This window comes from Hylobates moloch, unplaced genomic scaffold (assembly GCF_009828535.3).
Source record: "Hylobates moloch isolate HMO894 unplaced genomic scaffold, HMol_V3 SCAFFOLD_24, whole genome shotgun sequence".
NCBI classification, from domain to species: Eukaryota; Metazoa; Chordata; class Mammalia; order Primates; family Hylobatidae; genus Hylobates; species Hylobates moloch.
Window position 1 is genome coordinate 6,700,185 of NW_026652299.1, and position 261,052 is coordinate 6,961,236.

Sequence of the window (261,052 nt, forward strand, 5' to 3'; positions counted from 1 at the left end):
CCGGGGACTGTTGTGGGGTGGGGGGAGGGGGAAGGGACAGCATTAGGAGATATACCTAATGCTAAATGACGAGTTAATGGGTGCAGGAAATCAACATGGCACATGGATACATATGTAACAAACCTGCACATTGTGCATATGTACCCTAAAACCTAAAGTATAATAATAAAAAATAAATAAACAAATAAATAAATAAATCATGGTTTTTTGACTTTCTAGTCCCATAGCACATATCACCTGTATTTGCTATATTATTGAGGGGAGAGAGAAACAGTGAGAAATATATCCTGATAGCAGATAAATATCACAATATTTCCAGAACATTTGCAACTTACCAGCATTTCTTCCATTACAACTTTATGTATGGTTTATGGACACTTTGAGAGGAAAGCAACATTTGAAAGCCAAGACAAGCTGATTTTTGTTAGATTCTCCATGTTTATTCGGGACCTTTAATGAAGTTTTGCGAATTCTCTCAGTTTCATTGCAGCAGTTTTAAGTTGTGTGCTCTTTAACTGGTAGGATTTGGCAAGATAAAAATGAAGAGAAGTAGTAAGTAGTTTTAATAATCATAACTTTTGAAATTCACTCCAACATGATCATATTTTAAGAGCTCAGTAAATTTGGTCTTCATAAGCTTGTCTTCATCTCTTCCCAAACATTTCCTTTCAGTCTGGGCAGTTGTCTCATTATTAAATAGGTTCTCTAGTCCAAAACAAACTCAAGTCACTCATACCCATTATACTTTAATTTCCTTCAGTCTCATATATTATAAGATTAATTATTGGTTTCGTTTTGTCCCCTCCCTGTCCCCTCTAAAACGGCAGCAATCCACCTCATTTTCCTACTGATAATTTCTTTAAAGAGGCCATTTTTTCTTATTAATATTCTCTCCAATTTGGTACCTCTGAACGTTCCACACATCTTCCTAAATCTTAACTAAATCCTCTCAACTCTCCTACAATAGTAATCTCTGGTTCTAGTTCAAAAGACAATTTAAAACAGTTGCTACTTTATAGTAATTTTAATGACCCAGCCATGCTTTTATTATTAAAGCTTAGACAGTTTCTCTTACCAAATTGCCCCCCTTGCCCTAAATTCTAATCCTGGGTAACATGGTAAGTTGGCTGGATCTGTCTTCAGAGGTTGCAGATATTCCTTTGGGATACTCTGGCTCACTAAACTTCCAAGGACCTATGAGCTTCAGGAAAAGTTTGAAATACGAATAGTTTATACCTCAATGTATATTTAAATCAGCTAGTGTTTGTCCTTTCCAGAGAGCTGACCAGGTGGCCAACCATGGGCCTGGGGGTGGGGGAGCTGGATGGGGAATGATCCAGTGGAGTGGAGAAGAGAAATCCTGATTGTTTTCTCTGCAGTGACAAGAGCATTCTATTGCCAAAGTTCAGTTGGAATATATTTATTCCATTTGATACCATTCATTCCAAAATAATTTCATAGGGGATCATGAAAAAATATTATGGCAGGAGAGACAGATAATGTATATCCAGTTATTTCTTTGAAGATATACATTTGGGTTTTACTCTTTCCCTCATCCTTCTTCCCAAAGCTGCTAGCATTTTTGTTGCATCAAGTATTATTTTATATAACAGCTTTATTGTGCTGTAACTCATGTACCATTCATCATTCATCCATTTTAAGTGTACTATTCAATTATTTTTAGTAGAATCACTGAGTGTACATCTAAACCCAATAATCAATTTTAGAATATTTTCATCACCTCCAAGCACCCCTGCCCTAGGCAACCATTAATTTACTTTCTGTCTTTATAGATATATCTATACTGGTATTCTATGATATGTGACCTTTTGTGAATAGCTTCTTTTACTTAGCGTAATGTTTTCAAGCTTTATACATGTTGTAGTGTGTGTCAAATATGTAGTTCCTTTTTATGGTTGAATAATATTCCATTATATTGCTACATCACATTTTATTTATCCATTCATTAGTTAATGTACATTTGACTTCACACTTTCTAGCTATTATTATTAGTGCTGCTATAAACATCATGTGCAAGGATTTTTTTGTGTGTGAGAACAGATGTTTTTAGTTTTCTTGGGTATATACCTAGGAGTGGAATTGCTGGTCATATCAAAAGTCTATGTTTAGCCTCTGAGAAATTGCCACCTGTTTTTCAAAATGTCTGCACCATTTTACATTCCCACCAGTACTGTAGGAGGGTTTCAATTTTCCCACTTTCTTGCCCACACTTGTTAAATATCTGTCTTTCTTATTACCATTGTCCTGTGGATGTGAAGTGGCATCTCATTTTTGATATTCACCTCCTTCATGGCTAATGACGTGGAGCACCTTTTCATGAGCTTATCGGTCCTTTGTATGTCTTCTTTGAAGGAGCTTCTGTTCACAACCTTTGCCAAATTTCAATTGGAATTATTTGCATTTATATCATTAAGTTGTAAGAAATATTTACATAGTCTAGATACAAGTTCCTTTTCAGATATGTGATTTGTAAATATTTGCTTCCATGTTCTAGGCTGCCTTTCACTTTCTTGACTGCATCCTTTGAAGTTCAAAAGTTTTCAGTTTTGATGAAGCCCAAACCATTTTTCTTTTGTCATGTGTGTTGTTAGTCTCATCTCTAAGAAGCATTTGCCTAATTCAAGACAATTAAGATGTGTTTCTATATTTTTTCCAAAGATTTCTATAATTTTAGTTCTTACATTTACAACTGTGATCCATTTTGAGTTAATTTTTGTATGTGATGGGAGGCAGAGTGCAACTTCTTTCTTTTGCATGTGGATCTTCAGTGGTCGCAGTTGAAAGACTATGTTTCCTTATTGAATTGTCTTAGCATCCTTATTGAAAATCAATTAATTATAAACATAAAGATTTATTTCTAGAATTTCCATTGTATCCCATTTATCTAGATCATATAGTTTGGATGTTTGTCCCCTCCAAATCTCATATTGAAATGTAATCCTCAGTATTGGAAGCGAGGCCTGGTGAGAGGTGTTTGGGTCATGGGAGTGGGTCCCTCATGAATGATTTGGTACCATCCCCCTTGTAATGAGTGAGTTCTCATTCTGAATTAATGCAAGAGCTGGTTGTTTAAAAGAGTGAGGCACCTCCTCCCTCTCTCTCTCTCGTTCCTTCTCTCACCATGTGATGCTCCTGTTCCTGCTTCAACTTTCGTCATAATTAAAATCTCCCTGAGGCCCCACCAGAAGCCAAGCAGTTACCAGTGCCATGCTTGTACAGCCTGCAGAACTATGAGCCAGTTAAACAACTTTTCTTCATATTTCTTTGTATTTCTTCAAGGAATGCAAATGGACTAACACATTATGAATCTGTTTTTATGTGAGTACCAAAATGTCTTGATTCATATAGCTCTGTGGTAAGTTTTTAAATTGAGAAGTATGAATCCCTCAACTTTGTTCCTTTTCAAGATTATTTTGACTGCTCTTGGTTCCTTGGATTTTCTGATGAGTTTTAGGACCAGCTTGTGAAATTCTACACAAAACCCAAGTGAGATATTGATAAGGATTGTATTGACTCTGTAGATACTTTGGAGAGCATTGCCCCCTTAACAATATTAAATCTTCTGAGCCACGAGTATCAGATGTCTTTCCAATTATTTAAATTGTCTTGTTAGCTTTTTTCAACAATATTTTGTAATTTTAAGGTATATATTTTATACTTCTTTTGTTCACTTTATCCCTACACATTTTACTCTTTTTCATGACATGTTTTAAAAATTTCATTTTCAGGTTATTCATTGCTAGTATATGGAAATATAATCGACCTTTGTATGATGTTACTGTGTCCTGCATCCTTGCTGAACTCATTTATTTTCTCTAAGGTTTTCATAGATTCTTTAAGATTTTCTGGGTACAAAACCATGACTTCGACAAATACAAACAGTTTAATTTTATTTTTCCAATCAGGATGTCTTTTATTTCTTTTTCTTGCCTAATTACTCTTGCTAGAACCACCAGTAAAATGTTGACTGTAAGTGGCAAGAGTGATGTCCTTGTCTTCTTCCTGATCTTGGGGGTAAAGCTTTCAGTCTTTCACCATTAAATATGAGGTTAGCTGTGGGTTTTTTGTGGATGACCTTTAGCAGGTTGATAAAGTTCCCTTCAATCCTCAATTTATTGAGTGCTTTTGCTATGAAAGGGTATTGGATTTTGACAAGTGCTTTTTCTGCATCTATTCCATTAATTAATTTTCAGATGCTAAACCAACCTGGTACTCCTGGGATAAATCCCGCTTGGTTGTGGTGTATGATCCTTGGTGTAAGTTGGTGGATATGCTTAGCTAGTATTATATTCAGGATTTTTTGGTCTATAGGAGATATCGTTCACTTTCTTGACTTGTGATGTCTTTGTCTGGTTTTGGTATCAGAGTAATACTATGCCTCTTAAAATTAGTTAGAAAATGTTCTCTCCTATTCTGATTTTTGGAAGAATGCATAAAGAGTTGGTACTGATTCTTCTTTATATGTTAGGTAGAATTCATCAGAAATGCCATCTGGGGTGGGGATTATATTTGTGGGACGTCTTTAAATTCCTAACTCAATCTCTTTACTTGTTACATGTTGTCCCAAACTGTATTTTTGTAGTTCTAAAAGCGGATGCATTTCCCTCTTATTTGAAAAAGCCAAAACTCATGGAAATATTATCTTTGATGTCTCGGTGATGCGGAGGATAAAAAGAAGAATATCTCCAAATGCATCAACAAGAAAGGAGAAGGAAAGACTTTTCTGCACTGGAGAGATATAAGGTGTATCAGTCACTGGCATAGTTCTGTGGAAGGGACAAGGATGTTATAGAAGGGACGTGATGCAAAAAAAGGTCAATGGAAATAATGTTTGGATTCCCATGATCTCCAACTTTTCCCTGCCAGTAGGGACCCCGGGAACTGCAGAGAAACCAGGCCTGAACATGTCTATGTAGGCTAATACAAATGGAGCCTCAGCAGTATGTAATGTGGATTTATGACTAATGACTATAGAAGTTCCCCAACAGTCTTAGGTCTTGCTCTGCCTAAGACCAGTGATTTTACCACAGCTCTGTCAAGAGTAGCACTAACATCTGAAAGTCTCTTTCCATCTTAATAGAATGGAGTCTTGGTTGGATTTGAATTCATTTCAATAAAATAAAGATACAGAGTAATTCTTAAAATTTTCGTTTGTTAATTATAATTTATATCTGTTTCATTGTAAAGTCAATAACATGGTACAACTTACATAGTTCTCCATAGTAGGCCAGGGAGGCCTGACCACTCCTTCAGAAAAGCTGAGTATTCTAGAACTTATTCTAGGCTTTCAGTCCTTTTCAGTGTAACATAGAGATTAAGGAGAGATTAAGCTTCCTGATTCTGAAATCAGAGTGCCTGCAATTAACGCCTGATTCAGACAGTTATTTGAGCATGAGCAATTTATTTAGCCTATCTGCACCTCAGTTGCTTAATTTTTTAAAGTAGGGCCAATATATAATACCTAATGTAGTGCCTACCATGAAGATTTATATGAGAATTAAGTGCTATTTACTCTTTAGCTACTATTATAATTGATATTATTTCCAGAAATAACTAGCCAAGAAACCAAATTCTGACATGTATGATTCTTACTAAAATTACCAAATATTTTCCTTATCTGCTGTTTCTATCTCTGATAATTACATCTTCCTGTCACCAATTATCAACACATCAGTCACCATCTATTTTTTCCTTTTCACTGTTTTCAAGATCTAGAGATTCTTCCTTTACATTATCTTTCACAATCCTTCCTTTTTCCTCAGTCCCTCACAGCTTTTACTCATACTATTGAGAAACATTCTTAAATCTTTCTGCCTCCAATATTGCCTTTTCCCAGTGAACACTTACTGAGTGCTTATACCTGCCAGGCTCAGCTCTGGTTTTTGAAACCCATTCTTTCCACTCCATGGCAAAGCGTTGCTGGGTACGTATTGCCAGCCCCATTGTGGTGACCTCTCCTGGTTCATTCAGCTAGTACATGGCAGTTCTAGCATACAGATCTAGTTTTCTAAGTCTGAAGTCCATGCTGCCCCTTATCTTTCAAGCTGCTGCTGAAATAACCCTGCTGTAGTGCAGCTAAGATTATAATACTCTCTTCAGTGAGTCCTTATTGCTTATAATGTCTAAACTCTCAGGCTTAGAATTCAAAGCCTGCAATTGTCTGTCTCAGATCTACATTTCTAGCCTTTCTACTCACTGATCCTTCTCACACCCACTACATTCCAATGCAAACTTACCCTTTTCTGTTTGAGAGCATGTCGTGGACTTCCTTGCAAGGATGCCTTTCCCCACGCTTGTCCCTTGTACTAGAGAGTCCTTCTGCCCAGTGCCACCTCCTCCATAGGTACGCTAAATCCCAGATGGACATGAAATCCCCTCCTCCCTACTCCCATTGTAGCTTGTATATAACCAGCTAACAACTTCCATCATTCTACTTAATATAGAAAAAATACCAGAGAGAGGTGAGATTAAAAGGATATCAGGGAAAATAGTTAGAGAGACAAGCTGAGAACTAACTGGGAAGACAAGCGTCTCTGATTTCAGCTACGTAGAAAAGCAAAGGAAAAACCAAGAGCAGAGAGGAAGCTCATGGTAATGAAGAGTAAAAATATATTTCACTAAAAAGGAACCAAATTGTTTCATTTTCTCATTCATTAGAACATATAAATTATTAGGTGAAGTGAAGGATATCACCAGATAAGAATTTTGGCAGCACAAGGAATTTGGCTTCCTTATGAAATTACTGGCTTGGTGTATTTTATACATCATTTTTGGATGTTAATTTAGTTTTATTCAGATTTTTTTTGTTAGAGTGCCTATCCAGAATTGAAGACTGGGACTTAGGAGGGTGGGAAGAGGCCAGGAGTAGCCATATTCCATGAAATTAATTACTTGGACAGATTCATGTCAGAGTGCACTGATATGGATATTAAGAAGTCATATGTGAACATATTTTATTTTCCATGTTAGCCTAAAAGTACCAGAGCACGAAGGATCTGGTATCTTATTCACAGTGCCTTGCTTAGTGCCATTCATATAGTGATACAAAGTTCAAGATTCTTTGGTGAGGCCTCGCCATTCATTTTTAATAAAGAGGATCCAAGGTGTGGTAGTACATCTATCCACTATTATTGAGTTAGGCAGGTAGAGGAAGGAGTGTTGAATGTGTCCCTGAGAATCATAGAGAAAGGGGAGGTACAGTGTGCCTTGAGCCAGAGGTAAGTGTGGCATTGTATGCTCATGGGCTATGGTGTGTACAGCTTAAGGCAGGATTTCTGCATTTGGAGAAATTATTCTATTTCCTCTCCCTCACCAAGATACCAAAGAAAATATTTCAATGAGTTTTGGCTTTTTCAAATAAGAGGGAAATGCATCCACTCTTAGAACTACAAAAATACAGTTTGGGACAACATATAACAAGTAAAGAGATTGAGTTTGGAATTTAAAGACTTCTCACAAATATAATCCCCACCCCAGATGGCATCGCTAATGAATTCTACCTAACATATAAAGAAGAATCAGTACCAACTTTTATGCACTCTTCCAAAAATTAAAATAGGAGAGAACACTTACCAACTACTTCCCAACTCATTCTAAGAGGCCAGTATTACCCTGATGCCAAAACCAGACAAAGACACCACAAGTGAAGAAAGATACAGAACAACATCTCTTATAAATATAAATGAAAAAACTCAACATAATCTAGCTAACCATATCCACCAACATTTTGGGCCACTTAATTCATTGTATGGACTAGTTCTGTGCCTTGTATAATGTTTAGCAGCATCATTGGCCTCTACTCCCCAGATTCCAGCAGCGTTCCTCTAGTTGTGACAACCAAAAATGTCTCCAGACATTGCCAAATGTCCCCAGTGGGGAAAAATTCCCGTAGTTTAAGTCAATGAGCCAAGAGGAAGCCTCTGGGGAGATGTTAACCTAGAAGTCATAAAAGGCATCCAGATGATATGTCACTTTGATAGAACTACCCAAAGAGGGAGAATCTGGGTATCAACGAACCTGGTGCAATTCCTTCAACCAACTAGCTTACAGCTACTGAAGCCACAGTAAGGTTGTTTATGTAGGAATTAGGAGCTGATGATGGTGGAAGGCATGACTGAGGTTAATACCTAGAAAAAACGAGTGTATCCATGTAATACAGCTACACACAATCATGACACTGGCATAACACCAGGGTCCAGGGCACAGTGGAACGTGCTAAGAGATTGTCAGAATGTAGCATCAGGGAGGCGAGGAAGAATAAGGGGACATCTAAGAAAGTGATACTCAGATGTCAAGCCAGAACAGCATCTCTCTTTGCAAGAATGCCAAGAATGGATGCATAGACAAGAGATGTGGAGACGTACCACACATGGACAGAGCAAAGCCTGGTCCTCACGACTGTCTAAAAACAGGGGCCTGAATGATGACTGAGGAAAAAGCCAAGTTCTAGGAACTATGGCACCTAGAGCAAAGTTGGACCTGAGATTCTGTGACTAGAGGCACTGCAGGGTGTGGGGAGTGAGCTAGATCCTGAGCTGACCCTTGGAGCTCAGAGGTGAGCAAGAGAAGTCATGTCATGGATGAGATAAGCAGCACTGGTGATTCAGAATGGGTGGGCTCACCCTCAGTGTTGCAGTGGCACACCCCAAGCAGTCCACATAACCCAGTTGAGTCAGTCAGAAGGTGCTAACACATTCCTGGTCATCCTGAAGAATCATGCATTTGAAGATTTTGCAATAACCTGGTTGAAACACTCAAAATATAATCTTATGTGGGGAAAAAAAGGGCAATCCACCTCATACACAGCATGATCTTATTTTTGTATTAAATGGGTAAAAGATGTAATTACAGCTAACTACTTATGAATATCAACTCCTAGGAAACAGGAGAAGGAAAGAGTGAAGTTACTCTTTGAGATGTAGAGATCTTAAAGTTAAGAAGGGATTGCGTGTTACATCTCTTTCCTTATACGTTATCTTCTATGTTTTGAGTAATGAGTACTTCAATAATCACTTCTAGGTATCTTACAAAAATGAACTTCCTGTCTCCATGCACGATTGGTCTGGGAATTAGGAATGACTGATTCTCTGAGAAGGACAAATATTAGACCTTATAAAAAAAAATCTTGAGGAAGACCCAGCCTAAGGAAAGTATGGGAAATGTCGAAAATGTGGTTTGCTTAATGGAAATGAATAAACTCCTACATAAACTTAACAGGAATTCAGCATGTGTCATCAGAGTACTTGCTTCTTAACAGACAACTATTTTGCAGTTTTGTAAAAGGAAGCAACTTGTTCTCTTTCTCCTCCCACCCCACCACCAACTGCTCTCTGGGGGAAAAAAAAAGAAGAAGAAAGAAAGAAAGAGAAAGAAAAATCCTAAACCCTTTGGCCACATGTAACTGTATATTGGACTATGGAGTACAGAGTTTGTGTGGGATGATGGATGGTTTGACAATGTAGCACAATCAGACAAGACCAGCCATCAATCACTTTAAATCAGTGATAAACCTTGGGTGTGTTTTGTGCCACTTTCATTCATTCTGGTGCCCAGAGAGTTGCAAAGAGCAACCTCATGACCTCATATGAGCAAAGAAAATGGCTTTTAAAGTTGTTTCCAGGCTCTGTTCATCACTCATTCCTGGGTGAGATGCCAGGAAATAACTTTCATGGTTTTTTCCTCAACCTATCTTTCTCACCTCAAACAAAGTTTAGATGGAGGATATGCATGAAGACAAAAAAAAGGAAAATAGAATTGATCTGAGTGGGCAAGGCTTTTGGTTAGTTGAATGAAATTGAGTTCCCAAGTTCTTTTTAAATTTCTTAATTATGAATCTGCTCAGAGTTCCCTCCTATATTTCTGGAAGGAAGTTTTGTTTAGGCTCGAGTTCTTCTTGCGTCACTCCAGAACATTTGGTGCAGGGCACTCTGGTCATTGGTGCACACAGGACTTTGCTGTTACTATTTCTCAGGTGGGACCCTCAGGAGTCTTCTTTGCCGGGATGGATATCGTTCACTGTGACCCTTATGGCCATAGTTACTAATGTTAAGTCCCCACCTCTAGAATCCCTAGACTACCTCCTGAAGGATATTGGCATCTCTTAGGGTCAAGAATATCTCCCACTGGAGAGACTGATGGTCCCTTCTAGCCTCAGAAAGACCTACAACACTTTCAGAACACCTCTCTTCTCTAAACGCCCTTATAATACAGGCCTCCTCAACTCAAAGCATTAGCTCAGCTTTGGCACCTTAATTGATACCCCTCGTGTTCCTGAAACACAAAAGTATTTTTTTGTCCTCATTGATCTGCCTTTCCTAGGCCCAGAGGGAAGAGGAGAAGTAACAGCAACTTAGCCCTTCAGAAACACAGAGGTTAACTGCACCAATTTAGAATAAAGCCAAGGGAAAGGATGGACAAACCTAGTTTTTATCCCCTCTTGTTACATGTGTTAATACAAAGGTTTGCTGGAATTAGTTACATTTTATTTCTTCCCATGACATATCAACCCACCAAAAGATTCTTTAGATTTTCCATCTACTAGGAACTAGGAAAATACTTTAATCTGTCTCGTGATGCTGTCTTACGAATGCATATTCCCCCATCAAATTGTATCATGATGCTGATACAATTCTGTTTAACAATAGAAAGAATTTTGCAATTTTTTAGGGTGCTGAGATTTTGTTATGATGTACACACTACTCAATAAAAAGTTTAGTGGGACTGAATGCTAAGGAAGTAAAGAACCAGTAACACTTGTGATCTAAACACTTCAGGTTACAAAGCAACCTGGAGAAAGAAAATTCACTGGTCTGAAAGTCAAATCCCTGGTTAGGCTCCAGATTGCTTTCTAGATAAAGGACTATTGGCAAGGCTTCAAGTTTCTTTGAGCCTCAGATTCCTAACATTTTCATAGAATGATTTTTGCTTTGGGGATTCCTTGGATTAAAAGCTATTTCTCTTGCATCTGTGTCAAATTCCCATTATCTATTTTAAAATGTCTTCAGTGAGAGTTATACAATAATAACAATGTTTTCATCATTTTTGTTGCTATTATTTTAAGAACCAAGGCAAATATGAATTTTCCCGATTAAACTGTATAGGCATATATGATGTTTAATACTGAATGTCAACTTGATTGGATTGAAGGATGCAAAGTATTGCTCCTGGGTGTGCCTGTGAAGGTGCTGCCAAAAGAGATTAATATTTGAGTCAGTGGGCTGGGATCATGGGAGTTAATACTCCCTGATAACTCATATATATATATATATATATATATATACACACACACACACACACACACACACACACACACACACATATATGTGTGTGTTATATTAGTTCTGTCCTTTCAGAGAACCCTAATTAATACAGATTTTGGTACCAGGAGTGGTTCTAGAGGAATAGAATATTAAGGATGGAGTTCTTTCGTTGGTTTTCAGGTTTCTGGAGTTGGCTGCTTAATATTATTAAACCCCAGAGTGCTAAGGACTCTACTTCTAATAGTATGGAGAACACTGATAGTCCTTGGCATGAACTGTTTAGAGAGTTATACACAATAAATCCATTTGACACTCCTGATTCACCACTCATGAGAGGCAAGGAGTTTAGTGACTCTATACATAATACCTTGACCATATGTGGAGAACCAAAGAACATAATGAAGTTGGTTGATTGCTCCTAAAATCACTGGACAAAGTGATGAAAGAAAATGATGAACTCAGAGATTCTAACTCCCAGCTTCAGAAGCAGATATTGAGCCTCAAATCTGCTAAGATTGCCCTGGGTGAGAGTCTTATCACCCACAGAGAAAGAGCTGATATGGTGGAAAATCAGACATGAGTTCTTATAATGCCAGTAGCTGACCTCCAATGAAAGCTGCATGCACAGTCTTGCCAGGTGTCCACTGTTAAAGTGAGGGTATTGACTAGAAAAGAATGGGACCCTGCAACTTGGAATGGGGATGTGTGGGAGGACCCTGATGAAGCTGAGGACACTGAGTTTGTAAATCTAATGAACCTTTTTTTGCCAGGAGAAATAGCTTCCCCATCCCCAGTAGAGGCATAGGTATAGGTATGTATGTACATGCATGTGTTTAAAACTATAGATCTAAATACGTAGGTCAACATATGACCCACCCTTAATCTGGATGGGCACCATCTAATCAGCTGCCAGCACGGCCAGAATATAAAGCTGGCAGAAAAACGTGAAAAGACTAGACTGGCTTAGCCTCCCAGCCTACATCTTTCTTTTGTGCTGGATGCTTCCTGCCCTCGAGCATTGGACTCCAAGTTCTACAGCTTTGGGACCTTGCTCTTCAGCTTGCAGATGGTCTATTGTGGGACCTTGTGATCATGTGAGTTGATACTCCTTAATAAACTCCCCTTTATATATATGTATGTCCTATTAGTTCTGTCTCTCTAGAGAACCCTCACTAATACAGTATATATGTATATATTCATATTCATGTGTGTATATACACAAGTATATATTTGTGTGTGTGTGTATATATATATATAGAGAGAGAGGTATAGGTATATATGTACATGCATGTGTTTAAAAATTATAGATCTAAATATGTAGGTCAACATATGTCAAAAAGGTCAATATATGTCATTGGTATTGATAAAACAAGGCCCATTATCAATCTTTTTGTATCGCCTTATAGACTGAAGCAGGAAGAACCATTCTGCCAAGGGCAAGTTACAGTCAATCATAGATAGAAGGAATTCTGATCACTCCGATAGTGAGACAACAGTGTTCCTTGCTTAAGGAGAAGAAAATGCAGCCTAAAACAGTTCAACTCTAAAATGCATTTAGGAGAAAAGTATGTGTGTCAGTAGAGGAAGGCCTTATATGTGGCAGAGGAAATAAAAAGCATACATTCCTGAATCTCAGTCCTTGGAATGGAAACAAACACAGAACTCCCCATGTGCGGGATCTTCTTTAGTTGGATCTAGTGGCAGACAAGAACATTGTTCTGAAAGTGAGAAAATCAAGCAGTTTCACTCCTCCAGGGCAGGCCATCCAAGAATACCAAAGTAGAACTATATTTTTATTTTTCCTGTTACAGCACAGATCTGTTGTTTGGCTACCAAATTACAGGTTGTGCCTGGTTCTCACATACTTTGCTTTTCATGTACTGAACAGCAAGAGTAATAACAGACTGCTTCTTTTACTTGTGGGATTTAGGTATTCTTCATCATGGAATGGGTCATTTTTCTAAGAAAACCTGCCAGCGTAAAGACTGGAGGTGTATGCCATTTATGTGGGGGTGGGAAAGCCATGAAAATGAGAGGTTTTTGGCTACAGAGAGTGGGTTATAGTTACTTGTTCCCAGATTGAAATGACATGTTTATGAGTCATACCCTTATTATCTAATCCTAACAAAATCATCCAAAGATCACTATCATTTAAATGACTACTTTTCAGAGAAGGTCTCTGGGAAATTTTACCAAAGAAAAAATTATACACACCCATTTGGTTATGGTGAAGCACTCTGCACGCACTTATTCATGTTTTTTAAATGCTCTATTGATAATCTATGAGAGATAATTAAATGAAGTATAACAAATAATGTCCAAATACATAATGTCTGATATCCTGGACATGAGACTAGTTATGAATATTATAACATATATTGAAGGAAACTACTGCACACATATATTGCCAATTAGTATTTGAATCAATCAACATTTGTATAAATACTGTTCCCTTTATTGTTTAACGTGCAGCTCAGCTCAGGGATCAGTGAGAAATGAAAAATGATCTGATGGGATAAGATTTTGGAGAAATCCTGAATTCAAAAAACCAGCTGACAACTGAGAGGACTGTAGGAACATTTTAGTGAGAGATCCCTTATCAGTCTGACCTAACCCAAAGCAATATTAGGGAACCACACAAGCCAACGTGGGAAAGAACCTTGGAATTTTGACTCATCAGAGAATTTCTAAAGAACTCTTTTGGCAGTCACAGCTTATTTTAAGGACATCTGGGGTTCTTCAAATGAAATTAATTTATTCTTCTTTCCTAAAAAAAAAAAAATGAAGAAGAAGAACAAATAGGCATTTCCTTACCCTTGAGTAATTTATCTTGTCCAGGGATTAAAAAAAGAAAGCATTATCATTTCTAACACTCTTCATATTTGTGGAATAATCTATTATAAATTTTTATTGGGAGAGAAACTGGAAGAACAAAAAGTTCAAATAATTTGTAGGGGAAGTAGAGAAATTTGGCAGTGCTGAGTATTCTCAGACCCTAGAGCTACGCCACAAGTAGTAGAGGACAACACTGAAGAGATGTCCAACTTTCCAATCTTTAAAACAATAGGTCCTACCTCACATTGAGACGGCTGCTTCATTCTGATCTGCTTTAGCCACACCCGTTTTCTCTCCTGAACAGGTTTTGTTTTTTTTTTTCATTTTGACGATGCAGACAGGCTGAGAATTTTTCAAGTGTTTAAGTTCTGCTGCCTCTTTGATTAACACTTCTGTCTTTATGTTATTTCTCGCTCTTGCATTTTACAATAGGCAGTCAAGAGAAGCAAAGCCTCACCTTCAACACTTTGCTTGAAAATAGCTTCAGCTAAACAGCCACATTGTTCACAAGCTCTACCTTCTGCAAAATACTAGGACAAAATCCCAATTCAGTCAAGTTCTTTGCCTCTTATAACAAGGATCTTTTTTCCTCCAGTTTCCAAAAACATGCTCTTCATTTCCATCTGAGACCTTATCAGAATGACCATTACTTCCCATATTTCCATCACCATTCTGAACAACAACCACTTAGGTATTCTCTAAGAGGACTAAGGCTTTTTCTGCAGCTCCTCACTAGAACCACTAGGTTCCAGTCCTCACTAGAACCACCCTTAAAAGTGCACTCATAGCAATAAAGGTTTGTATTGGCATGCTCCTCCAAATTCTCCCAGCCTCTACCCATTACCCAGTTTCAAGGTCGCTTCCACAATTTATTTATTTGTTACCACAGCACATCAATTTCTAAATACCAGTTTGGTTTTTTTTCTTGGTCTTAGTCTGTTTGGGCTGCTATTATAAAATACCATGAACTGGGTAGTTTATAAACAACAGAAATATATTTCTTATCGTTCTGGAGGCTGAGAAGTCCAATATCAAGGCATTGGCAGATATAGTGTCTGGTAAGAGCCTGATCTCTGGCTTATAGATGAAATCTTTTTACTGTGTCCTCACACAGTTAAATGGGCCAATTAGCTCTCTGGGGTCTCTTGTATAAGAGCACTAATCCAAATCATGAGGTTTCAGTTCTCATGATCTAATCATCCCCCAAACACCCCACCTCCTCATACTATTACTTTGGTAGGTAGGAGTTCAACATGTGAATTTGGGGATGGATATCAATATTCAGATGATAGCCCTAAGAGAGTGCTTATTTTATAGTCCCCATTTATAACTTTTTCCCATATCAGTATGTTTGCTCCCCTAGCCTGAAATACTAAGCTCTTTCTTGGACCTGTCACTTCCATTGACAAAATACTCTTGGACTATTGATTAAAAGAGGAAGTGTAAGTTCATCTGGACCAAGAGAAAAACAATCCAAATTGCCTACCTTAGTAGGTACACAAATTACTCCACCTTGAACATTGAATGGTTAATAAGAAATCAGGATTTCTTTGTAAAGGTGAAGATCCAATCATGATAAAAAATTTAGTGATGGGTTAATAACCTTTATTAATAAAATATTATTACAAATAGAGACTTCATATTATAATCTGGATGTGATTATTTGGGTCAACATAACTAAAATCTGAAAAAAAAAATCAATGCCCAAAGTGGGATGGTTACTGCCATTACCCTGAAAAATTATCAGACTTTTACTCCTTATGAAAACTATTATAACAGTATACTTTTCATCAACCTTAAAGTTTCACTCATCACTTAAATGACCAAAAAGAGAAATTAAAAGAAAAAGAAAGGAAATGTTTACATCTGAGTCATGTCTAGAGCTTTGTTTGGCTATGATTTTGGATTACTATAGTAAGTAATTTAAATCCCAATATTCCCAGCATTTTCCTTGACTACTTGTCCACTTAATAAAGCCATTTCCCCCCCCTCTTTTAAATATCTTAAGTGTACAGTCTTGCTTACAGTGAAAGTCTGTATTTCTTGGTTTATCTGGAAAACAGTGCAAGGTTTTATATTTACTTGATCCCTTCCAAATACTTCTACCTGTTCTTACATTTTCTGAGTCTTTATTTTCACAGAAAACTTTAGAGGTGATTGCTTCGAGCTCACTATAAAGCAAGCAGATCATGTTAAATATCAGGTGGGGTTTAGTGATCTCCTATAAGACGATGTCATTTCTTAATGCTCTGTGCTTTGCAATGAAGTGATTATAGAATCTTCTTGACCCAGAGTTCCTCCACTTAATCAAGAAGAGAGGATTTTGGAAGCAGAGGCTTTCCTTAAGCAGCTGATGTCAAAGCTGCAGCAGAAGCAGCAAACAGCAGCAAGAACTGCAGGTGTGGCCTCTAAATCAATATGTCTTTACTTTCTCAGGACAGCCTCCAGAGAGGATTCTGACTCACCACACATCTGGTTTATATTAATTGTTTGCTGAAAAGAACATACGAAGATGCTGCATGTATAATTACATATTTACCAAAATATCACAGGTTCGATGGAAGGCTTTCCCTGTGGTCAATTCTATGACTGGAGAAAGTGTGAAGAATGGAGTCATGTTCAGAGCTTCCAGTGACTTCTCAATGCTTAACGATAATTTTCTCTGTGAGGGTAATGAACTAATGTTCTCCACTGTGGTAACTGGAGAAACATTAAAGATAGAATGAAATTCACTTTCTGTGCCTGGACTATTGCACTAGCTTCAGAAATCATCCCGCAGCCTATAGCTTTGTCTTCCTCCATCCGTTCTCTCTTCAGTAGAGTACTCTTGTTAGATCCTAAATGAGATCCTGGCATTCCCTCACTCAGCACCCTCCTTCCCCTCTCCTGAACCATGAAACCTAAAATCCTTCTGAGGGTCTCTGAGGCTGCATAAGATTCATTCCACCTTATCACTCTCACCTAATCTCCTGTGTATCTTCCTTGTTGCTCTCTCATGCTACAGCAACCTTGCTCTTCCATGAACATACCAGGCACTCCCACCCCTGGGCTTCTGCACGTGCAGTTGTCTTTATCTGCACTGTTCTCCCACAGATCCCTGAGCTCACTTCCTTCAAATTTGTGTTTAAATATCACCTTCTAAATGAATCCATCTCTGGCCTCCCTGTTGACATTGCAATTCTCCTACTCTCACCAGCACCTCTCCCTTCCCTATGTCATTTTTTCCTCATAACACCTATTGCCTTTCTCATGTTCCACTTCATTTACCTATTCATTTTATTTATCATGTTTTCTCCCACTAGATTCTAAGCTCCCTGTGGACAGGGGTTTTCATCTGTTTTGTTCAGTGTCATGAACAGTGCCTGCCATGTAGTAGGTGATCAGAAAATGTGCAACCTGAGAGTACTCCATGAAAATTTGAACATTATTAATCTGAGGTGTTTAACTCACCTGGCTGCTTCCTAGAGAGGTAACAAACAACATTACCTGTTAATTGAGGAACCAATTAGCTCTGCAGAAATAAAATCTCTCTTCTACAGTCAACAACAACACTCTGATGCTATCCCTTCACCTAAACCTTGTACACAGTAAGTCACAGCAATAAGAAAATGTGGATGACACAGTATGATTCAGAATAGGAGCTGGATAAGAAAACCCCCTATAGCATATACCTCCCAACAGAGGGTATCAGTAAAATGACTTTTATATTCAGCATATTTATTTGGCTGTTACAGTGCATTTGTCCAGAAAATTATGCTAGTTATAAGGAAATGGAGATATAAAATATATTTTAACTCCAAATAGGACCATGAATGTTTGTTTATGTTTTGTTAAATATGTTAGCAGTGATCCTCTTGCCAAAAACAAGATGTTTTATTTTACTAATATTATTAGTAAATATGTATTTTTCTGGTTTTAAAAACATGTACATTATTGTAAAAGAAACCCAAAAGACATATAGTTCTGTACAACTTGGTAAGTTGGAGAATTTTCTGTAAAAAATATGTAACCATAGCACCCTTGTCATTAGCAATCAAGCAATCTTGATTTTTTAAAAAAAGTAATTAGCCTTTAAGAAAAGCATAAAGCTAATTAAAAATGACAACTTAGTCATCTAAAAAAACAACAGCTCAGAATCAGTCCCCACCACCTACTACAAACTGATATGCTATAAACTATGGTTGAAAATGACCTCTTTTCAATTACTTTTTTAAAAAGTCCTTGCAGCTGCAGAGTCCTCGCATGCTCTTTCCTGCCATGCTCGGTTGATTTATTCTCTGAAGTTGGCTAAATTTTTAAGTACATAAGGCTGCTCCCATGCAAACCTTTATTTAGAAACTCATTAGTGCCTAAGTTAATGAATCTTCAGTTATCCATGTTTTGAAACCTCAGAGATTCAAAAACCTCGAAAACAAAACAAAAGCATTCATAGGAAGAATGTAAGATTGGGTTGTCAGTGAGTATTCTGTCCTATGAAGCATTAATTTAGCAACCAGGTGGATGTAAAATCTTATAGTGAACTAGCATAATGAACATAAATAAGTAACAAAAAAATACTCAGGCGGGGCGCAGTGGCTCATGTCTGTAATCCCAGCGCTTTGGGAGGCTGAGGCAGGCAGATCATGTGAAGTTAGGGGTTCGAGACCAGCCTGGCCAACATGGCAAAACTCAGTCTCCACTAAAAATAAAAAATTTTAAGAATTTAAAATTTTAAATTCTTTTTAAAGGAAGGTGGTGGTGGCACCTGTAATTCCAGCTACTCAGGAGGCTGAGGCACGAGAATTGCTCGAACCTAGGAGACGGAGGTTGCAGTGAGCCGAGATCGTGCCATTGCACTCCAGCCTGGGCAACAAGAGCCACACTCCATCTCAAAAACAAAGAAAGAAAGAAACAAACAAACAAACAAACAAAAAACAAACTTATTCCACTAAGTACCCTCACGTAGAATTGAAGAAATTCTGCAAAACACTCAAATGCTCTTTAGAAGTTAGGAAGGAGCAAAAATATTGTAATTGAGCATACATCTTTTTCTAACTCCGCCCTATTGATTTCTTCTTACAGTCTCATATGTTTCTCTTGCCTACATTCTCTGTTCTTTATTATTTTGTATCTTGCAAAAAACCCTGTGTGTTTTCTTTGTCTGTTCTTTTCTTCACTGTCTTCACTCTTCTCACCCCTCATTTTGCACACACAAAAAATTGTTGCAGATGCAGTTAGACTGGCAGAGGCAGGATGCAGTCTAAAAACTTGATTGACTCCATTCAGATAAGGCTGCTGAGAGTTACCAAACAAACCTAGATTCCTAGGAAAAGTAAAGAGAGAGGAGTGGAAACAGACCGGACTACATTTTTTCTTAGACTCAAAGCCCATAAGCTCTTGCCCCCTATCATGTCTGTGTTAAGTGGCAGGGCTAGCTACCGGGGAGTTAAGGCCAGGAACAGAACTACTGATATGTCAGGCAGTTCTGGATGACTGTATTTGCTGAATTATGAAGTAGCAACTGCTGGAAATAATAATAGGCCTTAAAATAGCAAAAATTCCTGAAAGACTATATCAGGGAATGACCAATTTCTATCATATGTTGATGTCAATTTAGAACATGGATGTTCCCTAGAGAAAAAAGGAAATGAGATTCCAGACCTGCTTTTTTTGTAAGTGATTTAAACTACGTACAAAATCCCTGCCAGGCTCAGTTATAGAACATACGGGAAATGTCAAGAGGCCAAATGACAGGAAAAGCATTCTGTATAATCGGGCTCCTCTCTACATTTAATGTGGGAATATGAAAATCCTCAATAGCATGGCAGTCCTGGATGTACTGGAAACCATAAAATCCCTCAGCTACAGGGTTAAGAAACAGTTTCTATAAATTAAAGCCCAAGAATAAGCTGCAGAAATCTCCTAAATAGAAAGTACAGGCAGTTAATACCCTGTAAGGTAGAATTGAAATGGCATTTTATTAGAAATCTAAGATCATGAATACCTGAATATTGTCCTACCACCAGCCACTTCTTCTCAGTCCTATCTCCAACTTCACTTCACCTGAGATCTCTCCAGGAGATATATATGTGCAGTGGATGTGGCTAAGCGAATACATGTTCTTCATTCCTCAGAAGTAGTCGACAAAAGCCCTGAACACCTAGGCTGGCCAGAAGGAGATTCCTTTTCCCTAAGCTACAGACAGACTTAAGCAGCCCAAATCCACTGACAACCCCGTTTTCCCCTTTGCCTATACATCTTAGATTACAAATTGATGACCATTCACTGCAGCAGGCTCATATAGGTTTTGGCTGTCAGTGTATTGCTTGCAAACATTAAAAAGTAGCTGGTCTCTTATTTTAAAAGCCTGACTGCTTCTTTTTCTGGGGATGGAAAACAAAGAAGATCTGCACCGCTAGAATCATCTGCCTATCGGGGAACATCTGGGCAGAGCTAAATCATGGCTGCTCTGATCACAAGGCAAACATTCCAGCCTCAGTCGCTCGTTTTTTCTCTTACTCCAGGTCTGCTTTCTGCATTCTCATCACACTCCTGGCTTTGGGTTTGAGACATTTGACCTAAACTCTATACCTGTGTCTTAGTCTTCTATATCTAAAAACCCCAATGACAAGGAATAATGAGTTCGAAGAAAAGTACCTCAAGGGAGAAAGGGGAAAGTAAAAGTTTCTTATTCAATAAAAACCATAGTTGTCCCACCCCAGGTCTTCTCAAGATCTATCCCAACCTAAAACTGCGGGAAAAGGAAGGTATGATTTTTAAAAATCTGCAAAAAGACAACTGAGTTTGAGGGAGAGCGAGTGAGTGAGAAATGATGAGAGAGGGAGTGAGAGATAGACAGATAGACTAGTACATAGCACATTAGCATTATAAATGTCTGTGACCATCAACGTTAATTCTTCCCCTTGGGAATAAAGTGCAGGAGGAAAAAAGGAGATGAGAAAAGAATCTGAAGCTTCACGGAAAGGCCTTAATCTATAAGCTTCAGCATCTGGGCCCCTCACTAGCAAAGATAGCATCCAAGATCCTGTAACTATTTTTATATTTATAATTTTGCATTCTTCTTCTCAGGGGAGGGGGAGGTCCTAAAACTTTACACTTTTCAGGCCTCAAAAGGTTATATCCATCTCTTCCCATATCCCACATTTTAAATGCCTTGACCAACATAAATTTTTTTAAAAAGATACCAACTTTATGTGTGTGTGTGTGTGTGTGTGTGTGTGTGTGTGTGTGTGACTAAACTAAGACATCCCAGACAAGGAGATAATTCATTAGTTACTAAAACCATAACTCATAGAAGGAGAATGTCTCAAAATTTACTTATTTCATGGAAGACCTTCTGGGTCATAATACCAGAGAATAAGCTATTTTTAAAGATTTACAAATAACTAAAATTGCATTAAAACCTGTTTTTATGAATAAAGCCAGAAGCACTTATATATATATATAATTTTTATAACTTAATATCTGTGTCATCTAAGATTTGTGGAGTGTAATGTTGCCCAAGGTTTCCCCTGATCCTTAGTATATGAAAACGTACAAACTGGAGTTTTACCATAACTGGGTTTCATAGGATTGTCCCCATAAATAATTGTTGAGAAGAAAATCCTGTAAGTATCAGCTAAAGTCACAGGTATTATAAGTGTTGAGTCTGTTCTATAATCTCTAATATACTCACATTCTTTTCATCTTTAGAAGCAACACATGTTCTCACTCATATGCAGAAGCTAAAAATGTAGATTCCATAGAAGTAGACAGTGGAATAGTTGTTATCAGAGGCAGGCAAATGTAGAGGAAAGAGAGGGATAGCCAGAGATTGGTTAACAGACGAGAAACTCCAGCTGGATAGGAGGAATAAGTACTAATGTTTTATGGTACAATCGGGTCACTATAATCAACAATTTATTGTATATTTTCAAATACCTAGAAGAGTAGGTTTCTAGTGCTTCCAAGAAAACAAAGAAATAATAATGTTTGAGGTGATGGCTATGCTAATTACTCTGATTTGAGCTTACATATTGCATACATGTATTGAAATATCACACTGTACCCCATAAATACATAGAATCATTATATGTCCACTAAAAATAATAATAAAAGCAAAAAAATTGCTACTGAATATATATATATATATACTATTATATGCATAACAGGCAGTCTAATAAGCAAAATCTTTCAGGTATGAAAAGTAATCATGGTGGCTCACTCTTGTAGTCCCAGCACTTTAGAAAGTCGAGGAGGGTAGATTGCTTGAGACCAGGAATTCAAGACCAGCCTGGACAACACGGTGAAACTGTCTCTATAAAAATTAACCAGTCATGGTGGTACACACCTCTTGTTTCAGCTACTTGCTGGGCGAAGGCCGGAGGAACACTTGAGCCCAGGAGGTCGAGGCTGCAGTGAGCTGTGATCACACCACTGCACTCCAGCCTCAGCAACAGAGCGAGATCCTGTCTCAAACAAACAAAACATCTTGAACTAAAAACCTGGTCCTATACTTAGGCTTACATTTTTCTCCTAAGTCTAATAATGTGTATTTATGCCGAAAGAAATCTTCTATTCCTTAATTTGTTTTCAAAGACAATGAAAAAACAGTATTCCTTTTATATTTTAAAAATAGAGACATGTTATATAAAAAGTATAAGTGTAAGCTATTGAAAGGTTTTTCTTTTAAATAAAAATGTCTAAAAAACAATGTCAAAAATATGATTTTCCATCCACTAAAATTAGACCTTTATTTTATTTTATTTTATTTTATTTTATTTTATTTTATTTTATTTTATTTTATTTTATTTTATTTTATTTTATTTTATTTTATTTTATTTTTTGAGACGAAGTCTAGCTCTGTCGCCCAGGCTGGAGTGCAGTGGCGTGATCTCAGCTCACTGCAACCACTGCCTCCTGGGTTCAAGCAATTCTCTGCCTCAGCCTCTCAAGTAGCTGCGATCACAGGCACCCACCACCATGCTTGGCTGATTTTTGTATTTTTAGTAGAGACAGGCTTTCACCATCTTGGCCAGGCTGGTCTTGAACTCCTGACCTCAGGTAATCCTCCTGCCTCGGCCTCCCAAAGTGCTGGGATTACAGGCATGAGCCACCACACCTGGCCTAAAATTAGAGCTTTATATTTGACATAGCTCTGATGTGTAAGTTACTGATATTCAAATTATATCCAATGGCATATACAGAATTTTGTGCAGAAGTGTTTTGAATATTTCCAGCTTCTCAGGCTCAATCCCTCTTGTTCAGAAAACTATTGTTCTAGATTGAAATAGAAGAATTCACTTTATTTTAACATAGGAATTTAAGCTCAGGCATACAGCAATAGGCTGGCATATAAAGGGATTCCATCTGTCATTAGGAAATTAAAATATAATTAAATAATAATATACTGGAAATTGACAATATGCTTCCTTTACATACACGTTAAGGATTTGTCAGATGGCTGACATGGATTAAAAGCAAGGACATTCTGGAACTATCAATAATTAGTCCCTGGAATTCGATCCAAAAGAAGCAATCTTAAATGCCTCACCATTATAGGCAATATTCTAATAAGATTCCATTTGCAAAATGTATTCTTTCTTTTACTCTTTTTTTAAGTTATGTTTCGGCAAGCCTGTAGGTAAAGATATAGACGCCACAATTGTAAAGTGGTACATGAAATAAATACAAACTATAAATGTTTTTTTATTAAAAATGATTTTTTTTTTTTTTTTTGAGATGGCGTCTTGCCCTGTTGCCCAGGCTAGAGTGCAGTGGCTCATTCTTGGCTCACTGCAACCTCGGTCTCCTGGGTTCAAGCAATTCTCCTACCTCAGCCTCCTGAGTAGTAGGGATTACAGGTGCCTGCCACCACGCCCAGCTAATTTTTGCATTTTTAGTATAGACGGGGTTTCACCATGTTGGCCAGGATGGTCTCAAACTCCCGACCTCAGGCAATCTGCCCAACTCGGCCTCCCAAAGTGCTGGGATTACTGGACTGAGCCACCGCAACTGGCTGAAATGTTTCTTGCCAGATACATCAGATAATATATTGTTAACAGTAAAACTAGACCTATTTAGATATACTTAGATTTTCACTATCTTTAGCAGTCAAAATCTTCACGTTTATAAGCTCATCACCAAATACAAAGTTGTATTTTGTAGCAATTAAGCAAAAAGTTTTACCACATAAAAATAGTTAATTTCCACATGGGATCTTTGGTTTTGTGCAGTCTGCTTTCTCTCTCTCTTGCTTGCTCTCTCTTTCTCTCTCTCTCACACACACACAATCCCAGTTCTTATCACTATTGGTCTTGTGAGTCTTTCCAATTAGACATATATGTATAATAAGATATGTGTAATAAGAAAGAGGAGCTATTGAAGATCAATGAAAAATTGTGCGTGTGTGTGTGTGTGTGAGTGTGTGGTGTTTTCTTCCTCTTAACAATAATCTATTAAGGTTAATACTTTATTATTATATTTTTCTTGGTGGTTGCTATTCCATTTTGTTTTGCTTTTGCTTACATAGGAAGAATTCTTTCTTTGACACGAAGATTCGTTTCTTAGAAAACTATCTTCAATTGTCATAACTGGATTTAATAGTATGAATACTTCCAAAACTTTTAAAAGGGACTTTTTAAAAAGTCTAGTGTTCTAAAGAAAGGGCAAGAACTCGGGCTTCAGATAGATCAGGAATTTGTCTTTGTCCAATTGTCTTAAAGAAGCTATTTTTTTCCATCTTCTTTTTTATTTTGTGAGGTAATGAAATATTTAAATAACTGATACTTGGCAGAAACACTTATTCCCACAGTATTTCTTGCCAAAATGAAAGAAGAAGGATCCAAATATCAAACAAGGGACGCTGTATCTGTGAGATTATAAGCCTGATTTTGTACATGACCTCCTCCTTAAAATAAAATAAAATAAAGCAAGGCAAAGCAAAACAAAATGATTAAAGCAGTGGAAATCTAGAAAGCTGTTTATGAAGTGATATAACCATCCTCAGTTGATGACAAAAATTAAAAATCCAAAAATACATAGCAAGAAACAATCTTGCTCTGACAGTAAATGGATCAGATAACCAAATCCTTTTTCCAGTTTCAATATCTGTTCAATTTTTTAAAGGAACAGAAAAGTTAGGACAACATGACCCATAACTTGTGATTATCTAAATAAAATTAAATGCCTTTGAAAAGTTTTCTACTAGAGTGGAGTGGGGGGAACTAGGTCAAAAATAACGTGTATTCACTGGGCTTCATTTTATGAAAGGAAATACTCTTCTGAGAAAATAAGTAATTCCATTCCATGCAGGTTTCTTTTTTGTAAACATCAAATTGGCAAATATGCATTTGCTTTCTTCCCTAAGATTTGCCTTACAAAATGTTAAGGAAGAACTGACTTTACTAAGACTCCTCCATTTAATTATTGCATCCAAAATTTATTAAAGACAGAAAACAAAAACATTTGTAAGCCATGGGGACTGGTGGTAATTCAGGTACAGTGAAACCAGGAGGATCTGCTGATTCCAGATGGAGTGGATATATTCCCATGGCACCTATTACTTGCCAAATGTTTCGTAAAGCAAACACATGACCTAAAAGATTTTGCAAGTGTGGGGTCTTCAACAAAAAAAAAAAAAAAAGAATAAAGAAAAAAAGTATACACTTGCAAAAAAAAAATTCTGTTCTTATTTAAAAGTCATTTCTTAATTCCGAACCATAAGTTGTTTTTAAAAACACACACACTTTTAATATTTTTCAGCTGTCATGCCCACTTTAGTGAGTCTACATGTGTGGGTACTCCGTAAAATCTCAGTGGTGGTGGCAGATGTCCCCTTTGAAATATTTCATCTGCTGCTGGGGGTGGGAAGGGGGTGTCACTTTGGTGCCATGAACGCCATTCCTTCTGAAGGCTCCAATTTAGGACAGTCTCTCTAGAGCAAAAGCAGTATTTCTTGATGTCACTCAAACCAGTGGTACAAAAAGCAAAGAAACATATGACTATGTCAAAATGAAAAAGGAATTTTAAATAATAACATATTTATGAAGCCCTTTACAACCACAAAAGAACTGCTGTAAAAAAAATCAATAATTGTTATAATTAAGGCTTGGCTATGGGAGAGTAAAAAATTATATTTGTTGTTTGAAGTGACCAAATTCTATGTGCATGGAAGCCCCACCTATTCAGGGAAGACTCGCCTAGTGGTTGGAACCTCAGATGATCTCTTCCTTCCTAGCATTCCTCTAGCAGTTTCACTCTGCACCACACATTTTAGCACTTAATTGTCTACTGTCATCTTTTATCCTCTAATTGTTTAGAGGTCTGGTAGTTTATAAGTTTCAACTTATTTTGAGTGAATCTGTTTTTCCTTCCTTCAAGACAATTAGTACGCTAAACAGAAGATACCTAATAAATATTTAATTGACGCATTCGTTTATTCAGTAAATTTTCAGAAACACCTAGTCCAGGCCAGGTTGAAAAAAAATATCACTGTCCCTTGCCCTCAAGTAGCATGATTTCCAAAATGTTTTCTTAATGTCCCAAGAGAAAGGGACATTAAGACAATGATCTCAGAAATATGAGTATAACTACAACCAGTGTTGAGTGCTGTGAAGGAAAAGCACAAGACACTGTAAGACAGTCTGTCAGGGGATTTGATGTAGATGAGGGAATGAGGTGAGGCAAAGTTTTCTGGGAAACTGACACTTCCTTTTAGGCCCAAAGAGTGAGTTAGAACTATCTAAAGAAGAGTGAAAAAAAACATCTTGGGAAGATGAAAATGCAGGCTAGTTTGAAGAACTGAAATAAGACCAGTGTGATAGGAGAGTAATAAATATGCTAGAGATGGAAGGAGACGGTGGAAAGTGTAGCAGCAGCCTCATCATGTAGATCCCTATGGTTCACAAAGAGGATTTTGAACTTCTATGCTGCATGAACTGGCAGGCCATTTAGGGTTTTGAACCAAGAAGTGACATGATCAGATTTACCCTTTAGAAGAACCATTCTAGCTGCAGGGTGAATAATGGATTAGAAAGAACAAATGAAGAGGTAGGGAGACCAGGGAGAAACATATTTTATTAATCCAGGCCAAAAATGACACAATCATGAACTAGGGCAGATGACAACAGAGGACATGGAAAGAGGTGGGCAAGCCTGAGGTACATTTGCAAAATTAAATCTTTAGGACCATATGGTGGATTTGATATGGAGCTTGAGACAGAAAAAAACCAAAAGTAATATGGCAGCTTCTGGCTTGAACTAGGTAGGCTGGGTGCAGTGGCTCATTTCTGTAATCCCAGCACTTTGGGAGACTGAGGTGGGTGGATCACTTGAGGTCAGGAGCTTGAGACCAGACTGGCCAACATGGCAAAAGCTCATCTCTATTAAAAATATATCCGGCCTGGTGGTACACACCTGTAGTCCCAGCTACTCAGGAGGCTGGGGCCAGAAAATGGCTTGAACCCAGGAGGTGGAGGTTGCAGTGAGTTGAGATCATGCCACTGCACTCTAGCCTGGGCAACAGAGTGAGACTCTGTCTCTAAATAAATAAATAAATAAATAGAATAAACAACTAGGTGGATGATGGTATCACTTACCAAAACATAAAAATAAAAGAGAAAGCAGGACTTGATTGAGGAAGAGTAGGAATCAACAGATCTTAAGTTTCAACTGCTCCTGAGGTGTGAAAGTGGAGGTGTCAGATCAGCAGCTGGTAGAAGGTCTGGAGCTCAGGAGAGATTTGTTGGAAGAAGGTGATTCGGGAGTCATCCCCCAAAAAGAGTGTTTGTAAAACAGGACTGAAAGAGTTCGCTTAGAGAAGGAGAAGGTAGGAAGAAGAGAAGCAGCCCAGGACAGCACAGAGGAACAAGGGAGAATTACAGATATGACAAGAAGGAGACAGAAAAACAAACCAAAAAAAAAAAAAAAAAGACGAGGTAGGAGGAAAGCAGCGGACTGCGAAGAAACTCAAGGACTGAAGAGAAGAGTCAGGCATTGTGAGGAGCAGCCTTCCATTGTAAGTGTCCACCTTGGGTCATTCCAATTGGAGGTTGTGCTGAAAACACAGTTTGTTCTTTCTGTCAGTAGCACCTGCCTTTATACGCCTTTTTTTCTCCCAATTAGCCTTACATGAGCTGCTCTGGATAATAATTACATACGTCTTTGCAAAACTGCGTGACTTACAAGAGGAATTCTTTGTATGCTAGGTAAACTAGGCTTTTAGGTCAAGCCATCTTAAATGTAGACTCCAAGTTTTGTAAAAATGTACCCAGCCATTTTTATATGATATGGTTAACAAACAGGCAAAATTTAATTTAGTATTCTATTATTAGATATTATTTGTAGACACATGACAATGAGTTGCGATTGTATCTAACTAGTCCTCATTCTCTCTTCTTAGCTCAAAAAAGAATTATTTTTAAAAATTGCCAAAATGGTAAGGGACACATAAAAATTAAAAAGAGATGTATTTTGTTGGTAAAATTACGGATATGTTTGTATTTTCTTTTAGAATTTCCTTTAAAGGCCTACGTTAAATACATTGCTGATGGTAATATAAATTTGTACAATCTCTTTGGAAAACTATTACTCCACTTTTTTAAACTTTGTATTTAATGATAATGTAACGCGAAAATTGCACATAATTGTATAGCTCTCTGAATTTTCACAAACTTAACTTACTTCTATAATCAGCACACAGATAAGAAACAGACAATACCAATACCTCAGAAGATTCCTCGGCATTATATGTTTAATGTTGAACATTCCTTTAGGACTATTCTACTCATACACACACACACACACACACACACACACACACATGCACACACACAAACATGCTGTATATATGCACACATATACAGCTATTCTACATATGAATAATATATCCTGACAAAATAGTTGGAGTTGCTTTAAGAGTGTCCCTCAATAGCTATGAGAGTTTTGAAGTTTAGTTAGATTTTCAGGTTTACTTGGGGTGATATTCAAAATATTTAACCACTGATATAGCACATGTGACAACCAATCCAAACAGATGCCACCCTTGGGCCTGGGGCACAGTCCTGCAGTCTCCCTGCTGTGCCGATATAATCTTTCCATTGCTGGATCATAAAGATATCTAGATGATTTCTAAGGAGAAGCCCTTGGAGCTAGAGTGTAGGGATAACGCCTGAGGGCTATCTAACAAGTTACATAAGTAGGTCAATATTTTTAAAATTAATACAACTAGACATGGATAAATCATTTGTGCAGACTAACATTTATACAATTTGGAATATGTCCATGAAGAAAATAAATACAAATTGTCTTACTTTCACAAATAAAGAAAAGAAAAAACAGGAAAAAAGATTATTACTAGGGCCTCTCCCAGGATCCTAAGTATAAATAAGTTTCATATGATCAGTTTCATGAAAATCTACCTCTGGCTATGGGTGTACTGGAACATACCAGCTGAGTATTTGCTTTGAGTCCAGATGAATATTCCATATTGCAGATTCTCAGACTAAACTAGACTACATGAGGACCTTCTCACTGTTAATGACCATGCCAGTGTAGACACGATCAGTGTATTTCTGTTTGCTGCTGTTTAGTTTGTGCATGATTCAGTTGCAAATTAAATTTGATTTTACTACATTAGAATTCTAATATTTGAGAAATACCAAGGACGTACCTAAAATATTTCAGCAACAGTACTGCAGAGTATGAAGCAACTTTGCAATCACTTCTACCACTATAGCACTTCTATAACTTAGGACAACTTTTCTTATACAATAAGGCATATGATACATGTTTGCTGTTTGAATAAATGAAGGCAAAGCTGGATTTGAATCTCAGTTTTACTAATTAGCATTACACTTTTTTACACATTCTTAAAAGGGACAAGGTAATAAAATAAAAGGTGACTGTGAGGATTACTAAGAAAAAAAAAAATTCATATGGTAGATACGCAAAAACTGCAAATGCCTTCCCTTCTCTCCAGAATACAGTTAAAGAACACAAGCCTTGAATTCATAACAAAAAAAAAATGGGCCTTTTCTGCTGAAACAGATCTCAGAACTCAAGACATTGGAACCAGGTTTTTCAATCATGCAGAAAGGTTTAATTAAGCGAGTGTCAATGTGATAACTAAGTCTATGTCACTGTGACCCAAGACCAAAATTAAATGTTATCAAAGACTTTGAATTCCACAGGGATATTTTACTGAGCACACAGGGATTGTGTTCTATATTTGATGGCTTTGAGGAAGGGAAAGAAAGAAATCAGGAATTTTTCCCAATGAGTGGAGGGAAAAATGGATGACAATACTGCTAGAAAAATACACAAATTATTAAATAATTCTTGACAACAAATAGAAACACGTTGGCCATAAATACATTTTAGAACAAGACAGATTATATTTAAATGAATGACTAAAATTAAATAAATATTGATGCCTTTCTTTCTTAGCACACACAGAAAAGAATGAATTCTTCAGAAATTAGGGAAAGTCAAGTGAACTCAGAGAAAACAGAAAAATAAACTTGCCTTGTGGTTTTTAACAGCATATACATCATTAATGATCACTGAATTATTATTAATATCACCATTGAATGATGTGTAAGTTCTCATGCCTTAAATGTAATGAACACATTAATATTTGTTAAGTGTGTGAACACATTAACAATATATGATAACCTTCTTTCTAGGAACTAGCTTATGGGTGCCAGAAGTTTTCTATTTCACAGTTTCATCATTGTTATTGAATTTTAAGTATTGTCTTAAGTTACCTTACTTCACCCATCTGGTAAAGATATTTTATATGTAAAATCAAGGCTTTTCTTTTCAATTACATTTCACTCACATTCTCAACTCTATTTTTTATATCCTTAATTATGAACAAAGAGATCCTGAGAAATAAATCCATTTCCACTTCTAGCTACATTTCAAAATCTGGAATATTGAGTCTCCACGGAATGCTCAGCCTCAGAAAGATTTTCCCCTGGGTCTCACAGGATATATTTTACAGCAGTTTAGGAGAGGAACCAATAGTTTTTATGGTCCTCAGGAGGACTGGATTGGTAGAAGACCACCAAGCAATGGAATAAGATTTCAGTTCTGTGGGTGTTACTCAAAGGGATTTGCTAAACCTACAAATTTCCCCTTCAGGTTACTATAAGTCAAGGTGACATATATGTAATATATATATGAATTGGCAATGTAATTGCAACAAATGATTTCTGTCAAGAAGAATTTAAAATACATTTTTTAATCCTAAATATTTTTAAGAATATCAGTGGAAATAATGTTTTCCAGTTTATGAGAAATCACTTGGTTACTTCCTAGAAAGACATTAAGGATAATATGAAATCTAGTACTCACAGAAAAAAAGTTGTTTTTATATCTATAATTGTTTCACCTTAACAATACCATTTTCATTTGGAACCTCAGTGTCCTTAAAGGGTAAAATTTGTTATGTACATATTGTGACTATAAGGAGTCTTTGAAAAACAATAAAATAACACTGAAACAATAAAAGTTGACTAATGAGGAAATGAATGGAAAAAAACAGATTAATAATAACAATAATAACAGTTAACTGTTGGGTCAGGTGGAGTTGGCTCACACCTCTAATCTCAACACTCTGGGAGGTAGAAGTGGAAGGACTGCTTGAGGCCAGGAGCTTAAGACCAGCCTGGACAACAAAAGGGACCCAGCCTCAACAAAAATGTCTTTTTAAAAAAACAGCTGGGTATGGTGGCACGTGCCTGTAGTCCTAGCTACTCAGGAGGCTGAGGCAAAAGGATCACTTTAGCCCAGCAGGATGAGGCTGTAGTGAGCCGTGATCACACCACTGCACTCCAGCCTGGGCAACAGAGCAAGAACCTGTCTCTTAAAAACAAACCAGAAAAGCAGTTAACCTTTGAAAAGTTTTTAGTTTGTGCAATGTGTGTAGTAAGCAGCAATTTTATGCATCTAATTTAATCCTCCTAACAATTACATAAAAAGAGAGGTAGGCTGGAATTAGAATTTGAATCCAAATAAGTGAAACTCTGCAGAATGACAGAGTAGGACTAAGAGAATAAAAAACATTTAGCCTATTCTGTTTCACATTACAAATTATTTCTTAAAAAAGAACCCTGGGCATGTACTGTATCCTTCAGGATAACTCTCAGGATTGCAATTTGTCAATATTCAACAGAAGAATTAAAAATCACCATGTATTTTGAACCAGTAGTTCAACTTCTAAAATTGTATAAAATATAAATGCAAGGATGTTCATTAAAGCATTACATAAGATAATAAAAATTTAGAAATGGCACAAATGATTTGGGATTTGTTAGGTAAACTGTGGTAGGTCTATGAGAGAGTTTACTATACATCACTATAAATTATATTATAGAAAAATGTTTCTGAGCATGGAAAGAAAATGTTCACAATCTATTGCTAACCTTCAAAAATGTATCCCATTTTGAATAGAAATAAAAACATGTATGTATATTTTGAAAAGGTCTTGAAAGAAAACATATTAAAATGGTAATAAGCAACACTTCTCCCAGCTGTGCCCAGAATCTGGCATCCAAAGCTTCAGTGGTGGGGTGGCAGGAGGGGTGGCAGCAACATGGCGACCTCAAGGATGGAACTATGGTGTGAGTTTGGGTCTCATTCTAAGTGGTACAGCCCCCCAGCCTGGTTCTCTGGCTCACAGTAAACTCCACAATAGTTTTCAATAACTCTATTTTCTGCTTCAAGTATCCAAAACTTGTTTCTATGGCTTGCCCTAAGGATGCCAGCAGATACAGGTCCTCCTTAGAGTCTTCAGTAAAGTCCTGTGTGAAACACAGAGCAAACGACCAAGAGGTTCAGGTAATCTGTAGAAAAATGTCCAGCATCAGTTATTCTCATGATTTCTGGAATTATCAAATACAAATTCTCTTCCCCAAGATAAATTTTGGAGCAATAGCAGAGACACTGGAAGTTTACTGTGATAAAAGTGGAAATAAGGAAGAAATGAGGAAACTGCTGGAGGCTGGATTTCCCAGGTCCTACCTCCAGACGTGTGCCTATGTGTGCTTTGACCAGTGAGGGTAACAATTATCCCCATGGAAAAGAACTCTACAGAGAAATTCTATTTCAAGGTGAAGATCCAGATTCAAAAATTAGGACTCCACAAGTTACAAGTCTTGCAGTCAAAAACAAACAAAAAAAATGCAGGCCTACTGAGGAGTTCAAAGTGGAAACCTGGTAAAGCAATTCCCAGCCCCTGAAAATAGCACCCACGTGAAGGGCTAAAGATATTCCAAATGGAGGATTTCCTAACATCCCCTAAGAGGTGATGACTGAGAAGAGTGACAAGTAGATAATTCCAGGGACTAGAAGAGAGAGGCAGCCTTTTGAAAAGGTACAATATAATTGATTTCATTTTCAGGTGAAATAGCTGGCACTATCACTGCCTCTCTCAGTTCACCCATGTGACCTACAAGGGAGTTCCTATGACCATTTGGCTGAGAAAGAAAAACTGACCTGGGTCACATCATATGCTGGTACTGGCCAGCCATGGATTGCTATTCTACTGCAGCCTCACCCAAAGGTGTCCCTAAAGAAAAGTGATGAAGAGATAGCCTCTCTCGTGGGCAAAACTTGGAGCAGGAAGTCTTGTTATTTAGTATGCCTGGGAAGAGAAATGGCCTGAGGTTCAGACTGATTTAGAGGCAGTCACTGTTGGGTGGCTAGTTGGCCAGGAAATGGAAGAGTGTGAGAAGATTAGTGAGCACTGTCTGGGAAAAATGTTATGTGAATGTACCGAAACTAGGCACAAGGCATGAAGATGTTTGTATCCTGTGCAAAATGCTCTATGATTGTTGAGAACATCCATTCTTGAGGAAGTTCTCTACAATCATATTGTCAAAATAATTCATACAAAGGCTATCAGGCAGCATCCCTCCCCAGTGCTTATCCAACGGGCCCCTGTGCAAAGACGCCGTCATGACAGACAGAGGCAATGCAAGGCCTCAACCTCACAGTCTTCATCTCCACTTTATCACGATAACATGCTTTCTAAGTACAACCTCAGTGACCAATATTTAATACCTGACAGAGCATCATTATCAAAGGGATTAGCAGCTTTCAGGTGGCAGGTTGATTACAGTGGTCCTCTGTAATCAACAGTGAACCATTTTGGAAGGGGCAGAAATTTGGCTTCATTAGATGGATATCTATTCTATACATGGATTTGCTATGCTTCTGCCAGCACTATCATTTCATGAACTTATGGAAATATACTGTTAATCTTCATAGAATCCCACGACATGTTGGAGCTCATTTCACAGCAAAATGTGCAGCAAGGAATTTATACCCATGAAATTTACTTGTCTTGTAATGTACCCTATTGTCTGAAGAAAACTTACCTAATAGAACAATGAAATTAATTACTGATGATTCAGTTATGAAGTTAGCTGGGAGACCACATCCTAGGAATACTGAGTGCTTTGAACAAGGAACCATTATAAGGTGCTGCTTCTCTCATGGCCTGAATATAAAGGTTTGGAACAAATGGGTAAATGGAATTACCATTTTTGTTAATACACTAAATAACTATACTTGTATCATTTTTGCTGTCTTTATAACTTCATACTCAGCAGATTTAGAGGTCTTAGTTCCCAAAAAAGAAATACTTACATTAATAACACAAGAATTGTCCCTTTGAAATACAACTGAAACCCCCACCTTGATATACTTTGGGCTTCTCCTGCCATTGAGCCATCAGCCAAAGAAAGGGGTTGTGGGGATTGATCCTAACAACTGAAAATTGTGTTTGCTGAAACATGATGGGATTTACTCTCACCTTCCCTTAATACTTTCAAGCTTAGTAGTAAAAATCAAAATGCAACTATCCAGTAAAGCCAAAATCACTAAGGGTTCCAACCCTTCAGGGAGGAAGTCTTGGTTCACCAGCCAGATAAATAACCCTGACCAATTGAGGTTCTGGTTGAGGGCAAGAGGAACATAAAAGAATGAAGGAAGGCAGCACACTCAAGATTAGAGACAGATATGAGGGTGATGCTAGCTCTGCCTGCTTTTGTTATGTATATATTAACAAATTATTTCTATTTTGCCCTTTCCTCTTTCTCTATTCATATGGTCTATGAGGGAGTGTTCATGATGCACAGATTTTCATTTTAATTCACAAATCGCTGCAGTATGAGAAACTGCATCTAGACCTGATGAAGAGGACATTGTATTACTTGACTACCTTCAACTTTGAGAATGAAAAGTGAAGATGAGACTCTTTGTGTCCCTTTTGTGGAGAGGTGTGACAGCATCTTCATTTGTGTTATGGGTTGCATTTTATTAGGTAGAAGAATGAAGTCATTGTTTCATGGGAATAAATGACATATGGTTAGCAAAAATGCACGCTGCACAGGAAAAGGGGTGGACTATGCTACTTCCTTACTTCCTACTTCCTTACTGCTCACAGATTCATTTCCCACGCTTATTCTGCTTGCCAGAAATTAGCTTTTACAAACATGTTCAAGGTTTTTTGTCAACTGCCTTCTAGCTAGGTGGGGTAAATGGGAAGCCCTAATTATGAGTTTAGGCTGAAGGAAGGGATAAATTAAGCCCCCCATTCCAACCCTCCCACTGCTTCTGGTAGAAGCTCTAGTAATGGCCTCATCTCCTCATGGTTCAGGGATCTAAACAGCCCCTCTCACTGTGGTTTCACCTCCAGCTGACTGGCCCTGGTTCCTAGGCTCTGGTAATATCATCTTCTCCCTCTGCCCTCCAGGTGTAGGAATGGCAACACTTGTGTGGGTTGGCACACCATCCTTGGTTGGCTTTTCAGCCTTCTAATTCCTTTGTCATATATTTTAGGCTTCTTACATACTCCCAAGCACTGACCCTGTTTTCTCATTTGACCCTAACTGATCACAGTTATTTCAGTAGTTTAGGTGAAACATAATGGTGATTTAAATTGAGGTGCTAGGGTGTTAGCAGTAGGTACCAAGAGATTTAAACAGAGTAGAGGACGTGCTATATATACTGTAGGTGTTGAAGAAAGGGAGGAATCAAGGAGAATACTTGTTTTTTTTATTTTAAGCAACTGCATAGATAATGGCATAATTTATTGAAATGCACTAGATAAAGGAAGAAACAGTTTGGAGAATAAGAATTTTAAAATTCCTCTTTGTATGTGTTCATTATGAGATCCCTGTAGGATAGCAAAATGGGATTTCCCTATTTGACAGATGCTTAGTAGAAACTAGAGATTTGGGAAAAGACCCAGCCTCCTTCTTGATACTTCAGTTCCAAGTCCTCTTTTGCATTTGCAATTAACTTATGAGTGGTTAGATACCAGCTCCTTTTTCTGTTCTTGTCAAATGGAGAAAAAATGAGGAAAAATGAAATTTCTAGGGATATTTTCATTTAAATGATACTCTAATAGAATAAAAGAATTTGGTGGACTGTTTAAGTTTTACCAGAAAAGATTTTACCTGATTCTGAAATGGCAAAACTAAGTGATGTTCTAAACAAGGAAACCTTAAGGCAACTCTCATTTGCTTGTTCTGATGCTCTGAGAACAGGAAGCCTAATTACTCAACAGCCAAGTGCACTTAGCAATGTCTTGAGAAACTGCCCTCTGTCAACATTCTCTTTTAGGACATAATCAATTCGTTGCCTTAGCATCGGCTAAATTTCATTGGAATAAAAATAGGAGGAAAATACTAACCTCATAATGAGATTCTTGAGTCCAAAATAAAAATTTATAAGCACTGCAGTGCCTGAAAGAAGGATATGAAAGAAGCACTAGTTTGTTTCTGGCTTTGCGAATTTAGCCATATTCTCATGTTTCTATTCCCACATAGTTATCAGCCATTCACATATAAAAATATAATCAGGAATCAGGAACTACAATATTAATAAACAATAATGGGTAAGAACACATGAAAATATCACCAATATATTTCTGAAAAGGAAATTGGGTGTCAGATTATCTTTCCTAAATTTTATACATTTAGTGTTAGCTAATATATTTCTTGAAATACTTGTGCAGTTTATCTTTTTGTGATAATGTCTTTCAAAAAGTGTTGTGGAGTGTGATATAACATGAGAAAGCAATCCTACAGCAAATTTTGCTTTCTACCTTTGCTATAGACACTACATGCCAGTTGATGTGAAAGTGTGCGTAGAATGTATATGTCTGTGTGTATATTTACTGAATACATCCTCGTTGATGGCTGGCCATTTCACGGGGGAAATGTGAAGAGAAGTACAGTGGCATGGGGATGGGGAATTCTCCTCCTTAATCAGTCTTATAAAATCAAAAATTCCCATGCTTAAAAGGTCAAAGAGAGAGTATAATGCACTTATGAAAAAGACATAGCCTCATTAATCCAGTTGTTCTTGGCCCAGACAGCAGAAGAAATATAAATGCTGTCATCACTTACGTGTGAGATAAAGGATGAAATGTGGGAATTTGTCGGTTTACTGCAAAGACCATTCTTTTGGTTTGAGAACATTGGTGGAAATAACCTGAGCTGAGAAAAGCTCCCTATGAGGAATACACGTTATGGGAAACTATTAAAGACAACGTTTGGTCAATGACCTTCTTGACGTAGTTTAATCAAGCTGCACGCCCCGCACCAAAAAGACAACTACTTGAAGAAGGGAGCCCTCAACAAGCCAAGACATTTTACCTTTCCTCTATTACATGAGTCTGGTAAAAGACACGAGTGTGCAATAAATCTCTAGTTCATGCATTCAGAGGCTGCACTATAATAATGATAGACTATAAATCACAGAAAATATGTTACCTTTATTTTAGGATAGTCAATAGCTAGAAATAGTGCTAACCAATAGCACAGATGTCTAGTAGATACAAAAACGAAGGTTTGGCAGTTGTTTAAAAATGGGAAGTACAAGGATTTGACCTGAAATATATTAGAAAATAGCAGCAGTTTCATAGTTTTGTCAGGTTTCCAGTTGCATTTCACTATTTCTTTTTTAAATCCCATGTTCTGTTTTGGAAGGTAGACTGCAATTTTGGAAAACTGAAAAAATTTCTGTCATGCATTTCTAAAATAACCTTGTAAATATTTGTAGATCATATACACATACATGAGCTTTTATGTAAATCTGTTTTTCTTTGAAAGTTTAAGGATAATTGAATGCTGAGAATGGAAGTAAAATGAGGCTGTAAACAAATGGGAGGCTCCCGCAAGGACCCATGGGGATTGGAACTAGGCCTTCCATGTGCCAACTATTAGCTAATTGTGAGATGACACTGACTGACCGGACTCATGATCCACATCCCAGTGTCTGCCTCAAAAGAGCTGTTAGAAGAAGAAAATGCTCATTTGTTGCAACTGTGACCAAGTTCTCTGAAATCCAATAATGGGCAGCTGGAGATCCCTCACATAACTGACAACACTAAGGGTCAAAGAGGCTTCTGATACCCCTGAGGGAGAGGTAAGAAAAAGCAGACTAAGTATTTTAAGTACAACAGGGTTAACAAGCTATAATTTACTACCTTGTTGATTGTCTTGCTTGATGCAAGTCTGTAGAAACTGGGAACTTATGGAAAAGTAAATTACACTTTTTAAAAATCCTCTTTTTTGTCTTTCTCTTTTTTTTCTTGTGCCACACCTTTTTTATGGTGGTGGGAGGGGGGATGGCCAGGAAGTTAGGCAAGTTGATTTACTTAAACAGTTGAAACTCTAGAGAAATCTGATCTTAACTTCCCAGAGGTTGGAAAGTAATGCTGTTTCCTGCGATTCTCCATTTCCTGGGTTTAGCAGGGACACAGATCCCAAGAATTAAAATATGATGAGAAACTCTGTCCTCCTAAGATGTTCTCACCCCGGCAGGAAAGTACCATACCAGAAATTTCACAAGAAAGTCGGCTCTCATGAGACTCACAGCCAGACTTTTAACCATTTTGATAAGTTCAGAAGAGCTTCCATCAAAAAGCTTTCAAATGCCTGTCCCCAGTGACCCCACAGATCCCTTTGAGAGCCACCCAACACCACTTCATAGTTCCCATAAACACTTGGACCTTTCCCTGTGAAAGCTGACAAGTTTTCCCGAAAGTCCTTACATACCACACTCAGCCTCATCTTGCCAAATGTGCTATCTCAGTGGAAATTGCTGGAACTTTCCAGACAGATTTTATGCTACAGGCAAAAAGCACCTCAGTCACCAATGTGCCCACACTGTTTTCTGAGACTGTCGGTACCTACATATTTCATACACGATGTAAAAAGTCCCATGCTTTTTTTCCTCCCTATGTAACTAAGTATTGCTCTCATAATACTTTGTGAAAAATGTTTCATAACTATAGTAATTACCGATGTCAACGCCCCTGTTAATATTCTGGGTCTGCAAACATTTCACATCAGATCTGCACATGGAAAGGGGACTGCTCACCTCTGCTTTGTAAATTAGCTATATGATTTATCTGTGGGAAACATTTCAAAAATATAGATTCAGAAAGACATCTACCACATGATGGCTTTTCCATATGGCATCTCATAATTATTTTGCTGTGTGTGAACATGATGAAAACAGTTTCATAATCCTCCAAGGGTCAGAGTAAATTATTTCAATTAGACATATTTCAGAGCAAACATTACCTTAGGGTTTATTAATAATATTACCTGAGAAGGAACAGCTGCCTTTTATGCATAAAAAGCTGCCAGCTTCTTACCGCTCCATACTATAGAAACCCTTTTGTGACTTTAAAAAAAAATGGCAGATTTTCTCATGCTTTACCTAAACACAGAACTTGGCAGCAGGGACCTGGTTGTAATCCTCAGCATGGGAGCTGGTGGGTGGATTTTTTTTCTCTATAAACTCTTCTATAAACCACACCAGTCTCCTGGTATTTATTCTGGGTAATGCTAGAAATTGTACACAGATCCAACAGGCCATGTAAAGGAGTTTTGTAACTTCCTGAAGCCCTTTCATGCAAAATCCTTACTCTGAATGCAATTCCAGAAAGACGGGACATTACAGCAGCTTAAAAGGAAAGGTTTGCTCTGTTGTCTTTTTCTCCTCTACATTGGAGCCTTGCATATATGAAATAGGTCAATTGGGGCAACATAATAACAGCAATTAATATGAAATTAATTGACCTATATTGAAAATGCAATGCCCATTGAAATGGCTTCAGAGCTAAATCACGTAGATAGCTATATTAATAATAATTAAGGATTAGAATTTTTCTCTGTAGATGGGTTGTCACTTTATAAGGGTTAGTTGGAGCTACATATTACTGCAGCACATCAATTAAGTTTCGCTTTATTATAACCACTAGTCTCTGAACATGCGTATTAAAAGATCTCAAGGCACAGAGTCTATGAGATGTGTGGAAAACAGATTAGAAATACTCTGTGTGTCTAAGAAATGTATCATCTTATCACAAGCTTTTCTTGCCTCCCACCCCAAGATAATGACATGATGACAATGATAATGTGATGATGATAATGATTATAATAATGGGATGATGATTTTGATAAGGGCTTCTCACCAACATGTCCTGCTTTTGGCAAAACTTTCCTAAGGCAAATGCACATTCATCTTGGCAGAACTGGCAAAGAATGTATTTTTTAGGAATTTGTTGCCGGTTGGATGAAAGATGGTATGGTACGTAGTAGAATTAGTCAACATCAACTATTCAAATATTACTCTCTTGGCATTGAGACCCAGTGAGGCTTCAAATTCTCAGAGGATCTTAGCTGAGGCAGTATCTGTGACCTTATGGGTATTTTTTGAGATAAACTAATTTAAGTAGTGTGACTGAAATTTCGAAGGAAACTTAAATGTAAACACACATCTTTCAAATACTTGCAACCAACATTCCTTTTCACAAACATACATGAAGCCATAGATAAAGCAGTCCTTTACCAAAGACAGCAGGGAAATGCTGTGAGGAGAAGAGGGTAATCAGAAAATTGTCTTATATTTGTTTATTTTGCCAATGAATATTATACAGCTGTGGGTGAAGCACTGTATTTTGAGGAATAGAAATGAAAATTGCAATCAGAAAGGTTATTTGCATTATTCATTTCTATTTCATTTTAGGAAAATATCAATAAAAATGGGGAACATTATAGAATTTGAAAGAACCCTTGTATTATGTTTTCTACATTCCTTACAGAAGGGCAGAACATCTCATATGCTTTGTTGCAACTATTCCAGAAAAAAAAAAAAGACAAACACCATAATCATTGCTTCTCCATCCTACAATCTTATGCTTTCCAGGTCTCCTTTTTTTTCTCTCTCTTTTGGCACTCTAGCATGTCAGATTCTTGTTTTGTACTTGTTTTGACCCCAACTAAATGGTGGAGCACTAATAACCAAAAACAGAGCCATAACTGGATCAGGAGAGATCTGAAAACCTAATCATGCCACAGATGAACCATTGGCAATAGTTCAATGCTTACTTATGGCACCAATTTATTTCTTCCCATAGTGGCCACCATCTAAGTAAATGAACCATCATCTACTCAGTAGCTCAGAAAAACAAAAACAAAACAAAAAAAAAAACCTGAGAGTCATCGTTGACTGCTCTCCTTCTCTCACACCCCAAATCCAAATCAACAGCAAAATGGTCAGTTCCTAATCAAAACATATTTAAAATTCAACAACTTATCATTTCCATGGCTATCACCATAAGCAAAGCCAGTACCATCATTTTTCTGTACTACTGCAATAGTCTCTCAGTACTCCTCATACTACTTGCTTCTATGATACTTTTACTCTCTATAATTTGGCCTCCACACAGTTGTCTGTGATCTTTCTAAAAAATATATTATATCATGTTCCTACCCTCAACCTTCCAATGCCTTCCCATTATACTTAGAATAAAATTCGAAATCCTTATCATGGCTTCTAAGTCATGAGATTCTGACAACCACTCTGACTTAATTTCCTATCATACTTCAACTCACTCCCTGCACTCCAACAACCCTTGCCTTCATATTCCTCTACACCCCAAAACCCTTCCTATATCAGGGCTTTTACTTTCTGTTTGGAATACTTGTATTCCAGATATTTGCATGGCTCACTTTCTTTCCTCAACCACCTTTCTACCCAAATTTAACCTTCCAGAGTATAACTTTTACAATCCCACCTAGAATATTCTGCCATGTCAATGTCTGTAATGGTTAAGTATTTTTTTGGAGGTGGAGACAGAGTCTTGCTCTGTCACTCAGGCTGGAGTGCCTTGGCACGATCCTGGTTCATTGTAGCCTCAACCTCCTGGGTTTCAGCAATCTTCCTGCCTTGGCCTCCCAAAGAGCTGGGATTACAGGTGTGAGCCACCACACCTGGCTGTAATGGTAAATTGCATGTGTCAACTTGAGTGATCTAAGGGATGCCAAGAAGCTCATAAAACATTAATTCTGGGTGTGTCTTTGAGGGTGTTTCCCAAAGAGAGTGGCCTTTGATTTGGTAAACTGAGTAAGGAAGATCACCCTCACCAATGGGTATGGGCATCATCCATTCTGTGGAGGGCCCCAGTAGAACAAAAAAGTGGAGAGAGGACAAATTTTTTCTCTTTGCTCAAACTGGGACATCCATTTCCTTCTGCCCTTGGGTATTAGCAACCCTGGTTCTTAGGCCTTCAGAACCTGACTGGGACTTACATCATTGGCCCCCAATTCTCAGGCCTTTGAATTTAGATTAGAACCTATATCTCTTGGCTCTCTTGGTTCCCAGGCCTCTAGGCTTGAACTGGAACTGCACCACTGGCTCTCCGGGGCCTCCAGCTTGCAGACAGTAGATCATAGGATTTCTCAGCCTCTATAGGCTTCTGAGCTAATCCTTCATTGATAATAAATCTCTTTCTATATATCTGTGTGTGTACATCCATCCATCTATCATCTGTCTATCCACCCATCCACCCATCCTTCCATCCATCTATCCATCTATGTATCCATTTATCCATCTATCTACATCTCCCATTGGTTCTGCTTCTCTAGAGAACCTTCACTAATACACTATCCTTTTACCTTACTTCATTTTTATTGTTAAAACATACTTGACAGTTTAATATATATGAGCTACATTTATTTACTTACTTGCTTACTTAATTATCCTATATCTTCTATCAGAATACAAGCTCCATGAGGTCAGAGACTTTGGGAGTTTACTTATCACTGTATTCCTAGCACCTAGAACATTTCCTAGCACATACTGGATACTAAATAAACATCCATGATCTAAATGATTATATTTGACTCAATTTAAAGGTTTGAAGTACATGAAACTAAGATAACAACAGGACATGTCATGTAGTTTCATCTGCCCTTTTTCCATGTTAAGGGAAGTAAATGTATATTCAATCGTTATCTAAAAAACTGATGAACCCACCTGAAGGTAATAACATGTATTGTCCTTAACTCCATACCTATTCCCCAAATACCAGGTAATGCACTGACTGTCTTTGGGTTTATCTACTTCTTCTCAAAGTATCTTGTCTACTTTTCATGTTTAACTCTGAGATCATAAAGTTTCAGGTTCTGCTTGTGTACCATTGAAAGACTTGAACTACATGTTCTCCAAGATCCCTTCTAGCTACATAATTCTACTGAAAATGTAGAGAAAGGTAGAGCCAGTGGTGACTCAAGTTATTTAATATGCCTCTATGTTCTAGTTTATTAGTTACCCTGTCTATAATTTTAATATGCAACTATAGTTACTTGATAGCCTAGATTTTCACTTCCTAATGGAATACAACTTACAACGCTATGCATTCTCACCGAATGTCCCTGATAAGTCTCACAATCAAAAGAATGAGTGGTAATCAAAAGACTAGAAAATAGCCCTGATACCTAATGTGTCATGCGCTATTCAATTTAAGCAGGTTGTCTTCCTTTTGTAATTTCATTGCCCAACTTATAAAATAAGTTTGATGCACAAAACACCTACCGAAATCCTTTTAATATGGTCTTATTTCCAGGACCATATTCCAGGTTTCTTGGAAGAAGGCATTAAGAGTGATTTTGATAAGTCAAGTATGTCAGAATAAGAGGTAGCATTGGTCAGAGGGAGAAATTGAACACCCATGGAGGTCTAATAAAACCTTGGCCAAAAGCTCAGGTGCATATAGAGCCGTTCAGAGTTCTCCTGCCTTAGGCGGAATATGATGGATATTTACATCCGCCTCAATCAATCATTCTATCAGGGCAAGGAGTGGGGTGGGGCAAGAACATGTCTTGGAACATGCAGCTCACATAAAACTTTGGAAACCCTGGAGGAGCTGACGAATGGAGGCTGTCTTCCAGCAATTGAGTCAACAAGTCCTATCTTGTAGGGGGATCGGGGTGACACATTTCCATCCCTTCTGGTCACAGAACCATGTAGCAATTCCTCTTATATGTTTTACGTTAATGCAAAAGAATAAGATATGTCCTTTATGGGCACTTTTCAAAGACCACTAATATGATACTCTATGTGTATTACTGTGCATTCTATTTTCAATCTATAATGGGCAATGGTAATAAACATTTATGATCTACGCTGAGGTGTGCATGTATCTGCAAGTGCCCACGGGCTTGTGTGCATAAGAGAGCTTGAAGTATGTCAAAGGTCATTTATAGACTAATATCCAAAATAGAACAGAGCAATTACCAATTCATAAATTGTGCTTTGGCTAGACTTCTCCTTTCTAGACTTTTCCAGAGCATTGCCTTTAGCTATGGGCCTACTAAATTGGCGGTGTTTGAATTTTACAAACCTCAGATCTCACACTACTGTAAAGGGTTCATCAACATATTCATACATGTAGCTATCATAAAAACAGATGTTTACTTAAAAATAACATAATTCCTAAATTTTTTTAAGTGTTCTTTGCTGTCATTATTATTTGGCCTGGAACTACTAATCATAGAATACACCGTAATTATTCTTCCCTTTTTGCCCTTTCCACTTAAATAGTTTAAAAATCATGTTGGTCTTTTTTTCTCTCATTTTTTGAAATACTCCACCAATTGGCTTAGCCCTTTTTTTTTCTGTGTCACCTTTTAATACAGGTTTTCATCACCTCTGCAAAAGGGATTTTTTTTCTCCCCAGTGAAAAAGATGGATTGGTAAGCGGCCCTACAGCCTATAAACTGTTTCCTTTTAATTCAGGCCTGAGCAGTTTGGCCTGGCTCACATTCAGGTAGTATATAACTTGTCTGAACTCCTTCTAAAGGGCCTCCTGCTTGTGTATTTATGCCTGAACACTTGGGTGAGCCTTGAAACAGCCTCTCTACAGAGTGATGGGATGTTTGCTCACCTCCAGCCCACATTGTAATGAAGCATGCCCCTTGCTTTTAAAATTCTGAGGTTCTGACCTCTCCAGGTGAGGCTTTCCCTGGAAATGGCCCCCTGAGGCTACTCCCAACTGCATAGTTTATGTGTGGGACACCAGTAACTATGTTCACTCTTAAGGGTTTTCTTTCTCTTTACGTTGTCAGCTGCTTTCATGTTCCAACATAAAGGCCCACACAGGAAGTATTAGGAGAGATTTCTAGACCTCCTAAAGCTAAACCTGGTAAAGCTGTCCTTTAACATTCAAATACTCAAAATCACTTAGTGTAAATTACAAATTTTGCAATAGTGTATTGATTTGAAGAAGAGTGGTATAATATGCAAAATAACAAAAGAAATTTTTTCATCAGAAATGTCATTGCCAAGAACAGGAACTGATGTTACTTGGCTTTGATCTTTGTTTTCTTCCCTTTCCTCCACTGCTTAATTTAATATGTATCCCTCCTTTACATAATGAAAGAACCACTCCTCCAACCGCTTCTTAATTATAGACTATTCAGGGATCCTGGATGTCCTGAGATAGAGCCAGTATATTTTGGCATTGTTTTATTCAAACCTCTACCAGGTACTGCATGTTCAAGACAATTTTTCTTTTAAGCGCGCCCCCCACCACCCCCACCAAAATCAGACTACATAGATAATAGCTCATTCAGTAATCAGTAGATTATGAAGTGGTTGAAATGTATTTGAAAATTAATGGATAGATTGAGACAAAGAGGCTACTCAGATTCCTTTGATGAGATGATACAGCAACTTACATCTAACCTAACTGTCTGCTACTCCCTCTCACCCAATTAACTATGCAATTGCAAATTTTATGGAAATATTTCAAACTATATTTATATTACGGCCTTGTCGAATACAGTTTTTAAATAATTTTGGCCCAGGATTGAAGATTTAAAGGAAAAGTGAAAACTTCTCTGTCCTTTATACACTACCTTTTTACCTAACACTTGGACTACCATCAATTATTCTGCTCATTTTGGGGGGAAAAGTGAGAAGAGTTATGGAAGGATAATATTTGTAAAAGGAGACAGCAACACATCATGACAGACTTTACAGCATGTTTCTGTGCTAAGCCTACTACACAGCAAACTAAACTCAAGAGGGTCCTGTCCTCTACCATCTGTGACTGGAAAAAGAAGATAAGAACAAATAAAAAAGCATTAAGCAAGGATTCGTCAATGTGGTTAGATATCTAAAAATGATAGTTGTGAAAAGGTATCTGTGGGATGAACTGCACTCTCTCTTTTAAAGTGTTATGTAAAAAGAATTTAAATTGTGATCATGAAGTATGACTTTAGGGAGCCAAACAAAGTCTTGTCTGAGAGAAAGACCAGAGGATGAGCTGGTCAAGATCCCTCTTCCCTCCAGCACAGTGAGTCAACTTCATATTAACCATTCTCTGATTAGCAATCTTTTTTATTTTTCTTTTCTTGGTTCAAAACATTTCCATAAATTGCAATTATTTCCCACAGTGTCAAATATATTTTCCTTGACAAAGGTGATTATTAGGTATTAAAGTCTAATCTCATAAGAAATTTGTGAATTGTTAAGCCTATTTCTTAACTAGTCAAGAGCAAATCCTTCCTTCTCACAACTTTTCATGCTAATGTTGCATGTTATCACCTGCATGTCAGCAGAAAATTCTTCAGGCAAAGATGTTCCCTTCAGAAGAGAACAAGGGCAGTTACTCTGCTCTAAATGTATCATGATGGACTTTGATCTTTCCAGTCACTTGAGATATCTTTTATTTTTACCCAGAAAAAGTAGTCCATATGTTCAATTGTAGAGATGAAAATATTAATTTAAACCAAAAGCATATTGCAGGAAAAGCAATCTAATTACAAAAAACCATTTATACAGAAAAAGTATACTTTCAAATAAAGTAGTGAAAAGGTCACCACAAATCTTTTTAGGCTAAGAAAATGGAATCAAATACATAATGCTAAAAATGTACAGAAACAGTTTTTATAGAGGACTAACACTGTTCTCTGTTATTGATGTCTCTAGTAGATTAAGAGAAAAATAGAGATCATTTGAAAATTAACTAATATAGTTAAATTAACAAATATACTTTCAACTGGGCACAGTGGCTCACGCCTGTAATCTCAGCACTTTGGGAGGCCAAGGTAAATGGATCGCTTGCACCCAGGAGTTTGAGAGCAGCTGAACAACATGGCAATATCCTATTTCTACAAAAAATGCAAAAAATTAGCCGTGCATGGTAATGCACATCTGTAGTCCCAGCTACTTGGGAGGCCAAAGTAAGAGGATTACCTAATCCTGAGAGGTTGAAGCTGCAGTGAGCCATGGTCATGCCGCTGCACCCTCCAGCTTGGGTGGCAGAGGAAGACCCTGTCTCAAGAAAAAAAAAAAAAAATAGAAAAAATAAAATTAAATTTAAAATATACTTTGACTATAAACTCTACAAAGAATATAGAATATATCACATTTATAAAACATGCAGAAAAAATAGGCATGTAGAGTTTCAGAAAATATTTTAGTATATTCCACAATGCAGAAATTATTTAGGGTACATTTTCTGACTAACATAAAATAATATAAGAAATAATAATAAAACGCTAAAGAAACAAAACAAGCAAAAACTCTAACCATTAGAAAAGTTGCTATAATTTTTCTAAATAACTTTGTTCAGACCAAAAAGAAATAAAAGTTAACAGATAAAGATAATTTAGAAAATAATAAAAATTAGTATATTACATTTTAACTTTTATGAGATGCAGCCAAGGTGGTATGAAGAGACAAAATCACAGCCTTGTAATATTTTTGCAATTAAATAAGAAAAAAATGAAAATAAACCAAGAGTTTAATTCAAGAAGTTAGAAAAAGAAAACCCACTTAAGGGAAATAGAAGAAAGATAACAATGAAGATAAAAGCAGAAAATGATTTATTATAAAAGAAAAAGATAATAGAAATATTAAATAAATTCAGGAAGTATAAGAGAAAAATTTCCTGCAAATAAAACCCAGAGAGAAACAATGATTGAAATTATAATGATAAATACCTGTGATGTATTGTGTACTTTTTATGTAGCAGACACTACACTTAAGATTTGCCTCTTATTTCAGTTAATCCTTAAAACAAAACTCTAAAGTGTTTATTTCTGGGTTTTTTTTTTTTTTTATAAATATGGTCACTGAAGTTGGGGGTTTCACTTGCTATTATAGCAAAGCTTCTTATGTATCAATGATGGAATTTCAAAGAAGAATTCTCTCACCCTTACTCCAAAACCTGTGCTCCTAACAACTACACTATTTTTAACAAAATCATATGATAAAGATGGTCATGGAAGATTAAAATGTCTAATTCTAATTAGTTTGATAATTTGAATGAATTGGGCAATTTTCTGATAAAATATACATTTATCAATTGTACCATGTTTAATTAGACAATCCATATATACAAGTAAACATTGAATTAATTGGATATGTTACAAAAAAATTATCTCCAAACATGGCTCTAGGCCAAAATGGTATTTTATTTTAACTAATGAGCTTTTGCTTTTAAATGTTCAAAGAACAAAATTGCTGGCCTTATATTACTTATTCTAGGATCTAAAAATAATAAACAGTAGTTTTTAAATTAAATTTTTACTTATTCATTATTTGAGACAGGGTGGTTCTTTGTTGCCCAGGCTGGAATGTAGTGGTGCAATCGTGGCTCACTGCAGCCTCAACCTCCTGAGCTCAATCGATGGTCTCACCTTAGCCTCACAAGTAGCTGGGGCTGCAGGCATGTACCCCCAAGCCCAGCTAATTTTTATATTTTTTGTAAAGATGGAGTTTTGCCATGTTGCCCAGGTTGGTCTCAAACTCTTGGACTCAACCCATCTGCCCACCTTAGCCTCGAAGCGCGGGGATTACGGGCTTCAACAACCCGCCTGGCTAGTTTTTTAATTTTAAACATTACATATATGGTATCAAAATTTGATAAGGATAACAAGAAAGTAAGGAAATTATGCATTTATCTCAGTTACATAGATGTGAAATCACCAAATACCAGCACTATTATGAAAACATCTGATTGGATAAAATGAAATCCCATTACTCGTTAACCATGATATAGAAGAGCTCTTAAATCATTCATCAGCCTCACCTTATTGTGAAATTACTAGAGATATTCTCATTAAATTCAGGAACAAGGGAAGAATTCTCATCATCATCATCATTGCATAATAAAGTTAGGAAGGCCCTGGCTAATTAAACAGCCAGTGAAACCATTTATAAGAAACAAACAACATTTGGAAAGTAGGAGATAAAACTATCTCTATGACTAGACCACACCGGAAACAAAATACATACCTTACAAACTCAAAATTAATGAGTGCTGATGAGATGATCCAACGCAACAGAAAAATGATACAGTCTTTAGCTTCTTATATATTATAAATAAACAATTTGTTGGAACAAAGTCCCACCTGCATCTAAGTATGCCTAAGAGCAGAAAAGAAGGACTAGATCCCTGCAAGTGGAAATCCCCGTGGCATGCTGCTGACAGGCTGAAATTTCCATGCCGTCTCTATTATTCACAAACAAAATGTTATTGTGGTCCTACTAGGCACCAGGGTCTGTCCAGATATAGAGAAAATAGCATTGAAAAGATCCGGAAGATATAATTGTAATGGAGCTGATAATTGATTGGGATGAGTGGAACAAAGGATCATAAAAATGAAAAGTAAATAAACTGAAAATGGAGTGAAATATGCTATTATGAATAAAACGGGCTAATGAGGTGGAGACTCAGGGAGTACTTTGGGTTGGGAATTCAGTCTTTCCTCAACAGGTGACATTTAACCTGAGAATTGAATGATGAGAACTAGCTATGTGATCAGGTGGAAGAGAATTCCAGATAGAATCTTTTATGTCGACTTAAAACTTTATTTAACTTTCATGTTGTATTTTATAATACTATAATACATGCATGCTTCTTTCAATGTAAATACACTGTGGACTTTTCCTCCGAGATTAATGTCATATTCATTGAGAAGTCCATTCAGACAGGCTTCTCCATTTAGTCGCTTTGACTTCAGTTCATTTTGTCACTTCTTATAAACTAGCTGTTAGACATTGTTCTCCTCCTCTTAGCCAATCTCCTTTTCCTCCTTCCCACTTTACTCATTAATATATGCAATATACTTTCTCATCTTATCTCTAACTCTCACCCCCATCTGAACTCATTACTGAAATGAACGATGGGGTGTCTCATTTGACATATTACTTGTTAATAAAAATTGTGATACCCAAGTGGCCTCAATAAATTGTGTTCATACAAATTAAGGAAATATCAAATCGGCTGTTTCAAAATGTTCTTTTTTACCCCTTATCATTCTGACACACACCCCTAAGAGGGATCATTTTAAAAAATATATAAGAATATTAAAGTAATTTCATTTTAATTCTGATAGTAAGATGGTAGCAGGTTAGATCTTATTCTTCTCTCCTCTCTTGGACTCTATGAGGTAAGGAAAATAGCAACAACAAAATTCGTGAACTCCATTTCCAGGGAAATAGCAAGATAAATTTCAAATTGTGTAAGTGTCGATTAAAGCAGCTGAGGCTGACAAAGCCTTTCAGAAATCCCTGTGGAAAGAGGCAACAGAAGCAGCAGTAGACTATGAAAAATGGGGTGGCGTGTTGGGGGGTATGGCTGGTGGTAGGAAAACCTAGCAAGTGCCAGAAAAAAAAGTACACCTTCTATATAGGAACTATGTATTCTTTGGTGATAGTGGCCATGAAGACACTACCGAGCATGGGAATGAATGTAAAAGCACTAACGTGGTGGATTAGGTTCTGAGGGAAGCATCGGCTACAGAAGGGGTTCATACTAAGAAAACGTTCATCAGTAAACAGTGAAGTTTCTAAGAGTTTTTAGGGTGTTTTCACTCAGCAATTTCATAGGAAGCCTAAGATAAAGGGTTAATCTCAAAGAGATTTGTAGACATGGCTTTTCTCTAATGGAGTATATTATTAATTGATAACTAAGAAACCAAAAACTGAGCCAGGAACAGGAGCTCATGCCTGTAATCCCGGCTACTTACGAAGCTGAGGTGGGAGAAGTGCTTGAGGCCACAAGTTCAAGACCAGGCTGGGCAATATGGCAACACCCTGTTTCAAAAAAATTAAAAAAGAAAAAAGAAATCAAAAACTTTTTAAAGTAATTACATTGGGTTAGACTAAAATGGACAGAAATTGTACAAAATAAGAGGGCTTTGAACCTCAAAACTTCTACAGCTACAGAGCTGGTTGAGAAAGCTATTAATATGTAGATGTAAATATTGGCAATTTCTATTGGAAAAGAAAGGATAACTCAAAGGGAAGAATCAGGAACCCAGAGGGTATAGCCAAGACTCATGGAGAATCATTTTTAGGGAGTCAACAAGCCCCTAAACCATGCTGGATTTCAGAAATTGCTGTGAACCTTATACAACTGGATTATTTGTTGTAATGACTCTATCTCTATCCCACCCCTGCATATTGTGGCAGGGGGAAGCAAGAGAGCAGAGAGTACATGGACCTCATTTAGTTGACAAAATTCTGGACTGCCAGCTGATGCCATAAGAGAATGAAACTTTTGCAGACCTTAGGAGGAGACGAAAGTATTTTATATGCTAGAGAAAGTAAACAATTCATGGCCAGAAGATGGAAGGTGTAGATTAAAGACAGCTACAAATTATTTTCTAGCCTTCTCTTTCAAGTATAATTCCTCTCCACTTAAATCAGGGTTGACCCTAGTGCTTGCTTACTGAATCGAATGCAGGTAAATTCAACTACTTCTGAGGCTGAGGCTAGGTCATAAGAAGCCCCTCAGAGCTCACCCAGTCTCCTTGTAATACCCCTATTTGAGCCATGAGCTGCCATATGGTAAGATTGAATACCCTGTTGAAGATACCACCTGGAAAGGCCCTGAGACCACATGGGAAGGAAGAGGGTCCCAGCTGAGCTTAACTTCTTGGCCCATCTCCACCAGGCCACCAACATACAAGTTAAACTATTTTGATACCTTCGGACCAGCCAAGCTAGCAGCTGAATACAAACAAGTGACAACAGTTAACAAAATATGGAGCAGAACTGCCCAGCTGAGCCCTACCTGAATTCTTACTCCCTAAATTGTGAGATATAACAAAATATTGTTGTTCTACGACACTAAGTTTTAGGATCACTTTTTAGGCATCAAGGGACAACAGAGCATCCATAGTAATGTATATAATAAATATGTACACACTATGTAATCTAAAAGAACAGGGGACTAAGGGTCTTACAGTGAGGTATAATTTTAAAGCTAACCACTGGAAGACAAATACAAACCTTATAAAACATCAAAGTCTCATCAAGAAAAAAACAAAGAAAACAGACTAGAAAAAAGGCTTAAAATGCACACACACGAATACTTGCTATAAAATCTTGCAATGAATAAATGTTCCTGGACAGCAATTTGTCAATATGTAGCACAAATCTTAAAATTGACTATATATTTTGATCTGAGAATTACATCGGAAAAAAAACTTCTAAAATAAATTTTAAGAAATGTATGTAAAAGTTTATGTATACTGTTGTTTGCTGAATAATCATGTATAATAGTAGAAACTTGGAGTCATCATTACTACCCGAAATATAAAATGATTTAATAAATTATGGCTTATCATATAACAGAATAATGTGCAACCTCTGAAAAACATGTTTTTAAGAATATTTAATAGCATGATATCCATGCAAAGTATAACGTGAAGTGCAAAAGAGCAGAAAGCAAAACTATATGTAGAGGATTATGCAATTTTATAGGAAAATGAAGCGCTAATTAATATACAGGTACAGTTTTTTAAAAAGAAAAAACAAAAAACATCAGTAATGTCACCTATAGTTAATGGGAATAAATTTTTATTTTATTCTATATATTTTAGGGATACTCACTAATATTTCCATATATTTTGTTAAAATTATAAAAATCTATTTTAAACAAGCAAATAGCTAAATTGTCAAACTAAGGATCTGCCATCTTTCACAGTGAAGCTTTCTACTCTCCCTTTTGTAATTATGAGTTGGATTCCACAAAGAGTGATGGTTAAATCAGCTCAACCAACATTAACACCCTAAGAAGACATATCTGGAGCAAAATCCTGAAGCATAATTTATTCTCTATATTTCTGGAATACTTATTATTCTTGAGGTGTCCACAGATGTCTGGTTAAAGAGGAATTGTCTAGTTATGTATCATTTTAGATACCTTTTAGATTCTTCAAAATCGAAAGGCAAAACCTTGTTCCTGGGGCCGTCATCTAGCCAAGTGACATTTCCTACTAGATACTGAACTCTGAATACATATCACTCCACACAACATGGAGATATCTTATCTCTGACAAACTGTGTTGTCTTTATTTAATTAACGGTCTCCAATAAATCCCTGATAATTTGAATATAATTTTCAGTACCCCAAAACATTAAAAAAAGAAATCTTTCTAAGCCACTACTCTTTCTTGGTTTTCTGTTATTGTTAACTCAGTTCCTTTTTGCACGTAGAGTAGTTTGCAAGCTGAATTAATTTCAGGATGTTAGGTAACTGTCCAGTCTTTTCCATGCCATCGCCTCCTAGGATCATGAAAGAGTTAAATCTCCTCCAAAGTCACCATCTAAGAGTACATACATGGGAGGAGCATCTGGCTCATTATTAGATTATGTGGGCACCAGTCAGCATAGAGCTCTGAGCAGACTAAGTAATAGCAGTGGAGGCATAGTTGTGGAAAAGCAACCCACAACTTGAATGGCCAGGACACAAAATTACTCTTTGGTCTTGGCACAGAGATAGGCACCACTTTCTTTTCTATGCAGCTCTTTTTACTTCAAAAGAAAAACATTCAAACTCATTAGCTTACATTACTTTCAATCAAGGATCTAAAAATATGAAAAATTTTAAATGCTGAGATATATTTTCTTCTCAGATCCTACCTTAGGTATTTCATTTTCTCATACCCTTTCATACTCTCCCACCCAGAAAGGAAAAAGAAAGTGCCTGGTATTTCACCGGACCTGAAGTCAGAAGATCCTAAGTACCACAAGAAAGACTACTCTTTTGATATTTTTGGCAAGCACCAGGATTGGATGTTCTAGAATTCTGGCCAAATTTTCCATCTAATTTTGCCGACTAACTTGTGAGGTTCTGGGCATTTGGAAAGAAACAGATAAGCAACTCAGCATCAGACTTTTTAAAAAAAATAAAATAAAATCCAGACACTAAAGGTCTTCAGGCTCAACACAGGTGGTATTTTTACAGTTCGCAAAGTCCTGTTGCCTGGACTCCATTGAGAACTTCTCTATTGAGTAGTTTCTCTGAGTAGTCACTCAGAGGTCATTGCAAGCATCAGTGGGTTCCTCTCGCTAAAGAACAGACACTCTGCAGAATCAGAAGGGGATTTTCGGGTTACTTGATGGGTCTAATAATCAACTCTCTAGTCACATCTAGACTCCACACTAGCTGTTTGACAGTCGGACTTTATGCATGCTTTGTTTGGGAACACAACTGTGAATACAACTTAAAATGTAATTGTAACTTGCAAGGCTTCAGGGTCTTTTCACTTGCATGCTTTTCCCTCTACTGAATATTCTTCCCCCAAATATTTGCATGGCTCACTCCCTTACTTATTTTAGGTATCTTCTTTCGATCATATCATCAGAAGACCTCATTGACTACTCAATACAAAGATAAAAATCCTTCTCCCTCTTCTAACCCAAATAAGATTGACAGATGTAGGGGCCAGTTATATTTGAATTTCAGATGAACAACAAATATGCCATTTTTTATATAAGAATGCTCCAAATAATGCTTTGGACATACTTACACTAAAAAAATTACTTGGATTTATTTGGAATTCAAATTTAACTGGGTGTCCTGTATTTTATCTGTCAAGTCTAAACTACCCCAATGTTCCCTTTTCTCCCTCTATTTTAGCTTTTTCCACAGGATACATTGCTACCTGACTTGTCACATATTTATTAGTTATTTTATCTGTCTTCTGAGCTAGACTGAGGGCAGGGCACCATTGTATTCTAGCACCCAGAACAATGCCTAGCATGCGAAGATTTGTTGCATAAGTGGAATGAATGAGTGAATGTTGATACACTACTATGTAGAGCTTGGGGATGTGGTCTGCTTGCTCTAGGATTATCCTCTTCCTCTGCTACTCCATCCTGGCCAGAAAAGGGCAGGTTCTGAAGGCCTGGTTTGGCAGCTATAGGCTTCTCGGAAAATTCTGCTTAAGCCTCCCCATTGTTCAGGCTTCCTTACCAAGCCCTAGCCAGTCAGTTTATTTTTTTCAAGTTTGCCTGGTGCTTTATACAGAAACCAAGGAGGCGGAGTAGTCTGGAGATTCTTAGCGGGCTGTGTTTTCAGAAGGAAAAACCTTGTTGGATAGCAAATGTCATTCTGAATTTGTTCAATGTCAGAGCAGAGCTCACAGAAAGTCATTGTTTATGTCTGACACAAATCTTTATTATGCAATTGAAAATGTTCTCAGTTACTCTAACGTACTTTTAATAAAAAGTTTAATGTGTTTTTATTTCTTCCAGGCAGTAGGTAAAAAGATGTCATGCAATATTGATTTAAAATCCTACCAAGTTTGCCCTTTTTTCTAAGTCATTTTTTTCTTTGAAGATAAATACACACCTTCATGGACTTTGTGTATGAGTATATATTAAGATTACTTTATGTCGGGAAGTAAATTGCTATTCTTTTTATTTTTAGGAAAAAATATTATCTTTCCATTACACATTAACAATGAGAAGCAATATAATATACTATCTAATTGAAATTAGTGTTAACATGTATACATCACATAAAAGTGTTCATGAACTCATCTTTAGGTATAACCTGAAAAAAAATCTGCCAAGCAAGAATCATAACATATGAAATTCTGTAGTTTAAAATATTAACTAGAAATAAGATTAAAATGATGAGAATATAAATGATTTCATAGTACTCAAGTTCATTTTATATTTAGGGAAACATAGGACATAGAATAAACATAAAAATCTGCTATAGATGGTGTAATTTTTAAATTACAAAGTTTCAAGTTTCTCAAGTCCCAAACACTCAAGTCGCTAGCACTTTGAAGTTAACAGTTACAATTTAAGATGCAAACAACAACTATTTGCCATAAATAATCCACTAATAATAAAGTTTCAGCTTAACCACTAAAGTAAAAACTTGACTTTTTTTTTTTTTTTTTTAGAGAGAGTCTTGCTCTGTCACCTAGGCAGGAGTTAAGTGGCGCAATCTCGGCTCGCTGCAACCTCCACCTCCTAGGTTCAAGCAATTCTCCTGCCTCAGCCTCCTGAGTAGCTAAGACTACAGGTGTGTGCCACCATGCTTGGCTAATGTTTTGTACCTTTAGTAGAGATGGGGTTTTGCCATGTTGGCCAGGCTGATCCTGAACTCCTGGCCTCAAGTGATCCACCTCCCTCAGCCTCCCAAAGCGCTGGGATTACAGGCATGAGCCACCACACCTGGCCCAAACTCAACTATCTTTCTATGGCTTTATAAAGAGTTGGTTTTCCTGCCATGTATATTTCCCAGGTAGTTCCACCTTGTCTCTATTATCTAATATGTTTTATCTTGAAATTTCAAACATAGTTCTTGCTCTTCAGCATGTCTTGCTTCTATTCATCACCAAGGGCTCTTCCCAAACTCACTGTATCTTTGAGTCCATAAATAACCTGATCCCCATCTCAACTCTGGAAATCTGATTTCACTTCTTCCTTTAAAGATAATATAAAATCACCCTTTAACTTTTAGTTCAACCATATATAGGCTTCCATATTCTCCAAGCATGTTTTTCTCTCTCTGAACATTCCTCATTTTATTATATTTATAATAAAAATATTGCAAAATTTATTAATTATTGTATGCCAGGTATTTTATACGCAGTTGATAAATTGTAACTTATTCCTAACACAACCATTGAATGTAGGTCCTATTATTATTTCTTTCTTGCAGAAAAGTAGCATGAGGCCCACAGAAACAGAATAACTTAGAATTCAGCCTGAGAGTATAGTTCCAGGGCCCTAGCTCTCACTCACTGAGCTCTAATGACTTCCATTGACTTAACATGTATGCTTCCCCACCTGACTCTGAAAGCCTAAAGTTCAGTGGCTCTTTATTCATAAGCCTTGTATCTCCAGTGCCAGGCATAGTTCCTGTATCACAGTAGGAATTATATAGTCTTGATAAATTGGAGGGAAGAAAGGACGGACGGACGGAAGGAAGGAAGGAAGGAAGGAAGGAAGGAAGGAAGGAAGGAGGGAAGGAGGGAAGGAGGGAAGGAGGGAAGGAAGGAGGGAAGGAAGGAAGGAGGGAGGGAGGGAGGGAGGGAGGGAGGGAGGGAGGGAGGGAAGGAAGGAAGGAAGGAAGGAAGGAAGGAAGGAAGGAAGGAAGGAAGGAATAAAGCAAAATATCATGCTTATTTAGACAACTCAGTTGGTATTTTACTCTTTCAGCATCTTCTGAGACTGCTCATCTATTCTACCAAAGACAAACAAATCAAAACAAAACTTTCACCTACCCAAAGCAAATAAATGAACTTAAGTCCTTATTTAAGTATAACTCATTTCTTCTAGGACACTGAACACAAGACACCTAGAGGTTAACACACTATGCTTTCAGTCAATCTGTTACTTTTAAAATGTTTACTAAATACATATTGAGTCAGCCAGTTCACAGGGTGTTTGCCCTGTTCTGTTTTCTTTAATGAAAAAAAAATCTTCTATCATACATAATTTATTAATTATATTACCTGTTAATTGTCTGTCTTACCCTTTTGACACATAAACTCCACAAAGGTACACTCCCTTGCCTTATTCCCTAAGGTATCGTGGGCACCTACAACCATGCCTGACATAAATTACACATTCAATAAACATTTATTAAATGAATGAATCAGTGTGAAAAGTTATAGAAGCTGAACAGATCATGGTGCATTTAGTAGGGAATGGAATTAGCAGAATTTGGGGTCCCACTGGAGACATATAGTGAAGAAAAATGTAGAATCAAGAGTCACTGAAAACATGGATGATATTACCAATAACCCAATGGGGAATACAATAAAAGAGAAAAAGAGTTTGGAAAAAAAAGTTGGGAGTTAATTTTGACCAGGTTTAATTTCAGTTCCATGCAGAATATCCGGGAGAATTCCAGTAGGCAACCAAAATGCCTCACTACCTCATTACTAGCAGGCAAAGGCCATAAGTATCAAAGTATTCAAACCCTAATTAAGAACATCAGTATTTGTGACTGAGTTTGCAGTAGGTGATTCCTTGCTCCTCAGCCTTCTGCTGTGAAACTATAAATAGGTTGCACTATACAATTGAAAAAATAAGCTATATTCCTTAGAATTCAGTGTGTATGTGCATTTATGTGTATTTGTGTGTGTGTGTGTGTATGTGTGTGACTAATGTAAGATATTTTGAGTATAAAGTGCTACTTAGTTTATTAATAGGAAGATTGAAGGGAGCCAGTTGATGGCAGTTTTTTTGTGTGTGTCCTATCCATTAAGATCACGCTCACTAATTTAGAGATAAAATAGAGAAAATGGAAAGACTTTCAAGACACAAAATATTGCTAAGACAGGATGCAAGAAATGAAGAGAATTTATAGAATCAAAACTACAATTGAAAATTGAAATTTTGGCAAGGAGTAAGGACAGCAGAAAGGGGCAAGAGCAGATGTACAGAGATCCTTTAAGGAACATAACAATGTCAGTGGTATACAAATTGTATTATATTGATATTCTCAGAAAACGTAAGGCAAGTGCATCAGTCAGAGTTCTCCAGGGAAACAGAACCAATAGGATATATATACCCTATGTTATATCAGGAGCTGTATTTTAAGGAATTGGCTCACAGGATTATAGAGGCTGGCAGGCCGGCAAGTCTGAAAGCCATAGGGCAGGCTGACAGGCTGGAAATTCAGGCACGAGTTGCTGTTACCGTCTTGTGGCAGAATGTCTTCTTCTTTGGAAAACTTCAGTTTTTGCTCTTTTTTTTTATTATTATTATACTTTAAGTTTTAGGGTACATGTGCACAACGTGCAGGCTTGTTACATATGTATACATGTGCCATGTTGGTGTGCTGCACCCATTAACTTGTCATTTAGCATTAGGTATATCTCCTAATGCTGTCCCTCCCCCCTCCCCCCACCCCACAACAGGCCCTGGTGTGTGATGTCCCCCTTCCTGTGTCCATGTGTTCTCATTGTTCAACTCCCACCTATGAGTGAGAACATGCAGTGTTTGGTTTTTTGGGGCCTTCAGATGATGGGATGAGACCCAACCCTGTTATGGATGGTAGTCTCCTTTACTTAAAGTCAACTGATTATAGATGTTCCCCATGACCTGGCAACACCTCACTCCATGTTTGATTAAATAATTGGGTCCTATAGCCTCACCAAGCTGACACATAAAATTAACCATCACAGCGAGATCATATCCAAAATTCAGGTGGAGTAAAAGTAAAAAGATTCAGCTGTTCTAGTTCCCAGTGTGTATCTTACTATTTATTGAAAAAGGTGGAGGAGGGAAGAATGGGTGAGAGAGAGTGAGTTTGTGTATGGAAGGCACTAGTTGAGGAGACAATGAGTAGTGAGAACATAAAGCACAGAACAGTGGAAATCTAGAATATCACTGGGCCAGGAACCAGAGCACCTGGTTTCTGCATTCCCCATTTGTTAGTTATTGTAATTTGGTCACCAGTAACACAATTTATCTGACCCTAAATGGAAATATCTATAACTGTTCCATACACATCAAAAGATAATTTTTCAAGTCAAATTAGATGAGATGTGAGTTATTTTACATAACAAACATCTTTATATTTACACATATATTATTACCACTATCAAGACTATATAAACTGAAGTCTAGGTTACTTCAGTAGAGATGGAGTTGAGTGAACATGTGAACTCAAGAGATATGTTACATTCAACATTTAGAACAGATTGTCACCAAAGGCCACTGTCACCAATGCTGCCCACTGTTCCCTCAGCTTTATTTATTGAAGCTGCATGATTAGAGATCACTGTTCTCATCACAAAGCACCAATATCCACTTTAAATTAAAACTATGAGCTGAGCGAATATGCATTGCATCTACCAGGCTATGGTGATCAATATGAAATTAACATCTATAACTTCAAATGAGACTTAGAGTTAGTCTCTGAGTGAAGATTTAGCAACAAAGATTGCTGAGTGTTTAATCAAAAGGTGATTCATAGTTTTAATCCTATGTTATTAGTCTTTCTTCTAGCTTTAGGAATGTTTTAGTAATCAAAATGTCAACATGGAAGACAAATAATTTGAAAGTCTTGAGTTATTGGAGGTTCACAAATTATACAAGCAAACTACATTTAAGCATAATTAATAGCATATACAGCATTGTGATTAATGAGTTGCAGGAACAGCAAGAAAAATACTTTCTTTTTTCCCAATAAAAAGAGAAATATCTATGTGTACATACTATTCACTTTAATGTATTTATGGATCATTACTACGAAAATGGGGAAAAAGTTTCCAAGCCCAAGTGAAGTGCACCAGCAATAGGGATTAAAATCCATACAAACCTGAAATAACACAAATAAAATCTAAGTTAAAATATATGAAAATACATATACTAGCCAGTAAGTAAGTTTGCTTTTACCAGAAAAAGGATTATGTCTTCATAATAGTCCTTTAATAACTGAATTTCTAGTACATTTAAATATTTATTTACAGATTATCATCTGTTCGGTATAAAAGCTAGAAGATATCCGAGGTGGTATCTAAGAGTTGGAAGTCTTAATTAAAGTTTTATAACAGAATAAAGATAAAGCATTTCTAAAACTGAAATGCAAAATAATGAAGAAAATATTGCTTTAGAAAAATTTAAATTGTACTCAAAATTGCTGAAGCATTTTCACTGGGAATGAAGAGTAAAGTGAACTTCATGTACATATATTGATCCAATAGAAATCTTCCTTAACTTGAATTCTCCAAAAAAGCAGCCTCAGGAGAAGGATTTGTGGATAGGCACTTTTATTTTGGGAAATTCCTCTTAGGAAGCAACTAGCGATGGGCACTGGAGAAAGCAAAACAGGAAAGGAAGAAAAATATTATTGAACTGAATATGACTGTGGAAATGGGGGCTCAGTGCTATTGGGGACCCTCTGGGAAACCATATAGAATCCACCCCAGAATTGTCTTCCGGAGCTCAGTCTAGAGGGCAGTATTTCATCATGGTTCCAACTTCCCACTCGTCAAAGGTCTATTGAAGCCATGGATTCTCGACACTTCCAGTGGGGCACATGCTCAGCCTTTTATTCTGCAGCTGCACAGAAGTCTGGGGCAAAAAGCAAAGGAAACAAGACAGCTGATGTCGGACATTATCAGGCTCACCTGCTCCTGGCTGCAAGGCAGGGCAATGGCCAATAGGTGAGCTGCTACAGGATGAGATCACGCAGTGTCCCTAAGGGGTTAGCCTTCTTCAAATATCGCTGGCACAGCATAAAGCCAACCTGGATGGCAACATGTTTTTAGAAGCTTTTTTCAGAGACATCTGCCCCAACATTTTAGCAGAGTTAGGTAAATAGATTCATGGAACTTTGGATCCAGAAGTTATCTTGGAATACTTCCGGTCAAGACATTTGCTTTTATGTAGTAGGAAAGAGAGGCCCTAGATATTTTAAAACCAAATGATCCAGAGCAGGATGAAACCTAAGGTTTTTGTTTTGTTTTGTTTTGTTTTTCCCTAATCCAGAGCTTCTCTCTTTTTATTGCATATTTGAGATTCATTTGTGTGTTTCTCCACAAATATTCAATGCCTTCTGGATACTTTTGCAGGCACTATGCTAGATGCTGGGGACACAGTGGTAGAAACCAGACAAGGTCCCTGCAATGAAAGAAAACATGGGAGGGGAAGGGGGGAAAAGAGAGAAAGAAGAAAGGAAGGCGAATTTATAGTTACAACTGATGTTAAATGCTTTGAAGGAAAAATCCATGGTGCTAATTTGTGACACAATTACCTAATAATCACTGAAGAAGCCTTACTGATTTGATTCCACTACCAATTTCTGTTTATCTGTCTCGTTAGAATAATGTCATTAGTTTTATTTTAGTTTTTTTGTTTTTTGTTTTTTTGTTTTTTTAGCATATGCAAGTCCTTCTAACAAAGCCCACAAAGAAACAAAAAAGGTAAATCGGTTTTGCCTCAGGATAGCAGAGCCTGTAATACATTTTATTTTCATTTTCCTCCATCATGTAACTTCTCTTTCCTCCATTTTTATACTATTATACTTTCTTCTTTTCCTCCTGCCTCCCTGACCATTGGTTTTGTTTTTCAACATTTGCTTCTTCTTTGTCATTTCGATGTTGCATTTTCCTAGGCAGGTTGTGTCGCTTTTTTCTTCTCCTTCTATCTTCTTCTTAGGCAGCCTTATTCATTCCCCATGACCGACCACACACAAAGTTTCACCGTTGTGTATCTGTGGTCTCGATGTCTCCTCTGAGCTCGAGACCTTGTATCCCACTTCTCTCTGGATACTTTCACTTGGATATTTCAAAAGCAATAGGTCAAAATGAAATACACAGTTTTCCTTCTATCCTGGCCTTCTTCCTCAGCAACTCTCTCCTTCCCCATTGAAGGGCATCTCAGGACACCAATGCACAAGTCAGTTGCCAGGGGCATTCTGCACATGCCTTCTCTTAAACTCCTCCATATCCATTCCATAATAGAAAAACATTTATTGACACCTTTCTTTTCTTTTCTTTCCTCTACCGACATCCCAGTCCAAGCTCTCAGCCTCTCTGTCTTGGACTACTGCAGCAACCTCCTATCAAAGGTAGCCATTCACATTCAATGTGGTTTTCCACACCATAGCCAGATTGCTCTTTCCAAAATGAAAATTCTAGCTATATTCACCACTTGTGTCTTTTCCCCCTTGTCCTGAGTAAAATGTCAGTGACTTTCGCTGCATTCAGATGAAGGCCAAATTCCTTCAAGTGGCCACAAGATACTACCTAGTCTGGCACAGGGAAGCTAGGAATATACTCAACTTTGTTTAATAGTGTTTGGTTATAATGCAGTCAAAACAAACATTCTCTGCTTTCCTCACATAAAAGACATAATGCATGGATTCCTAGAGGTCTTGTCACAATTGTAAATATGAGTAAGCAAATTTTATATCTTTTTCAAAAGATCAAATCTCTCCAACAGCTTCTGGTTTCAATATTTGTTTCTCTCTTAAGAGCAAAAAGAAACCCATTAGTAGCCACATGCTCAGAATATTCAATGGTATTAATTATATCCTATTTAAATGTAAAGTAAAATAATCACAAGAATCCTGGAGCCATAATTATTGAAGACTAAGGTTCTGGTTGTTGCAGACCTGTAGAATCGGAGAGGAAAGTGTGGTGGGGAGAGATGAGGAAAGACAGAAGAAGGAAAAGTTGTAGAAGGAAAAAAACAAGGTAATAAGATTTCAATCCACTAGCAGCACTGGACATACCAGATCTTGATGGCAACATTGGACAAGGTTCCCCTCCAGAGATAAGGCCCATGGCCTGAAAAAGGGAAAGACTAGGAGCCCAGTTCATTCACTATCTTCTTAATTTTTCACAAAGCCAGTCCACAGTGTGACAATTTTCAGGTCATGATAAAAGTTGCCATTGGGCTTGGCATGGTGGCTCGTGCCTGTAACCCCAGCACTTTGGGAGGCCAAAGTGGAGAGATGACTTGAGGTCAGGAGTTCAAGACCAGCCTAGCCAACATGGTGAAAACCCGTTTTTATTAAAAAAATTAATAAATAAAAATTAGCCCAGTGTGGTGGTATGCACCTGCAGTCCTAGCTACTCGGAGGCTGAGGCAGAAGAGTCTCTTGAACCCAGGAGGCGGAGGTTGTAGTGAGCCAAGATCATACCACTGCACTCCAGCCTGGGTGACAGAGCGAGGCTCTGTCTCAAAGATAAAAATTTTTAAAAAATTAATTAAAAATAGAAAATAAAAGTTGCTGTTGTGCTCCTGAAATAATAAGACTCTTATAGACATTAAAATGAAAGAAAGAAATATAAGAAGGAAAGGAACATGCCTTATTTAAAAAAAAAAAATCTGCATACACCTAAAATATATGCCTCAAAAAAGATTGCTTTCTTCCTAGTTTTTCTCTTTCAAAACTTCAAAGGCAGGACAAGTTCCCATAACAATAAGAAATAGTTTTTTAAAAAACTACAATATAAATATGTATTTTGTGGTCTATGCTAAAATCTGCTTTTTGAGTCATGCTTCATGGTGACTGCTTTAGAAATGTCAGTCCACAACAGACTCAAACTTTATCACTCAAACTTTCCTCTATTGCACAAGACTGAAGTGGTATTCGTAGATCCATTTTTATTTCTTTTACTAAACTACTGCTGATTGCTTCTACAATTTAAAAAATTCCAAATATGAATGAATATTTAGTATCTTTTTCCTTTTTGAGTGATCAATGTGAAAAAAATACAAAAAACAAACAAAATGGACTTTTCTCAACACCAAGAAGAAGTCTTCGGAATTATCTTTAACATATAAACATCAATAGAAAGATCTAGAAAGGTAATTCTGTTGATCTCCTTAGGCTGAAGTGAAGACATTAATTATTTTACAAATGACAAATCATCTTGATTGATTTCCTCAACCAATTAAATTTATTAGCTAACTTTCCCATATTCCACCTGATTCTCTCTCTAGAACAAAAACTTTTAACTAAATAAAAGAACTATCAAAAAGAAAAGTGAGAATATGCTGCGTTCATAAGTACTTAATACATGTTGACTAGCTATATTTTTATCTATTGTGTGTTCTATATGTATTGTGTGTTTTCAAAGTTGCATTTTACATTATTGAATGAAGGTTGGCTTGAATGACTAGGGAAAAATGTATGAATTAGACCCAGAGTAAAGCAGAGCAAACAGTCATCCATCAATAGATGAGCTATGGGAAATGGACCTCTCCATTTTGCTACTATCTGTAATATTTTGATTCATTCTAATCATGCACATTGCCCACAGATTAGTGCGTGCACATACACACACACAAACACATACAAACACATACACACCAATGTTTAAGAAACTTCCAGGTCTATCTCTATGGCATCATTGAGTAGAATAGGAATATTTTCCTCTATTAATCTGTATGTTCTATACAGTTGGAAGTATACATTAAGTCTAGTTTTTTTTTTTTTTGAGATGGAGTCCCGCTTTGTCGCCCAGGCTGGAGTGCAGTGGCGCAATCTCGGCTCACTGCAAGCTCCGCCTCCCGGGTTCACGCCATTCTCCTGCCTCAGCCTCTCTGAGTAGCTGGGACTACAGGCGCCCGCCACCACGCCCGGCTAATTTTTTTTGTATTTTTAGTAGAGACGGGGTTTCACCGTGGTCTCGATCTCCTGACCTCGTGATCCGCCCGCCTCGGCCTCCCAAAGTGCTGGGATTACAAGCGTGAGCCACCGCGCCCGGCCAAGTCTAGTTTTTAATTCCCAGAATTGAATTCTTTTTTCTTGCATGGCTGAAAACATGTAGGTTAGTGACTCTTGAGCCCATATGCGCACAAATACACACCCGCACTTCTGTGACACACAGAAGAGAGACTCTCCGGAGTACCTCCCTTCCGCAGCACACTTTTCCTCTACATTTAGGTCAATGAGAACTACATTCAGGTACAACAGCCTAGGGAGTGGGAATTTTTAGCAGGTAATTGTTATTGAAATAGAGTTTTAGAGAGCACCTCAAAAAAGAATCAAAGATGAATCCACCTGAAATCTTTGCTCTGAGCCAAGAATAAAATAAAAACTTTACAGCATTCTTTGTAAAAAAGAAAATTACTGTATAATGAATACTCAGAACTAAGAACAAAGTTTCATGAGTCTTGTGTTCCTCATTATAACCTTGTGTACCTTGCAGAGTTATACTTAAAAAGAATTTTTTAACTACTCTGAGTTAATCAATTTGCTAGAAATTCTACATTAATCTAAATGATGATTTTTCTCTCAACAGATTATTCAAATCTCACTCAGATCAACAACGGTTAAAAAACAAAAAGGCTCACTGTATCTTACCTAATTCTAATTTTGCATTATGGATGGATGAAGTAACACCTAGTAGTAACAAGAATTGCTTTAGGCATTTTATTACTATGTTATTATTCATTTATTCAATAAATATTTATTGAGCACTTACTGTGTTTCAGGCAATGGTACAAGTTGCTGAGCACAGAGTGATGAACACAAAAATGATACTGCCTTCAAAAGAGCTTATATTTTAGCAGGAGAGATGTGTATTAAATGAATAACTGCACAAATAATTGTGGTAGGGTGACATTTTGAAATGTGAATTCATATATTTTCTATATATTTTCTTAGACTTTCTTTAGCCAATTAATATCTTCTATGCTTTTGCCTCAGGAAAGGAATATGCCACAACTTAAATTAAAAAAAAAATAATTCAAACAAACAAGTCTATTCTTAGCTTAGCCCTCAAAAGGAAGCAAAGAAATAACCCTCAGGTTGTAAAAAATGTATTAATTAATGAGTTAGAACCAAGATATCATATTTCAAGATAAAGTATACAATTTCTTAGAGGATGATAGGGTACATGTTGATTGAGTCCTGAAGAAAGATTTCTGGCTATCTGCTTCCTCTTCTACCTAGTCAGGTTTAAGCAAGGGAAAAACAGAAATCTTAGATTGGCTGGAAATCTGAGTATGAGGAGACTGGTGCTCCTTTCCCACGTGGAGACTTGGGGGTGGGGGCAGCAGGCTGCAGGCTGTCAGGCCTGGTGGATCTGAGTTGGCTCAGAGAGTGTTTGCATCTCATGACAGTAGCATAATGCCCATGTGCTTAAGCGTAGCCAAAAATATGACAAAAGGCCTCTCAGAGATTCCTGTGACCCCGGCAGACCATGAGACTGGCAGAATTTTGCTCAGAGATGCAAGAGGGGGCCTGGAAAGGAAGAGAAAAAGAGAAAACCACCAGTCCTGAACCGGTTTGCCTGGCAGGATCCAGAAGCAGCCCGTGTGGACTAGTGGGTAAAGACCAGGACACCAGACATCTCAGAAGTTCCCATTCAGGCTGTGACCTTGACACTTGATGTCCTTGCCTGAAGCCTTGGCTCTGTGTGAGCCCCGTGGTGCTTTGACATATCCTGTTTTGAGTGACTGTTGCCCCACTTTCCCTCCCCCTTACACATCCTTCTTCCCACCCACCTAGGACTAACTGAAGAAAAGGATAGGGTCTTGTTCTTTTCTCAGGGACCCACCCATTCTAAATTTTCAATGTTTATTTTCCAACTTTCTGTACACCTCAGGCTGAGAAGGTTTTATCTAATGGCAATAAGGCAGCTTGGCTCTGAATTTGTTGGGTAGTTTTTCAAATGTTTTGTCTATGCCCTGAGTTCTTTCTACTTCCCCAGAAAAATAGGCTTTCGAAACTCAAAAGCTAAGATTTTACCAATTTTTACTTAGGATTTCACCATGTTATTACTTTCCTGAATTTTAGGGGAAGAACTAAGGGTACAAGGATATAAAAGGTACTGTATCAGCTAACATTTCAAAACCTTAATCCACTACATAATTATTTATGTGCAGTTGTAATAAGCCTTGAAAGAAAATACAGAATTCACGAAGAGTAGAAATTAGGATGAAGCAAATTTAGTATATGAATGAATTATAAGGAATGAAAGAGGGAATAAGAGAAAAAATAGGGAAGAAGGTATGTATTTGTGTTCAAATATGTGTGTGGGAGGGGGCTTAAAAAATCTAACATTCAGTAAATAATAGAATTCACAATATCCTGAAGTTATCTGAGACAGATCTTAGTACTTAAAGAAAGACATGAAAAATGCCATAAAAGTGCTCTGTTGTAACATCAGAATTGATTTGTATTTATTTTTAAGCACTGAAATTTTAAGACGCATATTAGCTATTCATATCACCATAAAAAGACAACATTTTAATTACAATTAGCAAAATTGCTAAATCTTAGAAAAGACACCATCGCTTCTAAAATCCTCTGAACACTCTCACAAAGAAAATACCCTTCTCTGTCCCAGTTCCAACCCTCTCCCACAGTCCTTACTCCAAAGCTCAGTTAGTGTCTTGGTCACAGAATAGAAGAAGAGGTTTTATGTAGATAAATGAAATCAATAATATTTCACTCATTTTACAAGTTCATAAGTTATACAGGCAACAGAAACAGAATGCCCAAGAAGGAAACACCAAATAGTCCTGCTCAATTTGTGTAAATAGATGACATTTTAGAAGGCAAAATCTTGACTATTTTCAGCTGACAAATTCTTTGGAAGCTTCTTGAAAAAATAAGCTGGCGACGGTCACATATTTCAACTTTAAAATGAAAGGAATCTCTGAACTTTCCTTCTTTAGCAATAAACTCCCTTAACCCCTTCCCCTCCACACCATAACAGCAACAACAAAAGAGTATCAGTTAAGATCCTTTCTATGTATGCACACACCCCTCTTTGCCTACAGCCAAGTTGAAATTGAAACCCGGACTCTGAATATACCCTTCAGATCTCATCAATCAAGTTTAATACTTGCATTTTTCTCTTTAGATCACATTTTCTCATGATAAAAATGGGTAGTTGTGGCTTAGAAAATGGGAAAACTGGACCAACTATGAACTAGAGCAAAGTTGAAGACAACTCTAAATATTCTGAGTATGTTCCGTGATTCCATGAGCTTTCCTGACAACTGGTCATTCTAGCCTCACCGCATCCTGTGGTATAATGTCACATACCCAAAGACCATGATGCAACATGGCACGACTTCAGGAATAGGAGTTTCCATTTAAAAACAATAAATAAATTGTTTTTCCAAGCAAGTCCAATTATTTTACTGGGTATTGGCTCTGAAAAAGAGTTGTGAGTTTATTAAAGATATTTAGGGTGCTGGTTCCATGAAACTTAGCTGCATGTGGCTATTGGATCACTTACCCATTTTCTCTGCCATGTAAGAAGAAAACATCACAAAATATAACTATTAGTTGGCTTTGTGGTGTTGGGTTAGTGTGCCAGTCTGAGGTTAGAGCAGAGATGGGATCCCAAGCCCTGGGCTTTGTATTATATAGTATTGTATTTTTGATGTTGTACTTAAGGGTCAATTACTGTTTCCATTATAAACCCTGTTTTTCAAGGGTTTATAGCTCACCAATTTTCATTTTGGTATGCAAGCTGCATGAATATACAGGTTTTAAAAATAGCTTAAATTGGGCAGTGCCATTTTTAGATATAAGTCAGTAAAATACACTTTTCATTGGTTTCAGTTTGTTTTCAACGTTTCCAATCTAAAAATTTATTCTTTCTTAAAATGCAAAAATGCACATTTTTTCATGCTTTTTCATAACAGCTTTGCATAGGGGAACTGATAAAGGGAGTAAAAAATATATCAACTGGAACTTCAAAAAAGAAAACAAAAATAACTTTTGTGAAAATTTGTAGGTAAATGTAACTTTAGTCAATGTTCTCAAAAATCAATAAACTAATCAATCAGTATTCCCTAAGCATGGGCACTATTTCATGCTCAATACTGTGGTCAGCACTGTGAGGAATAGCTCCTGTCCTCAATGTGCTTGAAATCCTAGTTCTTGGGATCCTTATGAGAAACAAAATTATATAGCTGGAGCTCTGGACTTCTTTAATCCTTCTTAAGTAGCCAACGCTAGTAGGTTCTAACTATGAAGACATCAATATTAAGCAAAACAGCACTGTACATTAAGGCAGTAAAGTGGTAAATCATTAGCCAAGACCTTAAGAGGCAAAGGCAAAGGCACTTAAAGAGTTCTGCAACTTATTGGTGTCCTACAAAAGGAGCAAAGGGTTCCAGTGTATAGACAAATGCCCAGATACAGAAATGTATCCATCTATGGTCTTGCAAGTTTTAAAACTCCTACCCTGACCATCAGAATTAGAAAATCCCTACCTGAGAGTGAATTGTTTTCCATAGCATTCTGAATTTTCCAAAACATAAAACAAATTAAATTTTGTTTTATTGCAAAGTAAAATTCTTAGAAGAGTTGTCTACCTTATTTCTACTCTCTCACTCAACTCTCATTCCTCAACTTATTCTTTTCTGGTTTCTAGCACTGCTGGCTTCCAGCACTCTACTCATCGTACTGCACTTACCTAAGTTACCGATAACCCTCTTGTTGCTACTGCCAATGAATAAGTATTTGCTTTTATCTTTTATCCAAATTTATCTGTATTTAGCAGATTGCCACTGTTTTCTGTCTTTTGTCTCATAATGACCTTTGTCATTTTGTTGTTGTTGTTCAACTCAACCTCTACCCTCCCCCTCCTATTGTCATTTCTACTTACCTTTGGGGGAATGCTCCATTGGTATAGAGTTTTGGTGGGTGATAGTTATTTCTCATTTATGGAAATTGAAGGGACAAAACCTTCTCTTTTCCCTAGAACAAGGTGCAGTGCTGTAAGCAAGGCTCAGTTAATCAGATACTTTCTCCTAGGGCTTGAGGCTTGATCAAGTCCAGATCTAGGGATAGTTAGAGACCATTTTCTTTTACTGGCAGTGACAACCCATCTCCCAATTCCTTCTGCATTGCATTTGTTGTCTTTTATGCTATCTAGTTCTCCAGAGCTTGGTTTGTTCGTACCCATTTTCCAAACCTAGTTCTCCATATCCTCATCATTTCTGTTATCTCCGGATATTCTTCAATAAAGTTATATTTGTATAAGATAGTCAGCCACTGTTGCTTATAAAAACATTGATTGATATAATTTATTTCTGGCTCTTCTTTTCTGTAGTGTTTATAGGTTCATTTTCCTCTGTTTCTTAAGTTACTTTTAAGTTTCCTCTGTCTATTCTTTATCTACTAATAAGTTGCAACTCCTCCAGATACTTTTTAATGTCCTTTCTCATTTCACTCTACATTATCTATCTGTGCTTATTGCAGCTACTCCCTTTACCTCAATCTCATCCATATGCTAATGACTTCCAAATCTATAAAACCATTCTAAATCTCTTCTGTGATCTTCAGATTTTTTATTCATGCTATTTTTAATTAATTTATTATATAAATATTTATTGAATTTTAACTATTCATCAGATATATAGTAGGAGATATGGTCTGGCTGTGTCCCCACTGAAATATCATCTTGAATTGTACACAGAATTCCCATGTGTTGTGGGAGGGACCTGGTGGGAGATAATTTGAATCATGGGGCCAGTGCCCCCCATACTGTTCTCGTGGTAGTGAATAAGCCTCATGAGATCTGATGGTTTTATCGGGGTTTCCGCTTTTGTATCTTTCTCATTTTCTCTTGCTGCCACCATGTAAGAAGTGCCTTTTGCTTCCTGCCATGATTCTGAGGCCTCCCCAGCCATATGGAACTGTAAGTCCAATTAAACCTCTTTTCCTTCCCAGTCTTGTGTATGTCTTTATAGCAGCATGAATGGACTAATACAGTAGGATACACACACACATACACATACACACACACACACACACACACACGGATAAGAATAAGAAGCAAAGTGATAAGGTTTTCCATTTTATGGAAGTTAGTCAAGTGGATTCCATAATTTTGTGAACTCCATCATATCATGAATCATCAATCTGACGGATTTCATATTCTAGTGGACTCCACAGGTGCCATGCAATACTCAACATGAGATATCAACTTGGATATCTCAAAAGTACTGAATTCATTTCCTATCTCCCACATCTGCACCAGTATATTCCTCCTACTGGACTCCCTATTTCAATGAAAGTATTCAATTGCTACGTCAGCAACCTACTGAAAACACTAAGTACTGCTCTTCACCCTGTCCTCACATCTGTACCAATCATTAAAGCCTGTTTATTAATCTTTCTCAATATATTTAGAATTTTTCCACTTTCCATGATCACTTCAACTGCTTCCCTATGTAGGCCTCCAACCCCTTTCTCTAGGGTCAGCACAACAGTCTGTTAACTAGTCTTGGCTTCTATGTCTAAATTGAAGCCAAAGTGAATTTGATAAAACACAAGCTTATTTGTGATTGTCTTTTCATTAAAACCCTTCGAGGACTCCATAATAATCTCAAAAAGAAGTCCAAACTTTTTTCAAGTCACTTCCCTTCTCTTTGTTCACATTTCTAATCCCTCTTTTATTGACCCACATGCTCCTTACTCTAGCCATCAGAAATTCTCTCACATCAGCAAACAAATTGCGTGCTCTCTCGACTTGCCTGCTACTCTGCATATCTTCCCTGTTCCATATGAATTCCAACCAGACCAATTCCATTCATTCTTAACATACCTTTACTTTTCCTAGGAAGCCTCACTCTTCCTACAAGCCTGGGCCATATCCTCTTTTATCCATTCTGAAGTCATCTTGGTCTCCCTAACATTTATTACTCTGTATTATTAACTGTTGTGTTTTACTGGTAGATTTCACTAGACTATAAGGTATTTGAAGGCAGAAGATATATCTCCTCGTATGTTTTTTCCACACTACATAGTAGGTGATCAACAAGCATTAGCTAAACAAATAGATGAGAAATGTCTATCTTAAACTCGCATTATCAAAAACCCAGTTTCAAACTGTGAAAATACTTCTGTTGCTTTTTCAAGGCTTACAATACTTTGAATAGATTAATTTGACTATTCACAGATAGTTATACCTATCTGAAAATTATGGCACTTACGTTAATAAGATGTGCTATATTGCATCCATGATCAGATGATAAAACAGCAGCAGGATCTAGATGTGTTGTTTAGCCATGCCCCATCCATGCCACACAACACACTTTCAATATCCTATTTTCTTTGAAACTAACATGTTTCTGAAACCATTTTAGAACCTACTAAGGTTGACTACTTCAGAAAGATTGCAGAAATCCAGAGTCCCAGGAATATAATTTTGTTCCTCATAAGGATCCCACGAGTCTATTTTTTTCATTTTTATTATCTTTTTTCTTCCTTAAACTTCTTTGAAGGTAAAGAGAAGTGGTCCTGAGAAGAGATCCAGGGTGAGAGAATGTTCTCCATAATCACACAGGTGTACATGAAAGTACCTATTAAGCGTCAGGTTATGCTGAACCCATCATACAGGGCAGTGTAGATAGTCATGTGCATTCAATGTTTTATAAAATTAGCATTGTGGAGATTCTGCAGGATCAAAACTATTTGCATAGTAATATTAAGATGATTTTGTTTTTTTCATCCTCACTTTCTCATGGGTATACAAAGGAGGTTTTTCCAGAGGCAAGATACTATTCAATATGACAATAAATTGAATCAAAAAGCAGATATAAGAACCCAGACAATTAATGAGATTTACTAAAATCTCATTATAAAATAGTACTATATAAATACAGTGCTACTCTTCTCATTAAATACTTTTGGCTTGGAAAAAATGTGGTTTTTTTTAATCAAATAAAACCACATTTATGTTAACATGGAATAGATATTTTGAGAACATATTAATAAGTAAACGTTTAAAATTTCAGTTTTAATTTCTGGTAAGGTAATATTGATAGCTATAACACGTAATTATTGCATGTTCTCAGTAACTTTTTAGTGTAACAGGATCTTGAAAGCAAAAAGTTTGAGTAGTGCTGACATAAACAGTGAAGTAATTATAAAAAGAGGCACCTAACCACGAATGATACTGCAGTGGACCCCACTGGGGACTGAAACATGTCCAGGTGTGAGTGATGACCAGGTTTGATTTGGCACCCCTCCCTGCCATATGCGTGTCAGTCTTCCAGGATTGCAGCGCCAGGATACACAGCCTGTACACTCATGCAAATGTAAGCACTAGGCTTTCGATGATTAATTGAGGACACTCCTTGCACTTTCAAAGCCCTTTTCTTTCTTACATAATCTATTCTAATCTATTCAAAGGGTATAATTATTTGATTCTTATGGAAGGCCACATTTTCAGACATACCACTATGGTGCAGTAAATTTTGGCCAAGTGTGAGTTAAATAAGGAGAGTCTTGGAGCACGCATCGTTCTCTACTCTGTTTGCAGCTGTCTTGCTTCAGCTAACTCTCAATAGTTGTTTGGATGCCATGCCAAGAAGGTGTGCAATGTCTGTTAAGTAATTGACTGATTGATCAATGATGGCCTGGAGTCCAGGAGAGAGCATTGCTTCATTCTAGGTAGACTAGCCTATTAACAATGTAACAAACTACATCTGTGAATAGAAGTATTCAACTATTCTCTTATTCAATGTAAATGTCTCATTCTGAAAGAGTGAATACAAGGTCAGTGCAAGTGTCTTCAGTGCCTTGGGAGAGGATGTTAAGGTTTCTTTTTTTGATAGACTTTTGCTAAGAGTAGCAAAGGCATCATAAAAAGAACAGTTAACGAAACTATTTTTTTCATTATCAAACAATATAAATATGTCAACACAAATGTTCTTCTTTTTAAAAAATTATTCATGAAGTCTATCTTTGCTGGAACTAGAGGGTAAAGATAAGAATTATAGAAGACTCACTGAGAACTGATTGCAATTTCAGAGGACTAATATAAAAATATTTTAACCCCAATATTATTTAATCCCTTAACATAAGGGATAATTCTTCACCCCGAAAATACAGTATAATAAAATAAAGAATGCAGGTTAATCCTTAATTTGACCTACATGAAATAGTCACCATGTAGAGGTAAAATTACAGAAAATTTCAAGGTCTCTAGAAGGTCTCTGCTTAAGTAAATGAGATCTCAGATTTTATATTCTGACATTCCTTACTTTTATTTTTCCTCAGGTACAAAGTTATATTAGGACCCCTCTCCTATGAAATCAACAAGGTAACTGTCTTACCTAGCTGGTATTGCCCCTCTTTATTTTGGGGTCTGCATGCATTTGTCACTCATACTCAGATCATGTTTTTGTGAGAGGCCACAGAGTAATTTTCTTTAAGGCTATCAAAGCCTTCCTCATTATCCTTTATGGGCTGTGCAGAAAACATCTCAACTATTAGATATTTAACTGGAGTGCAGAAGAATGGGTTTGCTGGCCCCCTCCAGTTCCTTGGTTAAAAGCTCTGTTCATAATCAGTTTCTGGTTCTTTAAATGACCCTCAAGAGGTTCCTTCCGGTCCACTTCAGCTCCCTTTTTAGTGTTCCATTGATTTTCCAGACTTTAGGAACGTGTCCTTAACGGCCTGCTTTTCCATTGGCTCTCTCTACTGAATGCTAAAGCAATACTTTGTTGCTTCATACATTGAGACAGGAATATCTTGAGAACTAACACACCATTTATAACAGTACAGTTTACAATAGCACTTCCTGCAGAAAGAAGGTGCCTCTCTCAGAAAGAGAAGGACAATTTCTGCACCCAATTTACTTTCATAACTACAAGCAACACCCTTGTTTCTTGTCAATAAAAAGGAAGATAAAATAGAGTAGCAATCACAATACATAAATGATATTATTTGTCCCCAGAGTGCATACCAAAGAGTAATTCACTCAAAGAGCTCACATGAATTATGAATGGCAGGAAGGCAAAGAGAGGGAATGTTAGTACAGACCCATCTGCACTGCTGTTCTACGAATATTTTAAAGTCAGAGCAGCCAAAGGAACTATGTGATAAAATTGTAAAGGTATATCATTTACTTTTGGCTCCTTCTCTACTCTCAATCTCATTTTAACATTGAGACACGATAGAAGCTGTGAATCTGAAAATATAATTTGTATTAAATTGTAATATCAAATAGATGATCAATATAAAAATCTGAAAAACGTCACGGGAATGGTGAGATTTTCAGAGACGTTTCCTTGACCTTCCCCAAAACAGGAATGAAAAAGCAAAGGAAAAAGAACAGAAAACGATGAGTTCAAAATTACCCATAAAAGTAGAAGGCAAAAATATTTGCTCACAGAAACTGGAGCATTTATGTGGCATTTGGTAATGTAATAGCGTGCATGATGGGCTCTGTCCTGACTGAAACTCAGTGGCAAAGCCGTTATTGTTTCTGTGGCCAAGAAAAGGAGTATTCATGTTGTAATATAACATATTGTTATATTGTCCAGTTCTTTTTTGGACTCCATAATAAAAAATTATAGTCATTTTCTAAGGAAAAGTCATAGAATGATCAGATCATAAGCTCCATAAATAAAAATGTGCTGGAGACCTTGAGTCTTGTCTCAGAATACAGTATTCATGTGCCCTATTTTCTTTTATTTTCCTCCAACATTTTCTTTAAGGTCCTTTTGAACTAAAAAGCCAGGGGGAATTTGGAGGGGATGGGGGCAAGAAATCTTTTCTTTCTGCAGGAAGAAAAGAAAAAGTTCCAATTTATAGAAGAGTTTCTCTCTCTCTCACACACACACACCCAAAAGGGAACAGCTGAATTGAAACAGAATCATTACGAGGAAGGAGTGTGTTAGGAGAAAAAAAATATATATAAAGGCAAAGACTCATCTAAATGAACCTAGTTTAGGACCTTACCAAGGAGACAGCTTAAGTTATCTTTGAAAACGGGTGAGTCGCCCTGCTTGGCTGAGTTTGAATTGAATGTTCCTAAAGTAACATTTCACAAATAGGGATACCCTTCCATTTCACACTGCTCTTTCTCGAAATAGCAACACCATTTAGCAATATTTCATATCAAGACAATTACATTGTAGAATTATTGTAGTCTTAGTGCTTCATTAAAATTTAAAAAAAGTTAAATCCCTGTTTTGTTGAACACAAGAAATGAATAGTAAATATTGATTTAGAATGAATGCAAACATTTCCCTAGGAGTGGATAATTACTGCCTTTCTATGCAAAACACTTATATTTGAAGAAGCACTTCACTTACTTTGCCATGCGGCATACATTCCTTAGTACATTTTAAATTATACGTTGTCCTGGACAGTGTCTGCTCTATAATTTCTTGTGTCTCTACACCAGAGTCAGTATGTAATTTTAAACTACAAAGTTTCTGCCAACTAGGAGAATAGGCTTAACTCTTTCTCTTTGCTGGGTTCACAAATCCTTACACGAGGAGATCTGCAAAACCATAGGACAGATGATCTCAGACCTTGAGCAGTTCGGTCTCTTTTCTCAGGCTAACAGAAATGCCACTAGTAACTGGCCACAGATTTATAAACCACAGACTAAATGGAATATAAAATTTATGTACCTAAGCTTACATAGTGTACATTTAAAAAACAAATTAAATAATTACATCAGAAATGTTGAATGAATGACAAGTGTTATGAATACTTGCCATACAAAGGTTTCGTTTAAAAAGGGACCATCATACTTTAGAATAAATCTTTTGTCAACACCTTTGATTATCCTAACTTTATCCCTCTGCCAAGATATTTGCAACTCAGCACTGTCTAAATTGTGTAAAGAAATACATTTTAATCATTTCAATATCACCTGGATAGGTGGTAATTTAATTTAAAAATTGATGTTGGAACACTTTTAATTGAGTTCCTAAATACAGAAATATTAAATAGTACAAAGTTATTAAAGATTATGATTTTCATCATTTTACCTATAAAAGTACCCTTCCCTAAAGTAATAAAAACACTTGTGGAATAACTTCATATTAGAAAGACCAAAGTAAATGAAGAAAGCAAAGAAATGCTAAATTTGGAGTCAAGTTACTATGCAGGAGAAAAACAAGGTCAATGGATTGTTTATGTATCTGGATGTAGCAGCGTATCTGGATTCCATAGAATCTCTGTGTTTGTAGCTTGTGGGATTTAGTCTTATTTATTCTCCCTGGTTTCAAACAGCATGCAACCTTCTACCTCTTGGATATATTAGTTTTACGATATAGGAAAGATAAATTCTAAGAGAAGCAATACAATTTCAGTGATTATACCAACTATATATGTGCTTGAAAAACATAGATCAAAGTTTTACCCTTTTGCATGCCATGTCGTATCTTGTGGCATCCACTGTGTTCTCTTATGTTGACATCCTCTCCTGTTATTGGCTTATTTTATAAGAATTTGCCTGGTCACAAGAACTGCCTGGGGAGCTCATTAAAAACACCATTCTGAAGACCTTATTCCTGAGAGGCTGACCCGATGAGTCTGGAACTGGGCCCAGGGAACTACATTTTTTAAATGCTCAAGATAATTTTTATGATTAAGCTTGCTAAGCACTGATCTAGATCTTCACCTAACCCATCTTCTAAGCTCAACTTTATTTTTAATCGGTGTAAGTGGTATTTTCACTAGACATACTTCCGGGGAAAAGGGCGAAGTCTACTCCTTCAATCTGCTCAGTGAGAAATAGTTTTCCTAAATGTCTTAGTGTAAAATGAAAGCACAACTAGACTTGACATTAATTCATTCCGAAGTGACAGTATTGAGTGCCAGGCCTACTTCTTGATGAGGGTTTTGATAGAGGTGTCCTTTAAGGAATGGAAAGGTACTGAGTTACTCAAGTGCAGACTGGAAAGGAAGTGGGCACAGTAAATAGGTACAGAACTGAGAGGGCTGGATGAAAAGAAGACTGATGTGGTGTTGCCTTTGTCAGAAATGAGTCTAAACTCTGCGCTTTGGAGATAAACTAAACCCAACAGTCATCTGAGAATAGACTGAATCTGCAAAAGATTACCTGGATTTTGCTGATGTTAACTAAAAGAAAACAAAAACAAATGCACACACAATAAAAAAACACAGAAATGACAATACTTCCATAGAGATTATAAATAAAGAGAGACCGCACTGGTGAATTTACTAGCACGTGGAAATTTTTCAAATGTCAGGTTCCATCATAACCACGTGAATCGAATACAAGCTTCATTGTATTTCTGCGAGCGGTATCAGGAGACGTTCTGAAAGAGAATGTAGCAAATATCCTACATGACGTCAATACTAATGTAAATGATATTGATGAATATCAGAAATACTTACAACAAGAAATAGTTAAATGTGAAATATCATGAAGGTAATTCATAGGTACGTTAATGTGTTTCACTTTGCCTATCATGTCCCACCCACTTCTTAGCCACTCTAACCAGTGAATTTTATACAAGTGGCTTTTGCCCTTTTCAGTGCATTCAGTGCCAGCACGGGTGGTAGGGAAGGTGTGAGCAAAATGCCAAGGCTCTTACTGAAAGAAGATACACCTAGACCAGGGTCTAGAATCTAGCCCTTGACACCAGCATTCACTGGATCTAGGAACTAATTTATTTTTTCTTATCTAAGCCACTACTGATGGTAACACACTTTCCAAGTTCAGCAATGTTAAAAGGTGAAAGGAAAATGTACATCTTATACAATGGACTTTGGGGACTCGTGACAAAGGATGGGAGGTGGGTGAGAAATAAAACACTACTTGGGTACAGTGTACACTGCTTGGCTGATGGGTGCACCAAAATTTCAGAAATCACCACTAGAGAACTTACGCATATAACCAAACACCACCTTCTCCCTAAAATCCTATTGGAATAAAAAATAAATTTTTAAAAAAGAAAATGTGCATCTTAGAATCAGTAATATGCAGAAGCCCTTAAAGTTAAAAAAAATAGGAAGACTCTGTAGGTTTTTAAAGGTATTTATCAAAGAAACGCAAAATTGGCAAATAAAGAGCTAGGAATTGCCAGCCCCTGAGTCAGTCTCCTAGTTACTGGCCCCTATGAGGATGACATGAGCTGCTAAAGCCACTTTGTCATGGCACAAGGACCTTTGTCCCTCTCAGATGAGGCTATGACACAATGGACAAGAGACATCTTTCAGAGAGCAGATCTTAGAGCAGCCAGACTGTGGGACCATGGGAAGCTCTCTACTACCAGAGGGGAGCAGTCCTCTTACTCCAGTCCAAAAGAATATGATACATGCCAAAAACTCCAGACCATTGTAAGTTGTTTCCCTTTCTCTCTTTTTCTAAATGGTAGTTTTAATAAATTTATCCTCTCCTTCCTGCTCTATCATCTATGGAGGGGATACTAGAAAATACCATTAAGCATTCAGTGAGTGAACCATGGAATTTCCACATCAGAATCAAACTCAAGGCAAATATATACCCCTCAAAGATCCTGAAGATACACCTGAGAAGCAGTAACAGGGCAAGATTTAGCTTTAGTTCTCCTTTGGAAGGGGTAAATATGTTTATAGGAGACAGGAGGGTCACATTATTTTAGTCAAGTGCAGTACAAAATTATTCCCATATAAAATGTAAATTACTTCAACCACTGTGGAAGACAGTATGGTGATTCCTCAAGGATGTAGAACCTGAAATACCATTTGACCCAGCAATCTCATTATTGGGTATATACCCAAAGGATTATAAATCATTCTACTATAAAGACACATGCACACATGTATTTATTGCAGCACTATTTACAATAGCAAAGACATGGAACCAACCCAAATGCCCATCAATGATAGACTGAATGAAGAAAATGTGGTACATATACTCCATGGAATACTACGCAGTGATAAAAACGAATGAGATCACGTCCTTTGCAGGGACATGGATGAAGCTGCAAGCCATCATCCTCAGTAATCTAACACAGAAATAGAAAACCGAACACTGCATGTTCTCGCTCATAAGTGGGAGTTGAACATTGAGAACACATGGACACAGGGAAGGTAACATCACACACCAGGGGGATGGGGGATGAGGGGAGGGAACTTAGAGGTCGGGTCAATAAGTGCAGCAAACCACCATGGCACACGTATACCTATGTAACAAACCTGCATGTTCTGCACATGTATCCCATTTTTTACAAGAAATAAAGAAAAACAGTAATAAAGATATTCACTGAAAAAAAATTATTCCCATATAAAGAATAGTACATGTAAAGAAAAATAGGGCACAGTAGTAACCTGTTAATGTATAGCCATTACAGATATTCAGTGTCATATTTGCCATCATGTGGAGACAGCTTGTTTAAAACGAATCCATCATACAGGAAAGTAAGTCCTGGAAAAGGGAGGGAGAGAGATTAAAACTGTGTGTGTGTGTGTGTGTGTGTGTGTGTGTGTGAGAGAGAGAGAGAGAGGAAAATGAGCAAGGGGAAGGGAGATGTGCTAAGGGAAGAAAAGAGTCCACAGGACAGAATTCCTGGAAACGTAAGAAAAATAAACGAGAGATTGGGTTGATTTTTTATCTCCGTCAATTGAAAGAGACCTCATTAATACAGGATTAATTGGCTTTTAATTCAAATTTTTCAATAGCTTTGCAAAGGTAGGGTCGAATAAGAAAGCTGTTGTTGATCTACTGTCATTAAATCAGTGAGAGTAGAAAGAGAAAGCTGATTTCATATTTCACCTCCACAGAGAATAAGAATCCAAATCTACCAGAACGGATAACCAGGAAATATGCTGCTAATGAGGTCAATAACAAACAGCAATAATAGCGAATAATTATTGAATTTGTACTACGTGCCAACCATTAATAATATATTTACATCCCCTCAACAACTAAATGAAATACTTACTCCATCTTGTAGAAGACTTAACTCCATCTTACAGATGAGAAAACTGAGGCTTAGGGAAGATCAATCATTTGCCCAAGGTTTCACCACCAGCTGGGACTGGAACCTAGGCTCTTTGCCATCAATCATCCATGCCTGATCACCATGCTCAAATCAGGACAAGTATAGCACTTCTGAAGTACCAGTAAAACTTTTGAATTTATCTTTATCTCCTGCTCAAGTCCAGAACGAGAGTAAAAAGCATTTTCCCTCTGCCAGCAATACCACTAACATTGCTATATTGACATTATTCAGTAAACTGCTTTCACTTAGGAAGCGTGGTGAAAATTCACTGTCCAAATACTCGAGACAGTTTTCCAACAAACCAAAGTTCAACTAGAAATAGACCCAAAAAATTCAAAAGTAGTAGAAAAGGTGGAATTTATTATTTTTAAGTCTACTTTAAGATTTATTTCAAGATCTGACTGACCATACTTCCATGTTAGACAAATTAGGACAGAACCTAATTTGCCTGGCTGTTACTCCAGCGTTGAGCTCAAACTCACCCTTCTCCAGTCCTTGCGGTGGGACACCATTTCAGAAGGCTGAGTGTTCAAAGGAATGTTACTTCTGCAAACAGCATTCTTAATGTCAAAGGATAAAGCATCACAGTTGTGGGGAAAGTTATGCATTTACCAGGAAAATATTCATCAGCCTACCCAGTTGGTCATTCACTTCCCCTCTGGCTGTTTGGACATATTTGAGTACGTATTAAAATACCCACGAGATCTCCAATCTTAATTATAAAGCTTGAGAAAAAACATCCAGTGAAAGCTATTTTCAGGTATAAAATTAGAAACTCCTTTTAACTCCTTTGCCTCACGATTTACATAACTGTGAGGGCAAAGGAATCACATGATAAAAATACCAGATACTGCAGATTAGAAACAAAAAGCAAACCAGCCACATGCCAGTTTCTTGTTATGAGTTCCAGAGGAGACCAAAATCATCGTGAATGAGAGAAGATGTGGTGTGGACAGAAAATCACCCAGGATAATCAAGGGATATATTTCCAACTCTATTTCCCCCCACAGCACTGATTTGTAAACATCAGTGAGCTAGAATCAAATGTGGATCCCATGATCAAGCTGGCAGAAGTCAAACTCCCTACCTGGATGCTTGCAAATTGTAAATCACAACTTTACAAGGATTTAACTTTTCCCTTTCCAAAATAATCAAATGTTGTGGTGAGGGGGCCACTAATCATGACAAAAACTATACTTCAAATTCTTTCTTTTGGTGCCAAGTCCAATAAGTTCTCTGAGTGAAATTAAATGCACCATCTTATTCCAAACCACAGCTTCCCTTGGGGATGTGCAAATCTCAAGTGGGGGCCGAAAGGCCAGTTGTATCAAAGCCCAGGGTTACACCCATTTTTTCAAGGTTTTTTTTTCCCCTTCTTTTTAACTACTGCCTGTAGTATAAATGGCTCAGGCCCCTTTGCTTTCCAGCCTTTGCAGTCAAATTAGCATCTTCATATTTTCCACATTCTGCCTCTAAAAAGCAGGCCAGTCTCTGACTTCTCTTAGTTTCTCACAGTTTTTGTTTGTTTAAAGAGATTCTCAGCTGAACTCCAGGGAAGGCGGGGGGAAGGAGAGAAAGAGGAAAGAATATATGTATATATCTCTACATATCTGTTATGTTGTAAGCAATTACCAGCTCCATCTCTTAGATCTGCAGTATCACAGGAATTAGAGATGGAAAAGGCCCATTAGGTCACTGTGCACACCCTGTGCCCACACAGAGCTTTTCCCTACAGCACATTACCTCTTCTGAGAGTTTTTCGTATGTTTAAAGGATAGCCAATGATAACATAGTTTCATCTTATTTCTTTTTGCTGCTTTGTTCTGTCCAGACTACAACATGCCATTTCTAAGGATGCTCTAGGGTGACTTCTCAAAGGACATTTTTGAGTGCCCATGAAAAGTTAGAACATTTGTGCTATACAACAACTATATTCCGTAAGTTCGGCATGGAAGCATACATAAAAACAAATTTTAAAGAGCCAACATTTAGTCCCAGGATGGACATGTTGCAAATAAAACCATTTTACATAGACATATTCTGTATATCTGGTGCATTATGCCGTAAATATAACCGTGTTAGTGTGCATACATGTTCACATAAAGTGTGTGCAAATACTCATCATTACCCGAGAGTGTTTGTTTCCTAAAACTTGTGCCAAATGCTGCATAATTCACAGAAATGTGATCCAAAACATTTAAGGTTATGTTTCACACAATTTCTTCTTATCTCTCTTAAGTCATACATCTTAAATGTCAACTTGCATAGGGAAATATTTAATTTCAAGGATAGTCCTCCGTCAGAAAACTCTTTATCTCTTCCTTAAGTAGTTTTGTTTGTTATTCTTTGATCTTGTTATAAGATAATGGAGTATTTTGGCTTACTTTTTATGTGCCAAATCTAGGTATGTCTACCTGATGGACCACCAGTTTCATCCCTTAGGAAAAGAAATACAACGTTAGGGGAACCTAGCATGCAGAATGGACACACTGTTTTGTTTTTAAATGGCAACCATCTTTAATCGCTGTCCTTGAAGACTAATAGGTCAAATCAATATTACTATTTGAAAGCATATTATCTTATTCTGAGACCATAATCAACTGTGATAAAATTTATATTTTTATTATGCCATATTCTAAGTTATATAGTATTTGTCTAGGTGTAATGCATGATATATTTTTATTTTTGATAATTTTAATAAGTTGGTCCATCTGTGATATGTGTGATAGAAAAAAAATTCTCACTACTCTACTAAAAGTCAGGATAGTTCAGTAATCAAGAGCCTGAGACATGAATCACCAAGGTTTAAACTCTTAGTGTACCCTTCACAAGTCTTGTGATTGTAGGCATTACCAGTTATTGTCTATGTTTATTTGGTCAAGTTGTTCATCATATTTCATCAGATTTAAGATGTCATCGATCCTAACATTGAGGCTTATTTGATGTACTTGTAAGGAAGTAAAAGCAATGCTAATTAAATGATAACATGATGCTTGCTTATCACTTAGCTTTCTTTAACACAATATCATTCCGTGTGCCAACAAGAACACTGATGCCATTTCATTTCTTTGAGTACTATGCCATTGGCTCTTGGTTGGTTTTTTTAACCAAATTATTAGAAATTTATTCTGTAAGTTTTGATTTTACATTTTTTGATCACAACAAGTCAACAAAATTTTGAAACAACAATTAGAAAAATATTTTAAAAGGTAATTACACTCAACATACATAGTTCTAACAATGCATGTACAACACCATTGAAGTAAAATGTTGCAATCACCTACAACCAAGTGCATGCATCTATAGGCATTGACAACTATGCTATGACTGAGATTATAAGATGCCATTAATTGTAGGAAATATCCTGATATCAGAGATGGATGGATGGATAGATAGATAGATAGATAGATAGATAGATAGATAGATAGATAGATGATAGATAGATAGATAGATAGATAGATAGATAGATAGATAGATAGATAGAGATATACAGATAGATAGAGATATATAGACATAGATATGGGGAGAAAAAGCAGGAATCATAAAATTCAACCAACTCCTATGTGCTTTATTGTTTATTCGTAAATTAAGGAATATAATAACATCTGGTATAGAGTTTCTGGGATAACTGAATAAAACCAACACACCAGATACACAGGAGGTCCTCAATAAATATTAGCAGCTATATAATTTTTGCTGTTACTGTTATAAATGCTTAAACACTGAGTATCATAAGGAAATGTGGTAGCATTCAGTGATTAGCAACTGGAAAAAGAGAGACAGGGATTGTGAAAAGTGGGGTACCTTTTCAAGCTTATATTCTCTGTTTTTTCGTATGGATTGTCCTTGAGGAAGAATTGTGTCTCTTCCTCATGCCCTCAACTCCACTGAGAATCCTGCCCTGTCTTAGGAAACCACTGCCATAGGTAAGATTATAGATCGTCTCAGGTGAGTTATAGATAGAAAAGAATTGAGCAATTTTTGCAATCAAGCAAACAAATTTTTCTTTTTCTTTTTTAAAGACGGAGTTTCACTCCGTAGCCAGGCTGGAATGCAATGGCGCAATCTCGGCTCACTGCAACCTCCACCTCTCGGGTTCAAGCAATTCTCCTGCCTCAGTGTCTTGAATAGCTAGGACTACAGGCACACGCCACCACACCCAGCTAAGTTTTGTATTTTTAGTAGATACGGGGTTTCACCATGTTGCCCAGAAGGGTCTCGATGTCTTAACCTCGTGATCTGCCTGCCTCGGCCTCCCAAAGTGCTGGGATTACAGTTGTGAGCCACTGCACCCAATCCCTGTTTTTCAAATCTTGGGTTAGCTACTAACCAGTTGAGTGGCCTCAGGCAAATTTAAGCTCCCTGGGCCTCAGGGCCTCCATGTGTAAAATGATTTAGTGATACAACTTACTTAAGTGTGAGAATTAAATGAGATAAAGTATTAGAATGTTCCCCATGATGCTTGACACATTAAGTAGACACTAAATATATTTTCATTCTCTCCTTTAATTTGCCAAGAATCAGTGGTGATATTTTTAGCAAACATGATTATTTGAAAGAGGAAGGCATCAGTTGAGGTGATAGAAAATAAAATAAAAGAAGCCGAGATGAAGGACAAAACTCACAGTCTTTACAAAAGGCTTTATTAACAGGCAAAGGTTTGCTTATAAAATTAGTGATCAATGGTTTAAATAATACTCTTAAAAAGTCTAACTTATCCACAAAATAAATGTAAATAACAGGGGAACTCAATTTACTCTATGTAGGGAAAGATTAAATTGGTGAACGTTAGAGGAAGAAAGTTTGAGCTCCAAAACCCATCAGGTTCTTCCCTACCCTCACTCAGGAAGCTTTGCCACTTGTTATTTCCTCTGTAAAGGGTTCTTCTCATGGCTGGTTCCTTGGGATCTTCCCCTCCTTCAAAGTATCCTTTTTGAGCACTGTGCAAGCCTTTTACAGAATCCTGTTTATTTACCTCATCACTGTTGTTTATTTACTTGGTTAGCTGGTGAGTCAGAGAGCAGCATGATGTTGGGGCTAAGTGCATGGGCTGCAGCGCCATCGTGCCTGCTTTAAACCCTCGCTCTGCCACTTATTAGCCACTTATTTTTGGCAAGTTACTTGTGCTGTCTTCCTCGCCTGTAACGGGAAAAATAATAGTTTCCACTTCATAGACTTGTTGTAGGAGTAAATGAATTAATATATGTAAAGCACCTACTAACTGACGTGTATGCGATGTCAATAACTGCGAGGTGCTATTGTTTTACTTTTATCCTCCTTTGCGTTTCAACACCTTGCTTAATTCCTGGCAAATAATTGGCACTCAATAAATGTATATTAAAGCAATGAAAGAATAAATATTCTGAAGAATGTTCCTAAGGGGAGACCTCCAACAATAAGACAAGTTGCTCTTTGAGGGCGTAAATCTCTCTTAGTCAACAGAATTGCTGAAAGAACTCTTAGATTTTAGAATTCATTCTCCAATTGCACAGGAGATGTAACTAGTGACTCACTAAGTTCTTTTTTTTTTTTTTGAGACAGAGTCTTGCTCTGTCGCACAGCCTGGAGTGCAGTGGCATGATCTCGGCTCACTGCAACCTCCGCCTCCCGGGTTCAAGCGATTCTCCTGCTTCCGCTTCCCAAGTAGCTGGGACAACAGGTGCGTGCCAACATGGCCAGCTAACTTTTTGTAGAAGATTCTGATACTGATCCAAGGTAGCTCTCACTTCCCTCAGAGCATTCTAGTTTACTTAAAGACAAAATGAAGGTTTTTGACTGAATAATCTCTAAGCTCCATCCTCTCTAACATTCTAGGGTCCTATGCGTGAACTAGTCTAATCTGTTATTACAGGCATTACATTTTTTCCTGCAAAAATTTCCATAAGAGAAATTGGCTCGAATAGCACCTGGCCCAGAGTTGTTCTACCCCAGGGGCAAGGAGCCCAAACCACTGTTGACTATGGTGTTGTCACTGCCATTTGGTGACTGGAACATCAACAGTCCTTATTCCATGCCTCCTCTTTCCACTATTATATTCTCCTTCACTTTTCATCTTCCACAGGAATACAGCCTAGCCTTGTGCAGCCCCAAAGCAGAGGCATTCTACCCACACATCCGTGCAGAAATCAGAGCCAGGAAAGCCCCATTAGGTCATGCAGACCACACCCCTTTTAGAGCAGGAACGTCCTCTCCAATTGACATTTCAGCCCCTCTTCTGGCTCCAAAGTGTGGTTGTGCTTCAGTGGTTCCTGTACATGGTTTGAATAATGGTTTATAAGCATGCTGGGATCCCTTGAAAATAAAGGTTCCATATAAAGTTATATTGCTATTTTGTTTATTATAAAAGGTTTTTTTTCCTTTTTAATCTTCCTGGGAATAGTCACAAGGAAATTTCTCAGAGGAAATTGTACGAGCAAGCCTTTTGACCTGATTTTTATCAAAACTGATAGCCATCCAGAACCTGGTTCATTAATGCCCTGGTTGCCCGACTGTAAATGTCCAATAGAAAAAATAGCTTTTAAAGCAATCAAAATATTATTTAAAGTACTATGTGTTAATTACTGCTAACCTATTTACTCACATTTCCCATGAGTAAAAGTATATATTTATTTATTGTCAATGTAAATTGTTTATTTTTAATCATATAACAATGCTTCATTGCCTTTGAATATGAAGACCTGTAACTGTTAGTTTGCTAAATGTTCATTTTAAAAATGTTTACTTGTTTCATTGTGCTGAACAATACAAATCCAAGTTAACATTACTCTATTTGACAAGAAACCCAACTGATTAACACAAATGTCAAACATCACTGGGGATTCAACCCAAATCCCTGGCCACCATCTAGCCATTCCTCTGGCTCAAGGACAATTTCATTATTTCTTTGTTAGTCAGGGAACGTGGGAGTGAGAAACAAACATCCTAGATGATCATCACCAGTAGCTTCTTGCATGCTACTTATGGCTTTCTTCTTGTAAAAAGCTTAAGGCAAATAGCCTGAGATAATACTGATTTTTACCACACGCAGAAACAAAATTAGCAACATCACACCTGTTTTATAGAGTTGAAACCTTGATTGTAGCCACTGGTCATTGTTACTCAAGTCATAGAGATAGAATCAAGGAAGAGCCAAAATCTGTCTACTAAGTTCTAACTCACAATCATATTCACAAGACCACATTTTCTTAATGCTGGCAACTGGAACAGAAAAGCACCCCACAAAATGTAAAGTGTTATTCGAAGGTATACCAGAAGTTGGGGGGGGGGCAGGCGCAGTGGCTCACGCCTGTAATCCCAGCTACTTGGGAGGCTGACACATGAGAATCGCTTGAATCCGGGAGGCAGAGGTTGCAATGAGCCAGGATGATGCCACTGCACTCCAGCCTGGGTGACAGAGCAGGACTCTGTCTGGAAAAAAAAAAAAAGACTAAGAAGAAGTGGATTTGTTGGTTTTCCCCATCTGCTCCTCTGTTTAAAAGGGATGATTGCAAGGAGTGGTGCTAAACTCAATATATGCTTAAGAAATTGCTATCATTTTAGATAATTCAATAGGTTACACATTTATCAGTGACATTTCATAAGCTAAATATAATTTTATGATTTTAAAAAGGCTGCTGTTCCCGTTAGAAAGCTTTGGGTAAATCTTGCCTATACTGACACAGGACTAACAATGCACAGGAACCCAACTGTGGCCCATAGTCGGGAACAAACTGCAACTTCTAAAACTTTCCAATGAAACAGGGCCCGGAAAGGAATAGAGACAGATATGCACTACTTAGAAATGTGTAATTTCAAGTTTTTAACAAAACTAGAACAAGTGATTTCCAGAAAGGGGCTCAAGGGATAAATAGCTATTGAAGAGAACATTGAAAACACAATTTTTGGATCAAACTAGAAGAACACAGACTGGGTACAAACTAGCAGAAAGTATTTTAAGGTTATTTTGGATAAGAGGCCAAGTGACTAACACAAAGAAAACAATAGGCTCAGCATTTCTAAAAACGTAATAGTAAATACATCAACACATGCGGAAAAATGTCAAAATTTTCCTACTAGGAAGCATTCCTCCTAGGAATGCAGTCACTGAAGGCAATATAAAGACACCAACATTTATGCCACATTTACCAGAATATGAATTATCTATTTATCTATTTCTCCATTTAACACATCTGCCCAATTAAACCTAGCTATCACCTCAAAGTGGGACTATTTAGAACATTTGAATTTTAGAGACTAGGGGCTAGCCAACATGTCTCATTTCAAGTTCAGTTTGAGTGATGAGGACCACAGGAAGGCTGCTTGGGTCACTGCAGTGGGAATTCGGAGGCCTCACACTGGCTCAGCAGGGAGAGTCTGTGATCCGTGATTGCTACCTGTCATGACCAGGGTAGAGGGAGGGAGAAGGGTATAAGCCCACCTGCCAGTCATTTGATTTTCTGATTCAGTCCATCCTTCTCAGTCTACAGTTGAGGACTTGGGACATAGGGAGCTTACTCTTAGAAATAAAGAGAGAGAGGACTTGGCTGAAGAGTAGACAGACGCAAAGTTGCTTTTTTTGTAGAATGAGGGTATCTTGATACTCAGTTCCCTGCATTTTCTTTCCCCCATTACTCTCCAAATACTAACTCTTTTAAATTTTACAAAATAAAACTAACTATGTAACTAATGAATGTAATGAAAACACAGTTCACTTCGACAATAATATAGTCCTAGATGGAATGAAACAATTCATTCTACCAAAAACCTCTTACTGTTTAAACATACTCATAAATTGATGCAAGCTTCTAATATCTACTTTTCTGAAAAAAAACATTTCTTAAAACTTAATTTCTCTCTGTAGGACATTTACTTCTGCAAGTATACTGGTTTTCCTAGGCCCCCTTCCTTAGGCTTCTTTCTCTCTGTTTAGAGAGTTTATAAATCTAACTGACTTAATCCCATTCAGTGTGATACTAAAACTAGTAATGAAGTGTAGAGGAACAATTAATGTACCGACTTCCCCTAAAACTGCACACCAAAATGCCCTTGAGTAATCTCAGATTACTAGCCACATTCCCTTGAAGCTTACAAGAAGAAGTATGGAATATCCATTGGCCCAGCATTTACCTTCTATAACCACACCCAATATAGAATTACTTTTTAGAAATCCAAATGAAATATTTCGGGTAAACAAGTAGTTGTTGCAATTGTAATCACTGGATATCTAGTATCTATACTAGATATCCAATATAAAATATCCCAGTCCTAATAGATGTTATTCTTTACCTATTATTTCCCCTTGTCACTTAACCCTTTTTTTGCCTTGTATTCAGATATATTTATTCTGAAAGTTATTTGCAAGTTAAGAAAGCAACTGTCTCTACAAAAAGGTTTCTGGTGAGGAAACACACGAGAACCATGACAACCATTACAATGGAAGTACCTCATGCATACTTGGATTCTTCCATCATATTTCCCAGAACTATCTATACTCTTCACTGGGGAATCAATGGCACGCCTCTATTATGTGAGTCTTTGTTGAAAATGTTTTAACACAGACTACCTTTTAAAAAATAGCATGGGGAAGGGCAGTCATGAGACATATTTTATGACTTTTACGGCTTTGCCTCTCCAGCTGCCCATTGAAGAGATATTTTGGCTCAGGTTTACCTATCATGGCAGCATGGGCCCATGGGGACCCATGGAAGGCTGTAATGAGGGGTTCCATTAACCAGTTTCATTATTTCACAAGGCCTAAGGGAATAGCACATTCACCAATAATAAGGCTACTAAAGCTAGAATGTCAAATTACTTTGCTTTGGGGCAAAATCTTATCAATTTCCTATGAAAACTCTTATTACCTCATGCTGATCAGAGTCTCTGATTGGCAACTATGTATGTGTCTGATTAATAAAGTGTGAAATAAAAACAAATGAATTGTTTTGTTTGTACATTAATTTTTTTTAAAACATACAGTCCCAGACATAGAAGATAATTTCAGAGAAGACTAATTTACACCAAGTGTTTAATGTCAATCTAATATCTTGAATAATAATGGTGATGATGACACAATAGCTAAAACTTACATGGCACATTCTGAGTACCAGGCATTGTTCTAAGCATTATACAAACACTAATTTATCCAATCATCACAACAGCCATATTAGACAGGGCCAATTCTAGGCCAAAGTAAGGTTATACAGTAATAACTGAGGACCCTGAGAGAGAGGGCAGTCCAATATTATGCTATTGTGTCACAGTCATACGGAGTAACTGCTGAAGCAAGAATTTGAAAACCGGCACTAAAGCCTCTGAATCCAGTCTCTCAAGTCCCCCTTTCAGGAAATACTCTGATTAGGGTCTCACTTTTTATTATAACAAAGATAACAGCACATAGTGGCTTACTCACCTGTAAAACTAGGATTATCACTAGTTTCTTCAAGAGTTATTGATAAAATTAAATAAGTGAACTTTTGTAAGCCTGTAGAACAATACCTGGTACAAGGTAAGTTCTATTTGAATAATCATACCCTTCAAATGACAAAGCATTTTTTCCTCCCCTTGAGTGCAAATCAAAGTCCTGGAGCCAACCCTCTCACCTGTGTTCAGTATGGGTAAAAAATTAATTTGGAAAATGACTTTGCTTTTGTCTAATTACCAATATGCAAGGAAATCCATTGGCTGCCTAAAAATAAACCATTAACTCATCATACTGGTAAAAGCTCAGCAAGAACATTCCCTTTGCAAGCAGGAAGAGGGAGGTGAGGAGGATGACACCATGACATGTTGAGTTCACAGGCATGAAACCAGGCACCTGAGCCCTGCTGGGGACCCTTGCTGAGTTTTCCTTTCTTTTCTGCCTCTTCAGAAACACCCCTGTGAGACTGGTAATTTACCACTAAATCTATGAGCATAGGAAGAAACTTTTAAACTGTAACACGCACATAAGCTATGCATTCCTAGGACAAGCATATCATTGCATAATATAGCTCAGTTTTAATAAATCTCCATCCTTTGAAGCTCCATTGTGGAGGAGAGTAATTCCACGGCAGCTTTGAAGTATACTCCCTTAAAGAAAGTAAGAGAAACGCCATTGTTTATTTTACTACCATTTAAGAGTTAATGAGAGATTTGCACCTGTACAGCTGTTGTGGACTGAAACTAGCTCATGCAGTGAATGTGCTTTCTGCTTGAGACAGTTGTAAATGCCTTGAGTAAAAACACTGAGGACTGCTAATGGATAGGTTGATTTTAAAGCATGCCATCTGCTATCAATCACAGAGAAGTATAGGAAGCAAGTTTGGCTGGGCTCCCTCCTTGTGAGCCTGATAAAGACAGGGCTCCAGGACTCGGGAACATTGAGTCCTCAAGAGAATAAAACATCAAACCTACTCAGCAGCTCCACTAACAATAATAAAAATGCCTCTGCCTAAAGGTGACATTCTGAATTTACGATTATTTGTGTCTATAAAGTGTATTCTTTGGCTCCTGACTCATTCTGACTGTCTCACTCCGAGAACAATACATTAAGCCTGCCTGGAGTAAACGGAAATCCTATCCTTTTATTAAACCAGCAGCCAGTACCTGAGACGATCTAATGCCCTGTTGGATCACAGGAAGATTTTCGGTTCTGTTTTGTTTCTTTGTAAATATTTTTCATATGAAACTTACAAACAAAATCTATGTTAATGCACTAAAATACATAAGTGACATAGGCAAGTATGTTTCTTAAAAGACAAAATAAAATAAAATAAAAAATTAAAATGGAACTAATTCTTACTAGTCTATCATGCTCCCATTACAATGCGGTTGGAAAATTGCCTGTGAGAGATATGTTATGGTAAAATTTAGAACCCATTGCTCAGAATTGTTTGTGTTCTTTATGCTGTATGAACCAAGCATACTTTCAAGAGGACAAACGTTATTTTCTTGGAAATCTCCCAGCTGTGGAATCATAACCAATATTGCTTTCAAAAATGGATCCCAAAGTATTCCTTGAAAAATGCCGAGCCTGGCTTATTAAAAGTGCTGCCTGCTGAAATCCTCAGTGGACAAAATGAGTTGTGGTGGCACTGGCACCTTCTACAGCTTATAATGTTAGATTCTGCCTCAAATCTGCAGCTTAATGTAAGTCTATTGCTAGCCTGGAATACGGAGTTGTGAGTGTTTGGGGAAAACCCACCTGGCCAGCAAACTCATGAGCCTAATTAAAGTTAATAGAGAAATTAAAAGAGGACAACACTGCCTCAGTAGTGGTAAGAAGAAATGTATAAGGCAATAGAAATTCAGGGCAAGAACTTAGATTTTTACGTTATGCATTTGTTAGAAATATTTCTTTTTTAAAGACATGAAAAAGAAATTGGTATTATCTGACTTGCCATATACATGATTTTTCTGCTAAAGAAAATTAATGTTTTAGGTTAAATCGTATGAAATTGGAAAATACTTAACCAATAAGCACACTTCAGATCTGCTGTGTATCAGAATTTTGCTAAGCTCTATGACAGTAGGAAAGCAAAGGCATTATCTCTGCTCTTCATGGAGAAAAAGGTTTAACACATTCTGTAGAATTTGAGAACAACATCATAGAGCCAATCTTAAGAGCCACATTCTTAGGTAGAGAATATAAATGCTACAAGAGTTCAGAAAATAGGGAGAGCAACGAAGACTGCAGTAGCGAGAAAGGCTGGTTAGGAAGACTTTCATCGTTTCCTTAAAAGCAGAAAAAAATATATAAAATAAATGCAGAAAATTTATAATAATTCAGACTTAAAATGATATAAAAGAAATGTACCTATTGAAATTTCAGTGTACTTTCTATTGCAATATGGAATTAAATGTTGAGTCAAGTTATGAAACACACCTAGAGCAGAAGGAAGCCCCAACAATGCTTTCATCCTTTGACAGAGGTTAAAAAACAATGTCCAGGCCGGGCGCGGTGGCTCACGCTTATTGTAATCCCAGCACTTTGGGAGGCCGAGGGGGGCGGATCACGAGGTCAGGAGATCGAGACCACAGTGAAACCTCGTCTCTACTAAAAATACAAAAATTTAGCCGGGCGTGGTGGCGGGCGCCTGCAGTCCCAGCTACTCGGAGAGGCTGAGGCAGGAGAATGGCGTGAACCTGGGAGGCGGAGCTTGCAGTGAGCCGAGACTGTGCCACTGCACTCCAGCCTGGGCGACAGAGCGAGACTCCGTCTCAAAAAAAAAAAAAAAAAAAAAAATGTCCATACTGACAGAGCAGGAAATGTATTAATAAATGCATGAAGCAGGCAACGGCAGAGGCAGACTGTGGCAAATTAAAGGGCACCTGCCTCATCTAGAGGCAGCCTCTACCCAGCACGAGCAGGTTAGTGCCAAGAAAGGAAGAGAACTCAGTTTTGGCAGATCTCCAACTATCAAAGAAAGCTGGAAACCTGGCTTTTAAGTTATACTTACCAATTTTGTAAGAAAAAAAATAAGGTTGAACTAAACACCTTACCACTGTGGGACAGACCCAGCCATCCTCCTCCAGGCTTCTCAATAGTTCATGTCATAGGGAAACCTGGCTCTTTATTTCTAGGAACCTTAAAAACAAGTCTATAAATGCCACCGTTTGTTCCTGTATTACATTTGGAGTCTTTCTGAATGGTGGCACCACCTAACTTTGCAGAAGGCCAATTCTGTGGGTTATTTTAGAAGAGCCAGTGGGTTTCTGAAAGCTTTGTATGAATGCTAAAGGTTAGTATGTTTCTTAAACCAGATTTGAAATCCCTGACAAATAAGTCAGTGGAGCACTAATGAAAAAACGACTGTGATAGGGCCTGTGCTGCTCCGATTAGACATTAGTGGCTGTATCTAGAAGAGAGATACCTGAAGATTAGCACAGTAATTTGTTTCTCTAAACCTGAATCATTTAATCTCTTTTCTTAAGAAAGCAGTGGTCTATGAATATGGTAAAGAATTAAAATTGCATTTATAAAGTGAATTCCAAAAGACTTAAGTTTTTAATAAACAGATGGATCATCTAAATATAGTTAATAAATATTATTCAGAACTCATTACCTTAAATATTCTCTACTTAGAAATTGCAAATATTCACTGTCTCAATTGTAAGAAGGTTGGAATACCAGGTAATATTATGTGACGTTTTCATACTTAATATTTGTAACATAAGACCTACATATTGTGAAATAGAAGAGTGCAAACCAAAATAATCTATTCTTGTAATTCAGGACATCTCAATTCCATCAATTTAAAGAATTATTTAAATATTGCAGCCAATTCTATTATAATTCTATACCATCAGGGAAGTGTTTCCAAACATCATGCATTTATTAATTCAGTCAACAAGTATTTATTGAATTCTTACAAGGTTCTGTACTTCGTGTAGGAAAAAAAATACCTTACTAAAAGAACTTGTCTTACTGGATCGAAAATCATTTATTTTGGTTTATTTTCCTTGCATTTTTGATTAAGCAATCTGTAATTCAACATCATCCATGTTAAAACTCAAATGCATAAATAGCTACAGGTTCAAACAGAGAAACTCCTGCTACATATCAAGGCTGGTCAGTCATTGTCCGCATAAAGTGTAAGGCTGCTGTCACTGTTGTGTTAATCTTTCTGAATTCAGAAGATTAAATGACCCACAATACAAGAGACAGTTGAGCATTTGGTGGGTAAATATGCCAACCAAATTATCCAAACTCAAATCAAAATCAATGATTTAATGTAAACAAAGAACAACATTAGGAATTACATGCATTCAGTTTCTTGGAATGGGCTTGTGCTAGGACATGTTGACTTTATCATAAACCAACTACAACCACAATAGAAGAAATATCACCTCTTTGTGCTTCTTGTTTCTTTACTGTGAAAGTAGTGAGCGTGATTAGTTGGTCTGTAAACCTCTGCCCTGCCTAGGATTTCTTTTTTTTTTTCTTGAGACAGAGTCTCGCTCTGTCGCCCAGGCTGGAGTGCAGTGGCGCGATCTCGGCTCGCTGCAAGCTCCGTCTCCCAGGTTCACGCCATTCTCCTCTCTCAGCCTCCCAAGTAGCTGGGACTACAGGCACCCGCCACCGCGCCCGGCTAATTTTTTGTATTTTTAGTAGAGATGAGGTTTCACCGTGTTAGCCAGGATGACCTCGATCTCCTGACCTCATGATCTATCCACCTCGGCCTCCCAAAGTGCTGGGATTACAAGTGTGAGCCACTGCGCCCGGCCTGCCCTGTCTAGGATTTCTTATTGGGGTTTAAACAATTTCTCTTCTGTGGTGGTTAGACCTATGAAAGAAAAATGTTTTCTTAAATATATTTTAACCTTAAATATGTTCATACTTTGAAATATTTATAGATTGGGTAAACATTTTTCTTTTTTTTTTTTTTTTGAGACGGAGTCTCGCTCTGTCGCCCAGGCTGGAGTGCAGTGGCGCAATCTCTGCTCACTGCAAGCTCCGCCTCCCAGGTTCACGCCATTCTCTTGCCTCAGCCTCTCCGAGTAGCTGGGACTACAGGCACCCGCCACCACGCCCAGCTAATTTTTTGTATTTTTAGGAGAGACGGGGTTTCACCGTGGTCTCGATCTCCTGACCTCGTGATCCGCCCGCCTCAGCCTCCCAAAGTGCTGGGATTACAAGGGTGAGCCACCGCGCCCAGCCACATTTTTCTTTTATATGTCTAATAAATTGTGTTTTCCTCATTACAAAAAAAAGTTTTCTCTATAAAATATCTATATATCTAGCCTATCTGTCATCTATCTATCCATCCATCCTACATGGAATGCCAATCTATAGAGAAAACCACTGCTACAATTTTAGTAAATTTGCTGTTAGTCATTTACTCTGTAGAAGAATACATATATATTTAAAGGAAGTTGTCACAAAACTGTGTTCGTTTCTTTTTCTTTTTTTTCCCCTTCAGTCTACATTAGTTAAAACCTTATCCCCATATCACTGGATGTTCTTTAAAAACACAACTGCAAAATCTTTAATTAGATGAACATGCTGTAGTTGATTAACCATTCTCCTGCTGTTGGACATTTAAGTCATTTTCACTTTTTCTCTGGCAACAAAAATCTTACCTAATAAATCTCAGTGTACACCTATGAATGTGACCTTAAAATCAATTCCTAATATGACAATTTTAAAGCTCTTGACTTGTAGTACTACAATGCCATCCAGAAAGATTGTGTAAATTCACTCCGCCACCAGTGTAAAAGACTGCCTATTCCATATTAACACAGTGATGTGTATGACATCAATACAATAGTTGGCCCATCACAAGAGATTACATGCTGCTCCCCAGGAAGCAACAGGGGAAGTGGTGCCACTGTAATGACTAGTTTTCTCTATTGCATTATTTGAGAATGATTTAAAGCTTAAAACTAGGCACTCTACACACACCTTATGCACACACACACACGCACACACATACAGCCCCATAGTCATACACATACAATGAACCTTCTGATGATGGCAAACAGACTCCCATCAACACACACACTCAAGGAAGGGAGGACTTTTCTGAGACCATATGGCTATAAGCCAGCTGTCAAGATGCCATGGACAGCCAGAGTGAGTCTTCAGGGGATGCCTGGTTGAGAAAATAGTTTATAAGATGATAGAAGTGTTAATGTGGTGTAGATAGAAGAGATCTTTCCCTTTATCTCCTAGAGAAAGAAAACTGCTACCAGGAAATGAGGCATTTTCAAAAACCCAGTAACAACAACTAAAAGAAAAATTTGCTAATTTTGCCAGCTAGCACAAGGAACTCGGCCGCCAGTCGAAAGGCTGTGTGTCCAACTCAGAGCTGGATTCACTTTAACAAAAATTTCCCTCTTCAGCCACCTAAGTGTGTGTTGCATTAGGCAAGAAGCCAAGGTGGGGTAGACACAGTCACTCATATGAAATGTCCGTTTCCAGTTGGATCCCTGTGGCCCTTTGCCATGTCATGGTGAAAAAATGCTTCCTCTGCTTGGGTGTTTTCAGGATAACTTGGTTTGAGGAGGAAGTCGGATCTGCTGCTCACAAGGCGCCCATAGGAGGCAAAGCCACAGCTTTGCACGGTCAGAACCAGGCTGTCCCTGCCTTAAAAAAAAAAAAGAAAAAAAATTCCTCGCCCACTCGTACCCATGGTTTTGATGTTGAAAGAAACCTGTTGTGGTTTAAATGACTCGGTCAGTTCTTCTGGGATTTTCCGAAGTTTCCTATAAAAAGAAATCTGTGGGAAATAAATGATTGCATAATCACTAACATATGCCCATTTTGCTAAACCTGTTATCTTTTTGGTATTTTGAATTGCGTTGTCCTATCTAGTGAATTACTATATTTTAATAGTTTTACCTTTTAAGTAATGACGCTGATTATAGTCACCTTTTTTTAAACCTTTGATCAGTATGTAGTTAAAGAAAAAAACAATACTACAAAAGGTAAGGCCATGATGTTTATGCAGCAAAATTAAAAGGAAAGTGTGATAAATGGTAGGGAAATAAGGCGATCACCCAGATACATAGCAGATGGAGGAAAAATTTGATTCTTCAATTACTTGTGTACCTTAAACAATATTATTTTTGGCCTGACTTGGAATCAATGCCTCCAATTTTTTTCTTTGGTAGCATGGATCTGGTTAATTAGCAAGACTATTCATCTTTTTCTATCTATCATACACACAGAATTTATTTTTTACTCAAAAAAATTAAAACGCTTGGACCCAGAAAACCATCTTTAAAATTAGAGAAAAGCTGGAGACAAAGCTTAACGGCCAACATATCACATTGAAAGGGGCTAGTAAAAGAAATAAAATGGATGTTATTCATTACCTGAGGATGAAGATTACAGATGCCTGACCTTCAGTTTATTAGATGACTTATAAATAAAGAATTCCAAAGGCTGCTATTCCTGGCAGCTATGAAGCAGAGCATCCACAGGTTTATTCCTTACTGGTAGTACCAAAGATCCTACCAAAAAAATGAGGATAAAAGCAAGCCATCTTAAAAAAAAAAAAAGGTGTTGACTATTACCATTTTTGCTGAAAGGTGGAAAAGCCCAATAAGCCCAAGAAGGTACTGATGGTTGGCCAGAGGGGCACATGTGAGCATCCAGTAAACTAAGCCTCTGCAGCAGGCTTCAGCAGAAGTGAGGCCCAGTAGCTCTCAACTCTAGCTGTACATTACAATTACCTAGGGCACCTTCATCATACTCATGTCTCAGGTCTGTTCTACACCAAGTAAATAAGAATACGGACATTAGACCAAGGCACTGGTGTGTTTTAAAAGGTTTTAGGGTGATTCCAACGTAGAATCAAAGAAAACAATATGTATGCTCTTATGGAATCTAGGCCTTCTCTATATTAAACCACACTTTACTTGATTGTGGATACATTTTAAATGTACTACCATTACAATTAGACTAGACTGTAAGAGAGTTTATTTTGCTACTGTTCTATCACAGTACCTAACATGCTTGGATTATGGTAAATGTTCACTGCATATTTACTGAATAAATACGGGAACAATTACAAAACAACATTCGTTTTAATAGTGAATGATTATTTTACACGTGATGAGTACATTATGAGAGGAAATTCTTACCATAGGGCATTACTATTCAGAGAAAACGTTATGAAAATGCTGAATCTTTGTCTGGGCCTTGAAGGCACTATGAAATTTGGTTTATGAAGAAGAGAAGCTGCAGGAGCAGAAATTGAAAAGACTAGTGCTAAGCACTTTTCAGGATGAGAACTCAAACTACACTTAAGGAGTATCTATTATTGCCCCCTGAATTCAAGCCAGAATATCTGAACATGGGAAAATCTACACAATGCTAAGGGAATTCTAGAATATATTAAAAGATAGATGGGTTACAAAATAAAATTTGTGATCACATAGAAAAAGAAAAGGATAGGTTATTTGTTACTACAGATAACAAGTAACATTTCACTAACTTCACTTTAAAGAAACGTTTCTAGTTTGGGAGATTAAGAAAAAGCAAAATAATATTTCTTGATTCCCATCAGAAATTACACATCCTATCTTTATTGATAAAATAGAGATTGTAGGTTAAATTATGGGACAGTTAAGATGAGTCATATCTTAAAGGTTTCATATCTTATTTGTAGCATAGAAGTAATGTGCAGTCAAAATTGCCCTTGAAATTGTTTTTAATGTGTCCTAGTAAGAACAATACAGGCAGATTTTCCTCCAGCTATGAAACTAATCATTTTTTTCTATGATTGAGCATTATATGAAGAAGTTTGGCTCATGTTTATAAGCTATATTGCATATCAAAAAAATTTTAACTAAAATCACGCTCAGCTTGACAAAATGACCAAACTAAGAATGATATAAAAATAGTAGTTCATGAGAACCAAATCGCAAGGTAAGCATCAATTGAATAGAATGTAGGGAAGAATAGCCTCTACTATTTACAGTGTCCTCTCCTATTCTCTACCTCTCTCAATTCTCCTAGCTCCTATTTGCAGAGAATACATGATGTGATTCATGTAAGATAAATGTGTCTCCAATGAAATGCACCTAGAGCCATTTGATCAATGTGTACTAGAGAAGAAGCACACTTGATGTGGTATGATGTGGGCTTCCATTCTCTCATTTCTGCACAGATATTTTGTAAATGGCTTGGATTAAGAGATGCAGAAGGAAGCATATTTATTTTACATAACATAAAGCTTAAAAGAGAGCTATTGCTTCAGAATATAGAGTCAATATACAAACATCTCGACAACCTAGAATTGTGGCTGCAAATGAAGATGACATTTAATAAAGCCAAGTAAAAAGTTGCAGAATTCGGTCTGAAATATTAGTTCATTCAGAGTGGCAAATAACTAAATAATTTTTTTAAAAAAGACTACCTGTTGGGTATGAATTAAAAAGCAAGAGCTACAGTAGTGAGAACTCTATGTTAGAATAATAATAATAATCTATATGCTAATCAAAAACAACTTCACAGTAGGAAAATATTTTTGCATTTTATTTTTAATGATACATTTAGAAAGATAGTGATCAGGGAGAAACAAAAGGCAGGGATTAAAACATTTGAATCCCCTTGTTTATTCACACACAAACACACACTATATATATTTAAAACTCTTAATATTTTTAACAAAAGTAAAATCTTAACAAAATAAAATTTATCAGTGACTGTCTCAGTGGCATTTAGTAAAGTAAATGAATGAGTCTGAGGGCAATTTGGAGCCCTTTGAAAGGAGCTGAAGGCTAGTAGGCTTTAGAGTTGTTTCGTATGATTTAGATGAAACAAAATAAAGAACTTTTTATTGTGAAAAAATGAAATAGTTCAGTGGGAAAGATCATGGACTCATCTTATAATGGTAGACTATAAATTTGTCAACAACTGGGGTCACCAACTGGTCTGAATTCTCTCGCAGTGAAATACTTATTTGATCGTTTTTAGAATCTTAAAATGAAAGAAATTGTACAAGTTTGCTAATACGAGTAATAGTAATGTTTTAAAACGTGTCTTCCAAATAGTTATTTAACTCGTCACCTAGTCACTGTTTATCTAAACACAAATTTGAGAGGCTGACTCTTAACTGTTCAAAAATCCTGGGGATTCAAATTGACATTTTTAACCTTGACCTCTCTCTTGAACTCCAGAATTCAATATTCCGCAATCAAGGAATCCTCTCCACTTAATATATTCCAAACTGAACACTCGTTTTCATTCATTCATACCTGTTCCTACTTCACAGTTTCCTTTTCAGTTTATGTTTTGAAGTCATTCTGTCAGCTTAGATTTTTAAAATGGAGTATTTTGTCCATTTAAAGGAATTGCATGTATTTGGATTTAAATCTGTACCATATTATTTTCTATTATATTTAATCCACCTGTTTAAGACTTTTTCTCATTTTTTGCTTTTTCTTTTTGATTAATCAAATATTTTTCATCATTCTGTATTCTCCTTTATTGTTAGCTATTCATTCTTTAGCTATCCTTTTAGCAAATATCCTATGATTTACAATATGTATCTTTGGTTTATTACTATTACATATTTCTCTGTCTTCATAAATGGCGATTCCATTTTTATAGCTATTGAGGCCCAAATTTTGGGGGTTATTCTTGATTATTTTCATTCCCTCGTCTATAAATGCAACCCATCGAGAAAAGCCTTTGGCTCAAATTCACGAAATACAGATGCTCCTTGACTTACAGTGGGGTTATGTCTTGATATCCATCTTAAGTTGAAAATATTGTAAGTCAACAATGTACCTAGTATACCTAAACTAACATAGCTTAGCCTAACCTACCTTAAAAGTGCTCAGAACACTAACATTAGCCTATAGTTGGGAAAAATCATCTGGCAGTAGAGATGGTCCATGACTTATAATGGTTTTTCAACTTTATGATGGTACAAAAGCAATAGGCATTCAACAGAAACTGAACTTTAAATTTTGAATTTTGATCTTTTTCAAGACTAGCAAAATTTAGTACAATAATGATGCTGGGCAGCAACAGGGAGCCACAGCTCCTAGCCATGTGGCCACTAGGGTAAATAACAGATACTCTAGAGTGCACCGTGTTCCCTGATGGTTTTGTCCAACTATAGGCTAATGTAAGTGTTCTGAGCACATTTAAGGTAGGCTAGGCTAAGCTATGATGCTCAGTAGGTTAGGTTTATCAAATGCATTTTCAACTTGTGATATTTTCAACTTAGGTTGGGTTTATTGGGCTGTAACCCCATTGTAAGTTGAGGAGCATCTCTACATTATAGAGCATCAGTTGTTTCCCCTGGTGATCACATGGCTTACTGGGAACTGTGGGTTTGCAAGAGAGTGTAGTACTGCATTCTGTAGCCTGGGAAAAGATCAAAATTCAAAAATACTGTTTCTACTGAATATGTATCACTTTTACACCATCGTAAAGTTTGCAAATTGTAAGTCAAACAATGGTAAGTCGGGAACCGCCTTTATTTTAAATTTAACCACTTCTAACCACCTCCACTCCTAGCCCTCTAAACTATGACCAGCTTTCACCGAGCCTATTCAAACAGCTTCCTCACCAGTCCTTCTTCCCTAGAATCTGTGTTTCCACTTAAATGTCAGAGGGATGCTTTCAAACACAGCCAGATAATATCAGTACTATGCTCAAAGCCCTACAGAGGCTGGCCATCACTTATCCTTGGAGACCCGATCTCTCCAAGCATAAGCTAGAGATTCCCAGTTCTCTCTGCAGCCTCACCTCCTGGCACTCTCTCAGTCACTCACTGCTCTATAGCATCACTGGTCCCTTGTTATTCCTCAAACACACTCAGGGCAGTTTCCTGCCTCAGGGGCTTTGAGTGGCTGCTCTCCTGCCAGGAATATCTTCCACAGTTATCTGCTTGATTTGTTCTATCACTTCCATCAGGTCTGTGCTTAACGGTCACTGTCTCAAAAAGGGGTTCCTAAATACCTTTTCCAAATCAACATACCCTCACTCTTTATCTTTTTCTTCTATTTTCTTTACAAAAAAAAAAAAAAAAATCCCTGACACAATTTGTCTGCTTGTTACCATCTTTCTATTTTCTTTAAATGCAAACGTCATGGATATAGAGAGAAGTTTTTATTTTCCCTCTTGTTCCCTCCCCACTGACTAGAAAAAGGCTTAAATAGACCTCAAAAGAGGTTCAATGGACATTTATGAAATTTAAACATTAACAAATGATTTCTAATTGTTAGAAAGTTTCACCCATCCCCTGTATTCGTTTCTCCTTTTTGCAGTTTCTCAAAAGAACTCCATACACTGGATTATCCACATCTAAGTCTTAACTAGAATGCACCTTCCTTGGGGGGGGGGTGCAGCTTGCTCTATCCATAGGTAACTAGTCCCTTCACACAGTGCTGATGCCCGGCAGGGGCTTCCCCTCACAGCATCCCTGCTGAAATGCCATCTCTCCTCTCCATCACGATTAGCCCAACCAACTGAAAGATGCTTGCTCTGGGATCTTGCCCATTATTTCTTCCAAGAATTGCGAACTGCCTAACTTGTTTTTAAATGGTTTCCACACATATTAGAAACTGTTGCCACCAATGGTGGAGTATGGCTCAGAGTAAAGTGATGCATTATATCATTTTCACCTAGAAGTCACATATTTCTCTCACTATCTTTTTCTTTACCAGATACAGCAGAGGTGTTCGATAGAAATATAATACAAGCCACAAATGTAAGCCAAATAATTCATTTTAAATTTACTAGTAGTCACATTTTAAAAATGTAAAAGAAACATGAAATTATGAGAGAACATTTTAATTAACAAAATTTTATCTAAAACATTAGGAGTTCAACATGTAACCAAAATGAAGATACAAAATCTTGTATAAATTATGGGAGTTGTAGCAGTCTGGCCATACCATGAATAGCTTAGAGTGATCAACTGAAGAAGTAGTCAGTCCCACCTTGAATGTTAAAAAGGTGGGATTCTCAAGGAGGGGGTGGCAGAATGAGAGAACCAGGGGTGAGAGTCAGGATCATCACAGAGAACTTTTTAAATGAGCATGTAGAGATAAAAAGCAAGTGTGATTTGAAAAAAAAATCCAAAATAATTTATAAGTCACCCTCATTTCTTTCCTAATTTGAGAACCAGAGTGGAAAAGAGAATTCTTCCAATGGGAATGGATAATTAACAAAAATTCTTCCACTTCCAACACTGAAAGACTACATAATATAGAAGCTTGGCATCCTCTCAGCTCTCTCCTAAATCATCCCACATTATGCAACACTTATTTTTCCAAATAGAGGTAAAAGATTACATCCTTAAGGTCCATTTTATCTAAATACATCCCTTTTAGCCCAGTGTGTAAAACATATCTAGATTAATGATTGAGGGCATCTAACTATGAAATGAATCACTATTACCTTTCCTTTTTCCACCCCTTCTCTCTGTTGGCTTTTCTCTAGTATAGGATTTTTCACAGGACAACAGCTTTTGACTTGGACTTTTAACCTCTTTGGATTAAAGTAGAGAGAGGGCATATTAGAACAAAATTTATGGAGAAACTCAAAATTAAATATCAAAGTGTAGGCATGAATTTGTGGGACAATTTTGATTTGTATTTGCTTTCCCACACCATTTTGTATCCCATGGTAGAGGCTGTCATGAGTAGGGAAGTATTCCAGTTAGTTGACCAGCAGCCTGTGAATTCATATATTGGCATCATCTTAATTCTGTTCTGTGACTTAATCTCTCTAAGATTTACATTATAAAAACAGTAATCTAGACATTTCAGGGTTGCTTGCTATCTAAAGATGTAAAAAACAAAAGTACACGAATGGTTTCAAAATGCTTTTGAAAAAATAATGTAAACATCACCAAAAGGTTTTGTTTTTAATTGTCAGATGCTTTCTTTCTCATTTTCAGATGACAAACACAATGGCAGACACTCAATATTTCTGAGAGTTTTTTAATATGCAAACTTTCTGATTTGAAGATTAAGAGTTTGATGGCACACAATAGTCTCTGTGGCTTTAAAATGCCTTAATTACTTTAAATACAAAAGTAAAATTCAGACACCTAGTGTTACTTAAATGCACCCAGGTTTTTGTGGTTTAATAATAACATCTGTTTTGGTTTTTCAACCACAAAAGTGCGTTTAATCTGTTCTTCCTTTAGTTGAACTTTTCACATCTGCTTCGGCTCGGTTCCCATAAGCTAAAGACCAGATCTTTTCCAAAAGTAGGAAGTCTACCTGTACGACTGTTGTTCTAGCTCAAAAGATCTGTTTTTAATACCAGCTGAAGATTTCAAAAGAATAACAAAAATAAACTCCTTACCCATAATGCACTTCTTATGCTTTTTGGCTTACATATCAGTGCGGTCATTTTATGAATGCAATACTGCCTGGACATTTTAAATTAAAACAGTGAATCGTCAGATCACACACACCCAGGTAGTCCCTGATCTCTTAAGTTTTTTAATCATGGAAAAAGAGTGTATTCTATTAAGTTAATGTTTCATGAAAAAGTTACACCAAAGATGAACAGTGGCTTAAAAACCTCAGTGGTTTTTTTTGGATACATACTTAGTGCTTATCTGAATCCCATGGGTCCTGAAAAGTAGGCCGGAAAATGTTGCAAGGACAACATTACTTCACAGATTTTCCACAATTGTTTGCTGCCTCCGAGGCTTCAGCTCTTATAACCAATCCTAAGAGACCTATCTAAAATCAGAGACTCTGAAACCAAATCCTAATAAGCGTCTTTGAAAACCAACCAAGGTGCTGAGATGAAACACATTTTTCTGTACGTATGAATTTTGGTAGAGAAAATTATTGAACAAATGAGTGCCTGGGTTAGATATGTGATAATTGTTTTCCTCAAGTGGAAAGATTGACTCTCTTTATCAGCATTTACAAGAGATTGAACAAAGCTGAATATTCAGTCTTTATTTGGACAAGATTTAATTGATATCAAGTTAGTCTAATTATTTTATTTTAGAAAGTTATTTTGAATATGTGAGATGCACATAATTATATATTTTTCCTGATGTATGATTATGTAATTATACATGGTCCTGTTTATAGGACAGAGTAACACAGCATGCTGCAATTAGTAGGTGTTCAACTCATGTTTGGTGAATGAGGCCTAATGAGGCAATATAATGGAGAGAGCCTGGTACACTACCTTTGTCGATGCAAACAAGATGATTCTGTGATTTGAATAATTTCCCAATGTCTTACGTAAATAGGAGTTGTCAGCGGGGGTGATTCAACTTAATTCAAAAAATATTTACTGATTGCATGACATGTGCAAATCACTACAATAAGCAGAGTAACAAATACAAGGATAAGCATGAGTTTTACAAGGTTAAAGTAAGCAAATTATGAAAAGTGCCTTAAGAAAAATAGCAAAACACTGTTATGGTGGAAATAGCAGTTGAGATAGGCCTTGAAAGAAAAGTCATCAAAATCTGAAGAGTGTTGAATACGAGAGTTTTGGACGAAAGGTGAGAAAGAAACGGATCTGGTAAGAGAGCAAAAGATTTCAGGTCTAGAGAACATAATTAGGAAAAGTAGAGAATGACAAGCAGTTTCATTTGTCTCATAGACAAGGATAAAGACAGAAGAGTAGCCTGGTGGTATGCTATGGAACACTTTAAATGCTATGCCAAGGAGCAGGCACATCATATAGTAGACAATGAGAGCCTGAATCTTCAAATTAGGTTTTCTTAATGATATTCAAATATTTACCACAAATTTCAATCATTTTGCCAGCAAACACAGATCTAAAGAAGTACATTTTTTTTCCAAACTTGGTCAAAATCATTTGGTATTGCTCTTAAATTTATTTTTCATTTAAAAGAGAAGTCGTGGAGGGGGATATCTGTCAAGTTTCTGAACCTTACATTCATTGCTGGGCTTGAAGATAAAGCATAATAGGTCCTTTTACAGTTCACGCAGAAGAAACAGTTTCTGGAAGAGAGAAGGAAACCCTTAAAAATATGAGTAGAAAAGCCATTTGTGGAACTTCTTGCAACCAAATACTCAAAATTAAGTGCTATCAAGATCTATTTGACTATTGGCAATTCTAAGAAGAAGGCTCCCTATATAAACCATTAGTTAAATGACAGTTAATGAGATTTTTATTTAATGACAAGAAGGAAGGATAATATGACACAAAATAAGACAAAGACTTTTCCTGTGTGATTTTGGGTCTAAGCACTTATTTATAACTATTGTAAATATAACTAATATTTTGATCACTTTGTTGAGAGAGTCATAAAATCAACTCTATAAATATTAATTGAGAAGTTTCATGATGAAATTTTTCAATGCTTTAACATAACAGTGATGGGATGTTGAGAAATAGGGAATTTTGTTTTGTTTTGTTTTCATCATGATGCTATATAGACAGATTAGGAATGTACATAGCTAGGTGTGTCTATCTGTGTGTTATAGACACATACACACATAAAGGAAATATAATTTTAATATTTCTGCCAGTCTGAGATTAAATAAAGTGATATGGGTCACACCTTCAGTAGTTCTTTATTTACCTTGTATGGGGACATGACAGTGTGGATGGAATATGGAACAGAAAGGAGAAAAAGATTTAGTATGCTCCAAATGTCCCAAACCAACTTGCTATTATTATCCCTATATCTTCTTCACTCCAACCTGACCTGCTTCCAATATTATCTCCCATCTACTGAAGAATATAAAGCAATGCTCATGACTTCCTGCCCTACATCCAACCCAACATAATGCCTTACACCTTTACTCATGAAGTATTTTTCAATCTCAATTCTATCACCCTAATCTAAGCCACCACTGTGCCACATGTAGAGGCCCATGATAGTACATTATCTGTTCTAGTTGCACCCCCCCACCCCAACCCTTCTCCAATTCATTTTCCATGCAGCAGGCAGATGGCTATGATCTTGTCACCACCCACTACCTATCTCTATCCCTTGCTATTGCTCTTAGGATGTTTCTCACTGTTGTACCTATTCCATTTAGCTATGAATGGAATTAAATTTATTTTAATTGCTGTGCTCAGATGGGACGAAAGACTGATAAACAAATAATAAGATAAATGAGGGAACTGGAAACATTCAGAGATTGGTCATTTTGCTCTTATGCCCTGAAGCAATGAAGTTTCACATTAAATAAATTTTTTTAAAAAGGCAGTTTCTTCTCCAGGGCAACATTATCTTTGCTTTTTTATAGAGTTCCCATGATTACTCATTGGTTTGGTATTCTGGAGTTTGCGGACTTTATTCAGAATATGAGAAATCTAATTCTTTAGAAGTCAAAAGCAAGTATTGAAAATTTAATTCATAAAGAAAAGAGTTTTCTGCATATTTTCATAGGCTTCCTTAAAAATCTTCCCCATTTTGCTTGTCACAGTACTTCCAGAAGGGATCGTGTTATTACACAAGATTTCACGTAGGGCTGCTATTGAGGAGGCTACCTGGACTCAATTTTTAACTTTATATTTCAGAATTCCACCATGTGTTTTTCCTTCTCATAAAGGATCAAAACCACATCATGATAGAACAATCTGTGAGAATCGTAGGCTTTTAACAAGGAAGAAATGGATTAAAAAACACTTTATGCCTTATTAAAGAAATCCCTATGTTCCTCAAAAGCACTTTTTAGCATCTTATTAGTGGCATTTGATCTGACTGACACATTGACCAGTAATTTGAGCAGACGATGGATCCATTCCACTTAGATCACAAAGGGAATATAAATTTGTGGCTGTAAATTCAAGAGGGACAACTTCCAAATAATTTCTTTAGAATAACTCCCTCTTACTCTAAAACAGCCTTCTAAGTTGTTCTAGATACACCCTCAGATTCTTTAATAATTCACTGGCCAATAGGTGAACCTTATTGCTTTTATTTGGATTTGGAAATAAACCAAAATAGAACTGATCTGAAAGTGAAAGTGACTTTAAATGCCCACCCTCTACTCATATCAATAGAAAAATCTATATTGGTAGCCAAAACATTATTGGATAATATTTTGTTGTTGTTTAGCTTGTGTTTTTTCTTTCCTTTTTTTGTTATCTCACCACTCACACATCAACTTTCATTGGTTTCAGTATCATATTCTCATTGAGTAACTGCTTCTCAAGTTGGAATGAGATAGTTATTTCATCATTTTCTAAAATTTCTTAAATAGCCGAATAGCTCTAACTTTAACACAATGATGTTTCACTATTTCACAATTATGTGAAACAACAAGCTATAAACCAACCAAGCATCTACAGAGCATACTCAAATATTTTGTTTCTAACTATACTAATAAAGTCTCATTATCTAGATCACAACCAATATTAATTACTGACTTGCATTTTGTGGTTTTGTTTTTATTGTTTAAAGAATAAGGGGAAAAGGCTGGGCGCGGTGGCTCATGCCTGTAATCCCATCACTTTGGAAGGCTGAGGCAGGCAGATGACAAGGTCAGGAGATCGAGACCATCCTGGCTAACATGATGAAACCCTATCTCTACTAAAAATACAAAAAATTAGCCAGGCGTGGCAGCATGCACCTATAGTCCCAGCTACTTGGGAGGCCGAGGCAGGAGGATGGCATGAACCTGGGAGGCAGAGGTTGCGGTGAGCAGAGATCGCGCCACTGCACTCCAGCCTGGGTGACAGAGCGAGACTCTGTCTCAAAAAAAAAAAAAAAAAGAAAAGAATTAGTTGCAGGTATGTAAGAGAAAATATGCATGTCTACATGCCTTTTGAAAATCTTTATTCCTAAGGCTTATTCCATCCAAGAAGATTTATAGTTTAAACCATGGATGTTGTATGAATACTTTGAAGGATGCAACTTAATTTTCTGAAAATGTAGCCACACAAAAGTAACTTCTTTATGGCACTTAGGGATTTATCACCTAAACATATAAGCTCATACATTTCCAGCGTATTGATCTTTATTTTGCAAATGTTTCAGCAGCATTTACTATCATTGAAATAGTGGCAACATGTTCTACTTAAGATCAAACAATCTCCCGAAATCTGGCAAGATTTAACAGAAATTTAAAACAATACTTTTCCAAGGAAAACTCTAACCATCTGCAACTGTTATTATTAATACTATCTTTTCTCTTTTTTCTTCCTATATTATTTACACTTCCTGTTGCTCTCAAAGCTTTCAACCTATCATTAGCAATTAATTATAAACAAATGGTTGAAGAGCATGTTTGTATGTATGGTTTTTTTCCCTGAGCCAAACAAATACAGTATCTTGTTTTAATCACATGAATTTCCTGTCCACATGCAGGTCTACCTGAGCTTTGCTAAGAAAAATCTGTGGCAGAAGACAAAAATGATTGCTTTCAGAAAGGGGGGAATATCACCTAGATAATGCTCTTGGTGTCCTTGTATTAGTCAAACAGATCTTTCTGAAAAAGTAAAGAGTGAAACATGTTAATCATGGAGGGCTATTTTACACTAATAGTTTGTTAGTGTTTTTTAAGCTAGGAAACTCAAACTTCAATACGTTTGCACATAAAGAAAAATTGAAACTCAGAAAATAACCTGTTGTTTTGTGTTACCTTTTCCTAACCACATAAGCCCTGCTACACTGAAGGAAGCTGTCTTATATCAAATTATGACCTCTTTGTTTAGTCCTTGTCATAACCATCAGAATAGATCATCCAATGCCACCTACTTGTATCTCTGCCAGAGCAAGTACACAGTTATTTGCTCAGTTTTGCAGTAGGGATGCCTCTTTGATGTTGTTCAGCCACCATTTCCTTTCCATTCACTTTTATCTCTGTCCTGGCACTCATTCCTGCAGCATCCTCCTCTCCAGATGGTCTCCATCTCCCCTTTAGAAGTACCCAAAATACTCCAGCTTCCTCCTCTTGATCTTTTCCCATCAACAGCCACGTTATCCCTCAGGATTTTTTTTTTTTTTTTTTTGAGACAGAGTCTCGCTCCTTCGCCCAGGCTGGAGTGCAGTAACATGATCTCGGCTCAATGCAACCTCCGCCTCCCAGGTTCAAATAATTCTCCTGCTTCAGCCTCCTGAGTAGCTGGGATTACAGGCGCATGCCACCATGCCCAGCAATTTTTTTGTATTTTTAGTAGAGACAAGGTTTCACCATGTTGGTCAGGCTGGTCTCGCACTCCTGACCTCGTGATCTGCCCGCCTCAGCCTCCCAAAGTGCGGGGATTACAAGCGTGAGCCACCACGCCCGGCCATCTCTCAGGATTTTAATACCAATCTATTTCTTTTTTATTTTCTTCACAGATTGTTTTTATAGGAAGAAAGGGCCACAAAGTAAGATCACAAAATCCTCAGCAAACATTGTTGCATTAATAATCATATGTCTCAACTATTTGCTGGAATGCTTCTGTGGTACATTGATTACCCAACATGTATTAAATAGCTACTGTTTATCAGGAACAGTATTTGGCACTGAGGATTCAGGCAGAAATAAAGATGTTTGATAACAGAAGATAAACGAGTTCTAAACAAGGTAGCGTGGAACAGGCACTGGAAATGCAAAGAAAAAAACAACCATTTGTGCTTATGGGAGTATTATTAAAAGGTTCATGTAGTTGGGGCTTGCAGGATGAATAGGAGATAATTGGGCTAATCATGGATGAAGAATACTAAAGGTAAAGGAAACAGTGTAGGGATAGAGATCTAAAACAGGATGCCTACTGACTAGAGAATTATAAATATTGTGTAGGCTTGCAGTGATGCTTCTATGGGCAGGTGGGGGAAGTTCAATAGACAAATTTAGAAAAGTAGGTAGGGAGAGAAAAAGATCTTTCATGACCTGTTTTTTGGACTTATCTGGAAGGTAACAGGAAACATTGAAAGGTTTTAGGTAAGTAGAGAAAATACATGATCAGATCTGTAGTTTTTAATAATTTCTCCCACTGCATTGTGATAAATAGATAAAAGGAGAAAAATTGTATAGAGAAACCTGATTAAACACCCATATAATAGTTCCAGTGAGGAGCGATCAGTCTACACTAAAGCAATATCAGTAAGTTAAGAGAGGGAAAAGGGTAAATTCTAAGATTTGAAATAGATTAGCAGCTAGTGACTTGGTTAGGCATGTAATATGGAGATAAAAGTTTGAGAACCTTATAGATATCTAACTTGTAAAGTTGGGGAAGAGACACTATGGGTTCTGTTTTAAACATGTTAAGACTGAAGTGCCAGTGTGGGGTCTGAGTAGAGTTGACCAGAAGACAGGTATGACTTAGGAGCAATGATTTGATTACAGGTAATGATTTGAGCCATATAAGTTACCTGATAGTTACGGAACTCAAGTGTATGAATGAAAAGCCTGGGAGAAAGCATATAGGATCAGCCTCAACTCCTTAAAACACTGAAGTCTTATGTTTAGTGGAAGATGAGGAGCCAACAAAGAATATTGAGAATGAAATGACTGAGAACAAATTTCAAGAAGGTAGGAGGGTATAACTGACAAGGTCAAATGCCATTAAGAAGTATTTTTGGAAAATGAATAGTGACTATTGATTAATAATTAGAAAAATATGAAATGTAAGTAAAGCAGCACTATGAAATATTACTCTTGGATTTGAAAGGAAATAGTGAAAGAAGATGATGATTATTGTGTGTCCATTATAAAGATTGAAGAAACTTTAACATATTATTAATAGAAGCAATCAGTAGAATTTAGTGAAGGACAACAGCATATAAAATGATCAGCAGATAACATGAGTGTTATGATAGAAAAACACAGAACTATGGGAGCATTGTTAAAACTACTTTCATTCATCCTTCCATGAATACAAAAGTCAGTAATGTTTTCACTCAAATTTACTGAATAATAACTTTCAGGTTATAGTGTATTTGCACAAAAATAAAACATGAGAAACAAAATTTCATTACATATTATCTGAAACAAAGTGACTATGGAGGTGTTAGAACATACAGGAAATATTGCAATTGACATCATTCTATTAGATGAAGAAAGTAAAGGCTTGAAGAGGTTCCCTGGAATACCAAAGTCAATCAGACCACGGGGGGCAGAGATAGAGCACATTTGCACTACAATTGGTTTGTCATCATACTCTTTCAACATCTAAGTTTTAAGTATCAAATTCAGCTGTGAGAAAGAAATCTATTATGATTCGCATTTTTTGCAGGAACCCTGGTAACAGACACGGTTTTCATTAACATGTATCTGATACGGTTTACCTCTGTGTCCTCACCCAAATCTCAGCTCTAATTGTAATCTCCATAATACCTGCATGCTGAGGGAGGAACCTAGTGGGAGGTAATTGGATCATGGTTGGAAGTGGGGGTTCCCTCATGCTGTTCTCGTGATAGTGAGTTCTCACAAGATCTGATGGTTTCATAAGTGTTTTTTTCACATTTCCTCCTTCACGCGCTCTCTCTCACCTGCCACCCTGTAAGACATGCCTGCTTCCCCTTCCACCATGATTGTAAGTTTCCTGAGACCTCCTCAGCCATGCAGATCTGTGAGTCAATTAAACCTCTTTCCTTTATAAATTACCTAGTCTTGCGTATTTCTTTATAGCAGTGTGAAAACAGACGAATACAGTATCATTTTATCCTAAGCAGACACTTTTCAGAAGGCCAAATTATAACTAAAGTCGTATTACTTAATGAGTATTAAATATGTATTGCCTGTCATAAGAAGAAATTGTAACTACTGTATTTCCCCCAAGAAATATAGAAATATATTTGGAATGACATTCTCTCACTAATAATAGTGCAAGGATATCACAGGTTTGGTTTGGCTATTGTTGTTCTTATTATTGTTCTTGCTGTTTTTGCTGTTGTTGTTTTTCCAGTGATGGGAGCAGGAGTTGGAAAAAAAATCTTAAATTTAACTTTCCTTCTTAACTAAACAAAAACAAAGCTTTAGTTTTCAGCCTCAATTCACTTCAAATCTTTTAGCCTAGTCCCACTGGCACTGTCACTTCAAAATCACAGCATAATGCAGTATGCTGTTTTCCAATGTCAGTAAAACAAAAGCTTTATTGAATAAATATGTGTGAAAATGCTGCAAACAAAAACATCTCCACAGGCAGCACCTGACTGGCTCACAGCAACGCTCTCCATTGTCATACCAGAGCTCAGCAAGTAACTTCCTAGCATATCAGGCCAATGTTCCTTTTAAAGTTTTTTGTCCTTTTTAAAATAAGGAAATAAAGAAAATTAGGGTAAAATGTTTTCCTAGCCAAACCTGGGAGTAAACTGTACTCGTCAATTATAAGAAGATGGTAAAAGAGATTACAAAGAAATATATTTGCATGATACATCTGCGTTTACTCTGCACACTATTTTAATATAATTTTGAAGGTGATTTCACCCTTTATAAAAGCTCCAGATGTCAGTGCTATAGTTTTACTTTTAACTAAGGAACAAACACAGTTGCATCTGTTTAACTGCATTTTTATGAACACTCAGTCTCTACCTACTAGAGAATTACATACTTATCTCCTTTGTTCCTCACCCTTGCATCTCAGCACTTCGCCACATCCTATAGCTAAAAATTACCGCAGTAATACAAAACTCAGCACCGCTGGGGTAGCAAAGTCAGAGTTAACACAACTGTGCTAAGGTCTCTGTAATTCCCTATTTTCTCTATTTTTTTCTCTGCTTATAGGGAAGCTACCCTCATAAGTGTTTAGGCCATTAAAATTTGAAATCTCACTAATTATAATTAGTTTTGCTTTCCTCAACCTAAGCAGCTGTGCCAGCAGCCAAGCTACTGGTTTGCACATTTAGCCAAAGCTGCCTCAAACTGCCTCCTGCTGATGTTGCCAGCAAAACTGTCCATGGAGTTCCATACGAGCCCAGTTTGGATTTCTGTCTTCCAGGGCCTGTGTCTCATCACTTTGCTACAACCTCATATTTTAAATTACTTGTAAAGTAGCCTCAAAATCATCTGAGACAGAAACAATCTAATAGAAATGAATACACTTTCCTCCAGCAAGTTATCTCACAAGAATTCTAAATTGCAAAAGCTAACTTTGTAAAGGTTACACTAAGAGTGCTTCAAACATGGTTATTTCCAACTCATTAAACATCTTTAGAAAAATATACAAATGCCTTCAAAGCAATGGCTTAAAAGGATCCATTCAAGCTTTTGAGGTAAGAGCAAAAGACTGGGCCACTATAAAAAGTGAGACAAGCTAAGTGCTATTAACTGTGATCAGGTGTTTAATCTACAACAGATAACACATTCCCAGATACAGACTTGGCTACAAATTTATTTAGAATTCATGGAATGTATACTTGTGTTTATTCATTTATTCAGTCAGTCATTTATTATTTAGATAAGTATTTGTTGATAATCTATAATGTGCTAGTCACTGAACAGATAGCTGGAAATATAATAGGCAAAGCCCCTGCCTTCCTGGAGTTTATATTCTAGTGGGGCATGGTGGGTACTCATAATTAAAACTGCATATAAAAAACAAAGATAGGTAGCATTAAGTATGGTGAAAAAAATAAAGTGGAGTTGTGGGACTAGGAGATACAGAGAATACTATTTTAAATAGATAATCAAGGAAGACCTCTGAGAAGAAGTGGCCTTTTAGTAGAAACCCGGATAAAGAGCGAGTAGGAGTCACGCAATTATTAGGATTGAGAGCCCTATAGGAAAAGAAACAAATATATAGTTCCTGAGCAGGATATGGGCTTGGAGTGTTTGTGAGAAAGCAAAGATGTAGGAATAGAAAGGTGTGAAAGGAAATAAGTTTGAAGCAAGGAAAAGCGTCTTGAAAGCCATAGGAAGAACATCAGATGTTATGCTAAATTTTATGTTAAGCCCCTGGGGGATTGTGAGCAGGGAAAGGACATGATCTAATCTCACACACACACACATACACACACACACACAAACACACACACACATTTGCACATATGCTCCACAAACATGCCTGTGTTCCTGTTTCCAAAACACAAAGATGTTTGGCAGCCCATTCTCTCCTCAAGCATTTGTTACTGCCAATTTCTACCCTCCAGTCCTTGAAGTGCCATTTCCTCCAACAAAGAGAGTGCTACAATAGAAAGGGTCAAAGGAAAGAACATTAATACAGTTCACATTTTCTAGCAGCTTCTCACATGCCCCATATGGACCTCCCCACCCCCACCAAGGAAATCCTGTTGGTTATGTAAGGCCACTATGGTGATCCTCATTTTATAGAGAAGGAAATAAAGGTTAAATTTCTTTAAACAATGGCTCATTAGTAAAAGGTGAAAGAGTGAAGCCTAGAACTCACACCTGCTGCCAAGTTCAAGGTGTATTCCCATATACAACCCTATTTCTCAAAAGAAATTAAATTAAGTTATTGTTTCATCTCCTTCCACAGCTCACTCAGAAAGAGCTGAAATAAACTCGGGCAGAAGATTGAAGAAAATAGAAAGCCCTGAACAGAAGAAGTGAACTCAATGCCAAATGAGAGTGGAAAGAGGAGAGCAGTTGTATTGTATTGCTCTTCTAAAACCAGAAACTATGACATCTTAAAATATGTCTTATAGCACCTTGCAAAATCCTCAGCAAACAACACATCATGAATACAACCAGTTGATTGGTTGAGAAAAAGAGAAAGAAAATAGAAGAAGAATTAGAAAATTTTATATCAAGGAAAAAATTTTATTCATTATCTGCATAAACTCCTTCAAGACTTCACAGAGCTAAAAGTAACATATATGATTAAATATTTTTATATGCTTCAACTTTAAATAGTTGTCATTTTTTGTACGAACACCTCATGTGAAACTATTTGGGAATAAAAAACTCTGGTTTTTTTTTTAAGATCTACATTCAGAATCATTCTTTTAAGACCAGCTAATTGTTGCATCAGTACAAAACGTATTCAGCACCAATTACGTGCTTGATTACACTGTTGGATGCTTGGACTACAAATATAAATTAGATACTAGCCATCTAGTATTGGAAATGTTCAGTCATACTAATATTTATAGTCATGTTCAGTACTAGTCATAGAAATGTCATGATAATGTCCAGTAATTTTGGTAGAACAGATTATTTTATCTATTAATATGAGATGAGAACAGGGGAAATAACATTACTTTGCTCATCAACAGGGGAAATCAATGACTTTGCTCATCTTTTCTTTTTCCCTACTCTTCCCAATTCCCCATCCCTAAAACTTTCAACTAAAGACCACTTGGACACTTTTCCTATTCTGTTCCTGCAATTCCTCCCCTCACCTTGTCACCCACCCAACTCCTCCCACTTGACCCCCACTCCAAAAGAAAAGAGGCAAACAGGAGGGCAGAATTATCTGAAGCAAGTGGATTTCTGCTTGAACAGGTTCATCATTCTCCATTTTGCATAAAGATAAATAAAAATGCCTCAAGACAGACTCTGGTCAGAGTAGAGGCGGTTCCAAGATTTAATTGTCCTGAAATTTTCTCTTAGAGGAGTCAAGCATGGAAGCAAGTTATTGAATCCTCATTCAGTCAGGATCAAAATCCACAGCAAGGAAGTCAGCCACAGAGTGGTCTAAAAGATATTCTAGATCAAGGAAGCAGCTATACCAGTAGAGGCCAGAAAAACCACACCAGTGGTATGCCAAGGAAGTCTCTATTAAGTTATTTTATTTCATTCTGAAAGCAAAAACATCAGCAGGATGGCAGACTAGGAAGTTCTGGGCCTTCATTCTCCCATGGAAACACTAAATAAATAACTAGAACCTGACTGAAATAACCCTGTAGGAGCTCTGAAAATCAATGAAAGATCTACAACAATCAAGCAAACAACCAAGACAAAACCACATTTGAAATGGTGGGAAATTTCATGCATTTTTAGCTACCCTTGCCTCACTCAGTTTAGGGGAAGCAGGAGTCTGGTCAGTCTCCAGGTCCCTTTCATGAACTAAGGAGAACAGAGTGGGTCAAATTTTCCATTTTCTTATCTGTCTGTGGACTACCTGTGGGTCTAGTCTATGTATCACACAACCCAGAGCTCAGATAGACAAAAGTGGCTCAGATCTCAAACTAGAAAAAACTGTGGAAAGTAGTGGGCATGGCTTGTGAAAACTACAAGGGCACTACAGACCCAGAGATGCCTGGGTGCAAGAGATTAAGCACAGAGAATACAATAGAACAATTAAAGCTCTAAGAAGAAGCAGAGATGAGACTCTTTGTGAAATTAAGACATTTGAAAGCTGACATGTATACTGGGAAATTGGGAAGAAAGCACTCAGACAAGCCCAAAGAAAATGTATATTAAGAAAATGCCTAAGAAGATTTTCAGTCTTCACCCTGAGCTTATTAGTGAGGTCTTTCCTTCAACATGGAGCCAGTCTGCAAACATTGGGAGAAGTGGATGTTTTTTCAAATGCTCAAATTTCTACAAAAGACCACAAGCCATACAAAGAAACACTAAATATTGTCCACTTGAAGGATCAAACTAAACCTTCAGAAGCTGCCCCTGAAGAAACACAGGCTTCAGACCTACTAGACAAACACCTTTTAAAAATTTCTTAAATATGTTGAAACATGTAAAAGAAAACACCAGAAAAAAACTAAAGGGAATCAGGGAAATGATATTTGAACAAAATGAGAATAAAAATAATGAGACAGAAATTATATCTTTTTTAAAAACACCAAACAGAATTCCTGGATCTAAAAAATAGAATAACTTAATTGAAAAATTCATGATAGGGGTTCAACAGCAGACTCAAATAGGCAGAAGAAAGAATCACTGCATGCAAAGACATGCCATTTGAGATAAGCCTGAGAGTGAAAAGAAAAAAAAAAAAAAGATGAAGAAAAGTAAACAGAGACAAAGGACTTATGGGACATCCTCAAGCTAACCAATATACAAGTTGTACAATTCTAGAAGGAGAAGAAAGGAAAAGAAAGTTTGTTTAAAGAAATAATGGACAAAAAACTTCCCAAATTTGTAGAAAAATATTGATATACAAATACAAGAACTTCAATGAACTCCAAGTAGGATAATTTAAGGAGACTACACAAAAATGTATTCTATTTCAAAAGACAATGACAAAGAGAGAACCTTGAAAGCAGCAAGACAAAAACAACTCATCACATAAAAGTGATCCTCAATAAGACTGTTAGCAGATTTCCCAACAGAAACCTCACATCCCAGAAGACAATGAGATGACATATTTAAAGTGTTGGAAAAAAAATGTGAACCAAGAATTCTGTATGTGGCAAAGCTGTCTTTCCAAAGCGGAGGAGAAATTAAGATATTTCCAGATGCGCAAAAGCTGAGAGAGTTCATTATCACTAGACCAATCCTACGATAAATACTAAAGGGAGTCCTTCAAGTTGAGATGAAAGGATGCTAGACAGTAATTCAAAGCCATACAAAAATATAAAGTTCTCTAGTAGTTAAGTGTACAAATAAAAAACCCTCTTGAGCCTCTTGAGATCAAATCAATGACAACTTGTAAGTGTGCAATGAAACCACTTGCTGAATGAATATTATCACTACCCAGAGGTTATATACAGCATATAATTTAAAGTTACAAATCATATAAAGGTGCTCTCACTTAAAGTTATTCTTCTAAACTCTCATAAACTCCATAGGAGGCAGAAAATGAGAGTTGGCAAAGCAAAGTTGCTAATGCAAAATAATTCTTATTCTAACACAAAAAATTTCTTTAATGAATGAAACTTGGGCATGCCAGTATAGACACTGATAAAGAAACCCTACATTGAATTCTCCATTTATATGTGATGAAAACACTGAAAATAAAGATGAACTATAAATGCTTTCTTTGAAACAAAAATACACATAGCCAACAATGAAAGAATTGGATGAAGTTCCAGGAAAAAAAAATGTTCATAGTGTTCTCCTAAAGTTATCAAACAAAAAATGATATTATTTGGAAATGAAATAATCAGAGGAATATATTGGTTTTCGTTTATTTCAACTTCTTCCATATTTTTCCAACTGGCATAGATTCAGAAGAAATTTTTTCAGCCACTGAAAAAATTTTTACAAAAACACACTTGCAACTCAAGGAATGACACATCTTATTCTGTAAGAGTGATTATTTTCAAAAGATCATATAACCACAGTGTCATTAAATTTTCTTTATTTGTATATTTTATGTTATTTTAAAATAATACTTTATCAATCTAGTCTGCTATACTAGAGTAAGGATGTATATAATGCTTGCAGTTTTATGAATAAGTTCTACTTAATGCTTTATGTTTATAAATGTAGTTGAAATGTATTACATACTTTTTTTGTTGAGGTTTATTTTTTAAATAAAATACGTAATACATATTTGGATAGGGATCTTATGATGTAAAGTATGTAATAAATATGTGACACATATTTAGGGAAGGATTTTTACAGAAGATATTTTGCATGGCTTTTGAAAGATTAGTCACTACACAACAAGTCAAGAAGAGCATGAGTTATTCCATGCAAAAGGAACAGAATGAGCAAAGGCATAAAGTGATGCAAAAGCAAGATGTCCACAGCTATACTACAAGCTACTTTGTGTTATAAAAATGGAATGTATGAGGCAAAAAATAGAGCGAAATGAAGAAGAAAAGGCAGCTAGAGGAAAGGATGTGAAAAGCTTTGTATGGGAGGGCTGCAACTTTATCCTGAGAGGGGCCACTCTTGCATCATTTTATTCATGGGAGTAGCAGAATCAAGTACACATTTTATATAAATCACCTTGGCAGCTAAGTGCAGATGAATTTAAGAAAACAAATTAAAAGGAAAGGAACTGAGTTAAAATATTATTGCCATATCTGAGGCAATAGTATTATATTTTATTGCCTCAGAGGGTGCATAGGATATATTTCTCCCAAGGAGAATAGAAGGAATTCACTTGTTCACTTGGAGAGAAAAGGAATTGAAATTCTCTTTCTAGTTAGTTTAATATCATCTTTCAAAAATTCTCAACTTTTGCCATGCCTTTTATAGTATACATAATCAATTAATACAGCAGGCCAGGCATGGCAGCTCATGCCTGTAATCCCAGCACTTTGGGAGGCCAAGGCAGGTGGATCATCTGAGCTCAGGAGTTCGAGACCACCCTGGGCAACATGGTAAACCCCATCTCTACCAAAAATACAAAAAAATCAGCTGGCTGTGGTGGAGCATGCCAGTGGTCCCAGATACTCTGGAGGCTGAGGTGGGAGGATCGTTTGAGGCTGGGAAGCAAAGGTTGCAGTGAGCAGAGATCACACCACTGCACTCCAGCCTGGGTGACAGAGTGAGACCTAATCTCAAAAAAATAAATAAATAAATAAATAAAAAGCAAATTAATACAGCAGTTCATTTATAAATGTTTATCAATGGAGATACCAACAAAATCTAAAAAAATCCCACTGTTCTGGGTAAGAGTGACAAAACTATGTTCTAGGGCAATGATTTTGCTGATGGAGAAATACAGACAGAATTTTAAAATACCTAGGAGTTTATATCATCAATGTTTGATGGTTGTTTGGACAGAATGGTTAGAGTTATCAAGCATATGCATATCAACATTTCTGTATCAGAAAGCAAAGCTACAAGTTACTCTAGGGTTATGAGGTGAGGCAGAGGAAAGCAGCTCTGTGAGAGTGGAATTCGACCAGCGGAAGGCAGAGAGAGTCTAGTAGCAAATTAAAAGCAGCTGGTAAAAGATCATGAAATGCTTTCTGCTGTAAATCAAAAGTACTTTAAAATGTATTGAAACAGGAAAAATGGTCTTGAACTGTACCATCAAGTAGTTAGGTTAGCTAATAGAAAGAACTTTGTTAATAGTTGCTGTTAAAAACTATGTGTTAACAGAGGTCATCATTTCTGTTTGCTGTAGTTTAAAGGTTCATCCTGTGTCCAAGCAGGGAACATACGGGAACAACTTCTCTTGGTTTGGTGTTTTTCTCAGCTGTCAAAATGTTTACATGGTGGGTTTAATACCCCCTAAATCAGAATCTTCCTTACTATGGCTTATCACTCACGGACATCTTAATTAACTCTTTGATAATTCAGGCTTATATACCAGAAGAAGTTAGAGATTATAGATACTTAGGAAGAACATATTTTCACTATTGCAGAATAGAGGACTGGATATTTGGTAGAAATCACACATACCTTTTGATCCAGTTATCAAAAGCCCCAGTTTCTGTAGGAGTTTGGATATGTTTCCTAGCAATATTAAATGCTTTGATATCATCAGGGTAGAAACTACAGGCTCACTCTGTTCTGACTAGTAGAGGTAGCTGCCTCTGCTATGATTCAGGGCTAACAAAAGCAGTCGCACGCCCCAAATACATTCCCCAAAGGTTTTCTCTTACATGAGCGAAAATTCTCGCTACCTAGGATATTTTGGTTAGAAAACAAAAGCAAGGTCCTCGTCTTCTGGAGGTCATTGCTAAACTGTATGTTACCCTGTAAGTCAACAAAGACCTTGGGAACTGCCTTCAATCTTACCCTTTAACGTATCAGCATGGATAACATATTCCAATCAGCCAGTTGTAGCCTTGGAAGGCAGAGAGGCACAGCCTTGAGAAGATAAGATACGGGGATAGGTAAGCCAAAGAAAAGCTTTGCCTCCTGATTCATAAGAGTCACAAGAACAGACCTTGGGAAAATCACTGTGAACTCTTCACTCAGGTTAACCCAAGTCTATAAAGACTACTAAGATAAGCAAGCATTTATAAAGATGTATGTTGATATTACAGAAACTTAATTGAGAACACAGCTTTCTTATACCTTGTTTGTATTTTGAAATAATCCAAGACCATGCTAATTCCTTTTGATATTATTTTAGTAGGATAACAATGTAAATTAAGCACCTAGGGGGCAGAGTCCAGTACAGGGGTTAATTTAATTTTCATAAAAGTTGTAATTCTGAGAAGTTATTTAAATAAATTTGTATTTGATAAATTTGAATTGTTCACTACACTTACGGGAGAACTTGCAATGTATAGAAATAGCACTGACTTTCTATGAGGTGTATTAACTCTTGACACCATGTATAGGTGGTTAATTATGCATAAAAAAACTAAATTCACAATCCTTTCTTACTTTATCTACACAAAAGTCATTGTGCAGATGAGAAAATTGAGACTCAAAAAGGTTAAAAGTAACATGGCCAAGGTGTCACTTGAGATGCAGCACACCAGGGATTTAAACCTAAGTCTGAGTGTTGAAAGATCATTATTGGATCCATTATGGAATTATTAATTTTGTACATATTACTTGACATGTATTGAAGACCTTTATTATTTATATTTTATTTTATTTTACTTTATTTTATTTTGAGATGGAGTCTCACTCTGTTGCCCAGGCTGGAGTGCAGTGGCATGATCTTGGCTCACTGGAAGCTCCGCCTCTCAGGTTCAAGTGATTCTCCTGCCTCAGCCTCCCTAGTAGCTGGGATTACAGGTGCCCATCACTATGCCTGGCTAATTTTTGTATTTTTAGTAGAGACGGGGTTTCACCATGTTGGCCAGGCTGGTCTCGAACTCCTGACTTTAGGTGATCCACCCGCCTTGGCCTCCCAAAGTGCTGGGGATTATAGGCATCAGCCACAGCACCTAGCCAGAGACATTTAATGTCAGAGATGAAAGTATAAAAATTGATACAAATTGGAGACAGCTACTACCTTCAGAGAGGTAATAGGCTAATTAGAGAATTAGTATATACAAACATGTAGACATATTAAATAAATAGATGTATGCAAATATACAAATTATAAGTCTGAATTGAGCATATAAAATGGTACATGATTATATTAAGAAATGGGAGAAGTTTATCTTCCTTCCTCTGTAAATGTATAGGTTCTTCCACCAAAGACACTACAGGCATATTCTGTTCCATACAAGGGCATGGAATCCTGGACCTAAGGGCATGGCGTAGAACAGCACCATATTGGGCATCTTTTCTGAATGGAGCTGTACTTCCAATATGGTAACCTAATACCAAGTGTGTCAGCATAGACTTTTTTGAGAAGCAGATGCCAAACCAGGGTTTGATATGTGAGATCTGGGGAGTTAAACTTTTCTATGTGTAAAAGGGAAGGGAACAGGAGTAGGCAGAAACAGCTTTCAGATCATAAGTCTGGTCTGATACCTGTAAGAAGATAGAGAAAAAGAAGATTTGGGAAGGAAGGACTTCAGACCATGGTGCAGTTCTGAGAAATCCTCAGTCAGGCTAAAGGGAGCAGTCATGAGTCTTACAGAAGCAGGCTGACTCTAGTTCCCTCACCATCTCAGGCATTCAGGGAGCAGCCAGGGGAAGTGTGGCCTGGAAGTTCACAGAGGAACCAGCTGGGCTGCTAGACCTCTGCTCCAGGTTCCCCTGAAAGAGAGCTGAACTATGCTTCTCCATGGCTGTCACATCTAAAATCAACATGGCCAGGCATGGTGGTGTATACCTGTAGTCTCAGCTACTATGGAGGATGAGGGGAGAAGATAGCTTTAGCCTAGGAGTACAAGGCTGCAATGAGCCATGATTTTGCCTCTGCACTCCAGCCAAGGCAATAGAGAGAGACATAATCTCTTAAATAAATAAATAATAAAATAAAATCAACATGCGACAAGGGTCTGTGGAATGATATCTTTACAGTGTGTTAGCATACTTTATAGTTCCCCTAATTGGAAGTGAGTAGGCCTACACCATGATCCTCCCGTCCATCTAAGGCTAGGTATCTTGATCTGCTTTAACGTCTGATGTATGTTTTAATCATAAAATGGATATTGTATTTGTTTGTCCTTTCGAAAAAAATCAAACTCTTTGTTGGAAATCAAAAGATCTTGGGTGGCAAAATTGGATGTTATTGGCATAACAAGAGGCCATGAAGAAATAAACAAAGGAAAGCAAACGCTATGGGAGGCTAGTGCTCATTGGCCAAGAGGTTAATTGAGTACTTTATTGGCTGACTATACCTTAAGAAATTACCTTGTTCAGTGCTAAATGAGGTTTGCCTGGTGTCTTATCAACACGTTATCATATGCAACAGCAAACCTTCATTGATCACCTATTGATTACACAGCTTTTTTCCTAGACCTGTGAATTAGAAAAAATGACCATCCTAAATACTATTAAAAATAACTACTCACACTTGTAAAGAGATTTGAAATTTATGGTGCATATTTATATATGTTATTTTCAATATGTGGAAACTGATAAAACTGGATATATACATAAGATACTTGTATTCTAGCTAAAGTTTGATGAACACTCCATGCCAGACAATGTGCTCAGTGTGTTCCACGGATTATATCTAGCCAATACAGCAGCCCCATGAAGTACCATTATTTCCCCATTTTACAGTTGAGGAAACTGATAATTAATCAAATTAAGTCACTCACCCAATCTCACATAGCTAGCAAGGGAAGGAGCAGGAAACTGAATCAAGATTTTATAGCTACAAAGTGATTGTATAGCTACAAAGTGACTGCTTATAGCCAATCTTCCTCCACATTAAGTGGTATCTAAGAGTAAAGGCTAGTAGATGGCACATACTGAGTGATTGCTTCAAGTAATTAAATCCACCAGGAATTCAGAGAAAATGATAATACTGGGTCCCTTCATTCTTGTAGAAACCCAATAATATTTGTTGAATTAATGACCAAACAAAGGGAAAGGTTAAATGCATTCATAACAATGGTAAGTTAGTAAAATCACAGATATGATGACAGAGACTTTCCTCAGTCTATGGGTCAGCTTAACCAAAAGGCAGGAGAAGGAATGCCATGAATTCCATGAGAATATAAATTATAAATGGAGGAAATTATTTGATATTATTAACTAGATAGCCTAGTACTCAGCTACCATTTACTTAATAATTTCTAATTGTCATACACTGTAGTAAACTATATATATAATTTTAAATATTTCTCAAAACCCATAATCTGAGGTTTATTGTTCCATTAAACACAAATGAAATACTCAGAGAGATTAAGTAACTTGCCCCAGGTCAAAGAGCAAATAAGTTGCTCAGCCAAAATTTAATTTCAAACCAAAACAATCTCTCTTTTTACTGTATGGCAGTACCAAATTTCCAAAGAATTTGTGAGTTCTCAATGACTATATAGAGTAGCCAGCCAACGTCCACACTAGACCATTTAGTAAAGAACACAGAACTGCTAAAGAGAAATGGATTCTGGAAGTTACTCAGCTGTCTGTTGTGTTTCAGTCTAAGACACCGTCACAATTATGATATGCCAGTAGTTGCTACCATATGACAAAATTCAAGATTAATCAAATTTTAACCTTGGGAAATATTACTTAAATCAATAGGAAGGTCATCAAAGTCACGTTTTTCCTTCAATTCACTTCCTCCCCAAATAAGAAATAATGTTAGATATCATGAAATATTGGGTAAGATGTCCCTCAAAATATCACCAGTTTGTACCCAGTAATTCTTGACAAAACTGAAGAACTGTACAATCTTTAGACACGATTGGCCTATTGTTCTCATTTACCAACCTTGGTTTTATTGAAGTATGATTAAATATACTCAGTGAATTTATTCAACAAATATATATTGAGTACCTACTATATAAAACCTATCATCAGGACAGGCATGGTAACTCATGCCCTGTAATCCCAGCACTTTGGGAGGCCATGGTCAAGAGATCGAGACCATCTTTGCCAACATGGTGAAACCCTGTCTCTACTAAAAATACAAAAATTAGCTGGGCGTGGTGGCAGGTGCCTGTAATCCCAGCTACTCAGGAGGCTGAGGCAGGAGAATGGCTTGAACCAGGGAGGCAGAGGTTGCAGTAAGCTGAGATTGTGCCACTGCACTCCAGCCTGGCAATAGAGTGAGACACCATCAAAAAAAAAAAAAAATTATATCATCAACTACCCTGGAGGCAGGGAAAGGGTTCAAAGTCTAATATGGTATAGCATCTGACCTCAGGGAACTTTGCAATTTTATAGGAGAGAAAAGCTGTCTACAAATGGATATAAAAGAATGCAGAATTTGAAAAGTGCCAAAACAGTAGTACATAGAATGCATTATAGGAACAAATAAGCACTCTCAACTCATGTAAGAGATATTACTTCTTAATGTAGAAAATATAGAAAGTTTCAGGGGTTTCAAACCCAACTCCTGGCACCAGAGCTGTATAAGTTATCTATTATTGCACAACAAATAACTCTAAAATTTTAGTGGCTTTAACAACATTTGTCATATTATCAACTTCTGTCACATGCATATCCAGGTGCAGCTTAGCTGGATGCCTCTGCCTAAGATTTCCCACAAGGTTGCAGTGTCTTCTGAAGGCGCTACCAGGAAGGATCCACTTCTAAGTCTCTCATATGGTGGCTGGCAGGATTCAATTACCCTCAAGCTGTTGGCATGAGGGCCTTAGTTTCTCATTGGCCACTGGCTTGAAGCTTCCTTCAGTTGCTGGCCAAGTAGGCCTTTCTGAAGGATGGCTCCCAACATGGCAGCTGGCTTCCCTCAGAGAGAAAGAAGAAGAAAGTACGCATGAACAAGATCTAAGTCACAGTCTTTATGGCATCTAATCTCAGGAGTGACATCCATCCCTTTTGCCATACTATGTACGGCATATATTAGGAATGGGCACTCTGTACAGCCCATAGACAAAGTGCAGGGATTACACAAGGTATGAATACCAAGAGGTAAGATCACTGGGGCCATCTCAGAGGCCACGCCCCACAGTTTGTCTTCAAGGGTAGGTAGAATTTCAGCTGACAGAAATACAAAGAGTTGGAGGGTGCGGGTTTCAGGAAAACAATAAGCCTATATGCAGAAGTGAGGAAAGAAACATAGAGGTTTGCTTGAGAAGAGCAAGAAGTTACTCCAGCCTGGTGGAAACATGAATGCATAACAAATATCAGAAAACAAGTCTTTGAAGTAGGTCAGGTTTCAACAATGTTATGCTAACAAGTTAGAGCTTTATTATTTTAGATTTGGTGAATTGTTGATTTTTCTAACATAACAGTAACAGGAACAGAAATGTACTTCAAGCTAATTGACCTGAAAGTCCTATGAAAGGTGGACTTGAAGTGTGAGAGTTTGTGGAGGCAGAATCATTTAAAGGAGCGACCCTAAAACACAGCTACTATTAGGACTCAAAGCAGAGCAGGACTCAAAGCAGAGCAGCAGCAGCAGTGGGAAGGGGAAGGAAGGGGCCAATTGAAATAGCGTATTTTATGCCTTACCGTGCGTTCCTATAAATGAAATTTTTTCAACTTCTGATTCTCAAAATACCTAATATTATATGGATTTTCAAAGGTTTTTCAGTTTCTATTATTCTTTCCCCTAACTCTTTCATGCCCTGCTTCAGGGCAACTGTTACCTATTGAATGTCATGCTAGCAAAAACATTTGATCTGAACCTTGCCCATTTGCCCCTGCTGCCTCAAAGCAGGAAACACATGACCTGTCTTTGATCACACTTTTTTCCTAAAATGAAAACATCCTCCAATATGTGATTCTTATAAAAGGTGAGTATTAAAATTCGGGGATAAACCACATTTAAGCCCAGGGACTCAGTTAAAGTTAATGAAAACATATCAGGATAAGAGAAGCTGTTGCAAGGTTTGGGGGCTATTCAATTCTTTTTCAAACACCAGAAAACCTGCTCAGCCTCAAAATAGACAAAAGCTGGGATGAGTGCTCAATTAGTAGCAGTTTCTCAGCATTTTGTCCAATTACCTAATAAAGAAAACGAGAACCTAGGTACATAAATTTGTTCCATTATGGAAGCAACGTTCGGTGAGTAAGCTAGTCAGCTTTATTATTCAAATCATCAATGTGATGCTTGTAAGATGAAACAAAGGCAGCTCTTTAATGATAAATATTACAATACAGCTACTTTTCACATGTCTCCACACACACACATTGTGAACCATTCATTGCAGTATAAACAAGAGACAACCAGTGACAATTCACATAGAAGAAAAATAGAGACAGCTCAAAACAGAACAGATTATCCAGTTAGCACTCTGACATTATTGCTGCTTTTAGAGAACAGCTGACTTTAGTCATCAGTTTCCATCATCTGTTCTATTTCTTTTGCAGACTCTTGCTATAGAACTTTTCACAAAAGATGCTGGGTAAAAATCAGAAATAGATAAAAGTCTGGGAAACAATCCTTCAAATTAGCTCCTTCTCTCCCTTTAATTGCAAGAAGGAATATAGTTCTTAGGAGGGTCTTGTCCTTTGACAGATTATTCAGCAGCAGAGAGGTGGGACTCTGAGGTATCAACAAGGTCACTGCCAGATTCACCACAGCCTGAGTATCCTGGAGTGCTGCAGGCTCACAGCGTAAGAATGAAGACCCCGAAACAGCTTAAGAGATAAGCTGCTAGGACTGAAGTCAGGGTCAGGGCTTCTGGAAACGTAAAAGCCGACACATATCACCAGAAGTATTACAGCTAGCACTACTCACATATGTTTTTGTATTGGTCTCCTTACATTTGGACACTTTTTTTTTCACTCTTGAACACAAAAAATGAGTTGTACACATTCCAACAGCATCCTGCAGCCAGATTTGCCTGAACTGAACAAATACCTTCTACAGAATCCCTATCACCTTTGTAGACCTCAACTTCTACACTGCTACTCATCTTGCCCTAATTCTCCTTAATTCATGCCCAGTAACCCATCATATTCTAGACATTACAATAAACATCATGGACAGAAGACATCTACTTCTTATGTCTTATGCCTGGTAGACCTTCTTCTTAATTACAAATAGCATATGACTTTTCCTAAGATCCTTGAAATCTACTGTATGCCTGGCCTTAGCTCTCCTTTTACCAACATTTTTAGATATCTCACTTCTTTTACTTACAAAGCCTCCCTAAGCACATTCCAAGCAACACTATCCTGAGCAACTCAACACACAACACAAAAATGACACGGTCTCTGAAACTGTAATATCTATTCTTAATCTCACAATTCATCAAGGAGCAATCCAGTGACAGTAAAACAGTCATCCAGCTTAAATAATGCTACTTTATCTTCAACTGCTCAAGTAGCATTATTTAAGCAATCATATCCACAAATTACCTGACATCATAGAGTCTTATTTTCTCCCAAACTATCCAAATGAACATGGAAAACTATCTGTAAATGTTTTCAAGATGTGGCATGATTTCCCTAGATTTCAGAGAAAGCTCACACCCTCACACAATAGATGTCCATGAAAGACACAAGTGATTTAATCTCAGCTATTTTCAAGTGAAGGAAAATACCCTTGTGGACTCCTTATCTGCATTCTATAAAGTGGATACTGGATATATTATTTTTATGTAGTCTACGAATGTGGTCATCTTAAGAGATAAAATGCAGAAGGGTGACATGGATTAACCACCATGCTTGTCTCTGACCTCTCATCATGCAGACTTTCTTAGAAAGCAGATGACACATTGTTTGTGAGCCACACTTCTTCATGGCTGGTATCCTCCTTTGAAATGTTGTCATGGGATATGGTTTGGCTGTGTCCCCACTCAAATCTCATCTTGAATTATAGTTTCCATAATCCCCACATGTCGAGGGAGGGACCCAGTGGAAAGTAATTAATCATGGGGGTGGTTACCCCCATCCTGCTGTTCTCATGATAGGGAGTGAATTCTCATGAGATCTGATGATTTTATAAGGGCTTTTCCCCCTTTGCTCAGCACTTTCCTCTCCTGCCGCTTTGTGAAGAAGGATGTGTTTGCTTCCCTTTCCACCATGATTGTAAGTTGCCTGAGGCCTTCCCAGCCATGTGGAACTGTGAGCCAATCAAAACTCTTTTGTATATAAATTACCCAGTCTCAGGTATCTCATCATAACAGCATGAGAACAGAATAATACATCAGGTAATTCTATTCTCCAGCAAAGTAAATGAAATAGTAAGAATAGTTACTCACACATGAAGGATTTTCCTCAAGGGCAATCATCTTAACAAGCATTTTTTTTCAAAATTAGCTAATCTGCAGTTCTATTAAAACACCATGACGCTCGCCCTGCTCTCTTCACCCCAAAAGAAAGAAAGTAAAGATAGATTCCCATTAGAGAAAAAGCTTAAAAGGCTAGAAAAGTCCAGGCAAAATTCTCCAATATTCTAAAGTGACATAAAGGTGCCAACATACATTTGGTCCTCACTACATACCAATGTAACATTGTGATTTCACTAATTATCCTGACACTTCTAATATGGGCAATTATTTCAAAATATTTTTCACAAAGTAGGCATTTAATGAAGCTTCCTTGCATAGCTCCCCAATTAGAAGAGGACCTGCTAGAGATGGGTTATTTTTAATCAAATGACAATTGATAGTTGGGAACTGGTCACAGGTAGGTGTCCTCTTTTTTTATAAGAAATACTCTATAGGCATTAATGAATTTCAATCACCTTTTCATTATAGTTTAATTTTTAAGTTAGTTTGGCATGTAATAATGCCTAAATTGTTGTGCTAGTACATACTGTGAACATCATCCATGAAGACCAGCACAGAGGGCCACTTACACTGTTCCATAGAAGAGTGACCATTTTTGAGATTTTTCTCATTTACTAAAATAGCATATTATTTATTTCTAATAATATTAGCTGATATATATGGAGGATCTATAATGTACCAGGATCTTTAGATGTATTCTAATTATCAAAAGGTGGTATTATTGTCCCTAATTTTACAGATGAGAAACTTGAGGCTAAAGAGCACTGCTTTCCAGACCCAGATCTGTGAAATCACAAAGCTCACACTCCTCCTATTTCCCTCTGCTCACATGAAGAACACTTTAAAAGTTCCATTAGACCTTTAAAGAAAGGAAAGTAGGATGGTGCCAAAGATTACATTTCCCCAGGCTTATCTACAGAGACCTCAAGAGTTCACCATAGTTGTTTTTTTTTTTATATCTTTTGCCAACTTGAGCCCAGTTGAATTCTGTGCAGCAAACAGGTGAGACCATTAACATAGACATAAATATACACATTCCAACACATATGTCTAGAAATAAATTTGCAGAAGTACTAAATAACTGAATAGCCAATGTGATAGCATTGAAAATCAAAATCTGAGTTTCGAGTGCATAATAAGTATTCAGGACTGTGCTAGGCATTATGGCAATTAAAAACAGATGTAGACATCACAATGTGAAACTGGTAACAGACATGGGCACAAAAGTAAAAGGACATACAGACACATATGCAACTTTATCTTGAGCAAATACTACATTTTTGAAGGTACAAAGACTCACAGGACACAGGATTTTGTATATTACTGATGGATGCAGTGTGAATTGTGGATGCTGCATACTTAAACTTGGTTGAGCCAATTTAAAACAACAACAACAACACCTTCTTTCCAGGTATGTGGGAATGATTTGGTGGGGGTGGGGGTGGTGGTGATTTTCCAGGTTCTTCAAATGATGGGAGAGGTACACGGTGGAATACTGGAAAGGAAGACAGGTAGAAAGCGCAGTCTGAAGAAAGATGCAGGCGGGAGTTAGAGAGTATTGAACAAAGTGGGTGCTGAGGAAGTCTGCCTGTTAAGAAGTGGAGGAGGCATTTATTATAAGCAAAGGATATGTCAAAATTACCCTTTTTAAATAGCTGAATTAATGTTTAAACTCATAAAGAATCCAATTTACTGAAAATTATTGAGTCCCTTATGGAAAAGCAATAGTGATTACAACTTAGAGAGTTGTTGTTCTATAGCCTGGGACTTATATGCCATATGTGTTTATCTTTTTCACTAGCCTACTTCCATGCGATACTACTACAGCAGCTTTCAAGAAGAACATTTGACAAGCCAGCTCACCGCCGACTGACACCTCCATCTCAGCTGGCCTGACATATATAGAAAGAAACTGAATGTTTATTCGTGTGCTTTCCGGATTTGACATATGTGCTACATAAGAGTCACAGAAGGAAACTTCAGAAAAGAAATTAAGGAGTGTACTTGTCAGTTTATTAATCAAAGTTTACCTGCTTCACATTACACAGAGACAAATTAAGCTGGCTACTATGGTGCTTCAAAAACATCTGCTAACAAAGTCAGAAGTAATGATAAACAAACGAGTTCCCTTTGTGGTTGATTTTCATCCAGCTGCATTTAATTATAATAGCACTATCAAAGAAAGCTCCCCATTAGCTGCTAATTCAGAATGACTTCAGAAGAAACTCCCAAAGCCTCCAGTGATATTCCTCCAACTCCAACAACTTCCTAATCTCTGCCAGTGTTTATGGAGAGCCATATTAAAGAGCTTTGGTTATCAGTCCTAGCTCATGGACTGCCAAAGAGGTATTTGTTGTTTTTTCTAACGACCACCTTTGTAATAATGTGACCAATTAAATTTTTTAAATGACAAAATTTATAACTTTAGAATTAGATAATAAAATGCCTCAAAAAGGTAAGGAGAAGTCTTATTTTAATGCATAGTACAAGTAAAATGCAAGCCCAGTCATGTAATTCATCAGTTTACATTCACCATAGCTAGACATACAGTGGCACTCGATTTTTCAAATTCAGGCTGATTAGTTTTCAAATAAACAAATAACCGAAGCCTCTTGGAAGAACACTCTTTCCACCCAACTCAATAATGAATCACTATAAATCATCCTTTTGATTGATCGGCATGGTTCTTAAAAATTCCCAGGTATACATTCTTCCATTGACAGTCTCAACACCGCCATAAAATTGTGTAGCACCTCCTTTTTCTCACGCTTTCTCAAATGGAAGTATGAATGATTCCTCTCTCAAATTTGGCTTCTACCTGGCCAGGAAGCAAACATGAAATCAAAAGCTCACATGTGCAAATCATACTTAGCTGTATGTGTGCCTTTGCTGAACCAACCTGGGAGCACAGGATACCGCTTTTATTTGTCTTTGGGTGAGCTGATGAGGTGCAAGTTAAAGGGGAGATGGATAACCTGGAAAAGTATGTATGTTAATTTGGTACTAAACTCTGTATTAAAGAACAACAAACCAACAAGCCAAAAGTAGAGAAGTTTCACTAAGACAATAATGAATGCACAGTCACCCAGATTGAGAACGGTAAGCATTTGCCAGCATTGGATCTGACCAACCTCTGAGGACCCATCTCATAAGATATTTTCCCAGCATCTGCATGAAATAAGTTCATGTAGATGTTGGGAGAGACACATGAGATTGGAGTGATATGTTTGGCTCTGTGTCCCCACCCAAATCTCATCTTGAATTATACTCCCATAATTTCCATGCATGGTGGGAGATAATTGAATAACGGGAGCAGTTTCTCCCATACTGTTTTCATGGTAGTGAATAAGTCTCACGAGATCTAATGGTTTTATTAGAGGACACCCCTTTCACTTGGCACTCATTCTCTCTCTTTGCCTGCTGCCATCCATGTAAGACATGACTTGCTCCTCCTTGCCTTCCACCATGATCATGATGCCTCCCCAGCCATGTGAAACTTTAAGTCCATTAAACCTATTTTTATCCCCAATCTTAAATATGTCCTTATCAGCAGCATGAAAATGGATGAATACAGCAAATTGGCACCAGTAGATTGGGGCACTGCTGAAAAGATACTCGAAAATGTGGAAGCAACTTTGGAACTAGGTAACAGGCAGGGGTCGGAATAGTTTGGAGGGGTCAGAAGAAGACAGGAAAATATGGGAAAGTTTGGAACTTCCTAGAGACTTGTTGAATGGCTTTGCCTAAAATGCTGACAGCAATATGGACAATGAGGTCCAGGCTGAGGTGGCCTCAGATGGAGATGAGGAACTTGTTGGGAACTGGAGCAAAGGTGACTCTTGTTATGTTTTAGCAAAGAAACTGGTGACATTTTGCCCCTGCCCTAGAGATTTGTGGAACTTTGAACCTAAGAGAGATGATTTAGGGTATCTGGCAGAAGAAATTTCTAAGCAGCAAAGTATTCAAGATGTGACTTGGGTGTTGTTAAAGGCATTCAGTTTTATAAGAGAAGAAGAGCATAAAAGTTTGGAAAATTTGCAGCCTGACAATGTGATAGAAAAGAAAATCCAATTTTCTGAGGAGAAATTCAACTGGCTGCAGAAATTTGCATAAGTAACAAGGAGCCAAATGTTAATCCCCAAGACAATGGGGAAAATGTCTCCAGGGCATGTCAGAGGTCATCATTGCAGCCCCTCTCATCACAGGCCCGGAGGCCTAGGAAGAAAAAATGGTTTCATGGGCTAGGCCCAGGGTCCCTGTGCTGTTTGCAGCCTAGGGACTTGGTGTCCCATGTCCCGGCTGCTCCAGCTGTGGTTGAAGGGGGTCAACATAGAGCTCAGACTGTGGCTTCAGAGGGTACAAGCCCCAAGCCTTAGCAGCTTCCATGTGGTGTTGAGCCTGTGAGTGCACAGAAGTCAAAAACTGGGGTTTGGGAACCTCCACCTAGATTTCAGAAGTTGTATGGAAACACCTGGATGCCCAAGCAGATGTTTGCTACAGGGGTGGGACCCTCATGGAGAACCTCTGATAGAGGAGTGCAGAAGGGAAATGTGGGCTTAGAGCCCCCACACAGAGTCTCTACTGGGGCACCACCTAGTGGAGCTGTGAGAAGAGGACCACCATCTTCCTGACCCCAGAATGGTAGATCCACTAACTGCTTGCACTGTATGCCTGAAAAAGCCATGAACACTCAATGCCAGCCTGTGAAAGCAGCTGGGAAGAAGCTGTACCCTGCAAAGCCACAGGAGCGGAACTGCCCAAGACCATGGGAACCTATCTCTTGCATCAGCATGTCCCAGATGTGAGACATGGAGTAAAAGGAGATCATTTTGGAGCTTTAAGATTTGACTGCCCTGCTGGATTTTGGACTTGCATGGGGCCCTGTAGCCCCTTTGTTTTGGGTAATTTCTCCCATTTGGAATGGCTGTATTTATCCAAAGTCCATACCCCCATTATATCTAGGAAGTAACTAACTTGCTTTTGTTTTTACAGGCTCATAGGCAAAAGGGACTTGCCTTGTCTCATATGAGACTGAACTGTGGACTTTTGAGTTAATGCTAAAATGAGTTAAGACTTTGGGGGACTATTGAGAAGGCATGACTGTGTTTTGAAATGTGAGGAAATGAGATTTGGAAGGGGCCAGGGGCAGAATGAAATGGTTTGGCTCTATGTCCCCACCCAAATCTCAAATTGTACTCCCATAATTCCCATGCGTTGTGGGAGGGATCCAACGAGAGACAATTGAATCACAGGGGCAGTTTCTCCCATAATGTTCGAGTGGTAGGTAGTGAATAACTCTCAGGATATCTGATGGTTTTATAGTAGGAAACCCCTTTCAGTTGGCACTCATCCTGTCTCTTTCCCTGCTGCTCCATGTAAGATGTGACTTGCTCCTGCTTGCCTTCCACCACGATTGTGAAGCCTCCTCAGCTATGAGGAACTGTAAGTCTATTAAAACTCTTTCTTTTGTAAATTGTGCAGTCTCAGGTATGTCTTTATCAGCAGCACGAAAACAGACTAATACAGGGAGAATGAGAGAAGCTTTTGCCTACTGAAAATATTGGTATCTCTGAAAGATTGTGTTTATGTTTGTTCCTCTCTTTGGTTTTCAAGGAAGAACAAAATATCTCTAGATGAAACTAATTTTTTAGCTTCCTAACTTCTACTCTCAATCCTCAAGGAGACAGGCATGTTTATGAGGGCTGCTCAACTTGTCATAAAGGAAAATATAAGTAGGAGAAGACACCATTGCTTTTAGGCATGTTTCGTGCAAACTTACTTTCAGTGATCCATCAGGGTGAGCATATGACATCAATTTCACCCTTGGCACAAAGATCAAATGATGTTGCAAATGGTGTTATTTTTCTGTTTATGATAATACTTGTGATGACTTGAACACTCTCCTCCAATTGGCTTGAGAACAAGTATCATTCTTCTGTGTTTGGTTTCATAAAGCTGGGATCTGTCTTGTTTGAAAAATAACATGAAGGAAGAAGCATGGTCGTTGGTGGTAGTCAATCAAAACTGAGGATTTTCCAAATGGTTGCTTTGGGAGAAGTGCATTAATGTCCATGTTCATTCTTCTGCTCTAAAGATTCTAAAATTCTTCTCCCTGAGAGCCTGAGCAAATGGAAGCATGGGCCCATTTTTTCAAATCAGACTTTTTCTCACATTATTTGCCTTTTCTTTTGAATAACTAGGTGTTTTACAGTGGAATAAACATTTTGGAGCATGGAGGGCCTTGTGTAAAAATCTTATTACATTCCAGTATAAAAGTTCTTGAGAGTAAGCTAGGAGGTCACTTCAGTTTCTCTAATGAACAACCCCAGTGTCTTAACTTTAAATAGTATTTGCTCATTTTCACCTCTATATTGTAGATCTATGCACAGTTGTTGGCTGTTCTTATAGCTTATATGAATCCCTGAGAATGCATATATACCCATAAGGCATATATGTCTCCATTTTTAAACACTAAGTCTCTAAGGTTTCAGCATTATATAAACGTATAGCTAAAAGGAAAAGAAAAGTTTATAAAATGCTCAGAAAGTTTCAGCAGGCAAAATGAACCCTGGAATGTAAGGTAGTATAGTTATTTACAAATCCAGGATGGTGAGTGGGCCAATTTATATCCTGAACCTTTCCATGCCTTGGGTTCTATATCTTTAGACCAGGAATTACATTGGCCTTAATCTTCTTCTTTTTTTAAAAAAAAAAAAAACATTAACTGAGAAAATTCATTGAGAAGTATATTTTCCTCTCTGCAGGTAAGAAAATTTCCATTGCAAAATACAGAATCCAAATACTTTTTAAATTGCAATTCTCTACAACCATTTGGGAAAAATGTTTACTGATTTTAAAAATAATTGAAGCCCACTCAACTAGTTCAATACTTTCATTTTCCAGGAAAAAAAGAAAACTCAAAGAAGTTAAGGACTTGCCTAAATTCAACACTCATAAGATTAGAACATGAAAAAGACTAGTATGTCTTCTGCCTGTAAGTTCAATACTATCTGTTTTGTGGTAGTTCCAAAAGAAAAAATAATGATAATTTTTTATGTATAATCCCATCAATTATTTTATTACTACCCATCATCTTATCTTCCCCTAACTGTTGGACACATCAAATATTCTGCTCCTCTTGTAAGCAATTTTTTTGGCTTTACAGAATTCCACGTCTTTCTAGTCAAGACTTTTGTAGATTTCACGAAATCATAACGTTGTAAGTTGCTCTCAGAAAGTAGAGATCAATTTATTTAATTTATTTGGCATGCTGCTTATCACATCAATATGTAAATGTGGTTGCTTAAAAAATACCACTTATTGATGTCGACTTCATCGGCAACTTCCTTTGCAACTTAAAAATCAGGCTTGTATTAGTCCTTTCTTCGGCTGCTAATAAAGACATACCTGAGACTGAGTAATTTATAAAGGAAAGGGATTTAATTGACTCACAGTCCGGCATGGCTGGGGAGGCCTCAGAAAACTTACAATTATGGCAGAAGGGGAAGCAAACATGTCTTTCTTCACATGGCAGCAGGAAGGAGAAGAATGAGCAAAAGGGGGAAAAGCCCCTTATAAAACCATCAGATTGCCTAAGAACTCACTCACTATCATCAGAACGGCATGGAGGTAACCACCCACATGATTCAATTATCTCCCACTAGGTCTCACCCATGACACATGGGGATTATGGGAACTACAATTCAAGTTGAGATTTGGGTGGGGACACAAAGGCTAACCATATCATTCCACCCCTGGCCCCTCCCAAATCTCATGTCCTCACATTTCAAAACACAATCATGCCTTTCCAACGTCCTCCAAAGTCTTAATTCATTCCAGCATTAACCCAAAGTCCAAGTCCAAAGTCTCATCTAAGACAAGGTAAGTCTCTTTTGCCTATGAGCCTGTAAAATCAAAAACAAGTTGGTTACTTCCTAGATACAATGGGAGTACAGGCATGGGGTAAATACACCTGTTTTAAATGGGAGAAATTGGCCAAAAAAGTGAGGCTACAGGCCCCATGCAAGAAATCCAACAAGGCAGTAATCTTAAAGCTGCAAAATAATATTCCTTGACTCCATGTCTCATATCCAGGTTATGTTGCTGTAAGAAGTGGTCACCCACAGCATTGGGCAGCTCAGCCCCTGTGGCTGTGGCTTTTCAGGGTACAGACCCCCTCCCAGCTGCTTTTGTGGGCTGGCATTGAGTGTGTATGGCTTTCCTAGGTGCATGGAGCAAACTATCGGTGCATCTACCATTCTGGGGTCTGGAAGACAGTGGCCATCTTCTCACAGCTCCACTAAGCAGTGTCCCAGGGGGGCTCTGTGTGGAGGTCTGTCCCCACATTTCCCTTCTGCACTGCCCTAGCAGAGGTTATACATGAAGGGTCTGCCCCTAAAGTAGACTTCTGTCTGGACATCCAGACATTTCCATATATCCTCTAAAATCTAGGTGAAGGTTTCCAAACATCAATTCTTAACTTCTGTGCCCCTGTAGGCCCAATACCACATGAAAGCTGCCAAGGCATGGGGCTTGTTCTCTCTGAAGCAATGGCCTGAGCTGTATATTGGCCCCTTTTAGCCACGGCTGGAGCTGAAGCAGCTGGGATGCAGGGCACCTTGTCCAAAGGCTATGTAGAGCAGGGGGGCCCTCAGCCCAGCTCAGAAAACCATTTTTGCTTCCTAGGCCTCCAGGCCTATGATGGGAGGGGCTGCCGTGAAAGCCTCTGACATGCCCTGGAGACACTCCTCTCATTGTCTTTGTGATTAACATTTGGCTCCTTGTTACTTATGCAAGTATATGCAGCAAGCTTGAATTTCTCCCAGAAAATGGGAATTTCTTTTCTATCACATGATCATGCTGCAAATTTTCCAAACTTTTATGCTCTGCTTCCTCTTGAATGCTTTTCCACTTAGAAATTTCTTCTACCAGGTAGCCTAAATCACCTCTCTCTCTCTCAAGTACAAAGTTCCACATATCTCTAGGGCAGGGGCCAAATGCCACCAGTCTCTGTATAGCAAGAGTGACCTTCATTCCACTTCCCAAAAAGTTCCTTATCTCCATCTGAGGGCACCTCAGCCTGGACTTTATTGTCCATATCACTATTAGCATTTTGGTCAAAGCCATTTAACAAGTCTTTGGGAAGTTCCAAATTTTCTTACATTTTCATGTCTCTGAACCCTCCAAGTCTCTAGGAAGTTTCAAACTTTCCCACATTTCCTATCTTCTTCTGAGCCCTCCAAGCTGTTTCAACCTCTGCCTGTTTCCCAGTTCCAAAGTTGCTTCCACATTCTAGGGTATCTTTACAGCAGCACCCCACTATCTGGTACCAATTTACTGAATTTGTCTGTTCTCACGCTGCTAATAAAGACATATCTGAGACTGGGTAATTTGTAAAGGAAAGAGATTTAATTGAGTCACAGTTCAGCCTGGCTGGGGCAGGTTCAGGAAACTGAAAAACATACCAGAAGGGGAAGCAAACACGTCTTTCTTCACGTGGCGGCAGGAAGGAGAAGAATGAGCAAAAGGGGAAAAGCCCTTTATAAATCCATCAGATCCCCTGAGAACTCACTCACTATCATGAGAACAGCATGGAGATAACCACCACAATGATTCAATTATCTCCACCTAGTCCTGCCCTTGACACATGGGGATTATGGGAACTACAATTCAAGATGAAATTTTAGTGGGGACACAGTCAAACCTTATTAAGGCTCAAATTTATTTCAAGTTGTGAATTTATTTTCACAGCAACATTCATCTAACAAATACTTCCTAAATATGTCCTGTGTATAAATAACTGATATCTTGCCTGATTTTCACATCCAGTATTGGTAGACACAGGGACACAATTATATGTACGAGAAAATATCACCATTATATTGGAATCTAGGGGCAGGGAGATGATTTCCAGCTAGGTAGTACAGAAAGGGCAGGTAAGCATATCTTGTGAAGATGGTGGCTTTATAGGTATCCTAGCAGAATGGGTAGAATTTCAATGCCAGAAATAGAAAGAAGGTTTTCTAGGTGGTATCTAACATGGTTCAGAACAGTAAAGCCAGTTGGACTCAGTGTAAAATGTGCCTGAAACAGTGCTGCAATAACCAGAAATATCTCTATGACCTATCTCACTTCTTCTCTTTGAACCTCTGTTCCCATTTCTTATCCTGTGCCCTCCAGTTAGACTCTGTCTCTGTCTCCTTTGGATTGACGCTTCCATTAGACTGCTTGCCAGGCTTTCAATTTTGGTTCCATCCATGAAAATAGTCTATTAGATCACCTGGAGTCTGGGCTCCTTGCCTGAAGGTCAGCTCAGTGCCATTCATGTCAGGCCCATGTTGCTCAGCCCCTCTGCCCAGATCCATGTTCTTCAAACATCGTAGGAGAAAGAAGGACATGAGAATAGACAAATGTATTTAGGAATGGTCCCAATGTGAACATCCTTTATTTTGTTGCATTAACTGGCTCATCTAATGTACTCTGCAGTTCTTCCTTTCTCTGTTCTTTGAAGACAAATTCCACAGATTTTTTTATCCTCAGCATTTAAAATCTAGTCTAGAACAAAACATTAATTTCACATCAAAATTAAAGTATCTCCTCTTTTTCTATCTGAACCTTGGCTTGTGGCTTGGGTCCTGCAATGCGGAAGTGAGGCATGCTTTGCTTTATTTATTCCTTTTTCTTTCTTTTGCCCTGTCACTCCCTCTCTGCCTTTCTTTCTGCTATTCTGGGTTTCCCTTGGGTCTCAGCATTTTTGGGCTCTCAAAGGGGCCGGGGTGAGGTGAAAGTCTGTGGCAGTCATCCAAATGCTGATTCTGCACTTTTTATGGGCTCCTCAGAGGCCCCCATCTCCCGGAGGCTTTCTGAGATGGATGGTGCATTCTATGGCTAACCTCTCCTCTCTCTCATCTCCCACCCCTGGCTGACTACTCAACAGTTTCTTAGGGGTGCAGTTCCCATGACACGGGAGGCTTCCAAGGCCTCCATTTGATCCACAAAACACTCACACATCTTTGTCATACAAAATGTGGATGTTGCAGGCTGCACCACTACTACTGTGTCATCTTGCTCTGTGTTGCAGATGCTCCAGCTATTTCTCAATCAGAGAGAACAGGGACCAGTCCCCATGTTTGCATAACTCCAAACAAACTCCTTGAGATATATGTGAAACTCTCGTCCTATCTTCTACTCTGCTGTCTAGACCAGCATGGGGCTAATGAACTCCTATGGCTCAGTAAGATTTCCTCAGTAGAGGAAGATGCCAGTCTTCCTTTTCAATAGATACTCCAATGTATATGAATAATTTTCTGATAGTCCTCCTTGGTAGGCTTGAAAGGAGAGGGAAGAAAGAATGCAAAACACTCTCCCTCTATGCCTGCAGCTCACTCATTCAATGCATTCAAATATGTTCTAGTTTTCTGCTTACATCAGCTGGATGAGGTGGGGGAGCATGTCTTTTTATGGAATATGAGCCACCTGTTGCCTGTTCCCCTCGGCTTTGGCTCTTCAGTCAAAATGCTGAAGCGTTGAGAGAAGTTCCATTCAGCACCGTTTTACGATAATATTTTTATAGGAGGGTGGTGACAAAAATGCTGTAGGGAGGTGCCAGTTTCTATGGAAATAGAACCTTATTTAAGAAGCTATGGGATAGAAACAAAGGTTTTTTGATTTGGCATTTTCAGCAATGCTAACATTTACATTCCAAAATTGTCTTCCATGCTTTACTTGTAAGTCGATTCTTAAAGTTGAAAAGTAATTTTAAAAAAGTTTTGAAAATTATTTTGCTTTTTTATGAACTTGTTACATTGTTGTTTTTCACCAAATACTTGCAGTGTCTTTCTAGGCAGAAAGTAAAGTTGCATTTCTCTCCCACCTTGGAATTGACATGGCCACGTCCATTTCTTTGAACTACAAAATGAGAATGGAAGTAACATGTGGAAGCTTTAAGAGCCAGTGCAAGATAGGTAATGCGCTCTCCATATTTCTCCCTAACAAGACTGTTCCAGAGAATGGCTGTTCTCTCTTATCTGGGCCACCAGAGTGAGGACCACACAGAGCTGAGGCTCCACCAACTTTGGAAATCATATTCAGTGGGGTGTATTTGTTACTATAGCATCACCTACCTCCTTACTAATATGAGTATATAAATATTTTATACTGTAGGGCCAAGTAGTGCACTACAGTTAGTATTTTCTGTATTTCTTAAACTTCTCTCAACTATTTACTGTCCTGTGCTGCTTATATGAATTAGATTTCCTCTTTTATATTCTACTGACTACTTAAAAACATGCTGTAATTTGCCTGAATTTTCAGTTATACATCTTATACAATTAACGTCTTAACTGGATTTACCATCATGTCTTAATATCAATTACTGTCTGAGAGAAATGTTGGTTTTCTTTAAGGAAGGTGATTTTTCTTTAAGAGACTGGTGGAGAGGCAGAGCAGAAGTTGGACTCTTAAGTTCACAGATCTCACTTGATATAGACGCGAACATATCGAATAGAGGAATTTGCATTGGAATAAGTAATGGGCACCTACTTCCTTGAGAAGAGATTAAAGGAAAACAAACAAAAAGGATTCTGAAAAAAAAATTGTTAATATCCAGGGAAAACCTCTGTTCAGTTAGAAGCAACCTCATCTCTTGTGAATCCTATAGATGAGAACATAGTATAATAAAGGGTCCCCTTAATTCCCTGGATATTTACTGAGCTATCTTACTATGCTGGGGCCTATTGATAATTAAATTGTGTCTAAGTCTGTCCTTCTCCAATAGAAGACAACATCTTCTAAAAGACAATAAGTTGATAACACTTTAAGAGAAGTACATGTGCCTCCTAGGATTCAGTTTAAGTATGGGAGATGGTCAACTTTTGCAGATTCGTATGATTAAAATAAAATGTTTTTATAAAGAGAACACCATGGGGACCATGTAGCTTAGTGCTCCAACCAGAAGTGTCTATTTTTAAACTGTCAGTGAAATTCAAAGCAACACACATTTCTTGAAATACTACTATGTGTAACTTGCTGCACTAGGCCTTGTTTCAAAATGTTTGTCATTTTCTCAAATACCACATGCTTCCCTACTCAGGCATTTAAGATAACTTCTTAATGCTTAAAAAACTTAAGCTTAGCCCTAAATACTGTGTATTAAATGACTGCTTCTTGCCTCTGTGTATTTAACTATTATTATTTCACTCACGTGCTCCTACACACTAACCAAAGCAAATTATAGTCCTTCCAAATTGTTTGATAAACTCTACCTCTGTGCTTCAACTGCTGCAGTACTCTACTTACCCTCACCCAAATAAGGCCTCTTATTATTTTCTTTTTTCTCCACTAATCTTCTCCTCTAATATACTTCGAAACTATGTTGCAAATATATGTCTACTATTATCCCAGTAGACATATATTGCTATCCTAGTAGACATATATTTGCAACATAGTTTAGAAGTATTAATTAAGCAAGACATAATTAACTCCAAGCCAATTCTGATTACCCTTTTATTCTGGATTTCATGTTTACTTATAGAATTATTTAATTTCATTGCTATAAAAGTCCCACAGATGTATAGATACTTGCCCATGATTATCATTACTTGGGGAAAAATCAGGGTCAAAACCTAGTTTCCCTGGCTCTGCATTTGTTTCCGTGCTACCTGTACCTATATCATATTTTGCACTTTTGATTAACCATAGGCTTTACAGTTCTCTCAAGCTGACTTACAGTGTACTTACTTCCTCACATATAAAATAGTAATTTTATATGCATTTTTAAATAATATTAATAAGAACTATCATTTATTAGGAAATGTATATTAATACACTTGCATCTCAATCTGATGAAATAGGTACTATTACAACCATCATTATCATTTTACATATTAAGTTTCTGAGACAGAAAAGACTTAAATAACCTTTTCAAGGTAGCACAGTGACTACCTGAGATTCAAGCCCAGGTAGTCAAGCTCCAAAGCTTATGATCATAATTACCTTCCTGTAGAGGGATATTTTATGCACAAATAAACCAGAATTTATATGCCCAAATGAGTGTACACTCTTTCAAATCAGTCATCTTGGGATATTACACATTTATGCCAATGATCTGATATTTTTTCAGAATATTTTTAGACCTGAGGTTCTGGAATTTACCTGAGCGTATCTAGAGCACTCTTTTAAATATTCACAAGAGCAAATCCTTTTCCTGTGAGGACAATTTCTATTTTGGAACCGGTCAAAAGTCAACTATTGCAGGGCTAAGTAAGATGGATAAGTAAATTTTGTAAAACCATATCCAATAGAAAGTTTACTGGAGATATAAAATAATAAGACTATTTTGTGGGGAGTGAGTCATAAGCTTTCCATACTAAGGCAAAAGTTCCCAAAACATCTTGAGTTAACATCCCGAGTTAACATCCCATAATGCCTGAATAGACTCCCATAGCAAACATTCCCTTCCTAAGCATTTCCTTTTTTTACTTCCAGCAACATGCTCTGTTTTCTCTTAGGGACACCAAACTTGATGGGATCCGAGGGAAGCTCTTTGCTAGGACCCTGTGATGGGCATGCGACCAAGCACTAAGTGAGTCACGCACTCATTCGATGGCCACAGTGACTGGTTCAGAGATGGACACATTACTAAAGCTTGTCCAACCAGAGTGAATCAGCCTTGGGACTCTCATAAGCACTTTCAGACAAGAGATGCTGTTTTCACAGAACATGGAATTGTGAGGTAGTGAGATTATGGCTGGAAGCACCAGCTTGCTGCAAAACGGAACCTGTACATGAAATCATAACACAGAGACTAGCAAGGGCTAACTAAGGGATTAAGAGATAGTAGGTCCTAGAAATTGGTTTGAACCCCCGAATCAAAATAAAACTTGAAGCCAAATGTACTCCAGACTTTTTGGTCATGGGAGTAAATGGATTCCACTCTGTCACTTGCAGAAGGAGTTTTACTCATGTACATCTCCAGGTGACTACATAAAAAGATACTACTGATTGACTAAGTCTCTATAGTTACTCTATAGTCACTCCTAGGGCCTACAATATCGTTGCTATCTAAAGTGGGAATTTATTGTACTCTTATGATAATGCATTTCTGGCAAAATTTTAGACTGAAACATTCTATTTTACCCAAATACCTGAAAACATCTGACTCAGATGAATTTAATACCTGTGTCATATCCATGCAGCGCTGTTCCCTTTATTCTATTAAGAGTGAGAATAACATAAGTGGGGGAAGGGGCAGAAAGCAAAATTGTATTCAAATAGTTATTTCTCTGAATTTTACACTCCAACAAATTAAGCTCACATACAGAGATAGAGTAGTAATACCTTTTTAAAAAATCTCTAAATTTTCAAGTGAGAGTTGTAATCAGAATACTCAAATATCACAATTGTTGTTTCTGAAAATCAACTTATCTGGCTAATCTGAAATATGTTAAGCATTATAATCTGATACTGATTTCATGGGTTATGATTGGAAAGTCATTCATGATCCAGACTGACCTTTTGTATCTTTCAGGATAAAATTATATACAACGAGTCACGTTAAAGTAATAAAATCCAAATTAAATTAGATTAAATAATATAAAATAAACTGGAATTATTATATTATGTAAAATATAATCTAAAATGTCAAAATAGCCAATATCTGTCAAAAAAAGGCTAGATATATCATCAAATTCTGCCCAAAATTTACCAAATGTATACAAATGTACTATTGTTTCTTATTCATACTTAACTTGCATAGATTTCATCACCACCATTAGTGAAGAAAATTGCTGTGCCCTGTGATATTTAAGCTACATTAATGTTAATTTTTATGCATCCATTAGAGTTACACTAACAGAGATTTTTTTTTTTTTCTGAGTTTGATGTCCATTCTTTAGAAAGAATGAATTGGAAACTGTAGCTTTCAAATAAGGGACACATTGTGACCAAGGAACAAACCAATTTAACATGAATGATTTAAAATTATTCTAATAAGCCTGATACTCTTTTAAATTGAGAATCAATATATATATCAAAGTACAAAGCAATGAGTAGGATTCTCAGCAAAAATAGCCAACTGACATAAGCATTTCTCCAAGAAACATCATTTTTCTTGCCATTAATTATTATATTCTTCTCAAGTCAAAAAACACACCACTTGAATACTTTAAATGAGTAGATTAGCTTTCTTGTTATAATTAAAGGCTTTTGCTTATAGCTTCTGTGTTAAGATTATCAAACAACAACTGTCTTGTTTTCTAAGATTCAGAATTTTCCAGTTATGCAATTTGGATGCCAGCATACCAAACGTCAATTCTAGGGGTGGGTCCTTATTGGCTTGAACCCAGTAGTATAACTGAAACAACTCTCCCTGCTTCCCACAGGTTGAGCTCAGAAGCCACTGGAACCCATCTCAGCCATTCAAGGATGCAGACTTCTCTGCTCCCAGTGACCTGTTACTGGGGGCACGTGTCTTGCTTGATTCTATCAGAGTAAACTTAAGATTTTTGGCCAGGCGCAGTGGCTCACGCCTGTAATCCCAGCACTTTGGGAGGCCAAGGTGGGCGGATCATGAGGTCAGGAGTTGGAGACCAGCCTGGCCAACATGGAGAAACCCTGTCTCTACTAAAAATACAAAAAATTAGTCAGGTGTAGTGGCACACATCCGTAATGCCAGCTACTCAGGAGGCTGAGGCAGGAGAATTGCTTGTACCCAGGAGGTGGAGGTTGCAGTTAACCGAGACCATGCCACTGCACACCAGCCTGGGTGACAGTGTGAGACTCCATCTCAAAAAATAAATAAATAAATAAATAAATAAATAAATAAATAAATAAATAAATAAAAGATTTTCATTCAGTGTTTGGATATGAGAGACACTTCTTTTCCTGAATTAAAAAAAAAAAACTGGACTAGTATTTCCTTAATTACTATATCATGACAGGTTTTTCTAATGCTACACTGATTTGGATTTGGGTAGTATCTACATAGAAACAAGATAAGTGGAGATTTGCTACATTAACATGAATACAGCCAAACTGTATTTTAAACTGAGTAAAATTTTTTAAAAGTTTGTTCTCTACATTTCTGGAGGATGTATACACAGGTAACTAATCAAAATATTAGTAAGAATCTCACTAAAACCTATAATCATTACAAGATTAAAATCTTCTTTCATGTTCTAAATATTTAAATAATTTGTTATACTTGTAAACAATCTCATATCTGCATTTAAGACAATAAAACCATATTCAACTAGGAAAATAGATATATGTTTGGTGTTGTCAATAGTCACAAGCTTTGTGAAGACCCCTGAAGTGTTGAAATAATACATGGATTCCAGTTCTACATTCCTTAAATGAAATTCTTGGATATCCTTGTGTGGCACCAAGTATTCAAAGATACACATTTTTTGGATAGGCAAAGGTAGAGGTAAACAAAAAAATAAAGACATTGAGATATCTGTTAAACATTTGTTTGGTAATAGCAAAAATATTGGAAAGTATACAATTTCAAATGGACTGCTTTTAGTATCCTACCTTTTTTCCCACTTAGTGTGAAATATATCACTCATTGCAGATCAATAGTTTAGGTATCCTCTATTCTTTATGATTATTCAGCCACCTTTCTTATCACCTCCCATTTCAAAAAACACAAAACCCATTAACTTTTCTCCCAGATCCCTCATTTGTGGAATAATCTGTACTCTTGACAGACACCCACTACTTGGGAGTTTGTGTTAATAGGCACCTGACATCATTTTCATAAGTTTCTTTTGACACTACCTTTTAATCAACAGGATAGAGACTGAATAAGCCTGTCGGATGTTTCAACAAAATAAAAAGGAATGTATTATAAACCTACAAGAGTACATTGATTGTGTCTACAAAGATATATAATTTAAAAAAGTATAAATCAAGGACTGCTATTTTACACTTGACTTCAGTTATTTTGAACACTTGTGGTCTAGTTGTGCTCATTGTTAAGGATATGATTTTATGTGTTTAGAGTAAATCTGCTGTAAGCAATTTTATAGTTTAATGAAAATAATTATAGTTTGAGCAGGATGAAGTGTATCTGATTCTACTTCCCCAAAATAAGCTGTGATATAAATTATCATGATTTATTATGGTTATTCTTGTAGTTATGTTTGGAGTGGATTCTAGCAAGTAATGATGATTCTAAATTGCAAAGAATAGCATTTTGAGCTATTTTTCCTCAGATCTCATCTCTAATTTTTCTATGAAACTGATGCAATTTTCATTGTGGCACAGTATGTGCTACTGTGAAGACAGCATTATTGTACTGTCAATTTGACAGCTTACTTTAATTTATACCATTTAGTAGAAAAAATACAATTTTTAAATCTTTTTTAATATATCATATGCCACTATTGCTCTTCAATTTTTAGCCCATGAAGAAGCAATGCTGTGCTCTGATGCAAAATCCTGTATTTCTCTACTTAAACTGTTTATAGTGGCTTCAACTGCAGTATTCTGTTTTGGTATGTTTTTAACTTCTTATCAAAAGCCAGAGTAATAGATACATATTTTTGATTGAAAGTATTTTCAGGCCTAGCCATAACTGCATTCACCTGAAAGCATTTGAATACACTTCTGAGGGAAAAAAAAAAAAAAGGCGTTATGATAGGTTGTAGTAATTCCATGAGCTACTAGGTGATTGGAAGCAAGGTTCAAATAACTCCTTTTATGCTGAGTAAATAATTAGGTTTTAAACTAATGGCTCAGTTTCATACATCCAAGCTCCTCATTCCACTAATTCTATCAATTAATTATTCTAAGAAACACTTACTGAGAACCAACCAGATGTCAGCTTCTGATCTAGACACAGATGAAAATGACCAGGCCTAGATAGAAAATGCACAATTACAGGCCAACACTGATGGCAGAAAGTAGTGAGTATCACAACCAGCCAATGTACAAGTTTCTCTTTGGGGCACAAAGAAGAAGGATCTGACGCACCACAGGAAGAATGAATCCCAGGACCACAAACCAAATTTGTGCCTAATTAGACTCAAAATGTCCAAAGAAACAAACATTAAGTAAAAAGAAACACAAAATCAGATCACATAACTTTCAATACCATTCCTTCTCACTGTCACTTGGAGAACATTTTGCCCTTTGAACTTCATCGGTACATCAAAGTTGATCTAGGTTGTCTTAAGTTTACAGACATGTTAAGGGTCTTTTAGATATTTTTCCTCGGTGTTCTCTAAGATTAATGCCAACTGGCCTGAGGGTTTAAATGACTGTTCCTCAAGGACTTATACAATGGTCATTTGGAGCACCTTATTAGAGAAGTCAGATCTTCGAGGAGGGAGCCAAGATGGCTGAATAGGAACAGCTCCAGTCTACAGCTCCCAGCGTGAGTGACGCAGACGACAGGTGATTTCTGCATTTCCATCTGAGGTACCAGGTTCATCTCACTAGGGAGTGCCAGAGAGTGGGCACAGGACAGGGGGTGCAGCGCACCACGCGCGAGCCTAAGCAGGGCGAGGCATTGCCTCACTCGGGAAGTGCAAGGGGTCAGGGAGTTCCCTTTCCTAATCAAAGAAAGGGGTGACAGACGGTGCCTGGAAAGTCGGGTCACTCCCACCCTAATACTGCGCTTTTCCGACGGGCATGAAAAACGGCACACCAGGAGATTATGTCCTGCACCTGGCTCGGAGGGTCCTGCGCCCGCAGAGTCTCACCGATTGCTAGCACAGCAGTCTGGGATCAAACTGCAGGGCGGCAGCGGGGCTGGTGGAGGGGCGCCCGCCATTGCCCAGGCTTGCTTAGGTAAACAAAGCACCCGGGAAGCTCAAACTACAAACCACTGCTCAATGAAATAAAAGAGGATACAAACAAATGGAAGAACATTCCATGCTCATGGGTTGGAAGAATCAATATTGTGAAAATAGCCATACTGCCCAAGGTAATTTATAGATTCAATGCCATCCCCATCAAGCTAGCAATGACTTTCTTCACAGAATTGGAAAAAACTACTTTAAAGTTCATATGGAACCAAAAAAGAGCCCACACTGCCAAGTCAATCCTAAGCCAAAAGAACAAAGCTGGAGGCATCACGCTACCTGACTTCAAACTATACTACAAGGCTACAGTAACCAAAACAGCATGGTACTGGTACCAAAACAGAGATACAGATCCATGGAACAGAACAGAGCCCTCAGAAATAATGCTGCATATCCACAACTATCTGATCTTTGACAAACCTGACAAATACAGGCAATGGGGAAAGGATTCCCTATTTAATAAGTGGTGCTGGGAAAACTGGCTAGCCATATGTAGAAAGCTGAAACTGGATCCCTTCCTTACACCTTATACAAAAATTAATTCAAGATGGATTAAAGACTTACATGTTAGACCTAAAACCATAAAAACCCTAGAAGAAAACCTAGGCATTACCATTCAGGACATAGGCATGGGCAAGGACTTCATGTCTAAAACACCAAAAGCAATGGCAACAAAAGCCAAAATTGACAAATGGGATCTAATTAAACTAAAGAGCTTCTGCACAGCAAAAGAAACTACCATCAGAGTGAACAGGCAATCTACAGAATGGGAGAAAATTTTTGCAACCTACTCATCTGACAAAGGGCTAATATCCAGAATCTACAAGGAACTCAAACAAATTTACAAGAAAAAAACAAATAACCCCATCAAAAAGTGGGCGAAGGACATGAACAGACACTTCTCAAAAGAAGACATTTATGCAGCCAAAAAACACATGAAAAAATGCTCATCATCACTGGCCATCAGAGAAATGCAAATCAAAACCACAATGAGATACCATCTCACATCAGTTAGAATGGCCATCATTAAAAAGTCAGGAAACAACAGGTGCTGGAGAGGATGTGGAGAAATAGGAACACTTTTACACTGTTGGTGGGACTGTAAGCTAGTTCAACCATTGTGGAAGTCAGTGTGGCGATTCCTCAGGGATCTCGAACTAGAAATACCATTTGACCCAGCCATCCCATTACTGGGTATATACCCAAAGGACTATAAATCATGCTGCTATAAAGACACATGCACACGTATGTTTATTGTGGCACTATTCACAATAGCGAAGACTTGGAACCAAGCCAAATGTCCAACAATGATAGACTGGATTAAGAAAATGTGGCACATATATACCATGGAATACTATGCAGCCATAAAAAATGATGAGTTCATGTCCTTTGTAGGGACATGGATGAAACTGGAAATCATCATTCTCAGTAAACTACCACAAATACAAAAAACCAAACACCACATGTTCTCACTCATAGGTGGGAATTGAACAATGAGGACACAGGGACACAGGAAGGGGAACATCACACTCCAGGGACTGTTGTGGGGTGGGGGGAGTGGGGAGAGATAGCATTAGGAGATATACCTAATGCTAAATGACGAGTTAATGGGTGCAGCACACCAATACGGCACATGTATACATATGTAACAAACCTGCACATTGTGCACATGTACCCTAAAACTTAAAGTATAATAATAATAAAATAAAATAAAATAAAAATAAAAACAAGAAAAAAAGAAGTCAGATCTTCACCACAGAGGTCTGTCTTGGTTTCCTGTGATGATCCTATTCATTATACATGCATGAAATTATGGGGATCAGTCTAAAAGAGCTTCTCAAACCAAACTACTTAGAAAATATTGTTTTATTTTTTTTTTTAACCAGAGTTCATACATAATAGGAAAATGACGTTTCATTTCTTAAAATAAACACATATCAAGACATTTGCACTTGGTCAAGGTGTTTTTGTCTGCGACTGATTTTTGCTAAAAGCAGCATTCACTGGAATTTTGAGGGTTGCTAATGGTATGAGCTTAGATTTGAAGTGGCATAGACCTGGCTTCTAATTCAGCTCCCATTATTTTTACCCGTTGTGTGAATGTAACTAAGTTATTTAACCACTTGAGGCTTCTGTTTCCTAATTTGTAAGACAGAAGTAATAATTTTTATCCCACAGGATTGTTAGGAGGATTAATTCTCTATCAAGGTGCCTAGAAATTGCTCAGTAAAAGACTATCTTTGTCGTTAATACGTCATTCATGATATTTAATGCCACTGGTTACTAAGCACCAAATGGCATAGGATAAAGTCATTTTCTATGTAAGTCATGGACTAGGCAAGTCTATTTAGCTTATTACATGCCAGAAATGAAACAATCAACCATTGTTTTTATTTTATTATGTCAATATTTTCTGATTACTAATATTAGCATCAGTTTTGCCACAATCAGTACCTTGACTAGATGCAAATAACAAATTATAATTATGCCATTAGGATTACCTGAGAAGTTTTCAAGTGACTCGGATTTCTGGATCCCATCTTAAACTCACCAAATCAAAATCCTCGGAGGCAAGGCTGAGAAATCTGTTTTAAATTGCTCTCCAGGTGATTCTGATGCCCAAGTTTAGAAAACTGCATTAAATGACCCAAGTCAAGGTTAAGTACAGTGATACAAGTAATACCTTCCTGTTTAACCTAGTTCTAAGACTGCAGTACAAAAGACTGACCTTGATCTAGCTGAAGAGCAATTAACTACTATCTGTCTTTATTCATCCATATAAAAAAGGGCAGGGAAAGATAACACTGGGTCAGTTAAGCACCCTTTTCACAATGTTCTTCTTAATGTGCTATTTTTATGTCAATTTGCCATCATCTAAAACCTCAGAAGCATTTTTCTTTAAAAAAAAAGTTAGGATGTAGAATTTAAACATACTTCAGATCAGAGGTGTTCTACCTTATTTACACACAGCTACCATGTGGAGAGTTTTTAAAATACTGATGCCTGGGAGCCACCTCCAACTACTCTGATTTAATTGGTCTGGCTGCTGCCTGGGCAACAAGATGTTTAACATTCCCAGATGATACTAGTGTGGGGCCCAGCTGAGAGTCACTGCTGTTATGATTGACAGCTCACCTTGAGGATGGTCAGCTTCACCAGCAGTCCTGTTTCCCCATCCCTCAGTGTCATTTCCAAACTCACTTGTCCTCAGATTTCCTGAGGAACTTCACAAACACTAGAAGTTCATGAGAGGCTAATTCAGGAGATATAAGAAAGAGTTAAGGTGTGTATTATTTAAAAGTTCCCCCAGGTAACTTTAAAGATAATAACTAATATCCATTGAAACTAAGAGCTAGGCAATGTTCTAATCCCTCTGAAAATATCCATTAATTTAATCGTCACTAAAACCTGTGAGTAAGAAGCATCATTATCCTCGTTTCATAGTAGATGTAACTCAAGAACACAGAGGGCCAGTAACTTGACCCAAATAACATAGAGAATAAGAGGCAGATTCAGGGTTTGAACCCCCAGTAACTTGACCCAAATAAGATAGAGAATAAGAGGCAGATCGGGGGTTTGAACCCTGGCTGTTAGACACCAGAGGTGTGCTCTTAATTCATTTATTTTTTACAGCAATACTAGGAGGTAGGTGCATCTTATTTCATTTTATTGGTGAGGAAAGCCTTAAAAAACAAAGAAATTATTGGAAGAGAAGTTAAAAACTACTATGGTTAAATTATATGCAGAGTTACTAATTAATTACACTAGCCATCAAATACCTATATCCTCCACAAGTGTGAACTTATTTTACTGTCAGTCGCTCTTCTCAGTGTCTGAAATCTCCCCAGCCATGGAAGCCAAGTGGTCCTGGTCAACATTTTTACTGTTTTTCTTTTCCTTGCTGAATTGAATGCTGTGTGTGTGTGTGTGTGTGTGTGTGTGTGTGTTTGTGTGTGTATGTATGTGATATATACATGTAACATATGTATATGTAGTGTCTCTGGAATAGGGCTAGCTTGTATAGCTGGTATGGTCTATCAGTCCCATAGAATAGTTGTTGATCTCCAGTTTTATAGGAACTTGTCATTCTATCTCTTTGAATGTGCATGATGGACTAGGAGACAGGTCTCTTGGGCCAATGGGCTAGACAGGCACTATATTTTTATTTCCAGTATATAGTACAGTTCAGACACAATAGCACTTAACAATGTTTGTTGAATACATTAATAAGATTATGAAGCTGGGAAACCATGTCTCCCAAGCACCAGCAGCCAGCAACTTGTATACTCTTTCTGTGCTTACCTTGCTCCAATTTATTTAAGTAGCATGTTCCCTTAGAACACTTATTTTCTTCCCTAATGAGACCAGCCCTTCACTACATAGCCCAAAGGGAATGCCTATGCCAATAGGTCCATTTTTCTCTGAAATTCTTGGCTATTTAGTACAATGATCACTGGTCAATCAATAACAATACTATCTGTGCTACTTTTGGCCTCTCAAGGACTCTAATGTTATGCTGTCTGATACAATGGCCACTAGCCACATTGAGCACTTGACATGTGACTGGCTCGAAACCAAGATATGCTGTAAGTGAAAATACACACTGAACTATGAAGACTTAGCATGAAAAAATAACAGAAATTATCTCAATAATTTTTATTCTTATATGTTGAAATTAAAAGTGGGTATATTCAATAAAGTATAGTATCAAAATTAATTTCACCTGATTCCCTTTACTCTTTTGTATGTGACTAGAAAACTTAACATTACATATTTGGCTCGCTTGTATTTGTGGCTGACATCTGTCTACCAGAGAGCATTTCTCTAAAGTCTCAATGAATCGCTGGTAGCTCCTGAATTTTCACTGTGTATCTTATAAGCTAGATAACAACACATAAAATTACCTAGCTTCTCTAATCCTTAGTTACCCAGCATGCCCAATTCTACTATTTTCTAGGCTTGCTGTAGGAATTGCATACTATGATGCTTTCAAATTCCCAGGAGAGAACCAGGGTTTCTCAATGATCTTTTCACACCACCACTCCCCACTGACTCATCCTCAAATGGAGTCACAACCTGGAAGCAAAGAATAATGGAGCCATTCTTTGTGAGAAAAGAGACAACTCACTCTAACTGAAAATGCATTTGAAAAATGTCAATCCTTCAACTTTTCCTGCCTGCTTTATATGGAGACCATTTACAAACTCCTTCAAACATTGAAATTGGATAAATGCTAGTTTTACTTAAGTTGCTAGTTAATAAATAGCAAGTGATCAGATGATCCAATTAAAAATGATTGGCCAGGCATAGTCGCTTATGCCTGTAACCCCAGCACTTTGGGAGGTTGAGGCAGGCAGATCGCCTGAGGTCAGGTGTTCCAAACCAGTCTGGCCAACATGGTGAAACCATGTCTCTACTAAAAATACAAAAATTAGCTGGGCATGGTGGTGGGCACCTGTAATCCCAGCTACTCAGGAGGCTGAGGCAGGCGAATCGCTAGAACCCAGGAGGTGGAGGTTGCAGTAGCCGAGATTGCACCACTGCACTCCAGACTGAGCAACAGATTGAGACTCCGTCTCAAAAAAAAAAAAAAAAAAATTGAACCAACTGAGTGGAGAAAGTATAGATTACATTGAAATCAATCAATCAATCAGTACTTGCAGCATCTTTAGGCAGTAGAATTTCTAGAAAATAAAAACAAGGCCGAGCACGGTGGCTCACGCCTATTATCCCGGCACTTTGGGAGGCTGACGCGGGCAGATCACCTGAGGTCAGGAGTTTAAGACCAGCCTGACCAGCATGGAGAAACCCCATCTCTACTAAAAATACAAAACTAGCTGGGCGTGGTGGCACATGCTACTCGGGAGGCTGAGGTGAGAGAATCGCTTGAACCCGGGAGGCAGAGGTTGCAGTGAGCCGAGATCGTGCCACTGCACTCTAGCCTGGGCAACAAAAGCAAAACTCCATCTCAAAAAAATAAACAAATAAATAAAAATAAAAGCAAATAAATTAGCACTCAAATTGTTAAACTCAAATTCTAAATAAACCTACATGATAGTATGTTTCATACTGCATTTATAACAGCAAAGATGTCATTACTTTTAATCCGCTGACAGGACTAATTTTAGGATGAAATACAGTTAAGCACCTGACAAAAATAATTTAAATATATTGATGATCTTATTCATGTGGTGATCTTTTCTTCACCAGAAGTTTTCTCATCTGTATTACTCTAAGGAAAATTTCATACTTTGGATAAGTGCTGTCGGTTCTAATGTTTGACATTAAAATTTGGGATAGAAGTGTGTGATATTCTGCATTTTACAGGGTTTTTTCACATAAACAAGAAAATTAAATTACCAGAAGCACACATACACACGGAAAATTAATTTAGAAAACACCTGAAAATAGAACCCATATGTCCATAGTCTCTAAAATGGACTCTGGTAAAATATTAATTAAAACCAAAAACCCCTTTGGGAGGCCGAGGCAGGCGGATCACGAGGTCAGGAGATCCAGACCATCCTGGCTAACATGATGAAACCCTGTCTCTACTAAAAACACAAAAATTAGCCAGGCGTGGTGGCGGGCGCCTGTAGTCCCAGGCACTCGGGAGGCTGAGGCAGGAGAATGGTGTGAACCCCAGAGGCAGAGCTTGTGGTGAGCAGAGATCGTGCCATCGCACTCCAGCCTGGGTGACAGAGCAAGACTCAGTCTCAAAAAAAAATAAATACATAAACCAAAAACCTTTGACACAGGTTGCCAGGCCATATTGGTGGGAAGTGGGGAATGGTGAAGCAGGATGGTGGGGTTTGGGGTGGTAAAAAATACTTATCTTGGAGTTTTATTCATATTCTTGAAAAATATTTTTAAACCAAGACATTTATTGTATGGAGAAATAAGATGGCAATTAAGTATCTGCTTGACTACTAAAGATGTCTAAGTTGCAGATCCCAATTCCCTCGTTTCAGTACTTGCTGTACTATGTGTTCACATCCCCAAGAGCTGAATTAATTGACTGGCATAGCTTTATCATGAAACAGTGCAAAGACTATTTAGCAAACTCAGATATTTCTATATTTGCTGGAGATGGTCTCCATGTGTTACTCAGTTGCAGGCAATTATTACAGGAACGATAATTCATATACCAGAACTGTCTGTCTAATTCAGAAAGGCAGCAATTTGGACTTTATTAAGAAGACACCTATGAACTTTTTAGAAGTTGCAGTTTGATACATATTTAGTAGAAATGTGGTTTGCATATGACTGAAGAATGAAGAACAATAACTAGATAAGATTCTAGTGCAAAAGTCAATCCCTACTACATTAAATTAGCTTAAAATACTAACAAAGCTTCCATCCAATTACTGAGCCATAGAAGGAACAGATAATGAGGATTTCTCCTTTCATTTTCTATAAATACAGGTAAAATTACCTGATCTGCTTACTGAATAACTTTTGAATTGCCAATTTATTTTCTAATATGTATGTGATGAAATTTTGAGAGCTGTGAAATATTTATCTGGTAATTGGGAGATTTAGATATGTTCCCCTAAACCCGATATGTTATAGGGCACTTGCATTTGCTAAGTTCACAGGTTTATTCGTATGTAAATAGAAATAATGCATTTTAAATTCACAAGTCTCTGAGCAAAAAACTGAGAGGAGAGTATGAGTATATGCGATAGTTCTGGGCTTTGAGATAATGAAAGAACAGATCAAACTTTCCTCTGTTTTAAAGAGTGTGATTAATACTTCTGAAAGTGCACTGAGCACCTATGTATTGCCTGTTATCAATCATGAAACCCCAAATACTCCAAAGACTCTTCTAGCAATACTTTCAACCCTTCAGAAAATACCCAGTAATGGTACTTTCCTGAGAACGCCTGTCTTCATGTGATTTCCAACTCTGTTTCAATACCAAACAGACCTGAATGCTTATCAGATCTGATCCAAACTGCCAGGAGCTCTTGATTTTGCCCATCTGTCATGAGGTTATTGGTTCAAGACAATATTAAGACACAGAACAAGAGACAGAGTCAGTTGGAGAAAACAATGTTTTCAACTTTCTACTCCTTTTCCTTATTGTCTATTGAACAGCAAGCTATATGCTTCCAAACTGACTTGAAGTTGAATCTAAAGTTTCAAATCAACCAACTTCTTTGAGGAATTAGGTACCAAAATTTAAAAATTGTTGTAACTGCTTTTAGGTTACTCACTCATTTCCCTCTTTCTCTCATTTCCTTCTTTCTCTCTCTACTTTTTTCTCTCCTTCTCCTTTCCTTTTTCTTCTATCCAGCCTTTGATGTAAAAGAAATGCCAAACACAAACTTTGGAAACTTACAGGATATAAGATCTTTATGGATATAGGCTGTTTCACTGAAGGAAAAGACTGGGAATTTATAGGAAGTTACAACAGGGTTTCATATGAAGTGTGGAGTTTCTATTTGCAGAATTAAAGGACTTCTTTATTATAATATTCTTTTATCTCACCTTGTGTCATTAAAATATAGGACACCAGCAGTAAAACTAAAAGTAAATATGCACATATCTTTATCTGTGTAAGGAAGCTATAAATTTCCCTCACTGATAACAGCTGTACTACAGCTATTATTTCAATAGTGCAGCTGCCACAACAATATCAAATTTTATAGTTAAAAAGCAGTCAAAACGTTAATGTTACAGTGGAGGTAGATATATATTGCACTATAAATAAGCATCCTCTAATGAAGAAATGAAGCATGTTTATTTTTTTCTTAAACATACCATTGAATAGAGTGTATCTGACTCACTGCATTCTATCACAATATAACTCATTATACTTGGGTATCTATAATACAAAAGTCTGATTTATACTAATTAGGCTGACTTTCATTGAGACATGTGAGAACTTGAAAACCCCTGGCCTGGGAATCTAACTGTAATTCAATGTTTGGTTTGTTTTGTTTTATTTTGAAAGAAAGAAAAAGAAAGGACGGAAGGAAGGAAGGAAGAGAGACAGAGAGAGAGAGAGAGAGAGAGAAAGAAAGAAAGAAAGAAAGAAAGAAAGAAAGAAAGAAAGAAAGAAAGAAAAGAAAGAAAAGAGAGAAAGAAAGAAAGAAAAGAGAGAAAGAAAGAAAAAGAAAGAAAGAAAGAAAGAAAGAAAGAAAGAAAGAAAGAAAGAAAGAAAGAAAGAAAGAAAGAAAGAAAGAAAGAGAGAGAGAAAGAAAGAGAGGCCGGGCGTGAGGTGGCTCATGCTTGTAATCTCAGCACTTTGGGAGGCCGAGGCAGGCGGATCACGAGGTCAGGAGATCGAGACCACGGTGAAACCCCGTCTCTACTAAAAATACAAAAAATTAGCCGGGCGTGGTGGCGGGCGCCTGTAGTCCCAGCTACTCGGAGAGGCTGAGGCAGGAGAATGGCGTGAACCCGGGAGGCGGAGCTTGCAGTGAGCCGAGACTGCGCCACTGCACTCCAGCCTGGGCGACAGAGCGAGACTCCGTCTCAAAAACTCCGTCTCAAAAAAAAAAAAAAAAAAAAGAAAGAAAGAAAGAAAAAGAAAGGAAGGACAGAAAGACTCACTCCTGTGGATTTTTGGAAGGAATTGGTGGTATTTTCCTTCCTTCAAACTCTTTTTAAATTTGTGGGTTTGACTGGCAGAGGTGAGAGATATGGGTATGTGTAATTTGGGGAAACTGAGTTTGGCAAGGTTTAAACCTAAAATGACTAGCTCCAGAGCAGGCTTTTTCAGAGCCAGGTGATCTCAATCTAAAGATGGCATCCTGAGGGTTATCCTGCCTCTCTCAATGGTTTGTGGGATGTGGTTTTTGGGCTGGACATGAAGCTGCCAATACAAAAACTGAGCTTTCCATACACATTCTGAAGAAGTCAGCTCCCCTGAGGGGGAAGAACAAGGGTGTTTATAAATCCGCAAAATTTAAAAAACAAATCAAGAGATGTTTTTAGATTGATTTTTGAAAGACAGAAATCTTTTTTTTTGTTTTGTTTTTTGTGTTCCACTAGCTAGTCAGTTGATATCACACAGGATGCTTAAGTAACATGGAGAAAAACCTGAGTCTCTGGGCCTCATCTTTGTGAATGTGTCGGATCGCTCCATTAATGAGCGAAGACAGTTATCCTGATCGGTCTTGAAATTCTGTTAAAGGAGCCCACCACACCTCTGGAAGTCTTGTGCGTGTGTACCTATCATGTTATGCTCAGTCAGCTGCCATGTGGCAATACTAAAGTGACCTGTTTTAATTGCTGCCTTCTTCCTTTGTGTCATAATTGATACATTCAGGGAAGCTACTTGAAGTAAAGGGCCACTCACGCTATGCAGCTTTAACCTTTTGCTCATGGCACTGCTATCTGAAAGTATAGTCAGACCAGCTCAAAGACTGCCACAAATGAAGCAGTAAAGGTGGGGCCCACAGCACCAGAAGACCCTGTAAGTGAAGTTCCGTTTCTAGGCACACATCAATTCATCATTGAGCTGTGTTGCTGTGAGAAAATCACGCAGCAACAAAAAATTGCACAGGTGTATGTCACATACCATTGCCTCTCTGTCAGAGTCTGTTCAAAGAACAGTCATTGCAGTAAGAACAAACTTAGTGACTTGGACTAACTTCAAGTTCAGTTGGTACTGGTTTAAATTGCCCAAGAATATACACTGGAACACTGGGGATAGTTGTGACATTGAACATTTGGGGCAAGCCATTTTATCAAATATTTATTAAGTTCCCACAGGTCTATATGCTCCAATATATAAGTATTATTTACTTATAGATAAATAATGCTAGTGTTTCCTCGAGGCCTACAAGGGATAGAAAAAGATATTTGCATCTGTCTGCATAAGCGGAGGATAAGCGTTTTAAGTACAAAGTGCTCCTGGTTCTCAGGGAAGCAGTGATTTATTAAAAGAACACCAGGGCATTTTACTAGACAGTGTCAAACACACGCTTTCATCTTATTGTCATAACCACCGTAGGAAGGGGATATTATATATTTCCCATTTTGCAAATGGAAACCTGAGGCTCATTTCTGCTGCTTTGAATGGGGAAAGACTTGAAGATGAGTGAGTTTTCAATACCCAGAGAAGGTTAAAGTGATTTCAGTCCTAGAGATCAGCATGAACAGAGACCCAAAGGCATGAAAACACCCGGAATATTTGAGCAAAAGTAAATGGTCATGTGCCTGGTACATAGGAGGTGTGAGCATGGTAGTAGGAAGTCACCGGGTAAGTGCAGAGGAGGAGGAAAGAGAACAAAGGTGATAGAGCAAAGCCTCAGACTATAACTTTACCTGTAGATCAGTGCATTTAGAAATGGAGTCATGGGCCAGGCGCGGTGGCTCACGCCTGTAATACCAGCACTTTGGGAGGCCGAGGCAGGCAGATCACAAGGTCAGGAGCTTGAGACCATCCTGGCTAACACGGTGAGACTCTGTCTCTACTAAAAATACAAAAATTAGCCAGGTATGGTGGTGCGTAACCCCAGCTATTCAGGAGGCTGAGGCAGGAGAATTGCTTGAACCTGGGAAGTAGAGGTTGCAGTGAGCCGAGATCGCACCACTGCACACTAGCCTGGGCGACAGAGCAAGATCTCTGTCTCAAAAAAAAAAAAGAAAGAAAAAAATGGAGTCATGGTCTACAGAGGAAAAGAGGAAATAAATACAATTCTGGGGGAGGAAATAAAAATGCGGTGTTAGGACCTATAACTTAATAAATTGCAAAATACGTCACTCCCCCGTCTCATTCCTAAGCTCTTTGCCTACTTCTGTGTTTAAACTGCATTCTGTATAAAAATGAGTCACTGGAAAAAGCAATGCATATATACATATATATATGCAGAATATATATATATTCTATTATACACACACACTCATCTGTTGTCTTTTTCTGGGGTCAGGGAGCATCCCTTCTCTGAACCAGAGCATATTGTTCCACGAAGCAGAATGGACACATAAATGAATGACTGTTAGTGTCTCCATGCCATCCTAAGATAATAAGCACCTTTGAAGGAGTATTCATTGTTTCAGACCCCAGAGGGACCATTTACTGCCTGGAGATAATAATGTTCCCATGTATCCCCAGGATACCTGGGAGAATCTGACTCACTATGCAAAAATATTGATGAGAGCTTTAGATAAAAAGGAGTAATAAACAACAAATCTACAGAGGAAAGCACTCTCTGCAATGTTGTAAGCAAGACTCCGGGTACAGGAAGAGATTTTCTCTCTGTGTTTTGGTAATTTAACAGTCAGTGTGGTTACAATCTTGAAATCAGCCTGAACTTCCATGGATGAAAATGCTACAGAGTCTCAGAATGCCTCCATGGAGACAGGAACAAGGAAGGCTAGAGAAGGCTCTGGGTTGTGAGGAGTGGGTGGCAGAAGCCATCCCCCAAAGACTTAACCACTGGGAAACATTATAATTTGAATAATTTTTTAAAATTAGGCCTATTGTCAGATAACTTGGGGTGATAAATCTTTCCATTCCCCAACTCACTTTCCTGAGAAACCTCGTGGCATGGCAGCAAACACATCCAACAATTATTGCCAGATAATGACGAATCTCTGATATATTTTGTCACATTACAGTCTATGTTGCTAGTTTCATATTTACAAGCAAAATTGTTACCTCAAAATATGAAACACTGGCATTTAGAGAAATACAGAAATTACTCACTTCCCTGGAATTCTGCATGACAAATTAGAACTATGCTTTAACTCTAATAAATGTAGCTGTAACAGTTTTCATAAACATTCTTGAGATGTTCTTCTGGAGTAGCTTTATTTTGGCACCCTACTTTTCCTGCTTAAACAAATGAAAAGGTTGGCTGATATTGTCAAAATACAGCACTTCTGGTGAACCAAGAGCCATTTATTAAAATAATGTATTGATGCAGTGTCATAAAACACAAAATCATATTTCTGCAGGAAAAACCTATTACCCTAAGCCAAGGTGATTTTATTTTAAAAGAAAAATTATCACAGTTGTGGATTCTGAAAGTTACATGACGTGGTTCCGACCTTGGCCCTTCAAAGACTAACCAGGCAGCTTTTAATGTACTGTAATATGTTATGTAAAAGATATATTTGTATAATTAACAAGTCTTGTCTTAGTAGAAATGCATTAGCTTCAAGTAGATTCTGGATCTCTTATGATTCAAAATAACTAACTTAATAAAAATACAAATGTGATTTTCTCTAGTTGTGCAGAGACATTAAATAACACATAGCCAAAGTGTGACAAACAAACACACAAACACACTCTCTCTCTGTCTCTCTCTGTCTCAAACTCCTCCTGCAGGGTCAGGGCTCTCCAGAGCTAACCATTTTCCTGACATCGTCTTAATCTTGTCCTTTGTCACAGCTCTGCACTTTTTGCTCTAAAGGTTTCTGCACTAAAAAGTGGGGAGGTGAAGCCATAGTTCAATTCAATTTATTTTTATATTGCCTCTCATACAAAGGCTCTCAAAACGCTTTACAGTAAGAGATAAAATAATCATATAACACTTGCCCATATTGGAAATAGCCACAATCACCCAGACAGCAAGGGGGTAAAGCTGTGTGCACAGTCATGGGTCAAAGTCCCTGGCGAAGTACCCCTCGTTTAGAAGCCATATAAATGAACATTTCAGCAGGGTGACGTGGCCATATAATATCACTTGCTGAGCCCCACATTCTCAAGGGACAAGTAAGAGGCTTCATTTTTCTATTCAAATAAAGCATTATCTCTCATAAACCTATGGTGATCTCAACTGGTGACCAGCTTCCTCTCATGTGCAAACGAAAGAGCCAAAGCAGGAACATGTTTTCTTTCTATTGTTGCCAATTACTCCAATCACACATGATTTATGGCTTCCTGGAAAGCAGTTATTCTGGGCCACCTCTTTTCATTGTCTGTGTTCCATATTTTGGACCCAAAAGGTAAAAGAGAAAGGAGAGTGGGAAGCCCAAAGTGAGTGGTATTTCTTTTAGTCAACCTATAGCACAGAGGAAAAAAAAAATGCTTTCATTTGAGACTGAAAAACTCACAATGAATCACCGGCACTCTGGGGCAGGAAGAAGGAATGAGGGAGGGTAACAGAGAAAGGATTTTTGCTAGATAAGGCAGCCCAAATTAAATAATAATTCCCATTGAATAAAACACAAAACAAAAACTAAAGTCTGGAAAGGATAATGAATAAACCAATGCTGGGAAAAGGAAATTAGGTCAAATCAATATATCAAGTTTGCATAGCACTTTTAATTTACAGAAGGGTTATTCTGGATTTGATGTAAGGAAACTGGAGATGTTACTATGCTCTGAGAATGATAGAGTTATACAGTATAAAAAGAAAGTACACTCAGCAGTTGAAAGCTACCACGTTTGCAAAGGCCTTCTTCTACAGTGCAAACAGCAACTTGAAATCACCAGACCCCAGGGAAAGCAATTCTCAAAAAACGAAGCTTCTCCCCTGAACCCCCACTCCACCCTCACCACGTGGTTTCTCAAGTATGGAGACAAAACGTTCTTTGTCCATAAGCGTATTATTCAAAAAGTGTGCAAATCAAAAGAAGCCTATGGCTCCAGAGGAATTCACATTGTTCATATCAGTAAATAATCCAAAATGCATTTACTTGGAAGCCTGTTTCTAGAATGATGTGAACCTTTGGTATCCTCTACTTCTTGCATCGAGCCACATCTTTATAATACATAATAGCAAACAAGAATATATTGTAACTCATTTTTTGACCTTTTAATATTCCATCACTGATTGTCAGAGTTGAGAACTACTCTCTATCCTGAGGTGATGGATTATTTAATTAACCATTGACCTTTTTCCAACATTTGTTGACAATGAGCACAGTCCCATGAAAGTTGCCTGCTTTGGATATTGGTCAATTCTGTGTTGTTTATCAATAGGAGCACACCATTTTTCATACTTAGATAAAATAACTAGAATTACTTTGTGCCATATATTTACCTAAACCTATTTTCAAATGAATTCATCTATGTTCCCTTTTAACTATCTAATAGGAAAGAACAATAGGTTTACTCTACCTTTTTAAAGCATACTCCATGTTAACAAACAAATACCAGGTAGAACTTAAATGAGTCAACCTACAGAAAAAAATGTCATTTACTATTTATGTATCTTTTGGAAAAAGTTGCAGTCACTTGTTTCTAATGCTTTGCACATCTCCATATCCCCAGTTGAATCCGACTTTTTCTAGGGAATAAGATCCCAAGAAGGGTGTAGCAGACTCTTTGAAAAGTTCTTCTAAATGTTATTTATAAGTTCCATTCATCAGTAAAAGAAATATTCCTGAATTTTTTCCTAGGGTTTATTTTCTTTATAGAAGGTGATATGGTTTGGCTGTCTCTCCACCCAAATCTCGTCTTGAACTGTAGTCCCCATAATCCTGACATGTCATGGAAGGGACCAGGTGGAGATAATAGAATCAGGGCGTTTTCCCCCATCCTGTTCTCATGATAGTGAGTTAGTTCTCACGAGATCTGATGGTTTTATCAGGGATGTCCCCCTTCACTGGGTACTCATTCTTCTCCTTGCTGCCATCACATGAAAAAGGATGTGTTTGCTTCCCTTTCTGCCATAATTATAAGTTTCCTAAGGCCTCCCTAGCCCTGCGGAACTGTGAGTCAATTAAACCTCTTTCCTTTATGAATTACCCAGTTTGGGTACGCCCTTATAGCAGCATGAGAATGGACTAACATGAAGGTCAAAAAATTATGGTAGAATTTGGCTAAATAGTAAGATTTGAACCTTTCACCTCCATGACTGACTTGTTTGTGTACTTTTTGTGAACAGAATCTTCATGTGTCCCTCCAACAGTCCCATGCCTACCCACCTCATTCCAGAAAGGATTTTTGTCTCTGATGCTGGATGAGGCTGAAAGTGTTGCAAGCACTTCTGCAGATCCCTCTGCTTCCAAGATCCTGTAATGCCATATTTCAGAGAAGGGGAAACATTTTCAGAGGAGCTATTATTGGCTTGGTTGTCATTATTCTTGTGTTCACTTCTCAAATATTTGTTTTGAGAACATATCATAACATAAAGTGGTTTAGAGCCAGACAATCCTGAGCTCCGGATCTTAGTTCTTTTTCTTTCTGGGTTATACCGTACACATCATTTATCTTCTTGGTCCCTTATTTCCTCGTCTATGAAATGGGAATAAAATACCCACCTCTCTCACTTGCTGTGAAAGTTGAATGGGAAAATACATGCAAAATTTCTGGCAAATAGTAAAAAATCTAGATCTGATATGATACTGAATTTTGCAGTTTGTCACGTAGACATGGCCATTATCTCTGCAGAGTGGAATACAATATATTAGAGATGTTTCAGCAACAACTGAAGTCCATTTCCATTTCCCTGGAGTCTACAGTGTTTAAAGATTCGACATTATGGAAGTATATTGTCTTCATTAATTTATGTTAATTTTTAATGTTAGTGTGGCATATGGTATAATATATACAGAAACCTGTGTAAACACACACACATTCAGAAACATAAATATGCAGAGTGAAAGGGTTCTGACCCTAAGAAAGTTAATTTTCATTAAAGCTTCAATCTAGAAGATAATATCAAGTGTTAACTTTAACAGTGTCATTTTTGTTCGATACGGAAGTAAAAATAATTCTTAAAATGAAAGATGTTCTGAAATTAGCAAAACCATTGTGTATAGATTGATCATATTTTATAAAAATGTGACTGAAATTAAACTTTAGAGCTTGACAATTATGTCCAATGAAACAGACATGCAAACTACGCTTGTTTGTTTTCTTGTATATCCGTTAATCATGTGTTTCCTTGGGCATCTATCAATTTCTTTTCAAAGCCACAGAGCTTATCTCCTGTTAGAACAGGTCTATATGGGCATCTCATCAGACATCTAGATGGTCAAGTTGTACATTTGATACATTGGTGACGTTAATGTAATATTCTGATGGGTATCTATTACATGTACATCACCAAAGCACAGACTCTCTATCGTCTGAGACAGTGGCTGCCCGGTCCGTGTCAGTGTCAATCCACACCAGAATCACAAGAATGAACATATGTGACAGGAGAGGGCTGTACCAATTACAGATGAAGGGATAGTATCTACTCCCACCGTTTGATGTGATTTATTTGGCGGTCTCTCTGCATTTGTAGGCAGCAGATTGTAGCTGTTTATGAAGTGACAAATGGTACTCAGTGACATTGAATGACTTCTCTAATCAATTTAACTTGTCTAAAAAGTGGTCATGAATTGTGGTATTCATCAAATGTCAGTGAATACAAAAAAGATTGAACTCCTTGTACTAAAAACATATATTCCAAATACAGATCAAAAAAAGTGAGAGAAATGAGTGATAAAATTGGTTTGTTTAAATAATTTTTAAAGGTGTTTTAAAAAAAACAAAATTTTAAAAGTGTTTCACACAAAGATTTTTTTTCAGAGAAGTGGTATATTTTATTGAGTGGAGGGAGATTTTTTTTTTTCTTGTCCAGTTTTATTTTGTTGAAGGGTATATAATTATCTACACAAATGCATAATTCTCTGGTGGAAAAATAAAAACAACTTAACTGGGTTTGTCAGTGAAATAATTGAGACTCTTTTCATATAAAAAGCCTTTTAAGCTTATGATTTCAGTATTGACTAAAGTTTTCAATTATTATTTCACCCTTTTAAATAAAACTCTTTGGGTCTAAGTGACTTTATTGATGAATTTATTGAATTAATTGTAAAATACTTAAAAATAGTAATCTATTATGAATGGGTTAGATCACATAACCAGAGGTTGTTTACCTTCAACATTCGAGAAATACACATATTTTTAAACTTACATGTATTTCAAACAAGACTTTTGTCTCACACATATAACTAGCATACAGTGGAATAAAGTCATAAGCTGAGTTAACCTTACACAAGTATATTTACATATGTATTTCAACTTATTAGATGTAGGTAGTCTTTTCTATACTTAATACAAACCACTACTGCTATAAGCCAAGAATGATTTTTTCCTATCTCTGTATTATTCAAATTTATTAAACAATATTTCACGTTTGTTTGACACAATGTCAAACTCAGGACTCCTAAAGAACTGCTGTAGCTTTGGAACTGTTATGCTTTCTTGGACTTTAATCATTTTTGGCAAGGCTCCATTTCCTGTCAGAAAGTGAAACAGCTTTGGAATGTCATTTTCACGAAAGAAAACAGAGAGAATCCGAGAGGAAGTTCTCCTCCACTCCAGATCCCCTAAGATACTCAAACACGCTCACAGGAGGGCTGGAATACATCAAACATTAGCAGAGGGAAAAGGACACAATTTTCCCACATTAAAATACATGGATAAAGTTGAACTTCTGCTAAAAATAGTTCCCATGACTAATCCTATTAAGTTTAAAAAATTGGGCAGTATCCTCCCTGAAGCAGAATTACTCTCTGCCATCACACTCTGCTGTTCCTCCACACCCCCCAAGCCAGCAGCCCCTCAATATTAGGCCCTCATCTTTCCCTCTGTAATGACATTTGGGGAAAAGGGAGAAAGAAAGAGATCGAACAGTGCCTTTTATTCAGGTCTCAGATATCAAAGGAAACCAAAAACAAGATATAAAACTCAAAATTATCTCAGAATACCAACGATTCGAAAGAGCAATGTACTGTTCTCAGTAGATCTGCAATGTTTTCCCACTGGCTCTTGGACTCACTCTGTGTCCCCAGGGAACAATGAGATCGCAGAAAGCAAACGAAGATTACTCTGAGATTTTCCACTTTAAGGCCTAGAAATGGATTCACAAATTAAGCAGCAAAATGTAAAAGTCTCTCCTCTTTTGGACTTGCAAGCCCATGATTTTTGCCGCATGTGACAACCTCATTAAGGAAAAGGAAGAGATTTAAAAGGATCCCTGAAAAAGGCCAACCAAGCTAAAAGATTCTGAACCCAGTACACATGTTGTTATCCAAGAGAGAGAAAGCCATCGGTACTGTCCGCATCCTGCAGTTCACACGGATAATCAATGTTACTCTGGTCTTTTAGAGGGGCAGATACAGGAATATAAAGGGGTCTCTGCTGAAGGAGTCATTAGGTACCATGATATTGGCATATGTTAGCTAAGTGATTAGCAAGGGTGAGGTTCAGCTGCAATCAAACCTAAACCCAGCTGATGCCATTAACATGCTGGATCTAATGAACACCACAGACCACATTAAAGTGGAGATAGCAAAATGACAATAGTAGAATGGCTTTTAATGAAATCATCAATCCAAGAAAGCAGGGAGATAGACGTCATCTAAGAAACCTTTGCAAAATCACTGAACAGTCACTTACTTAAGGGCAGGCTTTGAAAGGGCAGGCAGGTAACCCACCCCTAATTGTCAAGAGATGCTTTAGACATTGTGTTTTTTTTTTTAAGGAAAGTGGTGCATCTTTCTAGTTCTGCATTAGCATGCTCAAAGTGAATTGATCAACTGATTTGGACCAACTGACTCCACACTGTCTCACTACAGTGTGCAAATGCCTCCAGCTACATAAGTCATAAAGAAAAGATCTTTTGTTATAGATCTTAAATAGAATTGCACATGCTGAGCTAATCCATAATTCACAGCCACTTAAGCGTTGGATCTTATCTGTATATATGCACATCATTGAAAACTGTGACCTAGAACTCCATCAATGTGTAGTTTTGTCCTGAAAAGATCCGTTTACCTTAAAGCTAACCACATTTTTCAGCTTGCCTTGCATGTAAGAAAGTTTCAGCTTAATAGTTGCCAAAGCAATTGAGATGGAATTTTTTTGAAGTTTACCAAAAGAAAGTAACTCTCTCAGGTTCACAGGCACTAGAGTGAGTAGTTAAGAATGTGGGTATCGTAAGCCACACTGCATAGGTTTAACTCACAGCTCTGCTCCTTACTAATTCAAAGTTGTAGTTTTTGTGACTAGACTAAGGCAAGAGAAAAATAAAGCATATAGACAAGGAATGATTGAAAGCAACAAGAAGTGTTTTCTCTTCCTCCTTTGGGTACCAACCCTATAATTCCCGCAATGCTGAACTCGAGTTAGTTAGTGAATGAGTTATTTAGTTAGTGAGTGAGTTATTTAGTTCGTTAATGAGTAAGTGAGTTTGGTGGTGGCCTTCTATGGACATACATGGCTTGTCCTCTCCCTGAACCATCTAACATCAAATCTGAATCACTGTCTCCTGGGAGCAGCAAGATCCAGGAGACTGTGAATTCAAACTTTCAGAAACTTTGCACGAAGTATGTATGTCAACAAACAGAAATAATTAGCAAGGATGAACCATCACTCTTTAAAGCAGGAACATTCCACATCTAGAAAGGTTGTAATTTTAGAAGCCATTTATAAAAGTTTTGGGGCAGCATGACCCAAGCTCAGAGAACTTCAGGTTTCTATTTAAAGAACCAAATCACAATAGACATTTAATTTAAATTTTTATTTGATTTTACATTCCGGGATACATGTGTAGGACATGCAGGCTTGTTATATAGGTAAACGTGTGCCATGGTGGTTTGCTGCACCTATCAACCCATCATTAATTTTAAAATTTAAGCAAAGGAGTTGTCATTTTTGCAACATAGGGTATAGGCCTGATTTTAGTCCGTGTGGATTCACAGCATCTCAGACTCCTGAGAAAATATAAGCCCATCTCTCTAGTCTTAGGGGAGCTAGCTGCAATTCAGATTTCTGTGTTCTAATTCTACTCGACCGCTGGCTCACTGTGCAACTGCTTAGTTTATCTTTCTGTGCTTCCATTTCTTTCATGTGAAATGGGGATAATAATCTCGATTACCTCATGGGGTTATTTTAAGGACTAAGTGATATAGTAAGCATTGAGTCCCTAAATCACTGACTAGCACACACAAAACCCACAATAAACATTAACTCTTGTAATTTGTTGTGGTAGATATCATTGCAGAGGTTTGTCATGTCATGTGTAACTTTCTTAATTCCTGATCCCTAATGACCAGTTCCTCTTTTCTTGTGCCTATACACGTATTAGCTAAACTCTGCTACAAATTCCAGTATGAGTTTTATTTCTTCAGGTCTTCCCTAATTCCTCCTCATCATAATGGCTCTAAATCTTTTTAGGAATCCAGTAAAGCCATCATCTCTTGTTCATCTCTCTGCTACTTGCTCTGTCCTATTTCTCTTCTCGATGGGACTAATTTCTGTGGTCCCTGACTATCAGCCTTGGTGTACCTAAATTCAAAAGCCAGGCTTTGTAATCTAAGAGAAACTTTTCTGCCACATAAACATGTTTGGGTTTATTGGCCAGCTAAGTTTGTCAGTAAATGACTGCAACTCTACTTAGTTTTCATGGTTGCTTTTGTGTTGTCTTCTTTGTAAGCCCAGCACTGCGGGCTACACCCAGGGTGCAAAGGAATGCCTGTAGGCGGATAGTCACCAAAGATGACTCTGACGAACAGCTTGCTGCAGCTCTAATGGTGAGACATATAAAATGCATCATACATTAAATTTAATGTTGCCTCATTAGTCTCAATTAGATTCCTACATTACACCAGGATTATGGTTTCTCCATGTTTATGTTTTCTCCTAAAAACAAGTCTACCCCAGATAATACTTCAGTATACTTTTTAAACCTTTGAATAAAAATGTCCAGTAATGGATTAATATCAATAACAGTCTTGATCTTAAAAAAATAATTCCCAAGGAAAGGCAAACTAAATCATCAAATTTCTAAAGAGTTTCATGTCATGCATAAAGCCTATAAAAGAAGTCCTGGAATTTTACTTCTTTATTTTACTCAGGAATAAACTTAAAAACTGCAAACATTTGTTCACTAAGAAAAGTAATTGGCCTGTTATTTTCTTTATTCCCCTTTCTATCATTATGCATAATATGTGATATGTTTTCTCGATAAAAGAATAGTTGCTTCCCTCCTCCTATCCTCATTTCAGTTTAACTTTTCCTTTTATTGGCATCCACCATGAAGACATACCGTATTCAGTATCATCATAGCTATTAAAGAAGAAAGGGACTTGAAAAACCATGGAGTGCAACCATTTTTTAATAATAAAGAAATTGAAGCTCAGAGGTCTTAGAAACTTGTGGAGTCCTGTAGGTAAGTAATGGTGCAACCATGACTAGAAGACAGGTGCTCCGGCCCACAGTTCATCATGTATGTGATGGCTCCACAATGAATGTGAGGATGTAAACTGCTGTCATGGCCCAGTGCACCCTGCAATGCAGGCCTCCCCACCCCTGATTCTGAGTTCACATCTTTGTGCAACTGCCTTACCTGAACAGACTGAAATACCTGTTGCTTGGCCGCATTTTTATGAGTAATTACACACTCATAAAAAGAAAAGCCAAGGAAAATACAAGGAAAACAGGTTTATTTTAAAAATGTCTTCAGTTGTCTGTCAGTAGGTAATGAAATGGTTGGAATATGGAAGTCCTGAAAGGCTACGTCTCATTCCTACCTATATGCTAGTAACATAAGGAGGATAATGAACATTAAACAATAGATTCGAAGGAATTCAGTCCTGCTGTAGATTCAGGACTAACCACTTTCTTCTCCTGTTATGAAAGGACAGAATTATTTCTTATCTTGTTCTCCTTGTCTCTCTGGGTTTCCCACAACCCTCTGGCAATTTCTGAGATGTGGCCAATGCACAGCAAAGCCTCATCAGGGAGGAAAATATCAAGAAAGGAAAATATCAAGACTTAGGGGCCAAAGAAAGAAACAGCAAGGGAGTGAATAGGAGAGAAAAATATTCTTGTACAATTTGGAAACACTGACTTAGCATGGAAAATGTTTAAAATTTACCATCACCTTAAAACTGAAAGTGGAAAGACTTAGAAAGAGCCCATTGAACACTGTTAGGGTAACACAGTTTAGGCTGAATCACTTTTGGACAATACCTATATATTCATTTCTGTAATCTATACATTTTGAAGATGAACAATTATTTATAAAACTAACAAAGATACCTATATGTTCATCCAGGAATTACACCTGATGATCACGAGTCACTTTACAACATCCTATGCTAACCTAGTCGCTACTTTAATGACTTACGTAATAGATCCTTGGATACACATTGTAAACCCTGGAGTTTCTAAAATAATTTAAAACCCACTTCCAAATCAATTCCAACATTTCCAAGTCAGAGAAACAATTCATATTTTGGTGGATAAACTGCTGATTACATAATGGAGTGTTTAAGTAAAGTAATACATGAATGTTTTCCAAAATATAGGAGGATCTGTAAAGAAGATGAAGACACATGCAACACAGTTGCTCATGACTTTGAATTCTATAATTCATGGTGTAATCACAGCATTTTTTATGCATATTCTAGAAGAATGCAAGCCTTACAATTTAAGCATTAACAGCAAGATACCACTATACACCTATTAGAGTGCCCATAATTCAGAACACTGACAACAACGAATGCTGAGAGGATGTGCAACAACAGGAATGCACATTCGTGCTGGTGGGAATGCAAAATGCTAGTCACTTTGGAAGATGGTTTGGCAATTTTGTACAAAACTAAACATACTTTTGCCATACAATCCAGCAATCGTATTCCTTGGTGTTTATGCAAAGGAGTTGAAAACTTATGTCCACACAAAAAGCTACACATCGATGTTTATAGCAGCTTTATTCATAATTGCCAAAACTTGGAGGCAACCAAGATGTCCTTCAGTAGGTGAATGGATAAAAAAGACTGGTACATCCAGACAATGGAATATTATTCAGTGCTAAAAACAAGTAAACTATCAAGCCAGAAAAAGACATGATGGAAACTTAGATGCACAGTACTAAGTGAAGGAAGCCAATCTGAAAAGGCTACATACTGCATGATTCCAGTTACATGACACTCAGAAAAGATAAAGCTGAGGCGACAATAAAGAGATCAGTGGTTGCCAGGGGTTAGGAAGAGGGAAGAGATGAATAGGCAGAGCACAGAGGATTTTTAAGGTGGTGAAAATACTGGGTGTGATACTATAATGCTGGATACGTGTCATTATACATTTGTTTAAACCCATAGAATGTGCAACACCAAGAATGAACCATAATGTAAATTACAGACTTTGGGTGATAATGTGTCAGTGCACATTCATAAAATTGAACAAATGTACCACTCTGGTGGGGGGTGTTGACAATTGAGGAGGCCATGCATATGTGTGGGGAGACTGCTCTGAACCCAAAACTGCTCTTTAAAATAAAATGAAGTCTTTTAAAAAATTAAGTATTAAAATACCAAAAAAAAAAGTTCCATGAACTTTTAACAAATTTATACTGGGAGAGCCAATTCTATGTACATGTAATGAAATGGACAGTAGCTTCTGCTGTTAAACTTTTGGGCTAGTAGCAAGCTATCAAACCACCCACAGAATGTCAAAATATTCTGTACACCTCAGAGTTAGAGATGCATGGCCCACTGTGATTTATGGAAACCTGATTTATAATGTATTTTCTGTTCATTTCTGTCCAGTGCTGCACCTTTTATAAACCTACTGATTAATATCAAACAGTGAACAAATCTGACAAGCAGGATTACCAATCTAACAAAACTGTTTATAGTGTGAATGAAAAAAGCACACCATTTCCAGGCAGTGTACTTAATAATAAAATCCTGTTGTACTTAAGTGGTGAAGGGATTACTTAACTGTCAAAGTTTCTTTAACTGTTAAGAGTAGCCACATTAAAGACATACTATTCAGAAGCACAGGCAGAGTATTTCATGCCAGTTTATTCATCATTACCATATTTCCATATTTAACTATAACACCGTTGATGTGTATAACAATAAAATAAATTCTATTTGAAATTAAATTAACTTCCCCTAAGGGATTTTATGGTAGAGAATAAATAAAAAGATTTCTTTATTTTCTTTTATAGATTTAAGCTCACTTTTTATAAATATTACAATATTTTTTCAAGAGATACCCATAATACCATATTCACTGCAGCATTATTTACAATAACCAAGGTATGAGAACAACCTATGTGTTCACTGGCAGATAAATGGATACAGATATACAATAGAATATTATTCAGCCTTTAAAAAGAAGGAAATCCTACCATTTGCAACAATGTAGATGAATGTGGAAGACATTAAGCTATGCAAAATAAGACAGACACAGAGAAATACTGCATGATCTCACTTATATGTGGAATCTAAAGCAGCCACTCCCAAAAGCAGAGAATGGAATAGTGATTGCCAGGGGCTGAGGTTAGGGGTGGACACAGGGAGATGTTGGTCAAAGTGTCTGAGGGTTCAGTTATATAGGATGAATAACTGCTGGAGATCTAATATATAACATGGTGACTAAAGTTACTAATACTGTGCCATATACTTAAAACTTCCTAAGAAGATTGATCTTAAGGGCTCTCAACACACACAAAAAATCATGACTTTGTGAGGTTATGTATATATGTTCATTATCTTGGGGTAATAATTAGCCTGGGGTAATAAGTTCACAATGTACACATATATCAAAACATTACATTGTATACCTTAAATATATACAATTTTTATTTGTCACGTATATACTTCAATAAACCTGGGAAAAAATATATACGAAAAAAGTGTTCCTTATTTTAATTTTAAATATTGTAAAATAATTTGATAGTTTTTTGTTTAAAAATGTTTGTCATCAGTTTTTATGCACTAGGAAATGTGCATATTATGTATTATATTTGAGCATTTTTAGAAAAAGAACTATTATATCATAAGCCTCACAATTTCCATGAGACATTTTGCAAAGCTCTTCCTTTAATTTTGACAATTATGTTATTAATTTTAGTTTCATAAATTATAGAACTACAGTGTATAGAAAAAATTTAACTACATAATTATTAAGACTATTGAAACATCAACAACAAAATTCATATTACTAAGCTCAATTATTGTAAATAAACCAATTTGATAGGTAAATGAAGAGTTCAATAAAACCAGCCTAAAACTGTAAGACTATAAATTTTTCAAAACAATAAGCAGAAAAAAATTGATCCTAAGATCTTTTCCCATATATGATTCCAAATTATGTCTTTGTTAATGGAAAACAAAACACTTTTAACTTTGAGTCAGTTTCTGCTACCTCATTTCTAACACACTTAAATATACAGTCTTTAGAAAGAACAATAACTTTACAGAATCCAAAGTATTTATTTATCATCTAAACGTTGGTTTTGAGCCTATGTTTATGGAAATCATAAGAGAGAAAGTTTCTGAAGACTTATACAGGAAGAAAAAAAAGATATATAGAAGTAGGCCAGGTGTGGTGGCTCAGGCCTATAATCCCAGCACTTTGGGAGGCCGAGGTGAGTGGATCACCTGAGGTCGGGAGTTTGAAACCAGCCTGGCCAACATGATGAAACCCCGTCTCTACTAAAAAAAATAAAAAATAAAAATACAAAAAATTATCCAGGCGTGATGGCAAGCACCTCTAATCCCAGCTACTCAGGAGGCTGAGGCAGGAGAATCACTTGAACCCGGGAGGCGGAGGTAGCAGTGAGCCGAGATCGCACCACTGCACTCCAGCCTGGGCAACAAGAGCGAAACTCCATCTCAAAAAAATAGGTAGGTAGATAGGTAGGTAGGTAGGTAGGTAGACAGACAGACAGACAGATAGATAATGAGTAAAAAAAAAAAAAAAATCCCTGCACCTATTTTCCCACAAAGTGAATAAAAATAACTACTGACAAGGAGTGACATCAACAAAAACGGCAAAGTAGGGAGCTTCATAGATCTGGTCTCTCTGCTGAAGCAACCATTAAGTTGGCAAAATCAACTGTTTTGGAACTCTGGAAACTAATCAATAGCTTAACACCAACAGGGGAATGTTTAATAAGCAAACAGTCTGCTAAATTTTGGCATTTTTAAGAAAATCTGTCAGGCCACTCACTGGCTGACTGCTGGTAGAATTGAACAGAGACTTCAGTGGCCATGCATGACAAAAATTACAGTCTATAAGAATAGTTTGGAAAAGTCACAAACATATAGACAACTGCAACCACAAAAAATGACAACAGCAACGTTTGGGGAAGGTGACATATTTGTTTCCAGAGTTATCATAATATAATCAAAATGTTCAGTTTTCAACAAAAAATATGAGACATGAAAAGAAACAGGAGGGCCAGGAGCAGTGGCTCACACCTGTAATCCTAGCACTTTGGGAGGCCAAGGCAGGAGGATCACGAGGTCAGGAGTTCGAGACCAGCCTGACCAACATGGTGAAAACCCATCTCTACTAAAAATACAAAAATTAGCTGGGCGTGGTGATACGCGCCTGTAATCCCAGCTACTCAGGCGGCTGAGGCAGGAGAATCACTTGAACCTGGGAGGCAGAAGGTTGCAGTGAGCCGAGATCGCACCACTGCACTCCAGCCTGGGCAACAGAGTGACGCCGGGCACAGTGGCTCACGCCTGTAATCCTAGCACTTTGGGAGGCTGACTGAGGAGGGTGGATCACGAGGTCAGGAGTTTGAGACCAGCCTGGCCAACATGGTGAAACCCTGTCTCTACTAAAAATACAAAAAATTAGCCAGGCTTGGTGGCGCATGCCTGTAGTCCCAGCTACTCAGGAGGCCGAGGCAGAAGAATCACTTGAACCTGGGAGGCGGAGGTTGCAGTGAGTGAGCCGACATTGTGCCACTGCGCTCTAGCCTGGGTGACGGAGTGAGAACTCATCCAAAAAGAAAAAAAAAAAGACAAAAGAAAAGAAAGTATGGCATATTTATAGGGAAAAAATGACAGAAATTATACCTGAGAGAGTCCAGCCATTAGAAATACTAGACAAACATTTTAAATCAACCACATTAAATATGCTCAAAAAGCTAAAGGAACTCAAAAACAAATGGCTAAGGGAAATCAGGTGAAAGAAGCCTCAACAAATAGAGAGTATTAGTAAATTGATGATCGAGATTATAGAAAGAATCCAAATTGAAATTTTAGAGCTGAAAAGTAAAATCACAAAAATGAAAATTCACTAGAGGGGTTCAATACAGATTTAAGCAGGATAAAGAATTTCATCCTGTTCAAATTGAAGACATGAAATTAAAGATATGTCCATTGAAATTATGCAGTCTTAGAAAGAAAAAGGAATGAAGAAAATTTATCAGATTCTAAATTGCAGTGGGTTACCGTAAAGCATATTCATATATCCAATATAGAAGCCTGAGAAAGAGAAGGAAATAAAGAGGCAGAAAGAATATTTAAGGAAATAATGGTTGAAAATATCTCTAGTTTGATGAATAACATCAATCTTAACATCCACAAAGCTCCACTAACTCAAAATAAAAGAAACTCAAAGAGATCTATGCCTTGAAACACATTATAATCAAACTATTTAAAGACAAAGAATCTTCAAAGTAGCAAGAGAGATGTAATGCATCACGTACAAGAAATCTTTAATGAGATTAACAGTTAATTTCTCATCAAAAACCATGGAGGTTAGAGGACAAAGGGACAAAAAAAAAAAAGTCTATCAACCAAGAATTCTCTGTCTAGCAAAACAATTCTTCAAAACTGAAGAAGAAATTAAGATATTCCCAGGTAGACATAAACTGAAAGAGCTGTTCACTAGCATATATTCACTATAAGAAACGCTAAAAGAGGTCCCTCAGGCTGAAATTAAAGGACATTAGACAAAAACTCAAAGCAGTAAAAATACCAGTAAATACAACTGTAAAAATGCCAGTGAATATAACTGTATAAGTCAATATAAAAGCCAGTATTATTATATTTTTGGTTTCTAATACCTCCTTTTTTCATATATGACTTAAAAGAAAAATATATAAAACAATTATTATAAATCGATATTAATGAACACACAATACACAAAGATATACTTTGTGATGACAACAGTAACATAAAAGGATGGGGGAAATGACTGTATAGAAACAGAGTTTTTGTATACAATTGAAGCTAAATTGGTATCAATTCAAACAGATTGTTATACATTTAAAATGTTAACTGTAATCCCAAGGGTAACTGCTAAGACCATAATGAAAAGAAATACAGAAAAGGAAGTGAGGACGGAATCAAACACTATACTAGAAAAAACCCACTAAACAGAAAAGAAAGCAGTAATGTAGGAATTGAGAAACAAAAAAGATACAAGACATGTAGAAAACAGCAAAATGGCAGAAGCAAATCCTTTCATATAAGTAATTACTTTAAATGCAAATGGATTAAACTAAACAATTAAAAGGCAGAGGTTGGCATAATGAATTTTTTAAAAGCATGTTCCAGTTATTTTCTGTTTATAAGAGATTCACTTTAGATACAAAGACACCAATAGGTTGAAAGTAACAGGATGAAAAAAGATATTCCATACAAATCGTAATCAAAAGAGCGCTCAGGTGGCTATGCTTTTGTGTAGTTCTGCAAAAGGAAGACTATTTATAATAGCAGCATCTCTGTTTTGCTTTGTTTTTTTGTTTGTTGAGTCTCAAGTCCCAATTTTTTCCACAGACAGAGACATCACCCAGCCCCACATAATTTTCTACCTTAGAGTATTACCAATTGGGTAAGTAAATACACCCAAAACGCAGATTGACTTTGACGACCTGGATTTTTTTGATTCATGATGTTCCTGGGTTGTTTTAAAAGTGTATCAAGTGGAAAATATGCCTTAAAATTTGTTACATTTATTAATTATGATCTTTTTACACTTAATTGCATTGATAATCATAAACCTACATATAAATATTGAGTATCATTAGTTCAGCATCATCCTATACTTGTTAGCAGAATTCAAACAAGTAGATTAATATGAATCAAATATAAATAAAAATAGAAGATAAAATTCGGTTGTCGCTGAAAAATTCCAACTCAGATGAATTGCCAGTTGAGAGGACAAATAAGTAAAAGTTATTTTCAGTGAAGTTCACCTTCAGTTAAATTTTGCTTTATGCAGTTAAATTTGCTTTATTATTCATTGTCATCTTTAATAGATTTGTTCACGTTCTATTGGATTTTCCTTAAACTTCCTGGAAAAATTACCTTACATGTGGTTTCACTGTTTCTTCTCTTTAAGCATACTCACTAAAAGCTCTTACCAATGACTAAAACTAATCAATAAATTAAAACCAATAAGAACCAAACAAAAAAAAAATACACCAAACATTCTTTCAGTTGATATCATAATTTACATTTGTAAAAGAAGGCGATGATTTTTAGTTCTAATTACCAAATCTGGACTTCCTTCTCCAGTTCAATAGACCATACACTTGGCATTTTAGTTTTCCACATTCAATGGCTGGCAAATTTCATGTCTTCATTAGTTTTTATGCTTATCTTAAACATCTGTTTTAGAACTTTGGACACCTCAGTAATTAATACTGACTACACATCTAAAACTACATGAGAATTATATTATGTGAATTAGAACTGAGGTGGAGAGAAAAGCTGAAGACACACAGCACGCATTTTTGTTGTGGTCTTTCCCCAACTCTAATCAAATTATCAACTACTTCTCTGGAGCTGAGTAGCTGCTGGGCCCAGCAGGCATATCACTTCTGCAAGTATACGAGATCTTGTACTCTAGGGGAAAAAAGTACTTTATGGCAAGCTGGTCATTGTCCATGACAAACAGAAGCCAAGAGTTGGTAAACTAAGTTCTCCCTACCACTGAGATTAAAAGTTCAAACTTTAGCTACATAGAACACTAGGAATGGGGAGGCTTCCATTCACTGCCCTAAAGGAGACCAGCATTCACCAGCAGAATACCATAAGCTTGCAGATGTGAACCATGATGTCTTCCACCACGTGGGGAAATTTCACTGCACAGCCAGACAGAAGTTTAGCTGGCACCAAAAAGTTAAGAGAACAATAAGATAAGGGGATGGGAGTTGGGAGCAGGGAAGAGCTTCTTAGAAATCGGCAGCTAGAAGAGAGCAAGCAGAACACTCAGAGTATTCAGCTCCTTGTAGAGCAGAATTGCATATGGAGACTATGACTTTATCTACCAAAAACCAAACTTGAAGTGGCACTGAAAATTTTTCAATGACAACATTGGTTAAAAAAAATATATCTAACTAGGAAAAAAAATCTGACTAGGAAACATGGCTATTGAGTTTCAAAGTTCAATATAGAACTTGAAAGCAAGTATATTGCTGATGAGATTAGAATAAATGTCCTGAGAGATTAAGTAGAAGAAATATCTCAAAACACAGAGCAAAAAGGCACACACGGAAATCAGAAAGAAAAAAGTGAACAAACTTAGAGGACTTCTTCAGAAGGTAAAACATGCTAATAATGCCTTATAAAATGAATTCCATATGAATTAGAGAGTTAAGTATAAAATATGAAACAATAAAAATCAAAGAAAAATTTAGAAAATTATATCTTTTATCTAGTGTTAAGCTGACAGTTTTGAAATGGAAAAAAAATAAAATATTAGACTGCACAAACTTATTTTGAATTACATTGCAGAAGATACTATAAAGTCATTATTAAAATATAAGAGTTGGAAAAATAGCTGCCAAGAACACGAAAGTTAGTAGGTACAGAATCATAATGTAGCAGTCACAAACTGATGAGAAAAATCTAAGAACCCTATATGCAGTAGTTATCTATTGCTATAAGACAATGCAACTTTATCCTCAAAATTTAGAAGATTATAATAACAAACATTTATTTTCTCACAATTTCTGTGGGTCAGGTATTCAGGAGTGCCTTGGCTAGGTTTCTCTTGCTCTAGATCTCTCATAAAATTGCAATAAAGCTGTCATCCTCCACAGACTCATGAAGTCTCAATTAGGGAAGGGAGATCTACTTCCAAGTTCACGCACATGGATTTTGGCAGGCTTCAATTCCTCATTCATGAGCCTCTTCACGGAGCTGCCTCATGACACTGCAGCTGACTGCTCACAGGGTGAACAATACCAGTGAGCAAGAGGGGGCACCCAAGTAGAAAGCCTGAGCCTTTTGGTAACCTAATCTCAGATGTAACATCCCATCATGTCTGTACAGGCATACCTCAGCGATATTGTGGGTTCAGTTCCATGCCATCACAAGAAAGCAAGCATTACAATAAAGTCACTTTTTTTTTTGTTTCCCAGCTCGTACAAAAGTTATGTTTACAATATACCGTAGTTTATTAAGTGTGCAATGGCATTATGTCTAGAAAACCATGTATATAACTTAATGTCAAAGACGTTAAAAATGCTGACACAGACACAAAGTAAGGACATGCTATAGGAAAAATGGTGCCAATAGACTTACTGAACACAGAGTTGCCACAAACCTTCAATTTGTAAATAATAATAATAATAATAATAATACACAATATTTGCAAAGTGTGATAAAGTGAAACACAATAAAACAAGATATGCCTGAACCATACTTCAGAGATATTGTGGGCCTGGTTCCAGAGCGTCATAATAAAGCATATAGCAGAATAAAGTAAGTCATAATTCTTTTGGTTTTTCAAATAGTCCATTAAGTGTGCAGTAGCATTATGTCTAAAAAAACAACGTACATATACCTTAATTTAAAAACACTTAATTGCTTAAAAATGCTAATGTTAATCTGAGTCTTCGGCAAGTCATAATGTATTTACTGATGGAGGGTCTTGATGTTAATTGCCACTAACTGATCAGAGTGGTGGTTGCTGAAGGTTGGGTGGCTGGGGCAATCCCTTAAAATAAAACAACAATGAAGTTTGTCACATTGATTGACTCTCCCTTTTAGAAAAGATTTCTCTGTAACAATGCTGTTTTTATAGCAATTTACCCACAGTAGAACTTCTTTCAAAATTGGAGTCGATCCTCTCAAAACCAGACTCTGCTTTATTAACTAAGTTTATAAAGTATTCTAAATCCTATGTAGTCACTCCAACAATGTTCATAACATCTTAACCAGGAATAGATTCCATCTCAAGAGACCACTTTCTTTACTCTTTCATAAGAAGCAGCTCCTCATTCAAGTATGATCATGAGGTTTTAGCAATCCAGTCACATCCTTAGGCTCCCCTTCTAATTCTAGTTCTCTTTCCACTGTATGTGCAGTTACTTCATCCACTGAAATCTTGAACCCCTTCAAGTTACGAGGCATGGAATTAACTTCTTCCAAACTCCTTTTAGTATTGATATTTTGACCTCCTCCCATGAATCATAAATGTTCTTCATGGCATCTAGAATGGTGAATCCTTTCAAGAAGGTTTTCAATTGACTTTGTCAAGTTCCATCAGATGAATCACTATCTATAACAGTGATAACCTTACAAAATGTATTTTTTTAAATAAGGCTTGAAAGTCACAATTTTTCTTTAATCCATGGGCTGCAGAATGGATGCTGTGTTATCAGGCATGAAAACAACATGAATCTCCTTGTACATTTCTTCCAGAATTCTTGGGTGACAAGGCACATTGTCAACAAGTAGGAGTATTTTGAAAGAAATCTCTTTTTCTATGCAGTAGGTCTCAAAAACAGGCTTAAAATATTAAGTGAATTATGCTGTAATTAGACATGTTGTTATCCAGGCTTTGTTGTTACATTTACAGAGCACAGGCTGAGTAGACATAGCATAATCAGGAACGTACCTGGAATTTTCAAAATGGAAAATGAGCATTGGCTTCAACTTCAAGTCACCAGCTGCATTAGCCCCTAATAAGAGAGTCAGCCTGTCCTTTGAAATTTTAATCCAAGAAATGACTTCTCCTCTTTAGCTATGAAAGTTCCAGATGACATTTTCTTCCTATATAAGTGTTCTATCTACATTAAAAATCTGTTGTTTAGTATAGCTACCTTCATCAATGATCTTAGCTAGATCTGAGTAACTTACTGTAACTTCTCCATCAGCACTTCCTGCTTCACCTTGCACTTTTATGTTATAGAGAGAGCTTCTTTTCCACAACTTCGTGAACCAACTTCTGCGAGCTTCAAACCTTTTTCTGCAGCTTCTTCACCTCTCTCAGCCTTCATAGAATTAAAGAAAGTTAGGGCTTTGCTCTCAATTAGGCTTTGGCTTAAGTGAATGTTGTGGCTGGTTTGATCTTTTATGCAGACCACTAAAACTTTGCCCATATGACCAAGAAGGCTGTTTTTGTTTCTGATCATCTGTGTTTTCACTGGAGTAGCACTTTTTATTTCCTTCCAGAACTTTTCCTTTGTATTCACAATCTGACTAACTGCTTGATGCAGTAAGCTTAGCTTTTGGCCTGTCTTGGCTGTTGACATGCCTTCCTCTCTGAGCTTAATCATGTCTAGCTTTTGATTTAAAGTGAAAGATATGTGACTCTTCATTTCACTTGAGAACTCAACAGCCATTGTAAGGTTACTGATTGACCTAATTTTAATATTGTTCTTTTTAAGGGAAAAGATATTCCCAAGAAGAGTGAGAGAGATTTGGGAATGGTCGGTGGAACAGTCAGAACATACACAAAGTTTATTAATTATGGGTGTGGTTTGTGGTGCCCCAAAACAATTACAATAATTGACTGATCACGGATCACCACAACAGATATTAGAATAGTGAAAAGTTTGAAATGTTGAAAGAGTTACCAGAATGTGACATGTGAGCACATGCTGTTGGCACCAACAGACCCATTTGGTACAGGATTGACACAAACCTTCAATTTAAAAAAAAAAAAAAAAAAAAAAAAAAATGCACTACTTAATGCAATAAACAAAGTGTGCCTGTAAAAAATGGAGAGACATGGATATCATTTTCAATATGTAGCTATAAGTAGTTACATAGAGACATTTACCTGCCTATGCCTACCTATATTTATGTGTGTCCACACGTATACCCACACAGAGATATATGAAAATATGGACCAAAATAAAATAAGAACATATCATTACGATAAACCTCCTGAACCTAAAATTTAAAAAGTCGCTGTTCCTACCACTCTTGTCAGTCCTGCGGCTCTTCCTAGTGAGGAACTATCTTAAACAGGAAGATACAAACCATAAATCCCATGAGTGCATGGCATTGAGGCTAGAACTTACTGAGGGACAGAATCAACTCCAAGTAATATGGGTGAGAGACCTGTGGCACAACTGAGCACGTTACACTTTTGCCAGACAATTGTTCCCCACAATTTCTTGTATTTATTTATGCTAAATCACTCCAATGTGTTTTGGTTTATGAACTGATAGCCTCTGTCATTTTATGTCAATATGATTTTTAGAGTAAAGCACATTTGATGCATAGGAAAATTGCTAGAGCTCGAAAATGTATGCTTAGGCAAACAAGAAATGATAACACAAAATGAAGAGCTTTCAAATATGTGATTGTTGCTTTGTCTCTGGAAAAGCAAAACGTTTTTAAATCACAGGTAAGAGGAACCAAATTATCTGTACTATAGAGCATAAGCTCTTCACATTTTAACCATAAGTAAAAAAGAGCTAAAGTCCTATGTTTCCATAGAGAGTGTCAATTAGCAAATGAATTTTAAAGCACTTAAGATATAATTCCAAAAACTTATTTACAAAGCATGCGGCAGTTTTTTTAAATAAAGCTGAAAGGATATTTTAAAATAGTAATGGAACCTCAGAAAACTTTCCCTGACCACAGTCAAATCCAGATCATCTTAGCTATCTTTGGAGAGAGGCTTTAAAACCACCAACTCCCACAATGCTGTAAAACACCAAGAAACAAATAATATTATAGTGTCCAACTTGCCATTAAAAAGGAAGATTTGTCTTAACATATTTCAAACTCCCATTTACTCAAATGAAAAGGGCCTTTTTACTTGTGCTATTGTGGAAGCAATCCCTCAGCCTCAATTCATTCTTGAGCAGTCTGCTCTTAAATGCTTTTACATTATGCTATCTTCTTTCAATATGGCCTATTTACAATAGAAACAGAGCATGGTAACCAATTCTTCAATCTTTCTCAGACACAAAACATTCTCTCTACACAGCTTCCCTCACACTTGACACTACATCATACTGCCTTCATTAATGACGGGCCACACCTAACACTTTCCCATAGCCTGCAATTTCACTCTAATTACTGTTACTTTACACTGCTGATGAATGGAACAGCTAAAATTTATATGCGTACTAGACACCACTTCCTACACATCCATTCATCAGGAAGGTTTTCAGGGTTGTTAAGGAAGAGTAAAATGAATAAGTATTGACCATGTAAAAACCTCCATTATGTAGGTCACTAATAAAAGAAAAGTTCTAGGAGATAAATGCAGCCCAAAGAAAAACAATTTCCAAGTGAATGGAAAGATGAGTAGTTCATAAAGACTCTGGAAACTCAGAGGAATATCCATCAGTGATTAGGATATATAGAAGCAAAGGCTGAGTAATTCATGAAGGGAGTCAGACTGTAAATTCCAAATTGTTTTAAAAAAAGTATTGTTAAGTGCAAGTACTGAGGAGGAAAAACAATTTGTGGCACATCAAAATGGAAGATAAATTTCTAAATTATGCTTTATTTATAAACTGACTAGATTTTGGCTGGGCACAGTGGCTCATGCCTGTAATCCCAGCACTTTGGGAGGTCGAGGCAGGTGGATCACCTGAGGTCAGGAGTTTGAGACCAGCCTGGCTTTGAAACCCCATCTCTACTAATAATACAAAAATTAGCTGGGCGCAGTGGCACATGCCTGTAATCCCAGCTGCTCGGGAGGCTGAGGCAGGAGAACTGCTTGAACCCAGGAGGCAGGGGTTGCAATGGGCCGAGACTGTGCCATTGCACTCTAGCCTGGGTGACGAGTGAAACTCCGTCACAAAAAATAAAAAAATAAAAATCTGACTACATTTTAAAATATAATAATAGGAATCAGATATATAAAAGTTGTAATATTATAGCGAAAAAGTTCCCTGTGCAGAAAAATACTGTGATGTTAATTTGGGGTTTGAAGAAATCCTGGGAGGTACTGAAACCGGAGCCTTGTAAATGCAAATGTCATTCAGCTTGCAAATGACAGAATCAAGATTCAAGCTCAGGCCTGCATTCCATGCACTGAACCATTCTACCATGTTGCTTTGACTCTTGGGTCCCATGAACAAATATCTTGCAGTATAGTAGGAAGATAAGATGTGGCTATTAATTTGGATTTATGAATAAAAGATTAATACATATTTTAAGAGTGATTCAAGGTTTTTAGCCTGGATGATTGGGAGAATTATAATGCTATTAAGGGACAATCGAGAAAAAGAAGTGATTTGAGTAAAATGACAAACTGCTTTTTCTTTTACTTTTTGTAGGCTTTCTGCTTCCCTAAATGCTGGCAGTCACTCCCAGAATCTCCAGGCAGGAGACTAGAAATTGTATCTCTGGGAAATATGCCAGCCCATGAGAAGACTCAAAGGTTATCCAATGAAATATCCTTGTTAGATAATGTTACAGAGGGCACCACAGTCAACAAGTCCTATTCATGTGCTCATAGTCTCCTAGAAACTTTTTAGTGCCCCACACTTAGATAGTAGCAGATAATTAAGGATATTTGAACATGTAAAGAAAGAGTCTAACATGAGAAATAAAGTCCAAAATAGTTGAAGAGGAGGTAGGTGGAAATACTTAAGGAAACAGATTTCATGAAGGAGGGGAAAAAATTCCAAAGAAAGAAGATCTAATAAATATTTTTAAAGAGATAAAAGTAGACATTATATTCATTAAACAAGAATAAGTATTATAAAGGAAAATTCAGAGAAAAACAGTTCTCTTGAAAATTAAAAATATGCTAACAGAAATAAAAACTCACAATAGTTTAGAAGATAATGTTGAGAAAATTTCTCAGAAAATAGAGAAAAAAAAACAGAAAATAGGAGGGAACAATAAGAAAACTAGAGAGTCAGTCCAGGATGTCCACTATCCAAGTATCTTCGGTGACAGATGGTGGGGGACTAGAATAAAGAAAAGGAAGTCATTTACAAAATAACTTAAGAAAATTTTCAGCAATGGAAGACATGAACTTCCAAGTTGAAAGAATCCACTAAGCACCGACCATAGTGAATGTCATTAAATATACAGTAAGGCAAACCACTGTGAAGTATCAGCATATGGAGAGCAAAGAGAGTTCTTACAAGCTTTTAAAAGGAAAAAAACAAAGCAGCTTAAAATGACTTTGGATCGATAGCGACATTAGAAGATAGAAGAAAATGACTTTCCAAGGTGGAATTTTATATCAAAATATTACTCATATAAAGACATTTTTATACATGATTAGTCTCAAACACCATCTCCTCCCTTGCATTTTTTTCTTAGAAAGTTCTTAGTGGCTGGCTACAACAAAATGAAGAAATAAATTGACAGAGAAAGACATGGGTAGGCCAGGTGTGGTGGCTCATGCCTGTAATTCTAGCACTTTGGGAAGCTAAGGCAGGAGGACTGCTTGAGCTCAGGAGTTTGAGACCAGCCTGGGCAACAAAGTGAGACCATGTCTCTACGAAAAAGTAAAATAATTAGCCAGATGTGGTAGCATGCAACTGTGGTCTCAGCTACATGGAAGGCTGAGGCAGGAGGATCGCTTGGGCTCAGGTCGAGGCTGCAGTGAGCCATGTTCCTGCCACCGCACTGCAGTCTGGGTGACAGATGAGACCCTGTCTCAAAAAACAAAAAAATGACATGGGCACTGAAAAGAGAAAATAGACACAATGACATGAGCAAAGACTAACACCTCTGCATCAGGCACAGAGGGCAACCTGTCCAGATTGGAAAAGGTTAGAAGCCTCTAAGAAATGACACTAACAATACACCTGATTCTTCCAATATATTGGGAAGAGATTTCATCAACTGGAGGTAAGTTTGGATAGAAAAAGTGATAAACACTTATTAGAAAAATAAATAAATAAGCAGAAGAAAAAGAAGAGAAAATATAATCTCTGCAGAAAATGAAAACTTATCATATATATGTATATATAAAAGATATAGTATAAAAATGAGGTTCAGATGTGGGTAGTGTTTGCATAACCATAATCATATAAACATTATAATATATATTGATCTGACTCAAAATATTATAAAATTCAAGAATAAGGAGCTAGGAAGGACCAAGGTTTTTGTGTCACAGGAAAGAAAAGACAGGTCAGAAAAAGAACTAAATCCCATTTCCAGAAGTCATTGAGGAGCTAGCACCTAGAGCTAAACATTTTCAAAACGGAAATACCTCCATGTTTAGAATACAGAGATGATAAGAGTTGAAAGCCATTGCTTCTAGGAGAAGAAATTAGAAAAGTGGGTCAAAACATCCTTAGCAAATTTTAACTATTGGATGCTTTAAATTATGTACACCTATCTATCACAAATGGAAATAAAAATCAGAGAGTAAAAGACATGGGAAAGGAAAGCCACCCTCAGGAAGAACGTGGTTGACTTGAGTTTTCAAGGAAGAGAAAGAGTATCCCTGAGGAACAGAAGAAAGTAAGTCATGCCAGCAGAGATGCACAAATCCAACTGCCAAAATGCTAATCTAAGTCTTTGCTAATAGCTTCTGTTTGCTTTTTTCAATAACCCTTATTTTCTTCAGTTTTAGGTTTTTTATTAAGCCAAATTTTGTCACCAGCCACCTTCTAAATCTCTTAACAACGTAACTTTAACACCAGGAGTCATCTCAATGTACCTCCATGTGCTACAATGGGAACCAAGAACAGGTTCTAAGGCACCCATTTAAAATATCTATTATTACAACTCTTATTGAATTCCCTGCCTTTAAACTGCATATAATGGCTAACAAATTGCTTGGTTAAATTAATACCAAAAATAGTGAAATAGAAATCCAGCTCATTACAGTTTGGATCTAAAAAGCCTCAAACCTTGTTCTTGAGAGAACAAGGTAGCGCTAATATCTCAGAAGCTGGAAGTGGTTTGTATTCTTCAGTGTAGGTGGGCCTAATCTTCATTTAAAAATAGCTAGAAAATTGAGAATAATGGCACTATTTCAAAAGCATAATTAGAAAAACACAAGAAAATGTTATTTGAGTAAAAAAGGAATGTATGTATTACTTTTGTCAAGTCTTGCTGAGTTCCAAGGGCAATCCTTTGAAATTCAGGATAGGATCAGACATTCCTCTGCCCACCTCAAGATGGTTTCCCAGCGTTGCCTGAGGCCCTTGGCTGGTCATGGGAGCCAGATGAAGAACCAACAGTCTGACTTCCATCCCAAAATAGATCCTCTGGATCAAAAATAGGCCTTTCTCCAAATCTTCAACCACGATTCTTTCTTTATTCTCAAAAGTGTGCTGCAAGCTCAGAAAACAGCAATATAAAACATTTGCGTGGAGTAGAACAGACGTTACCAGAGATTGAGGTGAGGAGGATGGGGAGAGGCTGGTCAACAGGTACAAAGTTAAATAGAAGGAATAAGTTCTGGTGTTCTATTGCACAGTAGGGTGACACTGGTTAACATAACATTTTTGTGTATTAAAAAATTGCTAGAAGAGAGGCTTTTGAATGTTCTCACCACCAAGAAATGGTAAATGCATGGGGTGATGGATACACTAAATACTCCGATTGGTCATTAAGCAACATGTTTGTATCAAAACATCAAACTGTACCCCATAAATAGGTACAATTAAAGTGTGTCAATTAACACAATTAATGGATTAATTCTAAAAATGAAAATAAAATGCTTGTGAAGGACATCTGTTTTATTTTATGAAAAGCTATAAGATTAGTAGTGGTATAAACATTAACCAAATCAACACGAAATAAAAATTAGTAAATAACTGTACCATTTCCATTCAGATTTCATTCTGAGTATTACTGAAGTGCAAAGAAGAAAAAAAAATATCGATTAAGTGGGTCCTGTATTTCACTGCATTTATTTAGTAAAGTCATGAGAGTTTAAATATACATCCAACAATATATATTTTCTTATTTTACAACTATCGAGTCTTTGAATGATTTATTTCTTTTCTGGATAATAAATCTTTATATTCAGAACTGCATTACTTTAAAGAAACTTAGAATTACGCACAAAGATAGAAAACCACCAAAAAGCACATAAGCCACTGATTTAAGCATATGTGTGTCTTTCACGGAAACTATAATTCGCGTTAGACTTCTTTAACTCAGAATGGTTTCATATTCTTTACCTTAGCACATGTTTTTTGAAATTAGTAAAATGAAAGCATAAGAAAAATAGATATGATTAAGTATTAGGTTGGTGCAAAAGTAATGCGGTTTTTGCTCTAATAGTAAAAACCGCATTACTTTGCACCAATCAGATATTTCAAAATAATAGCTTTAATTTTTTCAGCAATTGATATCCTACTTTTCATCTTACACTGTCATATTATGATTTACAAAAACAACTCAAGCTGTGGAGGACTTTTAGGAATTAAACTCCAGTATAAAACAGAAAATATTTGAAATATATATTCAAAGTGTGTTTAAAGGGCATGAGAAATAATAATTAATACTGTTAATTCCCCATGTTTGGGATTGTCCTTCATATACACACACACACACACACGCACACACACACCCCTATGCATCTTTGATAAGTTTTCACTATGATTGTTTCACAGTAGAAACTGTAAGCAGCAGAACAGTAATATCAATGAGAGAGAATCTCACAGAAAATGCTGGTTACATTTGATAGGGTTTAAAAACTGGCTTTGAGTTAGTTTCTGCTGAGAGAAATGCTTGAAGAAAGAATGTCCTTGGGAACAATTATAAACAGAAAACTCTATAGACTGGATTTACAAAGAAATAAATATATACATAGTCTATAAAGCCAACGTCTTGAGCAGTATGCTGGCAATTTTCCAGGAGCCCTGGGAACATGCCTAATTTCCATCTAAATTTGCACACATCTTTATTGCAATCTCATACCCTGTGAAGATTTACTCATTCTTATGTCCTTTGGCACAAAAGGAAAAATGAGATGTTTCTTCTCTCTCTCTCTCTCGCTCATTCACTCACTCTTTCTCTCTAACAGTAAAATCAGTGATGTTCCTGCAAGATCCATCAGGAGTCTAAATTGCATTCCTTGAGATCTAGCCTCAGCATCACTAATATTTAAAGAATGGAAAAACTGCAGTCACAGCTTTAGCTGTGGAACTTACTCTCAAATAATTTTCACGATGGGAATTGAGTTGTACAAATGAATCACTGAATGAGGCTACGCCCCACCTTAATCCTCTCTGTAACTCATTCCACCTGTGCATGAAAAACACATATTGTCAGATAATTTTATTATGAGGTTGCTAAATTTGACAGCCCTTCAAAGAAACCACTTCCTATGTTCATTTGAAAGCATATTCCTGGACCACTTCCTGCACATCCATTTGAAAACTATTCCTCTGCCAGTCATTCCAACCTTCTCCCTTTCTACCACCTCTGTCCTCTCAGAGTAAAAATATATTCAACCCCAGACTAATCCCTGTTGAATTACTGCCCTCTGCCCTTCCACATACTGCCAAGCTTTTTGAAAAAATATTTTAGGTTATCTTTCCCTACTTCTTTGACATCTCTCACTCTCTTGTTATCTGTTCCTGCCCCACAAAGTATTGTAACTAATTACATAAATGTCAATAAAAACCAATGAGTCATCAAATCCAAGGGCCTCTTTCAACTCTTACCAATGATAATGATGATGATGATAATAATAGCAATCATTCCGATAGCTGACTTTACTGAGTGCCAACTATATGTCTGGCACTGGGCCAAGCATTTTGCATGTGTTAGCACATTGATTCTCACAACGTTTTCCTTTAACAACAATTTTTTAACAGCAACTTAAAAGAAATTGCAGGTTCAAGAAATAATTTTCCTATGGTTGCCCAGTTAGTAAGAACTGGCTACCTTGCAGCATTTTGTATATTTTCTATTTTCATTTCTTCCTAGATGTGTTCTTGCCTCTGCCTATCTTACTTGGTTTTGTTTCTAGCTCTAAGAGGTGCTGTCTCCTTCTCCTTCTGCTAATTCTCTTCCTCCATGCATTCTTCTCATGTAGTCTCATCCTCTCTATGACATTATTCACTCAAATCATTTCAATCTTCCCCTCCTAAGGATGAATTCCAGGTTTATATTTCTAGCCAAGATGTTCCTCCTGATTTGAGGCACACATGGAAATGTAGCCCTACCGCTTGTCCCTTCTGTCCATAGACCTCTGTCTTTCTCGTGCCCTTTCCATCTGGCCAATCTTGTGAATACATAGAATTTCCTTTTACGCTATTTTAAAAATCATTCTCCCTGTCCTTTCTGATTTCAGTTGTCCAAATGAAGAATCACATTACTTCTGCTTCATTAATTGCAATTCCTTTGCAATAAGGGAAAAATTAATAACACAGAAATTAGAGTTAGAAGGCCCCAAATTTGAACTACAGCTCAGGCACTTACCATGTGCTCTGGAGCAAATTACTTTATCTTCCTACACCTCATTTTTCTTCTCAGTAATGTGAAAATAATATGGTGCTATTGTGAAGATGAAAAAAAATCATAGGTATGGTAGAGTAACACCATAATGCCAAACCAGGAACTCAATCCAATTTATAATAGCATTAAAAAAAAACTACAAATAAAATACCTTGGAACATATTTAACCAAGGAGGTGAAATATCTCTACAATGAGAACTACAAAACACTGATAATAAAAATAATTGATGACACAAACAAATGGAAAAACATCCCATGCTCATGGATTGGAAGAATCAATATTGTTTAAATGGCCATACTGCCCAAAGCAATCTACAGGTTTGATGCAATTCCTATCAGAATACCAAGAGCATTTTTCACAGAATTAGGAAAAACTGTCCTTATATTTATATGGAACCAAAAAAGAGCCCAGATAGCAAAAGTAATCTTAAACAAAAAGAACAAAGCTGGCGGCATCACATTTCCTGACTTCAAATTATGTTACAAGGCTACAGTAACCAAAACAGCATGGTACTGGTATATAACTAAATACATAGATCAATGGAACAGAATAGAGAACCCAGAAATAAAGTCACATACTGACAAGCAACTGATCTTTGACAAAGTCAACAAAAATATAAAGTGGGGAAAGGACACCCTAAATGGTGCTGGGAAAATTAAATAGCCATATGCAAAAGAATAAAACCAGACCCATGTCTCTCACCATATACAAAAATTAACTCAAGGTATATTAAAGATTTAAATGTAAGACCTGAAACTATAAAAATCCTAGAAGAAAATCTAGAAAAATTTCTTCTGGACATTGGCCTAAGCAAATAGTTTATAAAACTAAGTCCTCAAAAGCAAATGCAACAAAAATAAAAATTAACAAATGGGACTTGAACTAAATACTTCTGCATAGCAAAAGAAATAATCAACAGGGTAAACAGACAACCCACAGAATGGGAGAAAATATTTGCCAACTATGCATCCAACAAAGGGCTAATATCTGGAATCTACAAGAAACTCAACAAGAAAAAAAGACAAACTTATTAAAAAGTGGACAAAGGACATGAACAGACATTTTTCAAAAGAACACACACAAGTGGTCAAGAAACATGAAAAAATGCTTAACATCACCAAGCATCAGAGAAATGCAAATTAAAACCACAATGAGATACTGTCTCATTGGCTACTACTAAAAAAGTCCAAAACCAACAGATGTTGGAGAGGATGTGGAGAAAAGGAAACACGTACATACCATTGATGGAAATGTAATTCATACAACCTCTATGGAAAACAGTATGGAGGTTTCTCAAAGAACTAAAAGTAGAGCTATCATGTGACCCAGCAATCCAACTACTGGGTATGTACCCAAAGGAAAAGAAATCACTATATGAAAAAGACATCTGTACCTGTATGATTATTGCAGCACTATTCACAGTAGCAAAGTCATGGAATCAACCTAAGTGTCCATAAACAGATGATTGGATTAAAATGTGTTATATATACATATATATCACAAGCATATATAACACACACACACACACACACACACACACACACACACACACAAATACTACTCATTTAAAAAAATGAAATCATGTTTTTTGCAGCAGTGGATGGAACTAAAGGCCATTATCCTAACTGAAATAACTCAAAACCAGAAAGTCAAGTACTGCATGTTCTCACTTAGAAACAATGGGAACACGTGGGCATACAGAGTGGATGAATAGATACTGGAGACTCCAAAAGGTGGGAAACAATGGGAACACGTGGGCATACAGAGTGGATGAATAGATACTGGAGACTCCAAAAGGTGGGAGGGTAGAAGAGGAGTGAGGGTTGAAAAAGTATCCAGCAGGTAAGGCATTGACTGGGCAATGGGTACATAAAAAGTCCAGACTTCACCACTATGTGATATATCCAAGTAATAAAATGATACTTGTACCCCCAAAATCTACAAAAAAAGTTTAAATAACACAGTAATTATTCAGCAAAAAAGTGATTATTATATTATTAAGCTGAATTTTTGACCCTAGATTCTTCCCCAACCATTTGCTATAAAGCAGTCCCTGTTCAAAAACTTTTCATGACTTCTCTTAAGGATTCAGTTTCCTCAAGCTTCCATGAGTTCATCTCAAGCCTTTTCCAGATCTACTTTCCCATTTTACCCTCTCTCATTTCTCCAGTCTACCAGCCACAAGCCAACACCCCTGCAGTTCCTCCGACACAACTCCCTTACCCACACCTTGCCTTTTCTTAAATAGCACTCTCATTATTATTTTAATAAACTTTTATTCTAATATTCACCAATCAAAATTTGATCCATCTTGTAAAGATGGAGATAAAATTTCCATCAGAATTACTGTTTCCTGGTACCACCCAGTTAAAATTAATTTCTCTGTCTTCTGCATCTACATATCAGCCCAAAGTTCTGTTAATGTAGTTAGTGAAATCTACCCTTTGTCGATGTTACTACTTAGTCATGTGTCTGTCTCTCCTCAGACAGGACATAGACGTTGGTCCTCTTGCTGTCCTCCCACTTCACCTACCCAGTACTTGTTACAGAGTAAGTGCTCAATAAATATTAGATAAATTGAAATGAATTAAATATTTTCAGATTTAGTATCCTGAATAAGTAATGACGTGGAGGAAATTTCCATTTTCTTAATATCAGAATCTCCTTACAAGAAGAGCCCAGTCTTCGTGGAGGGAATACTTTGCTGAGCTAATTGGGATGAGGCGTCCGTAAGAGAATTGTGAGACTCACAAGGGGGCATATTTGGAAAAGCAACACATAATCTATAAACTGCTTTCTAAGGCGGGTAGGTTCTTTTCATTGCAGGCTTTGTGGGTGGCAGGCAAGCAAACTTGAAGAAAGAGATGAATTTCTCATGAGAAAGGAGATTTGAGAGAAATGGAGGTTCAGTGCTGAAAGGAGACAGGGAAGCTATCCTTCTAGGAAGAACAGACATGTCTACTATGCATTTTTTTTCACATGCTGCCTGATGCTTTCAGATAAAAATAATCTTTCCAACCCCCCCCCCACCCACCATGAAATCATCAGTAAAATTCCATATTTCATCCCAAAGCACTGTAGAATATAACTTAGTTTGGGATGGATGCAGTGATGGGCTGAAACCTCCTTCAAAATGGGAATAGGACAAGAACTGAATGTTTCAGCCATATCTATATATACTATTTATATAATATCCTGCGAATATCTCTTATTTCCAGGATATAGGAATAAAATAATTTAGTGTAATGATGACTATGGTTCCTTTCTCACTTTACATTCCAAATCTTGTATTTGCCTGAGTAAGCATCATAACCAACCATTCAAACATTTATAGAGTGCCAGCAAAACATAGTATTCTATTAAGCAGAAAACAATAATTATTATATCTATACCTAATATTTTTTACTAATAACATCTGCTACTTACAAAATGCCAGGCACTTTCTTAGGTTTATTATCTCATTTAATCCTACCTACAACCGCACACTGCTAGTATTTCCATTTTAGAGGCTTAGAGAGGTTGAGGAACTTGCCCACAGTCCCAAAGCTAGTAAGAGACAAGGCCAGGAGTTAAGTCTATTTTTATCTGCTTTAATACAGATGTTCTTAACCACAGTATTTACTGCTATTAAAGGATCCAAAGATATACAATGTGCAAAACCTGCTACCAAAATGCTCACAATTTATTTGAGCAGATTAAGCAAATTATCCTCAAAAGATAACTCAGGCTGGAATTTGAGTGTCTAATTACTGTTCCAAAGTAAAAATTCAGAAAGTCGCTTGAGATTTAAATATTCTGATTTCCTCTGAGTCAAAATTTAGCCAATATTTTCAACCAGTCATGGTGGTTCTGATCATCTTTAGACAAGAGAAACACCATACTGGCTACTGTGCTAAATGGCACTTAATAAGCCAAACAGATTGGTTACTTTGATGAGCCATGTATATGCAATCAAGAAAGTTGTCCATAAATATTTCTAAAGAACATTCTTTATCCATTTACCTGTTGATGTATACAGATTGATTTCATAATGTGGCTATTGTGAAAACTGCTGCAATAAATATGGGTGTGCAGATAGCTCTTTGACAAACAAATTTCAAGATTTTGGGGTACATCCCCAGAAGTGAGATTTCTGGATCATATAGTAGTTCTATTTTTAGTTTTTTGAGAAGCCTTCATAGTATTCTGCATATGGCTGCACTAATTTACATTCCTACTAATAGTGTACAATGGGTCCCTTTTCTCCACATCCTTGCCAACACTTGCCACCTTTTGTCTTTTTGATAAAAGCCATTCTGACAGATATAGTATATGTACACAATGGAATACTATTCAGCCTTTAAAAAGAAAGAAGTTCTGTCATTTGCGACAACATGGATGGAACTGGAGAATATTATGCTAAAATAAGTCAGGCACAGAAAGACAAATATTGCATATTCTCTCTTATCTGCAGAAATGAGAACAATCGAACTCATAGGAGCAGAGAGTAGAATCAGGGTTATAAAAATTTGAAAGTGGGGGAATGAAGAGATAATGGTCCAAAGTTACAAAATCTTAGGAGTAATATGGGTTTATTTTTAGTTCTATTACACAGTATGATGAATACAGTCAATAATAGAGGACTATACATTTCAAAATTGGAAAGAGAGCAAATTTCAAATGTTTCCCCCCAAAAAAGTTAAGTATTTGAAGTGATAGATACGTTAATGAGCTTTATGTAATTATTTCATATTAAGTATACAAATTATAACATCACTTTTTACCCCATAACTTTATACAATTATAACTTGTCTATTTATAACAAAAAATAACTTTTGGGTATTTAAAAAAAATGCTACTTTCTTTTCTTTTTTTTGAGACTTTTTTTTTTTTTTTTTTTTTTTGAGTCGTTCTGTCGCCCAGGCTGGAGTGCAACGGTGTGATCTTGGCTCACTGCAACCTCCGCCTTCCAGATTCAAGTGATTCTCCTGCCTCAGCCTCCAGAATAGCTGGGATTACAGGTGCCCACCACCATGCCCAGCTAATCTTTGTATTTTTAGTAGAGAAAGGGTTTCATCATGTTGGCCAGGCTGATCTCCTGACCTCAGGTGATCTGCCCACCTCGGCCTCCGAAAGTGCTGGAATTACAGGCATGAGCCACCACGCCAAGCCAATGCTACCTTATTTTCTTGGCTTTCAGGTAGCTTTTTAACAAGTATCTTACGTGATCTAGAACACTTTTTTCCCAAATGCCTGCAAGTAAAAACTGCGTATGGGCTAATATAATTTTTAATTTCCTCTGCTGTTCTGGATCAAATGGTATTATATTTTCTGAATTTCATTTCAAGATAATCCTAACTTGTAATCCAGTAGATTATGGTGTTTCTACATTATAAATTTCCTAAGAAAAACATCATAATTGTATTTCTTTTCCTACTAAGAAACATCACACTTCATCCTTGGGAATCACTTAGATGAGAAGAAATTCCTAGAAATTATGCAGAACTGAAGTTAAAGTTGTTGTTCAAACAAGAGAAAACCAGACATTTTAACTGGGAATTAGAACAAGAATTGTTCTTTGAAAAAAAGTGACTTTAAATTATGTAAATAAAAATTAATTTAAGAGCAGATTTTTTTAATGAGACTACAAAACAAGAAATTCAAAGTTAATGTAGACATTAGATATTACTTCAGGAAGAAAACAAAGAATGATCTGAGATAAAGGAATGTCAGACGTATATTGAATTTTAAAACAGTGTCATCTCAGCCGGGCACGGTGGTTCACGCCTGTAATCCCAGCACTTTGGGAGGCTGAGGCAGGCAGATCACAAGGTCAGGAGATCGAGACCATCCTGGCCAACACGGTGAAACCTCATCTCTATTAAAAATACAAAAATTAGCCATGGTGGCAGGCTCCCAGCTACTCTGGAGGCTGAGGCAGGAGAATGGCGTGAACCCAGGAGGTGGAGCTTGCAGTGAGCCGAGATCGTGCCACTGTACTCCAGCCTAGGCGACAGAGCAAGACTCTGTCTCCAAACAAACAAACAAAAAAAATTGTCATCTCATTCAATCATTTTCTAAGTTAATTATACGATGGAATTTAAGTTTAGGTGACAGACATAAGTGAATTTACATGTTTGTACCTTTCCCCTTTATTCCATAAGTAAATATGGCTTTCAACTGAAGGAAACAAAGGTACTAGAATGTAATATTGGAGGATGCAATCATTTAAATGAGAAATCTTAGTGGTTTATATTAAGTTCCCAACATGTTGGTTTGATAGATAATTACATGATTAGGAAGGGTTTTTTTGTTTTGTTTTTTTGTTTTTTGTTTTTTGTTTTTTAATTCTTCCTTATGTAGCCAATAAACCAGAATGGCTTCTTTGGAGGTTAGGATACAAATTACCTAATAAGTCATACACTCTGTGTAATAAAATCACATATATAAAACCTATGGAGTACATAAGTGGTTATCCTGAATATTCCTGCTTTATTTTTTATAACAGGATAAATAGTAACATTTGGGGTGCAGTTTTATCAAATTTTGCTTTTTATTATTAATTTTAATCTAATTTAATTTAAAAATACATTTTAATATGAAAGACATGTAATAGGCGTGGTGTCTGTTTGTGTAATAAGAATGTTTGCATGGGTATGAAGAATTGAGAAAAAAACTATTTGCTTCATGTTAACATGAAAACTTTATTTCCTTACTTATACGACATTATTACAGAATTAAATAATTTATAAAGGTAAAATTTCTATTGCAATATGCTCCTGAAAAACAGTTTAGTCATTTTACGCATTCTCACACCCCAGCCTTATCATCCTATCCTCTCCATTTATTCCCTATTCCAAATATGTATAAAATAGATTTAAATTTTAACTTTCAGACAGTCATATCCATATTGCTCTTGGTGAGGCACTTTGCGCCCACAATTCTATCATAAACTAATCAACTGTACCAGAAATGATAACCATTCAGTTATTAATTCCATAAGTACATGTCCACCTGCTGTATACCACGCTTAGGTTCTGAAGATACAGCAGTATATGGAACAGATACAAATCCTGCCATCCTGCAACCCAATTTCTGATTGGCAATTGTTTCCTCTGCATTGGTCAAATAAGCAAGCCAAACTTGAATTCTCACTTCCAGTTAGTAGAATAGTGTCATCATGAAGTGGATTTTAAGCTTTTCAAGGTCATTTAAAGAGCTTCTCTTCATTCTGACATGTATGAGAAATGTATAGGAAAGCACTTGCTTTCTTCAAGTGACTTAAAGACAGTAGATCCCTGTCTACTGGAGGAGTGGAGTGAGTGGCAGAAGGAGATCAACGGTCTTCTGAATGAAAAACCCTGACTCTAGTTACTAAAGGCTTAGGGCTAAAGACATTTGGCAGTGAGAACAAGGTGGCCAGGACCAAAGTTTACGGACAGAAAGTGACATCAGTAAGGAAGAGTGATGTCACCAGGAACAATGTAGAAGTTTGGGTCAACTGGATTTGAATCTCTGTGAGAAGACCACCAGTATTGTGGGAAGAACTGATTCTGAAAGAGTGTGTAGAGCAAACAAAGCTCTTCATGTGCCAGCTCCCATAATATGGAGTTTTGCCTTGGGGAGCAATGGCTGTATACATACATGTGAAGTCAGATAGCTGTAGCTCTGTATCCCAGCATTCAGCCCCTCTGTGAGCTGTGCAGGGCTTGGACAGACAGGGGCCTCAACAAGTGGCAGGGAAAAGCCTTAGAATTTCCAGTTCTCTGAACAACAAACTCTGGAAAGCAGGACGCTTACCTACACTACGTTCATATTAGCAAAGCTTCTGGGGTCCCAGGACAATTCTAGAGTAAGGAGGAGACTTCTCCCTGTAGCAGACTTCCTGCTAATAAGCCTATGTGCGGGTGGAGTGATGCACTGAAATAAGGAAATTATTGCCAGCTTTGTACTCTGAGATATTAAAGAAGGACATTCAGGTTGCATTAAACTAACATCTAGTTAGTATTTGTCATTTGTTTAACAATTTTTATATTTGCCCTTTATGTTCAGGATGAGTTTTTTTTTTAAAAGATGTTAGAACTCTGAATTTACAAAGATTTATCGAATACATCTGATAAACCAATTCTAAATAGAAGGTTTGTAACAAGTCTTCTCCCTGACCCTATAAATCTAAGCAAAGACAGCAAGGAATCCATGTGCTGCCTCCAGGCTCTACACAACTTTGTGCTGTATTTTAAAACTACTCCCAACTGTGCTATCCTCAGACGTGATAAAGAAGAACTGTTTATTACCAAACTTTCCTCAACCTCCATATTCTTATTCCCCTGGCTCCATATACTTGAAGACTGTGATTACATCTTAACTGAAATAAATCTTATATGGAATATTGTAGTTCTCCGAGGTAGCTAAAACACAACCACTCCACATTAGTACAATTCTTTGATAGAGTGGACAAAATCTCTTTTGCATCTGAGAACCTCCAAATATCAGGCAGCTAAGAGACCCAAGCTTCCTGACCCTACGAGATCAGGCCCCTACTTACCTGCATCCCACTTCACCCCATTTCCCTACACATCCTTGACTTTGACACCTTGGTGTTCTTTCAGACACTTATGTGCATCATGCTGCTTTATGCACAAGCACTTTCTCTACTCTGTTACCTCTCTTGGAAACTTCTGCCTTCACTTTTTTATTAGTGAAATCATCTTTCAGCTCTCAACACAGATGTCATTTCTTAGAGACAGATCAAGTCCCCTGTTACAAGTTCTTATGGTGGGAGAGCCTCCTGTGGCAGCAACTAATGTGTGTTGTGATTACATGTTAATGTCTATCCCCTCCTCCAAGGTTGTAAGTTACAGAAGAGCTGCCAGCATACTTGTTTTCTTGTTGGTCATTCCACATCCATGCCTAGTGCATGGTAGACATTCAAGTAATACTTACTCAATGTCTAAATGAATGAGAGGGTGAAGATCTCAATAACCTGTAATAATTATGTCAAATATAACAAAATCTAATGTAAAATGAATAAGTGCAAATTCCGACATTTATATCCATAAAACCAACTACCCACGTGCAGGATGGGGAGCGTGAAGCTTAAGGGCAGCTCATATAAAAGTGTACTTCAGAATTTTAGTTAACTACAATTTCCAGGTGAGTCAACAGCATGACTGCCTCAAGACAGAAACACTCAGAGTATAGTGCCCCAAGTCACTGCAATGCCTTCCCCTTTATACTTCAAATTGATCCAACTATATCAAGAAAACTGTGGGATACTACTTTTATAGGAATGCCAATACATTGGAGAATACTCAGAGAACAGACATTAGAATGAGGGGAATTGGTAAACCATTACAATCACTGAAAACAGCTATATTGTATTCATTCATTCACGCATTCAATCCATTTATTGAGTATGATTGAGTGTATTATACCTGGCACAAACGTGGACACTTGGAAACATCAGCAAATAAAATAGACAATGATATCTGTCTCATATACCTTACATTCTTTAAAGAATAACAGATAATATTATAATAAATAAGTAAATCATGTAGAACATTAGAAGGTAATAAGCCCTATAGAAAAAAAGGTTGAACAATCAAAAGAGGATCTGGGGTGCTGGGAAGAGGGTGAGGTGATAAGTTGCAGGGTTAATACTGTGATGAGGTTGACCTTATTGAAGGGATCAAAGAATGGAAGGGAATAAGGGGATCAATCAACTGGATATCAGGAGAAGAATGTTCTAGGCAGAGAAAACACTCAAGCAAATACCCTACCACAGGATAGAGATTACCTGGCATATTGGTGGGGCAACAGGGACCAGTGTTGCTGAGGCAGAGTGAGTCCAGAAGGAGAGCACAGGAGAAGCTGAGTTGCAGGAGGCAGATCTTGGAAGGCCTTGCAGGCTATTACAAAAATGTTGGTGTTTTCTCTAAAATGAGTAAGTAGATGAGGCTGGATTAAAATCTGTATGATCCAAAGAGCAGAAAATTTTAAGAGGCAAAATTTGACTCTATATTAATAATATTACCAGGGATTAACATCAACTGAAATATAGAATGGGCCATCTGATCCTAATTTATAACTTTATGAAAGGGACCTTGAATGTACATCCATAAGCCATGTCCAATTTCTTTATAGAAAAAGAGAGGCAGAAAATAAAAAATGCAAATCAAATGAGATTTCAAGACTTCATAAGTCCTTTTCATTTTATTAGATTCTAATACAGAATTCTAATGATGAGCCTCATGTCCTGTCAAAACCTAGAGAAACAGTTTCCAAATAACAAAAGTGTAGTTGTAGTTCACATTTATAAATGATACATAATATGTTTTAATTTATTAAAAATACAGAATTATATTATAGCAAGTATAACATATAAACTATAGACTACATATGCAAAACTATAAAGTAAATGAATACAAAACATAGTATTTTAAATGTTATATCACAGACATTGTGAATGTATGTCATTCAAAACTGAGCATGATTTTGCTTTTGACAGTTTTTAACCTTCCATCAACATTTCCTGTTAAATAGTGAAAGCAGTAAGATTTCCAGGGCATATATTCATTCCTCATTGAGGGAATTTTTAAATGTAAACATTTTTAGATTTATCTACTGAAAAGTTTAAAAATTATTTTTAAGAGCCACACAATTACTATCGATTTTTCTAGTTGAAAATAAGTAGGAGAATTCGAGCTGACAAAAATGCAACCTCAATACTATTTTGGCTTTTTAAAATAAAGCTATTCCCTATGTTTAAGGAGCCTATCTATCCTGCAAATTCTTTATAAGGGGGAGAATACATGCTAACACACACACACACACACACACACACACACACACACACACACACATCTTTCTAAAAATGTTTTTATTACCCTGCAAAAGTCACAAAACAGCAAACCTAAATGATTAGACTAACTCACTCAGCTCACTAGTCAATGTAGAAAAAGAAGGAGGTCTTCAGAGTGAAGTAAGTGGACAGATTGAAGAACAAGGAGGCGGGTAATGTTTTCTGGAAGTAGCTCTTAGAAATCCTGTTCACAGCCTGGAACTGCATAAATTTTCTCTGCATATGTTATTGCTACCTTGGGGGCCATGATAGCATATGCATTTTGGGTTTTTCAAAAAATAGATATATGTACATGAATATGTGTGTTTAATGCATAAATATTATGATGATTTTCCTTTCATGGGACTCTGTAGTCCCTTCAGACTTTATTACAGCATATACAGTAAATAAACAGTAATCTACTGAGAATGCATTTTTTTTGAGAAAACACAAAATAGAATTGAAGGGAGCTGAATATTATTGCTTAATGTAGAATATTTCAAAATATAAAATTATTAAGCCAAATACACTCAGGAAGACAATCACACATTTGGTGGCAACATTGAATCCTGCAGAAGAATCAACATGAGTATATAAACTGGAACACAGAGTCTTGAAAAAGCAAGAAAATCACACTTATGCATTCGTGTAACAGCTAAAATTTAAAAGTTAAAAAAGCAAACTAACATATTGCTAAGATGCATTATGTAATACGATTAGAAGAAAATCTACCTCTAGTCAAGTGATTTCAATAAAGCAGCACGTTCAGTGTTTTGAATACCTGTAAGTTATAATTGTGAAAAGAATATTATTTGATGATATATTCAGTCCCTGATGTACTTTGTTTTTCAGAAAAGATATACATTCAATGCATTTAGTCTTACTGTTCTTTGTATACGTGACAGAACAGCATGATGAAAGTGAATGATTGCAATATATTTTGTTTCCCAGTAAGTTCCCTCAAACACAGACTGACAAATCTAATACGAATCCCCAGAAATTCAGTTACTTCTAAGCTTCAGTACTCTGGAATACATAAAATAAATATATGATCAATGAAATGAAATATGACCAAATGTTTCATATTGATGTTTTCTTCTTTCAAAAATGCCCTTTTGGTTAATGCCCTAAGTCACCTTTTCCACACATTTTCTTTTTTGCAATGTATACATTTCCTGGTTCTGGTTTCAAGTTCAGGGAGCCTGGGGAGAACTGGGAGATTTCTTCAAACCAGGGCCGTTCCTCAGCCTTTCACATGAGAAAATTGTTAGGAGCATTAAAGTATTCCTGCCTATGCTGCATTCCTTTGTTCAGAGTGAGTTTTGGGAACACATCCTTTTCTCATTATATTTCCATAAAACATATTTGATCTATTCTATTCTTAGAATACCTCTGATGTGGTCTGTGAGTGGAGCACAGTATAAAAATATTTCTTTTTTATATGAGACAAAATGTTTCCATTTCTTAGACACATTTAAAAAAAATCATTGTATAGCACTCTAAGAAAGTAAAACTTGTCCGATGCGTTTTTGCAGGGCTCAAAAAACAGACCACAAAGGCCCCCATCCTCCAGCATTGTAGTTCAGAGCCTCACCCAAGGCAGGGAGTCCTCTGCAAAACAAAAGGCGATCAGGAAGACAGCGAGCCAGGAGAACTGGGGAGGGTCCTGGACTAAGGAAGCAAGTTTATATTCAGAAGAAACCAGAGAATTTAACCCTCTTCCTATGAGACTAAATGAGTTCTACTGAATTTTATATTCAAAACTAAAACATAGTCAAAAATAGTAATAGTCTAATGTGAATAGTTAATGTTTCCAACTGGTAGTGAATAGTTGAAATGTTTGCTTGGCTAATTCAATTTAGAAACCACTGGAAGCCAAACCAGTCTTTCTTGCAACTTTCTACCACATAGCCACCCCCTGGGACATAGCACCAGGCCACACATTCACAAACTGGCCTGCTCAAGGTTGTTGATTGTTCTAATAGCAAGCGATTTTTTTTGGAGAGCATGTTTTCTAGAATATTTGTCTTTGGCCTTCCCTTCTGAGAGAATGACTACCTAAATCTAATTTGTCAGGGACCAGTTGAAACTAAAAATTAATCATGAAGGATTGCTACTCACAAACTCATTTTAAAACTGAAAACATAGAAGAAAGCTACTATTAATTCTCTTTGATTACTCATGTGATTGCATATCTATAATTTTGATAGCAAATGTAAGTTGAGGGCAAGGATTTGGATTATCTTACCACAATATCCACTATGTCTAATACACAGTAGTTGCTCAATAAAATTTTGCCAAACATATGGATAAAGGAATACATTGGGAAACTGGACCTGATTCCCTATTCCCCTGTTTGCTGAAAGGGACATAATTGGCCCTGTTAAACGGAGAACTTACTGATAATCCAAGAAGACCTATCTTTCCCAGATGAGATAGTTGCCATATATTTGGGAAACAATTGCTTCTAGCAACAGATACTATCATAGTTACAGATGTGTCTAAATTTTTTTTTATATGAGGCAAGTGCAATGTTTCAAAAATTCTAGAGATTTCTGTACCAGATTGAAATACAGGAGGATCCTGCTATAGTTTTAAGTTTCTATACAACTCCCACAGTGTCATAGATTTAACACTGCCAGTATTAGCTCTATTAATACTGGACCAAAATAAGCAGACATATGTACAGTCAGTTCTGCAATAATTAGATATATATGCAAAATCATGCAATAAAACAACAGGGCTTGTGGGAAAAAAATGGTGTTGGGATGCAACACTCAAAAACTTTGTCAGTGACTCATTAAAAAAAGATAGATACCTAATAAAAATGCTGGCATAGTTTTACATAACGATAAATGGTTAAGAATTGCATAAATGCTACAGAATGTGTCACCTTACCTTGAAAAAGACCTGAAGTGTGCTTGTGGAAGTGAGCCTCAGAAAGATAAAAGCTCTTAAGTTAATGTGCAGGGGTGGATGGAGGGCTACATGAAATTATACAGCAAGCTGTAATACCATATGTGGATAGGTGTGGCTCATAACACATACCGTGAACAGGGTAGCTGGTAGATTTTTGAAGTATGTGCACGTGTGCATTTTGTGTATTCCTAAGCAGTGCAGTTCTACTGAGTGCAGTTTTGTATGTTCATCTTGCATTTCTCACAGACACAATTGTACATAAACAAGTGCAAAATTTATGTTATGCAAATTGCTCCCTGATAGTCACATTGGAACAAATTCATATTTTCAGTGTGAGCATCACAGCAAGACTGCCTCTATCACCTTCCAACACAATGAAATAGAAATACAATATAAATCTCAGCCTGATCAATACAGAATCATCCTGGTACAGTTTGCATGATTCGTATACCCTTAAAAAAATCTGTTTTATCTAAATTTAAATTTCTTAAGAGCAACAACTATTCAGTAGCATAGCTGGAAGCCCTTTCTCCAACCACATTTAATATAATAGCATTCAACACATGTTGTTTGGTGAAAATGCCAGAAGAACCATTGCAATATACCACTCTGATAATATAGTCTTTGGCTGCTAAGGTAGCAGAGAGTAAAGTGTAGAACAGTACAAAACAAAGCCATTATAAGGCCATTGTGGCTTTAAATGGAGTTTGACCCTGGAAACTAAAAACTGATATGCACACATATGCGTCTAATAAATTATACCACAGCCATGCATCTAGTAAAAAATAGGTGATTCCCATGGTCCTAACATGATTTTGAAATTTGCTAAATCTTAATATTGAGATTCTGTTGAAAGTTGATTAACGTAGCTCAATATTGCAGCTTCTCTGCTCGCTATAAGTTTAATGGAATCACTGTTCAAAATTGTACCCAGTATACTGTTTTGAAACGTGCTCTTCCTTCTATGTTGCTTACTTTTAGTTAATTATGTCATTCTCCACTGTTATTCTAAATATAGAAAGCATTCACTTGCTCCTCACCCTGACCAGACCAACAAAGAGATAGGTGCTATCTAACTGAGACAAAATCAATTTTACCTACCCACATACAAAAGAAATGTCAGTTAGGGACACTATTTAGAGATCTGAAATTAAAGAAAGAACAATAACAATAGAAAATACTTTTGAAATCAATTTGTACAAGCATTATTTAAATAGATTATTAAGCCTACGAGTGTAGACAAGGTTCAAATGAGATCACAGAAGGTCAGTAAAATTGCTGATTTTTTTTGTTTTCCTACATTAAAAGAGTTTTTTTCCAGTTATATGTGACATTCAGTCTTTGAGGATTAGAGACAAGACTGTACACATCTTTGTGCCACCAAGGACCTAGCAAATTCTCTTTGGTAGATGTCAAAGGAATGGGTTTTGCTAACAGAATTGAATAGAAACTCATAGAATAAATGAATATATATTTCCCTATTTTTCTGTTTTTTATGAAAAGAGAGGATCTGATGTCAGTACTTCAACATGGTAGAATTTCTTTCCCCAGCATCAGTTATTTTCACCTCACCACTCACCACTGTGTATTAATTACTCTTGCAATTTCTGCCATATCTGCATAGCACCTGCCTTGTAATTTGGCTAATATTTTTCTTTAACTTTCGGTTCTTGAACAAATATATCTTTAAAGTAAATATTATGTCACTATAAAAACAGAAAACCTTATAAAAGAAGTGACTGTGGCCAGGAACAGTGGCTCACGCCTGTAATCCTAGAACTTTGGGAGGCCAAGGTGGGTGGATCACCTGAGGTCAGGAGTTTGAGACCAGTCGGGCCAGCGTGGAGAAAACCTGTCTTTACTAAAAACACAAAAATTAGCTGGGTGTGGTGGCATATGCCTGTAGTCCCAGCTACTCAGGAGGCTGAGGCAGGAGAATCACTTGATTCTGGGAGGTGAAGGTTGCAGTGAGCCAAGATCACGCCACTGCACTCCAGCCTGGGCGACAGAGAGATTCTGTCTCAACAACAACAACAACAAAAAGTAACTGTAAAATTTATCTCAGTGAAAATCAAACACTTACTGAATTCTGTCTGGTGCCTAAGGAAGGCTCAGAGCCTGAGTCCTGTTCTCTCATTCTTTTTTTTTTTTTTTTTTAAAGGAATGGTTAGAAGGCAGCTAAAGATCCACATTATAGACATGCTAACACCAAATAGAGAATTCTTCCTTTCATTAATTGGAAAGAGTGAAAGACAACTGAAAAGACATTAACTTTCTGTCCATGTGATACATTATCATTTAAAGTAATATTTATATCACAAAATCACCTCATATTCAATGTTGGTACACATGCCAAATTTGGGAGAACATTGGTATAGTGGAAAAATATACTACTCTAGGCAGCAGATACTGATTCTGGAAAAGATTTTGTCAACCTCATTTGCAACCACAGTCAAGTGTTGCAATTTCTCTGTGCCTTAAATAACTCTTTGACAATGGGGAATGTGGATTTTGTATCAAACAGGGTGATCTAAGTTAGGCTGTGGTTACAAACAATCACCAAATCTTACTGACTGCATTTGTGTTTGCTGACTGTATTTGCAGTTCAAACCAAAAATTTTATTTCTCCTTCCCTCTAGATGTTCTATGCAGGTCAGCTGGGATCATGTTCCTGCTTTGTCATCATCCTCACTCCAAGATTCAAGATAACAGAGCTACCACTGCCTGTAATATCACTGGTCACAGTGACACAGGAAAACCACCCACTGCTTCTTAAAGCTTTTGCCCAGTAATAACACATGATCATGTTTAATTGGCTAAAGCATGTCATATGTCCACACCTGGCTTCAAGTCAGTATAGAAGTGCAATTCTGCCATAAGCCCAGAAGGTGGAAGTACCAAAATATTTGTGAGTTACAGTAACTTCCATCAACTTAATATTCTCTAAAATCCTTTTAATTTATTAAATTCTATGATTATAACAAAGTAGTACTTTGCATTTAATGTATGAGTTTCTTTTTTAATTTGTCAGGTTATTTACTTTGGAAAATTTTATTATATGAAAAAGCTATCATACAAGTATATCATATTCTTCAAAGACTCATTATTAAACACACTAAAAATTTTAGGAGATTAGAACTTGATATAAATATAAACTATCCAATCAGGATGGTTAAAAGTAGAAAAAGAATTTCTTGGCTTTGTCTTTGAGTGTTATTTAAATAACACAAAAATATGTGACTTAAATAATTTCAATGGTAATAGGAATTGCGCAGAATAAAAGAAAATAAATGTTTAGAAACTTGCAAATGTTAGGAAAGTTTTATGATCATTAAATTGCAAAGGTCTGATGTTAGTGGAAAAACTTAGTTTGATCTCTATTAGTGTGCCCTAGTTCTAAATGCACAGGCTCACATGGCATCCACAGACTTGCCATGCCTGGTTAGATTTGTCTTCTTCAGTTACCACTCAGTTACTAACAGAACCAGGCTCAGCACCTCCTCCCCTGCATGGCTTGGCCATCACATGTAAAAGTGATCTGGCTTATTTAAACAGAATATTTTCTTACTGTTCCCTTTGTTATTACATATCATAGCAATTTTACCACTGTCTACATATCAAAATAGGTCATAGAACCTTCACAGGAACATCAAATCAGAAGAGCAATAACATCACCATAGCTTGTACCAAACATTTCGAAGTGTGACTATTCTGCCTTTTAGTCTGTTGCCAATATACTCTGTCTTCCATTAGTCTCTCACATTCTTTGAGTAGTGATTTCTCTCCAACTTGACTAAAAACTTCTTTGGTGCAGAGCCAAGCTGTATACTTCTTTTGTGTCAACCATAATACCTAATACAGTGTTGAGCACATAGTAAGTCTCCTGAAACTTTTGTTGTTGTGGTCGACACCTATTTAGAACAGAAGGAGTATAGACGGCTTTTATTTATTCATTTAAAAAGGTAGTTTTGAGTAGCCACAATATAGCCTGGACTGTACGTGAAAAACAAAAACAAACTACAAAACCTAGGGCAGTGGTCCTCAATGAGGGTCAATTTCACCTCCCAGGGGACAATTAGCAAAGTCTAAACAGTTTTGTTTGTCATAGTTGGTGGGGCGGGAGGGGTGGGGGTGGGGGAGGGTGGTGAGTTGCTGCTGGTATCTACTGGGTAGAGGCAAAGAATGATGCTAAACATCTTATAACACACAGGACAGCCTCCACCACAAAGAATTATCCAGTCTCAAACATTGATCATGCCTGGACTGAGAGACCCTGGCCTACACAGTAGTGCATGAGTCAGAGAGTGAAGAGTAATTTTAATACAGATTTCTTAATAGTGGTTTTTTCTTTCCCACTGTTTTGAAAGGCAACAGTTTCACTATTTGTATCTATCTAAACAACATGACTTTAGATGTAGACATAGGACAAAAACTACATAAGGGAGTTGTTGAAAGACTTTTGTTATTGAGCATACTTTTGTGGATGAAGGTATAAATAGTTGTTTCCGTTATTTTCTTAGAGTAGAATTAACGACTTCCCCATTAAAAGAAATAAAGAATATAATAGTAGGTGAGGTTAAGTTTAGAAAAGCTATATTTATACCGCCACGGTATTTCTGAAACCCCAATAACTACCATGGCTACTTCACAGCTTGAGACCAGTTAAGACTGGCTAAGACCAAAATTCTCTTTGCTGAAGGGTCTTGAGTAGAAAAATAATATCCAATAACTTTGTACATAATAAATTTATAACATATTTCAAATAAATAAAAAATATCCAGTTCATGTATAAGAATTTTTAACCAGATAAAGATGAATCATAATAAAGCAGAATTATTGAAAGTTTGCATCCTAGCCTTCTTGCCAGTATTCCAAGGTCTAGTTTGAAAATGCCATGCTCAGTAGTTTAGTACAAGCTGGCATTTGTTTGATGGTAAAATCTCCTTTATTAGAGGGCTAGTGTTTGGGAAAGCTCCCATGAACAACCTAATTGTAGGTAACCCATGGAGAAAGTGTTAAAAGTCAACACTCCACTTATGAAAAGTACTGCAAAACTTTTGTAAAACACTCACTCTTTATGCCTATCAGAGATTCAAATAATTATAGTAATAAGTTTCAAGGATATCTATTGCATCCTTTTTGCCACGTGGGGGATGATAAGTCTAAAAAATCTATCTTTGTGTATTGGTATCTGCCTCTCTCTTTCTCTCTCTCTCTCTCTCTCTCTCTCTCTTCCCTTCCCCTCCACCTTCTGTCTTGGAGAATATAGGTGGAGGTCACATCCTTCTCTCTGTATCTCATTTTCTGCATTACCTAGTAGAACTAGCAAAGTTCTCATCTTTGTCTTTATATTTCTTAATCTCTTTGTGTTTTACTCCGAGTATTTTCTTGTTGTTCTTTAGCTGTCTCTTTCACTCAACTGGCCATTCTCAATAACTAAACAGGTATTTTTCGGGCTTTAGCAATTATTTTACATTTCATGTTAAATGTTCATGCATTCAATTAATTACTTAAAATGGTGGCTCACGCTTGTAATCCCAGCACTTTGGGAGGCCGAGGCGAGCGGATCACGAGGTCAGGAGATCGAGACCACGGTGAAACCCCGTCTCTACTAAAAATACAAAAAAAAATTAGCCGGGCGTGGTGGCGGGCACCTGTAGTCCCAGCTACTCGGAGAGGCTGAGGCAGGAGAATGGCGTGAACCCGGGAGGCGGAGCTTGCAGTGAGCCGAGATTGCGCCACTGCACTCCAGCCTGGGCAACAGAGCGAGACTCTGTCTCAAAAAAAAAATATATATATATACATATATATATATATTTATATTTATATATATATTTATATGTATATATATATATTGAATACTTACTGTATTCCTGGATCATGTTAGGTACTAAGAATATGACAATTAACAAAACATATGCTGCCCCTACCCCACATGCCTCATAGTTTTTGGAGAAGATAGACAGGTAACCTGCCAATGATAACAGAATGTGATAAATGCTTTGATCACAGAAGAGTTCTGTGAGAATAAAGGGAAGAGACATGTAAGTTAGTCCTGAAAGAGTTGGTTCTTGAGGAAACACCCCTGGAGGTTTTGATATCTAGGCTTGAATGTGAAGAACGAGGAGCTATCAACTTACTGGGCTACAGAAGAATGATTATTCAAAGAAATAGCATCCAAAAAGCGACACGATCAGATGTGTGTTTTCAAAATATCACTCTTTTTCATAAAGTACTTCAATGAGGGCAGGATTAGAAGCAAGGAGACCAACCAGAAGACAATAGCAGTTATACCTTCAAGAGGTGATGTTGGCCACAATAGAGGAGAAATAGAAGAAATCGAAAGAGATGAACAGAATTATTGTTAGTTAGGAATGAGGCCAGGAGAACTGAGGCTGCTGCCAAGGTATCCACCTCGGACATGGTGTTACCATTCCTTGAGCTGGGAAGCACAGAAGAAGGAGCAGGCTGAGGAACCAGAGCTGGAGAAAGAATAAGATGAGCTCAGTTCTACCCATGCTTTACCTGTGTTGCCTGCTGGGCACCCACAGGGAGGCGCCCAGAGGGAAGTTGGCTATATGGGTCTGAAACACAAGAGAGAAGCAATTACATTACATTAATTTCAGAGATAATATTTTCCTCAATGGGATGAATATATTGTACATATGTGAAGCTAATTCTTTCAAATATGAACCCAGGAGTAAAGAGTCTCTAGTTCAGTCTTTGATATGTATAATCAAAGGCTTTGCATGTCTTTTCCCTTTATCACTGTACACCAGCATTCCTTATTACTGCCTTTGCCAGAAGGTCGAATAATATTATTAATGTAATATTAAAATAATATTACTAATCTTTTACATTTATTTATCTCATTATCGTTTACTTAAAACTCTTTCTCATACAGCTCTGGACAAAGCCTTCGGTCTGTGAGCTGGCTTTAGAGAACCAGCCCAGGGCCAGGAAACCAGGATCGAACCACAGACCAGAAGTTCCAATGAGCTTGCTGCAAGTGTTTATTCTGGGGTCACAGCCAGTGTTCAGAACCAGAAGTCACAGAGTTAACCAAGCCAAGGCCCAAGATCTAAGCCAAGAGTTGGAGCCAAGGCCATGGGCAAAGCCAAGAATCAGTCACAGGATTAGCACATCAGAACAAGCCCCAGAACTGCTGCTGAACCCAAGGTCCTCCCCCAGGCCCTGCGTCCTTCGGAGGCATTTTCTGCCCACGGGCTTGCACTCCCAGAGGAACACAATCTACAAAGTAGGAATGGGAAACCTGAGGATTTCCTCTGCCTTTATAGGACCTTTGCTTTGGAAAACACAACAAGAATCCCACTGAGAGCATACTAACTCCCAAGTGATGACTTAAAACAAATAAAACTGTATGTATTATTTATGCATTTATTAAAATTCCTAGATGTACAGAATTGTTACATTCAATTAAAATCAATGAGAAAATCTAATAAATTCAAATTCAATTAGATTTCTCTCAAAGAATGTTAAAAATAAAAAATCCTGAATTCTATCTTGAATACTTTCCTATATCTTACGATATCTTCCTTCATTTACCCTCTTCCGAGAAACTTTGGCAATAATGTGTAGATTTTTTTCTTTTTATCTTTGATGTAGCCAAAGGAGCCTAAGAACAACCTAGGTAAGAAAAGAAACCTTTACTAAAGCTATAGTCTCAGAAATAAATGTAGCAAAAGTAGATTTATCTCTTTAAATATTAAATAGAGCATACATCATTAACACGGCTCAACAATTTTAAAAGTATATTTTAAAAGCAAACAGTGAAACTTTCACTCCTAGGTCAGTCCCTCTTCAGTTTAGTACCACGCCCACCCCCATGAATGTAATTATTGTCATCAATTTCTTGCCATTCCTGCAGAATTTTAAAATGAGCATATAAGCACACACAGAAATATGTTCTCGTTTCTCCTCTTTCTAAGCAAAATGTAGGACACTGCTCTGAACCTTGTATTTTCCCATCTAAGTATGTGCAGAGATTTCTCCTGTCTTTTAGAGTTGAATAGTATTCCATTGAATAGGTGTACTTAACTTATTTAACTAGTCATTTAACATAGACACTTAGGTTGTTTTGAGTCTTTTACTGTTACAAATAATGTGACAGTGAATAACCTGGTAATATTCCATTTTGCACATATGCAGTATATATGTAGGAAAAATTGCCAGAAGTTAAATTGATGAAGTAGAATGTATTGCATTTGTAATTTTAATGGATATATCTAAATGGCTTTCATAGTGTCATACTAATTTCTACTTCCCCACAGCCTAAGAATTTTATTGAACTTCTTGGCTTTTCCCAATCTTTAAGTAAAAAACTATGGTATTATGACATAGTTCAATTAATGTTTCTCTTATTAAGGGTATTACTGTGCCTCTTTTCATGTATTTAAGAGCCAAAGGTATGTTATCTTTTTACAACTTTTGTCTATATATTTTTTAATTATTGGTCTTTTTAAATTATTGATTTCTACAAGATTTTTATTACATTAGAACTTTTTGTAAAGTACGAGTTGTGAGGAATTTTCCCAGATTTTGGTTTATCTCTTGACTTTTATATAGTTTTTGGCCATACACAATTTTTTCTTAGCTTTTTATGAGTCAAATTTATTAATATGGTTTTGGCTTTAAAAAGATCAATAAAATAAAAACATATGAGCACCTCATTAATATGAAAAAATCTCTCTCTCATTCCCAGATCTAGCATCATACTTATTTGGAATACACTGGATGTAAGAAAAAAGAAGGATGTCCAGTATCAACACTATTGTTAACATTACATAAAAGGTACTAACCAAGAGAAATATAAGAGAACGAAAATGAGACTTAAAAACGTACCTAGGCATAACCAAAACAAAAAAAAAGGCAAGACCCATGTGAAGAAACCACTGTAAATGCTACTGAAGGACAAAAATGAAGACTTGAATTAATAGGAAAACCTACCTCAGACTAGAAGACCCAACATAATAAAGAGGCCAATTTGTTTGACATTATCTCATACATTTTATATACAGCCCTCCCAAAAATTACAATGAGTTTTTGTGTTGTTTTTGTTTGTTTTATTTTGCTTTTTCTCGTTTTAAGAACTACACAAGATTATTGAAAAATTTGTACGGAAAAAAATCGTACCTACAATAATATCCAAGAAAACCCTGATATAGAAGAGCAATAGAGGTAGATTGGCTCTAACGTATTAAGATTTATTCTAAATTCTTAATAATTAATAGTATGTTAATATCACATTAATACCAATAGACAAATAAAATATTATAACAAATCCAAAAGTGTGTCTAATATACACAGAAATTTTGTTTACAATAAAGATGTCATCCCAAATCAGTGGAGAAAGGTAAATTATTTTATAAACATCTTGGGACACCTGAATAACCATCTAAAACAAAATACTACATCCATACTTTAGGTACAGCAAGTACCAGATAATTCAAAATGGATCAATAGTCCTAAAAAAGGTAGGAAGAGAGGGAGAAAGAAGGGAGTAAAGCACGAAAAACACATTGTAGGTGAGTTCTTTCATAACCTGAAAATGATAAAAACTTCTAACTAGGAAGCAAATAAACATTTTAGTGTTTTTTAAGTGTTTTGTACAATTCTAATACTTCAAGACTTTTTTTCTTGAATAGAATACCAGCCTGGGTCAAGCCTTAAGCAGACATTTTTGAGAAATAATCAACTTTCTTTCTAGTAGATAGATATACATAAAAAATATCAGAAGACGATAAACAGAGAATAAATGAGATTTTAAAGGGTCTCTGACTAAAATACTAAAGTAAAAATTCTGAGACCTTTCAAGTTAAATCTGTTAATCCCTTGTATATTTTAAAAATAACACGGATTACCATGATTTACAGTCAGAAGATACAGGTTCAAGTTTCTATTCTCTCACTTACCAACAACATGACCTTAGAAAAATTACTTAATTTTTCTGAAATTTAATTTTTTAATCAACAAATGGGATTAATGGAAAGATCTCTATCAATATCCCTAGGTTATTGTTTTGATAAAATCACCTAACATACCTGCAAATACTTTATAATCTGTAAAAGCTATACAAATATAGTTTTGTTTCAGCACAAAAAGTATATATCTATTTTAATCAGAAATTCAGTTTAATCAAGTTTCTGAAGATATTATATGGCATCCTAGCAGTTTTGGGATTTATAGAGCAGAAGTTAAAACATGTTTTATTACTGTCTATGACACTTTATTGATTTGAATTTTATTATTTAAAATAGAACTGAATGAATAAAAATAATTACTCTAGATGGCAAATTGTCATCTGCTGGAAGTCAGTGGGTAGAGGCAGCAGCAGGTACTATGAGAAATCGAGGCAGAGGGATATCCTTGAAGCCCATCACTGAAGCCAGTCCATGTGGCAGAGCACACAATAGACACGTGGGAGGGGGGCCTGAGCTGCAAAAGAAGTACTGAGAGCAGCCATCTGTCTTCCTATGCAGAACCACCACCACTGTATCCAAGCCTCTCCATCAAGAACTTCCAAAGGGTCATGCTCATAATAAACTGGAAAATTATGGCTTCCACTATTTAGTAACTCAGAGGACAGGACTTTCCAATACTATATGTAATACAAGCTGACAAGCAAAAAGCATTTCAAATAAGGCTACTAGGAGTAGGGGAGTGGCTTTAGTTTTGCTTTGTACTCTTAACCTTTGCAGGCAGGCAGAGTCAATTTGATCCAAGTAGCCTTACTCAACAATATCCAGATGGACTCTTTATATCTAGATAAGAAAATGGCTCGCTGGGAATAATCAGGCCCACCCCTGTAATGAGAAAGGTACATAGTTAACTATCCATACTTACACACTTCAAAGAACACAGGGTGGGTTCTGATCCCATTGTCTGTTCACAAAAAAAAATTAAAAAACCAATGCCTCTTCCCCTGCCTCTCCAAAAAAAGCAAGAAGAAAAAAATATTTTGTGACTAGCAAAACATGTCTGACCAACACTAGTATGAATCCTTTCACTATGTTGCTCAGTTTTCACACCACATAATTTGCTCCTTTCCTTAAGTTAGCATTATTAAAAAAAAAAAAGAAAATCTTTCTCCTGTTTTCATTCATTTGCCCAATGAATGGCTTTTATCAATTGCATTATTGCAGTAGTCATCAGCAAAATTCTACATTGGACGAATATGCTATGCAGATTGCTTGTGCCTGTGGTGACACCTAGAATGAATAAAGTGTACCTTTAACTGGACAGTTCTGCATCTTGGTTCCACCTACTGTCAGTAGTATGCTGGTGGAGTTGGCTTGATCCACTTGCCAGAGCTAATTACATGCATTTCTTCCCAAACCTGAAACCAGCAACGTCATGGTGGTAGCTTGAAATCATCCATGACGGGAGTATTTACACCACAGATATTGGCAAAAGCTAAAAATCACCCCCTCCCCCACAAGAGAGCCAGTTGTTAGTCATTTTCCAACATACTTGACACTGTTCTCTCCAGAGAACCCCTGTTCTCTGACCAGTTGTGATAAATGGTTCTTTAAACACATTTTGGCAGGAAGATTTGCATTCAATCACAATAAATACTGAAAATGAGTGCCCCCTCCTACCAAAATGTAGAAAGCATGCTCCATCAGGTATAACACCATACCTTCCCAACATAAGCCTTGAACTGTTAACTATGTAATCATTTAATGGCACCACTGGGAACCCATTCTTGAAAGAATTACATTTCTTGCTGACACAAATTAAGTCCAACCTTTTTTATAGTGAATTATTTGGTTGGTTGGTTTTTAAACCTCCCTCAACGCTCTAACATCACCAAGATTTAGTAGTAGTTTGCTGAGGCTGAAATCAAATGGCTGAGTAAGTCCAGCCAGATATGAGTAAGTCTCATAGTGTAACTGTTTTCCATGTTTTATTGTTCGCAGCAAACCAAAAGTTGAAATAGTAAATTGCACAAAGTTGAAAGTGTGGAGGGTGGGAAGGTGGAGAAGCTGGACTGCTGCTGTTCAATGATCAAGGAATTAGAGGCTGTTGTTCTGGAGCAAGTGTAGGTGGAATGTTGGTGCCAAGTGAGTTCTTTTTTTCTGTACCTCACTTCCTTTCCTTGCCTGTGGCTTTCAACAAATATGGTGGTGGGATGGTCAAAATCATGATCCTTCTCAAATTCTAATTTGAAATATTCTTTCAACAGATGTGTCCTACAGTGTTTGCTACAGACTGAGTTCTATAGCCCCAAAATCATATATTGAAGCCTTAACACCCCTATACCTGAAAATGTGACCATTTGGAGATAAAACCTTTATAGAAATAGTTACATTACAATGGGATTATTAAGGTGGGCCCTAATATAATATGACTAGTGTTCTTACAAGAATAGGAAATGAGAATATAGACAACATAAAGAGGCACCATGTGAAAACACTGAAAGAAAACAGCTATTTACAGGTCAAGGAGACAGGCCTCAGAAGAAGCAATCCTTCGGACAGCTTGACTTTGGACTTCCAGCCTCTAGAACTGTGAGAAAATAATTTTGTTGTTTAAGTCACTCACTCTGCAGTGTTTTGTTATGACAGTCCTAAGCCCTAGTTACTTAGCCCTAGTGTTAACTAAAACAGGATTCTTTTTTGTTACAGACTGAAACGCATCTCCCTGAAATTCTTATGCTGAAGATCTAATCCCCAATGTGGAGACACAGCCTTTGGGGAGGTAATTAAGGTGAAACGAAATCATATAGTGTGGGGCCCAAATCATCGGATAGCACTGGTGTCCTTATAAGAAGAGGAAGAGTCACCAGAGTGACTCTTCCCTCTCTTTCTCATCTCTATCTCTCCATACTCACTGAGGAAAGTCCCTGTGAAATTACAGCCAAAAGGTGGCCTTCCACAAGTCAGGAAGAGTCAGGAAGAGAAGCCTTACCAGAACCAAATTCTGACAGCATCATAATCTTGGACTTCTAGCCTCCAGAACTGTGAGGAAACAAATTTCTATTGTTTAAGCTATTTTGTGACTCTTTACATTCATGACTTTTTATTCTTAATGTCTTCCATGCTGTAGGTATTAATTTATCTTACTGTGACCAGGCTAGAATCTTTATTGCATGCAAAATTTCTTATTCATCTTGGGATCTCCCATCTTCTAGTAGAGCGGCTTGTACATAGTAGGTAAATGGAATTGAGTCAGAGAACGGAAGAAGAGCTCAATCCCCTTGATTTCACAGTAAAACAGTGGAGGCACTGAGACTAGTCTTCAAGGCTGCTGAATTCCAGACCCCTGCCATAGTTATTAATTGTGCATGTATTATTTATCTTCATCATTCTAGCATTGCAAAATGAAGTTTTTACTGATCAAGTAATAATCCCTGGGGCTAGGCAGGATTATGTCAGAACTTCCAGATCAGCTGTTCTGACAGGATGGTCTCAGCCATTCCTTACCAGACTTCCTGAATGCAACAGTTTACTGGGTATGAGAGACTTTCAAGTGAGCTCATAAACAATGAGCAGTAAACATCTCATGGCAGTCAGAAGTGGCATGGACCCTTAGAACATGAATCAAATCTCTCTTAACTCTAGTGTTGTGCTTTGTTCTCAGTGTTTGTCTTTGTCTTTCAGCTGCCTGGCAGTTTGGCTATATTTGTGCAAAGAAAAGGTATGCTCAGTTGATTTAGAAAAAGGGTTTCTCCATAACTGAAATTTGCATATGAGAATGTTTGCTTTTAAAGTCTTTGAAATATTAACATTTTATTCATGGTGATATACAGTTTAGCAGTTTGGAATACATGACTGTTTGAAGAATGTCTTTAGAAGTTTCATGATGGTGCCATGCATTTTGTAAACACAAATTTCCCAAGATTTGCAAGAAGGTCATGGGTTAGATCTATGACCCCAATGTCATGATAATTTTGGCAACTTTTCCATGCCCATTCCTTGGATCTCTCCCTCCCCTCATTTATAACCACATCAGCGTTGGCTCATCAACTGTGCACAGCCCTGCCTCTTTCCTGTGAGAATAAACATTTCGTCAAATGAAAACAGTTTCAAGACTAGGGTTTCCTTGGCCAAAGTTAAAATAAAAGCTTTCCCCTGATGTAATTAAGGCAGAGACAACTGTAGACATGTTCTAAATCCTTAAAATGCTCAATCCATCCACAGTCCCCATGTGTCCCACTGGAGCCAAAGTCATCTTAATTATGTATTCTAGGTAGAAGGCAAAAGACCAAATCCCGCCTCATCCAGACTTCAAAGCATTTCAAATCTCATCCACATCTCCTTGGTTTTTCTTTCACTTAATATTAAGTGTTCTATCATTAGCCCTAAACTTTCTATTGATGTACCACTTTTTATTTAAAGAAATAAAAATAGGCTGAATAAATCAGTGATTGAGACCATTTCTCCCCAACGCCCAGTTCCCTCCTTGGGAATGAAGCACTTCATGTTAGTGACATAATTTATTGATGCATTGCCTTAGTTAAGGAATATTTCAAGGGAACCTGAAGGGCCTAGGTAATAGGGCAATCAGACAGTGTGCCCAATGCCCCATGCCAACAATTATTTCTATATGTCATCCAATTAAAAAGCACCCCACACAGCCTGTAAAAAAAAAAAATTAAAAAGGGGTTATCAATAATCTGAAAGATGCATATGCGTGGTGAAGAAGGTATGAATGAAGGCATACATTTGTGTGGATAAAGAGAAGGAAGAAGCAGGGAGTGATTGACAAGTGGATGCATATAATTATTGAGAGCCTACTATGTCCCAGGCATATTTGTAGACACCAGAGATGTGTGCAGTAGAAGAACATAATCAATGCTCAGCCATCTGGAATCAGGCAGTGGATACAGGAATAAATACCTTAGTCTCATTCTCTGGTCTTTGATATACTCTGCTGGTAAATTCAATCAGAAGCTGTGAAGCCAAGGAGTTTGTTGACACCATTCACACTGGTCACTTCCCAAGGCACAGAGCAGAATTTTAAAAGATGGAGGGCAGATATAGAAGGGCCACGAAAAAAATATTTAGTACTGCTCTCTTTCTCATTTCCTCTGCAGTACTATTCGCTGATTCAGTGTTGAGTCTTCCAGGATGCAAAGGCTGTTGGAGAATCACAGTAACTCGCCATATATTTGGATGACTCTGACATTGGGTAGACCATATGATAACCTAGTGCTCAGGAAGTATTCAGGTTTCTTCCTAAATAATTATACTCTTGAAAACTTTAAAATTATGTCCCATGAACAGAATACGTAGCTTCATTTGGGGTCACTGTGTATCAGTAACTAAATGTCTTTTTAATCTTTGTTTCTAATTTTGGAATGAAGTCTTTAGAAACTGAAAACCACAGGGTAGTGAAATATAACCTTTTTCTTACTCATTTCTTATTTAAAATACGCTTGAAGTTTTGGAAGATCAACAAAAAACTAATTGAAAACTAAGAAATGGAAGGGCAAAAATCCTGAGCTATGTCTCTATGCACACCACTGTCTCCAGGACCTAGAATCATGAGTACACATAGACCCTCTAAATATTTGTTTAATGGGTTAATGAATTAGGTGTTAGTTTCTCTCTATGGCAAAATGGTAAGTACAAAGGACCTCAAATATCAGGTAGTTTGGCCATGACCCATAAGAGGAATAGCATAATCCATATGGCTCAGACCCAATATAGAAGTCATCATTCATCATTTATATATCTAGAACAAGGGGTGAGCGATGAAGAAGAATAAAATGAGTGAAAACAATAACTTCATGGAGGACTTACTATGTTAAGCACTGCACTAGGTCCTTTATACAAAAGTCTTATTTGATTCTAAAAACAACCCTATAAATTAGATACTAGTATTTGTTCTACAGATAAGAAAACAGAGCAATAAGTGTAAAAAGCAAATCATTCAAAAGAAAGAGAAAAGTGAAACAAAGTGTTGCTTGGGTCAGAGATATAAAGCACCAGAAATTAAATTCTCCTTCAAATGTTGACATATTAACACTTTCACCAAAAATCACAACCAGCAACGTGCTTACTTTAGGAATGTGTGTGCATGTTTGCACATGTGTACACATTTCCATTGGATGATAAAACTAAATCCCCCTTTGGAAAAATATAATGAACAAATCCAGAAAATTGTTTCACCAAAACCTTCTCAGTTCTGTTTTGGAAGAAACTACTCTCCAAGGACAAATGAAATAAGCTTTACTTTCAACATTCACTGTCTTTTTGTGCTATTCATGAATAAATTGGGCTAATTGTTGAATGTGAGAAGTGATGATTTTATGATATATATATTACTGCCCCAAAATTGTAAGTTGTTAAATTCATCATCTTTAACCAACAGGTTAGGCTGAATCTAGAAGAAACAGATATGATTCTCAATGTGCAGTGCTGTACACACTTTGCAGTCCCCACATTTATGTGCAACAGGTAACTCCAGCTACAGAGTCTACAAACCTGAAACACTGAAGGAGTTTCAAATATCACATAACATTTCAATATTTAATATGTATTCTAAGCATATCAATTTCTGCATATAAAGAGTGACTAGCACATCATGCATTACCATGTCATACTAGTTCTGAGGAACAACGGCTTTCAATTTAAAGAATAAAACACCCTCCAGCTGAAGAAAATTCTCACATTACAATATGTTTAAAAGAATCTATTCCAGTTGTGGTTGGTTGTCTATGAGAAATCTTTTTCATAGGGGGAAAAATTGAACATTCCCATGTGAAAGTCTTTCTTTCAAGAGAAAAAAAAACTGGACATTGCATTTTATACAAACTAGGTGAATTCAAAATGATGGATCATTTCAAAAATATTCATTATACTATTTACTTACATAAATGTGGTTGTATAAAAAGTAAAAAAGGAATGCATTCACAATTGGTTTAAGTAATTTTCTCTTGGCAAACCACCATATAAAACAGGGGCGTCATGGCGCCACAGAATTCTGAATTGCGGTAGAGCATCATCAGTACACATGGCATTAATCTTTGTCTCGTTGCAGGAGACACCCTTGCCTGCATTAGCAGGCTGCCTCTTAAATGGAAGATGGTGTAATGTAACTCAGGTTTAAATAACACAATAAATAAGAACTCCATTTCTCCTTAGTCTTTCTTACTGATGTCTTCCAAGACCTCTTTGTTAAAGTGCTTCATTGTCTATACATTCTAATGTAAATGACAACTTTTTTGGAGGGGTGCAGAGACTCCCAAAAGAGCATGGCAAAGGAAGAAGCTCAAGGGGTTAACATTAAAATTTAGTATTTAACATGTTAAGCAATCGAAATACTTTAAAAAAAAGACATATGTATGTAAATGTTACATAATTACTTACCCCACTTTCTTGTCTTTTAGCAAACTAATAGTCCCAGTATTTTGGAAATCTCACTATTTTATATCACTTCATGCTCTCCATGACAAGGGGAACATTTAGCTGTCTTTAATGTCTTCTAATTAAATACACAAAGCATTCTTAAAGTCTTCTTTCTCCAAATATAGATATACTTTAATATAACAGATTTTTCCAAATGCATTTTTCTATTGAACTGAGCTTTCAGAAACTGTCCCCACTGAACATAATGACTATTTAAGGAAACAAGCTATTTATGTGGAAATATTAAGAGGGATGATTTTGATAACCCACACTCAAGGCCAAAATAAGGATCATTGGGACTTTTACTGAAGAAGTTAATGGAGGCCAGGCCATTGGCAAATGACCTTGAAATCCCTCGATGTAGCCTCAAATTGGCTTCAGCACAAGCTTATTATTAATGCAGACAGCTAGTTTATACCATGAAAAGCACATGGTATCTCTCTCTCCAAAACCATAGCTGTCACTCAGGCACCCGCAGATTCAAATAAAAGCCATCAATGTGACAACAGTTTTACACTTTTACATATTTTTACTAAATATCACAAGTTTATTAATCAGTATTTTATGTTGCCTAAGAAAATTATAATTCATCTGCTCAATGGCAGCTTTACATATGTATATTTAAAAATTACTATACAAAAGTATTAAAACATATTACAACACTTGATTTAGATTTTAAATTGTATTTGTCTCTCTGATTATGCCCCAGAGTAATGCCCCAGACACACACATCAAAAACCTTTTATTTTTAGGTACCTCAGTATGTTAAAACTATTTTCTCTAATGTTTTTTAAAATTGACGTATTTCAGAGCTTGCACACACACACACACACACACACGCAGACACACTCACTCTACCCAGTCAGAAAGGAACTGTTTGTTCAGTTTGCAGATATGAAATCATTAGGGACTGGATTTCACTACGGGAAATTTGAGTATCATGTACTGTTAATGCAAAATAAAGAAATAAAGCCTGGGAAGTTAGAAGATTATTTTTTTTGGAAATGTATGTTTAGAACTTATGAAAGAAAAAAAAATAAAAACATCTTATAATGGTAAAGCATTAACAAATACTTTTTCACATGAATAAAATCTGTAATCAGTTAGATAAGAGCAATGTGCCTTTTTTTGGCATTTAATCAAACAATGAAATCATATACACATTTCCTGACACAAAAGACAAATGATGTAATAATCTGAAGGAGTTTCTCTATCTCCTTGGAACTTTGCATACTTGACTTGTTTTCCATATTTTGTGACTTTAAATGGTGGGAAAATTATATTAAAATGCTTGTAGCAGTTCCTCTAAACTAGCATCCTTTTTGTTTTATTGTATTTAATATAAAAGCAGCAATTATTTGATTTCAAAGTTATGAAAATATGTACCTTATGAGAAAACAAGCAATTTAAGCTTTAATTGGTGTCATTTTTCACAGAACTGGCAAGATTCTTGCATCCCTGGCACGTTGTTTTTCTATAAAACTGCAGAGCTGCCTTCAATGAATGTTTTACGAACGCAAAAGTTGTTATATGAAGGTATATGCATAGATGCCTGGAAATATAAGATTTCTGGTGGGAGTTATTTACCAAAGATGTATTTCATTTGTTACTGTGTGTGTAACAACTCCTATTATTCTCAATGTTTCTCTCTTCTCAATAACACTGTTCTTAGCTCATGTCTATGAAACATTGGGACTTATGTCTAAAGTAAAATAAAAGCGGATTCTTTGATGAGGGAAAAATAGAACACTTGAGAAAAGCATAAAAAGAAATTATAATTTTGACTAAAACAAAACCCTATTATAATATGTTGAAAGGTTAATTCTGGTTTTAATCAGAAGAAAGGTAATATAGAATATGTACTGAGAGGCTTGCCTTACATAAATTACATAGAGGCACCACAAGACTATTTTCTGAAGTGTTGCCTTACCACGAATACCTTTATTTATTCTGTTCATATTATATATTTCCCACATTTTCCAAAATAGTGCTCTGTTCTGAAGGACAAACGTTTTATATATGCATTGAGAGGTTTCACCATCGTCTCATTTCTAAGGACTTTAGTGATTTCTACACCTGGGGAGGTATTTCTTTGTTGTTGGTGGGTTTTTTTTTTTTTAATGAAAATTCCCAGAGCCACTGCCAAGGTTTCATATTCAAAAGACGAGAATAAAGGTAGAGAATCTGTGTTTTTTAAAAAATGTCTAGTTGGTTTCTATAAGCAGCCAGATTTGAGGGAAACTGCAGATTAGTGGACTTTACGCAGAAAGTTCCTGTTGGGGGACTGGACATTAGGATACATAAGTATTCTTTATATTTCATTTACATCTTTGTCTTTTTTTAATGTTGGCCATTTTTGTTAATAACCATGGCTAATAGACACTCCATGTTACTGTATGCCAGGCACCAAGCTAACCACCTTGTATGCTTGTATCCCAACACTCCTACAAAACAGATGAAAACATATTCTTTCCTCTTTAGAGATGAAGACATTTTTTGTTAGGCAGCAATGTACAATGGTCAGACAGCAAGTGATGAACAAGTAAGAACCAGAATCTAGGTTTGTGTGACTCTAAAGGTCACTTTTCTAACCACCGCTCTATATAGGAGATTCAAACAGAAAGGGAGCTGCACATGTTATGAAAATCTTTTCATGTTGGCTACCCAAATTAAGTATTAACACCACTAGGAATTATGTGATCTGAACTATCGATATCCCCCTCATTAGTATCAATATTGGTTTGATTCAATTTTGATTCAAAATGAACCACCCAACACTGATTGGCATCAGAACAACCTTTTCCATTGCTGCCATTTTCCACAAATATCAATATTAAAACGTTTAAATAGTAGCTCAGTGAGAACAAAAAAAATCTTTATGTTCAATCTTTCAACTACTAATCCAAGACTGCATTAAAACTCTACCAAGATATGACCAAAGATACACTTGGAGAAGTTTAAAAGATTTTTTTTTCTGGGAAACAAATGCACTTCCAAATGGGTATCAATGAATTGTGCATCTTTCAGATATGTCCTTTGATCCTGAGAGTTTTCCATGACCTTTCCAATTTGGGTTTTGGGTCCTGTAGCACTTGGAGATCATGCCATTTCTGAGCACTAATCTGTGAGGTGCTGAGTGGCAAGTCTTCTGCCATTTTTCTCTCTATCCCCAGATATAAGCATATCCTTCTGAGTGTTACCTTAGGGAGTTGGAGACATTATTTAGGCCCAGAAGAGCTACGGAAGTACCTGAAGACAGAAGTGGGGAAGGAAAGCCAGTGAAGTAATATGGGCTCTGGTAAGGAAGGTGACATATGATACAGGTGTAGCAAAAGGTCAAAATCACAGGAGTGAGTAGTTGAGCAGAAGCTGATACGTGTGTGCTTGAGAGGAGAAGACCTTGGACTAAGGCAGAGACATTTATCGAGTGTTTTCCTAACACTGTGATATGTACAGGATAGGAAGTGTGTTTTTATTTCCAATTATAAGTAAACAACTATGAACATTTGTCATTTTAACTATTTATTTGTTCAAGGCGTTTTATGAGTACCTGCTGTATACTGGGCCCTGTATTACACTATTGTAGAAACAGACACAATCCTAACTCCTGTGAGGCTCAGTCTAGTAGGTGATAAATAACAAGTAGAAGTACTGGAGGAAACAAATATTTGATGACACATTATGATGACTGCTGTGAGCACGTGTCTTGAGCCCCCACATCATAATGCCATCCACCGTTTCCTTTTGGAGTCAAGTATTTTCAGTTCAGAGATGAGATTAAATACTTTGTAAACAGCACCCGGTATCAGTTCACAAAGTTCAAAACATAACTTCTAAAATAATGTGCATCACTTTTCCTAGTAAGTAAACCCAATAAGACTTCATGCATTCACTTGCTTCTGAGTGATTCAGGTTGAATGAAGAGGATCAGGGACTTGACCCCTGCCTTCTGGAAGTTCAGGCAGCTCAGCAATGTCAGAAAGAGGAGAGGGTATTGTGCCTGTCAGGACTGGCCATTTTAAGAAACCCGTATTAGAATGTGATGTCATACGTTATGTCAAGTCTTATGGCTTAATTTTCTCAGTGGGGATTAATGGGAATGGAGAGATGTATTGTTCTGAAATTAGGGGTTTCAGGTGGGAGGCAAGGACACCGTGTGTCACTTCCACCGTTGCCCCAGTCCCGACCCTCACCTTTGGCACCAGCACAGTCCTGCAATTACCATCCTAGATTCAGCAGGATGGACCTTCATGTCCTGCAAGATGCTTTCTCATCACAAGCTAAAAATTTCTTTCAATCCTAAAATAGTAACATGAAAAATGCCAGAGCACAATACAATTATTTACAAAAGACATCCCATCTGCCTAAAGAGTCACATGAAAGCATAGCAGCCAATGTGCTCAAATAATTAAATAATTGGATATGAGCCTGGGTGGGGGAGCAGAGAGTGAGAACCAGACATGGGAATAGAAGCTCCTTGTTTCCCAAAGCCAGATCAATCAGGATGGAGAGCAAGATATCACAGAAGCGGCTAACAGGCCACCAAAGTCCCTGCCATTTGGTGAGGACAGACTGCTATGGTTTATATTGTGTGAGTCTACATGCACTATGAATTGATTCAGAAATCTTTTAGTGTGATATTAATTATGTAGTTCTGCGTCATTTTGGCTTTGCCTATTAATTACTACCTTAGAAGTACTTTTTCTGTCCTTTATAATTATTTCTATATTGGAAATTGAATGTCATTACACAGGCTTTTATTTTATCACATGCATACCCTCATCATGTGTTCAGCCTAAATAGCAACTAATTTCTCACAATTATCTAGCCAGTCAACCAGACAACCATGTGTATTGACTGCTTAGGGCAGAGATCAGCAGACTATGGCCCACTAGCCAAATCTGGCCCACTGACTATTTTTATATGGCTTGTGAACCAAGAACAGTTTTTTATGTTTTAAAATGGTTGCCAAAAAATCAAAAGAAGACTAATATTCTTTGAAACATAAAAATTATTTGAAATTCAAATTTTAGTGACCATAAATAAAGTTTTATTGGCGAGAGCCACACCCATTTATTTACATATTATCTTTTTTTTTTTTTTCTGTATCCCAATACCAAAGTTGAGTCATTGGCACAGAGATTATACAGCTTGAAAAAACTAAAATATTTATTATCTGGCCCTTTACAGAAAAAAATTTCTGAGAAGGCATCTTGCAGGACGTGAAGTCCATCCGCTGAATCTAGGATGGTAATTGCAGGACTGTGCTGGTGCCAAAGGTGAGGGTCGGGACTGGGGCAACGGTGGAAGTGACACACGGTGTCCTTGCCTCCCACCTGAAACCCCTAATTTCAGAACAATACATCTCTCCATTCCCATTAATCCCCACTGAGAAAATTAAGCCATAAGACTTGACATAACGTATGACATCACATTCTAATACGGGTTTCTTAAAATGGCCAGTCCTGACAGGCACAATACCCTCTCCTCTTTCTGACATTGCTGAGCTGCCTGAACTTCCAGAAGGCAGGGGTCAAGTCCCTGATCCTCTTCATATTGGCCAGACCAGCTCACTCCTGCACTCAGAGGGTATCTCTTGTCCCCTTCAACCTGAATCACTCAGAAGCAAGTGAATGCATGAAGTCTTATTGGGTTTACTTACTAGGAAAAGTGATGCACATTATTTTAGAAGTTATGTTTTGAACTTTGTGAACTGATACCGGGTGCTGTTTACAAAGTATTTAATCTCATCTCTGAACTGAAAATACTTGACTCCAAAAGGAAACGGTGGATGGCATTATGATGTGGGGGCTCAAGACACGTGCTCACAGCAGTCATCATAATGTGTCATCAAATATTTGTTTCCTCCAGTACTTCTACTTGTTATTTATCACCTACTAGACTGAGCCTCACAGGAGTTAGGATTGTGTCTGTTTCTACAATAGTGTAATACAGGGCCCAGTATACAGCAGGTACTCATAAAACGCCTTGAACAAATAAATAGTTAAAATGACAAATGTTCATAGTTGTTTACTTATAATTGGAAATAAAAACACACTTCCTATCCTGTACATATCACAGTGTTAGGAAAACACTCGATAAATGTCTCTGCCTTAGTCCAAGGTCTTCTCCTCTCAAGCACACACGTATCAGCTTCTGCTCAACTACTCACTCCTGTGATTTTGACCTTTTGCTACACCTGTATCATATGTCACCTTCCTTACCAGAGCCCATATTACTTCACTGGCTTTCCTTCCCCACTTCTGTCTTCAGGTACCTCATAGCTCTTCTGGGCCTAAATAATGTCTCCAACTCCCTAAGGTAACACTTCCATGGTATGTGCCAGCAGTGAAGATATCACTAATTACCCCAACTGCTATTTCTCTTAGAATAAAGAGGATGACATTTATATACATGATACATCTATTGCTCACTCCCTTTAACAGTGAAATAATGCTGTCAGCTCATGGTGCATGCCAGTTAGATGTTCATCTGCTTCTGGACATTGGTCACAAAGTCTAAGTCTCCTGTAAGACATCAAGAGACCAGGCACACTGAGCAGTGGTGACCAGATTTCTCAGAGCTTTTGAGTGACTATACTAAGAAAACAGTCACAGAAGTATGGGATATGCATACTGGATAGATTGAAAAGGAAAGGTGTGATCATTTCCTAACCACTTCATTAAGTTATACAAAGGCAAATTAGTTCAATCATTATAGTCAACTACTAGAAATATAAACTTAGCAAGGTTGTGCAGAAAGAAAATTTATTGTAAAGATACTGGGCTGTCTCATGAAATCTAGGGCTAGGGATGTGGCCAGGTCTCAGGGAAAAGATGCAATCTTTTGAAGAAGACAAAGATGAAGTCTGTCTTCTCTGTCCCATCTCTCCTCTCTTCTTTGCACATATGTTCAGTTCTTCTCTGTTTCTGAGCTGTCCTCTGCTTCCTAGACCATATGGTCTACGTTTATGACAATGGAGGAATTGTATGCCATAGTGGTCCAGCCACCTGAGGCTCCAAATCCAAATCTCCAGACGAGGATTTCTTACTACAAGTTCTTATCCCTGGACTAGTCCACTATTAAGCTGCAGCCATGTGGAAGAGAGGGAGTGAGTGGAGGGAAATTTCTGGAAAAGTTGTCAGTTGACGGGTATCTCATAGGCAATGTCATGAAGAATGTACCACAAAAAGGTAAGTATGAGCTAAATATGCCTCACAACCCCTGATTTTAAGATATGAGAGAGCTCCCCTGTGAATGGAGAAGACTAGGAAGCAGCAAGGGTCACAACAAGGGACGTGTAAGTAATTCTCTCTGACCTATGTCAAAAGTGAAAGGGAGTTCTGATATTATTAGTTTTCTCTAAGATATCAATATTTGTTATTGGATGAATCCTTAGACTTTCAGGTGCTATGTCCTCATATTCTATTCTAAGTGAAGATCAGAAGTGATGGTAAAATGAGCACTAGTTGGGACTAAATGAATTGGGCAAATCTAGGCAATTTCTCAAGGAACGTTGTATCCTAAGCTCAAACAGAACAATAAGCAGATTCTACTTATTGGTTCCGTGTTTATGTACCATGTTCAGGAAGTTCATTAATGACTACAGATAACAAACTAAATACTATGAGGCCCCTTTAATGAATCTCAGGTCCTAGTAAATATCTATGAAACAGTGTTAACCGCTTTCAGAGAATTACACAGACAGAGTTATAGGTTCATGGTGGAAGACAAAGTTAATTCAGCTAAAACATCAAAGAAGATTTCATAAAGGAAGTGGCATTTCACTTGAGCTTGAGCAAATGAATACAAGTTTTTCAGGTAGGAGAAGTGCAAAAAGACATCCTATTGTACTACAAATGGTGTAGCACAAACAATATTTGGCAGTATCATGTTTTCTGATTTTGTTCACCCCAGGAACCAAAAACTTAACAGAAGATAATTATATATGGCCAATTTAAGGCCCAATATCAATCCATGAGGAGCTGCAGCACTTTATGAAGACCATAACATAGCAGATGAAAAGACTGAAGCAACTCCATGTAACCAGAAAAATATATACAATTTTCCCAATCATAGTTCTATTCAGCAATCTCTAAATGATAGTCTGAGTGTTGGGCATGAATGCTGTGAGACTCATTGCTCTTCCAAGCTGGACATCTCTGCTTCTTCGGATTCAACCATTGTGGATCCTCCTCTATGAGCCTGCTACTTTTTTTTTTTTTTTAAGACAGAGTCTCCCTATGTCGCCCAGGCTGGAGTGCAGTGGCATGGTGCAATCTCAGCTCATGGCAACCTCCGACTCCTGGGTTCAAGCAATTCTCCTTCCTCAGCTTCCTGAGTAGCTGGGACTACAGGCGTGTGCCACCACACCCGGCTAATTTTTGTATTTTTAGTAGAGACAGGGTTTCACCATGTTGGCCAGGCTGGTCTCAAACTCCTGGCCTCAAGTGATCCGCCCACCTCAGCCTCCCAAAGTGCTGTGATTACAGGCGTGAGCCACTGCACCCTGCCACCTGCTACTATTCTTGACCCTCACTAGTATGCATTGTTCTTGTGTATCATTTGTTGTTATTTATAGGAAATTCGTATACTTTCTAGTGGTCACATTTTATTAAATACCAAGTCCACCATGGTATATTTAATGAGCTCAACTTTCCTCCAATACATTCAGTAAATTAACTGGCTCCCAGGACAGCGTCCTTCTCTTTGAACCACCTGAGGCTCCTCAGCTTGGAGTCTGTGTAATGCACCTACTTGCTCAGGCTGACTTTCTGTGCCTCACTTTGACAAGGTAGACTCTTTTTCTAATCTGCATTTTGTCTGTTTGTGCTCTGTGTGGCACAAACTGAGCTGAAAACAGAACTCCTATGAGCCAGAAAGAGGACTGCCACCACATTTCTGCTTAAACGCTATTTAAAAAATCCTACCTCACTGCATATTTCAGCAGCATCTTTTACCATTTCACAATTACAGTCATGTCGTACTCAAAGGTGTAGGAAAGTGATGCATGCACACGTTTGTGGGAAAGTGAATAATTACAATAATTATCTCTGAATGGTTTGTGAGTAGCAGAGGTAAGTGGCTGTTTCAGGAGAGGTAAGAGAGGAAAATAATCAAAATGGTGATTTTCAACTATAGGAAAAAGAGGTGGCGATATGAGTCTTCAGACCAATTTTAATATAGTTAATAAATATACAGCCAGGTTGGTTAGGGCTAAAGTCAGCTAAGAAAAAAAAATGTAGAGGTACTATTCTGTGTGTGTGTGTGTGTGTGTGTGTGTGTGCATGTGTGTGTGTCCACAAAGAAAATAAATTTTTAATACTTCAGGTACTTTTCAAGTAAATACTCTTTTGGAAGGAAAATTCTCATTTCTCATTAGATTATCAACAGGAGAGGAGAAATGTTTGACTTTTCAAATTAACACTATGAAAGAATTCAGTGAGAAAGAAGCAACTAGCTGAAAAGCATAGCACTGAGATTTGAAGGAGTATGAAAAGATTTGGGCTGAATTCTGTTTTGTTTTGTTTTGTTTTTTTATAGTCATTCCTTTCTATAATCACTGCCATGAATCTGCATGCATCTAGCAGTGAAATGCTGTATATTTTCAAAGCTCTAAAAATTCCTCGAAATAGCTCCAGTGGTTCAAAATATGCATGATGATCAAAATATCCACCTATAAATACTGTGGGCCTATCACATGATAAATAAACATTATCAAATATTTGTACATTCACATATGTATATAGAGAGAGTAGAGAGAAGAGGAGGCAGAGAGAATATTTCTGTTAATGCTTGCAACTAGTTGGCAAATATATACCCCACAATATGACTACATTGCTTGGGACTTATGGGAATATGTCTTTCTGTATTGTATACATACACATAAACATAGAAATTGGAATGATCATATGTACACATGCATACATATTTTAAATAACATTTTAGATGCATTTTGAAAATACATATGCATATACATACTCACACACATTCTGAAATGCCATCATTCAACATAATTCATGATGTGTATTGCAATGTATCAACGCAGAAACACATTCCAAAAAGAAATACTCACTGGTGCAATTAAATCATAAAGGAGTTTAATTTGTTCGCTTAGTAGCTAAATGTTTATTTCAACATTTTGGCCAGCAGTTTCTTTAATGAGACTGTACCTGGAATGAATTAAATTCGGTTATTATTTAAGCTCATGAGTGAAAGTGTTTCTTCAGGGACTGCACTTATGCTTTGATGCATTTCAATGAATACTGTTCTTGAAAAGGCCTGTTTCGACTATTCTGAACTTGAAACCTGAAAAATACTCAGGATAGTCTGGTTTATAAAACTGATCATAAGATTTGTGGGCAAACAAGATGGGATACTCACTGTCTTCTCATATAACAGCCTTATTGAAATCCAATTTACTTATCATACAATTTAGCCATTTAAAGCATATAATTCAATGTTTTTTAGCATATTCACAGAGTTGTTGAAACCAGCACTACAATCAGTTTTAGAACTTTTCCATCATCCCAAAAAGAAACTCTGTATCTACCAGAAGTCATTGTTCATTTCCTCCCACCTCATCCTATCCCAGCCCTAGGTAATGTCTAATTTGTTCTGTCTTTATGAGTTTACTTATTCTGGATATTTCACATAAATGGAACCATACAGTATATGGTCTCTTGTGACTGGCTTCTTTCACTTGGAATAATATTTTAAGGTTTATCTATATGGTAGTATGTATCATCACTTCATTTGTTTTTATGACTATATAATATTCCACTGTATGAACATATCACATTTAATTCATTCATTCATTCATTTGTGGTGTTTCCATTTTTGGCTATGATGAATAATGCTGCCATGAACATTTGTGCACTAGTTTTTCTGCAGACATATGTTTTCATTTCTTTTGTGTATATACCTAAGAGTGTTACATAGATAATTTCTGGGTCCTATGGTAGCTCTATGTTAAATCTTTCGAGAAACTACCAGCCAGTTTCCAAAGTAGCTGTTCCATTTCGCATTCCCACAAGCAGTGTATGAGAATTCCAATTTTTGTGGTCACCATTATTAATTTATCAAATCAACGTGTTTCCTAATGCTGGACTTGTTGCTTTCCTGTGTTCTCCTGATGGGTTTATGTAAGCACAGCCACAGCAGACAGGATACAAGCCCCCTGATTTCCTACACTTGAAAGCATGGCCAAGACATGCTACAGACCCAGAAATATCAGCTCCCCTTCAAAACCACCATTAAAGTTGTCCTATGGACACTGTATACACTGAGTTTCATCCATTGTAAAATGAAGGACATTGGTCCAGAGTTAATTAGGCCACTTCCACAGTTATTTGTAGAAGTAATTGTTTCTATTTGATCCCTATTTGGCTCATCCAGCTCCATGGCAAGCTAGGCATATATATAAGGTGGCACAGATACTACTGTAGACCAACAATATATTTTAAAAGTATAAACCTTATAACTCTATAAGCAGTAGCCTTTGAGAAATGTATCAATTCAGTGAGGGAAAATAATTTATAGGTTGGTTAACATCTCTTAAATATGCACTCTCCGGTGTTCTCAGAAGAGACTTCAGTCTTTCACTGCTAGATTAATTTTAGATGCACTATTGTTCTTTCCTAAAATTATCATATGGCATATGCTTAAAAATGTTGAATGAATTCTAACTTACTGGATGATGTGAATGTTCCAACTTGTTTTGCTAGAGCCAAAACAATCTTGAAAACTGCATAATAAAAGAAGCACAAAGGGAGCTCAGTAAACATTTTAACTAACTGAATTATACACCTTTTCATGTTTTCAGCATATTATAGACATACAATCTCATTGAACAGCTAGTATATATACCAACCCTTATCACAGTAGGACAACACTATTGTATAGTGGAGTTTAGGTCTTGAATAACACAAGAAAAGCAATAATAATAATAACAATAACATCCCTAAATGCATAGTCTGCGCCAGGAAGCATACACGTTATTTTACACATTCATAACATAACTTGACCTTCACATCAACCCTCTGAAGTAGGTGTTGTCAATATTCCCCATTTACAGATGAGAAAATTGAGACTTAGGGAAGTTAAATTTCTTGTCATTTATTATGCAGCCAGTAAATGCTTGACCAAAACCAGAACCCAGGTTTGTGTGATTCCAATGTGACCTTCAGGCCAAACTGTTTTCAATCAAAAGAGCTTTAATCCCCCCAAAAAGTGAGACAATGAACTATATTTCCTACAGTAGTGACAATCAGCATATTCACCTCCATTGAAAAGCCTATTATTTCAGTGGGCTGCTGGGAACAAAACACTATGGATAAAATAAATGGTATATCACTCATACATATTAGCTATTTTTCAAATATATGCAGAATCTGTTAGGTTTGATAAAATATAAATTCACTACTAGTAAATGATAATCATCTTTCTACCTACTTCTATGGATTACTTCAATCAACAGATAATAGAAGTACAGCTATCAACATGTCTAGAAAATTTTGTTATATTAGAAAGAGAGCTTCATTCTTGAAAATGCTGATATTTATAAAACTAAGAGTTTTCAGAATCTTAATGAATGAAATGTACTTCTAAGCAAGGGAAAAAGTAGTTATATATGCCTATTAATAGAAAAGTGTTACAACACCTATAAAATATGCCATGTGCTTAAAAATTACCTACTTAGTTATTTCCCTTTTGTAAATTTGAAATCCAAGACACTGAATGACTATATTTCTTGGTTTCAAGAGAAAATAAAATCATACACATAACTGAAAACTGCTTCTTGGCTTTCCACTCAGAGTTCAGCTCCTGAAACATACTAGAAATTTAATCAATATTTGTAAATAAATGTTCAATTTGTGACCTGCATTCTGTGCTACCCTCCAGAGATCATTTTAATTATTTTGTTAAAACATGAATGTCATTCTAGTTTGCTAAATTTAGAGTAGCAATATCTTAACATTGTCCTTAATTAAAATTCAATAAAACCCCTGAATTTAAAAGTTAACATGGTCAAAACTGTGGGTGAGCTATGGAATCCAGAGATAAATGCAGTTAAAGTGGATTTAACCACCTGTGAGGTGTAATAAACATGCCAAAATGCATAGCCCAGAGTGTTTTCACTGCTATTTTAAAATTAAACATATACAAAAGAGTAAGGGAAGCATTTATAGATGAAGATTAACAAATTATCACATAATTGACAGCAAATCAGCAATCATTTATTACTTCAGTGTTACCGTGAGAGTGCTACCACTGCAGGGTTATCGTTCAAATTTATCTCTTGGAAAATTTATGAATTTATCAGTCATATACCTATAAAAACTCTAACCATCATTTCAATAGTATATTCTCAATATTAGAAGTAAAAAGATCTATAAAGATTATTGGGTCCAATAGGGACCTGTATCAGAATCATTCGAAAGAATGTCATACAGAATACAAGATTTGTATGAAGAAAAACCTTTAGGTAATTCTACATTTTATTCTGACAGTCAGAGTCTACATAATCATAAATTTAGTCTACTGCTATTCACTCATGAAATATAACTCTGTGCTAGATATATCCACGTTCTAAAAGATTATACTCACCTCCGCCTCCCAAGTTCCAGTGATTCTCCTGCCTCAGTCTCTCGAGTAGCTGGGATTACAGGTGCCAACCACCATGCCTGGCTAATTATTTGTATTTTTAGTAGAGACGGGGTTTCACCATGTTGGCCAGGCTAGTCTCAAACTCCTGACCTCAGGTGATCTACCCACCTCGGCCTCCCAAAGTGCTAGGATTACAGGTGTGAGCCACTGTACCCGGCTTGCAAAATAATTTTACTCATCTCATAAGGTTAATTGAAAAAATTAATCAACAAATGTATATGAAAATAGTTTTGAAGCTATGAAATAAATCACAAAATTGGCCAAATCAGTTTTTTGACATGTATGTATGTGAAAGACATCATTGCCAGGCCGGGCACAGTGGCTCACGCTTGTAATCCCAGCACTTTGGGTGGCCAAGGCGGGTGGATCATGAGGTCAGGAGATGGAGACCATCCTGGCTAATATGGAGAAACCCCGTCTCTACTAAAAATACAAAAATTAGCTGGGCGTGGTGGCGGGCACCTGTAATCCCAGCTATTCAGGAGGCTGAGGCAGGAAAATCACTTGAAACCTGGAAGCAGAGGTTGCAGTGAGCCAAGATCGCACCACTGCACTCCAGCCTGGGCGACAGAGCAAGACTCCGTCTCAAAAAAAAAAAAAGACATCATTGCCTCATTTTTAAAAACATTTTTCAAACATTCATTTTGACAAGCATAGACTCAAATATGTTTTCAATAGGAAAAAATGATTACGATTTATAAAAATTATTAATGAACATTTTAGTCTCAGTTTATGTAAGAAGAGAAGAGTGGTGTTAAGTCAGCTAACTCGAGCCAAAATTCATTGGTCCACAATTATTTGAGTACCTACTAGCTATAAATATCTTGTGTGATTACATGGTATAAATATTTTCTTTAATTTTTTAATTTTTTCATCTACATGATATCAAAATGACAAGTTGTTTCTCTTATTCTTACATACAACTGCAAGTAACAAATTAATCTCATCTCTAACAATTGATGACAACCCTTAAGCATATTTATTAATCCATGCTACAGATATCTGAGCGTTTTTACGAGTCACACGGTGTGCTAGGAGCTATATGAATATAAGGATAAATATTAGCCAGACCATGCACTTAAGGATCATGGATTGAATAATGGAGCTAAGAAAGACGAATCAGATATAGATGCAGACAAAGATGCAGACTCACACATAGCTGTATATGTGAACTATGCTATAAGATAGGAGTTCGGGCAGGCACAGAGGCTCATGCCTGAAATCCCATCACTTTGAGAGGCCGAGGCGGGAGGAATGCTTGAATCCATGAGTTTGAGACTAGCCTGAACAATATAGGAAGACCTTGTCTCTAAACAAAATTAAAAAATTAGCCAGGCACGGTAGCACAACACTGTGGTCTCAGCTACATGGGAGGATGACTTGAGCCCTGTAAGTTGGGAATGCATATGGCACCACTGCACTTCAGCCTGGGTGACAGAGTGATACCTTGCCTCAAAAAAAAAAAAAAAAGGGGGGGGGGGGGGCAAATATACAAATTTCAATATTATTTCAGTGGAAGGATCAGGGAAGACTTCATGGAATATATGGTCTTGGAACATCATGGCCCCACGGAATGCAAGACAGAGGAGAGGCAGGTTTATTAGGCCCAGGACCAGAAAAAGCAAAAGGCAGGAGAGAGGCACACTATGAACTGAGTTTGGACAAGAGTGGGGCCATTTGACTACAGGAAGGGAGCCTAAAACTACGCGTTAGGAGGTAAGTTTGTTTAAAAAAAAAAAAAAAAAGAAAAAGAAAAAGTAGAACCATAACAGGAGAGTGCATTGAGAATATCCACTAAAGACGTTTGGTTAAAGTTTCTGAAATTTTTGAGAAAGGGTATGACATTTTACATTGCAGGAGAGGTTTCATGGGAATATTAAACTGGCAAATGTTCACAAAGTGAATTGAAATGAGAAGAGACAAAAGCAGCGAAGAAAACGTAGCAGAAAGAAGCAGTGGAAATGGCAAGTAGGAAGGAGGACTGCACTTAGCTACAAGAATGACAGAGATAAAGAATGCTGTAAAGATATTTCAGAGAAACGATTGGCAAGGCATAGTAACCAGTTGGATTTAAAGTTAGAAATTCTATTTTTTCCCTTGGCAAGTATTACCTGGCATTTATCCTGTAAATTTCCATGTCTGTTAGAGCTATTGGGGTAGCAATGTAAGAAAGGAGGGGAGGTACTGATTTGCCTATTCTTCTCTATCTTTTTGAGGAGCATGTGACAGAGTGAACAATTCCCGAGTATCATGTGCTCACCCTCCACCTAACTTTCTACCTATACACTGACTACAGATTATATTTTTGCCACCCCACTCCTCTCAATTCAAAAACATCTCTGCTGATAAGCCAGCATTCTAGAATCCCTAGGAAATGAATAGGGGTGGTGTGCCCAAAAACTGAGGTTAAAACACAGCTGTTTACAAAAGCACCAATAAGAGGTTAATGAAAATTTTTTTGAGTATATTGTATCAAGACATGTTCACGTCATAGGATGAATAATAAACAGAAATCAATAAAAGTCTAAACAAACAAAAGTCATCAAAACAATGAGAAGAAAAAAGTAATAGAAGACTCCAAAGGAGTCAATAAATTAGGACAAATTTCAAATTAACTTCATTACATCAATGCATCCATACTCAGAGTCTGTACAATCTGCCATGTTTTATCCCACTCACATTTTAAAATGTTTGCTTATTTCCTTTTCTTGGTACTTGGTCTAATTATTTTATGTGCTCTAATTTTTCAGCACTTATTTTCTACTCTGCACTTACTCATTCTTTAGATGCAATCAAGCTACCATTTCCACATTTGTGCTTATTCCCCTTTTCTCATTATGTTCTCTTTCAAATGATTTCAGAAAGGCCTACAAACACCTGAGCACAAACAGCATCAGAGGTTTTAGCCAGTGATATAAGTGATCAAGGTGCCAAATGCATGGTCGGGGTCTCCTTAAGTCTAAAAGCCTTGACATCTGCCAGTCCCCTAGATTCTTTCAGGTCCTTGTGTCAGAGCATTTCCTTTATCTTTTCTTGGGAGATATTTCAAGTTCATGATATTTAAAGATATCCGTGGGTTCAGAAAAGCCTAGTACTTAAAGACACACTGGCACTCCAGCATGATAGGGAAAATTAGTCATTCAAATTGAAAAATGAAAAAATATCTAAAAAATAGGAGGGGTAAGTGAGGATGGGTAGAAAAGGTAGGGATAAGCTTGGTGGACAGGGGGAAAATGGTGCTCTATCAAATCTTTCCTAAAAGTGTGTCTCATTTGGATGATGGGTCTTGAGCAGAACTTGAGGGTCAGTTTTTGTTCTATTCTCTGCCATTTTTAGAATAGGTTTGCCCAACATTATGACACACATGTTCCCAGTTACCATAATAGACTACATATGTAACGTTAACTACATCATTTCAGAGCTCCATTTGCAGATTCTACATTTTATTCGACTCAAACTTCCCCCACCTCAGAGGAGACAGGCTGTTAATCCCCATCCTCTGTGGGAAGCTTATGCTATGGCTGGCAAAATGTGAGAAAAAAAGGCTTTGTATTCCAGTTGCCATGTTAGCTGTGATACACACACATATACATTTCATCTCCAGTGTTGTTCTTCATTAATTCATTTTAGAATTTATAATGCAGCATTTCAGCATCGTCTTAGGGAAGCTCAGAGCAGATTTTTCTAGATGTGCAATGCACTCACTTTACACAGTGCAATTTGCAGCTATAGTGAATAAGGGCATCTAAATTTGTACTCTTTAGGCTGAATCTTAAACTTTTGGTAAGCCCTGTGTGAAAACACATGCTCAAAACTTATCTCAGAGAATCTGCGTCTCATAGTACTGAAGCGAACAATTAAAAGAGATTGACTTCCCCATCGATCTGATATGAAATCTAAGTGTAATGAGAAAATGAGAAAGTTCCAAATCACTTGAATGCATAGAGAATATGGTATTTTAATTTCATATCAATATTTTCTAGCTACGTTAAATTTAGGTACATCTTTCTTGGTGACAGTGAAGGGTCAGTAAAAACGACTATTTTTTTTTTCTGTGTAAAAATTGGTAAAATATGTGGTTAAAGAGACATGTATCAGGAAAAAGGGAATATAAAAGCCAAATGATTACTGAAGGTTTTGACCATCACATTAAAATATCAGCACTTTGTATTTTGACACTTTAGGAAGAAGTCTAATTCACAATATGAGCTGTGTTTAACTAGCTGTATTCTAGCTTTGTTCCAGGAAGTACTGCCTTGTTTATGACTGTTTAAAAATGTATATATAAAGATGGGAGTGATGTTAAGAAAAGTTATTTAAAATAGACTTGGCTTTCCAACTACAAGAAAACCTTACATGTCTTAATACTTTATATGTTAATGTTTCCATACGACAATAATTTTTGAGATATAAGTGCAGTTTTCTAAGAAAAACTTTTATGCGAGACAATATCTATGTATTTTTTCTCCAAAAATGATTAAGAGAATCAATTATTTTTATCCTTCTTTAATCTTTTCCGAAAACTTCATCTTCAGAAATATTTTCAGCAGACGAAAATGACATATTTCTTTTTAAGTAAAACCTTTATATTTTCTAAGTTAAAAATACTCTATTAATATGCAACTGCAATTTGATATGTTAAGCAGAGGAGAGATCATACTGAACAATCTTGTGCCCTTTCCCTACTTTTGCTTAGCTCTTGGAGGACTCAACAATGGAATTATTATATTTAACAGTATGATTTCTGAGACCTCAAGAAACATAACTTTTTTTCTTATTTTAAAATTACAAATGTCACAACAGACACATAAAGAATACTTTTCATTTAAAAATGACAATAAACAATATGCAAAAATACTGAGGCAGCCTTTAAAAATCTTAAATATGAGCAAAATTTTATGGTAACTTTCCAAAGGAAAATAAAAACTTAGAAAATATGCTTATGAAACAGCAACTTTTAAAAACTAGCAAGAATTCTTAAAAATTATTTGAAGTTTTATTGGATCACTTTACTTTCAGAATTTCTTTAAATTTTATAAGAACAAGAAAAATGGCATGAATATTTGCGCAAAAGTCACAGTTTATATAGGTTAAGTTTTCTCTCTGAATGTATCACCCCCATTTATAGTATCTGATTAATTTCATGTGCATCAAGATCAGAAAGAAATTGCTATAATTAAAAGTAATACACTTTTTCTTTTGAAATGCTACTTAGAGATTGACAAAATTCCATATTGTACTGTGCATCCCTTAAATTTATCACTCTCATCTATCACTCTGATTTTCATATCAAATTGATTTTGACACATCACATTTGAATAAAACAGTGGAAGAACATGCATACTCATTTACATTTCAATATTAATTGTTACACTTTTCATGCACTAAATAAATGTACATAATTGATAAAATGCAAGGGAATTAAGTCAAATTAGCCAAATATGCATTGTTAAAAAAAAAAGTATTTCCCTATCTTATGCGTTGCTATATATTGATATCTGGTAAGATATATGCTATATATTATTATAGAAAATGATTTACATATCTGTGTAAAATAATTTAAATAAAATAATTATACTTCCCAATCTAGTAAAGCAGAATAAACCTTCACTGAGTTTAGACTGGAGTTGAGAAAACGCAATTTGTCTTTATTCTACAACTGAAAAGAAAAAAATGATGTCCTAAGTTGAGCACCATTAAGTGAGCAGGTCAGAACTTGTGCACTTTGTAGGGTTCAGGCAGGCCCAAACCTTAGGTGGCAAGATTCTCCTTGGGGTCAGTGACCTCTAACTATTGGAAAAGCTATGAGAAGGGATGAAGAATAAAAAGACTACAACCAATTAACTTTCAATTGAATAAACCTTAAAATTAGCTATGTCACTATAGACATTTTACACTTTTGTGGGTCAAAATAATGTTTCTCAAAGAATGTGGTTTTATTTTAAAAAGTAGGGAGGATTGGCCGGGCGCGGTGGCTCACGCCTGTAATCCCAGCACTTTGGGAGGCCGAGGCGGGTAGATCATGAGGTCAGGAGATCGAGACCATCCTGGCTAACGCAGTGAAACCCCGTCTCTACTAAAAATACAAAAAATTAGCCGGGCATGGTGGTGGGTGCCTGTAGTCCCACCTACCTGGTAAGCTGAGGCAGGAGAATGGCGTGAACCCGGGAGGCAGAGCTCACAGTGAGCCGAGATCGTGCCACTGCACTCCAGCCTGGGCGACAGAGCGAGACCCCATCTCCAAAAAAATAAAAAAATAAATAAAGTAAAAAATTAAAAAGTAGGGAGGATTTGGTCAGTACTCCACCAATTTTTCTAATACTATCAAATCACAGCAGAAAAAAACACTTACAATTTAAACAATTACGTTGCTGTCAGCATAAAAGTAGTTTTAAATAGATACTTGAAATATATTATATACACCCTATGGTGTTTAAACTGGAATGATATATTTTTTAATGTGGCAATGACATTTGAGCCACCTAACTACAGAAGAGAAAAAAAAAAAGCAAACTACTCTTCTTTAAAGGAAAGTAGTTTGTGTGTGCACACAGGTATTGAATATGTGAACTTAAGGGCAAATACTAATGGTTCACTCAGCTGGAGGTCAAAGGACCTCAATCCACAAGAACATGTTTGTTCTTAAGAAGTAAATGAAGCTAGACCCTGACCTTAACAATGACCATGGGCCACCATTATACATTTTTAAAAATAGCATTAAACAAACCTCTTGGGTCTGCCTTTAGAACTTACTTACTTTTCCACAATCCTTGAACAGTATTTCTCAACCTGGACAATACTGTCATTTTGACCTAGATAAATCTTTGTTGTGGAGGTCTATCTTGTGCACTATAAGAGATTTAGCAACATTCCTGACCTCCACCCACTAGATGCCAGTAATGTCCTCCCTGCCGTTAAACAGTGACAATTAAAAATGTCTCCATACTTAGAAAGTGTGCCCTAAGGGGCAAAATTGCTCCTGTTAACTGTTGTTCTAGATGAAGAGCACTAACCTTTGTTAAAGGCAGGCCTACTGAGGAAAGCAAGAAACAATAGCTGACAGCTTCAGAAAAGACGAAGAAATGAAACAAAACAGTGATAACAACCGGTTGCATAGCATTCTAGGGTCATTTAGTGTAGAAGCTTCAATCACTAGCCTAAGTGTGAACACCACTACAATAAATATGAGTGACAAATATTTTGTTCTGCATTAAATAGAGATGCCCTATAGTGAGGGTATCACTAAGTTTTTGCCAAACAAGATAACTGATGTTGACTGTGGTGATTCTGAGTCACTAGGAAATCGTTAGAAGAGTTTCTTCAGTGTAGCACATCAAAGAAGACAGAAAAGAAATAACATTTGAGGATTATTTCCATCAAAAGATTAAATTTTCCAAATTCAAGAGAACTAATGTTTGTCTGAAAAAATTCCTTTGTGCTGACATACATGTTAGATTTTCCAAGACAAGGTTGAGAAGGAATATTTTATTTCATTGGTGGCTGTTTCATTTATGGTTTAGAAAAGAAACCCATAAAGGGAATGCCTTATCCCTGGTAAAATTCTATATATTATGATGTGTGCCTAATTTGTGTCACAGATCTTGCCTAAGATGAATTCTGCTAGTTCCTGCCTGTTAAGGGATGTCCATGAGGATGCCAGAGAGTGATGTGTGTCTGGGTAAGAAGAGGTTTCAGGGTCATATTCCAGAGCCCAGGTCAAATAAATTAGTTGTGGAAAGAACCTACAAAGCCAAGCTAGGGTAAAAGTAGAAGAGGGAAACAGAAAGGACCAAAGGTCCCAAACTAAACAATAGAAAGCAAAATAATCAAGAGTCAGAACAGGGGAGGCCAGAGTCCAGATGGGTCAAAGTCTTATTTTTAAGAAATTTTGGAAATTCAACTTACAATAATTAAATAAATGAGCCAGCCCAATTCCAAAGTCTTAATGGCAGTCTGAAACAGGATTACAGGAGTAAAAAAAGAAGCAGGACAGGCCTCAACCTTTTCATCATGACCTTCAACAGGCCTCACTCCTCTCTGAGGCCATGGGGAAAAAGTTCGAATAAGGACATTCTAGAAGGAGCAACAAAAGGGATTGGAAGGAAGTCAATCATTATGTTCTCTATTCACTTGTATTTTAGATATTAAGTCAACCTGCAAACATAGAGATAGACTTCAGTTTGGATGCCAGAGATACGTATTTATCTGAGCTCAATCACTGTGTAATTTTTGATAAGTTAGTTAACGTCTCTGATTCTTAGTTATTATATATGAAATAAGCACACATACTAAGTAAAACCCTGGTAAAATGAAAAATCATATTTGATTACATTTGTAGGTGACTAGCTATCAGTCCTCACCCAGTTCCCATCCTCAAATGAAGGCTGGCCAAACAGGATTGGGGTTGTATAAATGATTGCTTGCGGTCATTTGGGACTCTTTCAGGTCAGTGTATGGTCACTTGTTCTAATATAAATCTCAACATCTCAAGTTTTGTGCTTTTTGTGATAGAATAGGCCAAGTAAAAAACATTATTTTCATTAATTTTGCAATAATACAACCCTGCATTTTCTGTGATTAATTTTTCTAGACACACTTTTGGTATTTTAGAGGTGTTTTACAGTACCTACCTTATAGAGCAGTGGTCCCCAACCATTTTGGCACCAGGGACCAGTTTCATAGAAGACGATTTTTCCATGGACCAGGGAGGATGATTTCAGGATGACACTGTTCCACCTCAGAAGATCATCAGACATTAGATTCTCATAAGGAATGTACACCCTAGATTCCTCACATGCGCAGTTCACAATAGGGTTTGCACTTCTATGAGAATCTAATGCAGCTGCGGTCTGACACGAGGTGGAGCTCAGGCGGTAATGCCCACCCACCTCTGGTCACCTCCTGCTGTGCAGCCTGCTTCCTACCAGGCCACAGACTGGTACTAGCCCATGGCCTGGGGTTTGGGGACCCCTGTATACAGAGCCAAGCAAGGTAATATCTAGTTTTGTGGGACTTGGGGCTTATGCAGTTTGGGGGGCCTTTTTAGGAAAAAAAAATACAGGTACATACAAAATTATTAATAGGAAATTAGGTATGGAAGAGAATGCTCATTTAGAATGAGAAATAGAATTATACTTCTTTTTTTCTTAAAAAAAAAAAAAAACCTTAAAAAAAAAAACAGAGCATTGGGAGGGGTCCTTGTAAGTGAATAGCCTTGAAATTTAAACTTCATTAGCTTCATGGTATATTTGCCTCTGGGGCTGGACGAGGATTAAAGAAGATCATGCATAAAAATACTTAATACCTGGTATTAACAACTTATCTTCAGTAAATGTTAGCATTTTTATTCTTGTAAAAATAATCAATAATAGTGATTATGTGGAATGTACCAAGTCACATGACACTTGAGGATTTGAAAGATTTGGAGGGAGGCTGTGTTCATGGGTCACACAGCAGTCCTATATCCTGTTTTTTGTCCTCTCTCTGAGAAAGCTGCCATCAGCACCCCATTATGCAGGATAAGAGAATGTCACATGCAGAAGTGTCAAGTAAGGAAGGGGACCCCATCCTAACTGGCCTGATGAGTGAAGTCAACCTTCAGAAGTAGATGTCAAAGCCAAATTGTCTTCTGGGGCTATGCAAATAAGAAATTAAAGACAGAACTGTTTTGTAGGCATAATAGCCACAAATATAACTTCGACACAATGTAATCAGACATATAGGTATAAATAGGTGGGAGTATGGAAGAACTAACAAAATGGGTAACTTTGTTCAACAACATTAGAGAAGGATACTAGAGGAAGAGACTGATTAAAGTTCCAGGCAGGAGAAACGACTTGTAAAAGAAGAGGTGTGGGCCAGGTTAGACATCCAGTACCTTAGACTTTGGTAGGGTGACAGAAGATGAAACTGCAGGTGTAATTAGGACTAGGATTGCCTGCGATGTGAAGAGTTTTGGCCTGAAGGGAATGGAGAGCTAATTAAGCATTAATTTATGTAATTTTCATAATAACAACTTCGGGGAAAGTATTCAAGGGTCACTCCTAAAGGGGCAAAGGCCACCATTACAGAGAGTGTCCTTGTGTAGGGCTACAGAGGCTGTGCCCTGCACAACTCCATGAGAGTGCCATTTGCGTGGACTACTGTGGGAACAACATTCCATGGAATTCTCCACCACTTGCCAGGACAGTAACCCACAGGAGGAAAAATAACAAGGAACTTAACCAAGCAGATACAAAGGGGATGAAGAGCAGATACCAGCACCTAGAAATATTTCTGAGAGTCAGTTAGTAAATTTATGGGAAAACACACTTTAGTTTTTCAGATACTTGTTGCTGCTTTAAGGAAACACAAGTGAGTTGGAGTCAACTTGAAAATAGAAGCCAATTAAATTTTTAAAAGCATCGCAGGAAAGAATCATTCCTCCTTAGGACTTTACGTTGACAAGCCCATTATTAGTGCTAAATATTCAGGATTCCACATTGCTGCAGTAAGAAGCTGGAGATGCAGTGTGCTTCCCATTGAGTGCTCAGAATACTTAGCACTTCCCCTCCCGGACATTTCTTATTTGGAAAAACAAAACAAGACAAAATAAACTAAGGGAAACATCATTTGTTTCAATTTACAAGGAATTTAGGAAAGTAAAATTTGTCTTATTTTTCTTACCAGTTTCATTTACTATGGATTTCTAGAACTCACGTTCACATTACCTTTAGAGTCCAAAGAAATCCACAGGTATGACAGCACCACAATGCAGGAGGAGAGCATCAGGTGTCTACAGCCACCAGCCACGCACAAAATCCATTCTGCCCATTTAGTTAAAACCAGAGGCTGCACTTTCTCTTGATCTGTTTCTAGTCAACACTTACTTGAACAAAACTTGGACTGCCGACAAAGCTCCAAAGCAATAATACACCTCTGGCTTATGACATTCTGGTGACATCTGTATCAAAATGGAATTCTCTTGTCTTCAACTATATCAACTAGACCCAAAATAAGACAAATATGTTTATCTATAAATCCCCAGCAAGCTCATGGTTCATGTTCTGTCATTTCTTCCTTATAAGAACAATCATCAAAAAGCAGAAAATAAAGTCAACTGCTTGAAAACATTGGTCTTTTCACCTCCCTTCTGTTCCTAACAGCCCTATTCCTATCATTACAGGGCTCCCTGATATTTAAAAGACATAATAGACTTTGCTGTTTACATTGTAATCTCCTGGGAGCTTTTTAGAAATGCAAGATCTCAGGCTCCACCCCAGACTTACTGAATCAGTCTGCGTCTTAACAAGATCCCAGATGATTCTGTGCCTAGTAAAGTTTGTGAAGGACGGTTCTAATCTGCTTCATGATAAATGAAGGTACCCAAGTACTAGGCTGATTAGCTACTGAAGGAAAAAAACCACTTTAAATGCACACACATAACTAATAAACCAAATGGCATTGCACAAGTTTTTCAAACAAAATATAATTTTGGCCTGAGGAAGTTTCAAATAAAAAGATGAGAGACTGAGATACATAGAAAAGAAAAAAGACCACCAAGAATATGGGAAAATGTAGACTCCAATTAAAGGCACTTAAGTCTCCAAGTTTTCAGGCTGATTCCAATAATTCAACTCCTAAAGACTGCCCACAATATACAGAGAATTTGGTTCTTTCCCCTTATTTGCATGGGTAAATACCTTCCAACACCTCGTATCATATTTTAAAATGATTATAGGCAATCTCAGGTGGTTAAAGTCATTTAGCCTTCAGCCTGGTACCTTATACTCCACCTGAGGCAGGCTGCGCTCCTTGGAAATGGGCCGCCTGTTGTGCCTCACTGCTTAATTATTATATTAACATATTGAAGCTTCCTTTGAATTAGCTCTTCTCTGTGAGTGTGTTTTATTCTATAGAAAAGCCCTTCAGTGATTTGCAATGAAGGTAATTTTTCTTGTCAGCTTACTTCAAAAATCCAATAAGTATAAATCCAATGCAATTTGAGTTTTGCCAACATTTTGCTTCCATTTCATTCTGTTTTGTTTCCTTTGAATCTTTTCCCCCAAGTGCAAAGCTTCAATTTCTGAATGCAAAGCAGGCTGCAACCTTTCCCAGAATACACAGTGCTGTTTTGCTGCTCTTGCTCCTGAGATGTGGGGCACCTTTGCCCATGATGGGCGGAATCTGGCCTGCCTAGTAATGCTACATCAGAGCACACTGTGAACTTTGGTCCACTTGGCAGTGGTTTGCACGTTGACTAATTGAAAACTGATGGACATCCATATCTGTAAGCCTAAAGCAAGGGAATAAAAGCTTTTTTGGAGCATCGCACATGTAAAACTGCCATCCCCAAATTCACAGTCATCTTTTTACCTGCTCCCTACGTCTAAACATGTGGGGTGCTGGCAAGAGAATCTTGGTTTAAAAAAAAAAACAAAAAACGAACAAACAAAAAGAGAATAATTACCCTGTGGCATTCTCAATTAGCATTCTCTTCTCTGGTGAGAGTCCTTGCAAGTATTAAGTCCTGTTTCTAGTTCTTTTAGGCACACCCCCACAGTGTGACCTCCTCTTTAAAATTTTAGCATATGGTAAAGACTAAAGTTAAAGAATAAATATTGGTTTTATTTAAGTTATATGCATGCCCTCACAATTATTTGTTGTTTAAGATTCAGGGGAAGAACAGCTCCCTCAACAGGCTGTAAGTTTAGCCAAAGCAGGAATCATATTTTACTCCTATTTGGAGGTCCCTCTCAATAGCACTTGGACTAGAGCTTGGTACCTAGTTCCTGCTCAAAGAAGCTGGTGAATTATGAAGCTACCCTCAACTTTGCATCAAGAGGTTCGCATTTCTTTTTAGCTATATCTGACATGAGAACAACAATAAGAAAAGAAAAAAAAATACAGCAAAAGCAAAGACTTCTACCCCAACACCAAATTCAGAGTTCTAAGTAGATTAGGCATTTTAGTTCATTAACCTATACCTACTGCCCAAAAAATCTTCTTAATTGTTCCTTCCTAACTCTGTAAAACGTTTCCAGAAATCCTTCTCTGTAAAAATGTTTCCAAAATAAACTATAATCTTAAAATGATTTATCTTGTGGATTTTTTTTCCTCTTCTCAGTATTACAAACCCAATCCAGTGTCTCACCTAAATGGGACAGTGCTTTAGATGCACAATGTCATTTTTATGACTAAGGGCTACTGTCAAGTTAAACAAAATGACTTTTATAATTCAAGATCTCAGGGGAGAAAGTAGAAGACAAATGAGCAGTGGCTACAGAACCACAATGTAACCTCATTTTAATCACCAGCATTCACCCTTAATGTGCATAGCTGATAGGTTGGTGAGCAGACTCAGAATAGGTCAGTTTCAACCAAGTTCAAGTCAAGTGGTGGCAAGCTAGAGATACGGTGGTGGAGTCCAGTGGTTACAAACCCTGGCTTTGAACTCAGACAAGCCTGCGGTCCCTGGCTTATCTCATGTGGCACTTAACAATAAAACACAGAGGGAGATTAAGGATGGAGCCCTCAGACAGACAGACGTATTTCATGGAAGGGCAATAAAAGAGGTAGCATCAGGGAACATCAGCAACAGTATTCATCGTCAACTTTGTTCTTCAATCTACAGGTTTCAATTCTCAGGTATTTTTTATTCCTGTTTCAGTGCAATTGAACCATATTTGAGTGCTTACTTTGTGCTAAGCACTAAGATCTCTCAGCTCTTCACAGTCGGGCAAGGGAAAGAGACAATAAACCTTAATAAAATAACAATTGGAAAGCAATACAAAACTTGACAGAGAAAATATGAATACAGTGTGCGACAAATAAAGATGCAATAAATATGACTATGAATAGAAGGTCACATTTTAGGCGGGTCTTCAAGCAGAGGAAGAGTCTGCCAGGCAGAAAAAAAAAAAAATCTAAGTGGAAGAACTAAAAGCAGAGTATGAGAAAGCTTGGCAAGTCCCAGAAATTGTAAAATATCCAGCTATATTCAGAACAGAGAGAATGAAGTCAAGGCCAAAAAGATAGGGATGGGGTGAGGGCTCTTGCAGGAAATGCAAAGGAATTTTGACCATGTTTAAGGTGACGGATGACAACCGTTTAAGTAAAAAATTGATCGAACCATATCTGTGTTTTAGAAGGCTGTGTTTTCCCCCCAAACCTCATTCAATTTAATGATGATGCTAAGTCATACTTTTCCTCTGCAAGGTCCTTAATACTGGATCCTCTCCTTGTCCTTCTCCCTCTCCCCCTCCCCTCCCTCTCCCTCTCCCCCTCCCTCTCCCCCTCCCTCTCCCATTCTATCTCTCTCTCTCTCTCTCTCTGTCATATTGTTAATACTGGCATTAGTTCAGGCTTTCTTTCTCTAGATGTCTAGCATAATCTTCTGATAGATCACCGGGATACTCATCTCTCTTCCTTGAATCCATTATTTGCACAAGGGCCAGTCAAAGTTTAAACTTCGAAGACTCCCAGGACTTGAATTGTCAAGTGTGTGTGTGTGTGTGTGTGTGTGTGTGTGTGTGTGTGTGTGTGTGTATGTATGTCAAGAAGTTCTAGTCATGAGTTGTCCATAAAGAAAACAAGGCAGGAAAAGAACCTGCCTATTGCTGAGGCTAAAAGCCCAGCTTCCTACTAGATGAGTTTGAAATCCCCAGTGGACTCTGGTTAAAATTAACTCCTTACTAAATATTCTAAGTGTTCTCCAAAATGGTGTCAGCCACCTTCTTTGGACCAATTTCACTTTTATTCATCCACCTGAACCATGTGCGGTTACCAAACACACCTGTAATTTCTCAGCCTCAGATCTTTTTATACACTGTCCGCAACAAGAGGAATGCTTGCATCTTATACTCTTACAGCACCTGGAAATATCCTAATCTTCCTTCAAGACTTAGTGACTACCCACCTAAGGATGGCTTTCTTTCTCCACTCCTCTAAATGTAATCCCCTATCCCACACACATACTGGAAATACTCAAAAATCTTTCCCTTCACTTACATTACTTACCTTATTATACTTGTACTATAATCATTGGTAAGTACCTTGATGACAGGGGCTGTTTTTTTCCATTATCATACCCTCTGCAAGTTACCAGTAATGTATCTGAAAAATTATAATTTATTACATTATAACTTCTGATCAGGAATTTTATTAGTTATCTATTTCTATATAGCAAATTACCCCCAAAACTCAGACTTTAAACCACAAAAAATGTCTTATCTCATAAAATTTCTGAGGTTATGAATTACGGGAGCAACTTAACTAGTGTTTCTGATTCCATCACTCATGAAGACTGTGGGCAGGACTACAGTCTTTGGAAGGTGTGAGGAGGCCTAAAGGATCTGCTGCCAAGTTTATCTACCTGGATGCTTGTGGAACCTTGAGTTTCTTGTCGGCTTTTCACTGGAGACCTCAGTTAGTTTCTCTGTGGGCCTCACTGTATAGCATCCTGTAACTTAGAAAATTATTTCTCCCGGTGGAGCCAAGATAGCCAAATAGGAACAGCTCTGGTCTACAGCTCCCAGCGTAAGCAAGGCAGAAGACGGGTGTTTTCTGCATTTCCATCTGAGGTACCGGGTTCATCTCACTAGGGAGTGCCAAACAGTGGGTGCAGGACAGTCGGTGCAGCGCACCGCACGAGCAAAAGCAGGGCGAGGCATTGCCTCACTCGGGAAGCGCAAGGGGTCAGGGAGTTCCCTTTCCTAGTCAAAGAAAGGGGTGACAGACGGCACCTGGAAAATCGGGTCACTCCCACCCTAATACTGCGCTTTTCCAACGGGCTTGGAAAACGGCACACCAGGAGATTGTGTCCCGCACCTGGCTCAGAGGGTCCTACGCCCACGGAGTCTCGCAGATTGCTAGCACAGCAGTCTGAGATCAAACTCCAAGGTGGCAGCGAGGCTGGGGGAGGGGCGCTCGCCATTGCCCAGGCTTGCTTAAGTAAACAAAGCAGCCAGGAAGCTCGAACTGGGTGGAGCCCACCACAGCTCAAGGAGGCCTGCCTGCCTCTGTAGGCTCAACCTCTGGGGGCAGGGTACAAACAAACAAAAGGACAGCAGTAACCTCTGCAGACTTAAATGTCCCTGTCTGACAGCTTTGAAGACAGTAATAGTTTTCTCAGCATGCAGCTGGAGATCTGAGAACGGGCAGACTGCCACCTAAAGTGGGACCCTACCCCCAAGCAGCCTAACTGGGAGGCACCCCCCAGTAGGGACAGACTGACACCTCACTCAGCCGGGTACTCCTCTGAGACAAAACTTCCAGAGGAATGATCAGACAGCTGAATTTGTGGTTCACAAAAATCCGCTCTTCTGCAGCCACCACTGCTGACACCCAGCCAAACAGGGTCTGGAGTGGACTTCTAGCAAACTCCAACAGACCAGCAGCTGAGGGTCCTGTCTGGTAGAAGGAAAACTAACAAACAGAAAGGACACCCACACCAAAAACCCATCTGTACATCACCATCATCAAAGACCAAAAGTAGATAAAACTACAAAGATGGGGAGAAAACAGAGTAGAAAAACTGGAAACTCTAAAAAGCAGAGTGCCTCTCCTCCTCCAAAGGAATGCAGTTCCTCACCAGCAACAGAACAAAGCTGGACGGAGAATGACTTTGACGAGTTGAGAGAAGAAGGCTTCAGATGATCGGACTACTCCGAGCTACAGGAGGAAATTCAAACCAATGGCAAAGAAGTTAAAAACTTTGAAAAAAAACTAGACGAATGTTTAACTAAAATAACCAATGCAGAGAAGTGCTTAAAGGAGCTGATGGAGCTGAAAGCCAAGTTTCGAGAACTACGTGAAGACTGCAGAAGCCTCAGTAGCCGATGCGATCAACTGGAAGAAAGGGTATCAGCAATGAAAGATGAAATGAATGAAATGAAGTGAGAAGGGAAGTTTAGAGAAAAAAGAATAAAAAGAAACAAACAAAGCCTCCAAGAATATGGGACTATGTGAAAAGACCAAACCTACATCTGATTGGTGTACCTGAAAGTGACGGGGAGAATGGAACCAAGTTGGAAAACATTCTGCAAGATATTATCCAAGAAAACTTCCCCAATCTAGCAAGGCAGGCCAACATTCAGATTCAGGAAATACAGAGAATGCCAAAAAGATACTCCTCGAGAAGAGCAACTCCAAGACACATAATTGTCAGATTCACTGAAGTTGAAATGAAGGAAAAAATGTTAAGGGCGGCCAGAGAGAAAGGTCGGGTTACCCACAAAGGGAAGCCCATCAGACTAACAGCTGATCTCTCGGCAGAAACTCTACAAGCCAGAAGAGAGTGGGGGCCAATATTCAACATTCTAAAAGAAAAGAATTTTCGCCGGGCACGGTGGCTCAAGCCTGTAATCCCAGAACTTTGGGAGGCCGAGGCGGGCGGATCACGAGGTCAGGAGATCGAGACCATCCTGGCTAACACCGTGAAACCCCGTCTCTACTAAAAATACAAAAAATTAGCCGGATGTGTTGGCGGGCGCCTGTAGTCCCTGCTACTCGGGAGGCTGAGGCAGGAGAATGGCGTGAACCCAGGAGGCGGAGCTTGCGGTGAGCCGAGATCGCGCCACTGCACTCCAGCCTGGGGGACAGAGCAAGACTCCATCTCAAAAAAAAAAAAAAAGAATTTTCAACCCAGAATTTCATATCCAGCCAAACTAAGCTTCATAAGTGAAGGAGAAATAAAATACTTTACAGACAAGCAAACGCTGAGTGATTTTGTCACCACCAGGCCTGCCCTAAAAGAGCTCCTGAAGGAAGCACTAAACATGGATAGGAACAACCAGTATCAGCCACTGCAAAAACATGCCAAATTGTAAAGACCATCGAGGCTAGGAAGAAACTGCATCAACTAACGAGCAAAATAACCAGCTAACATCATAATGACAGGATCAAATTCACACACAATGATATTAACTTTAAATGTAAATGGGCTAAATGCTCCAATTAAAAGACACAGACTGGCAAATTGGATAAGGGGTCAAGACCCATCATTGTGCTGTATTCAGGAAACCCATCTCATGTGCAGAGACACACATAGACTCAAAATAAAGGGATGGAGGAAGATCTACCAAGCAAATGGAAAACAAAAAAAGGCAGGGGTTACAATCCTAGTCTCTGATAAAATAGACTTTAAACCAACAAAGATCAAAAGAGACAAAGCAGGTCATTACCTAATGGTAAAGGGATCAATTCAACAAGAAGAGCTAACTATCCTAAATATATATGCACCCAATATACAGGAGCACCCAGATTCATAAAGTAAGTCCTGAGTGACCTACAAAGAGACTTAGACTCCCACACAATAATAATGGGAGATTTTAACACCCCACTGTCAACATTAGACAGATCAACGAGACAGAAACTTAACAAGGATACCCAGGAATTGAACTCAGATCTGCACCAAGCAGACCTAATAGACATCTACAGAACTCTCCACTCCAAATCAACAGAATATACATTCTTTTCAGCACCACACCACACCTATTCCAAAATTGACCACATAGTTGGAAGTAAAGCTCTCCTCAGCAAATGTAAAAGAACAGAAATTACAACAAACTGTCTCTCAGACCACAGTGCAATCAAACTAGAACTCAGGATTAAGAAACTCACTCAAAACCGCTCAACTACATGGAAACTGAACAGCCTGCTCCTGAATGACTACTGGGTAGATAACGAAATGAAGGCAGAAATAAAGATGTTCTTTGAAACCAGCGAGAACAAAGACACAACATACCAGAATCTCTGGGACACATACAAAGCACTGTGTAGAGGGAAATTTATAGCACTACATGCCCACAAGAGAAAGCAGGAAAGATCCAAAATTGACACCCTAACATCACAATTAAAAGAACTAGAAAAGCAAGAGCAAACACATTCAAAAGCTAGCAGAAGGCAAGAAATAACTAAAATCAGAGCAGAACTGAAGGAAATAGAGACACAAAAAACCCTTCAAAAAATTAATGAATCCAGGAGCTGGTTTTTTGAAAAGATCAACAAAATTGATAGACCACTAGCAAGACTAATAAAGAAGAAAAGAGAGAAGAATCAAATAGATGCAATAAAAAATGATAATGGGGATATCACCACCAATCCCACAGAAATGCAATCTACCATCAGAGAATACTACAAACACCTCTACACAAATAAACTAGAAAATCTAGAAGAAATGGATAAATTCCTTGACAAATACACCCTCCCACGACTAAACCAGGAAGAAGTTGAATCTCTGAATAGACCAATAACAGACTCTGAAATTGTGGCAATAATAAATAGCTTACCAACCAAAAAGAGTCCAGGACCTGATGGATTCACAGCCGAATTCTACCGGAGGTATAAGGACGAACTGGTACCATTCCTTCTGAAACTATTCCAATCAATAGAAAAAGAGGGAACCCTCCCTAACACATTTTATGAGGCCAGCATCATCCTGATACCAAAGCCTGGCAGAGACATAACCAAAAAAGAGAATTTCAGACCAATATCCCTGATGAACACTGATGCAAAAATCCTCAATAAAATACTGGAAAACTGAATCCAGCAGCGCATCAAAAAGCTTATCCACTATGATCAGGTGGGCTTCATCCCTGGGATGCAAGGCTGGTTCAACATATGCAAATCAATAAATGTAATCCAGCATATAAACAGAACCAAAGACAAAAACCACATGATTATCTCAATAGATGCAGAAAAGGCCTTTGATAAAATTCAACAACCCTTCATGCTAAAAACTCTCAATAAATTAGGTATTGATGGGACGTATGTCAAAATAATAAGAGCTATCTACGACAAACCCAGAGCCAATATCATACTGAATGGGCAAAAACTGGAAGCATTTCCTTTGAAAACTGGCACAAGACAGGGATGTCCTCTCTCACCACTCCTATTCAACGTAGTGTTGGAAGTTCTGGCCAGGGCAATCAGGCAGGAGAAGGAAATAAAGGGTATTCAATTAGGAAAAGAGGAAGTCAAATTGTCCCTGTTTGCGGATGACATAATTGTATATCTAGAAAACCCCATTGTCTCAACCCAAAATCTCAAGCTGATAAGCAACTTCAGCAAAGTCTCAGGATACAAAATCAATGTACATAAATCACAAGCATTCTTCTACACCAATCACAGACAAACAGAGAGCCAAATCATGAGTGAACTCCCATTCACAATTGCTGCAAAGAGAATAAAATACCTAGGAATCCAACTTACAAGGGATGTGAAGGACCTCTTCAAGGAGAACTACAAACCACTGCTCAAGGATACAAACAAATGGAAGAACATTCCATGCTCATGGGTTGGAAGAATCAATATCATGAAAACAGCCATACTGCCCAAGGTAATTTATAGATTCAATGCCATCCCCATCAAGCTACCAATGACTTTCTTCACAGAATTGGAAAAAACTACTTTAAAGTTCATATGGAACCAAAAAAGAGCCCGCATCGCCAAGTCAATCCTAAGCCAAAAGAACAAAGCTGGAGGCATCACGCTACCTGACTTCAAACTATACTACAAGGCTACAGTAACCAAAACAGCATGGTACTGGTACCAAAACAGAGACATAGATCAATGGAACAGAACAGAGCCCTCAGAAATAATGCCACATATCTACAACTATCTGATCTTTGACAAACCTGACAAAAACAAGAAATGGGGAAAGGATTCCCTATTTAATAAATGGTGCTGGGAAAACTGGCTAGCCATATGCAGAAAGCTGAAACTGGATCCCTTCCTTACACCTTATACAAAAATTAATTCAAGATGGATTAAAGACTTAAATGTTAGACCTAAAATCATAAAAATCCTAGAAGAAAACCTAGGCAATATCATTCAGGACATAGGCATGGGCAAGTACTTCATGTCTAAAACATCAAAAGCAATGGCAACAAAAGCCAAAATTGACAAATGGGATCTAATTAAACTAAAGAGCTTCTGCACAGCAAAAGAAACTACCATCAGAGTGAACAGGCAACCTACAAAATGGGAGAAAATTTTCGCAACCTACTCATCTGACAAAGGACTAATATCCAGAATCTACAATGAACTCAAACAAATTTACAAGAAAAAAAAAAAAAA

General features: G+C 37.2%; 1 long non-coding RNA gene across 1 annotated transcript; it reads right to left on the reverse strand.

Moving 5' to 3' along the window:
- Positions 1-32,758: 32,758 nt before the first annotated feature.
- LOC131382439 (uncharacterized) lies at positions 32,759-206,812 on the reverse strand. Its single transcript, XR_009211936.1, has 5 exons — positions 206,766-206,812; positions 204,990-205,127; positions 51,449-51,515; positions 34,478-34,599; positions 32,759-32,941 (listed from the first exon to the last, which is right to left on the reverse strand). It is a non-coding gene; the product is annotated as an uncharacterized LOC131382439 (long non-coding RNA).
- Positions 206,813-261,052: the final 54,240 nt, after the last annotated feature.